Genomic DNA, 255,545 nt, shown 5'->3' with positions numbered 1-255,545 from the left:
GCTCCATCCTCCACCCCATCCAAAGTCACATCCTATGATCCAGTGGAAAAGTTGCCAGAAAATATCTAAAATATGTTTATTTAGAGAAAGGTTTCTTTGATTTAACAATTGACTTCCATGTACAACATGGTCTCTGGCTTTTACCAATTTAGAAGTAGTTGATGTCGATGGCAATGAGGGAACACAGGAGAGAGACTTTCACAGTGTTACAAAAATGAAGCCGCTCTGTGTTGTCACCTGCTGGCCGGCCTATTGTTAGGGCAACAGCAGTGAACTTCCTGTCCGATCAAACTTTTTCCCCTTGGAGAGGGCAGCCACTTGTTTCATTAGCTCCCTGTTCTTAGCCTGTGGGAAAAAAAAAAAAAGTTTTGTGTTAGAAATTTGGCATATAGATGCAATTTACTTACTGGAAACATGCACACTTATTCACTGCAGTTTTCTTTTAATCTTGGTTGAGATTTCACTGGGAGCAGACACACTAGATGGCTTTAAGATATTAGTTTATGAAGTTTTATTTTTTCTTAAATGGGTAATGATACTTATTCATACAGCACAATAAGGATTTTGTCTGGGAATCCGCCACCTTCAACTGCTTACACTGTACTGGTCTTTGAGCCAGTTACACTTAGAAAACAACCATAAAGACAATTTAAGGCCACCAGTTTTGGATTAGCTGACACACCTCTTGTATCCACTGCAAGAGAGTGTAAGCCTATGCAACAAGTGACTCTCCCCTGTCATGACGGTAAGAATACAATATAGCTCATGGCAGAACATAATTCCGATGAATCGTTTCTCCAGTGTGTCAAATGACTATATTACCATCCCTCCTTGGAACTTACAGCATAAAACATTTGGCCATTAAGACTGACACAGCTGAATTTGTGATACATGTTTTATTAACTAATGTACTGAGAACAAAGAATATCAGAAAAAAAAAAAATCAAACACATACAAATCTTCTCACCAGATAATCTAGGAACAAAATTTAACAGACAAGTTCTCTTTGGTTCACAACATGTCACAAATGTACTCCCTACCTGCTGCTGCTCCATAGATTCTTTGTGCGCCTTCTCCATTTGATTCATCTTCACTCTCATATTTGACTCCTGGTACTGAAAGTCTGCTTTGAGCTCTGTGAGCTACAAGAGAAATTTATGATTAAATCAATCCCTCAATCAAATCCAAGCAAATTCAGTGGTCAGCTGAGGCATATAACCTACCTTTCGGTCCTTTTCAAGGATGGTCTGATCTCTCTGCTGCAGAAGTCTCTTCAGTGACATCACTTCCTCTTTCAGCTGGCTGATGAGAATGAAGTTGTCCGTTCCCCCTGAATCCATAGACTGGGTAATGGAACTACTGAAGGGAGAAAGAAAGGTGCGTGAAGCTAATGTTGAGATGCGTAGTAAGAATATGTAACCAAAATATAACAATGTCTTACACCTGTCATACCTGTCCCCATTGGATGGCTTCATCTCCAGTTTTGGTTTCTTCTTTGGAGTCTCCTTTTGGATTGAAGACGATTTATGGCTGTAAAGAAGATCAAAAAGGAAGCGTACACTTTAGGAATAAAAACTCTGTCAGGTACAATAAGAACCTTAAATAAGAAGGGCAATTTTACCTCTGCTTCCACAGTCCCTGCTCCTGCTCAGGACTCAGGCTCCCACTCAGTCTACAGCATACAAGAGACAGATAAAACTTTTATGTGTGGAAAATCAAAGGGCTGACCAAGCAGCCTGCAGATGGAGCTGAGAGAAAGAGCCAATACAACAGTGGACATACTTGTGGTGAGAACTGCTGTGTCTGTGTTGGTGATGGTGATGATGATGGTGCGGTCTGGAGTGGTGGTCTTTCTCATTCAGGGATGAAGAGTTGGAGGAACCAAAGCCCTTCCTCTGCTCCTTAGTCTTCTGCAGGACACGACGGTAGGAGAGTGTACAGAGCCAGCACAGCAGTTTTCCATCCACCTGAAATATAAGGAAATAGAATCTCATTGTACATCCTGTATAATGACAATAAAGGCATTCTATTCTTTTAATCTCATAAAGCACACACAGTATATACTATACTATATATACTGGACTGCATGTGTTTTAGGCTCATACCTTTCTCCTGCCCTCTTCCTTACGGTCAAAGGCGCATTGCTGTTTGCATTGTTCGCAGGTCTGTGGAGGTCCATATTTCTTCTCTGAGTTAGTACAACGCTGGCACTTTGTCCCGATAAAAGCTGCAATGATGTTACAGTACTGGCAGGGTTTAGGCTGCAAAGACAAACAAAACCCTCTTTTAAAAAAATAAAAAAATACAATACAATGATGTGGGACTCAGCAAATACTGCTAGCAGTACAAAAAACCCTCCCAAAAAACAAAGAAAACAGGAGAAATCTACTACTCACTGTTCCAAACTGTTTGACGTTCTGGGCACATTTCTTGCAAATTGTATTTGTTTTACTGCAAAGAATAAAAATTGGTTCACAGCCAAATCAAGCTGCAATGAAATTCCTGGAATTAATGTGAATGAAGACTGAATGATCGCTGGCAGAGGGAAACATCTCACCTTTCCTGCTGAAATTCTGATCTGCAATACGTGCACTTCACTATTGGGTGTGCGATGCGACACTCCTATGGTACAAAGACAAAAATGTCAGTTTGTGTCACATGACTGTCTGCTGGGGAAAGGTGACAAACAAATAGCACTATTACGCTGGAAACTGCATTGCAGGTGGTGTGTACTGTGCAGCATCTTTGGCTACATGTGTGAAAACACCAACATAATCCATTAAGTAGAATCTATTGCAAATATTGTTCTTCAGGCAAACCCAGCATATTGTCACAGTAAGAGTTTCCCAGTGATGGACGAATAGCCATTATTCACAAAACAATCGTGGTTTATCTGTGACTTCTGGTAGTATTCTCTAATGATAAAAAAAAAAAAAAACCTGCATTAGTACGTTTGAAAGTTTAACTTCTACTTTTAACTAGAACATGCGAATACAAGTCACGTAAATAATATGGAAGAGAAAACATACACGTGCAGAAAATATAGCCAGGTTTGTTTTGAGGTTCTCTCCAGTTATAAATCTTTCTTTTTTTTTTAACCCAGAAACGGGCTCTGCTCCTGAGCTGTACACGAGAAACGCACTGCCAAATATGTACTCCACATATTTTTATGATTTTAATTCATCCTGAAGAAATATTCAACAGGTAAACATGTGATATGACTGTGTTGTTACGCTTTAATAAAGAGCTGAGTAGCCAGGAGTGATCTAAACATGGTTACGCTAATACGGTTGCCTTCCAACTTGTTACATAATCTGAGCCTGTCTAACCTGCTACTTGTTGTAGCGCAGTGACACCCGGGCGGCAAAAAAAACAACCGCACACTTCTGCACTCTTTAGAGTCGTGATTGTTAAGTCTTGTTTACAGTCATTCTCGCTCGCTCTCTCTCTCCCTCTCACACACACTATCTGCCAAACCTTGCACAGCTGCTGGCCCTGCGACAGCTCCTCGAAGGGGTACCGCTGGTTACACTTCGTACAGGCGTACAGTGCCGTCGTTGCCATTCTCGTCCAGCTACAGCCAACGAGCTAGAAGTGGATAGCGGAGTCCAGCCGAAAACCGAACGGATTAACAGCGCAGGTTCCTTTCTAGCCGCTTGCTAACTGACAACTAAGAGTACACACCGTGTTGGCATCCAGGGTTAGCTAACGTTAGCTAGCTCGGGTATGTAGCGTAGAGCAACACAGAAATAGCCTAGCTGGAGGAAGCAGACGAAGAACAATAAACTCCAAATATCTGTGATCTTTTACTACTTATACGTTATCCAGCCGCGCTAACTTGACAGTAGTCGTTAGTTATGCTGCCTCATGAGCAATCCGTTCACAGAAATCTGGCTATTTTTTATTAAGTTTCCCGTGTTCTCGCTAAGAAAGGTGTTTTTCCTTGTGTTTTCCTTCTCTCTTTTTGTATCAACGCCGTCGTCGTCATGTAACCGGAAGCAGCCGACGGCTCCCGAAGAAGAAAGGAAACCTATCGCGACACAACAGCCATACGCGGGATTTAAGTTTGAAATCTAGAGAGCCAATCACGTGCCAGAATTCATTAAACACGTTTTCACGTCTCATATATTACACCTTGACTGCAATGGAGATATAATTTACAAAAACAGATTGCTATTTTTCAAAGAGTGATTCAATAATAATATTGTCTTGTTCAATTCAATAGCACTTGTGTATGTTTAGATATCAGGAACTTCAACATTATCAGATAAGGTCAGATAAGATATCTTGCACAATACAATTAAATTTTGTTGGAGCATCCTCCAGGTGCCTTAATAATAAATATGAGATAGAAAATAAGAAATATAAAGAGAATAAATAAGGATCCGATGCTTACAGAATAGAATAGAAGAATAGAATAGAATAGAACTTTATTGTCATTATACATACAACAAAATTAATCATCATACAACGAATTATATAACGACATTCCTTCATAATATAACGAAATTGCATTCAGAACAGTGAGCAGAGGTAGTATGAACAGCAAACAAACAAAAACAAAAAACGGTCTATTACAACTGTATGCAATGTGCTAAAGTGGTGCAGTGGATGTGCAAGGAAACTGTCTATTGGGTTCGATATGGTCAGAGTTTAGCAGTGTAACAGCTCTGTGTACCGTTTGGTGCAGCAGGTCCTGTAAATGTCCTCTAATCTGGGGAGCTGGGTGCAGATGATCCTCTCAGCAGTCTTGATTATGTGCTGGAAAGCTTTCCTCTCCAGCACATACTGAGATGCAGTATGTAAGGATGAACTCAATGGCTGACCCGTAGGAGCTCACCAGCAGCTGTTGTGGCAGTTGCGCTATCTTCAAACACCTCAGGAATTGAAGCCTCTGGAAACCTTTCTTGACCGTTGCTGTGGTGTTGATAGTTCAGGTCATGTCATGGCTGATGCTGACCCAAAAGCTGTTGATACTCTGCATGACCCTCTTTCTCTCACTTATGATGGTAATGGGGCAATGGGCAAGGGGCCTCAGTCTCCTGAAGTCCAAGTGAATCTAAGAGCAGACCACAGCAAAAAAAAAAAACCTCACTCGCCCTGTGGGTGGTCTTTGTCCTCCAAGCTCAGGTCCTCTGGACTGTTCCTAGGACTGCACTCTTCTGGACAGAGATCTCGGATGTCGTTCCTGGAATTTGCTGGAGCCACTCTCCAAGTTTGGGGGTCACAACCCAAAGTGTTCCAATTACCACGGGGACCACTGTTACCTTCACCTTCCACATCCTCTCTAACTCTTCTCTCCGCCCTTGATATTTATCGAGCGTCTCGTGTTACTTCCTACTGAAGTTGCACTCACTTGGTATAGCTACATCTATCACTACAGCGTTCTTTCTCTGCTTGTCCATGGCTACTATATCTTCTTGGTTAGCCATCACCAATTTTTCTGTCTGTATCTGGAAGTTCCACAGGATCTTAGCTTGGTCATTCTCAACCAGCCATGGGGGAAAGTCCCATTTTGACTCCCAGGCCATACTCAGATGTTCCTGTATACTATGCCAGCCACTTGGTTATGGCATTCCATCTATGCCCTGCCTGCTAACATCTTGCACCCTGCTGTTATGTGCTGGATTGTCTCATGGGCATCTCTGCACAGGCTGCATCTGGGGTCTTGCTTGGTGTGGGAGACCCCAGCCTCTATAAATTTTGTGCTTAGAGCTTGTTCCTGTGCTGCCATGATTAGTGCCTCTGTGCTGTCTTTCAGCTCAGTTTCGTCCAGCCATTGGTAATTTTTCATTATCAGCCACTTCTTCTATCTGTTGGTGGTACATGCCATGCAGGGGCCTGTCCTTCCATGATGATTCCTGTTCTCTCTCCTCTTCTTTCTTGGGTTTCTGCTGCCTGAGGTATTCACTAAGCACATGATCCTTCGTGGCCATCTTCCTGATGTACTCATGGATCTTTGTTGTTTCATCCTGGATAGTGGTTCTGACACTCACTAGCCCTCCTTCCTTCTGCTTAGCATACAGTCTCAGGGTGCTGGATTTGGGTTGAAACCCTCCATACATGGTAAGGAGCTTTCTTGTCTTGATGACAGTCAGTGACTTCTATCTCCTCCTTTGGCCAGCTTATTACCCCAGCAGGGTATCTGACAACTGGCAAGGTGTAGGTGTTGATTGCATGGATCACGTTCTTCCCATTCAACTGACTCCTCAGGAGTTGCCTTACTCTCTGAAAGTACTTGGCAGTTGCAGCTCTCCTATGCTACTTTCCCACCGCCGAGGAGCCGGTTCGTGTGCCAGTGCTCGTGCTGTTCCCAATGAACTGGCGAAACGCTTAAGAAAGGACCCGCATTCCCACCGCGTTTCTGTGAACTGCTCCTTTACGTATGAGTGTGGGCAGGTCCTCGTCTGGACACGGAAGCCGAAGCGTACAAACGTGGGAGAACACGCTCCCCTTTCTCGTGCTGTAAATAAGTTTTACGGTCCAAAGCAAACTACTGCAGCATCTGTGTGCAGCACAGAGGTAAACACAGACAGCGATTAGAACAAGACGACAAGTACGCACTTTGTGTCCTTTTATCTGTGATATAAACTGATACCTAGTAGCAAGTTCAGCCTTAGAGCCCAACCTAATTCACAGCCGTGAAAATCGCTTTGCTTTTCTCATGTAATACACATGTAATATGGTAGAAAACTTGATGTTGAGACGGCAGAGTCACGCCCCTCTGCCGCTTTTAGCATGCATTCTTGGTTCGAGACCAGCTAGTTTGCGGGGCTGGAATTGAACCCGTTTTTCAGCCGAGCACCGAGTGCTTCTGCGGTGGAAAACCCGCCAAGTGGTTCAAATTAAGGCACCGGCACCGGAACCCTGTTGGTGGGAAAGAGGCCCTAGTGGCCGCTTCATGGTTCCCATTTGCCTGTGGTATTCCAAGGTACTTATAGCTATCCTCTGTGTCTGCAGTGTTGCCTTCTGGTAGTCCAATCCCCTCAGGTCTAACTACCTTCCCTCTCTTTACCATCTGACTACACTTCTCCAGTCCGAATGACATTCCGATGTCATTGCTGCAGATACTAGTGTTGTGGATCAATAAATCGATATCTTATTCACTCCTGGCATACAGCTTGATGTCATCCATGTAGAGAATGTGGGTGATGTTTGCTCCATTCCATACTCAGAACAGCAGTGGGGACAGAGCATCTCCTTGGTAAATCCTTCACTTGGTGGTCAGATGTTCAGAGGGTACTTCAAGTAGTTTTGGTAATTGGCCATGGAGGGTCCAGGTTTCCAGCTTAGCCATAAGCTTCTCTTTCAGGTCAGCTACTCTGGCATTCAACATATTAGTTGGTCTTAGGGCTTGATACCCAATCTTGGAGTGTGGGAATGATGACATCTCCTCCCTGACCTGATGTTCTGGCTCCTCCTTGCCATAGCCTTTGTGTTGTACCTTGTTAATCTCTAGTTGTGAGAGCAGTTGCTTCTAGCAGATGTTAGAACACTGAGCTACTAGTTGTTTCAATGTTAGTCTCGATGTTAGATGTTGAAGAATCCACAGGTTCCACATTCCTCTTCATGTAACCTCTTTCACTGTTGTTACGTAGTAGCATTCCAATAGTTCCCTATTCTCGTCTCTTGTCCACTTATGCCATGTTCCAGTAGCTCACTTCTCATCAGTATGTCCTGGTTCCTCTACACCTGATGTGGACCTTTTTAATCAAGGCAACATCCAAACCGGTATAGCTACAGTTATATGTCTCTCACTCAGATTCCAAGGTACGCTTGGGTAGTGTGGGGAGACTAGCCTGGGGACCCTTACTGGATCCATGTGTGTCCCCTGGTTGAGATTTGAACCCCTGACATATTGTTCCAAAATCTATTGATTCTGTTCTCTCTGGAGCTTGAAAAAGGCGACTGGACTTCTTTTTGTTTCTTGAAGACGTTTCACCTCTCATCCGAAAGGCTTCTTCAGTTCTCAACCAAAAGGTGGAGAGACCCAGGTATTTAAACCCCTGTGGGCGTAGTCCCCTGGAGGTGGTTATGACCCTCTATTGATCATGTGCGTGAACACATGTGCCCAGGTGTGAAGGGGGCGTGGGTCATATTTAATCAGTGGTTTCAGTTGAAACCAATTTAGGACTCCGCTCCATTGTTTCCTGTGGCCTATTGAGGTCACTGGAACAAAGGTGTGAATGGGGGTTGAGACGTCTGGGAAGGGAGCTCAGGACAGCACTGTAAGCGGGGGAAAGTTGGTGACGTAATCCACCTCCTCTGTTCAATGATGGTTGTTCACAGTGGACATAAATGGCTTCTTTCACTCCTCTTTCAAACCATCTGTTTTCCCTGTCCAAAATGTGAACATTGGCATCCTCAAAAGAGTGCCCTTTTTCCTTCAGATGCAGATGTACTGCTGAATCTTGTCCTGTCGAGGTGGCTCTTCTATGTTGTGCCATTCGTTTGTGAAGAGGCTGTTTGGTTTCACGAATGTAGAGGTCCGAGCACTCTTCACTGCACTGAACAGCATACACTACATCGCTGATCTTGTGTTTGGCGGGTTTGTCCTTGGGATGAACCAGTTTTTGTCTTAGGGTGTGACTTGGTTTGAAGTATACTGAGATGTCATGCTTGGAGAAAATTCTTCTGAGTTTCTCTGACAAGCCTGACACATATGGGATGACAATGTTGTTCCTCTTGTCCTTCCTATTCTCTGTAGTTTGTGTTTGGCCTTCATTCCTGTGCATCTTAGCTGATTTGATGAAGGCCCAGTTGGGGTAACCGCATGTTTTGAGGGCTTTCTCAATGTGTGTGTGTTCCTTATGCTTCCCTTCTACCTTAGAGGGAACACTTTCCGCACGGTGTTGTAGGGTCCTGATCACCCCAAGTTTGTGTTCCAGAGGGTGGTGGGAGTATTGATTCTGTTATTTTACACTTTTACCTTCCGTATGTTCAATATGTTACAATAAAGGTGATTTAAAAAACCCAAAATATGATAGACTGTATGTAACTGACACTGAATTGTTTCAAAGCAGTCATCAGGTGGCAGTGTGTCTGCTGGGGTGAGGTGAAGGCTATGTGAAGAAGAAAATTAGGCCTTATAGTCTTCACCTGCCTTTAGCGACCAGCATTGCTTTATTTGTTTGCCTGGTGTGGTATGGCATCGGGTTTGCCTTCGATTTCTGCCCTTTGTTAGACGTCTTTGCATGGTTTACATTGGTAAGTTGTTGTCTAAATTTATCTCCATTATATGTATTATCTTGAGGTATTTTTAATTTCACTGTTTGTTTTAAGGAGATGGACCGCTTCCATGGATGACACCTCTGTTAAAATAAATAGCACCTTTGGTAGTGAGATGAGGTATGTTTGCCTTACAGCAAAGTGTGGGATTTGGTGTTTGGTTTCTGAGTTTTATGGTTGTGATGGCCCTCTGCCTTGGCCAGGGCCTGCTGTTGCTTGTTTGTCTGTTTGTCAGTGTCTTGCAGGTTCCTGGTGGACGGAGTTAATCAGTGCAACTGAGAGCATCTGGCCAGTCTCCCTGGAGCATTTAAGAGCCTGCTGTCTTGGCTCTGGAGAGGGCTTTTTCTTTCCTTACCTCCTTTAACCAGTACCATGTTTTTCTGTTCATTTGGGTTTACAGGTACTGGTCATAAAATTAGAATATATTATATTCATTCATTACACACAGACTGATATATTTCAAATGTTTATTTCTTTTAATTTTGATGATTAAAACTGACAACTAATGAAAACCCCAAATTCAGTATCTCAGAAAATTTGAATATGTTCTGTAGGCTACACAATCACGGGGAAGACTGCTGACTTGACAGTTATCCAAAAGATGACCACTGACACCTTGCACCAGGAGGGCAAGACACAAAAGGTCATTGCTAAAGAGGCTGGCTGTTCACAGATCTCTGTGTTCAAGCACATTAATAGAGAGGCGAAGGGAAGGAAAAGATGTGGTGTGAAAAAAGTGTACAAGCAATAGTGATAACTGCACCCTGGAGATGATTGTAAAATAAAACCCATTCAAAAATGTGGGGGAGATTCACAAAGAGTGGACTGCAGCTGGAGTCAGTGCTTCAAGAACCACCACACACAAATGTGTGCAAGACATGGGTTTCAGCTGTCACAGTCCTCGTGTCGAGCCACTCTTGAACAAGAGACAGCGTCAGAAGCGTCTCGCCTGGGCTAAAGACAAAAAGGACTGGACTGCTGCTGAGTGCTCCAAAGTTATGTTCTCTGATCAAAGTCAATTTTGCATTTCCTTTGGAAATCAAGGTCCTAGAGTCTGGAGGAAGAGACGACAGGCACAGAATCCATGTTGCTTGAGGTCCAGTGTAAAATTTCCACAGTCAGTGATGGTTTGGGGTGCCATGTCATCTGCTGGTGTCGGTCCACTGTGTTTTCTGAGGTCCAAAGTCAACACAGCCATCTACCAGGAAGTTTTAGAGCACTTAATGCTTCCTGCTGAGCAGCTTTATGGAGATGCAGATTTCATTTTCCAACAGGACTTGGCATCTGCACACTGTGCCAAAGCTACCAGTACCTGCTTTAAGGACCATGTTAATTGGCCAGCAAACTCACCTGACCTTAAACCCATAGAAAATCTATGGGGTATTGTGAAGAGGAAGATGCGACAAGCCAGATCCAACAATTCAGAAGAGCTGAAGGCCACTATCAGAGCAACCTGGGCTCTCTTAACACCTGAGCAGTGCCACAGACTGATCGACTCCATGCCACGCCGCATTGCTGCAGTAATCCAGGCAAAGGGAGCCCCAAATAAGTATTGAGTGCTGTACATGCTCATACTTTTCATGTTCATACTTTTTAGTTGGCCAACATTTCTAAAAATCCTTTTTGTATTGGTGTTAAGTAATATTCTAATTTTCTGAGATACTGAATTTGGGGTTTTCATTAGTTGTCAGTTATAATCATCAACATTAAAAGAAATAAACATTTGAAATATATCAGTCTGTAATGAATGACTATAATATACAAGTTTCACTTTTTGAATGGGATTACTGAAATAAATCAACTTTTTCATGATAATTCTAATTTTATGACCAGCACCTGTATATTGGGTTACCTTATTGTTTGTGACAAAATAAACTGGGGTTCTTGAATTTAGCTTGTGTCTCTCCCATCATTTGTCACGGCCCTTGAGCCAGACTATGTCATGGTAATGTTTGTTTAATGCATGTTTTGGAATATTGTTGTTTTGTCTTGAAACTGTTTGAGTTTGTTTATTTGATTAACAGTTCCCTTTTTTGTGAAATTATTTTGTGAGTTTGCTTTATGCGCAAGTTTATTGATTAACCCCTTCTTCCTTTGAACGTTTACTCAAGTTTTCACAGTGCAAATGAAGGTGTTAAAATGGAAAATGAAAATTTAGCACCTGTCAAGACTCTCCATTTATTTGATACCAAGGGCAGCTACACTGTATATAAAGACATTTATGTTTTGTTATGAATTTATATAAAGTAAATGGCTTATACCATGATCTTTACTAGTTTTATCCACCTTGTGTATAATTTTATATACAATCTATAGTTTGATCACTAATGGCTAAAATGTTGAGGGTCCGGTCACACAAGCAGTGATGCTGTCATTTCACACTACCTTGCAAATATCTTTATGTAATATTTGAGTAGTTACTGTTGGCTGCTCCTTTACTCACAAGGGGTCACCACAGTGGGTCCCTCTGCATATTTGATAAGGACAATTTTTTTTACGCCAGATGCCCTTCCCGAGGCAATCCCAATGTGATTTGTGTCACCTCCCAAGCACGAACCAAGGATCTTTTGTTAGGCAAATGTATACCACACTATGGAGGCACCTGTGTAATAACTGAGTAATAAATGTCAAACCATCCCTATGAAATTTATACCTGCAAATTCTCAGTTTTCAAAAAGTGTTTATGAATTAAGTGTTATTGTAATTAACATGAGTGCAGGTGTGTTGTACTGTGCTGTTCCAAGCCCCTGCTGGCAGGAGTACTCAATTCTCTTTTATTCAGAACAAGGTTAATAAAGAGTTGAATAACTTCCAGTTGATCCTACTATTTTCTGTACTTGAGCCAACCAATGGCTTTGAATAGCTCAGAGAAAGCAAACTATAACTGATTAAAATTATTTTAAAGCTGTATTTACAGAAGTTACTGATGAAAACAGCCCTACTACTATATTCAGGTAGCTTAATGTTGCATCCAGAATAACCCTGTATGGTCTAGTGTTCAGAGGTCAGAAAACACTCAAACAAAAAAAATCATGAAAACACTCAAGATGTTCCTCAAACAGCAGCTCTAGTAAGCAACACTGCCTTAAACACAAGCAGTTAATCTACAAACAACCCAAACACACAGCCGTGCAGATAAATCAGCTTCAACCATGGGATCTTCCTCCCTTTCCTAAAAGGAGAATAAGAATGAAGCTCTTGATATTATGTACAACTAAAATAAAAGCAGATACAGGAAATACCTTCAGCTGTAGTCTCAGCTGATAAAATTGGTTAACACAAACAGAATTAGAAGACTTTGGTTCACAAATAGCTGCTTGTATTGCATTTAATTAAACAATGAGCTACAAGCCTTCCTGTATCCTACATACACATGTACAAATATGGAGAATGTCTGCAGTTTCTTTTTTTCCAGTTTAAAAAAAAAGGCCAAAGGCTGACTACATAGCATCAGCACTTTTATTAAATGTTTCAACACACTGGCAATTGACAGTACAGTCGGATATTCCTGATGCCTGCAATACATCAATTTCCAAATTCAAGTTCTGATCTAACGAAGTGCATAAAGGACTTCAGCCTCTTTTTAACCAAGTGGAATGGTGTGACTTTGAGGCTGTGCAGTTATAAAGGATAGCAATGACCAATATCAGTGGCAGCACTGATGTACATACAAATATAGCTGCATGAATTAAATGCAAAATCACACTAAGAATTTGTTAATGGGTGATGGATGTCTTAAAGCTAATATATAAACATAAAACAGACTGAATGTACTATTGTTTTCAGATTGTAATTTGGTATTAATTACCCTATGGTCACACTGTAAATTCTAGACTTTTATCCTTCTTAATTTACAGTAAAAGGCACTCTTTGTCCTATATTTATGGCAAGCTCATAATCAGAAATAAAGCTAGTGTTGTTAGTTTGGCTAATATTTGAAACACTAACAGCAAAAACCCAAACAAATATAGCAATGCCACAAACCATACTGAATCCTTGAGTTGGGATATTATTGCAAGTAACTGAATATGTAGTGAGAAGGCTAAAGGCTGAAACTATATTTATTGTTGCTCATTATTCTTTTGTGATTTTCCCAATCATTCAGGACAAGGCACAGGTACTTATTCAGATTCCTTAAACTACATAAAAAGCCCATATTTGTGCAGTTACACATTCTGCTACCTAAAACATCAGCTGATACTAGCTTTAAAAAAGCATCTGCAAGAATTGTTCCCATATGACTACTGGGACAAATGAGCTATTGCATAATCTTTGCAGCTTATTAATATTGCATGGAAACACTGCTAATCAATTTATGACATGAGACAGAGGATGTCTGTGAGTTATAAATACACATCTGGAATGAAAGATAATAAATAATGTTAACTAGTTAGAAAAAAGGAAACTTACAAAACATAAACCACTCGAGATAAATGTCATCATACAACAATCTAAAAAGATTTGTGAAGCTAACCCTAACTGATTTTTAATGCATTCTGTAACTACTTTTTTAATATTAGAGGAAGCTAACATGACAGCCCTTAAGTTACATTTCAGTTTTAATATTCATCAATGCATCAATTGGTTTTAGTCCTCACTTTCTTGCAGAAAATAATAATAATAATAAAAAACATCACTTTTGCAGCACGGCCTCACAGTTGATTCAGTTATAGTGCTTTCAAATCAAAATCAAGGAATGAGGCAAATGTTCCTATAAAGTACATAAGGCATAAACATTCAACTCTAATATTTAGTGTAATTAAAAACAAACACTGATTGTAGGTAGGTCAATATGCTAAACAGTCCTTCAACCCCAGAAGAGGAATACATATGGCTGTAGGCAGGTGGTCTGAGACAGACACTTCTGTTGCAAGCAGACTCTACATGACCTGTGAGAGATGCAAATACGGTAACAGCTACTGCTTATTCTTATTCTTGGTGGTAGTGTATCAATGCGGCTGATTACTGCTGTATGACACCTTCTCACAGGTAGGATTCAGCTTCTGTGACCATCATGAGGGTCAAGTAGTGTCAAACGAAGGTCTGCACCGGAGTGATGGAGCGTGTGGGCGAGCCCGGACGCTCAGAGGCAGAGGAAGCCGAACGATTGGCCACCTCTCGGTGCAGCTCGTCCACCCTTTTCTGCAGCTCGGCGCGCTTTGCTAAAAGCTCCTTATAGCGCTGATGAATTGGTTCCTGGTAAACGAAAAAAAAAAAAGTGAAGTGGATGAGTGACAGCCCCTGTCCTACAATCTCAACCTTTTCCTCTGCATGCGTTTCAGATTCCTGGTGGGCAGCGGAGGGCTCGTCATTGCTAACTGGGAACATCTAGACTGAGTTTCCACACTATTAAACTCTGGCTGGCACTTCTTGTTCACCTACCTACCTGCCACCATGCAATATGTCAATTTAGTTTCTCGCCAGGCTGTGACAATTTGTTGGTTGTGCGAGAGATCCCAGGTTCAATTTGTGTTTGGCAGTTTAAGAAAGTACTTTATTAAGCAAACTTAAAATAACTTAAATACAAAACTAATAAGCAAATCAGTTAGATCGCTGGTGTAGGGTGTGCATGAGTGTGAAGGTATGTCAGTGCAAAAACAACATAAAGAAACTAAAGAGAAACTAAGCTTAGGCATGGCATCGTGGCAGGTAGATAGGTGAGTGAGAGGCAGAATGAAGTGATAGCCATAACTTTATAGTCTGGGAACATAGACCCCAGGTTTTTCCAGCTGGCGCTGATAAGCCCTGCCCCACCAACCTGGAACCTGGAACACTTGCATTGGAAAAGGCTGAGAGTATAGTGCAGGGGTTGTCACACATGTGAAGTGAACAGAAAGTCTTTGTGACATACCTGAGGTCTCATGCGAGGGTTCCAGCGAATGTAGTAGCCAACCCAAAGCTCCAGGTGGCGTAGGCTGACTACTGGGAAGAGCACATGGTTAGAGTAGTTCACATACAAAGGATTGGTGAAGTCCTCCAGCTGGCTGTTAATATAGGACCACAATGAGACTGTCTTCTTGGGAATCTCCTGTAACATAAATGCATCTTATTGAACAAATTGTATGAGAAACACACTTTAATTCATTCTTGTGCCATTTCTGCTTATTATTATACTACTCACGAATCTACAAAAAACGCAACACAAAAACAACATAAAATACTGAGAAACCAAAAGAGCTTACTTCTTTTAACCTCTGCTGTTCACTGTTGCACAAGAATGTCCCAAACAGGCAGCTGTACAGGTGATCCAGGATAGTCACCAGGAAATATTCATTAAACTCAAAGGCTGCAGGAAACTTAAATAAAAAAAACAGCTTAATTACAATCCTTGAAATAATTTTTTCCCCAAAACATTTCAGTACCTCAATTCAATACTTGCTGCTTACCTGACGAGTCAACTGCCAGACACAATCAATGAACTGAATGAAAACCGGTGAACGATCTGCATCTGTGTGATTCTTATCGCCGTGACCAATGCGCTGACAGGAACACGAGAAAAAGGAATCGGTGATGAAACTCGACTTCAGAACTCCACCTGACCGTTCAACTAGACAAAAGTAAAAGATTATCTGTTTACCAGTTGGAAGCGATGACCAAAGCTCAGCCACTCTTTCTCGAGCAACACTTCAAAGCCACGAATGGTGCGGTAGTAACCGTCCAGCATGAGCATGGACAAGGAAGTGAGCTGAGCTGTGCGGTCCCAGCCGTCACTGCAGTGCACCACAACCGACGTTTTTCCAGACTCCACTTTGTCTGCGATCCTCAGCGCTCCTGCCAGGATCAACTACAAACATACCGGCAGGAATACGCAAAGCAAGATAATTAGAATATCATCATTATTTATTTATTTTCTTTCCCAGTTGATGTGTCAATATGCTCACCTTGATGTGCTCAAGCCAATGAGTGGACTCGAGATTGGAGAGCCAGTGGGAGTCCTCGATATTGGGGTAGACCACTTCCTTCAGCTTGCGGAGCGACTCCCTCATCACGTGGATATTGTGAATATCCAAGAAAACCAGCTCAGCATTTTGATAGGCATCCTCACTTTCATAGCCACCCCCTTTCATCTGTGGAAAAAAGTGGCGGACGCAGCTATTACTAAGATGCACAGGGCACAGATCAACAAAACAGGTCCAGTAATTTTTCACAACAATGTAATGAGTGTGCACTAGACAGTCGGCTGGTCCCTTTCCACAAGGGGTCACCACAGCAGGTCGTTCCACATGTTTGATTTGACAGAGTTTTTACACCAGATGCCCTTCCCGGTTTGTGTCTCCAGCTGGAAGTGAACCAGCCACTTTTTGTTCACCAAGCAAATGTGTGAACCACTACACCATTGATGGCACTCCTCAGTCTATATGAGTAAATTGAGCTACACAGCAAAACTGTTTTGAGACAAAGAGCTCATATTTTGCACAATTAATACATTGTTATCAAATATAACTAAAAACTAAATTTCATCTTTAGTCCCTGGGTGCCCAGATGATGTGCAGCAAATAATAAAAGATGACATTCAAAATCTGGGACATACAAGCAAAAGCATGTCAAAATTGAAATGTAAATAATCTGCTGTTCTTTGATTTTGCCCATAAAATGCCAGAATTCTGCTAATCTTTGCTGACTGCTTGGGTAGTGATTTAAGACCAATAACATAAACAGGTGCTTGGTGCCTGTTAGATATTAAAGGTATTCAACTACAGTTTAAACCCTGTAAATATCAGTCTTAACCCCCTCTCTATCAATTGTATTTATTTATTTACATTTTGGGCCTACTGCCATAAACTGTAGGGGCCTTCATTCTGGACTTTCTTGTTTATTTTTTTGACTCTATTGGGATTGTTTTTTCACAGTTCAAAATAACCATTATTTATCTTATACAGGGCCTTGGTGGTGCTCATCTACACTCTGAAACAAGTTGTTTCAGCTCCCTTTCCCCTTATAGTGCTGCACATGAGATTGCCATTGAGGATATCTGCCCTCGTTGACATCATAAACAGCCAAGAGTAGAAAAAAAAAAACCTGTCTGAAACAGACCATTTAGAAAAGTTTGAAGCCTGAGCTTTTGGCTCACAGCGATTACTTGTACACATGCTGAGGTCATTATTTGAAACTCCGGCCATGTTTAACATGACCATTAGTCACTGTAACACAGTGTAGCAGTGAAGAAAACAAAAAGGAAATGCAGAGTGGGTGCCAGTAAATAAACATTTAACAATTTAGAAAATGGACCTTGTTGGCAGCGGCATTGACGCTGGGCCTGGCATCAAAAATGAAGAGTTTATGGGACTGAGCATTAGCATCCATGATTGCCTGCAGGTATTTCTCATCCTCTTTACTGCGCTTCCCGTTCACCCCAACCATTGGCTGACTGCAGCGTGTCACTGTGGCCTGGCTCTCTGGATGGATCCATGACAACACCTTCACACAAAGGGTAGACAATTATTTAACGGTAAATGGACTGGTTCTTTATACTCTACATGAGCACTCAAAGCACTTTATACAGCTAACTGTTTTCAATCTAACATTCACACATACAATTACATTCCAATGAATGCATCAGGAGCAAACTGGGGTTCAGTATCTTGCCCAAGGATACTTTGGCATGCAGATGGGAGCAGGCAAGGATTAAATCCCCAACCTGAGCCACAGCCACAACATTAGCAGACTGTCCTGCAAGCCAGGTGCTGGAGAAAATGGTCACTCACCGGTATCCTTCCTTTTGCTCGAAAGGCAGCTACTCTTTTCAGCTCCTCGTCTGGTATGTTAACAGGTACTGCCAGCGTTGATGGATATGTGTCACACAGCTCGTAGTGATCGTTTACTTTAGTTATTCTCCAGCTTTCATTGGGTATACCCTTGACAAAAAACACACAAGCAAATACTGCTACAAGCTTGCTTTAATATTTAACAAAGCATTCTGGGTAACTTGAAGTACCTGTCTCTTATACTCTGAGAGAGCATCATACACCTTCCATCCATTTTCAGGAAACGCTTGCCCATAATCAAAGGCAAAGATTTGCTGTGGAGAGTGGGGGAGAAGTTCTTCAGTGGGTTGTACACTCATGTGAAAAAGTGAGATTTCAAGATATTGTGCAGTCCTGTCAAAAACTAAGTACACTTCCCGACTCAGTAGCTTGTAGAATCATCTTTAAGAGCAACAATTTGAAGTAATAATTTTCTGTATGACTTTATCAGTCTCTCACATGATTCTGGAGGTATTTTGTTCCACTCTTCTTTGACACATTACTTCAGTTCATTGAGGTGTGCAGGTATTTCGTTATGCAGTTTTCTTAAGGTCCTGACTCAGCATTTCAAATGGGTTGAGGTCTGGACTTTGACTGGGATCACTGTCCTGTTGCATCACCCAATTTGGGCCAAACTTTAGCTGTCAGACAGATGGCCTCATACTTGACTCTAGAATACTTTGGTATACAGAGGTGTTCATGGTCGACTCAATGACTGCAAGGTGTCCAGATTCTGTGGCTGTGAAACAAGCCCAGATAATCACCCCAGTTGGTATGTTTGTGTTGATATGCTCTGGTCTTCACCAAAAGTGGTGTTGCATTATGGTCAAGCATTTGGTCTACTCTGTGCAAAGGACAATGTTCCAGTAGTCTTGTCTTAACATGCTAACTGTGGCCTGTAGAGTCTGAGATGTAGCTCTTGGGTTTTTGCAGTTTCTCTAATCATTGCACAGTCTGACCTTGGGGTGAATTTGCGGGTAAACTGCAACACTGTGTTAACACACACCTGAATGCTCCAGATTAGCAAACCACCAAAACATCTGCTTTTATAGGTGGTCACGCCGACTGATCTTCAGTTAATTAGGTGCATTTGATTAGCAGCACCTGGCTGCTACCTACCGTCTTAATTCCTATGGAAGCAGTAAGGGTGCACTGAGTTTTTCAGAGGACTGCATAGAGTCTTGTGAAATCTTTGTTTCACACTACTGTATGTGCAGGGCCATATTGCCAGCAACAGTGTTGCTGGACAGCACTTACCAGCCCGCTGGAAACAGGAAACGCAAATTTCATCAGCACTTCAAAAATGGACTTCCTGAGTGTGTCCTCCATCTGTTTGTGTGCAAATCGTAGATTACGCATATCCTGTTGAAATGCAGAGCAGCAAGACATGAACAAACTCAGGGGCCAGCAGCTGTATACAAGTATCATTTCAGTCAACTGTTATTGCCTAAGCTCTAGTAGAAATGAAGCTTCTTAAAACTTGACTGTTTCTTAATGACTTATCTCTGCCAGTGGAGTTTACACAGCTCCAACTTAGCTTCTGCACTGAATAACTGTTAACTACTTGGCTATTTTACATCTATAATCTGTAAATCACAAACAAATGCAGTTATTCAAGACAACTTCCACAACTTACTCACTTTGCACACCAGCCCATAGGAAACATCACGGCTCAAATTGTTTCCAATCCTTTCCACACGACTCAGTACCCCAAGGGGTAAGTCCAACACAAATGTTGACTCCTGAAAACCAACTAGATGTTAACACAAAAAAAAAAAAAAGTTTTCAAGATACACTAAAAATTCCTCTAACTTACCCTGTCCATGGATTTAAAGAAAAGCCTGTAGTTAGTAACAGTCACAGTCCCCCTCAGTGCTCCAGTGAAAGGACAGAAGTAGGTGACATCTTGGGCTATGAACACAAAGAGAGTAAAGTTGATTTATTTGATGCATTTTTGCTGTTTATATTGAATGTAATTGCTGCAAAGTGGAAACCTACCAATGTCTTGCACTGTTTCATTTGGAAGTAACTGTGGCTCTTTGTCTGAATCTCTGATGGTCTGCTGGAAACATTTCATTCACTTTAATGTTGAACGGTATCTTGACTGGAAATGTTATTCCAACATATATGCTGGGTAGAATGAAATGCATAAAATAACCTACCTTGGCAGACGTTTTGGGCTTGACCTGCAGGACGCAAAAAAGAGAAGAGCCACGCATCATTTTTTAAATCAAAAATAATTTAATTGAAGAATATCTGTGAAGTATACGCAGGTCACTAACCCTGAGCTCTGGGGAAAACTCTGCGGTGGACACAGAATCAGAGGACATAGTAGATGGTGGTTTGGCCTGGGCAGAGCGGTCAGAGCGAGAGGTGGAAGTGCTGGTGAAAAGTGACATGACAGAAGTGTGAGCCACTTATTAGTTGCAGCCTTCTTCTTTTCTTTAGTGTTATAAGCTGAGTGGCAACTTTAGGGATTTTAGCTGTGGGAAAACTGAGATAATGGAGACTCAGTGATCAGTTTGGAAAATCAATTTACTCCATGCAAAGACACCAGTCAGTTTCTATACAATTTTAACTTTTGAACCTTTAATTTTTGAAAATTCAGACAGTAATTACTCCAACGTTTCAATGAAACACTACTATTCCTAATGTGGTAATGACAGCCTTACTACAAAGCAGTGGAAATGTATGGAAAGTTAAATCTATTACTAGATCTAGGCAAGTTGTACAAGGCTTTCGATGGTGATTTCTAAATTGTATTGTACATGTAATGACAGCAGACATCATGAATGTGGAAAAACTGAGATAAATGCTTGAGAATCGACCCTTTTTTCTTAAGACAGCAGCCATCTTATCATCTCTTTTGTAAATGAAATGGAGAAGAGAAAAAAAAAATCACAAGAGATCATACTTTTCTATTGACAAGAGATTTTTAGGGGAGTAGAGCAGAGTGTGTTTTCACTTAGGGTTATGGTTTCAGCTTCTTCTGTTTTAAATCTTTCAGGTGAACATCTTCAGATTGTATCTGTTTATACTTGAAGATGAAGAAAACTTTGGAGGAACTTTCATTTCACTGTTGTTTTTATAAATAGTTATTACACAGTTGGGGTCATACCACCTCAAATCATCGTGGACCTTCTGCTAAACCATCTCTGATGTGCCTAAAAATTTGATGGCCCAAAGTTTGAATGTATGTACTTTTCAAGATAAATTTTTTTGACAAGTGGCCGAAATGGTTTGAGGAATGACCCAGTGTTTTTACTAGGGGAGGGGGAAAAAATGATACAGCATAGTATTGTGATATTTTGCGTGGTAATACAAGAGGACTCATCTCATGCAGCACCATCCTGAGATAACATTAGCTGAACAAACTTACATTATATTGGCTCAACCAAAAAAAAAAAAAACATCCAACACTGGACACACTGAGCTTGATGAAGCTACCTCCCTCCTTATTCAGAGCAAGCTAATGGCTCAGTCTCAAGAGTAAAAGAGGACAACACCCTACTTGGATATACGAGAAAAACAATCAAAAATCGGTGCCTGCCTGGTGGTTGCATTGACTTTATCACATTCTGTGACAGATTGTAACTAGTGGTGACTAAATAATTGCCCAGAGCTTGAGGATGTTGCACACTCATGACCACTTTTGATTGCAAAAGGTGGATTTCTGTCTATGTAGACAGCAACATATGTGATTTGACAATTTATCACAGTTAATTGCTGTATTATAAGAAACAGATTGCATGCAGTTGCCAACTTGATCCCATTCAATCGCAGACTTATGATAACATTTATGGCAGCTTTTAGTGCCAGTGTTGGTATGAGTGACAATCTCAATTTGCAGCAAAATAAATAAATAAAATAAAATAAATAACTGATATGGGATAACTTTATCTTATTGGCTAAAACAGATATTGAAAAAGTTTCACTTTGAGGACATAATTTGCAGTTGGAAAAAGCTGATAAATCACAATATACATTATTGCAATACTCAGCATATCGCAAACGGTTAAAATTCGCAATAATATCGTATTGTGAGTGAGGTACTGTGATAATATCGTATGTGGGATGTCCGGTGAGTCTCACCTGCAGTTTTTACTGGTCTGGCCCACGTGACCTCAAACTGGGCTATATGCTTTCCATGAGCTAAAATAAGTTTTTGACACCCCAGGTTTAAACTGTTTGGGCAAACACCTCAATACATCAGTACATCAGATCTCTGTCAGCTTCCGTTTGACATTTCGATCACAGCCTCAATGATTACTGGAGCGGATCGATAAACACTGTGGTGCCCTCATTTACTGTTAAGCTGCGTTCACAGGGCACCATCACTGTGGATAACATTAGTCACGTCTGAAAGCTTACAAGAAGTGTACTCAAGTTAGACACGCTTAACTTCAGATATAAAGCTTCAATAATGTACGCTCTTGATAGTGCCAAAACTTTTAGCTAGCTTAAAGGCGGTGTCTGGCGGTAGGTTTAGCTACCTGGACAATGAATCAACACTCGGTTGTCGGGAAGAGGAGCGCTTCGAGCCCAAGCTATCAATGCTCCCGCTCTTCTCCATGTTCTCCTTCAAGCGTTTGAATAACTGGTAGTCCAAGCCACGACTCTGCGGCTAAAGAGCCACCGAAGAATGTCTTTAAATCCCTCCTCCGAGTTGAGCAAATCCCCATGAACAAAAGGAAGCTGCCATCTTTTCCCAGAACCCTCCCAGTTCCCGTCACAAGCAGGATCGTTGGAGGGCGCGCCCTCTGCCGTCGCTCTGTGGGATGACAGCTAGTCGCAGGCGACGCGTTACTGTAGTGCGTATGATACGATGATGCTCATTATTTTAATGAAAACGTAGCCTTGTCCCCGCCAACACTCTCACCTGTGTTAATGAGAGTATCACTGAAATGATGTCAGAAGATACCCGTTTGGCAGGGCTGAAATGAAGCTGAAATGTTTTTTGGGGGGGGATTTAGAAAATTTTCATGGCAAAGAGGGACTTGGCAATTATTTGCTATTCATCTGATCACTGCCAATTCTGGTATTCTATGGTAAATCCCAATTGGGATCCACAATGCCAGGCAGGGAGCACATGGGGCCACTAGAGGCTGCCGGACAGTCAAGCCACCCTCGTGAAGTCTGTTTCTGATTGTTTGGTCAGACACATTCACACCAGTGGCCTGCTGGAGGACATTTTGTAGGGCTCTTGCAGTGTTTATCCTATTCCTTCTTGCACAAAGGAGCAGATACTGGTCCCGCTGATGGGTTAAGGACCTTTTACGGCCCTCTCCAGCTCAGAGTAACTGCCTGTCTCCTGAAAGCTCCTCCATGCTCTTGAGACTATGTTGGGAGACACGGCAAACCTTCTGGCAATGGCACGTATTGATGTGCCATCCTAGAGGAGCTGGACTACCTGTTAAAGCTCAGCAGTGACACTGCCCCTAGCCACATGCAAAACTAGTGAAATAATAGAAAAGATAAGGGAAAGAATGTCAGTGACCTCCACCTATAAAAACCATTATTCATATTCATTAACGTCAAAGCAACTGAAACTGATCAATAAACCCCTCTGCTACTTAACTGACCGGATCAATATCCGTTTGACTTGATGCAATACTGATTAAATGTTCAATTTTTTTGAGCAGTATACTTTATATGAGTAAGATAACTTACTGATTGACTGTTAGTTTTCTGTTTAAGTGTTCATAAAACACAATTTAACACTGTTAACATCAAGTAATGTGAGACACTTTATTGGGAAAAAAAAAGCAAGAAATGCAATAGACTGGCAGGTTGTCACTGCCATTCACCCCATGACAGCTGGGATAAGGTCCAGCCCCCCAACCACCCACCCCAAATTAGATAAGCAGAAGGGATGGATGGATGGATAAAGAAAGAAAAACTGGATTGCAGATCTCTGCACTCTTGAAATGAAATGTTTGTGTGCGTGGAGCGGCTAAACTGATACATCATCAAACTAGAGAAAACAGAAGGAGGTCTTTACATTTGAAAGTCTGATTTTAAACTGGAGCCTAATGTAATTGCATTTGCAAAGATCTCTGAGCTCTTGGCCAGTTTATTGGAAAAAGAAAAAGAAATGCTGGCTCATAGTTTAAAAATGTGTTTAACTTTTCACAAACTTCACTCAAATAAGCTCACACTGACCCGTTTATATACAGCATGACTGAACAGATGGATAAGTGGTTAAGAATGGATGATTGTACAAGTACTAATGAAGTTCTATACAGTTTATTTGAAAAACTATGTACTCTCTGCAACAGAGGGTAGAGGAAAAAAAGACCAAACATATTAGATACAAAAACAATAAAATAAACACAAAAGAAGTCCTCTACTTTACATATTTCTCCATAAATTTCTTGTGAAACTCAGAACGAAGTGTGTCATTGACAAAGCGTTTCTCCTTCCGTGCCTCATCCACTCCTTTGGCGCAGTTCTTGAACACAACGTCATCGTCCCACCTTGAATGATATTAGGAAATGAAAAATAGTTTTAAGAGAAGAAGACTTTTTCTCAAATACAAACCTCATATTGTGCTTATACTGTGTGTGAGTGTGTGTGTGTGTGTGTGTGTGTGCGTGCAAGTGAGAAACACCTTCTCTTGACCCTGAATGTATTCTGAATCTGGTTCTGTTGCTGCTGCCCTGCCAAATTAATCAATGGATTGCCGCTCAAGATATTTTCCATTCGAATTCTCTCCTCCTCTGCCTTTTGCTCTCGCTCCTAAGATGGGAAAAGAAACAAGTTTACTGAACACAAAGAAATAACGTTTGCCTTCGCTCAGACATAACCTGTGTCTTATTCCAGTCTGCGCAAACCCAAGAGCCTAAAAAAGTTACTTTGCGTTCTTGCTCTTCAGCGCGCTCTTTCTTGATCTTCTCCAGTTCAGCCAAAAGAGCTGCAGTGTCATCATCATCACTATCTTCCTCAGAGTCCTCATCTTCATCGTCCTGTTAAAATAATAATAAAAGTCATTGTTGAGGGAGACTAATGAGTACTAATCACCACTCAAGTTAAGTGTACACCATGTCTTGTATTGCAGACACGCACATCAGTGAGAGGATCATCAGCATCAAGGTTGGCAGCTGGAATCTGATCCAGTCTTGGCCTTTTTGAAGATGATGAAGAAGATGATGATGATGATGTGGTGTGCTCTGGAAAAAAATTATGTGAATACAATGCAATATATGAGTGAAACTTTGGAAAAATTCAGTAATAAATATAAAGTAAAATACATTTTACACACAGACAGGAAGTCTAATTTCTGCAAAAAGACCGACCTCTTGGTCCCCTCTCTCTAGTCTTTTCACGTGCAGCTACACGCTCTCTCTCCTCCAGCTCTCTGCGAAAGTCACGGGCACGCACCTCCTCAGGGGCATCCTGGGTGGGCTGTCTGAGGATGGGAGAACATTTGCAGATCAATAAATTATAGTTTGCGCCCAGAACACTTCCACATAGGGATGGGACACTAAATACTTCCAATACTTCCAAAGAGCAAATCCACTTCTCCAACGTGTGGTTCAAAACAACCACATCACATGACCACGCCCATGGCAGGTGAGATGTGAGGTGCAAGGATTCACATTTTTTTCACAAACCAGAGTAATTTGGGCTGGGCCGTGTAATTATTGAATCGATGTGTTCGATAGTACCACTTCTGAAGACCAGTATAGGCTATCCATTCACTTAAAAACCAAGATCCAAAGTGTAATTAAATATACTGCCATATTCAAATGATCACTGTCATATAGATGAGAGAGAGCATATGGGTGACATATCAGCAGACACAAAGCGGCACACAGTGTTGTAATTTCACTAAAGTATGTCAATTATCTCTGTGCTTTCAAAGAGAAAACGAAAACATTTTCAGCTTTAACTCCTGTCTATTCTCTCGCTTTTCTGCTTCAACAGAAAATGTATTCGCTGTAATAAGTGACTTGATCCTCATTCTAACCCATTATTCATATACTGCGCAGCCAGAAAATTATGTGGTATTCTTACTGTAAAATGTGACCCATTTCTTAACAATTCTGATGACAAATCACTTTTTCCCTTTTCTTTTTTATTCCCACTGACAATTCTTTTTTAAAGAGACATAAACAAACTGCAGGAGAAAGGCATGCAGCTTCAGATTGGGTCAAACATCATGTACATGTCACAAGATATGACATCCACAGCAGTATACGTTTCTTCATCCTCTGCTGCACAATTTCTGAACCATGACATGTTTTAAAAGGTATTGGTCGATGTGAAATGGACTGCTGTAATTGGTCAGGATTAGCCTATGAGAACTTTAAAAAAAAAAAAAACTTGCCTTTTAGTTGTTTTTTTTTTAGGAAGGAAAACGCATTTAGTCTTTTATTTATTATTTATTTTTGAATTAATTGAAAATAAAAGCCAATGCCACAGTGTGTAGAACAAACGTGATGACACAAACTCCCAGCCAACCAAACATCCAAACTTTGAGGACATTTTTTCCCAAGGCTGGCAAAAAATGAAGCCGACTCAGTTCAAAAACAGCTGAAATCCTATGTGGGTATCACAATAAAAATAGCAGCTGTTTCTCAATATGTTTTGTTTTATAAACTTTGTTGTGTGTTGCACTGAATTTCTAAACAACTGAAACAGCCCAACATATGTAAACAAAGGGAGAAACTAGTATTTGCTGAAGCACACTGTTATTTACACAGAGCTTGTTGTCTTAATAATCTCTACATTTTCTTGCCTTGTTTGTATAGGGATTTCTCCAAATCACAATTATTGATAGTCTGGTATAATAAATAGCCTTGTTTAGAATTGTGCAATGCTTGTCTGCAGTCTTGTTTCAGAGAATAGCATTAGCAAGATGTGATAACAAAAGTGGCCAGTCTGTGTGATGGATTCAGATTGATACAATTCCAGCACAAATGCTTCAAACATTTCAGTGTTTCGCAAAGCCTCACTTCACCCATCACGGCTTCCACTGTCACAGCGAGGAGAGAGATGATGAAGTAGGAACTGATCAGAAAGCATCTTTCACGGTAGCTAACCATCCAGCAGAGCACACAGTGACACACTGATAAAACTCAACTCCATTCGCATTTGATCCTCTCACCTGTACTTGATCTTTGTGTGACCCGGAAGATCTCGACTGGAGTATTGCTTGGACAGGGCACTCAAATCACCTTCTCCTTTACCCCTCCCTCCTCTCGCCGGCTCAAAGGTTGGTCTTGCAGCTGTAGTCATCTTTGATGGCCCTGCAATGGGACACACAAGACCTAAAAACTACCAGACAGGTGGAAAAGCTACAAGCAAGCAGCTTCCAAAAAGGCAGTGTCCATAATTAAACAACAGTGATCTACAGCACAAAATGGTTATTCCACTTATGTGTGGCTTCGAGGAAATATTGCCAATTCAGTGGTCCCTATACCGATCAGACTGAAACTACAACTCCCTTTCATCAAAATCAGCCATCCGCACATTAAATCGCAGAGGCGATAAAACCGCTAATAGTTTAGGTGTGTATCGAAGTTAGCAAAGGAGGTAACAATTCAGAGATAAGTTATCTAATTTCTCTAATGAACATAACTTAAATAAACGTTAAAACACTCAGAATGCGACTGTGGCATTGTAAATTTTTTGTGAGATAAATATCACCTGTTAACAGACAAGTAAAAAGAACAATTTAGCTTGCTAGCTGCTAAAGCTAAAACGCAAGCAGGCTAATTTGCTTTAACAACGCCGCTGAGATGGAAAAAAGCTAATTCAATCCTTCGGCTACACGGATAACGTTTCAGAAAAGTGATATTATTGGGAAAAAAAATAATAATGGAAAATAACAATTCCTATCAACTGTGTTTCAAAAATTAGCTTGAAACTAACAGCACTTACGAAACTACTGCTGCCACACGACAAAGGAAAGCCCAAGACAACAATCAACGTCACTTCCGGGGGAAACTGCCTTTAGAGAAGATGCGTTCATAAACACTCAGAAAAAAAAAAACTTTTACGAAATGTCAGGCATGTTATTTTAAATATATTGCCAAATATAGTTCAAAACAGCGTTGCTATGACTGGGGTGCGTGAGTGTAACTTAATAAATATTCTTCAGTCTCTCTAAATTTTATTGGGAAAACCATCTTTAGAAATAAAGAAGGGAAAAAAGACGAGAGGAGAGGAGTCACGTGTCTTCACAATAGTCCGCTATACTGCAGTGAAGCGTAGCGTGGAGGGCTCAGGCAGATACATAACAGACGATGCATTCACAGCTCCACCTGTTGGTGAGGGTATCACAAACAACCCTGACTCTTACTCAGCGCTCGTCCCTGATTGCCTGGTGGGAGGACCTGTCGTTTCCAACGCGTCTGTTTCCCTTTCAGTCACAGAGTTTAAAGTTGGTGATTTGCCAGTTTAGTTGAACATTAGAGTATATTAAGTTGTTTGGCTACACTCACTAAAATTCCTTCTGCTATTCCCATTAGTAGTAGTAGTACCATGTCTTCTTAAAAAATAAAAATAAAAAAATACACTTTTCATTTTGGCCCCGTTAATGAATGTAGTATGCATTTTAATGCCACAAAACACAGTTAGGTCTAAAATGTACACTATTTCTATCAGGGGCGGGCTGGAGTTGAAATTCAGCCCGGACAGGCCTTTTATCCGATCGTACAACGGAGAAACCATAATTTGAAAACAAGAGAACTTTATTTGCAGGTGCGGACTGCACCTGTGCCACAAGAGCTGCAGCGCGAGCGCTGCTGTGCTTAATTAGGTAAAAAAAAATAAAAAAAATTCCGATCACAGACCGGTTCGGCCTGGAAATGACCGGCCGTTCGGAAACCTCCCGATGGCCACCACGCCCCTGATTTCTGTGCTATTCGTACAAGCCATTCACCACCACTGTTCTGTGAGAGAACGAGGAATTTTTAATTTTTTTTTACTGAAGATGTCGGTGGAGGTACAAGAAAGCAAAACAGCAAAGGTGGTTCTACTGGATTCCACTCAACGTTCAAATGTTTTCTGTTTAAACAGAACTGAATGACACAGTGACACGGAAGTTAATGCATTTTCATGGCATCTTTACAAGATCTATTGACAGGCCGACCATTGAGACCAGAAAAAGTTTTTCTTGCTTTGTCCAGGTTTTGAGGTAGCTTGCTGCAATTTGTCTCTAAACTTTTGGTCGTTTACCCAGTGAAAGAAAGCAAAGGGACTTAGAAAGTTTAAATCTTAGAATTTAAAGACCTCAGGCGGAACTTCTTTTTTACACACAGAGCCCCAGATACATCCACAGAACAAAGTGTGAATATTTCAGCTTATTAAAATGCAAAGACATCAAAAACTGGTGTTAAGCTTGTCTATGCGCCCTTTTAATTTTCACCAGAGAGAATGGGTGTTTCGGTTGAAGGATTTTCAGTGTAAATATTATTAAAATGGTCTGATGAGACTGTAGATTACATTCTAAGTAGTCTGAGATCAGGTCCCTCTTGATTCCCAGAATCCACCTAACTGGAACAGTATGCCTGTAAAAGAAATTGTTTGCTTTGAATGAAGCAAAAAAACAAAACAAAACAAGAACTAACCAATACTAACCAGAACTGAGTTCTGCTTAGTACTACTTAAGCTGGTATTGTCAGTTGTGGGAAAGAAAACACCATCAAGTACTAAAGCGTGGGGTTGATTTAAATGGTTTTAAGTTGTCACAGAGGTTAGAAAATGCTGTTGTCAATTTGCTTCTTAGCAAAGACTGAAAATCTTAATAGAAACCATCTCTGGAATGTGACTTTTCACACTCTCAGAAAATCGAAACCATAAACACATTTTCATCCACGCTCTTATCACCCCCCCCACCCCTTCACTCGATGAGCCTGTGTAGCAGCATCCAGGTACGGCACTTCAAACTAACGGGGGTGGAGATCTGAAACAGCACGGGGTGGGGGCTCAGGTGAAGGTATTTCTACCTTCCGCCTGCACGTCGCAGAGATCCAGAAGAGGCTCGACAGCGATCTGCTCTGACACGAACAGGTGAGAACACAATACTTCACAAAAATGGACTTCACACTCATGTTCAGCGCCTGCGAGAGGAAGGGCTCATTACCGAATCTGAATTGCTTTCCTTTTGTATGCATAATGAATTTGACCTGCTTAATTGGGGCTGGCGCATCTCCAAAAAGATTCATCATAAGAGATTAAAGCACTAAGTGCAGGTCAGAATGTTAACAGGCGCTCGAAGAGAATGAGAATACAGAACAGATGCACAATATGACAAGACACAAAACAGAGAGTGTATGAGGAACATAACAGTGTTTACAAGACTACGTTTTGCGGAGCTTTTATTGTGGAATGCAGTGTGGTACGCTGTAATGAAAAAGGTTTATACAGGTAATAATAACTATCAACGTTTTCTAATAACAAAGAATCAATACTTCAATATCAAGTTATCATTGTGGAAGTTTTTCTGTGCATGAATACAGTTTACAGGCTGGATGAAGTGGGGATGTATAGAGAGCGTGAATGATAAAACATATTGGTTGTGCATTTTTTTTTTTTTTTTTTTAATTAGGCTAGAATAGAATTTTAAAAAATTAATCAAATATTTCCTCAGGTTGAACTTCTGAGAAAACATCATGGCACAAGGCAAGTTTATTTGATTAAACACGGCAGAAAAAAAAAATTCTTGGTATGCAGTACTGAAAGAAAGTGTGTGCGTCCGTGTGTGCGTGTTGTAGATGTTGACAGAAACAAGGTGCTTCAAACCATCAGGGTGCGGTCTGCGATAAAAAAGGACGGCAGCTGGATCCACGGACAAAACAATGCCACGAAAGAACAAGACACAGCAGGGTATCCGCAGTGATTAAGATGCAACTTCAAAAATTGAGTTTTCATTAAAAGCAATAACTGAAGCTGTCCTGTCTTGGTGATGTGCTGCTGCTAGACATTCATGACAACCTATTCTGTGTTGCAGAACAAGCCATGCTGTGGAAACCAAACCCAGTCCAATTAGGGGTTTGGACGTCCTATCGACAGCCAAAAGATTCGAGTGAGTGCTCCCAAAATGATATTAAAGAGGAACACAACAGCTTTGACTGTAGAAGTTGCTCAGACACACTAGATTTAACTGATATCTTCAGTCATAGCAAAAAGAAAGTACACCCTCTTTCAGTTCCAAGGTTTTATGTATCAGGACATATGAAAAATAATCTCATCCTCACAAATATAATTTTAGATGAACTACAAAACATGACATATTACAGTGTGTATTTTTTTATTTAATGAAAAATGAAGCCAAAATGCAGAAGCAGTGTGTGAAAAACTGAGTACACTCTTAGGGCTTCCATAGGAATTAAGAGGGTAAGTGGCAACCAGATCTTGCATCTTAACAAACCACAACTTCTGGAACAATGTCCTTTGGACAGAACAAGTCAAAGTGGAGATGTGTGGCCATAATGCCCAGCACCATGCTTAACACCTCATACCAACTGTCGAGCAAGCTGATGGACGGGTGATGATTTGGGCTTGTTTTACAGCCGTAGGGCCTGGACACCTTGGACTGAGTTGACCATGAGCTCCTCTGTATACCAAAGTATTCTAGAGTCAAATATGAGGCCAACTGACTAACAGCTAAAGCTTGGCTGAAACTGGGCCATGCAACAAGCCAGTGATCCCAAGCACAGCAGCAAATCTACAACAGAATGGCTGAAAAAGAAAAGAATCAAAGCCCAGACCTCAATCCAGCTATATGATGGCAGCAGCAACACAACAAAAATGACGTGATTGCAATCATGTGCGTGAAAAATCACCTGACGTTAGTGTTCTAGGGTTCACAGAGCTGTGCGAATGCCTGTGGGCCAAAACTCCTCCACAGTGATGTGAGACAGATAAAAGTCATACAGAACATGATTCAGGTTACTGCTGCTAAAGGTAGTTCTACAAGCTATTCAGTCATTGGCTGTGCTGTTCGCACACTGCTTCTGCATTTTGGATGTTTTTTGTTTTTTTTTAAATGACACAATGTAATATATAATGCATTGTTGTTCATCTGAAGTTGTATTTCAATAATTTTATGACCTGGTGAGGGCTAGAACATTTTTAATATGTCCTGATATATTAACCTTAGAACTGCCAGAGGGAGTACTTTCTTTTTACCACGACTATATCTAATTCAAAAAAAAAAAAGAAAATGTGATACTTTAATATTAGACTCATGTCTATAAAATGCATTGCTGATACCACACAATGTGGTGGCACTTCTGCAAGTCAAACATAAATTGTCCTTTGAGTGTGTTGTGTCATTGAATCATAACTAAAAATGTTCCAGGCTTCAGGCACAAATCACCATCTGTGATATTAACATACAGTAGATAAACATTAACTTCGCCCTGGGCATCTCTGCTGCATCTATAAAGATCTAAAGTACACTGCAGTGTGACCTGCACTTACGCTGGTTGATCAAGCATTAATCTGAATTCTTACTGGGGTGCTTCCCTGTAGGACACAGCTGCATATTTTTCCTTAAATACTGTAGCAAAAGTTTTCTAATGGACATCTTAACATATGAATCCCCAATTTGAATTGAACAGTATGTGTAAAAATATTTTACCAGCTTTGTTAAAAAAAAGTGGTTAATCCTAACATTCCTGTGCATAAAAATAATGATCAGTATAAAGACATCCAGTAATTGTAAATACAGTCATACACAGTTATTCTTTACTGGTAATAGGTTGTAAAGGTGTTCTGATGCCTGTTTGCACAATATTTCTAATAATTAATGGCTCCATCAAAGTTAGCTGCCTGAGTGTTGCTGACAAATGTATCATTGCACTGACATTACATCACTCAGCCTGAACATATACACGATAGACGCACAGGCGTGGCTACAACAAAACTGAGTAAATTATTAAACTTATGGACAAATTTGTGCTCCAAACATTTGAAAAATATCTTTATTGTGGATTTTTTTTTTGCCCCGAGATCATGTAGGGTTCATTCGTCCATGTGAACAGAAAGAAGCAAATTAATAAATCTTTCCTTAAGAATATTTAGATTACATTTTTCTTTTCTATCAGTTTCTGTGATCAAAAACATTCAGAATACTTACACTCACTGGCTACTTTATTATGTACATCTTGCTTGCACTGGGTTGGACCCCCTTTTACCCTCAGAACTGCCTTAATCATTCACACCATAGATTCACTAAGGTACTATATGGACGTTATAGTACCACACAGTTCCTGCAGATTTGTCAGCTGCACATTAATAATGCGGCTTGACTATGTCTATATACCTAAATATACTGACTTGCTGCCATGTGATTGGCTGCCTCGATGTTTGCATTAACAAGCAGCTGAAGAGGTGTACCTAACAAAAAGGCCGGTGAGTCTAAGTAAAGGAATAACAGATTTGCACATTCAATTTTAAAGTGTTATTTCCCAGGTGGAACCAAAAACTGACATGTTTTCTTTGACCTCAAGAGTGAACCATTACAACAGTGGTGGGTGTGTCTCATCCTATAGCTGCATCATCTGTATCCTTGATAAAATGGCTTCACCTTCCACTCCAAGCCTATCTGGTTTTCAAGAGCCAACAGTGGGTTTAATGGACATCTTGAACACCATAAAGGAGGAAGTGCTTAGCACACAAAGCTTGCCAAATCTTATTTTTCCTAATGCATCCGTTTCTGTAGTTACGAGATGTCCACAATGTTTTAAATCCATCCCTTATCTTTCCCAGTGTGTTTGAGATAATCAGGTGAATTTGTCATATTAGTTGCATACATAAAAATAGAGAGTGAAGCACCCGTGTTATCAGTGCAGAACTACTGGGGCAGCTCACACCTTGCAGATTTGCCTCCCTCACTTACTGTCAGAGACCACTAAAACTGAAATCATGCCCATCACCGATGATGGTTAGGTAGTTGACTGGCCAGCAACAGCAGAAAAAAAAAAAAAAACACAAAAAAAACCCCCCATGAAGATGGGACTGACGATAAATTTGATTCACAGCAACATCTACCAATGTTCTTTTGCTTGCAGTCCCTTAAATTCAAGCAACTCGTGAGCACTTTTCAGGGGTTTTTCATTCACGGGTCGCTTCATTTAAATTAACTTTCTATTCAATAATTCACAAGAACATGAAAACATTTGTGAAGAAAATAACATTTTTTAAGCAGAAATATTTCCTCGATTTTTCCTTATTCTTCTGTAATCCCTCTGAAAACCTTCACATTCATCTTGGGACTCCAACCAACTGAAAACCAAAGTTGTGCAGCACTCAAACATTATCATAACGAAATCTGAGCTCAGTGTTGAGAAGAAATTAATAACGCACGCCTTCCTCAAACGGCGCTCTCTGCAGGGAGGCAGCAGGAGGTGGTGTACAAATTTAAAATGACTGATTCAGGACTTCAAATGACAGAACTAGCCTGTGCTTATTTATGCTTTGCTGAATTATGCAATCAGTTTCCTCCAATATAATATCAGTGTGATAGTGTTGCGTTAGGAGGAGGGTCCAGCAGCTGTGAGGTCTCCTACAGTGTGCACCCCTTGTGATGACGATAATGACAGTGAGGGTGCAGCTACTGGGCCAATGCTGTGTGCTGATATTAAATGACCGTCACTGATGGTGAAGTGGTTCAGTGGGTAGATCCCACATTTCCTAAAGCCTTCCTTCACAATCCTCACACCTTCCTCCTCCTTTGCTACCTGATATGTTCCTTTAAAAACACCTGAGAACTCCTTTTTGCTAACTGCAAAGTGGGTGTCAGTGGTGTGGTCATCACCTAGGAGCGAAGCAAAATGCTGCTTCAGGACCACAAAGAGGCCAGCATCGAGCGGCTGGAGGATGTGTGAGCAATGAGGCGGGAGACACAGAAGAATGACGTCCTCCTTACGAGCTGATTCCACCACCTCCAGGTTCACAGGTGACCTGTGGCCGTCGAAAATCAACAGGAGTGGACGTTCCTTTGGCGCACGCACGAGAAAATGTTTGAGGAACCATTTCTTAAAGAGGTCTGAATTGACACACCCCGAGTCTGACCACCCGTATAGGGCATTTGGCGGTCCTTGGGTCTTGTAACATACTCCCCCTGGATAGGCCTTTGAGTAGATTATAAATGGGGGGATGTCTTCTCCAGCTGCGTTAAAGCAAGCCAGGACAGAGACATGGTCCCTGGAGCCTGGAGCTGGCTTGTAGCCTAGACTGGCAGATTTGGGGAGAGTCACCCTCTTCCTGCCTAGCTGAAAGCCTGTCTCATTGCAGTTGAAAATTTGGTGAGGCTTGTCTCTGAGCTTGTGAGCATCTACAACAGTCCTCAGTAGGTGAAAAAACTGATCTACTGCTTCCTTTCGTACTGACACCGTCCTCCCACGGACAACATTGTCTGCTGGCTGAATGGTGATGTTTTTCTCTTGTCGTTTTCTAAAATTGAGCCACCATGTCTGGCCCAGTTTGGAAAAGGCCACCCTCCGGTGCTGCCGCTTATAAATCGATGATGCAAAGGACACCAGCTGCTGCTTTGTAAGTGGGAATCCATGCCTGGACATGTATAAGGAGAACTCAACTAACAGTTCCTCATCGGCAGATGTTATAAGCTGAGCAGGCCCGCTGCGACTCCCTGGGGTCACCCGTCCACTGACTCTGTCCCCCAGTGAAGATTTAGGGACTCCAAACTCCTTGGCGGCCTGTCTCACTGTGCACCTTCCTGACTTGACCTCTATCAGTGCACGCTCCATGGCATCCTCTGTCCATTTCTTCTTTTTCTTCCTCCCAATTTTGTCAAGATGATTTCTCGATGGCATTTTTTTCTAAGGTGACATAGAAAACACTGGCATAAATCATGCAATTAAAAGTATGACAACAACAAAATGGCCTAGTTAAGCACCAAAAATAATCACAATCATAACCACTTGTAGACATTAGTATAAGCTTACTAACACAACACATTTTTACTTTAGCACAAATGAACTAAGTCCTTTGTGTTGCATTTTAGTGCAGTGCTTCAGCACTCATGACCCGTAGACACGCTGACATAAAAGGCTGGAGTTTGTCAATCAAAGGGCGACTTACACTAAACTTCAACGAGCCTCTATGTGGGCATAAAACACCTACAAAGCTGAAGCAAATAATGCATTTTAGATCTGTCAGCTCAGTGAAACAAAACATGTTTTGAAAAACTGTACATCAGTGTTAGTAACCTGATGGGTTCATTATGTCAGGAAGTTTCCTTTAAAACAAGGAGGAAAGGATCAGTAATCCAGTTCATTTTGTAGGCACCTCATAAGCTATAAGATGATACAGTATTTTCTATTAACCTACAGTCAAAGCCATCTTCATGCAAAGGTAAACTCTTACAGTACAAATCGACTTACTCGTCTTGGAAGGTCCTGGTACTATTTTTAATGTATAACAGCAGACATCTCCTCCTGTGTCGGCTGTGCGCCGCCGCTTACCCTAACCTTACTATTTGTAAATGGCAATGTTATAAAAACTGTTACGCTATTTTGAGTCAATACTGGGTAGTGTTTATTCTACAGTGGCCACTGATATGTCTATTAGTTACAGAGAATCGAAATTATGCTGCAACATTTTACTATCGCTGGTAACTTCTCCGCTTAGCATTAAGTTGCTACTTCATGAAGCCGGGGTAAAGCGGAACTAAGCCGGAAGTGTGATCACGACGCTTTCAAAATAAGAGTATTGAAAAAATAAGAGTCCAACCTCACGGAGACTGATAAAAAACAAAAAACTGCACCACAGTGCCCATATTCTTTTCTATCTATCTATCTATCTATCTATCTATCTATCTATCTATCTATCTATCTATCTATCTATCTATCTATCTATCTATCTATCTATCTATCTATCTATCTATCTATCTAGCTCACAAATTTTAAACTATCTTGAACATGAGTTCAAAGTACACATACAAATATATATACATAAGTTGCACCTTGACCAGGCACTTTTGGTAGCCGTTAAAAGGGTCTGGCATAATTCTTGCTGGATAATTGATCAAATATCCATCCAGAATTATACCAGAAGCTTGTTGATGGCTACAAAAAGTGTCTTGTTGAGGTGCATCTTGCTAAGAGACATTTAACCAAGTATTAGTGGTGGTGTTGGTAGCATGGTGGTACAGTGGTTAGGGGTTAGCCCTGTGGCAGACTGTCGACCTGTCCAGAGTGTACCCTGCCTCTCACCCTATTACAGCTGGGATAGGCTCCAGCCTAACAGAGATGTTACATGACCCTATTTGGATGTCCAATCAAGGTAGTCAAAACAGTTCAAAAATGAAAGCCTGTGCTGATGTCCAGGCCATCTTCTCTACCTTGTTTGTGAACATTTATCAAGTCAGAGATTTTTCCAAGTTCCATGCTAATAATTAGACAACAAAAATATACAAAATAGGCAAATATGTATATTTGTTGTTTCAGAGGACAGGAATTGACATGGATCATAAACCTTCTGAATTAATAGCTCAGTTCACGCACTCATGAATCACAAATACCACATGTTTTACTGTCACTTGATGAGCTGCAGAGGGACCGTTGCCTCACAGTTTGTTATGCATACAGCATATTCCTAAAAATCAGCAATAACATTGGTATCAAGAGGTTTTGCTCCTGCCGGAAAAGTTAGATCATTAATTACCAGCCTCAGCCCCCCACTTCACCGCAATGTGTCTGGTGATATTTACACCATTAATAAACATTGTGTTGACATTTAAAGCCTTATTTGTTGGCTTTGTTTCATCAATCACTGAGCTCACATGCTCAGGATGCTCATCCTTCAATGCAGGTCACACTCTTCATGCAACATTTTTTTAATCTAAGTTATAAGTGAATGTTGTTCATAAAAAAGAGATTCTGTAACTCCCATATGGTGCTATTAAGGTTGCATCTGCTGACACTGTATTCATTTAGAAAGTACTTAATATGATGCCTAATGATGTACATTTATATGACTGCTTGCAAAAACCATCAGTAACCAGTTTAATGTGGTTTCATTTGGCTTAGACTTTATTTCTGAGCTAACATAGTTAGAAAGTGATGAAATCTTTTATTGGTTCTAAAGAAGCAATTAGGAAAATGAATATTTTTCCCCCGACTGTGTTTCTTATTCTTACCTTGTAGAGCAATAGATTCTTCACTGAGTTCTCCTCTTCAAAAGGCAGAGGTCATTCCATCTGAAGGGTATGTTGGTGCTGAATGTGAATTAAATTGTGCAAAACCCAGGCAAGTATTTTCTGCTTCTCTGCAAATCCACTTATTTCAAACTTAATCACAGTTAATGCTGAACATTTAAACCAAATACTGTTTTGTTTGTATATTTTAGGGATTCAACTAATCAGGCAAGTGGTGAAATTATTCCTGCTCTGAAAGATACTCAGCCCAAAGGCTCAGCGGCGGAGACAAAGTTAGTATACGGGAGCATCTATCTGCTGACTCTAGCTGGAAGTGTTAAATTTAAAGATGCTGAGTGTTTGTTATTTTGTTTACAAATCTTTTTTGCATAGTTGGGAAGAAGTAACACTCTCTGTTACAGGCCCCAAGCACCCACAAAAGAACCTATTCAAAGTTTTCAGGCACAGCCAGAAAAAGCATTTACTGACGCAACTGCAGAAAACACGGAACAACATGCTGATGCACCAGCTGACACCTGTCACAATGAGGCTGAGGCCTCTGCAGATGCTGATGTGAAAAATCCTGCAGTCGAAATCGCTGCTGTGGAAGGCACAGTAAGAGAGAGTGGTGAGAGTAAAGGCACTGCTGGAGTCCCTGGAGAATGTTTAATCAAAAGAGAACCGGCAAATGCAACTAATTTAGAGCATGCAGGAGTAAACCTGCATAAACCACCTGCTGTGGCAACATCGGGAAAAGAGGCGTCTCTCCAAGGCAGCGGGGAAACACCCGCTGTCAGTGATGCAACACCAAAAGAAAAAGCAGCTTTACAAAACAGTGTCATATCAGTCCCCGACACTCTGCCCAAGCCATCTGCTCAACCTGATGGTGACGCTGTGAAGTCTGCAGAATCTAAATTCAAGTCTGCAAAACCCTCAGAGGCAGTTTTTAAGACCGGAACTGACGAGGTAGTGGAGTGCAAAGCTGATAACACTGTTGTTAAAGAACATTTTGCTTCAACACCCAAGACAGCAGCAGATCATGTAAAGGAGTTGAACACTGACGATGCCCTTGAGCATGTGGCTGCTTCAGATGCTGAAGGTGTTCAGGATAACACTGTGTACACGGCCATTAGACTGACCGATGCATTAGATGTGCAGACCCCCACGGCTAAGGCTGTTCCTAAACCTGTGGAAGAGCCAAAACAACCCCACTCAGAGGAGTCTAAACTGAACCAAAAGTGTGATGATAGCTACATGTGAGTGTGTTTTTATTTAAATATATATATATATACAGCAGAGTATTCAGAGTTGTTCTAATGAAATTAACATATTTTTACTTGAGCAATAAAATGCATCTTATCTTTTGATGATGACTGTTTTTGTAGTGCTGAAGTGTTTCAAAAGCCTGCAGCGGACATAAAGTCCACACAAACTCTGAATAAGTCCAGGTAAGTTTCTCACTCACACTATATATAATTGTACTACATATATAAAGGCTAATAAGGTTCATAACCTTTTTTTTTTACCATCTACTTCAGTGGCAAATCTGTTTGTTACTTCTGCAACCAAATCTTTAATGGAACTGTCAAGATCATATTCAGTGAGCCTCCAATGAGCTGCCACCCTGAGTGTTTAAAGGTTTGTTATGTCTTCTTCTTTAGACAACATGCTGTATATCTGTGCTTTTAGAATATATATACACTATGTCTTTTGCACTTGCATAATAGTAACAGTGAGTATGCTTTTGCAGTGTGGGGTTTGTGCTAGGGCCCTTGGAGACATGCTGACCCCCATGTTCTTGAAGGACCAAGTGATCCAGTGTAGAGGGTGTTTCTCACAAGCGGTTAAGAAATGATGCCTATTAGGGGCAAATATGTTGTCAGAAAATACTCCAGGCACACCTTGATTAATGTCCTGTCCACAGCATCCCTAACTTTACCGCCACTTCTTTTTTTAACAATTGTATCCACTAAAAGGGCAGCATACTGTCACCATTCTTATTCGTGCAATGAAAAGGCTAAATTGAAAATGTAGTAAAAGAAATAATTGCAATGTAACTGTAACTGGTTAAAATAAAATCACAATTCAACACATCAGATTTAAATGTTTTAATGAGCTGTCATTTCAAATAAGCACACACAAGACTGAGTAGCAGGGCTATACACTGAACGGCTGGAGAGAAGTTACTAAAGCATGAAGGCCTGTGTAACCAAAAACAACTCATATTAAGCGGTAAGCAGAGCGCCTCCATGAAACTAGATATTTGTGTCCCACCTACCATGGTAGCATTTAAACAAAGCAAAAAAAAAAAAAAAGAAAAGAAAAAGAAAGAAGAGTATATGAGTATGAATAAAAAGCACATTTACTGCAAAGTGAACGCTCAATGGGAAAATTTTGTACGTTCGGCTTCACTTGCTTTAGTTCACGCAGTGTTGATGGTGATAATGTAGAAGCTACAAAATCATACTGAGAGCCAATTTGGGTGTCAGTAACCACTGAATACTGTGCATGCAGTTATGACTTGCAAAGCAAGCTGTCATTGCTCTTAATTATTCATGAAACATCATAAATCACAATGAGCACCAACAAAGCCTCACACAAAGGATAAAGTGAGAGATACAACCAGCAGTGCGAAAATGAACAACAAAGCTAAGAGAATCATCTCAAAGGAGGATTTGATGCACAGGCCAGAGCTCATTGCTGGGGGTAAATTATCTTCATCTCTCTGTCTGTTGTTCATACATAATGATGAGAAACATTTTCTGTTATTGGAAAGGTCTAAAGAATAGCAGGCAATCCAGGTTTGGAACTTGCTGTATCCCAGAGGATGAATGTAAATCTAATGGTGCATAGGCTGACTGTCCACCTCGTAGCCGGACAATGGGGTTAACTGAGAAAAAAGTGTTGGGCTTAGCGGATGCCTTTTCTGCCCAGGAACCGCAGCACTGCATAGTTGTAGGTGGTGGCAACCAGATACAGGAACTGGAGTGGAAGAATTAATGAAATGGAAAAAAACATTAAAAAATAATCAACTTCTATATGTATGGTGTCACTATAAACAGTTGTTTTTTTTTTGTTGCAAGCAGACAGTGAATATTCATTTATGTCCAAGAGGAGAAATGGTGAGTAAAACATAATAATTCTTCTAAGTTAGAAAGAAAATTTTAATAGTAATCTCTAACTGTATGCAGTCAAGCACATAGTTTTGGTTTAGATGCACATGTTGAAAATTAATTTATTTCTACTCCGTACAAACAAGGTGACTGGAATTTTTTTTTTTTTTTTTGCGGTGATCACAGCATCGAAAACTGACACTGACAGTGTGTCCCTGTTGCACCAAATAATTCACAAACTTTGCTGTGTACGGTGCTGATCACAAGCAGTGCCACTAACAACACATATGTATTCATAGCGATGTTCTAAATAGTAAAAGGGACACTGTTTCTGGAAGGAGACACCACGATCACCACAAACTCATTTTCAGCTATCTCCATTGTGTAAGAGCGGCCAGACACAAACCAAACAATCTGCATGGTTAAATACCACAGCTTGTCATTTTTAAATTTTGGTATCCTGTATATTTAAATTTGAACCAGCTGTTTAAACAGGGGAAGCTTAAATGTCCAGAAAAAAAAAAAGAAAAAAAAAAAAAGCTCACCAGTGCTAAGAGAGTGATCCCAGCACCGGCAAATGCAGCTATGTACAAGTCATAGGTGACGTAGAACTGTAAGACATAATAAACACAGGTTAGTTTAATATAGATTCAGGGAATTTAATGAAACTCTTGTATGTTACTGTAACATATCTCTCTCATGCACACATGGACTTATATATAATATTATTTAATTTAATTATTATACTATTATAATAATTGAAAGCAGAATTTATGTTGATGTTGAACACTGATTTTAATGTGATAATGCCCACATGGTATATCAAACTGTGTGAAGAGAAATTTTGGAGTCATCTACTTACTTCACTGGTTTTGCAAATAGCTGCCAAGGTTGTCCCACAAGACTTGCCTGGCATCGCGTTCCAAGGAAGCAGACCTTAAATGGAGACACAATATAAGTGAGATATCTCTTACTATTGCTGCATTATGATGAACCATGTATGTTATTGCTTGCACAAAGCACGTCAGGGAAACAGCAGTGTGAAGAAATGAATATAAAAGTGTAGTTCTCTTCATTATTTCATAACTAACACAGCTGACGGTTTAGCAGCCACTCCACAATGATTAATTATGTTCAAGGGTGCATTAATATTCCCATCAGTGGAACCATGTGGTCAGTAGTTACATGAGCAACATACCATACTGCCTGGCGTCCATGCAAATCCAGCCATGCTGATTAATGATGGGGGTCGTTTCAGACAGGATGTTGATGGTGTGGCAGGTCTGCTCCATGTTGAACAAGAAGAAGACTGGGATAGCAGTGAAGGCAAACACCGCCAGCCAGATGAAGGCCAAGATGTACGTCACTATGATGAACTGTTGTAGCAAAAAATGCAGCACACAAGGTCACAGGATTGGAGCGTAGATGCTAATAGATACTTTCTGTGTGATAAATGTGGTGTCATTAAATCAGTAATGAACTATAATTCATGTGGAAATTACAGAAACAAAGAGCATTTCATTGGACTCTAGAGCCAAAACAAACCAGAATTCAGCATCTCAACAATGACACGTCGTCACATTTCCCCCCTCCCTCTTTATCTCATTGCTCCCTCCTCCCTCACCCATGTGCTCACCGTCAGGCTGAGGCAGCGGCCGCACTGGGTACTCCTGAATTCGCCGAAGGTCTGCTTGACAGCACTTGTTGTGTAGAAACCCTCAGCCAGCAGCAGGATACCATACAGGAAGAAAAATGATGCCAGACCATAGATCACGTACTGAAAGTATTTGATACTGGGATAGTCACAGAGAGAAGTCAATTAGTAAAATAACGCATTTCCAGAGACTTAAAACCCCCCCACACAACTGAGAAAATTTATTGAAACATCACTCACAAAGAGGCCATGACCACATAGTCCTGAACGTTGCGGGCAAAGTAAGTCTCGACGAGGACTTCGGTCTGGGTCAACGCTTCGTGCCCACAGCCACAAAATAATGCCATGCCAGCATAGCACAGCAAGGTGGCCACCAGGGATGGGTAGGGCACTGCCCCAATGCACCGGATACAGCAATCATAACAACCTGAGGGGGCATAATATATCAGCACACAGGCGGCACACACCGCACATATAACCACACAGCACATCTATGCCACAGTGGGGGACTCTTTCACCCAGTGGGGGAGCTATGAAAAAGGCCTCGCTTTGTCTGCAGATCCATGAGCATACACCAAAACCCCATCAACAGGCAAGAAAGCAACAGAAAAAAAGAAATTAGACAGCAGTGACAAACAAGAGTTCAAGCAGCGATTCCCAATAAAGCGTCCAAACAAAAGCAGCCGCCACTGACTTTACAACAATCTCACGCACTTCTTCCAGAGTAAGCTGAGCTGTTGAAGCAGGTAGCAAACATCCAAAGTGTTAATAAATGCATTGCCAGAAATGGGATAGAGGAAAGCACCTAAGGCTTTGCAAAGCCAAGGCTGCCTGACCGGAAACATTTGCTGCTTCTGATCCTGTACTCCGCAATAAGAAAGATTCCAGTGCCAACAAGTGTTGTACAGAGCTTTCTACAAGGTATTACTACTGTAAAATAAGCCTCTCTTCGCTGACTTCATCCAGTATGAGAAAGCTCCTCTGCTTGTGCCAACACCTCACAGCTCTGCTCTTACTAAATCTGGTCCAGCCCTCTTTGTCTAGTGGTCACAGGCGTCACCAGGCGATTGAGGGATGGTGGTGAAATGCTGGCTTCAGGGGCCCAAAGAAAGAGCATCTCTTTGTGACTGTAGATACAATATCCATTGTATTTGCCATGATTAGGAAGGAACAAAGAGCAGTGATGTCAAACAAAGACCATGGTACCACAACACACACACACACACACACACACACACACACACACACACACACACACACACACACACACACACACACACACACACACACACACACTGTAGTAAGTAATGGCGGAGGGGTCACCGGGACTGTCTCAACACCACTGGCAATGTCACTACTCAGGCCCTCCTCCCTCCACAGCTGGCTGAGACTGGTACCATGGCACCGAGTATCAATGCCGGCGGGGGCCGGGTTCAAGTGTTCAAAGAGTGGGTGGCGGCATAATGAAGGAGAGGGGCAATTTGAATATCTTCACAACAACAATAACAACAAGCCCAACTGAAAATTAGTTGTACCCAAAGATGCCCAAACTATCTATTTGCACATGAATCTTTTGCAAGATCTTTTGATTTTAGTTGGAAGAAGAGAAACTGTGAGTTAAACAAACTGCTGCTAAAATATAAATAGTAACAGCAGGAAGACTGTTAGTCCCAAAAATGATAGCGCCTACGGACGCCCACACTTAAGCTGTGCCCTGCTGCAGCAGTGGTTGTGTTGATAGAGTGATAAATGCCACAATAGCCTGAGCTTGAATTCAGTGCAAAATGCATCAGTGCATTTGGAGTAGATGTCAGGTAATTATTCAAATCTCCAAAGCTGTTAAAATAAAAAAGCAAAACATGCAGAATTTCACTCAGAGGCTATTTGCAAGTGAGAAAATGTTTAGCAGAAGCTGTTTGCATCAACATTTTTCTCTTGGAAATGTGCTCATTTATGCCTGTGACACATGTGGGAGTATATGACCTCTTTCACATGAGTGACCTGGCATGGCCTTGGCATGAAGAGAGTTGCTGCCCGGCTCTGTCAGACACTCTAGTTCTATGACTGAAAGTTTATGACTGAAAGAGGTTAGAGCAGGTGACAAAGACATTCTTCTTTATAGAAATGTAAATAATCCTGTTTCCTTTTTAGTATTCTGAAATTTACACCATATGCTAACCTGTATCATGTATGGAAGGGGGGGGGGGGGGGGGGGGGGGGGGGGCAAAAGGTGAATTAGTATTAAATCAACAAATGGATCAAGAAATGCTTTTGATAAATTAAAACAGAGGACTCATTTGAAGCAAGTCTTGCCTCAGACTTGATGTCTAAGGATTAAGAATGCATTAAAGGCAACATTAGTATTGGTTATTAAAATAGACATTTAAAAAAAAAAATCTCATTAATAACAAATGATAAGAGCTATTAGAAATTCTCTGCACTCACCCATGTCCAGAAAGAAGTGTCAGGTTATTGAAGTTTTGCTGGGTGGCTTTGTGACTGTGATATGAGGATATGAGAAGTTATTCGCCGCCACTCCTATATGAATCTAACTCGCGCTTTTGTCTCATCAACAATAGATAGACCACATCTCCCCGAGTCACATCTTAAAGTCACAAAGACCCATTTCAGCTGCCAGTCATTATTTAGGGAGCCAAGGGGAACAGAGAGTGGGCCATATATCCTAATATGAACTTTCATCTTAGCATTTGCTCCAATTTACAGTATTTTAACTTTGTTTCTTCCTCTGATTCTATTACAACACATGAGCAATTTAATTTAAATGTCAGTTTTTACATGCACACATTACACAGGTTATTGAGCACAGATGTTTTATAAATTTAAGGCTGGGATGCACTGTTTTCTTTAACTTAATGTGCTCAGTAAAAATAACAAATCAGCTATCCAGTGATTTTTACATATTTTTACCTCCTTGCAGTTTTGTGCACATAATTGATCTATTTATTGACAGCATAGTATACACGTGCTGGCAACTTGCACACACCACATGACAGATATCAGCACCACAGGTAACAGGTCTGATGGCTTCTGTGCAGAAACACGTAAAGATAAGAAGCATTCACTGACAGAAGAGGGAAATAAATCTAAACCCCAGTGACTGACATTGATGAAGTTGACTAACAAGGGTGACATTGACGGTTGGGTCCAGCTGCTGCACTCCTTCCCTCCCTCCCTCATGTTTGACCCAGTTGATGTCAAAGCTGGGTTCCCTACAAAGGCGCCAGTGTGGAGCAGGAGAAAACACCATGCTATTTTTTTTTTTTTTTTTGAGAAAGTCCTAATCCTGCTTTCATTTGCCATTTAAAACCCACAGTGCACAAGTAGATGCAATCAATTATTATCATCAAAAGACATGAATTATTGCACTATTATATTGCATTTAATTACCAAGACTTAAAATGGGAATGCTTTCATTATTTTTGAGAAACTACGCTTTATATAGTGCAGTTATTTAGTTCCATTATTTGTTGAGACTGCTGCAGACACAGTGCAATTTTACCACCTCATTGGTTCCTGTAAAAAAAAAAGAAAAAAGTGGAACATTTGAAGGGCTGTTCTGCTGCTGGCTAAAAAATTCCCTCCTCCTCATACAGTTCTTTCAAAAATATAATCACCTGGTGGATGTTGAAATTGTTTGGTTTAACTTTCTATTCTGTAGCCTTTCTCAAAGCAATTACAGATCAAGTGATTTGTTTAGAAAGGATTCATGACAGTGGCTCTGATACACTTAAAGTGCAGAGAAGTGATGCCTTTGAAGTCCCTAAGAAGATGTATGAGAGAATGTGAAAGAGAGACAGACAAGAAGCATTAATTAACCTCTGTGCTGCATATGAGTGTGTACAATGGCTGTCAGCTTTACTTAATGTTGACAATCAAAGGATGGGATTAGGTAGGGGGACTAGTTTCAGACACTTGCTGGCTTGGGTGGCATGAAAAGAGAATTTTTGAATTAACTGCATTCCATGAAGCTGATGCTGATGGTCGCCAGGGATGTTACTGTAGATCACATGATAAATTATTTGGTAGCAGTTAATAAGTCTGTGTAACAGCCTCTGGATAATGCATGAACTGATTTTTTTAAACAAACATATTACTGGCCAGGCTTTCAACTAATGTGCAAATGCTATGAGGCTGCAGATATCTATCTGGCAAAATCACATAGGAAATTGTATCTATATTTTTTTATCAGTACCATTGTGTGTTATAATGATGCAATGTAGGTCTATGAGACAGTATGTGAAGCATTATAAGTCATATGACACGGTAATCTCTCTATGAGGCACTTATATAACTGTTTGTGTGTGATGGATACACTTGCCAATATTTACGCACTGAATATGGTAATATGCATGTTTATACAGGGGGGTGGAGAAGGCTGTGTAAAAATATTTGCACCGTCTCTTATCCCCGTTATCATAATGTGTGTTATGTTATCTTATGACAAAATGAACAAACAGCCATCAAATAAACAAACAAGCACTTAGAGGACAAAAATAAGCCAGGCTCAGTTGGGAGTGACTTCCGTGCCAATGGCCTCCAGTGGTGAGAGCCTAAATGATTTATTTTCCTAGATGCTGAAGGAAGGATGGACTTAACTACTCTCCATGTTTGTTTGATTGTTTTTAGTGATCTCAGACTCTATTGGCTGTGTATTTGGCAGTTGAAACCAGCCACTATGTTTTAACATTATCAAAGATGAACTGTAAGATAACAGCAGTAGTAGGAATACCTAGGAAAAAATGATGATTGTAAGGAATGTGTTGGCAGTTTTTCTGGAGGTGTGTACCAAGGAAGAGAAAAAAAATGAGGTCTCACTGATTATAAAATATTCTCAACATGCCATATCCTGAAAAAAGTACCAGCTAATCAGTACAGTGTCTTATGACTATTTGGTGTATGCCCATAGTGTCTAACAGCAGCAAAATGAAAGCAAGACTGTGCTACACTGGAATGTAGCAACAGCGGAGAAAATGAATAATGTAGCAAAGAAATGCAGTAATGCCAAATACACTCGTTCACTGTATACAAAAGATGGCTGTAGGTCTAACTGTCAAACCAGTTCAAGTGCCTTAAGCCTGCATTCTACAAATTTGCCAGCAGGAGGCAACTCCTCTGGTTTTAAAAACTCTTCCAGTTATATAACAGTCTACTGGAAAACAACCATTTGCTTCCCTTGACTGTGACCTCAAATGCTTTCCATGGGCTAAGCTGCTAATTTCAAGCTTTTTGAGTCCAAAGTGAAGGTATTTTTAAAAAAATTATGATCCTCCTTTTTGTCAAAAAGTAAAATATAGTATGCTTTATTGTGTGAGTGGCATGTGATTGGATACAAATGAAACTCTTTTTTATATAGTTTATGTGTACACTGTGTTACCCTCAAGACAACTCCAACACGGCGGTGCACATTAGTGCAATGGCTCTTGGCTCTCCTGCCTTTTGCGTTTTTTTGTGGCAAGTGTGTTCGTGCTCTGTCAAGGTATGCGCTCCTGTAGATGGCAGGAGCTGCTAAACTGTGTCCTGCAGCTCAATGTGACTGTCACAGGAGGCTTCCAGTGAGTTCACAAAATCTCCGTAGACATAGTGAGACCTTCCAGCTAACCGTGGATTGTTGTCAGGTCTGCTAGTGGAGGTGGGACAGAGAGAGGAGGCAGAATCAGAGCTGTCACGCTAAGGTACAAACCACCACTCCTGAACTTTCTCTCCAACATCAGATCCATTTCCAGCAAAATGGTTGATGCAGCTGGTGACCAACAAGTGCATACGGTGTGTGACAATAATAGAGACATGGCTTCACTCAGGAATTCCCATCACAGCAATACAGCTACCAGGTTGTATGATCCACCACCTGGATCACAACATAGACTTTGGTAAGAACAAGGGAGTTCTTATGCAGACCCTTTTATTTACTGAGGGAACTGACAGCTGTGACTATTAAAGCTGTCTACATTCCTACATTCAGATGTTAATGCCGCACACCGCTAACCCTCCTGCACACCACTATAAACAAACTACAGAAAGCTCATCCTGATGGGGTACGCATCATAGCTGGAGACTTTAATCAGGCATGCTTGAAGACTGTGCTTCCTAATTTCACCCACTATGTTAAATGTGCCACCAGGAGAGATAATGCACTCGACTGGGTGTATTCAAACATGAAGCACGCATATAGAGCAGTCGCCCCTCCACAGCTGGGCCTATCAAACCATCTTTGACTGCTCCTTATCCCAGCTTAACCCCCCCAGGAAGAAAACAAAGTCACAGACAAAGTTCATTAAAACCTGGCCAGAGGAGCTCTCACTCAGCTACAGGACTGCCTTGCACACACTAAATGGGGTATTTTTGAACATCAGGATCTGGAGGAATACACTCAAACTGTACTACATGGCCACCTGTGTGTTAATAAGTACATAATGTTTTTTTTCTAACCAAAAATCCTGGATGACTAAGGAAGTCCAGACTCTCCTGAGGACCAGTGATACTGCATTCAGGTTCAGAGACAAGATCTGGTATAGCATAGTTATGGCTGAGCTGAAAAGAGGCATCAGTCAGGCCAAACAGGACTACAAGAGGAAAATTAGGGCCCACTCTACTGACAATAACCCCAGAAAGGCTTGGCAGGGTATACAGCACATTATCAACCACAAGGACAGCAATCCCAAAATCACCAATTCAGATGCCTCACTGATAGAGGAGCTAAGCTGCTTTTTTGCCTGCTTTGAGGTTAAAAGACCCAATTTAGACCCTCCATCCACACCTACTACGAGCACCCACCCACTCACTATACAAGAGTGGATGTGAGTCGTGTGCTTAGATCAGTGAACTTGAGGAAGGCTGCTGCCCTGGACTGGGTATCGGGTAAAGTGCTCAAGGCATGTACTGTCCAGATCACAGCAGTCTTCACCAAGATTTTTAACCCAAACCACCCCAATTGCTCAAACCATCATCCCACTGTGCTTGAAGTCATCTGTCATAATTCCAGTCCCAAACAAAGCCTCTGCAGACTGCCTCTGTGACTACAGACCTGGTGCACTAACACCTACAATCATGAAGTGCTTTGAGAGGCTGGTATCAAAACACATCAAAGCCTGCCTTCCATGACTCTCAACCCACATCAGTATGCTTTCAAAGCGAATGCCCTGAACCATCTGGGACATAGTGGAAACTACATGAGGATCCTGTTTGTTGACTATAGCTCAACATTTAACACCACCATCCCAGAGAGACTGATCAGGTAGCTGGCTGACTTTGGCTTCTCTTCTCATATATGCTGCTGGACCAAAGACTTTCTCACCAACTATCCACAAAGTGCCAATTGTGGCTTCCATCTTTCCTCCACCCTCAGCCTCAGCAGTGCCTTCCCACAGGCCTGTATATTCTGCCCAGTACTCTACACACTGTACACATATGACCACACCTCAGTGCATCCCACTAACACCATTATTAAGTTTGCTAATGACACCACACTGGTGGGACACATATCAGGGGGAGATGAGTCTGCCTACAGGGCTAAAGTCCAACAACTGGTCATGTGGTGGTCAACTAATGGTTTGGCACTAACTACTAAGAAGACAAAAAAAATCATCATAGACTTCAGGAAGAGAAGACTCCCTCCCCCTGGTCATCAATAGAGACTCTATGGAGAGGGTCCATGATTTTAAATTCCTTTCGACCCTCATTTCCAACAATCTCACCTGGCCTGCCAGCACTACAGCTGCAGTTAAGAAGGCTCAGGAGCTCCTTCACTTACTGAGGTTACTGAAGAACTGCCTGGATGACAAACTGCTGGTGGCCTTCCACCGCTCCACTATCGAAAGCAAGTGCTGTGTAACAATGTGGTATGCTGGATGCTCTGTGGCAGATAAAAAGTCTATCCAGATGGTAATAAACACAGCACAAAAGATCACTGGCTGCGTTCCTCCCTCCCTGGAAGAGATTGCAAGAGAGAAATACCTCTCAAGAGCCTTAAAAATGACAAAATGCAACTCTCACCATAGACACTTGCTGTTTGACCTGCTGTCCTCTGGTAGACCCTACAGGTCTATCAAAACAACGACAAACAGATTAAAGAAGAGTCTTTATTGAAGTGCAATCACTGTTCTAAATCAAACACGCTTATTGTAATGCATAATGCCACTTTTTTTTAAAAACTTTTGACTCCTTCATATTCATAATTATTTATTATCTTCTGCTAAAAAGGTTTGCTTTACTGTGTAAATACTTTGCTGTTTTATTGTGTGAATGGCTTCATAGGAGGCACCTGCAGAAGTAGCACCTGATTTTTGTTGTATTATATAATTCAGTGACAATAAAATGCATTCTGATTCATAGACTGGATATAAAAGATGCATGTAAACACCATGACATGACTCACTGGTTTGTGTCTCCAGTTTTGTGTATTAAAATTGGAGAGATCTTCCTTTCCAAGACTTAGAATGTCTAAAATTAGCAAAATGTACACAATGTTTTATTCAACTTAAAACAAGTCACTGAGCTCAAAAAAAATCATTAGAAGTATTTAGATATGTCGAGGCCAAGGGCTGGTTTCTCTTGGACATCAATAGAGGTGGAAGTCTTTTTCACAGCCATCGTGATCATCCCCGGTGTCCATTAGGAAAAAAAATGCATGTTTAAGTCATGTGATTGCTGGTTTCACTTTTCAGCCCCAGAAGCTATGCCAATCCATTAGACTGTTTGTGATTGCTCTTGTAAAAGGTAGCTAATACAGCTTATATAAGCTACCTACCTAGTAATGATGGAGTCCTTAAGGTTAAAAATTGAACAAGGGTTCATTTAAATTTCTTGCTAATTAATTTATTCATTCTTAAGAACAAATATATCAACATTTATAGTCTCACCTTAACCCCAAACCTTAACTAAACCTGAATCAACTCTGCTTTATTTAAGATTACTTCATTGTATATAATTGAGAGTCTACTGATTCAACATTACATTCAAACTCTTAAATCATGCTGCACTGCACAGTTTAAAATTGATTCAATTATAACTGAACTACAGACATCGTTTTTTGCTCATCAGACAACAGTGCAGTTGGAGATTCAGGTGTATTAAACTAGTATCAGCTGATGCAGCCTCCAGCTGCCAGCCTCGAGCAAAGAAGAGAAGCCAGTTACAGAGGTCTGTTGATCTTACTTCTTCATAACTCCAAATCCCAGCTCCAAACATCTTACATGAGTTTTTTAGCAGCTTTCCATGATTCCACGAAACATCCCAAGACCTGCCAACAGTGTAAATGCAGCACAGTTTCCGTGTAACTGCATCTCAAAGGCTAACCATGCTCTAGATACTACATGTACTATATTGCCAGAAGTATTTGCTTGTCTGCCTTCACACGCATATGAACTTGACTGACATCTCAGTGTTAATCCATAGGGTTTACTATGATGTCGGCCCACCCCTTGCAGCTATAACCACTTCAACTCTTATGGGAAGGCTTTCCACAAGGTTTAGGAATGTGTTTATGGGAATTTTTGACCATTCTTCCAGAAGCATTTGTGAGGTCAGACAATGATGTTGGACAAGAAGGCCTGACTCACAGTTTCCACTCTAATTCATCCTAAAGGGGTTGAGGTCAGGACTCTGTGCAGGCCAGTCAATACCGTTCTCCTGGCAACTGCCAAACTTAGACTCGTCCATCAGATTGGCAAACGGAGAAGCGTGAATTGTCACTTCAGAGAACACATCTCCACTGCTCTAGAGTGCAGTGGAGTTGTGCTTTACACCACTGCATCCAATGCTTTGCATTGCACTTGGTGATGTAAGGTTTGGATTCTGCTGCTCGGCCATGGAAACCCAGTCCATGAAGCTGTCTACGCACAGTTTAATCTGAAGGCCACATGACGTTTGGAGGTCTGTAGCGATTGACTCAACAGAAAGCTGGTGACCTCTGCGCATAACCACTGACCCTGCTCTGTCATTATATGTGGCCTATCCACTTCATGGCTGAGTTGCTGTGATTCCCAATCGCTTCCACTTTGTTATAATATCACTAACAGTTGACTGTAGAATATTAGTAGTGAGGAAATTTCATAACTGGACTTGTTGCACACGTGGCATCCTATCACAGCACCACGCTGGAATTCACTGGGCTGCTGAGAGCGACCCATTCTTTCACAAATGTTTGTAGAAGCAGTCTACATGCCTAGGTGCTTGGTTTGATACACCTGTGGCCATGGAAATGACGGGAACACCTGAATTCAATGATTTGGATAGGTGAGTGAATACCTTTGGTAATATAGTGTAGCTTAGGAGTACTTTTTATACATATATGATTTATAGTATGTCGTTATACCTGCTTTTTCTCTATAAATTGTGTTCAAATCCGAGATTCTGACAAGACTCATCTTTAGTTCCAAAAATCTTTTAATAGCCATCTTATTTAGATTACCAGTAAACAATTTTATAGATTCAAAGAGCTTAAATCTCAAAGCTTGAGGTCCATCGTGTCCATTCAATACAGAATGACCCCATGGTTAAACTGACAAGGGGTCCAAACCACTTGGAGAGGGAGCAATATTCTGTAAGGTTCATAAAACTGCTTTTTAAATGTGAATAACTGAATTGGTATACATACAGTTACAATGTAATTACAGTAATCTCTCCGAAGACCTTACAGTAGGCTTTTCATAAACAAACGACAAATAAAATGTTGGTCTAAGTTTATTCTGTACAAACAAGCCAAGCCAAAAGAACCATGAGTTGGTTAGAGTAGGAAAAACACATCTTAAGCAATTTTCTCTTTATAGTGAAGCAGAAGATCTATTCCTACGATGTACTAAGCAAAAATGAAAAGCACATAAAACAATAATATAGCAAGGTTACTCAAATAGACTACAATAAATTACACAATACTACATATGCAAAACCCAATGGTTAATTTCAAACAGTGCCCAATTTACATTTTTGTACTGCAGTTGTCCGCCACTCACTCACTCACACACCCACACACACACACACACAAACAGTGCTATAATCTGCACTACCAGATAGAAACATTTTGGATAAATTGGACAGTTTTAACACATGTGACCAGTAAAACTTCAATCCATTGTTGGTATGATTCCGCAGTAATTCCTCATGTAAGCGATGTGCTGTACAAGGCATTTTAAAGTAATTACAGTAAAAATACATTTTCATAATAAGCAATGTACCATGAGAAATATGTATAAAATAGCTTGATAATAGTAATAATAATACTGCTTTTATGCTTCTCCCAGATCTCATCTCTGTCCACCACGATTTGTAATGTCACTTTGTTCCACGAGATCAAAATAGATATCACAGAGTAAGAAAAACTTCCCATACAAATCCAACTGTACAAACATTATACTAAGTTCTTGCTAGGTAAAGTTCCAAAAAAGCCAAAGTGGAAAATGAAATGCACTTTTTCTTTTTGACTGCCTTTGAAAATGATTATTATAAAATGACTCTGCAGTTAGACTTCCTATTATGAGAAAGCAAAGGCAGGATGTTGGCGGTTGTACACCTTTGGAAAAAGACAGAACATACATATTAAATCCTATTTTTACCTACACATCCTAAATACAGTTTCACATTTCCATTTTTCATCTACGTCACATTTCTCATCTCCGTCTCCTGCCAGGTTATACCCGCGTGGTAGAGTGGGTGCTGGGCAGGCCTGCAGAGCTGTAACCAGCAGGAAAGGTGCTATATGGACTCATGTTGGAGAGGCCCATTAGGGAGTTGGGGATCATGGTGATGTTGTTGGGGGTCATCAGAGGGATGTCGTCAGGGGAGCGGCGCTGACTGAGAGTGTAGTCCATACTGGGTGAGACATGAAGAGGATTGTGAAGGGCCTCACACTGGTTCCTTTGCTGGGATGACAGGGTCTCATCTACTGTTGTAGTGTGGCTTGCATTGTTGCCTTTGCTTTCACGCTGTGGACTGGGTTGTTGGGAAGTGTCCTGGCGACTGCGCTTGTCCTTGCGGTAGTACAGAGCAGCAAAGGCCAGGACGTTCAGGAAGAGCAGTGATGCCCCTACAGCAATAGTGACACTGAGCTCTGTGGAGTAATCTCTCGGGTTTGGCATGATCAAAGGACCCATCTCTCTCCCTCCCTCTCCACCACTGTGAGCAGTAGATAAAGGAGGACGTCCAGTGCCACTAGATCTCTTACCATTGGACTGGGTGGGATCCAGTGGTGTGACCTTGGTGGTGGTGGAGGAGTAATGGAATATATCGTGAATGTTATAGAGATGGGGCACCAGGTGTTTCCAGAAGGCCACTTTGGTAGCACGGTAATGGTCACGGATACGAGGCTTCAGACCAATGTGCAAGTACAGCTGATCATAGGGGTCATACTTGGACCAGGCTACTTCCTCAAAACGGTTGGCCTTGGTGTGGATGAACTTGGTGTCCTGTGGCACTGGCTTGTTAGGATCCCTATGAGCACAGATAGATTTTAGCATTAGAGGGAAATTCAGTTCAGTGTTTGTTGACTTTCAGCAGAATCCTCTTCGATCCTAAAGCAATGAACATTAGATTTTTATTTTTAATATGTGATTTAGCTTATATTTACCCTAACATTAATGGGCATCATTACTGAAAAACATCTGCATCACTATTGTGATAATTAGAGGTGGGAAGTAGCGAAGAACAAATACTTTGTTATTGTACTGTACTATTGTACTCCTCCCTACATTTTAACACAAATATCTCTACTTTCTACTCCTTACATTTTAAAAACAGGCTCATAACTTTAAGTCTAAGCCATTTGAGGGGAGTTATAATTTCCTGTCACTGAGCGCCTTCAAACATCAATCCGATTTGAACCAAATTGGAGGGAACAATAACACATAAAAGACATAAAAGTCCTATTGGTGTGCCAATCACAGAGGCTTATCATACACAAAAAGATGAAAGAACCACAAAACATGCATCATTTAAAGTGCTTTACTCAGGGGTAAAGTGGGCCAGAACAATCTGGAATGATGCTTTTGATGCAAATGTCCATAAGTTGTGGTTGCACTAGCCTCTAGCTAGCACTACAGAAGAGAAGTGAGCATAAAGGGAACAATGTTTTTCAAGTAGCAGATAATTTCAAATGCCTAAGAGCTCAACAAATATCAGCAAACACACAAACTGTTTGTGTGCAGTTTGGACCACAATGTATCTGCTAGCTAAAAGTACAGTTGCTTTATTTCTCAGGGAGAGAAAAAAATTGCAAGAACTTCACTTAGAGATGGTGAAAGATGTAAGAAAGAGGACAGGAGAGGAAGAAGAGATATTTTTAAAGGTAAGGACATCAAGGCTAGCAGACATCAAATCAATGAACTTAAGGTGATTCACCCAATTCCACCTTTATACTAGCTTTATACTGTCTAGAGGTCGGAAATCAGCCATGCTAAACTTAGCACAAAAAGTGAGGAAATTTGTGTTTGGTTGATTTTTTCTTTACTGTAACAATGCTTCTTGGCAATAAATCTTATAAATAAATCTTGTACTGTTGTAAAGCTTGTTTATTTACCCTTAAAAGTGTCATGTTTGTAAGGAAAATGCATTTGTGAGTTGAGCAACAGACATGAGAATGTGGGTTGCACCATCAAAACACTTGCTAAATGTTCTCTGCCAATGCCAAACATAATCGACCAGATGCAAATTTCCCTATTTTCTGCGCAAAGTTTAGTTCATGTAACATCTGCTTATATCTTACTGTATTCAGTTGGCTAAATCCACAAAGGGCAGCAGCAAAGGTTAGCTAATCAGAACCTGTACACAAAATCTACTGGAGTTCATTATTGTAACCTATTTCTAAGTGATTCTTTTCCTCATGCTGCACCACTACGATTTTAGGGTTCCCACATGTGCCAAATCCCATTTTAACCCCTAACTATATGCAAATGCAGCTATGTTTTTTATTTCATTTGTTTTTCCTCTGCTTGTATTCTACATAACAGATACTCAAGCTGAGTGTATTAATTAGAATTAGAATTGAAGTTGAGATAGAGTTTGTGTTCCTGTGTATTATTATTATTTTATTATGATATTAATAGGGCACAAGGTTCAGTTTGCTTGGCAAAAAACTGAGGGTAGAAATGTCCTCCAAAGAGCTCCATTTGACTTTTATCCTTTGAGTACATTTCAGAGCCTGCACTTTTTCACCATTACTTGAGTAAAGAAGTTGAAGAAGTACTTCAACTTTTACCAGATTATTTTTTAACACATGTATCTGTACTTCTTGAGTAAAAAAAATGTGTATGCTTTTGCGGCCTCTCGGGAAAGTGATTTTAACTTCATTGCTCAAGCCTATAGTAGGTACCACAAATGTTGCCCTTACAAATATATAAGAAAAGAGAAGGCTTTTCCAATGAATTGTAATATAGACAGAGGAGAGAAACCTTACTGACATAAGAGCAAAACAATAGGTCAAAACATTGTAATATCATAAACTTTCCCGAAGAGCTCAGCATTCCCTCATCCCCCACACACTGAAACAGCAGCCTATAGTGACCAGTGCTGCATATTTGGCAGCCACTAGGCTCATCATCCCCAAAGATTCATTGCAGTTGTGCATTCAAAATGAAGGAAGACTCTTGCTATGGAGCAGGGGAGCCCTACACTGCAACTCACTTAGATGTCTCTTATCTTCAAACACACTTAGTAATTCTTTGCCATGATATGATGGATTGAAAAACAAAGCTGTAAGAATGAAAGGTGCAGAGCTTCACTACATTTTACATCCAGTTGGAAGCCTTTCAGGTAGTGCAATTTGAGGTTAATGTCTTTGCTTGTTTTAGATAAAATAAACTCACATTTGCTGAAAACAGAAAACAGATATGTAGAAAGATATGGTGCATTTTTTGTCTTTATGTAAAATTGATTTAAAAAAAAAAAAGCTAAACTACCAGAGGGAAAGACAGATACTATTAATGTACACTTATCAAGCATAACCTTATGACCACTGACTGGTGAAGTGAATACCACTGACTATCTCTTCATCATAGCACCTGTTAGAGGGTGGGATATATTAGGGAGCAAGTGAATGTTTTGTCCTCAATGTGTTAGAAGCAGGAAAAATGGGCAAGCTTAACGATTTGACCAAGTTTGACAAGGGCCAAATCAGCTTACAATGGTCAATATCTCTCAAAAGTGGTCCAAGAAAGAAACAGTGGTGAACCAATAACAGGGTTATGGGTGGCTCATTGATGCACATAGGGAGCGAAAGCTGGCCTGTGTGGTCTGATCCAACAGACGTGCTACTGTAACTCAAATTGCCAAAAAATTTCATGCTGGTCCTGATAGAAAGGTGTCAGAATACACAGTCCATGGGACACCCAGGTGGCTTAGTGGTGAAGCCGGCGATCACATATATATACCGTGTTGCGGTGTGGGTGGTGCAGGTTCTAATCCCGGCCTGTCGCCAGCTTGCCCACGTGTCTTCCCCCGTGTCCTTCCCCCATTTCCTGTCTCTCTCCACTGTGGATAAAAGCCACTGTGGCCAAAAATGGGGGGGGGTTACACAGTGCATTGCAGTTTGTTGTTTATGGCTGCATAGCTGCAGCCCAGTCAGGGTGCCCATGCTGACCCCATCCACTTTGGAAAGTGCCAATAATAGGCACGTGAGCATCAGAACTGGACCTTGGAGCAATAGAAGAAGGTGGCCTGTTCTGATGAATCATGTTTTCTTTATATCATGTTGATGGATGGGTCTGTGTGCGTTGCTTACCTGGGGAACACCTGGCACCAGGATACACTATGGGAAGAAGACAGGCCAACAGAGGCAGTGTGATGCTTTGGGCAATGTTCTCCTGGGAAACCTCGGGTCCTGCCATCCATGTGGATGTTACTTTTACTTTGACACCTACTACCTACCTAAGCAGTGCTGCAGACCATGTACCCCCTTTCATGGAAATGGTATTCCCTAATGGCTGTGGCCTCTTTCAGCAGGGTAATACACCCTGCCACAAAGCCAAAATGGTTCAGGAATGGTTTGAGGAGCACAACAACAAGTTTGAGGTGTTTACTTGGCCTCTAGATTCCCTAGATCTCAATCCAATAGAGTATCTGTGGGATGTGCTGGACAAACAAGTCTGATCCATGGAGGCCCCACCTTGCAACTAAGAGGACTTGTTGCTAACATCTTGGTGCAGATACCACAGCACACCTTCAGGGGTCTAGTGGAGTCCATGCCTCAATGGGTCAGGGCTGTTTTGGCAGCAAAAGGAGGACCAACACAATATTAGGTAAGTGGTCCTAATGTTATGCTTGATTGAAGTATATGTGTATTGCAAGCCGACGTATTTCTATACTGAAAATATGCATCACTCCTATTCAGAATCACAACTCACTACAGTTGGCTTTAAGTTTATAGAGCACATCTTAACTGCCTCTTCAAACTTTCTCTTCAACACAACCTTTTTGTTAAACACTGATGAACTGCTTTAAACATTTATGTGAATTAAGCTGTAAATTTTAATAGCCCTTACCTTTAGGACATCTGCCCAAAGTGATGAAACTGTGATATGTGCATTACAGGGGCTTTTAGAGAAGGCTAAACATGACCTTGGCTGTTAAAAAAAAAAAAAGACAGCCTGGTATTTTGTGGAGTGAATATACTTAGTTTTGTAAGATGATATCACTATACAACTGGAGTATTCAGATTTTTTTTAGGATTTGGCATTATGTATGCAGTGAACCAAGTAAGTTCATAGGTGTGGGTGCAGAATTAAACAGTTTTTCTACATTTTTGATGAGGTCAAATCAATTGCAGCAAAGGAAATGGGGCCTACAGTAACTTACAATTAGTTGTCTTTAACCTTTTTATATCAGGAATTGATGCAGATCAACAAAAACTAAAGCACAATTTTAGGACAGTTATGTTGTTCCACAACCATTTCTGAGCCAAGTCAGGAATATACAATTAGGTACTAAATTTAATGACAATTTAATGCATTGCAACAACATGTAAATGAGTCACATTCTTATCCTTTACTTTTGTTGCTGAATCTACTGTTACTCACCCACTCTTTGCAAAGTTGGTCCAATAAGTCATAACCACAGCGCTGAGCATGATATCATTCCTGGAGAAATTACAGGGAAACAGATCAGTTGGGCCCACCATGGGGATGCCAAATACATAAGGCACCTCATCTCCATGCGCTGAGTCTGACCACACTGGCTTCATAAGGCTCTGGCAGTGGTGGTAGAAGGCATAGAAGTAGGTCGGTGAGCCGTAGCGGGCATGTAGATCAGCCGTTACCACTGACGGTTCCACCCACTGGTGGTCAGTGAAGAGGGCCACCAGGGTCTTCCTCCTAGTTTCTGGGTTGTCCTTGTCAGCCCAGTCTGTGTACATGAATTTGATTGTCTCCCTCAGTGTGTCCTTCCCTTCTGGGTAGCCATATAAACTGTCCACAAAGTCTGACACAGCAAAGTCAAAGTCGCTGCCAGACACACCATCCTCCAGGTCCATCACATTCTCCACAAAGCGCAGCCCCTCTCCCTGATTAACACCCAGCATTATATCGTAGTTAAGGAACTCGCCCTGCTCCATCAAGATCTCAGGGTCATCTGGGATGACATCACCATCGATGACAGGACCAAAAGCCACGCGGTATCGGGCAGCCTGGATGTCTTGCTCAACCAGCTCTTTAGCGCTTTTCTTCTGCAGGCAGGACACCATGTCTACTGTGTCCAACACATTGCAGCCAACCCTCTCAGCAAGCATGCGAGTGTACTTGACTGGCTGGTAGTTGACAGCCCAGCTGGACAGCGCTGAACCACTCTGGATGATGGCCCTGTGGAACAGACCTTGGGACACAAAATTCAGAACAAAAACACACAGGACAAAGGCACAGAGAACATAGGTTAACCAACAAAATCATTATTATTAATGGCAATCCTCACTGCCAGAAGCAAATACATGATACACATTACATTAATTGGTATTCAAAACTAAATCTGAGGCTGGTTGCCTGTTGTTTCTTGTGGCAACAAGATAGAACAAGGCCACATGCGACTTACTTTGATTATTAATCAAGAAGATTAGAAATACAAAGAATGATAAAGCCGGAGAGTTGAGCAGACGAGAAGCTACTAAGTAAAGCAGTGGGAAGAAGAAATAAATTGGTAAGAGGAATGTTGCTTCTTCTTCTGAGAATTAGAAAAATGCTAAAAAAAAATCCATTCTTTTCTCTGCTGATTTTTAACTTGTCTCATGTGGTGTCTTCTCTATATGCAGATGACAGGGAATGCACATCAAACCAATTTCAACTCAGCTCAATTTTCAGTGAGGAGGTTCCAGTCTTCCTTACACTGGTTATTCACAGACCTACTGTAATTCCAGAAATGTTATTAGCGCGTTTCTAACAAGCTGCTTAGCATACACATAGCTCACTAGTGCCAACTCTGTGGTGCAGGGTGTGTGTGTGTGTGCAGAGAGCTGAATATGCAGTTACCCTGATCCTTCAGTGTTGATACAGTAAACACGCTGCTCTGTTGAATTGTTTATATGCAGTGCGTCACCTCTGTCTCTAGGGATTTTGTATCTACCACCTAAAAATGACAAGTGATATGTATCAACTCAAAAATCCTGAAGTTAAGGAAGAGCATTCGCTGGAAAAGGAGTGCAGGGGCAGTGTCACTTTCTCCTTCCTTTGCTGTCATTTATTTCAATTTTTTAGGGCAGCAGCAAGCTAGTCTACTTCAAAGACAGCCGGAGGTCTTTGTGCATTTGCTGCAGCCGTGCTAGGACATCCAATACAAACCTCACAAAGGACGGCTCCCGCTGCCTCCCTGTCCTGGCATTGATGAAAACACACAATTTCTGCCCCCATATTTTGTCCAGCATCAATGGGAGAACCAGGGCAATAATAAGGCAAAGATAAGATGTTCAATTCCCAGTAGGCTGCCCATATTGAAATACACATCTTTGATTCTTGCAAGGAGCTTCGGATGAGTATAAATCAAACAGCATGTTTTAATGTTACCTAGTTTTCTTTTCAGTATCAGAAGATTCCTGTGGGTAATGTATATTCTTTATGAAGGAATTCCAATTAAAATCAACGTGCCTTAAATTGTCAAAAATATATGAAATAATTTGGGCTAAAGTATGTCTTTTCAATGACTGTGTTTATGTGAGGCAGGGGGGATTTATCAGTTTTTAATGAGAATTTGGACTGCTTCATTCTTATGCCAACCTTGTCTTTGGTAAAGAATGTCTTTGCTCAAGGTTTTGCAGTGACAGAAGAAAAACACACAACATCACTGGTATTTTGAAAATCATTTTCAGACACTGCAGGTAGGCATGCAAGGGTGAACAAATCTGACGCTGAGAGATTGAAATATAAATGAGTTGGAATGGTAAAACCCGATGGTCACAGGTGAACTTGAAGACATGCTGAAAACTTTATAATGCCAGTAGGTTTCTTTAAGAGCTTCACGTTTTAAGAGGCAGAGCTTTTAGTCTGATTAGACTGAGTAGAGGGGAACAAAAGCAATCACTTACTTAACGAATACCCCCTTTACCCTACTCCCATAACATAACACTTCATCTCCCTGCCAGACCATTTGGAGCTTTACTTGAAGAACAAAACTCTAAAATAGCACAAAAAAAAAAAAATTCTCAGGTTCATTCATATACTGACACTGACTATTGCATTAGTTATAACCCAGACACCAGGGATTAACACCAGCAGACTGATCAAATCTAGAGACAACTTTAAAACAGTGATTGCAAATTCCTACCCTCTGAGTGGTGGGATAGAGTCAGCAAACTGACGCAGGAAGCACCAATTCCAGATCCAAAAACCGTGATGCGACCCGGGTCTCCTCCAAAGTAACCGATATTTTTACTTATCCAGCGTAGGGCTTGAATCTGGTCCAGGAGTCCATAGTTTCCTTTTGCTGCCTGGTCACCAGTGCTGAGGAAGCCTGGTGTATACAGAGAGACAACAGAGCCAGTGCTGAAGGAGAGCTCTACCGAATATGTCACAGCTTTGATCTAAAGCTGTAGCCCAGCAGGGAGTCTGAATGAACTGACACCATTCCCCCTCAGGTGTAAATATGCCTTTGCTCTCTCCCACAGCGTTTCACTACTTTAACTGACTCCTTGTAATAGTCTCCAAGCAGCAGTGCCCCTTACCAAGCGATTGGGGCTCTGCTCATGAAATTTCAGTGCTCTCCTCATAACAGTGACTTCATAATGTTTAATGTAATGTAAATAAACCTTTTATTTCTTGAAATAAATTTCATAAAACTACACTGAGGTCACTGGTGCTCTTACACTCGTTCTTGTTACTGATTCACTTGCCGAGTCTCATCCAAACACCTCACTGTTGTGAATGTTAAACACAGGGAGGGGGGCTGAGAGCGGGGCGCGGTGGTGCAGGGGACTCTCGACCTTGTAAATGCCTGTGAATGCTGCAGCCCTCTGTAGCATATTTAAATCGTTTTACTTCGAAGAAAGGCAGATAATCTTGTACAGATTAGATAAATCCATCTAAAAGAAGATAAATTGTGTTTTCAGAGTGGGTATAAAACAGATTGTGTGCAACAAGGACATGGCATGATAAGTGTTTGCATAGCTTTGAAGACAACATTTGTATGCAGATCAAGCTACACTATGCTACAGATCTCAGTAAGCCATATTTTCTTGGACTTTGTTTCACTACAGTTTTCTCTCATGTCCGTGCTTCATATGGTAATAATAGCAGCGCAAGTTGAAACTAATGACCACGGTGGCAGTTTATTCTCTGCATTTAAGCAGGGCTAAATAGTTTGCTTGAAATGCAATCAAAATCTACCAAACCTAGTATTCCAATTCTGTAGTTGAGCGTGACGACGACAACGTTCCCATAACTGGCCAATACGCTGCCATCCATCATGTTGCCAGTGCCCTCCATGTAGGAGCCTCCGTGGATGTAGACCATCACAGGCCTCGCTTCGGAGTCCCTTATATCTGCAACATCAACACACACATACACACACACAGATGCTAGGCAAACACCTGCAGTGGGAACAGCAATGAAATGTAGAATTATAGGAGAACTGTTACTAAAACTTGATGTCCCAACATCTCAGTATGAGGTGTGGGAAAAGACTGCTTAGAGAATGTGCTCAGAAGCAAGCTAGGGTGGGAGGCCTGCGGTTTGGAAGCTGTAATGACAATAAGAAAATGCATGGCAAGTACACTCTGACAAGTGTGTATGAATAGTAAATAATTAACAACAGTTTCTATAGTGCATGTAAGTGCTGGAGCAAGCATAATGTATAACATGCATGCGTAAGCATTAAAAATAAAACATATTTTAGACTGTCTATGTTTAGACTTAATTTTATAGATATGAACTGAAAAGTGTCACGCTGCTCTGAGCTCTTGCTGTTTACTAGTATGAGCTAAGAAGGAAACAGTGCTCTGTTTTCTCTATGAACAGAAAATCTATATTTCATGTTTTGGGGACAATTTATTATATTGACGAATGACTGTCTTTACAAGGGACTATAAGACAGATAAGTAATAATGCAATCTCTGGATCAATGTGCATTGCAATAGAGATGTAGTGCTTACTGAAAGGACTGCAACAGTGTTCAGTACAAGACTGAGATGCACTAACAGGAAACTTATGTAATCCTAAACCAGATAACATGTTTCTTATTCTTCTTCAAATAAAAGAACCCCCGCAGATCTTTAGGAAAGTCAAAACAAAGGAGTGTAAGATCTTCATGAAACTAAAAGAATCCATGCATCAAGACTTTGAGCTCTTAAAAATACCTTCAGATATATGTATCTCAGCCGCCCCTTTTTTCTTGTGTTGGCTCCCTGGGATTCACATAATAAAAAAAAAAAAGAAGTACAGAATTCAAAATAGCATGGTTGACTGTGCCTCTTAAATAATATACTGTCGGTTCAGACTTTCGTTTGTACAAAGGGTAAATGAAGTTAATTATATTGTTAGGGTTAGGATACTAAAATTATGACATAAATCTGTTCATAATTCTGTTTTTAACATATTGGTATTACTTGGTAAATTGTTGTAATTAATAGCACACATGCACATACACATGCTGTTGCCTCTGAATGCTTCAGTAACTGTGACAGGAATGATGCACATTTCTTGGTTAATCGTTCTCTCTAGATTTAGACAAAGTGTCATGTCGAGCCTTTACAAGGCAATGAAAATATAAGGTATCTAGTGTATTAGCAAATAATGGTTAAAAACTGTAAATAGTGCAATATTCAAAATTGCCCTGTTTAATGTTATGGGGCAAAGCAGTCCACTGGAGATAGGTGAAAAAGAGGTTTCACATCAGTGAAACAAGTAATAAAGTCAGAGCATGCCCCAGGTGCATTTTAAATAAACAATGACCACGTCTGAAGAGAGAAAAATGTATAGAACAAAAGGGCAATGCTACTCTGAAATAAATATATAAATGTGAAATTTTATTTAACCTGTTTGTGGCCAGGTGACGAGGCCTATAGGAGGGGCTGTGAGCTGCACCATTTTGGACTGCTACCTCAGGCTGTTTATCTGTTGTTGCTATGCTACCAGAGAAAAGCCAGTCAAAGCGCGGCGTGTTACAAGCTGAGCACAACTCAACTTTGAATGCTGAATTTTTTTTTTTTTCATTATGCCAAATGCTCCAGAGGGAGGCAATGCACTGTCAGAAACCAAAACCTAATTGAAGTAACCTGAATTAAAGAACTCTGTTTGTCAACATTACATTTAGGGAACATGCAGCATTGCTGTGGCATAACACTTCTGCTAATTTGCAGATTCGCTCCAAATGCAGACACTCAAAGTGTTTTCTTGCTGGTTCATTTCACAGTTCTGTTAGTTAGAAGAATAGGAAGGGATTCAGCATGCGATAGACAGTTGACTCCTGTACCTCACTAATTAGCCCCCAGCAGACATGCCGTTGGAGCAAAGCAGTGATTCAGTAATTTTAAGAAACTTTCAGAAAGCACGGAAAGCGAGCACTTCTAGTTTTACTAGCCCTGTTGTAATTTCCACTGGTGCTATAGGCTCATTATTTTAAAATATAAAACTTCTCATTTGGTTGAGGGGGACCAGTACTTGAACAGCACCTTGCCTCTAGAATATTTCACTTGATCATTTCACGTTACTGGGAAAACATGCACATACCTCAATACAGCTATGTTTAGGTATGCAAAGGATCAATTACGTGGCATCAGGGCAAATTCTTTAGTTGCCTACCAAATAATTTCCTGCTTACTGATATGACAGCAACATGTCAGACAATGATGACACTGCATTGGATAGTAAATCAGCCCTTGTTGGCAGCCGTGGCATGAATATTGGTCACACACATGCTTTATGATGATCACAGCACGACATCAGGGCCACAATAACAGTGATCAATGGACATGGAAAGCCACTGCTGTCCATTTTACCACACCAACTCACCATCCTCTGTCGGAGCGTAGATGTTTAGATATAAACAGTCCTCACTCTGATCCTGAATGTATGTGGCCACTGTGTCCAGGTTATAGGTGAACCATATTGGCATCATAATCTCTGGCACAGTGTTGTGGATGTTCTGAGGGCAGACAGGCATGAAGTGGGTAGCATTCTTGATACCTGACCAAGAGGAGGGCTGATCAGGGGGCATAAAACGCTTCTCACCCACAGGTGGGGCAGCATAGGGGACCCCAAGAAACTGCTCTACTGGCCTGAGGACCTCACTGGGCACAGGAACCCTGAGGCCTCGCAGTTTCCCATACTGGGTGGTCACAGTTGGGTAGAATTTCTGGCTTGTTGCCCTGGTCAATGACCAGCAGGAACATAATATCCACCAAAGAAGAGCACAGTGGGTGATGGTTGCAGTCCCTTGCCGATGTAGCAGGTGTGCCGGCAACAGATGGTCTCTAAATGTAGCCAGCCACATGGTCTGGGCAAGATGGTGCCCTTGCACAACACAAATGCACACTTTAGTGTCTGTTCAGTTCCTCTGCACTGACCCTGTCAAACAGACATCACTCACTGCACCTTTAGATCTGACAGTTAGAAAATCCAAATACACCTCAACCAGGTATCGACCGCCCCCACTTCCAGTTTTCATTGCAGGGAACACAGATCTGAAAACAAGAGGATTTAACAAATTAGACCAGAGAACACAAGAATGTGCAAAAACAGTCAAAAAAATATCTGTGCAAATTATATTTTTAATAAAAGTATTCCCTTCTTCCAGCTTTGCTCTAAATGCATATATTGGCTTGATAATGACCTTTTTCTGCTTGCTCATGCACAAATCACTGAATACTGATCTTTGTGTATCAGTGGAGGAGGCGATAGGGAAAATCTGAAAAACCCATCTGCTGTGATGTTGGAGTGACGCTGCGAAACCATCTCAAGCTAAAAGGTGTTAAGAACTCCATTTCTTATGCAAAAGCAAGAAAGAGCAGGAGAGATGAATCTTTGCTAAGTATTGAAGCAAGATTAAAAAGATGCGCTCACAGGGAATAAATAGGACTTGACTGTGATTTTTCAGTGTTTAATTTATTTCAAAAACACCAAATCATAAGTGCAGTATTTGTAATTTTTTGTCTTTCAGTGCATCTAAGCAGAACTGTCAGCTGTTGACATGAAGCATAATGGAAGTGATGAACATTCCCAGAACAAACATGTCTGATGAGACCAAACCCTCTTCATAGAGTGGAGTATTTGCAAAAGTCTACAAAAAGGACTGAGCAAAGCTTATAGGTAGCATTAGACACTTTAAATATATTAACATTTATTATATGTCTATAACTGCACTGCAACTTTCACTACTTTCAGTTGTTATAAATGGTAAGTCAGCAAATGAAAAGTTCAAGATAAGATGATTTATTTTAGCTTTGGATATGTCCAAAAGGATCTAGTTTTTAACCACTACAAGTTTTTTTTATACCTCTGAAATACTGCACAACTGCAAGACAAAAAACATTGGAAGCCCCTAAATTAAATTCCTTGATTTTCGATCTGTTAGTCATTCCTGCGACCAAACCGAATCTGTTTCCTTACCTCAAATGCAGTCAGCTGATACATAATAAGTAGTTAGTGGTTTATTGGTGTGTGAGCCTCAGTGTGCTGGAGAACGCACAGTCACCCCAACACATGTGCGTACTGTGTTGAATAAAATCTAAGCTCACCTATTGAGACCTAGAGAACAAAATGTGTAGTTTCTCTTCCAGTTAATGATGCTCTAATACAAAATTTGTCTTATCTTAGTCCTCATAGTCCAGGATCTCAGTAGGCAAAATGTGCTTAATATGAGGTTCTCTGGGTTGTCAATAGACAAAGCAAAGGCAAGCTTGTTAACCTATTTAGGTTATTGATGAGTACTTCACCGAGCTTTGTCAGAGCCTGCTGCTAAATGGCTCCTTTTTTTAACCTGATGAACCTAACTAATAATAAAGCGTGCGGTTTCTTCCTACTAATATAAACACTGATTAACTATAGCCATGGCGCACTGGCTTTCCTCTTTCTCCGCAACATTTTGTTTACACTAGCAGGGACATAATCACAAATAGAGGCAGCTCATTGTTTCCTTTGCAGGTGCTGTGTATTACCTAATATGAACATCATTATATTATGCCCATTTCCAAGCAATGAGACAAATCAGATACATTTTACTCTCACACTATCACCAAGGTTCATTTAAGAAATATTGTAGATCTCTGCCCGGGGCCAGCTTTGTCTGTATTAATTAACACTTATGAATGTTCCACCAAAAGCCAAAAAGGACAAGACTTGTTCTATCCCCTATCTTTTATACGACAATGATGTACAGCTCCCAAGACATTTAAATGGAAAAGATAAAGAACCTGATTTTTATTTTTTTTCCCCTGTATATCAGAGCACATCTCCTGGTTTGAAAGTGACACAGATAATAAATCATTTGGGCCCATTTAGAGGTGAAAAAGCGCTCTCTCTTCACAAAACCTGCTGTGAAATCATTATCCATTATGAAATTAGCGGTAACATGCTGTACAGTGGGAATCACTAGTCAGGCTTGGTTAGTTGTCTCTGGCTTAAAAAGCGGCAAAATATATATATATATATAAAAAAATAAGGCATTACTGGAGCTGCTGAAGATCGAGGAGATAATATGTAGTTATAAAATGGGAGGGATTACCTTTCTTATCACACATTTGCGGTGTTGCTTTCAACCCAGTCGCCTGTTTTTCTGTCTGACATCAAATCAGACTCCCAATTTAACTTTAGTTTCTTGTGAGACTGTACCTTATATAAAATACTTATTTTCTTTCACTGACGTCACTGCAGACAGTCAAAGCAGCTGCATACTGCTTCCCCAACTTCTTCTGGTCTGTGATGGGACAGATGTGGATAAAAGCTTTATAGCTTACACCAAATGGGCCATGTAATAAAACTGAGCTATCACTCAGTCAAGTATGATACACCACAAGTTATTTAGCAATTTAGACTGGCAACATGCCCAGAACCCAGTAACTAAGTTATATCTCCAACAATCTAAACGTTTTACAACCGTAACGTTTCACTCTAACAGGCTTGCTTGCACCACACACGTTAGTGCACCACCAGAGGTGGTTTAAGTGAATACCTGGCTTTCCTGGGGGCAAAATACTTCAATTCCCATTTGACTGACATGATCCTAGTTACAGACCTATTAGACTGATTGCTGTAATCATGTCCCCCTCCCACCATTACTATGTCTACACCTACATCATTGACAGGCACACAAATCAACTCCAATTCACCACTAATAAAAATCTCAGCAACATCTTATTGACTGGATTCTGGTAGCCTGGGGGCCCCCTGACATGAAAAGATTGGAGAAGGAGCCTGTGTCAGACAACAGTGGGCTACCGAGCTCCCAATGCCCTTGTAATTCGACTAGTGTGGATCAAACCCGTTTTAGTGGATTTCCCAAATCCCCCTAATTTAGCAGTGCAATAAAGAGGAGCGGGGATTGGTGTAGGGAGAAATATCCTCTACGGAAGGTGTAGGTAGCACTCAAACATAATGATCACTGCTTTATAAATTAATGCAAGGATGCAGACCCAGAGAGAAAACCAAGCCACAGCCCACGTAGCATCGACAAACTGCTGTAGTGTGTGTGTGAGTGTGTGTGTGTGTATGTGTGTGTGTGTGTGTGTGTGTGTGCGCGCGCGCGCGCGCTGCCTCACGTTGTGACTGGGAAGCTTGTTTAATCTGGGTCTAGGACGGTGTAATATTGGATAAAATGGAAAACAAAAATACCGAGCCTAGAAAAGCGCCACTGTGGTAAACGGCTAAGCAATCGCTTTAAATAACATAATCAACCCAGATGTCAGTGATCAATCTGAACAAAGATTCATCCCATGAAAAAAAAAAAAAAAGCATTAAAAAAAAATAACAGAATCATTAGGATAACTCACCTGCTTTTGCACAAGCTAAGACGCGCTCCATCTCGAGATTTCCTCCATACCATGCCCGTCAGTTATATAAAACAATAGATCTGGTGTGTGGAATATTTCTCCGGTTTCAGTATCAAACGCACAGATCTTCACTCTTATCTCCTGCTTCGCACAGTCTGTGTGCTTTGCGCATTCACGACGCCAAGGTCAGGAGCGCCAACGGTTTTAATGGAGCGCCCACCATAGAGATCTCTCTACGGCGCCCACTGCCAGCGCGTTACTAGGCAACCACCGGGATACGCCGGTGCATTAAATTCGCCATCCAAAAACCCGACTGAATCCCAATTTAGAAACCATTAACTAAGCACCTTAACCTCGGACTGCACTCATGTGCGCCCACATTTCGTGCAGAGGTAAAACCCATCTGCCACTGACCACATCAAAAAGTAAAGCGAGCGGGCCTGCGCGGAGAGAAGCATTTCCAGATACACACATTGCATTGGCAAAAGCCTTTTAGCAAATTGTGACAACAATGGCAAAACAAAGTGTTACCAGCTCTAAAACGCCCCTGAAAATTGCAAAACACCCTCCAGTGTTTTCCCATGCTTTGCAGTACATGCAAAACCTGCCTCCTTGTAGCAGAATAAAAAAAAAAACATCCATCCATCCATCCATCCTCTTCAGCTTAAATTTATTAATCACTCTCATCACTTGTGGGGTGTAGACCAGCAATGATAATCTTGAAACACCAAGTCTGCACATGTTGTTAAACAATCAGAATGAATATGCAATACATAAAACACTCCCACAATAGTTACACTCCCCTCCAGAATTATTGGAGCAGTGAGGCCAATCCCTTTATTTTTGCTGTAGACTGAAAGCATTTGGGTTTGACATTAAAATATGAATATGAGACAAAAGATCAACACCTCAGCTTTTATTTCCAAGTATTTACATCTGAATCTGATACACAGTTCAGAAGATTGCACCTTTTGTCAGAAGCCACCCATTTTTGTGAGCAAAAGTACTGGAACATGTGACTGACAGGTGTGTTTTGTTTCCAAGGTATGTCCTGTTATATTGATTCAAACAATAAATAGCACTAAATGTCTGATTTGGGGTTTGCCTGTGCATTTATTGTTAGAGGAGTAACCAAGGTGAAACCCAGAGAGCTGTCTATGATTGAAAAACCATGCAATTGTGAAGCTGAGGGGAGATGGAAACTCAATCAGAGCCATTGCACAAACATTGGCCATAGCCAGTACAACCATTTGGAAGGTCCTGAAGAAGAAAATCATCATTGGTGTACTAAGTAACAGATGTGGAACAGGTAGACCAAAGAAAACAACAGCAGCTGATGACAGAGACATTAAAAGTGCTGTAAATAAAGACCCTAAAACAACTGTTAGTGACATCAGCAACAACCTCCAGAGGGCAGGAGTGAAGGTATCACAATCTACTGTTCACAGCAGACTTCATGAACAAAAGTACAGAGACTTCACCAGAAGATGCAAAATTAGCAAGAAGAACAGGAAGACAAGGCTGTAATTTGCCAGTAAGTACAGAGATAAGCCTAAAAAAATTCTGGAACAAAGTTTTATGGACTGATGAGACAAAGATTAACCTTTACCAAGGTGATGGAAAGGCTAGAGTTTGGAGGAAGAAATGATCTGCTCATGATCCCAAACATACGAGCTGATCTGTCAAACACAGTGGAGGTAAAGTCATGGCTTGGGTCTGCATGGCTTCTTCAGGGGCTTCTTAATCTTCACTACAGTTTGTCAGGGGCAGGAAGTGGAAGGTTTTAGACTGGCCTAGACAATCTCCAGACTTAAACTCTATTGAACATTTAACCTGCTAAAAAGTAGACTGATTTAGTGATGTCGATGAGTCACAGGCTTGATGCAGTCATTCAGTCTAATGCAAAAATAAAGGGATTGGCCTCACTCCACCAATACTTTTGGAGGGGAGTGAATAACTACAAAATAACCACATGTGGCAGGAAACTAATCTATGACAGGAAAGGGAAAAATATCTCTTACAAAAAATAAAAATAATGATAATAAATAAATAATAAAAATATTATTGAAGTAATTGTGTTTTGTTTTCTGCAGCTTGCTGAGTTGCATGTGGGGAATTGGGCTTACGTCTTTGTTGCATTCAGTGGTTAAACTAAATCTAAAAATACAAACATCACACTGAAATCTGCCCCAACAATACAGATGAGTTATGAGGCAAAGTCTAGGCAGTTGCTGACAGAGCAGACATATTCCTCCACATATCCTTTTTTTAATAATGCCCAGTGGCCATAGCTATGATGCACAGCTGAGGGATCACTTCTACACTTTTTGGAGAGAAATGCTGCCCAGTGCTTCAAGCTGGGTCACAAATGAAAGCTTTTTACAGAAACGAAATATTTTGCATGTATGTTGGTTCCCATGCAGGAAGCAATCCCTGTTTTTTTATAACGGGTTTTTAAACCATCTGTAGACGGATCATGTAAGCTGAGAGCTATTACCATGGCATCAAAGGTCAAAATCATTGCCGATCTAACAGCCATCATTCATTTAATTCCACTGTTTATTTGCCTAACTCAGTCAAAACAGAAATGAGTCTGACAGGTCATTTCTTAGTGTCCTGATTACCCTCTAGTCTTAATCCTACACCTGAATTACACATGTTCTTTTTAAGCAGAGTCTTGCCTGACCCCATGGTTCCAGGTTTGGGCCAGTACACACTTACCTATGAACTCCTGCATAAGATTCATAAGACGAGTCAAGAATGGTCCTCCTTAAGCTGCTTTCAGAAAAGGCACAGAAATGCTGACCTGATAGTGTCTGCATGTATACAGGTGGTGATGCCCTTGTGGTAGCAAAAACAGGTCATCCACTGAAACAGACAGACGTGTTGACATGAGAGGGGACTGCAGGGTAAAACTATGAGCTCGCCTGACCAACAAAGAAGTTCTTTTTCACACATGGAAATTTGGGCATTTCGACCAAAAATTTGGTTCAGTCGGTTTGAATTCTAAAATACTGGGAGAATTAGAGGAGAGCTGGAGAAGTACGGGAATCGTGCTGATATTGTGGTATACTAAAACAAACATGGTTATCTGAAGAATTCATATGGGCATTTGCTGAATTCAAGCACAAGAGTGAAGGCTCTGCACAGCAAGGCAAGTTTGCAGAAGTCACTGGTTTGGTTCTGTGGCTGAAATGGGGTTCTCTATAGGTTCTGCTGGTTCTACGGTATGCCTACTAGAACTGATGAGTGAGCAAAAAGCAGACCTTGTCACTGCTGTTTGAAAAGTCCTGCTGGAGCACAGCATGGGGTGTTGCAGTCTGGATCCCAATCAATTCGCTGCTTGCTGTTATCAAAATATTCTTTATAGCTTTCATGTACTATATGTTTTAAGATCTGCAGGTGGTGAATGTTCACCTTGATTATAGAAACAAAGCTAATTCTCTCTCTCTTTTGCTTTTTTGATAAAAATGAATCTTTAAAATATTGTCTTTCTTTCTTTCATTCCCATGGTCCTTTCCAATCCATCTTTTCCTCTGCCATGTTCTTCAGGACCTATACCACAGTGTCTGCCATGTGCTAAGAAGATACAATACCAGCATGTCCAAACAATGCACAGCACTCCCACTGTGCTCCTCAATCCACCCCTTCACAACATTAAGGATATTATACAAGATCAACAGTATCATGCTGTACTGGCATTACTCGTCTTTCTCGGCAGTGTACCATATCATCTTGTATTTATTTGTCATCATTTATGTAAATGAATCAGACTAAAAGGTCTCCATGTTGCTTGAAAACACCATAAATAGATTAGATGATATAAAACTTTAATGAACCCCAGGGGGAAAGTGGGTCATAGCAGCAATGGAAAACAGGATATACTGTAGGTAACAGCCAACACAAATGTTTGCTGCAGACACAGGAAAAAGTAATAAAAGATATGTAAAATATGCTGATTATCGTGAATATAGCATGCTGAATGTTAGACAGGAATGGACGCAGGCTTTTTATTTGAAGGTGGCAACATGTTTACAGTTTATGGATTTAAACCGCAAATGTTGTGTGCGTGTATGCACAAGATGTGCATTACTGGAGGAACGTAACACAGAGCAATTTCCCAAAATTTGCAAATGCATAAACTGAATTATATAAGTGCACTAATGATTTTTACAGTTGTGGGTGAAATATTTATAGATGCTCCTCAAACCCCCAAATTCTGTTACATAACCAAATTATCACCAATTGCTATTCAAACCTGCTCTTATGAGCCTGCTCAGAGTGCCCTTTTCTGCAAGGCCGGCGATATTATGCAGAAATGATGTGGCTGTCAGACACCCCTGGGTGTTCTTGAGGTGACAGAGTCCCAGGCAAAAAAGGAATGGTGTAATTTTAGCTTATCACCTCATTAAGTGCGTTTACATGAGACCCTTTACCACTAATTATCTAAATAGTATCCCTTAACATCTAGATAATATCTGAATGTAAATGGCTCATGGAACCACCTCCAAAAGAATGAAATGACACAGTCTCATGATTTGTTTAACTTAATAAATATAATAATGTATGTTTCTTAGTCTCAAAACACATACACAAAGGCACAGGGAGGCCAATATATGCCGTATTATCTTTGTATTATTTTTAGACATACACATATTTTCCAATTAGTGTCTATTGTTCATTGTTTTTATCTAAACAAAAATATTTTAGAGTTTAAATTTGCGCAGAAGGACAGTTAATTAAGTCTTCAGTGTCCCCCTTCTCAACATATGCCACCCATCACAGAATACCTTCTGTTCTCCACCCACAGATGGTGCTATAGATTTAGGGTTTAGCCCTGAATTTGGTCTATCAGGAAAGCTGTTTATTTTTCACCTCTAGCAAACCCTGCACTGAGACGCGTAACATGGTCACGATTTAGGCGATACTTAAAGTCAGATTATGCGGGAAAAACACCCTCCTGCAAGACCTTAATGAGGGATCTTAAAACCCACCACACTTTAAGCTCCTTCCAATTTCCCATGATGCACTGCGCAGTTTCAATATTTAAGAGTTATGCTCAAATAAAACGTTTAATGTATTAAAGTTCATATACATAGATACATTTCCCGTCAAAACTGTAACTGATGGATTGTTTGAACAGAAAAAAACGACCAACGTCACCAAATTACAGCCCAATCTGGGAGCTCTGCGTGTTGCTGTTGGTACCCGTAACTAAGGCAACGGCGAAGAACGACGTGACTCGCGGGAGAACAAACGTGAAACTCACCGCTACAGCCTTGTGCTGTTTCCTTCCTGTGTGGTGCTAATATTTATTCAACATGGAGAGAGAAAACTTGGGAAACGAGAGGCTGATAGTACCCACTGATTTCACCTCACCAGCAGTTCCGAGTAAGTTGCTTTCTAGCCGTAAATATATGGAACTGTTGAGCTCAATAATATGTTAATTAGCAAATGTTAGCTCATAGTGTAGCCCAACTAGCTCTTGCGTTAACTCATATTTAACAAGTAAATATGGCGTTATTTTTCAGGGGTAGGAAGTTGGCATGTGTATTTTGTTTTTACTCAAAGCTAAGTGTGAAAAAGCTTTCTTGGGAATATGAGGAACCTTATTGGATTAAAGTCACTAATGCATGCACACACACATATATTGTTTTACTTGATGAAGGAAAGATCCCGGAGGACCTCATACCCCCATCACATTTTGCATCAAGTGGCCATTCTACTGGAGCAAACAGATGTGTTCAAATCCCGGTGACACAGCCACCCAGCTCCTGGATAAACCCAGGCATAATATCAGCACCATCAGGGGACCCAATCCATGCCAATCCATGGCTCGCCCTCACTCAGGCCCAACAGGAAATCTTGGAACTGAGGAAGGACAATCAGAAACTCTTGATGCTACGGGGAGGCAGCATAAGGACCGCTGTGGATTATCAATCAGACCAGAGGGCCAGGTATCTCCACAATAAGATTTTTATGTTCAGAAATACTTTACTGCCTGTCAGTTGGGTGGCAATATATTCATGTGGTCTCTTCCTTATATGCAGATCAAAAGAGAGAGGTGATAATTGGTCTCGATGGGAATCAGAGTGGCGACTGGAGGCAGAAAAGCACAAGGCTGAAGCTGAGAGGTTAAAGGGGCAGGTGGAGGCATTAAAGGAGATTGCAGAAAGATGCAGGGAGGAGATGAGAGACAAAGACTGTACCCTTAGCAGGTAGGAGATATGCTCATGTTATTATATGACAGCTGAGTGATATTAGGTATTTTTTTTTCCCTCACATTTAGCATGTAACCTAACATTATGGAGGTCAGCAAATAATGGTTTGAAACAACCTTAACTTGAAATAACCTTTGTACAACAGACACAGCCATGAGATGGAAGCAATACACGAGGATCTGTCAAAGGCTAAGTCTGAACTCAGCCAGCTCAGAGAGGAGCTCAGTCTCTGCAGCGCACAGAAGGAAAAACTAAGCTCACAGGTAATGATGTTTACTGACAAAACATTCCACTTCAGCACTCATGCAGACATACATCACCTGAGTCTTTCTGGCATTTTGTAACTTATTTTGGTAGGTTAGATTCTTTTTGATACAATTCTGTGATCTTAATTAAAACCTTTTCGTCACCTTTTAATTTAGCATTGTTCACATTAATAAGATTAATAAAGTAAGCTGCTTCTTTGTCAAATATGTCTTTTTTTTTTTTTTTTTTTTAAACAGCTTGACAGACTGAAAGCAGAGTCTGATAAGGAAATGACAAAAATGAGGAGAGATGTAGAACAGAGCAAAGAGGAATCCCGGGATCTGGCTTTGAAGGTTGAAATGGGCAGGTTGCAGGCTGAAGAGGAGGCCAAACAACAGACTCTCAGACTATTTGAGCAACTAGAGGAAGTTCGGAAGAACAAGGAGGTGGAGGTATGTTTAAATTATCATGAACTGTGTACTTGGGTGCCCTCCTTTAGTATTAAGGCCCTTAATCCAGTAACCACAGTCAGTATGCAGAAGTATCCTTGAGCAGAACACTGAGCAATGTCAGACCCTTCACTCTGACTTTCCTCAGGAGTGAAACAAGTAATATGACAATGTTTAATTCAAGATAAATAAGGCATAACGTCACTATTTGTATGTGTCTTAAAATTTCCAATGTTTGGCTGCCCTTATTTTCAGCTGCAACAGTTGAATGCATCCCATCATGCAGAGTTGGGTGCAGCACAAAAAACAAACGGTGAACTGCAGGACAGACTTCAGTCAATGACCTCAGAACTGCTGCAGCTAAAGAGCACTCTGATGGAAGTATCTACTGAGAGAAATGGACTGAAAGAACATTTGAGGTACCTCATTCAGTCTTAAACTAAACAGAACTAAGTATCTAAAGCACTTCATAGTAACTGTTTTTTTTTTTTGGTGGTGGTGGGGGATATTTGTTTTTCAGCCAAATGGGACAAGCTTTTGAGGCACAGTCTACAACACTGCAAAGCCTCAGAAATTACATCGGCCAGCTTGCTCCAGAGAAGGGCGAGAAGGAGCGATTAAATGAAGCTGTTGAGGTAGAGGCAATATGAACAATATTGATTGTAATGAACATACTGTAAATTAACTGCATGGGACTTTTAAATGTTCTTTTCACCGAAGTAAAGGAAGAACAGAAAATTATGAATGAGTTAATGTACATATTATATAAATCACTGTAATTAATTGTAATCTTTTAATCTTGCACACTTTGTAGAGGCTGAACAAAGAGAAAGCAGCTCTTCAGACAACTGCAGAGCTTTTGACAGTCAGGCTTAACTCTGTGAATGAGATACTCGCCCTCCAAGAAGAGAAAATTGTGAAAAAAGTGAGTTTTTAAAAATAAGTTTATCTAACAGTACACGATACAGAACTGTGTTTAAAACATCTGGTGATCAGCAGCAGTCCACTGTAGAACCACCAGATGGCTATCATTTTGTGTTGGCTGCAGACCACATAAGAGGTTAAGACTGACACAAGAACAGGCCCTGATTAAATCAGCTTGTAGAAAATTTCACCTGGGGTGCTCACATCACACATGCATATGCCGAGTAGTGTTGCAGGAGATACAGACATGTTACTTTTTAAGTGACACTTTGCAAAGATAGGTAATGCACTGCTGGAAAGAGAGAAGAAACTCATTATTTCAAGATTTGGTGCTTTTGAAAACACCGAGGCTGATTTGAAAACAATTATGCATGCTCATGTGGCTCGTGTGGCGCACGTGTGTGTGTTTGCATCTACCGTGCATGTGTGCTTCCACAGACATCGGCGGATCCACTTGTGGAGAACGGATCTGAGGGTTTTCAGATGCTTCAGCTCTGGAGAGAAAAAGTGTTCAAGTTATGTGTCCAGCTTCGCTTAAAGGACATTGAGATAAGAGAAGAAAAGGAAAAACTAATTTCAAAAGTATGAAAATACTTCTTTGTTACCATACCACACATTACAGATAATCCCAGTGTGTTTGAAACTGTGTTTAATGTAGGACTGTAATGATGTGTGTTTTAGGTCAGATCCACAGAGCAGCAGCTGCAGCAGGAGCAGCACAGAGCTAGCATACTCCAGCACAGCCTACATGACAAGATAGCTGAGCTGGACCTCGAAAGGGTGGAAAAGGATGTTAGTACCGGGGAAACTGATGTGATTTACATGGCTGTCTGAAATTTTGATGATGCACAATAAACTTTGGTCTGCCTAGGAAGGTGATAAATGCTCATACATTTTTACCACACCAGATGATGCTGACTACATGAAAACATTGGTTCTAAGAGCCATTGAGGTTTAAAGGACCCCCACCTGGGGAAAAACAAACTTAAAAACTAAGCATCAGATTAAAAACAGTAAAAAAGATCTGTGAAAGATACTCTGTTATATGTAGCAATGTTTTCTTTCCAGGCACGGAAGCAGGATTTGGCCAGTCTTCACAAGGAAAATGTTCAGCTGAAGTCACAGAGCCAGAAAGCAGAGGCTGAACTTAAAACCTTGACGGAGGCAGTGCAGGGGTAAAAAAAAAAAATAAAATAAAATAAAAAAAATATATATCAAACTGAATTTAAGAGGAAAGATAAGTAGGTATATTTAATTCTATTTTTTTATTTTTAATACAGCTTTTTTTTTTTTTTTAAAACCTTTCATCACAGATAATGCTCACATATTGGCTGTGCCTTACAGATTCTGTCAGGCATTTGAAAGTAAGGTGGCAGAAGTGGAGGCAGCTAAATCGAGGCTCAACACTTTTACCCAGAGGCTCACATTTGCTAAAAGACGAGTGGAGACGGTCCAAGGTGCGTACATATATATGCTGATAGGTGTACAGGTTAGCTTGAAGTACATATATCTGGGAAACAATGTACATCACTGGGTTTGTTTTGCAGCTTTGGTCATGAGGAGGGCGGCCCTGCAGAAAGTTGAACAGGCCTGTAAACAGGCAGATAAGGAAGCTGAAAGGTACAGTTTATTTTTATATCTGTGTGTGTGTGTGTGTGTGTGTGTGTGTGTGTGTGTGTGTGTGTGTGTGTGTGTGTGTGAGTGAGATCAGTACGTGGAGGAAAGGGTTTTGAGGTTTGATTGTATACGAATATAGAATGGTATACTGTATAATGATTGGGACTATTTTGCCATGAATGCCATGAGTCGCTGATACGTTTGAAATAAATATTGTGATAAGCAGGTGTCGCTCTCTTATGCTGTCCGTGTATCATACATTACAAGATAATTCTAATTCATATAAAGAGTAACTTTCAGGCTGTTTAGCTTGCTTTGTTATGCATCATGCAGATGCTTCTCTACCTCTGCTCGTCTGTTTGCTGTACCATTTTATCTTTGTTGCCCTGCAGCATCAGAAACCTCCAGATAGAGCATAGTTTGGTGTGCGAAGAGAGAGACAGACTCACTCAAGAGCTCAAAAGAACCCCAGAGCTTATCGAGAAAGCTCTTGCTGATCTGAAAGAACAATGTGAGCCCCCATACAGATTACAACGCCTATTATAGTACATCATCTTTTTATCTGGTGCATATCCACATTTTGGTAATAGATGTGTCTCTCACTTTGTACATTCTCCACAGATGAGAGTAAAGTTAGGCAGCAGCAGCAAGAGCTGGAGCAGAGCTGGGTGGAGGTCCAGCAGGCTGTAGATGGTAGAGAAGAGGCTGAGCAGAACCTGCAGCAGATCCAGGCCCAGCTGGAGGACACTAAGGTCACCCTGGAGAGAGCCCGCTGTGAGCTGCTCAGCCAGCAAGAGCACAGCAAGCAGAGTAAGGCAGCTCACTGTGTGCCTTTCAGAAAGCCCTTCAACTGAGAGCAGCTGTTCTTTGTCTGAAAACTAACAATACTGTGAGAGGAATTAACCAAAACAATAACATTACAGAGTGACCACCTCCACAAACCCTGTGTTGCAGTGTTTATGCAGACTATAAAAATTTGCAAACATATGCACTGAAATTAAATGTATCCCTTGAGATATATAGAAGTATTAAACTCAGAGACTCTCAGTATGTCAAACACTGTTCTGAGGAATGGTGCATTTGTTTTTTTCCCCTTCAGCCCTGCAGGAAAGAGTGTCTGAGATTGAAGACCGGTGTTCTGAGAAGCTGAGAGAAATGGAGGCTCAAGTCAGCACAGCCAGGAAAGAGCACACTAAAGCAGGTAGTAAGATTAGCTACATGCTGCCTCAGTCCACAGTAGGTTTACATATGGGAATGAAGTTATATCCTTAATACAGACTGTACTCTAATATGATTGGAATTGTTTACACAGTATATAGCAGCGTATCCCTGTGGCTTTTGAGGTGTCTGTATTGTCTGTTGCAGTTATGACTTTGCGGCAGTTTGAGAGGGAGGCAGCAAGGAAACTAGATGAGATGAAACTAACTCAAAATTTGAAGAGTGAAAACACAAAGAGGCAAGTCCTGTACAAACAACTGAATGAGCCTGAGAAGGACAAAAACCGACACCTGGTAAGATTTTATAAAAGCAAAAACACAGCTGTGGAAATTTTTGCTTCTGTGTCGTTTGACCTGCATTTTTTTCCAGGTCACAGTTGCTGATAGAGGGCTGATGAATGAGAGCGCAAGAGCTTACGCAACAGCTCGACAAAACTCTGCTGCTCCATGGAAACCTCGACAAAACGCTTCAGAGAGGAGCTGTTCTGCAGGTGCACAAATCCAACTACCTGCAGATGGTGAGAAATGTCTTAACTCTTCATGCCTCAGACACTGTTTTTCTTTCAAGTCCTAGCATTTACACAGACATGACAGAGCTGACCAATGACCTGTCTGCATCCTGTCAGAGAGACTTCTGTGTGTTTTGGAGGAGCTCCATACTCTCAGTGCTACAGTGGTAAACAGCTCTGAGGACTCTGCGGAGGAGGAAGGACAGAGCGACAGTGTGGAACCATCCACTGGCAGTCGGCACAGCTGATACCTGAAGATGAGTCACTGCAGCCAGTAAACACACCTTTAATTTTAAACTGTTGGCAATGGCGATAACATACAGCTCCTGGAAACCATTATATTGAGCCAAACCACTTGAAATCATTCATTTTAATAACTAAACAGGCATTGTATGTTACCTGGAACAAAATATAAATTTAAGGTTATGCACTTTCATCTTCTACATTTGTAATTACTGATACTGTGTGGCACAAGAATTCAACACAAATGTGCCTCAACCAATATGAAATTAACTGGTAGTTGTATGACTATCTAAAGGTATTTTTGCAGAATTGTCTAGTTTTGCATTCTCTTGCTTGCAGTGAGATAACACACGAAAATGTCACCATGCAACAATTGATGAGAAAAGTGTTTTTGTTCCCTTTAAATAAATAGAAAAATAACAGGATTCGTCTGTTTCAGAAAATGTTTTAGTGGATTGCAAAGAGAAACTTTCAAAATAAAGGCGGAGCAGACTTGGTGCTTGTCCACCTAATCTGTGATGATAAATTAATGACTCCAATATTTATTTGCAAAATATAAACTGTGTGCTTTTTTTTTTTGGTTTTTTTTGTTTGTTTTTTTTTAGTTTAACCTACAAAAATAAAAATATTTTTTATTTAAAATACTGTGCTGATTAATTGTTCAACTAAAATTAGACATTGAGAAATTCTAACATGTTTCCAAGCTTTTTGAGTCATCTGTGAATGTGAAGTTTATAAAGCAGGTTTTTATGTAATTAGAAACATGTTTCTTTTTCTAATATGGATAACTGGAAAGATCTATAAGATTTTTCCCATTACAAAAAGTCAATATTTTCAATTTGAAGCTCTTTTATAGAGGTCAATTTTCAAATGGCTCTGCAGTCAAAGGATTGATGATGATAAACATCATGATGAGCCAGATAATTGTGCTATTTGTCATGTTGTCACGAGTGCTAATAAATTTTTCAGCAATACAAAGTTTCAAGCCTCTAGGTAAAAATACCTCATGGAAAACTGAGGGAGAGTCAAAATACTAATAATGTCTTGGCTTTTCTACTCTATTTTCTAAGATCATTAAAGACATTCCTGGAGAGGTGATTCATCATAGCAAACAGAGGATGCATGCATCAAACTTAAATTAAAAAAACAAAACTAATACTGGATGATTTTCAGTTTAGTCTTACATTTATATTGAAAACTTGTAAAGCAATATATAAGGCCTGAGAACATTTTAGTTCTTCTGTAATAAGCCTCATTAGTGCCATCAATAACACATCAATCATATCAATGTCCATCATTCTGTTCTTAATCATAGGTTACGTTTACTTTAGAGCATATCACGCAGACATTTGTATCAGAAGTTGCATCATGTCAGCAGCAGGGTAATACTAATTCTGAATGATGTTGGCGTATGTTTCGGTCACTCTAAAGCATGTCATATGTCCTCATTTGCACTAAAAAACCAGAAGAGGGCATTGTTGTCAAAGATGAGATTAGCATTTACACTGATGTCCATTTTTTGAGTTATACTTCACAAAGAATTCCAATATCAGCAGGAAACATTTCCAGTATCATTTGATGCTGTTTCTCAACACGTTTCAAACAGCATGAAGGATTTGGTTTAAAAACATTCAGAATACATATTGCAATATGTTCCTATAAACAGCCTGGATGAATTTGTAATTATAGACAAGGAGCAGCTAAACAACACAGTGGTTGGCTAATAAATATATTAGCAAAGCACTAGAATACAGACAACTAATGAGAGAAACTGGATAATGAGAATGATTCAAAATAAATGATAAGTAAAATATAATAAGAAGACTAAACAAGCACATTATAGCTAACTGATTTACTGTATACTTATTTTCATGTTTCAGAAATATTAACTGACATTAAAGCAGTTTTCTCCCCTAAAATCAGCTTCACTGATAGATTTTTATTGATATATTGCTAAATGTGCTGTAGTCCTGCATCTGCTTGTGAGGCTGATACTGTGCTGTCAGAGTGCACTGTGTCAAATCAGAGCATCTGCTGTGATTGGCCCTGCCTGTCATTAAGAGTCTGTGTCAAGGCTCAGTCCAGTAGCTGTTCTTCTGGTGTGGAGTGTCGTTTCCATTGCTTGCACATTGAGGAAACAGTTTTGCCTTTTCACTACACGGTAATGATTTCTTATGAATAAATGATTTATGTTCTGTGTTATTGCTAAGCACAGTATTAAACATTTATAACACAACACAAAGAAAGTGAGGGCTACCTTGGGGCTGGAAAGAGATGCAAATGTTTGCACATGTTAGTCCCAGACAAAATACTGAAGTCCAACTGTTAGATTATGTTGATATTTAGGGCACAAATATAGGGCACTGTATACAGCTTATTGCCTTACTGTTGCTGTCAGCTATTCAGGTTTTTTTCAGCTAACCATAGCCAAACTTTGCATGTCTTAAATGTTGTGAAAACCTGCAGTTGCAAAGCCTGTTACAGTTTGCCAAGTGTCCCCAAAGTGGAGTCCTCTCGGGGACAGTCCTCATTCAAGTTCGCTACAGCCAATGACTGGAATAACCCACAAATTCTTTTTCCACAGCATATTCTCTCAAGGACATTGTAGACCTTCCTTATATATGTATATGAATATGCCAGTACTGCTTTAACACCTTGTGGGCTCTTGAACACTTTCTTTAGCACTCCAGTGAAGCTAGCAGTTTGGATTAAACGTGTCAAACAAACATGCCTGACATGGGGTCTTGGTTAATCTGCTTGCCTAATCTTTGAAAAGTTCTTGCAGGTCAGGGAAGAAAACTGGAAGCAATGTCCAAGGTTGATGTGATTCAGTAAGTCGGGGGGGGGGGGGGGGTGTCGCCCACCAGCACTGCATGCAGCACGAGCCTTGCTGATGTTTGTGCACTGCTGTGAAAGGCCAGGCTGCAAGGTAGAACCGCAGACATGGAGGAGCAGTGATGCAGGCAATGTGGGGGCATTGTTTGGAGGGGGTTGCGATGGACTGAACTCTCCATTTTTCACATTACTGCAAAGCTTTATGCTACTTTCCTGCTGTGATTTAAATGAAGCTGATTTTTAAAAAATTTTTTGTATCATTTTTGCTGTAGGCTCAGCTACAGACCTCTGAGCACTCACTGAAATAGGTGATAAAGTGAGAATACTCTTGCAGTCAGTGTTCTAAGAACATCAACCATTTCATACAAGAGGAAGTCTTAGTAGAAAAGCTCTGCAAAATAATGACACAATCATGTCAGTCATTATTACCCTGTCAGACTTTATTTTCAGCTCAGCAATGGAGCAGTCTGCTCCTTGAAGGCACTTTTTTTTTTCTTTAGCTTGAAAATGCAGGTTTTTATTAACTTTTTGAAACAAATGGTAAACATGGTGTCATCCATGCACGATAACTCGCCACCTGTGCCAATCAGTCACCTTGTTTGGAGCTGTAATTGCAGCTCCCCTTTGGAGTGATCAGTGTAATTTAGTACACAACAGTGAGACGTCAATGGTGTTTACTTGATGCAGGAATGAAGTGAACAAATGAAAAGGACACTTTTCACCTTTTGTTATTACTAAATGACTAACAAACCGCTCTCAGCCTGTGGATGTTCTGCCTACTCCTACTCCTTTGAAAGGAGTGGCGTAGCACTTCACTCTGAGTGCAAACTAAGCTATTAAGTCACTATATGTCAACAGTAACACCTGCACACTTAATCTAATTCACAAATGTTCTTGGCAGTTAGCTCCCAAAGTTCAGTCCAAGCCTGGTAAATAAAAAATAAAAAAGATATCAGCTGAGTTGAGTAAAAACTCCAGAAACAACAGCTGTTTAAAGAGGTCATAGAAGGAATACACAAAGTTTAAATAGAACTCTTCTGTTACTTGTGTAGGTAGTTTGTCTGCAGTTCATCAGTCATCATTACTGTAACATGTTTGTGAGTTACCAAGAGCCGTCTCTTGTTTACCCTTTTGATTTTAGCCTTAGATAGGCTTATCATATTCCCAGTAAAAACCGTCATGAGCTTCTTATATGCATTTAAAAAATCCATCACATCCCTGTTTCTTTGAAAGTACTGCCAGCGTTTCACAATCATAAAAAGAAAAGAATGGCTCTCCGTTGAAAAAGATTGAATCAGTTTAGTCTGTGAACAGTCTCTACTGGCAGGACTTACATAAGCACAACAGAGAAACAGCACCACTTTCCTCACATAATCATATTTTCTTTTCTGAGATTTCTAATTTAAGGTTTCACTTAACTGTAAATGGTCAAATTTCCAGTGCCCTGCAGCATGTGTGTGTGAGAGGACTAACATTTACTCCACAGCTTTAGAAATAATGTCAGCTACAGTACATAGAACATCAGTGGAAAGGCAGCCAAAGGATGCAAAGTCAAATGTTAGCGCTGTCCTTTAAAACATTAACTACATCAAAACATCTGTTGTTGGGATCTCGGCAAAAAAAAAAGAAAAGAGAAACAAGGGATGTGTGAGAAAACAGAACATCGATAATTAAAATTGCCAAGCTAATTTGTTTTGTTCTGTAAGCGCTTTGCCTGTGGGGTATTCAGTTAAAGATGTGGGAACGTTTAATCAAATTTCCATTAATATTCATTTGTGCTACTGCACCTTAACTCCCTCTGGTTACCATCATATTGTTCAAATAAGGCCTCCTAATTACCAGATTGTAATACTTTTATTTCATTCTTTTCTTCATTTGTGAGGAATCTGTTCTTTAAAATATCATTTGGATTCCGTTTTTGCTTTTTCTTCCAAAGGCCCTTTGTCTGAGATAACGGCCATGTGACAGTTTAATAACGTACTCAATGGACTAGTGAAATGCACTCTTTTTGGGTCATAAATTTTCATCATGTCAAGACCAAAACAAAGCAAAACAACCCAAACACTGAAGCAATTCTACCATCTGCAAACAACAAACAGCGTTAAGTTCTGGACTTTAAGAAATGTGTGTCATGATTGCAGAGCGCTGTGATTCATTCCTCTGTATAAAAATGTTGCTGTGGGCGTCCTGTTTTTCAACAAATATGCAAATGATTGAGCTGGTTAAAAATTTTTTTTTAAAAAGCGGTATATAAGGTAGAATATAAACTCAAACTAACCTGAGAGGCATCATTATGAGACCATCTCCCTCCAAAAGATGCAAGTTTTCAGTCAAATCTGAGCAGCTGTTGTAGTTTTGGAACATCATTTCTTCTCAGTGAATGCTGCTTAAGGATATATTTTAGGCAAAATCCTAAATATATGTTTTAGTGATGGATCAGAGAGTTTCCCTCAAACATATCGCAGAACAGATGCAAACCTGTGTTAGAATGAAGACTCTGAGCTTTGGTGTGATTGTCATGTCAACACTTCGGGACAAATGAATCAATAAGTTGACTGACACCAAACTGTTCTGTGATAAAAGAATACTTTTTTTTTTTTTTCCAAAAGGCCAATTTTTGAAGCTGGTTTTCTGACATTTTGTTGAAAGAATTGAACTGATAATTTGAAAAGACTGGCAAAATAGAGCAATGGAAACATGATTACTTGTTACCCTAGTTACAGTATTTGAATGGAAGAGCATGTCCAACACTGAACATCTGCACCTGACAGAGGGCTGGAGTGAATCCACGGCTTTCCGCTTCATCATTACAATATTGTACATGACATTCCAGCACTGCAGGGCTTTGCAGCCAAAACTTAAACAGGATCAAACGGATTTTTTTTCCCCCCGTCACCTCAAACTCAACACACTAAGTGATTTTATTAAAAATGTATACAGGATTACTGAGTCATGTTCAATTCTGATTTGCAAAGTTTTCATACAGCATGAACTGAGACTGCACTTGTAACAGCTTGGTGCATCTGATTATTGTGTGTCATGAGCTAAATCTCTTAAGTTGTGCAGGTTGTTCTGGAAAACTCACATCGGGTTTTTAGGCAGGTTATGTAAAGATTTTCTCATTCTTGCTTATGTCTTTGTCACATCCTGTTAAGGTTGTTATGATGCACTTTATACTTGCACGACACAGTCATCCTTAAATCATCTTGGCTTTGTTTGCTGGGAGCATTGTAGCATCATTTTAAAGTCTCCTTACTAAGCCTTATATTGCATTTGTCCTGTTTAAACCTCCTGATACTGTCTCCCAGAATATTTATGATTAATTTAAATATTCTTGACAGTTTATATGTTTATAGTTTCGGTATTTAAATTTGAAAACTGCAGCAAAGTTAAATCCATGTGGGTTAAATGCGTGTACTACTTATATATGCATGGTTTAACTTCTCAATATATGACTGAGCAGAAGTGTGCACATTTGGTAATTATCTATGCAGTAAATTAGCCAGGTGGCATATATGCACTTTACTTTCTTCATTAGGCCCCTAAACACTGTGATTAACACTGTGTGTGCAGCCTTTAGTATTTTATGCACCCTGTGCGAATACTTTTAAGGACTGGGCCAAAATGTGTTCCATTCACTAATTCAGCTGTTTGCTCCAGGATTAAATGGATGGTGGTGGAATAAGTAATTGATGACAGTACAAAAGTTAGTGTTCTGAATATTTAAATGGGCCCAGTGAATCTATGAGGTGTGTCCTCCTGTTTGTTGGCTCCAGACTGAAATATCTCGACATTAGTTGAATGTATGGCCATAAAATTTTGTTCAGATTGTTAAGGTTCCTGATGCGTGCCTCCTAATGACTCTGATGCTCTCCTATTTCTTCTGTCGTCACCTTGAGGTTCACCTTTTTGTTCACTTTGACAAAAGTGCTACACTGGATCGATTACAGTGGAATACAGTACTTCTTACTAAAATAGCTCAGGAAATGCTCTCTTTACCCCCATTCTCACTGTGCTAGTGAGCAGATCATAAATCAACACATTATACCTGCTAAATATCAGCATGTTGGCATGTAGCTTAAAGCATTGCCATGCCTATGTAAAACTTCCCAAAGCTGTTACAGTGGCTGTAGACCCCTGTCATTTTCTATTTTAGACACAGAAAGCAACTATTAGGCATGCAGTGATCTGCACAAACAATTAGTGGTGCTTCTGTAAGTTACAGATTTTTCAAATTTGCTTTCCTTCGATCAAAACTGCATTATAAAACAGATTTTTTGTCAAAAGTATTTAAAATCAATATGACACAGAAGAGAAGTGAAAACAGCCTTTAAAGAAAAAGAGGTTGTAGATAGTAATGCCAGCCTTTGCACACGTTGCCCTGCTTGTGATCCTTCTGGATTAACGTGAATGCTATCATGAGGAGGATTGTGGGTTGAGGTCCCAGGGGAGAAAAAAAAAGATTGCACACTAATTCATAGATCATATTGGTTTCTGCTCAGAAATGCAGTTAGTTTTAGGCTAAGACATAACTCTTAGTGTAAAAGCTTTAGAAGTGCTTATAATAATGAGATGACCTGCAAAAATAAAAAAAATATTCGCGAAGATTTGAACGGCCAACATCTAATGTTCACACGAAGAGCCATAAAATGACAGGCGGTGTTAGAAGATGTGCAGTTTTCAGAGGCATTTACTGAAATTCTAAGTCGAGCCATAAATCCCCCAAATTTTACAGCAAGTCTAATGGAAAGGAAACATGAAAGGTTTTATTGTGGAGCTTTACAGCACTGAGCTTTTTTTTTTTTTTTTTATCTTCTTACCTTTCTGGGGAGCTTTCAGACGACTTATTGCAGTCCTGACCTTGGGTGCCATAATGCACAAATACAATATCATCATTTCATCTCAGGAATTTCAGAGGCATTACTTTTATTGTTTAGTTACACATGAAAGTCCCTCAGAAGCCACTGTGCTCAGCAGGCACGCTCCGTGGTGGTCAGGGTTTTAATTTTGTTGCCTGTATTATTAATGTAAGTTAACTCGCTGCACAGTATTCCTCTTGGTTTTCTCTTCGTGTATGGTGCTGCCTAAATGCAAGTTCTGGTCTGATTTGCTAACCATCCAGGAGAGCAACACGCTATTAGATGGAATCTGCTACCTCTTGATCTTTGACCAAGAATAAATGATAGCAGTAGATACACAATGTGCTCTTTGATTTTTAAGATGCTGTTTACATCTGGAGTTCTCCTTTTTTTAATTACCCACTGCCAGCCCTCATTTATGTTATCTGCGAGGAAAATGAGGTCGTGTATATATCAAAGCACTTCTGCTGCTGCGTACTTCTCCCAGCAGGCGCTTCCTCTAATGTCATCTTAAACGTGACACGCAGAGTTGTGCACGTGGCTGCGAAGTTTCACATCCAATTTCACAGGTTTCAGCTCTGAGTAATGACGCTAAACCAGAGACTCTGACTATAATCAACTGAAGTTAAAACTGTTAGACAAAACACGTGAGGAAAAAACTTTGCTCTATAGCTCATAAATGCTTTAGAAAGTCTATAAAATTTAATGTATTACTTTATATTCTATTTTAATTAACAGGCTTCAAAATACAACTGTTTGTATGTCTGTCTCTGTTTGACAGACTGAATTTAAAAGAATGACTCAGTAACTGGCCCATTTGATGACTTCATGAATGTATTTGGCTGATGTGTCCAATTGTGGCTTTCTGCTCTCTGTTAACAGTGCTACTTATAACACTGGATATGCCTGTATTTAGGCCACTTCACTCCCTCAGGCTTACAACTTGTGTGCATAATTCTGTGGGTTATAGCACGCAATTACTATTTATAAAACAAGGTTAAGTCCAGAAACTGATAGATTGGTATTGACAAATGATAAAAGGTGTTGTTCTGTGATATTGGTGGTTGGATTTCTGTCATACAGTAAACATTTTAGTACCAGCCTGCAGTGACTGAAAACTGCTCCAGTGTCTGATGTGTGCACTGTATCTCACTAACCAGCAGAGATTCACGTTTTATCATAACATTGTCCATGTTAGCCTTTTGAGGCAATGCCAGAAAAAAACACCGTGTTTTTAATTGCAGCCACCATATGGTCGACTCTTCATAAGTGTGATTTTTACTTAAACTGCAGGAAGTTCTGGAAAAGGGGTTGCTGACATTTATACTCAATTGCATATTTCTGAAGAGGTTGTGCACCAGGCAGCGAGCAGCACACTTCCTGAGCAGATCTCATTTGCTCTGGTGGAAAGTGGAAAGCATGCCCAAGGTGTACTGAAGAGGCAGTGGAATGATGACCAGAAAGCTCACCTAAGTACTTACCCTTATTGAAATACTGTCAGATGTTTGCCAGGGAACTCCTGGGGAACTGGGGGGAAACTGTAATCCTCTGTAAAGCTGGAGAATCAGTGTACAGCTGTAGCAACTGCAGACTCACACTGGCATGACTTGTACCTTCAAACCAGCTCACTAAGAGCCAGATAGGAATAAAACAACAAAAGTATCCTCATCATTCTGAATGTTTTCTGGCTTTTTTTTTTTTTTGGTGATCCATGCACTGCAATTAAGTTTCTCTCTTTATTTAACCAGGAAATTTCTTTAGAAACATATTTGCAATGGCAGCCTTGCAGAAGACAAAGCCTCTAGAGGAAATGGGCTGAAAATAATAAATATTAAAAGTTAAAAAGAACAGCAGCACAACTTCAGATTGTTCCACAGGCTTGAAATGGTCACAGAACAGACACATTATTTGTTTAGGAACTTCCAACAAAATTAGACAAGCAGCATGGGGGCTGTTAGCAGCAGATGTGGCTTGTAACAGGTGACACAGATAAGGAGAACAAACCATGAAGGGCCTTATACATGAGCACGAGTCAGTAAATATTGCAACATGCGTGTGCTGATAGCCAGTTAACAAAGGAATAGAGAGTGCTGTGATGACTTTTGATTGGAGCAAATGGAATAGCTGAGTCATAATAAAGAGCAACAAGCTTCTGAAGGGCACCCTTGCAAGCTGACCTACATATAACATCATCACAGTCTAACATGGAAAGGATGGGAACTTCACATGGCTGCTCATTCCTACAGAGAAATGTACATCTGTTAGACCTCGTTAGGGATTTTCAAGCATTTGAAATTTATGGCTACTGTTTCTGATAATAGTTACATCAAAGAGTTATCTTGTAACATGGCTCCCATTAGCACCTTTTTAGATAAGAAAGTGAAACACTGTTCGGTCTCTGTCAGATTTTTATTAAAGTGGATATATTGGCTCATTTTAGAAATCCCATTAAGTTACTGAGGTTTAAATGGAACCAATTTAATGCTTCTTTATTATTTTGTCATGCTTTACTTTAGAGCGTTGTGTTTTTTGTCAAGAGCTGAGGGGAGAGCTCGAAAAATATTAATAACCTTTAACATCCCTGACGAGGGCATTTCTTCTTTTACGTGCACATGAGCAATTTTTGTAGAATCCCTTACTGCGTTCAACAGCATGAAGACTTTAGATTGGTGCGACAAGCTGCCCTTTGCACTTATCAGTTGATGATATGCCAACACTTTTGGCATATACGTGCTTTTGCAAGAATTTCACTCAATCTGAGTTCATGCTTAAGTGGACTGAAACTAATTGCATAATTTTTCAAGTGGCAGCGAACGCATTTCTGCAAATGACACACTAACACTGGCGCGTATCTGCAGAAAGGTCATGCTATCCTGACAGTATTTCTGTCCGTGGAATTGAACTTAATTACAGTGCAGTTGTTCTCGCTGCGTCCCGTTAAAGATTATAGTTGTATGCCAAGCATTAAATCACATCCAGATCAATAAGCACAGACACTGTTGCTTATTTTGCTGTGCTGGTTGTGCAGCAGTCTAAATAGGGAGCTTTAATGATTTCTACAGCCTCAGTGCACGCATACACATGCAGTATAAGCACACATAGGACACATTGTACTGCTCAGCTAATCTGAAGCAATTTAACTTTAATGTCTTTAAATAGATAAATGATTAAATGGAATGAAGTTCAGGCAGAAGAGTTCAATAACTATTTCAATAGATTAAAATCACATTCCTTCTGGGTGCTGCAGTGTGCAGAAAGAAATTGCATACCACAGCATTACAATATAAAAGCACCATGAAAGAAATCTTTTAACCTAGCTATTTAGTTGTTTACTCTGGTTGTTAATATTTGCTAAAACCTTCGAGGCTGCAAACACTGCAGACTATTGATTTAGATGGGAGTGAACGGAGCTGTGATGTTCTAAATGAGAAGCAGTAAAACAAAAAGGAGCAGCATTAAGTCAGTGGAGTTCATTTCAAATCAAGCACAACTGCTTTAGTAGAGCTCTGTCTTCATTACTGGAGCATGTTTGAGATTAGCTGTGGGTTTGTTGACATCATTAAGTTTTAAGGCCAGTGATAACCCGGCTATCAACATGTGAAGTGACGGGGATGACTGCAGGTTTTCCCGCTGGCGCTGTGATACTGTTCTCCTTTGTCAGTGATTCCCATTTCTGTCATGGCTCATGCCAAGGCAGAGAATAACTTTTTTGTCACGTGGATGGTGAAGTAATTGGATGGACCATGTTAAACCAGCATGCCGGGGCTGAAAGCTCAAAGATCTGTCTGAACTGATCCCTTCCTTTTTGATTTTCTGCTCTTTGTGTGAGATGTGGGCAGTTTAAAAGACAAAAAAATGGTGAGTATGACATAAAATAATGATGGATAGTTAAGGCATCTTACTATATTTTGTGCTGTGCGAGTCAGTCCTCCTAGCTAATGCAGTGCTTTCTTCAAACTGACCGGCATAAGACAGGCTGCCTGAATGCATAATAAGGAACATTAAATAGAGAGCACAGATCCTTCACCAGAAGAGATGCCCTTGTTGCATATCTCAGTAATTTGCACTCAAATGCAAAATGTAAATTTGCTGATGCTAGTAGGACCTATTCCTGTGTCTCAGTGATGAATTTGATACAGATAGGAGTTTGGAGGAGAGAAAATATGAAGTACTTTATACCTCTGTCACTGCTTTTTTCATTTAGATTTGTTCCTAAATGACCATAATTTCAGTCACCTCCCACAAATGATGTTGCTTCTGGATCCCCTGTGCATCAGCTGTTCATGTTGCCAGAAAAAATGAGTGTGAATCCAAATGACTAACAGAAGTAAGTCAATTAGGATTCTAATATATAGCATTAGTTAGAGACCTTGGCAGCCAGTGATTAAACAGTGATAAATCAGAGCATTAGTTCCCACAGTTACTGTTCCTGCTCTCAAACACCTGCAGGGGACAGCCTCGGATTATGCTGCTATTGTGCTGGACCAATGCTGCATGCATACTCCCACACATGTGAACACAATAGGAAGGGATACCATAGATGGATAGATGGCATACTTACATGGCCTATTCGCATACACAGCACACGCACACATGCACAAGTGAGCAGTATACTGGTGGTCCATACTGGCTTCATGTTGGTGTGCGTCCTGCTCTTCCTTTGCACCACACACACCAAAGCCAGTAGACACTGCACCGCCTCACACACCAACTCTGCAGTGACGCGAGGAGGAAGACGGGAGGCCGCTCTTATTATAATTCAACGTCAGACCAAGTTTGATAAACGCCCCCCCCCCCCCCCCCCCCTCCACACACACGCGCGCGCGCGCGCGCACACACACACCCCGCCTCCCTTTCCCTCCCTCCCCATCTGTCTCTCCCTCCCCTCTTTCACTCTCTCTGGCCCATTTCAGTGGTCTTTATCCACAGTAGGGACCCGAAGATCCGCTTTCTCTCTCTCCTCCACCTCCTCCATCTTTGAGATAAAACACTGGCTTTAGATTTCCAGCAGCAGCAGAGGGCTGGCGCTGCAGTTGCGCTGGCACAGATTCAACGTGGGTGCACACAGTGAGTGAGTGAGTGAGAGAGAGAGAGAGAGACCTGCCGCATCTTGTGGATTTCTTTGCGAACAAGCCCGTGTACATGGTTCTCCCTGTTTCTTTCTCTCTGTCACATCCAGACCAGGAGTTGATTTCAGTTTTCGGAGAAAATGTGGCATCGCACAATAGCGACAGTCCTTTTTTTAATGAATTCTTTGGGGCACTCGCTGGCAGGGTTTCCAAACCAAATCAACATCGGTAAGTTCAATGGGGTGGGCTGACTACATATATATGTTCTTTTTTGTTCCCCATACTCTAAATAGGACACCTCTCTTTAAGTCGCTTTGGGTGCTTTGGGTTTTGTGCTTAATTCGTTGTCAACTTCACTTCTCAGCAACCCAAACTGGGATTTTGCGCGTCTTTGTGGGCGGTTTGTTAAAAATAGAGTTTATATAATTTGTCAAAACGCGAATTATATCTGCAGTGCATTATTTCGTGTGATAACGTGTTACACATTTTGGTTTCCCTATTAAAAATAACTCATATGTGCGCCTCTGATATAATGCAATCCCGCAATAAGTAGCCTACTTTCCTTATTAGTGGAATTGGAAGTAGAACAAATGCAGTATTATGTATGCTGGGGATGGACTAATTAAAGCGCTGTCTTATGTGACATTTTCTTTCCCGTAGGTGGATTGTTCATGCGCTCTACAGTGCAGGAGCACAGCGCCTTCAGGTTTGCTGTCCAGCTGTATAACACCAACCAGAATGTGACAGAGAAACCCTTCCACCTCAATTACAATGTTGACAACCTGGAGTCCTCCAACAGTTTCTCCGTCACACATGCCTGTGAGTAGTTATTCACTGTACAGCTGGCTGTCTTTGCACAAGAATAATAAGAAACCTTCCTGTTTTAGTAGACTTTTTTTTTTATATACCCCAGATTGTAATCAAAAGTGATGCAAAAAGTGCTGCAAGTTCAGGGCCAATATTCAAGTAAACATAGTCAAACACATGAGGAGTATGTCAAACCATTTTTGTTGTAATAGTCTCATTGGCAGGCCATTCCAAAAAACCCCAAACAAACAAACAAAAACCTGCACAGATGTTTATGAGCTGAAATGGCATATGAATAAACACAGACACCTGCCAAGTGTCTGGCTTAATACTCAAACTCCTCAGTCATGGCATCCAAAACTCACCAGCAGGATTATGGAGCTTGATGGCCTGTAATTAGCCAAACAGTGATTTTGTAATTCAGTAATTCCAGAGAAGCTGATGAGCAGAACTTGGATGACTGTGCTTGAAAGTGCATGGGGGGAAAACCCACTGCTATTGTGTTTGTAGTAGTTTGCATCAGGGACTGTATGAAAAAATGAATTTGGGCGGGGGCAGTATTAACAATTTTAAAGACTACAGAACAAAAGTTGTGGAATTAGGCAAATAAACCTGAAAACATAACAAAAGATGAGCTGTATTTACCCAAAGTGAGGAGACATCACTTTATAGGTCACTTAAGATTTTTGACAGATTTCATTAAGATGCATATTGAAAAAAATGTGCTCTTTCTGTTTGCCTATGTATGGGTATATGCCTCTTCTAACTCACCCATCCCATTCCGTTAATGTTTGTTTAGTTGCTTAGGTGTTCAATTTTGTCCTAAATGCTTGCTTAAGTGTATCTGCATGTGAGCACTTTCAATGTCACTTATCCTTTTATAGTCACTTTAAGTGTCACATTAGGTTCGACTAGCACTACAGTGTTGATGATTCTTCTATCTTCCCCCTCTGATGGATAAATAGCCCACAGTATCGGCCGTAACATGCTGCAGTCCATGTAGCTATCTCTGCAAACATGATGCACTTGATAGTAAGCTGTGAAGTGTAAGATGGTCTCATATTTGGTCTACCAGCCTCTCATCTGCCATGTAGGGCACCAAGTTCTGTCTGGAGAATTAATTTGTTATCTTTCGTCTCACCGACTGCACTTCACACGTCACGCTTGAGGATCAGCTGCAGCTCTCCAAACTCTGTCAGCTGCCTAGAGATGTCTGAGTAGCCTAATAAAGTGAGAATAAGGCTGAAAAAGAAAAAGAAAAAAAAAAAAAGAAAGGACATTTGAACACAACTACATTTAGGGTTCTCAAACATACTAAATGCTGCTGAGGTCATGTGGTTGTTGGAGAGTGTAGCAGCACTCACAGACAACCAGCTTGGAGCAGCCTTGGGGAGAAGCTGCAGGCGGACGCAGGTTTACACACATTCACACGCTCACACCTTGACACTGCCCGGTTTGACTACAACCTTGCACTGTCAGCTGCTGAGCAATTACACTGAAGCAGCTGTGAGGTCAGTGCTCAGCTCAAGGGCACTTCAGCAGTTGCTGCCGAGGAAGGGATGAATATTACACGCTTGGCTTGTCAAGATCAGGGCTTAAAAGTTTGTCCATAGCCACAACTGACTTTGACTAAATCTGAACCCATTGTTTCTGAAAGAAGCTTGAGGGTTTTCTTAAAGGATAAGAAGAAAAAAAAAAGCTGATAATCAGGAGGATTCAGTTTAACCAGATAATCTGATGCAAGCTTAACTCAGTGCTCTCCTGTTGAAAAAGACCAATGAGCAGCTCATTATGCAGACCAGCCAGGCCAGTTGGTGACTAAGGAATTGCTTGAAAATGCACCAAACTACACAATTCTTATTATAGTAGTCTGGATTGCATAATGCCCTGCTTGCCTGGCAGGTGTCGATGTAGCAAATGAATGTGATGATTATGATTTGACACATTTCTATTCTGGCAAGAATTACACATTAGTCATAGCTGTGCTTTCCTACAGCTAGCCTTGTCAATTTTGATAATATTAGCAAGTGCTGATATGACTTAGATTTTAAATCTGCTTATTTCTTGTGATCTTGGAGACTGCGTACATAGCTCCCTCCTTAAATAAAACAAATGAAAGATGAAAAGGAATAGAGCAATTACTTTTTGCTTTCATCACTTGTTGTGTTTGCTTTATAGATTCTGACTAAAAAAAAAAAAGCAGGACAACATTACAGACCTCCATTTGGGTCAGTCTGTAAAGACTATTACAAATTCCTGATAGCGAATGTCTCTGTTATTGGCAGTGTGGATCAATAGGTGGAAAGCCATAGTCCAGCAATAGTGTGTGTGTGTTATCCAGTATGGAAAAATCAATTCTCACCAAGCTTTCATTTTCTCTGTATTCAGCCTCTTTTACTAATATATGGCAGATTTTCAAACTTTCTGAATTCCACTTTCACTGCTTGCATTGCAGATATGAAAGTTAACAAACAGCCAAACTCGTAAAAACCCAGTGATCAATTGCAGCAAACAATTTCCAGCCATTGCAACTTGACTGAATTGATTCAGACAAAGAGAACCTCGCTGTGCTGTTGTGTTTATTATCTCACCCAATTTGTGGCTGGAGTGAAGCTGCAGGATGTATTGATGTGACACCTTGCCGCGGGCCAGGACTGATTGCGTGCATAAATGCAGAAATGGGAAGGTTATATCCATTAAGACTTGAGGTCAGGGCAGGGATAACAGATAGTGGAGACAGAGCTGGTAATAAGAGGAGAGTTAAGCTAAATGAGTGTGGGGTTATGCTTTCTGGATGTGGTGACAGGGAAGCATTTATTTAACGTTTAATCAATTAAAGTGTTTAGCCTTTCCCTTTCCCTAATTCACAATAATTAACATGAGTGTTAAATGCATATAAATGAACTGACATTTCTGAGTGATCTGGAAAAGTGCATTTTGCTTTTCTACACCAACATCATGGATTTTTGAGACTACGTTGTTAAGAAAACTTTGATTAAGGTGTCAATATTGCACTGTGTTTCTTATTAGGAGTGTTTATTGTGGCTACCTATCCTTCCTCTGCTATGACTCAACCACTGTGATGCTGCTCAGACAGAGGCTAATGTAAGAGCACTTCAGTGTGTAGGCAATGTACAGTTCCACTAATGCAGCACAGACCAGTTCATGCAGCCAGATCTCCTCCTCCTCCTCCTCCTGCTCTTCTTTTTCTTCTGCATTGTTGACTCTGCGGTGAATACTTTGACTCATTGCATCCAAATTGGGATATTTTACTTTTTCAATGCTTGTACGTGGGATTGTTGAGATGTACTGGTATCAATGATAACTGTGATATTTCAAAAGTGAAATATTGAAAACACTTTTAGAATACACACATAATATTGTGTAATTGTTTTTTTCTTTTTGTTTACTTTTGTAGCATTATGGTTGCAGACCTTCTTTTTCACTGATATTTTTAATGTAATTAAACCAAAAACAGACAAGACACACAGTTGACTAAGTTAAAGCTGAATGTAACTGATTACATTTTAATCATTTTATTTTAAATTTTTCTGTAGCTGTCACAATAATATTGTTACCTTGAATACTTTTAGCCACATCATGCAGTGAAAATATAATATTGTAATTTGACTTAGCATGTGATATAAGCTAATGGTACCCACATCATTAAAACTGTACCATTATTATTATAATAATGTTTCAAATATGCATTTACTTATAAAATGCCTTAAAAATATTCCCCAGTTTTACATTTAATTTGTATGGGTTTAAAAATTTCTAGCACCAGTGATACTATTTTCACCCCCTCTACACATTTAGATTACACATTGTAGCTGGATTTTTAAGGCAGGGTCTATTTTTGGAACAAGCCAAACAAGCCGGATCCACCCTCCAATTTAGAAGGCGATACCAGCAAAAGAAACTCATTCACATACAATAATGAACAATTTGAGTTAATTTCTTTATATGGCACCAAATAACAAGGCGCTTTATATTGTAAATTATCCCCTATGAGCAAGCAATTGGTGAAAGTGGAAAGGAAAAACTCCCTTTTAACAGGAAGAAACCTCCAGCAGAACCAGGTCCAGGGAGGGGCAGCCATCTGCTGTGATGAGTTGAGGGTGAGGGGGGAAAAAAGGAAAGAATAGGGAGACAGGACAAGGAAATTTGGCATTTTACTCAAAGACTTCTTTATAGTTTGAATACTCCATCGGGCTGTGGTTACATGTGTAAAAACGGGAGCAGTTTGGTAAGATAGACGCATTTATACGATGCTCTTAAACATTCGTTTACTGGATAGTACAGTTCAGCTTGACTTTATGTTCAGCTGTTTACTTGGAGTACAGGTTTGTTGATATTAAAAGGCGTTATTAAAAACATTTTAAAATGTGTTAAATTGCACTTGTTTATACCTGTAGACACACTGTATTAGCATATAAAGGATGCAGAGGGAGGGGGAGCAGGGGAGGAACTTCTAATGTGCATGGATGTTTTGGATGGAGAGGATCACCTGGTGTGAAAGTCACCTTGTTCTAAGCTGAGTATGTGTACTGAGTATTTGTAATAGTAGGAGCTGTTCAATATACCCTTTTAATGAATAATTCACCATTTGGGAATTATTCTTGTTCTACTTCTTTTCTAAAGATCTGTACCATTTTCATGTTTTCACAGTAAATATGGAGCTTAGCACAAAGATTAGATATATGTATTGCTTCTTTAGTAATTCATAAAGTCCTCCAAAAATAACACATTGTAATTTTTTATTTTGTATTTATTTTGGTTATTTATTGGAACTGGGAAGAAAGCAGTGACAATAGATAGGATGTTGATTAAGTCAGACAGAACCTGAATTGGTGGGTTGCAAAGCAGCTTGCTGATGCGCAGCAACTACAGGCAGGCTGAAGCACCTGAAGTGCTCTTTACTGGATGTGGAGAAGGATATCTGCTGATCCAGAGAGAGTATATTTCACCCATATTGGCTTCTCTTCATTGGCTCCCTGTTAAATCCAGAATTGAATTTAAAATCCTTCTTCTCACATACAAGGTCTTAAATAATCAGACCCAATCTTAACTTAAAGACCTTATAGTGCCATATCACCCCATTAGAGCACTTCGCTCTCAGACTGCTGGCTTACTTGTGGTTTTTCCCTCTCACTGCCAAGTGCTTGCTCATAGGGGGTCATTTTGACTGTTGGGTCTTCTCTATAATTATTGTAGGGTCTTTACCTTACAATATAAAGCACTTTGAAGCACAATTGAATTGAATTGATCTGCTGTGAATGCAACAGAGCTTGAATCTGCAGCTTGTTTGAACTGATGCCATATCTGATTAATTAATTACTAAGCAGTATAGGTACTAGTGATTGAGAGAGCACAGCTAGCTGTGCCCCCCCTGTATCCAGTCTTTGTACAGCTTAAGTTATTAGAGCATCATCAGTTTCAGACATTTTGTATTATCAAAAGATTAATTTCAATTTAGCAAATATCTTTCTTGCTGCATTTACTGTAGCAATACACTGTAATGTGAACAACCAATACATAACAACCTTGAATTAATCATAACTCTGAGAACTCATTTAAACGGACAAGTTATGAATGATGCATGAGCATCAGAAACAAGGTTGTCAAATGGTTTGGCCTGAGTGTGAGCGTGGTTCATGATAGTTTCTATCTTAAGCCATACTCTGGACAGATATAATTAATGTTTATAGAAACTATTTTTTAATATAGCAGTGAGGCCACTGATCATATGAGGACAAAACAGTCCACTCTTGGCTTCAAAGCATTGTGAAAGTCTGAATTCAATTATTAAAACTTCACCATGAAAAATGTACTCCCCACCTTTGCTTACATATTTGTCCAGTAGGTTGTTTGTTTTTGAAAGCTTTAAATGGAATCTCTCGGGTTGGGAGCCCTTGAACAAAAAAGAGACACTTACCCAAAAGCATGTCCTTTTATCACGACGCACTGATAAAAATATCTGAGTTACTGCTACTGCAGCCAGCGTCCTGTCAGTTTGGATGACCTGCACCAAGTTGACAAGTACTCATTGTCATATTTGTCATGGCATATTCATTGGGAGGCATATAAATACATACAAGCTTTTATAATGTCTTTAGTATAATTTCACCCAAATAAAGAGTCATTTTGGGTGCACACAATGTGGCTTTCTAGGCACTTTCACTGACATGAATAGTTTGACCCTTAGTTTAATGCGAGCTTTTAGGGTCCTTTGCTTTGGGGCAAGACATGAGTCATAGGCCATAACGCAGCATAAATGCATTAAGTTTCTATTGAACAAGGTAGTGCTGATGCTAAATAACTACAATAGAGGCATTTAAATATCAGTTGACTAAAGACATATCTGCCAATACGTTGAAAAGAGCTTTATGTATTTGGCCAAACGAGCTCAGGGTGATCGTACGAAAGAATCTTAGTTGTTGTTTTGCTCAAATTTAGTCAGTCGACCGTGGCCGGTCATAATGCTGTGAAATGGCAGAACAGTACTGGATAGCTTTGGGGGCAAGCCACTGGAGATGTGCAGTTAGTCTTTCATCCTGTGCATCAGAAAGTGCTTACATGTCAGCGCTGTAACACAGCGACGGTGATCACTACTGACAAGCTACAGTGATGCTGCAGCAGTTTGTTGCAGCCTTACACAACGTCCTTCAGCATGGCTACCTCTGATATCTCTGCCGTTATTCGTTAAATGTTACCTGAAATTATTCAAGGACAACAAGCTGTGCATGTCACAGAATAATGCACAAGAAAACCAAAGATGCCAGCGGCGCAGTGAATAATTTAGAGAGGCTGCTTTCATGAATTTGTTTAGTTGTGCGAGCGTTCAGTCTTGAAGGTAAAGGAGAAATATTACATCTTTGCTCCAGTGTTTTGGTGTTTTTAAACAAGAAACAGTTCACGCCCCATTAGTTTTCTATTCATATTTGATAGATGAGTCTATTTTCTGTATGCTTACTTTCTATAGTGAAACATTTTTGTCCTGATATTTCACATTAGTTAGGAGCTTGTAAATTGTGCATCCATAACTTCTCCACTGCACTTTTTATACATCTTTTTGACCATTATAACCTTTTTAAATTGAGTGTATTGTATTACCCTGTCTATTATAACTGTGTTCTTTGCTGTTTATGCAGTCTGTGCAAAGGATGTGTAGGTGGACTGTTAACAGAACTTTTACATTAGTGCAGTAAAATATATATTCTAGTATATTCATCCATATAATACTCCAGTAGCATCAGTGCGTGTGTGTTTATTGCTGCTGCAGATTTCTTTCTGTCATGTTTTAGCATGAGGGCAATCTCCAGTTCTTTTTCTCAGATTAGCGCTAATCCAACGAGTGTTGCCTGGCTCTTTGTGTATAATGAATACCTGCAGGGGGCTAACCCACTGGAAGAAAATGTGCGCCTTTATAAAGCTGTAATCTGTAGAGAAGAGGGAATTCCAGCCAACATTCAACAACACTGCCAGAGGAGAAACACCTACTCAGCCTTCAGTCTCGATCATGCCCTGTGCTTTCTCTGTGGTTGGTCAACTGAGACGAATTGTGCAACAATGCAGACTGTAAGGTGGATACAAATATGATGAGTTTAAATGTCATAACATGGGAATCATTTAAAATGTGTGCGCTGTGAATTCAGTCTGATTTTCTTCAATATCAAACATTTGCCATGATTATTTTAGGTCAAATTGAACTAGCAGGTCGACACAAGTTAAGCTTTGAGAGTGGAGCTTAGTTCAGACCTTTTTTTTTGCAGAAATGCAGCAAAAAGAGTCATTATTAGAAACTTCAAGCACAATGTTTGAATTATTTTCTAATACAGTTTACTTCACAAAATGTTATGTTCTCTGTGTTTTAAAGCATGTAGAGAGCCTAAGCTGCTGCTAAAAACTGAGACATGCTATTGGCCCTGTGAGACTGTTGAGCTAAATGCTAACACCAGCACGCTAAATACCCAGGTATATAGTGCTGCATCGAAAAACCTCCTAGATATATGTCAGTAGATTGCTTTGGTTGCCAGCAGACTGTTGTGGTTGCACATAGTTTGCATCGAAGACAAAGACCTGTCTGCCACCACTCACAAACTACTTGCCAAGTTGTAGTGAAACTGTGAAAAGTGTAACAATGTGTATTCCCGACCGGTTGACGAGCAGTTGTTGGCTGTGAAATCGGTTGCAAAGAGGGTGCTGCATGAAAAAACCTCAAAAGGCAAACTTTCGTGCTTTTGGAAGTTTCACTACAGCTCGGAAGAGTAAATGGTGAGTGTTTGCATGCAAACAAGGGATGACTGTGACAATCTGCTAGCAGCCAAAGCAATCACAAGGAGGTTTTCCACGCAGCACCCTCTTTGTGACCGATTTCACTGCCAGCAACCACTCGCTGACCGGTCAGGGAATACACATTTTTTCCCCCTTGGCAACCAGAGGTTGCGAGAGGGTCACCAACCAGTCTCTAAGCCTGTGTGCCTGAGGCTTTAGCTTATTATTTTTTTGAATTGTAGCATTTGTTAATTAGCACTAAATACAAACTGACTGATGTCAGTAGATATTTGTTTATAAGAAGTTAATATTTTGATTGATGGTGGCTGTAGACGAAGAGATAAGTTAGTTCTTCATGAGAGGAGACAGTCTGTAGCAAATTGCTTGGAAATAGACATTTTTCACCATGGAATTTTTAATATATATGTAGGAGCAAAACTGCCAAAAATAAACAAATGACTCCATAAAAATAAAAATGCCATTATATCCATCAATAATATGATTAAAAATAATAGTAGAAGTTTAATTTGCTTTTTTATTTTTATTTTAATTATTTCCTCCTATTTATTTACTTTCCATTTCATTTTTCATTTATTTGTTCGTCTCCTTTAGTTTTTCATTTTATTTATTAATATATTCTTTGCTAAACATATTTTCCCGTAATTATTTTAGCCTTGTTTTGTATAAACACGGAGGAGAAAACAGTGAAATTAAAAAAAAAAATGTAATAAGTCTCAATTGAGGTGTTCAGTAAACCATGATGGTTTGTGAAATGCAGTCAACTGTCCTTTCCCTGCTTAGACATGCCTGAATGTCTGATCTGAAAAAGGTCAGCTCATCCAGCTCATCTGAAAACCACAAAGTTTAATGTCATAAGGTCATTAGAGGAAAAGCCAGGTTACGACCAAAGTCAATAGGACATATTTGTTTCTCTGGGGATAATGCTGTAAATGTTTTTCTGGACAATCTGGATCAAAGTGGTAGATGACTAACTTTCAGAAAGACACTATAGCTAGATTTTAAATTGGGTGGACACAATTACAGCTTGCAGTAGCCGTGAGCAATGTTGAGTTGATATTAATAGGAATTCTCTTTAATTGTGCTGCCCTACTGTGTCTACAGAAAATTGTATGACATAAACTTGCTGTGATTCAGGTGAAAATGCAAACCTAAAAGTGCAACAGCAGAGTCTGTCTTACAACCCTTGCCTTTCATTTTCAGACATGAAAGTGAAAACTGGTTTGCTGAGTTCTGCTTTCTGGCGCGCCCTTCACTATAACCTACATGTTCTAGCTTACTCAAAAATGCTTGAAGGAGCAAACTGTCCAAATAAAAAAGAAAACACAGTCTTTTGATTTGCAGCATCCTGAAAGGTCAAACAGTCGTAATGGCTTTATAAAGGATAGCACCACAAATCTAATCAAACACTCCTATTTTGTGCTTTAAAAGCAGACAGCTGTGGTTATGTACTGCGTGCCTACAGTTCTATAAAGGATTTCCACTTTCTTGTAGCATTTATGCCTTATGACCTAAAACATCTGTTGTCAGACTTGGCCTTTTATTTGACACGCTTCCACTTATGCTTCCAAACCTAGACTGCTTTATTCTTTCCACTAGTTCTGAGGGAAACTGAACTGCAGACTTTTCAACCTTTTCACATCTTTCTGCCGAAGCTTCTAAAAATAGAGTGCTTTAATGTGCCTGTGCACAACTGCACATGGGATTGTTAGACGTGTTAGACTGTGGTATTAATTGGTAAAAATACAGAATGCACTTCACACAGTTATTACAGGATTTTTGACATTATGTGTTGCATAAATTTACTGTTGTTGAATGAATTCAACTCTCATCTTCGATACAAGGATATTGCAACACAGCATCTGTGGAATATTGTGTGATTCCTCTGTATAGATAGTGATTTATACCTCTTTAGTCTCTACTGATAAGTCCATGCATAGTGGGCTTGAGCTACTTTGTGACCATAAATGCAGCTTTTACCAATAGTTTTAAAATACCTCATTAGATAGAAAATTCCAACAAAATCTGTTTGCATCCTGTCCAGCTGACTCATCCCACAGCTGCTGGCAGAATGCAAAGAAAACATATTACCTGGAATAACAGAAAGGCATGCTGGCTGTTTGCTTTTCAGCTTAGCGTCACTGAGTGTTTGTTGGTTCTATGTATACTGCTAAAAAAAAAAAAAAGGGGAACGCTCACAGTATAACTCGTTATACTGTGATAACTTCAGGGATGTCAATCTATCCAGTTAGGAAGCAGAAATCATTGTGAATCAATTTCACCTGCTTTGGTGCAAATGAAAGTGACAACAAGTGCACCAGGGAGGCAACAAGAAGACAACCCCCCCCCCCCCCCCAAAAGGGAATGGTTTAGTAGGTGGTGATCACAGACTATTGCTCTCTCCTTAACCTGCCTCACTGATTTTTCTAGTTTTGCCTTTTCCCAGTGTCCTTGCCACTAACAAACCTGAAGATTTGCTATGTCTCAACATACATGAGTAGAGCTGGAAACGGGCGTGGAAGCTCATCAACCCGGCAAAGTACCAGTGGAGAAACTACACTGCCAGAGCCCTACAACATGTCCTCCAGTGGCTACTCACATCCATGTTTCTGACCAAACTGTCATAAACAGACTCCCTGAGAATATCATGAGGGCCTGACATTCTTTAGTGGGATCTTTGCTCACAGGTCGGCACTGTTCAGCTGGCATTCGGCTGAAAACTGGCAGGAAGTACTTCTATTTTTGTGACATCTTGCAGCTTCTGCCTGCAACATCATCCAGCATAACTGGTTTGGTAGTGGGTCAGTGATGGTCTAGGGAGGCATATCCTTGGTTGATGGGGGCAGGGGACGACCTCCATGTCCTAGCCAGCAGTACCTTAACTGCTGTTAGGTATAAGGATGAAATCCTCAGACCGTTTGTCAGACCTTATGCTGGTGCAATGGGCCCTTGGATCCTCCTGCTGGAGCCTCATGTGACCAGAGTATACAGGCAGTTCTTGAAAAATGATGGCATTGATGTCACTGACTGGCCCTCATGTTCCCAGAACAGAATCCAAATAAGAACCTCTGAGACGTTATGTATCGGTGCACCCGAAGCTGCCAAATAGTGCCAGAGACTGTCTAGGAGCTAATTCGTGCCCTGATCCCTGGGAAGAGATTCCCCCAGGACACCAGCCAGTCTCATCAGGAGCATGCCCAGACATTGTCTGGAGTGCATACAGACACAGACACAGAGAAATTGGATCAGCCCATGATTTCAGTTTTTAACTTTGTCTTTTGATGTGATTTTAAATCTAGCTCTCAAAGGGTTGATGTTTATGGTTTCCAGTGACTGTTGGTTCATCATTTTGTTCTCAACAACTTACAAAAAAAACTAAAATGTTCAATTCAATCTCAGTGTTCCCTTAATTTTCTTTTGAGAGGCATATCTATATCCAGTTGATGGATTGATATAAAAGAGCCTGCTGACTTTGGTGATCCTCTGACATTTCCTCTTACACCACCTGTGTCGGTGAACATGTTCAGTGTTTCTAGTTTCTCTTTGATCCTGTCCTTTATAAGCGGGCACAGCTGCATGTTGTGTTTTGTTCATTGCCTTCTCCATTTAGTGAACATGTGACCCTGTGACAGGGCAGAACAGGTATCCCCATGTGGCTTAAACCAATGCGACTTCCCTCACTTCCCTGTGTAAAGCAAACTGAAGGCCTCCTGCGTTCCTCCGCTTATGCAGGCGCAGCTCTTTGACGTTGGAAAAATAACTTCCCACCAGGCAGCAGTAAACACATTAAGAGGTTATTTAATATTGTCACAAAAAGTAAAATTGTTGTCCTGACTTTGTGCAAATGTAGCACCTAATCCTCTCAAACCTCACAGCTCTGAACAGTGAGGCTCACCTTCTCCTCGCAGCATCAGCCCTCCAATTTCCTTTCTGCATTTTGTGTTTGCTTTTCAGGTGAGGACAGCAGCTCACCTTTATTTCCATAGTGCAATAGAACTTTAAGAATTCAGTTTAAATGCTCGGCTCTGCTGTGCACATTCAGGTTCATCCTTCCAACAGCAGGTTTTATGATGGACTCAGACTCCCCTGTTTTCTGCAGCAAAAACCGTGTATATAAAAAACAGAGAAGACATGACGGTGTTGTTGGTGCTACTGGAGCTGCTGTGTGTGTGTGTGTGTGTGTGTGTGTGTGTGTGTGTGTGTGTGTGTGTGTGTGTGTGTGTGTGTGTGTGTGTGTGTGTGTGTGTGTGTGTGTGTGTGTTTGTGTGTGTGTTTGTGTACCTCTTAAGCTTGGAAAGGTGAAGAGAATCAGAGGGTGAGGGCTAAAAAATAGAGCGCAGCAACAATGACAGACAGATGTGGGTGTTTGTTAGGTGATGAATAAGATGAGAGTCGACAAAGGGCGAAGAGAGCTGAATTTCTCCAGTTGGATATTAATCATGGATAGAAGGCCTGTGTTAGTATTCTGAACAGAAACGCACAGAGCAGTAAAATAGCTTCACTTCACCACTGTAATAAAGTCAATGATGCGTAAATTCATTTCTGACCATGATCAGGGGAATTTACTGTAGTTGGCTGGTGTTTACAGCTTCATGAGCCCGAATATATGATTTCATTAGTCCTTTGGGAGAACAGACTGTCCATTTAACCTTGACAAACAAAAGATAATGCAGTCATTTTGCCAATAGGATTGGATGATTTTAGATGAGCTGAGAAGTGTTTATTTACGGCTGTTTTCTACTTTGCATGAATAACACGAGCTGAATATTGTGAAAGATGTCGTGAATCTGTAATTTGAGGTGAAGCATGCTGATTCCAAAAGGAATCAGTTTTCTCTGACATTTTTTTTTCTGGCAGTAAAAGAAGAATTTTACCTAACTGTTTGAGTCCTTAAAATGATCCACAAAAACAGAGGTGCAGCAGCCCCCTTCATTATATAACAGGTGCACTGTGGCCATCCAAGACACACACAGGCTGATCTGATGATAAAATGAGAGAGGGAAAGATGACTGAACCGAGTCATCAACTATGTGTGGGTGACTGAATGGCTGTCTTAATGGAAAAGTCAAACGAACAGAAGCAAATGGTGAAAACATCCAGCACATAACACATGAAATCACAGATCTGTGAAATTATTTGACTCTGACTGCAGTTATAAAATCTTAAAATGTGTTTTGTTTTTATTTGACCAATCATTTCTAAAGTACACTTATGTAAAATACAGTTTAGTATAGTTCTTCAAAAATGAAGGTGTTTTATGAAGCTTTTAATTTTACATTTTGAATTCTTTCTTTGCATTTTCTCTTCTCCTTTGCTTCTTTTGTTTTTGCATTACTGCATTTCCTAGCGGGGGTGAGACCATTTGCAAGAGCGTTAAGTCTAAGGTCACGACTCTGTATCGTGTCATGCACATGCATTCTCGTGTGCCTGACAACACAAACAGGACTTTCTCATAAATAAAGCACCACTGAAGGACAAAAATGCCACGTTTTCTATCAGTAATTCATGAGTCATGATGATTTAATGCATGAATTAATGCAATGTGCATCATGAATCCTGACGAGTGGAATAGGCCACCAGCTGTTTCTTTGCAATAAATTATGCTTAATTTTGGAAGATGTACAAATTACTTGTTTATTTATACAGTTTACTAATGTGATTTGCTGTTATTTATATTCTTTCAGCAGCTTATGTCGTAATCAAAGCTTCTTTCTATAAAACGGAACGTTCCCGGCAAGTTAAAAACCTGCACTTCAGCTGCTCTGAGTGATCTAAATGCGATACAGCCTCTATTTCCTCATCTCACTAGGATCAGATTGTGCGTGCCCACATATAACCATCTTATGTGACCTCTGTTGCAGAGGTTGTTGCTATATAAGGCTGTTGGCCTTGTCCACAGGCATATTTTAGATGGGAGTTTGACTTCAAGATATACAGATGTGTTTAAGCATTTGAGAGCAGACAGTGAACTCTGACTGGTGGAAGCCTGCTGTATGGCAGAACAACCTGCCCAGTAAGAACAGATAGGGTGTTCGCTGGAAAGCCTCAAAGAGACAGGCAGAGGCTGCATGCAGGGGCTGACAGGGAAATAAACATGACTGTTCTCCTTTAGATGTTTAATTTTTCAAATGGATCCAAAAAAGTGAACAGTCAATAGTGACTTGAATATGAAGAAACATTACTGTTTGTTTTACTTGAAGTTGCACCTTTTCTATTTGATTAATCATCCATCTTTTAGTCCCTTCATTTTATTTAGTAATTCTAAGTGAGACAAGTGAGATGTCTTTATTGACAACTGCTGGTTATGACCTCATTTAATGTTTATTAGTGATACTGAGCAGCTTCACTGAGCAGTGTTGTGACCTATGTGGAGCAGAGGTTCAGAAACATCAGAGCAGGTCTGCTGCACTGACCAACATTTCCTTCAGTTATTACTAACATTAGGGCAGGGGTCATGCATCTCATTCCATCCTCCTTGGTGCCATTAAAACGATTTATTATACACAAATAAAATAAAATAGTTAACACCTTGTAAGACTCTGTGTCTATTTAGTGTTTGTGGCTGTGGCTTATTTCCATAGGCCCACAGATGGCAACAGATAGGCCTTGTTGTAAATCTTTTATACAAGAGCACAGCCCAGCACTTGCACATTTGGATGCTCATGTGCCAGGATATTTGTCCATTAAGAGCTGTGGCCAGTGCACTGACTTCCCCATTATTTCTAGTTGATTACCCAAGCAGTTGCATTTACAGCAAGGATAAGTGAAGGGCACCGGGCAGCGGAGCATTGCCATGGGGGGCAGACATCCCGCGTGAGGCCCATTTATTCAGATAGCTGCTGCTTCAGTCACACGATTAATACCATCAAGAATTCTCTCCCATCTCAACCTTACATAGAATTATTTTTTAAATTTCTGCACAGGGATTCGGCAACTTTAATGTGCAATATGTCACTCTTCTTGTTGACATCTCTCCTGAAATAAGGAGGAGCTTTGCATAAATCTTTGTTTTAATCCATGACCTGAACCTGTTCTTTGTCTTTTGCACTAGTCTGCTCCCAGTTCTCCCGAGGAGTTTACGCCATCTTCGGCTTCTACGACAGGAAGTCCATGAACACGCTGACCTCCTTCTGCGGGGCACTGCACACTTCCTTCATTACTCCCAGCTTCCCCATCGATGCCGACGTGCAGTTTGTCATCCAGATGAGGCCTGGCTTGCGAGGAGCTGTTCTCAGTCTGCTGGACCATTACAAGTGGGAGAAGTTTGTCTACCTTTACGACACTGACAGAGGTGAGAGCAGCTCTCTGGGAAAGTATGCTTACATACACCTTTACATACCACAAGGTTCAGCAACATTTAGAAGAAGACAGCTGAGTAGTAGCAGAACATCCCATTGCAGGAGAAAGTGGAATAAGTTATTGCTATCCCTGCTCAGGCAGACACCTTATTATACAGGCTATATGATTTGTCTTTAATATGTAAATCCCTTATCCCCAGCCCTCATTCTAAGTGGTTTGATACATTTTAATCTTTGTCAGTAATGATCCTAAATTGCTTCACTGTGTGGCTGAATCCTGCTCACAGAGGCGCTCAATAGTTTTTTGCTTCTGAGAAATGAGTCATTCACAGGTGCTGCTGATTCTGCTGCTGTAGTATGACTGCAGCCACCTGAGTCTCTAATCCTAGGCACTCGCTGATTATCATTTAGCTCTAATTGGATTATTTAAAGATGGAGCACAACATCCTCCAACCTCTGCATGTGTTTTATGCCCTCCTGCTCCCTCTCATGTGGGCCAACTATTTGCAGACTTGGGTCCCCTGAGAGGTAGCATGCAGTCACAATCTGTCTGTACAAACTGGACGACAAGCTGATCACAGGCTCGCTGTCACAGGAAAGATATAGAGTACAGTGTCAGGCCAAACGCGTTTTCAAATCAAACATTTCAAATAAATTAGAAGGTGCAGAAGATGCTGTTTTCTGGCTGCAGCCTCTTCTCTTAAATGTGCCAGAGAAGTGTGCATCCAAGTATTTTTAAACTGACACAGAGAATTTCTAGGACAAGTGCACTCCTTTTTCGCTTCCCCTGCCTCACTTTATACATTTCCAGTTCAGGTGTCTTATCTACTGTTAAGTGATAAATCTGATTGCAGAAGCTGATAATTGGTTGTCTGGTGTGGTTGAGAAACAATGATTAATGAGTTTATAACCTCTCCTTGGCAAGATCAACCTTCTCAGAAGTGCCTGATGTGGCCCTTAGAGCTCTGCTTGACTTTGTTGGCCTCTTTCACCTGCTGTGCCGAGGCTGATGGGCCACCATCTGTAACACTTTGCCCATTTCCACAGCATCACACATTGTAAACAAAGTAGTTTAGGATGGATTTCCACATGCTGCACAGCTTGTGTTTGTTGAGAGACTAGTTAGCCATCCTATTTTGGCTTGAGGTCCCATCCTGCTCTTCCCATCAAGACTCTGGAGCAATATAGCCACCACTCATCCAAATGTCAGTTTAATCTTCATTATAAGAAGAGGGCTCTATTTAGGGCCTCTGAGAGGGACTAGCAGGGGGCACTCAAGAGATGCTTGTGTGAATGACTGTGGATAGTTCATGGGGTATAATATGCTGCAGAGGCATTTTACAGTGATATGCGTAATGTCTGTCCCTTAACAAAACACACAGCCTTTTTATTGGAGAAAAATACAAAGGCATCTTAAGGTTAGCTTTAAATGGGAAAAATCTTTTAAATTAGATTTCCAGCATGATTTGGGGGAAATCTAATACATCTAATAAATACTAATTTTGTCCTACTGGCCATTTTTCTTAAGTACACTCACACAGCTTAGATCAAGCACTTTTTTAATCACTTTAAGCATAATTATGAAGTAATTAAGTAACTAGAAGATATTTTTCATGCTTGTTTTTTTTACTTATAGAACATGGAATCATAGAGTGGTATGGATAAATGCACAACAGTATTTTAGGGACTAAATAACCAAAATTACTAAATATTGCAACTTTTTTCCCCCTAAGAGATCATGATGTTCTGTCATTTTGGTTAATCCAAAAAGCTACTGTAGTGCTCATTGGTGATAAATGAATTAGATTTCTGCTTCCGGACCTGCATCTAATTTTAATATAACATAACAAAACAATGCATCTGAAGGTGGTGGGAGTGCACTAGTGTAGACACCTCAGAACAGACCAAGCATATCTTGCAAACAGCTTTATGTCTGTTCCCTGGTTATAGCGAAAGTCTGTCCATGTGATTTTGTAATGTTTGGATAAACCTAGTTGGAGACTCTGGGGTTGACTCCTCGAATTGACAGGATTTATACGGGGCACTACCTTGACAGGCTTAGGTCAACTAGCAAATTGGATTCATTAAAACAGTGCCGAGAAGTTTCATTAGCCTCTCAAATTTGTTGGTACAGTGTATGCTAAGTGAATATTAATATCATTAATAAATAATAATGTAGCCCTTCCCTGTGTATACTTGTCTCTTTAAACCTATCATAATATAAGTTTGGTGTTTTTTGCAAAATGTAGGACCCTCTTAAACAAAGTAGTGGTTTGTACTTATTGAAGGGGCTGTTACCTTTTATGATTTTGCCCCAGTGGCCGTGTTTTGCTCTCTCTCTCTTGCTTTAGGCACCACTTTGGCAGCAGTTAGGCAAGGGTACCTAATAAGGTGAGGGGGAGGAGAGTCAAAGTGCCAAAAGAGCCATTGTCATGACAGTGTGTAAGCAGGGTGCTCATGGTAACCTCCTTCTTGTGGATAGGATTGTGTTTTGGGTAAAATTATTAGACTTATACTTTTTTGTTTTACCAAATTCTAAATTTTGTTGTGTTTCTTTGTTTAAGTGGTCATAGTGTCTTTGCAGTCTCTTTCAGATTAATTTTTAATTTAAAAAACAAAAACATTTGTAATTGTCAAATTTGAATGCTTGTCTCCTTTTTCAACCCAGCCACTTTTATTGTTACTTCCCCATTTCCTCTAAACAATGCAAAGAGCTAGAAACTGAATGCTACAGCACACTGTAAAGAAGGGTTGGGTATTCAATTAGACAATGTTCCCAAGGCTTCACTTTACCAATTTTGTCTGTCACTTGTTGAAGGGACAAGGGGTGGGAGGGATTTAGGTAGCGTGAAATGGCCAGGCCAGCTTTGGAGTCCTCTGGAAGACAACTTTGTTACCTCTAAGGTTAATCTTGTCTCCATGATCTGCTTGTGGACTTTACCATGTTATGCATGTTCTCTTATAATGGGTTTGATATATTATGCTTACAGTTTGGTTGCTAAAGTTTTATTTTATTAAACTTCATGTCAGATTCACAAAGTTTGGACACCATGAATATAGTGGGTTGCAGAGTTGATGGCAGCTGCTGTGTTAGCAAAGAGACTGTAGGTATTTTTAGCTTGATGCTATTGTTAAAATGATGAGTTGTGCAGAGCAAATTGAAGGTTTTCTCACCTATCAAGAACTGAGTCACTCTTGATCAGTTTAATGTTGGAACTTGCAGTAACAAGACAACTTTGCAAAGGCCAAAATAAAGATGCACTAACATTTACTGACAATATAAAAATACTCAGTTGTTGATCAGGCTACACCCTGGACAGGTCATTAGTACAGAGAGACAGACAACCATTCACACTCACATTCACACCTATGGGCAATTTATCACCAATTAACCTAACCCCACTAACTGCATGTCTTTGGACTATGGAAGGAAGGCAGAGTATCCGGAGACAACCCAAACAGGCACAGGGAGAACATGCAAACGCCACATGGCCAGATGGTGGATTTGAACCTACGACCTTCAGTGCTAACCACTGCTCCACAGTGCTGCCCAAGATTTGGAGAAATATGTTGAATACCTTATTGTGGACGTGGCTATATATCTGAAGTGGTGGTGGTTTTAGTTCTTAGTCAGTCTTAGAGAACCCTTTGTTTGTGTCTACTGTGCAAGGCAAAAAATACAACAACTGACCTCCATGACGATTAGATAGATAAGCTGCATGATCTCAGCTTAGTAATGAGATGAAGCCTCCAGTGCTGAGGGTCACTTTTTGCCCGTGGTCAGGGTTGGGAAGGTCATAAGCAGTGTGCAATCACTAGCCAGTGCTACAGCTTTTCCTCCTAAAGCTCTCTGCAAGACAATATGTATTTGGTATAATCTGTTTATTCTTTTAAACTCTTGATAATTTTACAGACTGCACCTTTAAAGGTAACTCTTTAACAGTGGCGATTGCCACCGATACACCTGTTACCTGTCATTACTTGTCGTGAACAGCTGGTTAACGCCAAGAGTATCACCGCTGAGACGTCTGATCAAAAGCCTTTGAATTACCGTAATTCACAGACAACGTAGGGTTTTTACGGTAATTGTTGCCGGAAGTCCGTGAATGGCGGCATCTTTGAAGGGGCCCGTGGAAAATGAAGGGTTGAGCAGAACGCACATTCAAAAAACAAGAGAAAAGGTTAAATTAAGCATTTTCTTTGCGTAAAAAAAAAAATGTAAGCATTTTATACCAACACTAGCCTTGCTTGAGCAACATAACTCTCGAATGCAAAAAGAGCATACATTTTTAAAAGTAGATCAATCAGGATTTTATTATTTTTTCATCGTTGCAGCCCGAGGGCATGACTACTCATCAAAGCTGTATCTGTATGATGGGATTTTAAATGTAGCAGGAAATAAAATGCCCAGAGAAGCCACTCAATGTAGCCATGCATAAACTTCATATTAAAACTTCAAATTTGAAAAGCTATTAATATCAAATAGGTTCAGCTTCACTTTCATGTTGGAGATGTCTTCCTCTGACAGCAGTTCTGTACTGATCTAAATTATTTTAACTGACATATTCACAATACGTCTAAACCGCAAGTGGAGTTTTTTTTACTGGAGTCTCTTACTGCTTCATGCCACCCACGTCTCCTTCGATGAATTGATTTCTTTATAAACAGAACCGATACAAAAGGAGAACTGCAGTGACAACTGCAGTACCGGGAGACTTCACTCATTAACACACAGGAATCATTGTGTACAAGTTTATTTGCTACAGTGCAGCATCACCTATTTATCCTGGATTCACTGGCTCTGAATTGTCCTCATTAAATAGACTAATGGCTGCTGGCATAAAAAGACCTTTTGAACTGACAAACATCTGGATGTTACCAGCTGGCCACAGATAGAGGCTGCTCACTGGGTTTTAGCTCATTTGATATAGATTCCATATTTTTCTTAAACATTTTCCATATGTCTTTCAAGCCAGTTAAAAAATACTATATTTATATGATTATATTTATTGATTTTAGCATTTCTTATTTCTGTTTCTTACTTGGCCATTTGCAAGTCACTAAACCGCATATGCACCCCATTAAAATCTATTGAGACCTGGTAATTATGTGTTCTAGAAGTTGTAATTCCAGGGGATTTGTGGCAGGAGGCTGAGGGGTAGCACTGACGGCTGACAGTATTTTCTAACGATCCTAAGTGTCTGGCTCTAAAAAGACAAGGATTTTACTAGTGTCAGCAGACTGCACCTTTAAAGTGTCACCTTCCAACTTTGATTGTTAAATGTAAAATAAAATTAAAAAAACATATAAACAACATAAACACATAAAAACATATCCAAAGGACATAATGTAAAACCAGGATCCCAGAATGGCTGAGTCTTTCAGAACTCAAGATAGGGGTATTCACCAGTAGGGGTGTGCGATATATATCGTCTACAATAATATCATAATTGCAGTGTTAACGATGTGCTAGCTGATGTTATTCAGTATGCTAATGACTGGGAGAGTGCCCATATTGTGTGCTAGCATAGCTGGCTAAACAACACACCGAAAGCGGGAAAAGAGTGAACACTAGTGGCGAGCGATACTGCAAGGTTTGGTATCGATCCGATATCAAGTAAATACAGGGCCAGTATCTCCGATACTGATACTGCTACTGATACTTTTTAATAATTATGAAGAATTTTCATGAAGTTTAAGTGTTTTGTGATTTTTTTTCCTTTGGATCATTAATTAGTTAAAACCCAGGATAGAATTGGGCAAAGTTTATAGGTAAATAGACAATACTTTATTAAAAGAAAAGTTTTTGTTCTGAAACATTAGAACAGTAACAAAACAATTTTCCCCATACGTTGTGATGTCTGGATTTTTTTCTAAAATAAAGTGTACAAAATGATCACTCAAGAACAAATTAAAACTTTTTTCAGGTATAGTGTTCAAAAAATATAATACAAAAATGTAATAAAAAATATCCCTTCATTCACTAGTTTTCTGGATTTTTTTCTTAAACAAACAAGCTGTACAAAATTATCACTCCACAACATTATAAAACGTTTACGCTTCTGGCCCCGCCCCCTGCTTCCGGCCTAGAATTTGATGTCAAAAATGTAAGACAATTTGGCCCTTTAAGTTACTTTTTTGACATTTTGCTACTGCTCTTAATTGGAGGGGAAAGCTAAATGTCAAAAAAGTAACTTAAAGGGCCAAATTGTCTTATATTTTTTACATCAAATCGCGGGCCGGAAGTAGGGGGCAGGGCCTGAAGTTCCAAAATTCTTTTTGGAAATCATGAGCACTGCATGCTGGAAGTGATAAAGCAGTCACACTGTCCAGCTTGCTATTAGTGCACAGTTCTAATGCCAGGCTCAGTGATGGTAAAGGGGTGCACCATGACATAGATAAATTGCGCATCCACGAAGGCACCTAATGCATTTTAGTTAAATATAGGGTGTAGCTGGTGCTGGATTCCTTTTTCATTTTTACATATTACACAGCCTCCCATGCTGTTTAGAACCAGTGATGTAATCCTTAGTCTGAAAGAGACATAATTAAGTAAGGTATTAAGTACAGTGCTTCAGTAAATGCACCTGTATGAGATCTGACTGTGCAATCTAAAGCTCATTGTTGACTATCATTCTCTTGATTCATGAACTCTACATAATGCAAACTGGATCTTAATTTCTTTATGTGGCCATCAAAATGAAGAAGTACCATCTAACAACATTAACTGCAGCTCTTCTTGCATTCTCCTGCCGCTCTGACAAATGCAGTCGGTGGGGACAATTTGCATTCAATGTGTAATCACACTGCCCTGCTGCTGAATGTCTGGTTGGTTTCTTCTCTGCAAGGAAACATCTGATTAATTGCACACTGCTAAAGAGCTTCACTCAGCAGCCAGGCACACAGGCTCATTAACAAAGAATGGGAGGGCGAGAGAGAATGGCACCACGCAGCTGTTCCACTCTGCACACACCTTACTGCAGCTTCACTTTGAGATGGACACATATCAGTAGGTGTAGACAGCCCCTGCCCCCAACCCCCCTCATCTGTGAGTAGCCACTGTTTTCCCGCCAGACACTAATATTGGGACTGAAGCAGAGATTGATCAATCAGGCTCTTCTACTTCAAGAGTGCTGTTTTCTTCCCCTGTTCAAAGACTCTATTAGGCCTCATGGTGAACTTACAAAGAGCACAGAGGTACACGTGTAGCCTTGTAGTGACTGATGTGTACTTTTCTGTAAGGCCGGTTTCAAAGGAGTCTGAAAAACAAAGAGATGCAGATGAGAAAGCACAAGGCTGACACTTTAAGAATTTCCAAGGTCAGACAGGATCTATAAAATCTTATTAACAGTTAAGAAACTTCTAAAATTGAACAGCACTCTTTTTTGGCTTTCAAGAGTCATGTTTGAGTCAGTGTGTTGAAAAAGATTTTGATTGCGGGACTCAGTTGCCTTTAGATTTACAACTAAGACTAGACTGGTATTTATCTGGAAAGGCAGTTTGGATGCTGCATACGTGGTGTGTGTGTGTGTGTGTGTGTGTGTGTGTGTGTGTGTATTGTGTGGTGACCTCATTGGTGAAAACCTCAAAGGGTGTTGTGCATTCACTGAGAACATACAGCTGAGGCGTTGGCTGTGTCTGAGTGTTTTTGCCTGAACCGAACCTTCTCTGTTTTCAAGCACTCAATCCGCTCTGCCAGACGCCCAAAATGGCACCAATTGATCCATGCACATCCACGCATGCAGAGGCAGTGCAGCTTAAAAACAACATCAAACTGCAGACTTTCTGCTCAGTACTGCAGCACTGAGTCTGTTGTATCCATAAGAACTAAGGTATGTGCATTATTAATTCAGCGTATAAAACATTTTTGGGAGTTCACCTGTTTACAAGGAAAATGTATAAAATCTGTTGCTTTCTTTTCTTAGCATAGGTGAGTGTGGAATTATAGACACTGCCTTATGTAATGGACATTGCTCCTTTCAAATATAAAGACACATCCCTTTTGAACAGACTGGCTGACAGACTTGCAACACAGAGACTGTAGATAACTACTGTAGCTACAGTAATCCTGAGAAAGACATTACATAACTTGAAGCTGTTGCAACACTTTAAATCTTTGTTCTTTGCTTGAAAAGTGGAGTTGCAATGCTCATTAAATATCATTCACTGTGAGCATCACTGACAAACCACTCCGTCTGCCAGAATGTGCTGACAAAAGCATACCTGCATCAGTCCAGGAGGCATGAGCTGCTAAACTGGCAAGAATGGATAATTGTGAAATAATTTAAGAAAGATTTGTTTGTGTCCATACACATATGTTTCAGGTACTTATAGGAACTGAAAGCAGTTGATTTTCCAGTGTTGGATAGAAAGAAAGATTTTGCGGTGATCCCATTCTCAGCACCTTGGACAGCTACTGCAGCCCTCATAGCTCACTATCCCCTCTGTAGTGTAAGTTGTACTGTATCATGTTAGTTTCATCCATTCTTCCTGTCCCTATTTCCTCATACTACATTTTATACTGTTCTAGCATTAAACATGCAAACACATGGCACATAAATATTAGTTGTCTGCAGATGCCTTTAGGAGAAGCATTAATTAATGAAGTAATTCTCACAATAATACACAAAATCTCAGTCTGTGTGTTTGTTTCTTTGCCAGCGAAGTCCTTCTACACCATCAGGAATTCAGCACCCAAACTTGGCACATAGGTATATCATAGGCCCCCGAAGGTTCTTATCTATATCAGATATTATGACATAATCAGTTTGCTTAACAACCGCCTAGCAACAGGCTAAAATGGCCCATTTTTATAATTTAGTCTTCAAATACTTTATTATGCCTTGCACCTGTAACACCTTACGAAAGGATCCTGTCATTTGACTTTCACAATAATAACATGTCATTTATATAGACAAACATTTTATGCATAATATATTATGATGCCATCATGTTACCTGGCAACCACCTAGCAATGGGCTAAAATAACCCATTTAAGCATAAACTCCCTGGTTTTTTTTTTTTTTTTACTTTTCTCACTTTGTCAACAGCACTAACAATGTAGGATGTAATAGTACAAATAAAAAGAGAATGCAATGACTTGCAAGTTTTTTTAACCTCTATATTTGATTACAAGTATTAGTGCCTCCAGTGGTGTAGTAGTTAACACATTTGCTTAGCAAGCGAAGGGTCGCTGGTTTGTTTACAGCTGTGACCCTTTGTGGCAAGAGAGCAGCCAGGAGTAGCCTTTATTTAATTACAAAGACAACTGATGAAAAAAAAATAATACCCTGTCATTTGATGCCTGGGAGATGTTTTTAAACAAAAGTCTGGATGGGAACATATGTCCCATCACTTCTTTTCTTAACAACACTCAGTTGGTTGGAGACCAAGGAAATGGTTTGCTGTTGTTTTGAAAAACAAATATTTTCCCATTCTTGCTTGATATAAAGTTTCAACTACTCAGCAGTTCAGGGACTCATTGTCATTTTTTTTTTCATAAAAATGACAACGGAGTTGCTGTCGATCTTAAATGAGCATGCAACCAGAGAAGGCGCCGGTGTTTCTGGATCCTGTTTATGCTTGTTTATGAGTTCTAACTTGCTTTTCTGGATGCTGCAAAAGATGGAGTTTGCTGATTACGGTTTAGAGAAGTGTTTCTGAATTGAAATAATGACTTCCACTACAGAATCGTGATTGTTTCTAATGTGAACTGCTTTAAGGACCTGAAGAGCATTGCCATTTAGTGTAGTGTTTTCTAACTTTGCCCCATCCACAGATATTTCTTGGGGTTCTCTGAATATTGTAATGATATTCTCATATTATTTTTTTCTTAACTGTTTGCCATGAGCCTTTCAAAAATGGTGACCCCTCTCAATTCATTTTATAGGCTAAGCCTCTATGAAATGCATTTTAAAGTACCCAGTGATGTTACTAACTTGTTCCCAATAATAACACAAATGGATAATGTTAATATTCAGTAACTCATGATGAATGTGATTCTAACAGTGGTCTGGTACTTTGTTAGGTCATGATATCAGGAATGTGCACTTGCATAACATGCTGTTACTAAACACACTGCTGTGAATGACCCAGTGATGGTGGCATAAATGGTTGACAACACTGAAATTTGTCTGGCACAGGAAATAAAAGTCTTGCACTGCACAAACAGCCACCATCCATGTAACAAAACAGCTTTTGATAACTGTGGTCTCACACACTTGTTATATAAACCCACTGCAACTAATATGAAATTTGAGTCATCTTGAAATTTTGTCAGTACACAACCTGAAGCTCGATCTGTCATATTTACCATATCTGTTGCTAATAGCAATACATAATCAGAACCTACTTTTCCCCATCTGCTTCTTGAATAATAATGTTGCCACTTGGAAAAAAAAAAGAGAGAGAAATCAGTACCTTAAACACCAGGTGTGATTCCACTCATCCTGCTTTCTTTGTCTATTCACTCCTGCCGACACAGGGAGTAAACAGGGTGAGCAGTTCAGGAGCACCAGGTATATTTAGGCTAAAATACAGACTCTTCCCTCCGCAGCTCAACATTGTTATCTCAGCTGCTCACAGACGAAGGAATAGCCCCATCTTCAAATGAGTGGAAAAGAAATAAAACTGTATGGCGCTGTAGAGTGAGGGAAGGAACAGAGGAGTCAGCAAAGCCTTTGTGCGTCTCCTGTGTCAGAGGGACAAGCGCTGTCAGAAATGCTGTCAGATGCACCGAATGCTTTTGACTTCATCGAATTTAGAGCCTCCTCCCATCTTTTTCTGTCAGATCCAGTTTGTCACATCTAATCTGCTCTAACCTTCGCGCCTTACATGGACAAATAAGAAACCAGGTGCCTAATATAGAGCCCCTTTGCTCCATCAGGCGCTGCTCTGTTTATTCCTCGATTCTTGTGTCTGTGTTGCTCAAATGCCTTTCATCTATTTCAGGACACTTGCTTTCAGGATCACACAAGGCCATTACAACAGTAGTCTTTTTGCATTATGAAAGAGATTGATGTGATGTGCGTTTCCCTGTTTGCCCAAGAGAAAACGCCATTTTTATTTGCCTAAGAGAGAAAAAAGATGTGGCTGTTAGTGCAGCTCTCGCTAATGGGCCATCCATTTCTTTGTATGCAGTTTAAATATGTGCACTCTGTGTTTGTGTTTGTTTTCTCACTCTGTCTGTCTTTATATTATATTTTAGTGCTTTAGAACGGGAATCATCTTTAAGTGCAACAAAAATTTGTGAATTATTCAGTGACGTGTGAATTAAACTTACATAAAAGATGAAATCAAACAGGAGGAGAAATGCTCGACATTCTGTTAGCAACTTTGCAGCTGTCATTAGATAAGAAATAATCTGTTTGATTAGGTCTGATCAGGGATTTGGCAGGAGTGGGCGGTGTGGGGGTGCAGGGCTCTTTGCAGTTCAGCTAATTTGGAACAGGGAGCTGTTATCTACATTGGACTGCAGTTGGAGTAGGCGTTGTTAGGCTAATTGTGCTCAAAAGTGTCCTTTTACTGTCATTTGGCAGCTTTAATCCTTTTTATTTCACTGGCTCTGTGAGTCCTGACCACTGAAAGCAGTCTTCTTTGTAGCGCCACATATAAGCTTTGAGATTTTTCGAGATTTCTCAGAAGTGGGTTCAGTGGCTTTGTCTGAGTTCCCCTTGGTGTCGCGCTCAGCTTTGGGCCTCCCGTGACAACGGCGCAGTTCAGATGACTGCAAGAGAATTTTAAAGAGGTCACCTTCTCCGGGGAGGGGGAGGGACGACTGAGTCACAGTTGAGACTGCACACCACGGTCAGCCATCATGTGCGCCGCTGCCCAAGACAGACAGAAGAATACACGGCCAGGTGTCAGCAGAGCCTCAGTCAGGCACTCTTTACCAGCTCTGTCTCACAGAGGAAGCAGTCCATTTGTTAAACGTCTTATTCTGCATTTGCTCCAATATTTTTCCTTAAGGATTTACAATATTTGCCTTAATTAATATTTAGAAGATTTTTAAGTAAACCAAACTAATCGCAGATTTAGAGCTAAGCACTTAATGTACATGACTATCCTGCTTTGTTTTTTTCTTCACAGTTGAATCCAGAGCTGCAGCACAGCAGAGGGGTACATCCTGATGGTGGTGTGTGGGCTTACTAAGCTCATATATTCAGGAGTATCCCACATACAGGCCTCGTCTACTTTGTGCTGCCTGCTTAAACAGTTCCAATCACCTTTAGGCATTTCATTCAGTACATTTATCGACAAACTTCAAAGTGAAATGTATTTAACCTTTTTTGTTTTTGTGGACTTAGTAGTATGAAACACAATATCAATACTGTGGTTACACTGTGGCAGCCTGACTTTTGTAACACCTTTTCTGGGCCAGTATATATTGGTGTAGCTTTGTACATCACCGGCTCACATTTCACATTATTAGACCATTATTTTGCTGCTCTGCCTGATTTTTGATTGCATGCGGCAGTCATTTGCATGCTGTTAAAAACACTGGAACTAATGTCAACATGTAGCAGGTCTGGTTCATATCATCTCTTCAGGAGAACTTTTGTTCTTTTTTTCCTTCTCTTTGAGGAGATGTCTGTAAAAGCTGATTTCAGCTGGGAGCTGATGAAAGAGCCAACTGTCGATTTGAGAACGGCAAGGAAAACATAGTTTTCTTTGAAAGCTTTTTCTTCACGTTTGTTCTTTGCATGATGAAATTGTGAGACTTTATTGTGTTCATGATTTCTAATCTCAGTAAAGAAACTTGTAAGAAAATAAATTAAACATTAGATTTCCAGTAGACAAATTTTGCAAAGATGTCTTTGTTGCAAGTTATTTTTGAGAAGCAGCTGAAACTTGTGTACAGTGGGACTCATGAGGCAATTGCCCCTGAACAGCTACCTGCAGCAACTCAGTGCATTTACACATGTAGGCACAGTTGAGACAACCTGCTTAAGTTTGAACTGAACATCAGAATGAGGTAAGAAGGTGATTTAAGTGTATTTGAAAGTAACACCGTTGTTGGCCAGATGAGCTGGTCTGAGTATTTCAGAAATTGCTGACCTGTGGGATTTTCCCACAAAACCATCTCCGATGGTTCAAAAAAGGGAAAATATATAGTTAGCAACATTATTCGGAAGGTTCAAATAGAAATAACTCTAATAACCACTGGTTATAAACTAAGATATGCAGAAGAGCATCTCTGAAAACACAACATGTTAAATCTTTAAGCCGGTGGGGTACAGCAGCAAAGAACCACACCGAGTGTGACTTTTCTCAGCTACGATCAGAAAACTGAGGTTACAATTCACACAAAGAAGACTGGAAAAAAAATTGGCTGGTTTTATATGTCCCTATATCAGGGTTCTAGCCAGAAAAAGATTTCAACCAGGCGCATTTAGTAGAGAGGTGGGGGTAGCACTAGCATGCTAATGTTAAATGCTAAATGCCATGCCCGCTTGGGAATTGAGTGATAGTGAACAGTTAGGCCTGAATTAGACTTCTGCCTCAGTCTTTGTGGGGCCTATGTAGTAACCGGAAATCACATCTGGAGCCTACGTGGTAATCACAGTCCTTGTGGATGTGTTGTTACATTTTTTGAGAGGTGCATGTCAGGTTATGTTGTATGTTACAGTGTAGGGTTCAGAGGGGATGCAGAACCAACGCAGAACTCTAATTAAATAGAGCAGTCATTCTTTTTGCATATAAACCAGAAGAGTTGCACTTACATATCATGCATTCAACATTTCCCAGAGTGCTGTTTCCTTCCACTAATGGGTTTCCAGAAATTACGTAAAAAGTGTACACAATAAAAACATTATAATCCAGATATTTTATTGATCTGACCAGCTGGTAAAAGCACCCCCTACGTTCAAATATCCGTCATCATGTTGTCATTATGACAAGGCCTCTCACAGCTCCTGGGATTTTATGTTTAATAGGAAGCCCGAAATTGTCCTTTTGTGCTCCCATTTTCCTCTTCTTCCCCCTCAGATTCACGCAGGTTGCTATTTGGCTTTCTGTAGGTCCGCGAAATCAAGTGTGAACAGGACCATCGCGAGATCACGCATGCACATTGTGAACAAAACTGTCTGTGCCCTGTGGTAGATTGCAAATTGCTATGAAATAATACTATAGTGCAGTGACCTAGCGGCAGAAAAAAATCAGAGTCTGGTATTGGCGATGGGGTGGAGTGCACGGGGTGCATGCTCGCTTGCTAATTCCAGTGACAGAAGAGTTCTCATAGCAAACAGGTGAAACTCTCAGCCTGGTGCAAGACGACCTCGCTGGGCGACCAATGGCTGGCTAGAACCCTGCCTATATCTTCTTCAACATTCAGATGGTAGGGTCAGAATTTGGTAAAAACAACATGAAAGCATTGGATCCATCCTGACTTGTATCAGTGGTTCAGGCTGGTGGTGGTGGTGTAATGGAGTGGAGGATATTTTCTTGGCACACTTTGAACAACTTTGTACCATCTGAGCATCTTCTGATGACTGCTTCCAGCATGAACACTCCATTGGTCCAATGGAGAGATATTTAACTAACTATGGCTGTTTTAGTGAAACATTGTTTTTGTGGGAGAGGGAATTTTTTTTTCTTTTCTCTATAAATAGGTTTGTGGCTGTATGCTCTCGATGTTGAATATGTATTTTTCTTTAGGTCAGGGCTGAATAATTGACTCTGTAAAATGCCCTTGATCATTGTCCTGCCTGCTGACTGTTGTAAAATGTACCATCTGTTTACAAAGTCAACCAAAACTCTGTCATTTGTGCGCCGCCTGATAAATCACACCAGTGTTAATACTCACCAAGAGACTATGGTGTCCTTTGTTGTTCAGATTTTCTATTTGCATTATGGTTTCTGAAGTTGGAGTGCACTGAATATCATATCAGTTTATTCCTTCAGTTCAGGACTTCCTTTTATTTCCACATATTTTAATTGTAAGTATACGCAATAGCTTAACATCAAGCAGCTCATAAAATGTTTAAATCCCAAATATCCAGCTTAGTTTAGTGTGAGAAAATAAAACTCTCAAGGGGATCGTTTGTAAATCCCCCCAAATCCTTTTTCTTGAGCAGCTACTAACACGTTTCAAAAATGTCATGCATATCCCAGCTTATGGCGTTCAGTGCTGTGGGAGGAGAGCTGACACTCAGCTTCTGCCTTTTCATTTCCCTTCTGCCAGCGGTGATATAATGGGCTAGATTTTGGTTTTGAGATATATATATATATATGTGAGCTGATAAAAAAATCCCGATAAAGGCGGTAACAGTGTTGGGCTCAGACTGAGGTCAGCTCAGTTTCTTATCAGTCATCAGACTGGAGACACAATGCCTGTTTTGAATTCCTTAACCTCGCTGAGTATCAGACATGTGAACACACATCTCCATGGCCTCTTTAGAAGCTAGACTGGCTAACGTGATGGCGCCCAGCTAGAGCCACTTGTCTTTAAAGGCCATACCTGGTCTGAGAGCTGTCTGCTGTGCACTTCACTGTGAAGGTCACCAGCAGGGGAAGGGAGGGTGAGGGCGAACATGTCAGCTGAGTCGCTGTGCTCTGAATACTTAGGAGGCCTGTCGGGAACATGTGAACTCACATGTCCATTAGTTACAGTTAGCAGCACCCAGTTGTAGATGCAGATGAGAACAGCTAGTTATTGTTGCTGGAAATGAAAGCCTTTTTTTCCCCTTTTATTCTCATTAGCTGGAATTACAGGTGAGTGCTGCCTTCCAAAGGCATGTATTCAATTCAATTTTATTTATATAGTGCCAAATCACAACAGTCACCTCAAGGCCCTTTATATTGTAAGGTAAAGACCCTACAATGATCACAGAGAAAACCCAAGTGTTAAAATAACCCATAAGCACGTGGCGACAGTGGGAAGGAAAAACTCCCTTTTAACAGCAAGAAAGACCTATTGCAGCATAACTAAGGGGGGGGGGGGGGGGGGGGGGGGGGGGGGTTCAGGGTCACCTGATCCATATCTAACTATAAACTTGATCAAAAAAGAAAGTTTTGAGTTTGATCTTAAAATAGAGGTGTCTGTCTTCTCTGTCCCTAGCAACCTAGTATCAGCTGAAGGCTTTTCACAGAGCTTTTAGGACAGCCTGATAATAATGAATTACAATAGTCCAGCCTAGAAGTAATAAATGCATAAATTAGCTTTTCAGCATTACTCTGAGACAGGATGTTTCTAATTTTAGAGATATTGCACAAATGCAAGAAAGCAGTCCTACATATTTGTTTAATATGTGCATTGAAAGACATATCCTGGTCAAAAATGACTCCAAGATTTCTCACAGTGTTACTGGAGGCCAAGGTTATGCCATCCAGAGTAAGTATCTGGTTAGACACCATGTTTCTAAGCTTTGTGGATACAATAACTTCAGGTTTATCTGAATTTAGAAGCAGGAAATTAGAGGTTATTCAGTCTTTATGTCTTTAAGACATTCCTGCAGTTTAACGAATTGGTGTGTGTCATCTGGCTTCATGGATAGATAAAGCTGGGTATCATCTGCATAACAATGAAAAAGTATGCAATGCTTTCTAATTATACTGGTTTAGGGAAGCAGGTATAGTGTAAAGAAAATTGGTCCCAGCACAGACCCCTGTGGAACTCCATAATTAACCTTAGTGTGTGAAGAAGACTCCCCATTTACACGAACAAATTAGAGTCTGTTAGATAAATATGAAGATAAATATGATTCAAACCACTGCAGTGCAGCACCTTTAATACCTATGGCATGCTCTGATCTGTGTAATGAAATATTATGGTCAACTGTATTGAACACTGCACTGAGGTCTAGCAGGACAAGCACAGAGATGAGTCCACTGTCAGAGGCTTTAAGAACATCATTTGCAACCTTCACTAATGCTGTTTCTGTCATGGTCCTGAGCTTTTTCCCAGTGTTTTGCATTTTTTTGAAGGTCTGGTACTGTTTATTTCTTTTGATGTGTGTCTTTGAGTATTTTGAGTTCTGTTATGGTTTCACTTTATTGCACTCCCTGAGTCCATTGGTTTTCTCTTGTGTTCTTATTTAGTTTTATTCCCAGTGTTCTCACGTCTGCATTTCTGTTTACCTGTTGTCTCCCTTCCTGTTTTATTTTTTTAGTCCCCTGTTCTGTGTGCATCATATTCAGTTTTGCTTCCTGTGTTGTTCTTGACCAGCTGTTTCCACTTGCTTCATTAAACCTGGTGTGTATATATTGTCTGAGTTTCCCCTTGTTCCTCGTTGTGTCGCCATCATTGGCTTTCCTCCTGCTGGGTGCTTTCCTGTCCATGATTACTTCTCATCTAGTGTATTTAGTAGTCTGTCCTGCTGGCCCCGTCCAGCTTTGTTAAGTTCTGAGGTTCCAGCAATACAGTTGAGGATTTTGAGTTTAAACCCTGTCTCTCGAGTTCTGTATTGAGTCCTCAACCTGCCTGCCACAGCGGGTTTATGACAGTTTCTGTACTGTTGAATTCTGAATCCTAACTGAAACTCTTAACCGTTCCTCTGCAGGTTATCAGTTAGCTGTTTTACAACTACTCTTTCAAGAACTTTTATGATAAAAAGAAGGTTGGAGATTGACCTATAATCAGCAAACAGCTCGGTCAATGATGGCTTTTTAAGTAATGGTTTAATTACTGCCACCTTAAAGGCCTGTGGTACATAGGCCATTAATAAAGATAAACTGATCATATTTAAGACTGAAGCATTAATTAATGGTAGGACTTGGAGGAAGTAACTATTGAAGTTAACTCAGAAAGATCAATTGGAGGTTAAAGGAATACCCAGCTCAACAGAGCTCTGACTCTTTGTCAGCCTGGCTACAGTGCTGAAAAGAAACCTGGGGTTGTTCTTATTTTCTTCAATCAGTGATGAATAGTAAGATTTTATTTATTTATTTAACCTTTATTTAACCAGGAAAAAACACATTGAGATTAAAATCTCTTTTTCAAGAGTTTCCTGGGCAAGACAGCTAATATATTAGCTTTTTGGATATCTTAAAGCTAGGATGGGCTATCTGCTTTAAGCTTCACATTTGTGAGTTATACCAGGATAATATATGCTCTAGATTATTTGCTAAAGACAAATCTATAAGCCCTGTTACTGGTCCCCAAAATAAAATTTTCCACTTCATAAATAATTTGAAACTTCTTGACCTCACCTTAGTAAAAAATTATTTTATATCTTGGAAAGTTTGGTGATTAAATATCATGACAATTGCTGAGATGTATCAGTATTTATTTATGGCTACTGTTCTTTCATCACATTTTCTTTGCACTTGGAGACAGGCAATAATCTCTGTAAATATACAGCATGTAAATATACAGAATCTGTAGGCAAATGCCAAGATTTGTCATATTGTGCACTTATAGGTTTTGGTTTATAGTCCACTTGTAGTTGTAGTGCTGACCAGTCATGTTTAAACAGGTTCTGGTTGGTGAACAGCCCACACGGGGAGCAAAAATAAAACAAAAATCACTGGCTATCATCTGGTCTTGATTATTTTTTATTAGGTTTTCAGAATTGCTCAAAACAATATTGTTACAGTATCAAACAATATCAATCATAAACAATGACCAGCACATGAAGCAGGAAGTCTTTAATATCCTTGATATCCTGCCTCCGCACTAAGGCCCAAAATGTTGCCTGTTGCCTCAGATGCTAAGTCATCAGACATAGCTGATTGGTTACCAGATAATGACAGTGACTTTGAGTTTTCATGCCTTTGAGTACAGTGTTTTAATTACCATGATTTAACACTATAAGTCTGCAGCTGTGAAAACATGATGTACTGTACATTTGTTGTTCAAGCGTGCAGTATCTATAAATAGAGAGGTTTCAGCTCTTTCCTGGGCCATAACATCCACTTTTAGTAAATGGGGATTATTATCACAGAGGAAGATATTTCAAAAGCGTGAGCATTTTAATGAAACCCAAAAGGATTTTAGCAGTGAGAACGACTCAGTTGTTACTCTTGAAAAATAAAAAAAGTATAGTGAGACTCCCTGTCATTTGTTAATTTGAGCTGCTGTACAGGAAAACAAGTTGTGAGCAACCCCTACAGTCTCTGCATGTAGAGTAGCTGGAATTTATCTTCATCTGGATTTTGCACTTTTCCCGTTGAGATTGCTGTGTGCAGAAAAAAAGTTTTTTGTTTTTGGGTTATATCTGCCTTCAAAACCAATTTTGGAAGCTATAATTTGACATCTCAGAATGATATTTGTATCTTAACCTATTTAAACTCAGATTTAGGTGCGGGCTGAGAAAGTTTCCTAAGTGTCAGCCTCACACATTCATCTTCCTACATGGTGAAGGTCAAATTTAAGTAGCATTAAGCAAATCATATTTCTCAGTTGAGGTGGCCTTAAAAATTCAGATGTAATGGAAAAAAAAACAAGTTAATTCAAGAATCTGTAATATTAAAAGTTCAACATTCTACAAACCTTCATGGAAAAAATGTTATGTACTTTTTTATGATACCTGTACCTCTACAAATAAATGTATAGCCCATCTAAAATAGGCCAAAAGTATTAATGAGCGCTGACAATCTTCAAGCATACACACAGGAGGAGACATACAGTAACAGTTCAAGTAGCCATGATGTTGTATGCATCGTGGTTTGTGCTGCAGGAAGGCTGTGTATCCCTTGATATGGCTACAGAGTGAGAACCAGTTTTCATTTAGCCTTTGTAATGCCTGCTTCCAGCAGAGAAGCTCTGAAGCTCACCTGTATTTACATAAACACATTTCACACTGGCTTATTCAGCACTGGTAATAATATCTATCATTTTATAGAATCAACAGTTTTATCCCTTCTGTGAAAGACAAGGACAAAAGCATGTGATGCATTTACTACAGTCAGTGACGGGCTGTTTGGGGTCTGATTTGAACAGCAAATTTTTTTCTGTCCATTAGTTGTGACTCAATATAGTATATAGTGAGTTTCTGCCACAGTACATTTTTGACATGCCCTGTGCACTGCTCTTCAAAGAATGGAAAGATGCACATCTCTAACGTGTTGTGTATGTGTTTCTCTTTATTGCTTTTATGCCTTAGCAGTGCTTCCTTTTTGGTTTGTTCATTTTATTAGGGCCCGAGCACAACCTGTGCGAAGGCCCAATTGTAATTGCTTTGGACATTTAGGCAAATGAATTGCTTTTTTGAGGGCCTAAACATGCTCAAAAACTCTGGGGAAAATTTAAGTATTTTAATGGTTTCAGGCATGGCCCTTTATAATTTGGCTCTACAGCGCCACCTTTAGTTCAATTCCCATTGCTGTTTCACGTACATGTATGAAATTTGATACACTTATGTAATATGTCCAGATGAACAAAAAAAGACCACAGGGTCCAATGGCCTAAATCCAACAGGAAGTCCGCCATTTTGAATCAAATGGCTGATTTTAGCCATTTCCTGCCCTTATACTTTCTCTAATAACTCAGAGGTTTTGGATGTTATCAACTTCATATTTGTTTTGTCTTATCTACACACCAGGGGGAATCTAAATTTCAAAAATGGTGATTTTTCACCATAGGGCGTGGCCGTGACACCATAGTGAATTTCGATCATTAGCCAGGAAATTTTGATTGCCTCTCATTCAAACCTGCATTATCCAATCTGGATCAAACTTCCGCAGTAGGATGATGGTCCGCCCTTGATTGACATATGATCCAAGATGGTTGAGCCGAACCATCTCAAATTTCCCCTGAAAAGCCTTCAGGAGTTGGCCTTACACGGTTTTCAAAACTGAGTTTTCGCCAAAGGGCGTGACCCTGGCAGGATGCCAACGTTCGGTATTTCGCCATGAACACAAAAAGGGCTGTAACTCAAAGCCAACTTGCCCAATCTGCCCACCCTGAACACAATGATATGCATAAAGTCCCTAAATGTTAGCGAGCCACCTAGTGGGACCTGGAAATATCATGAAATACCATGTTTTTTGCGTAGCCCCGGAGCTACATTTTATCTACATATCTAAAATTGTGCAGGCTCATGTAACATCCTAAGATGTACAAAAAAGTCTCTTGGACCCATACCCGAAACCCTACAGGAAGTCGGCCATTTTCAATTGAAGGTGTCAATTTTTGCTATTTCCAGGCCTGCTATTTTGAATCACCTCCTCCTAGGGCAGGGGTCGGCAACCTGTAATCTGGAAAGAGCCATTTGAACCCGGTTTCCACGGAAAACAAAACAGTGAGAACCGCAAATACTGGCGGAAGCCGGTAGCACCGCGAGTGATACATATATTGAGAAACGAAAATAAATAGATAAATAAAATGATTTTATTTTAAAATTTCAAGATCACAATAATGTTCTGTAATGGAGACCAGGGGTTCCATTACCTTTACCTGCTTATGTAGTAGTAGGTTTTTAAATAAGCTTTATAAAAAAGAACACACATTAATTGTTTGGAGGATTCTTTATTGGATTTAAGTTAGTTTGTATCGTGGCAGTTATGAAAGGTGAAGGAATAGAGGGGGACTGGCCATCCTACCTGTATAGAAAGAAAAACCTGTTCACAATAATCTGTTAAATAATTTTCATTCTGGGTTGTAAATATTTGCTATGTGTTAAGGTTAGCAGTACTCACCTTCTCCTAGTTGTCTCTTCAGCAGGGTGTGGAGCAAAAGATTGGAGGTACCTCAATCACCTGCTTATGAGCCCCTGGGGTGAACCAAAGTATCACGTGAGGGGAGTTTAGATTAAAGAGTTTTAATATAGATGTATAAAATCAATTAAAAAATAAAAGCATGTTATTGAAATATTTGTAGGAATTTGTATATATGTAAATGTTCATTCTTTGTGTTGGATTTTGTTTGGTTTTGGGAATGGGATTATTGTGTTTCCTTTGTTGGTTGCACCCAAACTTGGACCATTCTGGATGCTCACCTGTGACAGGGGGAGTATAAAAGGGAAGCCATTTGCTTGTAGAGCAATGTCGGTTGCTGAGTTTGTTTTGATGACTGTGAAATGCTCCTATTTATTGAATAAAGACCTCAAGTTAGATGAGTTTATTTCAGCCTCATGCCTCTGTTTAAACGCCAAGGGACCGCCGGCCTAACTGACATGTTCCAATTTAAAACTACAACAAAAACCGAACTGACAAAAATAAAATGCACTTCAACTGGATACTTATAATTCGGCGAGCCGCACAGAGCCACAGATTAAGCCTGAATGAGCCGCGGATTGCCGACCCCTGTCCTAGGGCATTTGACCCAGTGAGACCAAAATGGCTCCGGATCATCTAGACAAGTAGCCCATCCACAGTTATGTAAGATTTTATAAAATTTCGAACGCTGTTGCCCAGGCAACCCTCTGAATTTGGGAAATCAATCATATACCACTGGTCAGCAAATTGTCACATCTCAAACATACATTGTCCAATCTGTTTCAAACTTCACATGCTTCATGAGAGGGTGAGGACACAGGACACACCCATTTACCTGCTTTGTATCACAGTCGTATCACCACCTAGTGGCGAAAGGAAATCAGCAGTACACTGATAATCAGCCTATGACCATTACAATTTCATTGATTGGGTGCAGGCATTACATAGAGAATCACTTTAATTAGTGGGCACTCGCTGATGCCACCTAGTGGACATGGGACACATTCGATGTGAGGTACGGGTAGCCTGCTGGGCTGACAGCATCCGGGTGAGCCCAATACTCTCCTGTTCGCGTCAATCTCTGAGTGCGGCACTGCTCGAGTGCCCCATAGGTCAACACGCGCCGGGTGCAAGGGCCCGATCATCACCGCTTACGGTTTTAATTCATCATGTTTCTGCTTGGCCTTTTCAATGGTCACTTATTGTCCTACTTGATGTTTTTTAATCCTTCGAATTTTGTCTTACAGCAAAAATTTACACAATAATTTTAAATATAATCTGTGAGATTATAGAGGGATTTAGAAGGAATATTTCAACTTTAAAGTATTTAAACAAAGTCAGTTTGTGTTCTGTTGTTGTACTGTCACTAGATAACTAATGTGTTAGCAAGTTATAAGGTTTTGTTACCAGAAGCTTTCTAGTGTCCGTTTGTAGATCAGTTGTTGCCCAATCATGTTTGAGTAGGCTTTTTTTTTTTTCACGTGGTTAAACTGAAGAACAAAAGACAGATGGCATTTACTACAATGCAGTTTCAAAACCATCAGCTATCACCTAATTATTATTTAGTGTTTTATTGTCCCAGTTTCTTTTAAATATCCCTATTATATTATATTATATTATATTTTATTAAACATCTGTATTTGTAACCGATGAAGTCTTGGCCTGAATTCCGCTACACCGGATGCCCTGAAGCTGTTGTCAGCAAACTTGCTGATGGCCTCACACTTTGCTTGGCAACAAATTGATCAGTTCAAAAAGGCAGCATGGCCTCATTCCTGTGGTAATGACTCATTTTATTTGACATCTCCTCATTCATTCAAACAAGCCCGCTTGTAATGATCCTGCACCAGTGTAACCCCAATGAGCTAACATTAACACAGCTTCCTTTCAAGCTCACTATTAACCCAGATTTAGCAAAATCGCACCATAGCTCACTAGAAACACACTTTTATGAACAAGCAGTACTGCTTCAGTTTTATGATTTCTACTCTCTGTTCACATAAACTGGAAAATCATGGTGTTTCTGAAGATAACTCAGTCACAGATTTTTTTTCAGCTGATTTAGAAACTTCCTTTGCCACCTGTCATGACTGCTGACCACAAACTACCCCACTCCATTATAATAATGCGGCTTTCTTTTATATACAGTCTATGCTTTTAATGTGTCACCACTCAGCCAAGTTACTGTTAGCTCAGCGTCTCTCTTTCATATGCCTCAGCTACTGATTCATCCTGGGGCACAGTAAGCTCTGTAAAGTAAATACACTGAGTTGCACCAATTGTGCTTTTTGGACTGCTTTGGCATTTCATTTCACCGCATTTGCTTAAGTACATGTTTCATATCTTATTGCAGTGACCCCTGATTTTGAAAATATATATATAAATATAAGACTTTTGCATTCCAACTTTCATGAGTCAAATATAACATATGAATACATAAATATTTCTTTTCCACATAGGTTGTGTCAGCCAGGGAAGCAGTAACCATGGTGACCTCCTGTGACAAACTGCTAAGACAGCATGGGATAGCTCAGTCATTTCGCAGTTAATGGTTAATATGCTCTATAATCCATCTATCTTTGTTATAAGCACCACAGCTTTAACTTAATCGTTTGTGGGTATTCTCTGTGGAGCCTCTTGATCTGCTTTGTCTGTCAAATATTTCTTTTCCTCTTAAACATTTGGCAGCCATCCCTGATATTAATTCTGAAGAAGACTCATTAATCGTGTACCTGCACATTCTGGAAAGGCCTAATTACACGAGCATGCCCGTTTGATTCATATGCAGTAAAAAGAAAGCGTTTCCAAGCAATTCTAATTTAGGCTTTAAATTTAGCTTCTCTTACCACCTTTTTGTGAATTGTGTTCAGTGTTTGTCAGAACTGAGGCTGACAAAAAGAACAGCAACAGATCTTCTTCTATCCCTCCACTCCAGCAGCTGTTCATATTTCAGTATCAGGGGTCTGTTTGACTAACGCCCCGGTCAGTTTTTACTCTGAAGCACGCTCCTTTGTTTACTTGTTTCACACTTTTTCTGTCACATTTATTTTGCCACTGCAAGCAGTGCCTACAAGATGATTGTATTGTTCAAACATGTTAACAATGCATTATCAGTTAATAGATTGCTTTCTTTATGACAATAAACATGCTACAAACCATTGCTGTAAGTCAAATCTTTTTTTTTTCCACTGCTCAGGGAGGCTGGGATTCTGAGCACGTTTTCGTGCTTGTGTGCTTTGAAATCCAAAAAGACAGTTGGTTGATGGAGCTCTCTCCCCTCTTCTCCCTCAGGTTTTGCAATCCTCCAAGCCATCATGGAATCAGCTGTAGCCAATAACTGGCAGGTGACAGCTCGCTCGGTGGGGAACATTGTGGACCCCACAGAGTACAGGCGCATTATCGAGGAGATGGACCGCCGGCAGGAGAAACGCTTCCTCATTGACTGTGAGGTGGACAGGATCAACTTGATACTGGAGCAGGTATTCAGCTGGCACACTGCAAATTCAGCCAGTTTTGCTTGAGAAAATGAACACAAGTCTCTTTTTCTTAAATATCAGAAAATAAATATAAGCTGTCAGTATAAATATATCCTTCTTCCAGCCTCATGACTCTGCTTGTTCCATTGTTTCTAAAGGAGGAAACATAATATTTCTTTCTCACTTTTTGCTGAAAGGGCCAACTCTTTCTACACTCCCAGTAAAATAAGCCATTCTCCTGGCTTGGTCAGCTTCCTACTTTTCATTCCTTTTCCAGTATTACCCTAAACACTTGGCAAGCATCAAGATTGCTTCAGATCTCGCCACTTTTGTTTAGAGCTGATTTTAAAAGCGGCAAGGCAGGTACATTCATTTAAGGTTTGTTATTTGTTGTGGTGTGTGTGTGTGCGTGTGCATGTGCATGTGTGTGTGCGCACACGTTGTTTGAGGTCACCTGGGCTTAATTCACATGGAGGAATTAAATAGTCTTCTCATCCTTGTTTCCTAGGTGATCATCAGCCACAGCTTTCCCGCACGAATCTTGATTCAGGTTCAGTGTTTGTTAATGTGCTGCTCTCTGTGACTGCACCATGGAGAATATTTTATTGTCAGAAATGCATAAAATGAGTGTTAACTGGGAATTTTTATATCTGCTCAGAAGATCATTAGTGTTCATTTGGAGGATTTGTCTGATGCACATTTTTAAGCGTCCTCTTTCTCAAGGTACGTGGCGCTAAATAGCAGAGTATGGCTGATACTCCGCAAGCTCAGAATGAAGGTATCGCTAACACTAAATATCTGTAGACTACACTGCACACTTATTACGTTAAAAGCTGTAGCCTTTTTAGTGACACACTATAGTCTGCTTATGAGATGTGTCAAAACTAGACGAGTTGAATTTGCTCTCCCCATAGACTGTATATAAAAGATGGACATAACTGCAGTAGCATTACACACTCATTTGTGGACTACTGCTTGGAAGCTTACCATTTGGTACTTTGGCATGTTGAAACTGGACCTGACCATATTTTGACAAAATATGGAGCTAAGCAGCTAATTCTAGGACCAGCTAACTTGGTTTGCAATGTGCATTCAATGAACTTACTAAAAGAACTGAACGGGCAACTTCTGTTCCCCCTGCTGTCTGTTAGGAAGAATGCAAATTAAAGACCGCAGTGACGTCAATTTTCAGACCCAGAGCTGGTGTCCATCTTTTATATACAGTCTGCAATTGGCATCCTCTTTATTAGGTACGCCTGTTCAACTGCTTGTTAACACAAATATCTATTCAGCCAATCACATGGCAGCAAGTCAGTGCATTTAGGCATTTAGACATGGTAAAGACAAACTGCTGAAGTTCAAACTCTGCATCAGAATGGGGAAGAAAGATCATTTAAGTGACTTTGAATGTGGTCTGGTTGTTGGTGCCACATGGGCTGGTCTGAGTATTTCAGAAACTCCTGATCTACTGGGATTTTCCTCACAACCATATCTAGGGTTCACAGAGAATGATCTGAAATAGAAAAAATATTCAGTGAGCACCAGTTCTCTGGGTGAAAATGCCTTTGTGATGCCAGAAGTCAGAGGAGAATGGAGACTGCTTCAAGCTGATAGGAAGGCAACGGCAACTCAAATGAACACTGATTACCATCAAGATATGCAGAAGAGCATCTCTGAATTCACATGTTGAACCTCGAAGCAGATGGGCTACAGCAGGAGAAGACCACATCGAATTCCACTCCTGTCAGCCGGAAACTATAGTTGACATGGGCTCAATTGCTGCTGCAACATTCAGATGGTAGGGTCAAAATTTTGTGTAAACAACATGAAAGCATGGATCTGTTCTGCCTTGTATCAGTGTTTTGGGCTGCTGGTGGTGTGATGGTGTGGGGGATAATTTCTTGGCGCACGTTGGGCCCCTTAGTACCAACTGAGCATTGTTTAAACACCACAGCCTATCTGAGTATTGTTGCTGACCATGTCCATCCCTTTATGACAGTGTACCCATTTTCTGATGGCTGCTTCCAGCAGGATAATGTTCCATGTTACAAAGCTCAAATCATCTCAAACTGGTTTCTTGAACATGAGTTCACTGTACTCAAATGGCCTCCATACTCAGCACATCAATACCAATAGAGCACCTCTGGGATGTGGTGGAACGAGAGATTTATATCATGGATGTGTAGCTGACAAATCTTCAGCAACTCAATGTCAATATGGAGCAGAATCTCTCAGGAATGTTTTGAGCGCCTTGTTGAATCTGTGCCACGTAGAATTAAGGCAGCTCTGAAGGTACCTAATAAAGTGTACATTAAGAGCACTTGTTACCTAAACCCGCCTTTGTTTCTGCTTTCTTATATTTGGCATCTTTGGATACATACTAAAGGTTACTCCTCAGAGGCAAAAATGAAACAAAAATGCAGCATGAACTGTTTACTGCAGGGAAGAAAAAGTCTTGGAAGGAGGTCAGGATTAAGATTCAGGCTTACAGAGCATATGAGTTGATGTTGTATCACTTACCTGCATACAACATTTCTTTTGACTGTGATGTGGGTCTTTCATCAGTCTTGCACTTCCCAAGTAGTTTTGATTGTCTAAACTTAGCAAAGTCAGACAGAAATTTAATTTAAAAGTCCTAATATGAGTCTGTGTTTGTACAGTCATGTAGGTCATTTTTGTGTTCACTGGCAAATTTCCAATGCTGATGTTTAGACACAAGGATTAACAATGCCCAGTTTGACAGCTAAAAGTTGTTTTTTTTTTGGGGGGGGGGGGGGGGGGGGGGGGTAGATAATGCACACAGCTGCATAAGAGAGTTACAAAAGCCATTAAGGCCACAAGTGTAGTCTGTGTGTGTGTGTATGTGTGTGGGTGGGTGTGCATGCTCATTTGAACCATTAATCCTGGGCACATCTTCGCCTTCTGTTCTTCGCTGAGATATTTGTGTATAAAGGCTTCTGCCCTCTACATAATGATCCTCATTATTGCAGGCCTTACGAGTTTTCCTCTGACCTTCACTGCAGATCTGTCTTCATTTCCTCTGATGCGGAGGAATATTTTTAGTGACAGCGCCAAACATTTTCATTAATCAAGAGAAGTTTGCTTTTCTCTGCCCTTCAAATTTATAGAGGGTTTCTTCAAGTGTTCTCAAATTGCCCCCATATTAGATTCAACTCATTCAATCATATAACGGTGGTCACTCTGTGTCAGATTTGACCATTCTACTCGTGATCTCTCTTCTGTGGTGGATTAATGTGAATGGTTGCCTCGTAGGCAGCATCTGTCAGATGAGTGTCTCTGCAGATGCCTGAGAGTGGCAAGACAAGCCCGTGTCTCTTGAGAATGATTCCTTATACGAGCTGTGACATCAACACTTGCTTTAATGTAATATCAGCTCCCAGTCTAAGTAGGACACACTGTCCCATAACAGCAACAACAATGAGCCTACTATAAATAGCCTACCCTCCTAGCCTGAGGGAAGATCTTTCACAAAGGCAGGAGTGAGCAAACACAACTGCGATCACTCATGCATCGGGAAGCAATTGTTGTGGACATGGTTTAGTTTTTAATCTGTGAGGCAGTAATCAGAAAAATTATCATTAAATTCTTTTGATACCTTCTGTCAGGATATTATAAAATTCATTATTAATACATTTTATGTGCAAACATCTGTTATTCAGTTGATGCTGTAGTCAAGGAGGTAGCTTCAGTTGTTCCAGGCTTTATTTGTTGATAAATGTGCTGTGGGGATTTTTGGTCTTCTGCTGGCTCTCTCACCACCTGTAAAAATATCAGTTTGCTCATCTCTTCAGTAAAGTAAAGATGGAGCGATAAACACCTCTAAGGCTTCTCATCAATAATAGAAGCACAGTGGATTTGTTATCGCTCTAAGAGAGGACCCATCACCTCCAGCCTCCTCCTGCACAGCTGACAGACAGAGGAAGAGTCAGAAAGAGAGAGAGAGAAAAAAAAAAGACTGGAAAGGCAGAGAGCTTGTGGGAATTGAGCCATGTAGTGTGACTCTCCCTGTCTAGTGCTGTGGAGGGAAACAGGAGAAGTGCTGAACACCCAGAGGTGCACTGGAATTCCACACCCAGTGAGCAGGATAGTGAAGCAAAATTACTTTATTTGAATGAGATTATGTTATATGTAGGCATTATTATATAATAAAGGTAGCTGCAGTTTTGCCAGTTGCTTTGTTGGGAATTGTTTTTAAAGGTATTGATATTTGTGGCTGAAATCCAGATCAGCTTATGGCGGGGTAGGAAATGTCAGATAGGAAAGCCAAAATCATTAACATTTGTCTTCTAGTGAATCTGTGCCTGAACCAAAGTGGTGGACTATATGAATGACTGATACTGTCACACAACAAGCATGCCTAAAAATGTATATGTGAGCACATGTATAACCTAATGAGAGGAGAAGTTTGTCACACCTTGATCACAGGAGGTCTGTTTCCACACTATAAGTAAGTTTGGAGACAGTTTTGGACTCTGTACACTTTAGATGATGCAGGTTTGTGCAGACGACATGGAGGCAGCTTGGGACAGTTTTTTGCCAATGATGGTTTGCAAATACACCAATAAGAAGGAAGAAATGAAAATGCTGCTCAGCACATGGTTTTACTAATACTTTAGATACAGGAAATGCTTTTAGCATATGTGCTTTATGCTTTAAAGATGCGCAGAGTGCCTGATTGTGAGATACATTCAATTATTTACAATGAACACACAATGTGTATGTTTAATTTAATGGAGTCAGTGGAGAAGTGAACGAGACACATGTGGACTGAACTTTATGGCAAAATGTCTAGACTGCTGTTATTGAATTTATAATAAAAAACTGCTTGAACAGTGAGGAAAATGAGAGTCATAACAGGAGATGACCTTGGGCTATACTAACATAAGAAATAATTACAGTGCTTTACAGCAAACTAATAATACAAACAATAAACTACACAGTCAGGGAAAAAAATGCAAGTATAAGAAATAAATAGAAATAAACCTGAAAATATGGCATCTAAAATGTAAACAATCATAAAGAGCAGTGTTGGGAAAAAAATTAATTGGAACTCAGTCACTGACAAAAATAACATGAAATGTAAAATAAAAAGTTATTTGACAGAAGTCACTGCTGACAGCCCTACCACACTTGTTTTCCTCTTAGTCTTTAAGTGTGAGGTAAGAACAGTCAGCAGGTCGCTCCTTGTGGCTCTCAGCGTGCGTATCAGTGGCTGGTAAGAAGATAGGCCGTCTCAAAGATTTTATATGTACATGTAGTATGGCGCAAAAGTCTTGAATTGTTCCTTGTTTCTTTATATTTTACTTCTAAGGAGCCAGACTTTTTTGTATTTTTTAAACTTGAGCAATAGTTTTCCAGGGTTTCTCCAGGTATCTCAAAGTTTTTATTTGGACATTGGCTGCGTTTTCACTGATTTTTAGTTCAATCCTGGCACCTGACCATTTTCAAGCAAATGTTTTGTTTGTTTGAACTGTAATGCCTTTCAAATGTCAAATATCCACAGCAAGTGAGCTATCTGGGCCTTCATTTTCTTTTGCTAACTTTCACTGCAAAAAGAAAACATGGCTTCTGAAAAAGGAAAACACTGAGTGTTACAGAGCAGGTTTGTGTAGAAGGCCTGTTTGTAGCCCATGCCTCCAAAGGAGACCCCAGAGAAGTGTAAGTTGAAAGCAAACCAAATGAAAAACAACATCAAACGCATGCAAATGGTAGAGTTGGCAGGTGCTCAGCTGAAAAAAAAAGAATGGTGAGAACATTTGAACTTCATAGACATTTTTCTCTTTTGTTTAAACTGGCACTCAATAAGAAGACTGTGTGAAGTTTAGAAATGTGTAGCTGATGGCTACTACAAATGGAAGAATCAGCAGCTTAAACAGACTATAAACAGGTAACTCCATTTAAGGTGACTCTCTCTTTGCCTATTTGTCTATATATAGGCAAAGAGAGAGTCACCTTATATATATATATATATATATATATATATATATATATATATATATATATATATATATATATATATATATATATATATATATATATATATATATATATATATATATATGAAACACAGCTGTCTTCAGTGTTTTCTGTCTTCAGTCAGCTTCTGTGACAGTTTAATCCCTCCTCACATTTTGCTCTCTTTTGAGAAGCAGTAACAGTAATTAGTTGTTTAGTGTAAGAGGACAGTTATTAACTTCTGGATACCGTTCCAGTTCTGAAGAAGATAGATGACAAATCACTGTAAAAAAAAAAAAAAGGAAGTCTCCGTCAGTGGGAAGAGAAGCTTGAAGGCTGTTGGGCAGACATCCAACTCTGTGCAGGACTGTGGCTCCAGCCTGCTTAATTAAAGTGAATTCTCCAAGGAATTTTTAGGCTGAAGGCCCTGCTGCTCAGCCCAGCTCAGGCAAGCTTCATACAGCATAGCACAGACCTGCTCATCCAGACATGAGAACCTGAGGAGCCCTAAGGGCAGACAAATAAATATAATTGAGACCTGAAACAACCATTCTGTCTCTATCTGTATTCTGGAGTCACAGTTTGTCTCCTCCACAGTGCAGTGAGATGAACCCACATTTCTGATTATGCCCTCAACTAAGAGGTGAATGCTAATGTGTAGATGCAACATGAGACTGCGTGCTGAGTTTATCTGTCTGTTTGCTATGATTCATTTGATTGTAATGCACTAGCGGGGGTTGGAAGATGATGCATTGTGTTTTATTTTTAACAACACAATTTGAAACTCAGTTCATATTTGCACTTAGAGATTTCCTGCTGATATGCCAGTATCTTACCACCAAGATTGGACATCAGTTGTGAAATGAGAGCCCTACCTAAAGAAGAGCCTGATATGTTACAACATTTCAGTACCGAACAGTCGCTAGTGCTAATGGCGCCGCCTGCTAACAAACTGTGGTGATAGCCATCGGTTTCGGTAGCTACCGCTGAAATTTTCAGCCCAACGAGCGTAACACACACACACACACACACACACACACACACACACACACACACACACACACACACACACACACACAGAAAATGCGTCAGTGATGAGCCACTTGGTTGTTTTTTCCAAGGAAATCCATTGCAGCGACGAAGAACTTTTAATGCTGCTAATGTGGGTGAAATGCTCTGCTTACCTGGTGACACCTGGGCCCTGCAGAGTTTAAACGAAGCATCAAAGCAACACATTTGTGTTTAGAATTTAGTGATTAAAATTTCACAACAGTACCTTTACGGTAACAACATATCCACAGCAGTTTTTCTCACTGCCATGGATGGATTTGTCACAGTGAGAACATGTCATCTTTTACGCACACTGGTTTCCCATTTTGAAAGTTAATCTGATATATTATGGTTCAGCTTTCATGGATAGCAGCATGGCAGATGCATGAGGTTGTTCTCTGCCAGACAAAAACCTTTACTGTAGAAAACTGTTGGGAGGGCATGCCACGTAGTCTGTCCTTCCCATTCAAAGAGCATTAAAAATTTAGAAGACAGAACAATCAATGTTGCAGGTTTCTTCTTGCTTCTAAGCTTCAGGCCTTGTTTTCCCTTTGCTGTTTGAAGAGGCTGCTTTGTAAGAAATGAATTGTGACATGGAGGAAAGTCCTATGACACTAAAAGTGTCGCTGTTCTCAGTGATGGCAGTGCCTGAACTCATCCAGGCTCCTGGTGGTTTCACATATACACAAAAAGTTATTAGCCCAGGGGGATCATGAAACTGGATCATCATGGTCCTAAAATTATTTGTTATGCCCAGATTTTCTTTCTTTCTTTCTTTCTTTCTTTCTTTCATTCTTTCTTTCTTTCTTTCTTTCTTTCTTTCTTTCTTTCTTCTTTCTTTCTTTCTTTCTTTCTTTCTTTCTTTCTTTCTTTCTTTCTTTCTTTCTTTCTTTCTCTCTCTCTCTCTCACTCTCTCTCTCTCTGTTGGTAGTGAGGTTCTGAAAAGAGCCTCACTACCAACAGAGGAGGGAGCAGATCCCATGGCAAGTCAAATCAAATTACAAGAACTTCTGTAGTGTGCATGATACATGAAAATGAAAATAGGGAGTAATGAAAGTTTTCTTGTAAACGGTATCACAGGGCTTGACAGCAGATAATTCACATGTAAAACCCTGCAGCGAATTGTTCTGTTTTCTATGATAAATATTAATACCACTGCATCAAAGAGTAAGAATAGTAAAATCATGATAACAAACCATAAAATCTGAGTTAGAATCAGAAACTGAAAGTGTTCAGTCAGAACTTTAGAATAGCTCTCTTTCCCTTGACATGCTGCCATCTTACAGTAATAACTACTGAGGCAAGTGATTTTCTTTTTTCCTCGTACAGGTCAAAACATTATTTGGTATGAAAGCTAAGTAATAAAGCTATCGACCAAATCTATTGACCAAATGTGCATAAAAGCATATATATATATATATATATATATATGCATAAAAGCATATATATATATATATATATATATATATGCATAAAAGCATATAAGATAAGATAAAAACAAAAAAAAAAAAAAAAAAAATATATATATATATATATATATATATATATATATATATATATATATATATGTAGCAAGCATTTGCTTTCCAACACAGCTTTAGGATTTGAATCATGGCTGTCAAAGACTGTAGCAGTCAGCACTGGGGTGCAGTTTAGTACAATATGAAGCATGCAATATGAACTGACTTCAGAGTGCTTTGAATTCAGTATGTCATTTACACCTCCAGTTATTGCCTACACACCGAGCTACAGTGAACAGTAAATGTTTACAGTTGATTCTTTTCTAGCAGCTAAATAATGCTTCAGGCACGGCCATGTTCAAACTAAGCCAGGTACACTTTGAACTGCATCTGTTTCTCTTCATTTTGGCCCTCTGTCCAGAATAAAAGCTTGTACAGAAGTGTGAGTTCCTGTGCTGTCCGCCTGAATGTGTGACAAACGAGAGTTGTAGCCAGTCACTCCAGGCGCTGCAGCTTCATTAAGTGCTTGCCACACTTTGGTCCCTCTCACATGTGGGAACAACAAATTAAAAGCTATTCAAGACCATTTGAAAGACAATGAGCAGAAAAGCTTCAAGGAATTTCTTTTCCTTTTGAGGGAATTGGATGAAGCGTCTGCATTATAAAATGATGAACACAGTGAAATTGTTTTGCATACCTTACAAAAAAAGTAAATAAATTACATTGAATGTTAAAATGCCATAAGATTGTTCGAGGGCCAGTCTCGCAGGATCATAGGGAATATTATGAGACACTGAGGCGGGAGTGTGCAGATTTTTATAGGTGTTGATGAAAACACAGCTAAGTGGTTAGCAGTGAGGGTCCTGTTCTTAAGGCATGTGCTTCTTCTCTCTGGGAGTTCTGGTGTCCCTGCTATAAAATAAAAGCATTTCCTCTTGCAAAAAAGATATGAGCCACTGGGTAAAAACCTGGATCATTTGTGCATGCATGACTAAAAATCCACCAATGAGATGCTATCCCTGTTTCAGTAAAGTTGTAAAAATTTCTCATCTTTAGCTGAGTCCTTTATAAAATCTCTTCAGTGTGATATCACTATCACTCTGGACATTTAACATTTAGATGATTTCAGTGGCTGAGTATACTTATCAAAACTGTGGAGGAGTGTAGAAAGTGAAAAGACAGGGAAAAAAAGCAACTATCCACCCCCACAGTATCTTTTTGAAGCCTCATTCTCGATGGCGAATCAGAATATATAGAGAGAAAGGGTGCCTGTGAAAGGGAGCGAGATTGAGCTGGTGAAGAAGTTTAAAGAGAGCAGCGGATGCAGCTCTCTCTGTGTCTGCTGGCTCCGACAGGTGCTGTACAACATTTTGGGTTTAATTAAGTCTAGTGTGCAACTGAGACAGGCGGAGCAGGAAGCGGCAGACTGTAGAGCAGAGGCAGCTGCAAAAGTGAGAAGGAGGTTTGCCGAAGCCCTGACCTTATTTTACATGTTGAAGTTAATGGAAAGGAACAAGCACTGTCATCACAGTTTCGCCCCGCTATGTGTGTGCCTCATGCAAACGCACCCAAATGTACAAATGTGCTCACACGCTCCCTCTTGCACTTGCAAATGTCACTTTAAAATGTCTTCTTTTTTTCCCTCTCTCTCTCTATCTCTCTGTCAGCTTTCCTGAAATTGAAGGTCTTTGTCATATCTGAGTCTTACTGCTTTTAATGTTCTCAGTGTTGTTAGAAGTGAATCTGACTCACTGACTCACTTCTTCTGCAAATTGTAGGTGGTGACCTCGGGAAAAAACAGCAGAGGATACCACTATATCCTCGCCAACCTGGTGAGAGCTTGCAACTTGAAACAGCTCAACACAACTCAGTGGAAACCTCACAACAGCAGTACTTGGTGTGATGCAATGTTGTGCAAAGAAATGTAACGTTCTCAGTGGATAGATCTCAGCAGCACAGTCAAACTTAGTTCTCTCGATATATAGTTATGTTAGACTTAAAACCGAATGCTGCAATTAAATCGATGAAGTAAGAGCCTGGACAAGCCAAAGCAGTTTTAAATCTTTTATTTTTCTCTGTGCTGCTAATGATCCATTGCTCCACTACCACCAAGTTGTGCTCTTTGCTCTCAGGGTTTTTCCAACATGAGTCTGGACAGGGTCTTTTCTGGTGGAGCCAACATCACAGGCTTCCAGATCATCAGCCCAGACAGCCCCATCGTCCAGCAGTTCCTACAGCGCTGGGAACGCCTGGATGAAAGAGAATTCCCAGAAGCCAAAAACACTCCGCTGAAGGTCAGTGAGGCGAAGCTGCCGACGTTGCAGTTGCATTTTTATTTAACATCTTCAAAGAATGCCATCAGTATTCATCTTCCAAGTTTTAGGGTCGTAACTCAGCTGAAATCAGAGCAAATATGTCAGCCTGAATCGTTTCAGTTCAGTTTGTCTTACTTTTTACACAAGGAGCTTTCTGCAGTAACCTTGCTGTGATGGCAGCTCAGTGTTGTGTTAGATCTGCATGATGTCACTGGTGCATCACTGGGATTTCTTCTGGCCTTTGACTCAGTACACATCAGCGCTGACCCACGATGCCATCCTCGTGATTGCGGAGGCCTTCCGGTATCTTCGGCGGCAGCGAGTGGATGTGTCACGGAGGGGGAGCGCGGGCGACTGTCTCGCAAACCCTGCAGTGCCCTGGAGCCAAGGCATCGACATAGAGAGAGCCCTCAAATGGTAGGACTGAGAGCCTCCAGTGTCTTCCTGTTTATTTTATTTACTTTATAGTTATATCTCTGCTTATTCTTACTTTCTACTGTTCCAAAGTTTTTAATTTTTATGTATTTTTCCTCCTTTGATGTATTTTTTTCTCCAAAGCTCTCTAAACAGTTTACTTCATCTCTACAAATTATAGATTGCAAATATTGTCATTTATACCATTACTTGCAAGAAATGCAGTATAGGTTTTTGATATTTGGTACAGCTTATTTTCACTACTTAATGAACAAATGCTGTAACACTTAACCATCAAAACACTACAGTACTGTGCAAAAGTCATGAGGCACCCCTCATTTCTTTATATTTTGCTAGGAAAATGGGAAATAGTTGCAGTGAGTTATTGAAATGTGCAAGCATACATGGAAATAGAGTATATAAGGCAAAAAACAGTATTTGTACATTTCTAATGAGCTTGAAAGTCAGTATTTGATATGACCACCTTTATTCTTCAGCACAGCCTGAACTGAGGCAGCTTTCTTAAGCAATCTTCAGGAATAGTTCTCCAGGCTTCCTGAAGGACATTCAAAGCTCTTCTTTGGATGTTTCTGCCTTTTGTTCCATTCTCTGTCAAGATGATCCCACACTGCTTCAATAATGTTGAGGTCCGTTCTCTGGGGAGGCCAATCCATGACTGATGGCGTTCCATTGTGTGTGTTTTTTTTCTATCCAGGTATGCTTTTACTGCATTGGCAGTGAGTTTTGGATCATTGACATGCTGAAAAATGAAACTGTTGCCAATCAAATACTTTCCAGATGGTATTACATGGTTGTTCAAAATTTGATGGTACTTTTCTATGTTCATATTTCCATTAATTTTGGCAAGACCCTCAACACCACTGTCTGAAATGCAGCCCCAAACCATGACAGAGCATCCAACATGTTTTACAGATGGCTGTAGACACATTTCTGATGAGGCTTTGGTGAACAGTAGATGGCCACAGGTCCTGTGTCAGGTCTTTGCTAGATTTTTCTCCTGTGTCTTAAGGATATGATTTTTAGATACTGTTCATCCTCTGTAGCTAGTTTGTTAGGCCTGGCACTTCTTCTTTCGTCCTCCACTCGTCCAGTTTCCTCATATTTGTTTAAGGACACACTCCACACCATGCCAAGATATGTCAAGTTTCAGCTAGTAGCTCTTTAAGAATCAACTTGTTGGTGCAAAAATACTATTTTAGGCCTGTCAAAAATTAACCAAGAAAAAAGAGGAGGCTCAAGACTTTTGCACTGCACACTGTATTTCATTCCCTATATCACACTAGAACCATATTATTCTGTAAATACACCCATTTCTTGCATGCTGCAACATGAGCCAACAATTCTAAATAAACTGCTTCTGGTGCTCACAGTTAGTTTGACCCAATGAACTCGCAGTTTTACAGACTGGGTCTTAATCTGGAGTGATTTGATTGGTTCAAAATCAGACCTCTCCAGTATACTGGGAGTGTAAAAAAAATGTTTATATTTATAGCAGAGCCATATATCACAGCCTTATGACACATGTTTCCATGTGGTTTGCTCGCATGCTGTATGTTAGGAACAGGTGGTATCATGCTTTTCTTGGTGCCTTGCAGGTCCAAGTACAAGGTATGACAGGAAACATCCAGTTTGACACATTTGGTCGACGATCTAATTACACAATCGATGTGTATGAGATGAAGCCGGGAGGCCCCAGGAGGGTAAGTGAGCACTTAGGTTTGGATGTCAGAATTTAATTAATGTGTAATAAAATGCTTTTTGCAGGTTGGAGCTTATGATACATACAACTACATAAACACAAGCAAATTTGATGCATATATTTTTCAAGAGATTTTCTTTCTCTGGGCATGTTGGCACTACATAAGTTAGGGTTGATACTGATTTGGACAGAAGCTGCCAGTAGCCCAGGATTTCTGATCCAACTCAAATCATGTAAGCTCCCATTCCCTCGGAGAGTTTGATCTGGAACATATCCACCGAGAATCAGCCGAGCCATGCAGATGGAGGCTTTTAATTTTGGAGAATTGATAAAAAATATTGGGAACATCACCTCAGAATTACTGAGAATCGAATAAGAATTGAATAAACTTATAAACATGCTATTTAGACATATAATTGTGGATATTTAAAAATAAGTTCTTAAACTACTGTTGAGTTCTCAGCATTTTCCTTTAAGAAATCCTTTTAAAAAGTCCTCCATCCATACATTTTCTTTTACTTATCCAATTCAGTCGCAGGGGGGTTGGAGCCTATCCTAGCTGTCATAGGGTGAGAAGCAGGGTACACCTTGGACAGGTTGCCAGACTGTTGCAGGCTAACACAGACAGATGATCATTCACACTCACATTCACGCCTATGGTCAATTTAGAATCACCAATGAACCTAACCCCACTTGGACTACAGGAGGAAGCCGGAGTACCCGGAGAGAACTCACACAGACACGGGGAGAACATGCAAAGTCCACACCAGGACCTTCTGGCTGTGAGGCATTAGTGCTAAGCACTGCACCACCATGCCGCCCTTTCAAACAGTCATGTGGAATGTTTTTTTACAGCAAAACCCAACATCTTGTTAGATGGATGAGCAGCAGCATTTGCTAGTGGAGTGCAATTAAACTAGTAGTATAAATTATATTTACAAGCCCAGTGTAAGAAGATGGTCTCTGTACTATTTTGACCAAAATAAATAAATAAAAAAATATGCATAAGGAAGAATTTTTGACATGGACAAAAACAGCTAAGAGCCGAGAGCTGCAGCACAAATTAATATTCAGCTACAGTGTGCCCATTTAGCCTACAAGCATGGATACATGTCTCGTCTTGTGCTTCGGCCTTTGGCTTGCTAAAAGAATGACTGGGAGGGAGTGCACTCACTTGGAAAAGCCAGTTAGCTAGTTAAATCGTCAGCTGCAGCGCTTGTCAATGTTTGTTAGTTTAGATGCTGAAGGATTGGGACCTTTACTTATATATCTCTGACGCTGTCTATGCCCCTATTAGTTTGTAAACTACAGGCACCGGAGTAAATCAAAACCACACGTGCGCCCTGAGCTCGAAGATGAAAGATTGTGTTTTACATGCTTTTGTTATGGAGAACTCCACATATGTATGTACTGCGCTGCTATATAATTGGGCAGACCAAAGGCGAAAATAGTGTTGTCTGAACACACACACACACACACACACACACACACACACACACACACACACACACACACACACACACACACACACACACACACTTTTACACGTGACACCCGTAAGAGCCGCAGTAGCTCCATGACACTGAAGTCCCCACAAAAGCTGGCACCGAAAGGGAGTGGCACCATAATGTCCACATAGCTCAGCTCACAAGACAGCATACATCACAGCGGCCCCCTACATCCAATCACAGTGTGAGACAATCTACAGTGAAAACAGAGTGAGTACTGTGCATTATAGCTTCCAGAAATGGAAGACTTCTTCTTGGCTGAATAAATCAGTGTAGCAGAAATAAACATAATGCAGCTACTGGAATCATCTCAGGTTGAGCAGCAACAAGCCAGATTTTGTTTGTGTTAGATTATAATGTGTGTCTTTTATGTAGTATTAATAGAAAGGGAAAAAAATGGACTGCATTGGCTAGATAAGGCATTTTTAGATTATTAGGTTTTTCTTGCTGGTATTAATTTTATCAGTCCTCCAGTGCTCTATGGGTGCTGCTTTCTTGTTATATAAGAGAACATTTGCTGAGCCAGGAATAGATTACTCCTACTCTGCTGAAGTGTAGCCCAGGTGAAGTGAGAAGAACCACTACAAGCTTTTTATTAAATCATATATCAGGAACAACCAACACTGTCTCCAGCTGTACGGATCGAGCCGACCAACTCACGTGAACTTGGGAGGCTCGTCTGTGAAAATGTCTTTCTGCTTCTTGTAATAACTGCAGACCTCTGTGTTGTTTTCAGATCGGCTACTGGAATGAGTACGAAAAATTTGTATATATAATGGATCAGCAGGTCACCAACGAGTCCTCTTCTGTGGAAAACCGAACAATTGTGGTCACTACTATTATGGTACACACTCAAGCAGGGTTTTAAATGTTTCACCTTAAAGATTTCTGCCACTCAAGGTCAAGGTGTCCTTTGTTGCAATCTGTCCTGGGAGGGTAGAATTATTTTATTTTCAGTTGCTTTCCATCCACTCACTACATGTTGAAACAGTCGATTCACAAAGAGTGTTTCAACTGTATCCGTGTGGGTGCCAAAGCATTTTGGTTTTTTTATATTACAGTGGGCTGTTGTAGTAGTGACGTCACAATAACGGCTTTGGTAATGATAACTATAACCATCGTATTCCCATTCAGTGCATACGTAAGTAAAAATGGTTCCCTCTCATTAAGTAAACTGTCAGTGATGCTGGACCAGAGAGCACCTCACTAGAGACATGAAATGATCTGCACACAAGGACACAAACACCCAACAGCTGCAACCTTTGGCTGTTTATCCCTCCTCTAAAATTGACTTACTTAAAAAAACTGAATGAGTGTAAGAGCGCTCCTTGATAAAAGCAGGCTTAAGGCTAGTTAGATCAGTTGCAGGCAGTAGTTGCAGTTTAGTGATCATCAGCCATTTTTAAATGTAAGATAAGGTGCGCCTTATCTTACATTTAAAACCATGGCCTCTTTGTCTTTCTGACTTTGCCTATTATGTTTGCATGTTAGGCAAATTCAGAATGTAATAGTCATGCATTCTCATTTCAGTGTCTGGAAACTCATACTCATCTTACGTAGACTGGAAGGAAAGCAGCATTTAAAGTGAGAGAAGAAATGAAGAAGCGTAGTGTCATTGCATTATTTTTCTATCTGCCAGACATGGTTTTGATTTGAATAAAGACAATTATTATTTTAGAGGCATCACAGTCATCTCATTAACTTCATGTTGCTTTTATTACTTCCCATAACATTAAAGACAGTGCCGCATTTAATGAAAGGACACCCCGCTTTGATGGGGGTGCGATTCTTTCATTTTTGTCTGTCATAACACTGAAGACTGCAGAGCAAAAGAGATGTGCAAGTTTAAAGATCAACAGAGCCATGCTGTTGAATCCTTGGAAAACAGTCTCCCGTCAAGCTGTGAAATCATCAAATCCTCAAGGAATGACATTTATTCTGGTATGTTTAATAAGTTTAATAACCTCTGAAAACATGTACATGCCATATGACGAAGTAAAAAAAAAACACCATTGCTTAATATCCCCAAGGTGACTCTGGTTCATCTTTAATGGCAAACATGTTTTAGATGTTACATGTTGAAGGAATAACGTAATGTTCAAGGCACAGAAGTGAAGTATATGAGTATGATCGAGGCAATACGCAGATTATTTTATTGTCATAATGGAACAAATAAAAAAGAAAAGTGAATCAGTAGAAAATTGTGTTTTGCCATGCAACTACTCTTTTGATGTGATTCAGCCCCTTTTTTGAACTGGAGTATTTGTTCAATGAATGAGGTAATCTCCATGTGTTTGATGTCGTTAATCTCTCTGCTGCCACTGACATTTACTTTATGAACTGGAAAAGTGCTCCATTCAGCTTGTCCTGCCCTCTGTGCCTTCGCTGATGCAAAGCACACGCAACCCCCCGCCTATTGCCCATGATTTAGATTTTTTTGGATGAGGTTAGCATGAGGGAGACCCGACATCCTGCTTTGCCCTTTATCTCTGTTAGTCGCTTAGCTTCTCTCGTTGGTGCAGTTGGCCTAGTTCCCCCCCACTCCTCCAGTAACGTACCCGTAGGTGTGTTTAACCTGTGTTTGCCTGTTTTTTAATGTTCCCCCTCATCTGTTTGTGCCCTGCATGTGTGCATGCAGCAGTACCAATCAAGGCCTTGTGTGATCCATGAGGTGTGGTTACTGTGGATGTGCTCTTGCTTTTACTATGAACTCAAAATTATGTCTACTTAACAGGAAGCTCCATATGTGATGTACAAGAAAAACTATATGCAGATGGAGGGGAATGACAGATATGAAGGCTACTGTGTCGATTTAGCTTCTGAAATTGCAAAGCATGTGGGGATAAAATATAAACTGTCAATAGTGCCAGACGGGAAATATGGAGCCAGAGATCCAGAGACCAAGACGTGGAACGGGATGGTGGGTGAACTAGTTTATGGGGTAAGTGTCAGTGTGCCTGTGTTGCTGTAAGCTGTCAGTGTTTGTTACTCAACTATGAAAAACTTTTTTTTTTTTTATAAAACGTACTCATCAAACAAAGCACATAGTTAATTTAATCATATAAAACATCCAATTTTGTCAGCGTAACCCAGTCCTTTCTTGATCAAAGTGAGCTTTTCTAAAGCTAACTTTTCCCTTAATCCTCTCTGGAAAAGGAAGCTTCATAGAAAATAAAAAAAATGTTTACACTGTATAGTGCAGTAAGAATAAAAAAAAAAAAAACATTAAATTTAAAACAGAAAAATAAATGCATTTAAGTGGACTGGGAGTGAGTTTTGGAAAGCCCTCCGTCTCCTGTAGAATCCACTTGACTGGTTTTGCCGTGTCTCATTTATCACTCACACCTAAAATGGCTTGAACAAGACAATTTGCATCTTTTACAAGACCTCAGCTGCTGAACGAATGATGCTAAATAAATCTCACACGGCTGACTGCAAATGTAAAAAAGATCTGCATGCAGACGGTGATTCAGTGCCCGATTCTCAATCTGACACCTGTAGTTTCTGCAGTTATGACTACACCAGTATTAATATCTAGACAGACAGAGATTGCCCTCTATTGTAATTGAAATAGCCATGACAAGGCCTGTGCTGCATTTGTGCATCAATACTGAATTTATATTGCAATCAGTTAACTGCCCAGATGTAAACGGACTTGTGCACTAATGAATAATCGGCAGCTGCTTTTGACTGAGACCCCTCCTGAATTTATCAAAGATGTGAATCCTTTGTGTTCAGTTTCCTTTAATGCAGATTATACTGCACTGCTAGGTCAGTAAAACTAGAAAAGCAATACATAAGTGCTGCTCTATTCTATTCCAGTCACTGCAGACATTTGTCTGCAAATTTTTCTCATACAAACTGATGAGCCTGAAAGGCAGAGCAGAGGATCTGTTGGAGGTGAATTTAACAGGCTGATTCACATTTCATGAACTGCTTACATAAGCTCCTCCACCTCTGTCTTCCAACCCTCTGCTTGATTCATGGAGGAGATTTGGAAAGAGACAAAGATATTAACAAATGCTGAGTGACTCATTTTTAAATGGCAGATCCCCTCTGAAGGGTTTTATCACAGGTCTGCTATTCAGTATATGCTAAGCTGTGGTATTTCACAATGTTCATTCTGTTTACTCTGTGAATGTGCTGTTAATTTGAGTTGGTTTGAGGTTTATCAATATTTACTCTGTTACAGTATTTGACACTTCGGTTGATGTTTTTTTTTCTCTCAGACTAAATCCCTCTGTGCCTCTTCCCATTTTCACAGAGAGCTGACATAGCTGTGGCACCACTAACTATAACGCTGGTTCGAGAAGAAGTGATAGACTTCTCTAAACCCTTCATGAGCTTGGGCATCTCCATTATGATTAAGAAGCCCCAGAAGTCCAAACCTGGGGTGTTTTCCTTCTTGGACCCACTGGCCTATGAGATTTGGATGTGTATAGTTTTTGCTTATATCGGTGTGAGTGTGGTGCTCTTCCTGGTGAGCCGTTTCAGCCCTTATGAGTGGCATCTGGATGAGAACGATGAGGCCAAAGACCCTCAGAGCCCCCCTGACCCTCCAAACGACTTTGGGATTTTTAATAGCCTGTGGTTCTCCCTGGGTGCCTTCATGCAGCAAGGATGCGATATCTCACCAAGGTTGGTTTGTTGTGTTCATTCTCCACCACATCTCAGATGTCCTTGTCATCTCTCTCTCTGCATTTTATAGTCCCGTACATGCATTCCCATCATGCAATGGTGCATATAGGTTATTTTGAGCTTCGTTGTTAGTGCTGCCCACCTAACCTCATGCTCCACTTCCCTGCACTCTCCTCCCATTTCTCTCTGATCAAGAAACCATCATTGACTCCTCATCCATTTGTTTTGAAGCTGCACGCTGGCAGTGATGATTTGCATCCACAAAATAACTTATATCCACCATGCTGAGGGCTGTAAAATGCACAGGGGTCATTACATTTCATTCAGAGTAGCTGCTTGATTTCCTCATGACTCTTGGAGGGCTACCGTGTTTTTGCTGCATGTCCCATTTTACGGTCATCAACTTGGTGCATATAGGGTATATTGTGTGGAAATAATATCAGCTCCCTAACTATATGTATTTTTCCAACACAATGGCCATCCAGTCATGCCCTCTATTCATCCATCCATCCATCCATCTCTTTACTCATCGCTGACTTGTTCTTCATGGATTCTTGTTCAACTTTGGAGGATTGTACAGAAGGTGGCTGAAGATCAAAGACAAACAAATTTGACCAAGGTTTTCATAGACTTTCCTGACACTTAATGGACTAATTAATTATGAGCTTGTGGCCACATGTCAAAGATGTGGATGTTTATTTGATGGGACTTTTAACTCTGAGATTTTCTCTCTTTTCTTTTTGGTTTGTTTCTTTTTGCACAAACAGATTTTATTCGTTGGAAACGAAAGAAAGAAAGAAAAGGAGAAGTGTATTTAATCATGCACTGTTTTAGGATACACACTCACTGATGTGCAAAATTAACATTAAAGAAAAAGCCTACTTTCATGCAGTTAAACAGAATGAGGGCTTCCTCTCAACATCTTCTTTGGCCTGAGATTTTAATTCAAATGTAGTTTTTATGCAGTGGATGATGTTTTTATGAAGTCAATGTTTGTATTTTCACTGTCTCCACATTCTGAATTCCCAATTGCTCAGAGAGATGTCAGTGTGGTAAGTTGTCTGATAGATGTTTGGGGCCAAGAGTACAAAAAGTACAGAGGGAACGGCTCCTAGAAAGCTGGAATGTGCAGATTTCTTTGTCTCCAATAAATCACTGGAAAAAAAATCAATTAAGCAGCAAATGAGGGATTTGATGTTGGCTTCAAAGTACATGCAGTTTTTGAATTAAAACTGCTGATGCTATAATTTTTGCTAAATTATTCCTTATAGCCCTGACACAGACCAGCAGTTTCCAGGCTATTATAACAAGAGGAAATGCATTCTCTGATTTCCATCCCTTAATCACACCTTCTGTTGCCTCCAGGGAATTTTTAACTCTGGCTCAACCACGTTTAGACCAACTAATCTCTTATGGAAAATGACCTTACTGTGATTTTCCTCTCAGGATTAACCCCATTTATCAGTAAGTCCACCCAGCATCTCTGAAGTTTGGATGATAGATTAACAACACTGTGTAGGTTTGACATGAATGCACAAGAATAGCAAAAATATAAAAATAAACTGTGGAAGCAATAAATTTGGAGAAATCCAGAGCAGTGCATCTGCAGTGCAGGGATTCACTGTGTTTGAAACACACGCTCATTTGAACAGAGGAATAAGAGTTCATCTGAGAGCAGCAAAGTCAGTGTGTGTGTGTGTGTGATCGTTAAAGCAGAGGACCAGAGAGAATAGTCAAATTTGAAAATACAAACCCGGGGTTGAACTGCGAGGCAAATTGAAGTCAGAGCCTTTATGCTGCTGTAAAAACTGTGAAGAATTGGTTAAGGACCAGAGAGCAGGACGGGATATCTGTGTGATGAAGTGGTTTGGCTTATCATAGCCTGACTTCAGCAACAGACTTGTCGTGCTTATGCTTCAGACTTATCCTCTCTGGTCTTAAATTGCTGGTAGAGAGCCTTAAATTTTGAGCTACATCAAACACTAAACCAGCATAAACCAAAACTGAATGAACTCACTTCCTGGCACAAGAAAATACTTAAACTGCAGAGAAAAACTTGCTTTAATTCATCAAAAAGATTAAAAAATAATACACAAATATAACAGAACTCAGGCAAACTGTGAGCAAGAGATTCTGGGGGACCACAGGTCTGGCAGCCTGCAGGCTGCTGTTGGGTTGGGTATTCTTGGCTGTCTGGGATGGCTGCACACCTGATTTAGTTCCAAAACTAAATGTGGACACACTTATGTTGAGTTAATGAGGCTCAGTGATTACTTTCAGGGAATTATTCAGCTATATAGGTAGCTATATTAGGTAAATTATACTTCTGTATATAATTATGGAAGTATAATTTCACATGTACAGTACTAATCAAAAGTTTGGACACACCTTCTAATTCAGTGGTTTTTCATTATTTAAAAATTGTCTGCATGGTAGATTAATACTAAAAACATCCAAACTATGAAGAAACAAAAAAAGTGTTAAACAAACCAGAATATATTTTTTATTTTAGATTCTTCCAAGTAGGCTCCTCTTGCTTAGATGATGACTTTACACATCTTGGCATTTTCTCAGTGAGTTTTATGAGGTCACCTGGAATGGCTTTCAGTTAACAGCTGTGCCTTGTCAAGAGTTAATTTCTTGAATTTCTTCCCCTCTTAATGTGTTTAAGACCATCAGTTGTGTTGTGAAGAGGTAGAGTTGGTATACAGTGAATCGTCTTATTTGAGTAATGTTCTAATCCATATTATGGAGAGAACTACTCAACTAAGTAAAGAAAAACAACAGTCCATCATTATTTTAAGAAATGAAGGTCAGTCAATCCGAAAAATTTCAAGAACTTTGAAAGCTTCCTCAAGTGCAGTTGCAAAGACCATCAAATGTTCTGATGAAACTGGCTCTCATCAGGACCGCCCCAGGAAAGGAAGACCAAGAGTTACCTCTTCTGCACAGGATAAGTTCATCAGAGTTACCAGCTTCAGAAACGGCAAGTTAACAGCACCCCAGATATGAGCCCACCTAAATGCTTCACAGAGTTCAAGTAGCACACACATCTCATCAACTGTTCAGATAAGACTGCGTGAATCTGGACTTTATGGACGAATTGCTGCAAAGAAGCCACTTCTAAGGAAGAACAACAAGAGGAAGAGAGTGGCTTGGGCCAAGGAACACAAGGAATGGACATTAGACCAGTGGAAATCTGTCCTTTGGTCTGATGAGTCCATATTTGAGATTTTTGGTTCCAAACACCATGTCTTTGGAAGATGCAGAAAAGGTGAGCGGATGGTTCCTACATGCGTAGTTCCCACCATGAAGTGTGGAGGAGGAAGTGTGATGGTATGGGGGTGATTCAAAATCCAAGGCGTACTGGGCGCCTGGGTGGCTTAGTGGTGAAGCCGGCGACCACATATATATACCGTGTTGCGGTGCGGGTGGCGCAGGTTCGCGTCCCAGCCTGTCGCCAATTTACCCGCGTGTCTTCCCCTATATCTTTCCCCCATTTCCTGTCTCTCTCCACTGCCAGCAAAAGCTGCTGTGGCCAAAAATGCAAAAAAAAAAAAAAAAATCCAAGGTGTACTTAACCAGCATGACTACCGCAGCAACATGCCATCCCATCTGGTTTGTGCTTAGTTGGACCATCATTTGTTTTTCAACAGGACAATGACCCAAAACATACCTCCAGGCTATGTGAGGGCTATTTGACCAAGAAAGAGGGTGATGGAGTGTTGGGTCAGATGCCCCGGCCTCCACAATCACCTGATCTAAACCCAGTTGAGATGGTTTGGGATGAATTGGACCGCAGAGTGAAGGCAAAGCAGCTAACAAGTGCTCAGCACCTCTGGGAACTCCTTTAAGACTGTTGGAAAACCATTTCAGGTGATTACCTCATGAAGCTGACTGAGAGAATGCCAAGAGAGTGCAAAGCTGTAATCAAAGCAAAAGGTGCCTACTTTTTAGAATCTAAAATCTAAAACATTTTATACAAGATTGTATTAGCATGGATCAGCAGAGACGTGGATAAGTTCTGCGCAGTAACTTTCCAAAAGTGTAACATTCTTCTAGGTAATCGGGACCTATTATGCTTTTTCGCTGTTTTCTGCCAATATATATTGTGTTTCAGAACTAGATGCTTGTCAGAGTTTTAAATCATGTTGTCAACCAAAAGCTTAGGCTTCAGACTGCTCTAAATGTTTGGTTTAGATGGTTTTTAGTCAGCTTTTTGTACTCTTGGAGAGCTCACACAGCTTGTTTCAGACAGCTGATGGACAAAGGGGCTTCACTGAGGTCCCGGATAAAGTTAAAAAGAGTTTTTTGGGGTTTTTTTTGTAACTATGAATGATGCCAATGTGCCCTAGTAGAGTTAAAGAATAAACCTACTGTGATGGAAAAAAAAAAAACCTCTAGGCAAACACAGGAGACACAGTGGGAAACGAGCCCTTCCTCCCTAACTTGTTGATGTGAGCACGCTGATTTCCCGTCCCTATTTCTGCTCTTTTTTTTTTTTTACTCCTCTCAGGTCTCTGTCCGGTCGTATCGTTGGAGGCGTGTGGTGGTTTTTCACCCTCATCATAATCTCTTCCTACACAGCCAACCTGGCTGCCTTCCTCACCGTGGAGAGGATGGTTTCTCCGATTGAGAGTGCTGAGGATCTGGCCAAGCAGACAGAGATTGCCTATGGGACTTTAGACTCCGGCTCCACTAAGGAGTTCTTTAGGGTGAGTGTCTCAACCGGCTGTTACTGTCCTGCCACTGCACTGTATAACTGGCCCTCTGCTAAGTTGAATAAGTCTCTATAACTGTCTTGTGTGTTTTGATTTATTACCTGCCAAGGTAAGTAAATCAACAGTTTTTTTTCCTTGATGCAGCACTTTCAAAATACTGAAACCAGACCAAATGCACTACAACTACATCTAATTAATTCAGGACCTCTTAAAATTGGGCTATACTGTGCTTTATGAAAAGGAATTAAACATTAGTAAAGACGCAAACAGCTAAGAGAGAATTGCATGCATTTGCTCTGTTTAATGATTTAAAAATGTTTCCCTGGAATGAATGACTGTGTTAAGCTCATATTTCTTTCAGAGAAGAGCATCAGTCCGCCTGTGACTACCACAGAACTAAATGATGGCATTAAGCTTCAGAGGCAACGCCTGTTATCAGCCTGTTTGCAAATCCATTTAGTCCACAAAATTAACTTTGGTTATCAAAATCATTTTTCCCAGCTTTTTGGCAAAAGGAACAATTCAGCTCTGAAACTGGGACAGTTATGCTTCCTCATGTGGCCATCTGCAGTGTCATTAATCAGACTTTGATTAGCCTCACTGTCTTCACTAATTTACTCAAAAGTGCTTCAGAAGCAAAGGAAAGTGCAAAACCAAATGCCTTATAAAAGGAAACAGGCTGCAGCTAAATAAAAATTCAACTGGTTAGTGTTGCTCATTTAGAAAAGCAGGTAAGGTAATGTATAATCCTGCATGTTAATACTATTATATTAATACTATTATAATACTATTATACATTTATGGAAAATGTGGATCTGATTGTGTAGATGTAGTTCTGTCTTAGCCTCTTAATTGCTGCCAGATCTGAGATGTTCTCAGTGATTCGTGGAGGAGGAAGTGAAATGCAATGATTGTTCAGTCTGATTATCAGACAAGTTTTTGTCTGTGTTTGAAACTTTGGAAAAACTTTAAAGAGCAACTAGAAAATGTCATTATAATTCCAATTTGCTGGCCTCTGTCACAAAACTGCAATTTCATAATAGACGCCCTATTCCTTGGAAATGGAAATGTCATTCACATCCGATGTCCAGCTCTGAGCTGTGTCTATTTTTAGTCATAGTTGTTCTCTTGGTGTGATTGCTTGGAGTGAGCCTGAGACATTTCGGTATACACAAACCCCGCTCTCCCTTTAGACTTGGGAGTGATCAGGATGGTTCACACTGCATCATTTCACAGTTATGAAACCACGTCCTACAATCTCTTCTGAGATTTACAGACAGCATAAATACAGCATGTTTCTGTGTGTCGGATTGGGTGATTTGCTGTAGGCTGGAGGGCTTTCTTGTTAGGACAAAATCAGTCCGAGCATAATTAAATTATGCATGCGTGCAGAAAACGCATCACAGAAAAAAAAATAGACAACATTCTGATTATATTTCATCTTTGGGATGAAAGAGTCTTGCTTTTGTTTATCGTGTTTAACTCCAATGAGGGAAGGATTTTGCAGGGATCTAACCAAGTGTAATATTTGACCCAAGAGATTTACGAAGGTGTTCAAGCAGAATAGCACGATCTGCTGTGCAAAACTGACCCGAGGTCTAAAAGCACTGAAACGGAGCATTGAGTATGATCAGTGCTGAGGAGGTCATCTGTAACTTGCTGTCTCCTGCACTGCAGCGCTTTCATACATTAAATAAACGTATGAAAAATGTGCCTGCTTAGAAAAGATGTCGTGCTGCAGAGAAAGTCAGATTCCCAAAAAGTTCAGGTTGAATGGAAAATGATGCCATCTCAACAGTCCAGTGACATGCTTGTCAGGTCAGCTGGGGATTGTGAATTGGCAGTAGGTGTGGATGTGAGTGTGAATGGTTGTCTGTCTCTTTGTGTTAGCTCTGCAACAGACTTGTGACGTGTAGGTCAGGGCGTACCCCGCCTCTTGCCCTATAACAGCTGGGAGAGGCTCCAGCCCCTCCACAACCGTGAATTGGATAAACAGAAGTAAATGGATGGATGAAAACCAAAAACTGTTCTCAATTTGCCTTATTTACTTATCATTCAGCGGTATATTGTAGATGATTAGCACATGTAGCAGCCCTTTAAAATACCTCCTCATCTGTTGGATGTATTTTTTTTTTTTTTACAAATAGATATTAAATTGAATATATTTTAGTGGCTTCCTGGTGAGTCATTGCATTAAAGGAAGCTCCATAAGCAGCAGTTCCAATCTGTAAATGCTCTAATCCATGATGTATTAGACAGGATGTGATTTATCAAAGGTGCTCCTGAGGAGATAATTGACAGACATGTAGTGACTTTGTCTTGAGTGATAAATATGGGCTCTTTATGCCTACAAACTGGAAATGCCAATGTAGGGGAGTGTTTGTGATGAAAGGTTTTTGAAATCTGGAGATTAGACACTAATGATTAATAGGAGCTATCAATGCCTTTCAATGTGATCATCAAAAAGGATGTCTCACTTAATACATTCTCCTTAGGGCTCATAATATATGATGATAACTAGTATGGTAATTTTTCAAACATTAACTTTAATTATTTTTTCTGGTTTTCAGACAGGATTTAAAATGCTGTCAAGCCCCTGAGCTCTAAAGCACTGCATATCTGTTTTGCAATTCTCTAGATTACCAACATATATTTATTTATTTATGACAATCTGACATTTAAACTTGGTAATGTATATGGACCAATGTACAATATTTAAAGATATTTTTGGAAATACACCCTTTGGCTTTCTTGCAAACCAGCAGATCAGAATATTGACACTGTTCTCTCCAAAGCTTTAAAAAAAATCCATTTACTGTTAGCTTATGTAATGTCACCCACAGGTTTGGGAACTACTGGATTAAAGCCTTGACTGTCACCTCATTGGTCTTTTGGAGCCAAAAGTGACTATAACTGAATAAATGAGCAAGAATCCAAACAATCATAGTCTAACTGGGACTGACTGCAAGCTCTCTCAGACAGATTGGGGAAGGTTTGCAAATAATTGTGTCTAATTTATAAAAGCAGACAGATTGCTGACATATTGCAGTCAGTCTGAGTCAGTCCGTGCTGACGAGCGCCACTGTGGTCCATCTCTTTGCAATGAGCGTCTCAACTTCACTGGTTGCTAGCTGGTCGTGTTCTAGTTATAGCCCTATATAAAAAGGAATCCTGCCGAGCGCCTGTGTGATTTTGCAGTTAGATTGCGCTCCAGCAGCAACTGCATCACTTTTTGTAAAGAAATTTCTCCTTCAGTTCTGTGATGTTCTGGCTGGAGTGGAAGTACTTAATGGGAATTTCTGTGTATGTAGATGGCAACAGATATGCGATTTTTGCAGATTTATCGCAGTTAGTCACCGTATTATCACAAACAGATTGCATGTAGCTTGACGTAATTCAGTCACAAACTGATAGCAGACTGATGCCATCTTATTGCTGTTTTATTACCGTCTTAATGCACCAAAGTTGCTTTGAAGATTGCAGCTGACTGCGAGTGGTCGCAGTTCTAACTCCTGTCTTCAAAGCAACCATTTCAGAACCAGCAGACAGCTAGTAGCTACAGCCCCTTGTGTTGCACTCATCTATCACTCAAAGTTAACATTGCATTATTCAAGTCTTAATACAATTTAACAGGGTGAATTATGATAAATCATGTAAACCTCAGAAAAAAGCCAGTTCCTACTAAACTAAATTTCCCCAAATGTCAAAATAATTATTTAAAATAAATTTCTACATTAACCCCCATGTTCATAACATTACATACTCTATATATTATTAGGATATTTTGTGATTAATTGTTGCAGATGATCTAACTAACCAACCATCTTGTTGCACTTCACTGTGCTGTATACACTGATCATGTTAGAGTGACAAAAAAAGTGGGGAGATGAGTGCATAAGTGCAGCAATATTAAAGATAGTTAGGGATCATTTTAATAACAGCTTTGTGCTAAATGAGCCATGATCTTGTTTAGTTGCTTTCTTAATTTATTTCCACTGATCATGAACATACAGTAAATGAGTTGTAATTACATCCTTAACCGTGCATGTAACTAAATATTGAATGCAGACATATATATATAAAAAAAAAAACAGAAAGAGTGCACATGCTTTATTTGGCCTGTTGTCTCCGTTTTGGGATGCCAACAGCGTGTCAGACACACACAGGGCCATGAGTCAGTCTCAGCTCTGTCAGCTGCTGAAAGATAAACTGGTTGCTGGAAGAAGAACTACTTTATTTTCAGAATGGATGACGGGCAGTAAACCCAAATTTCTCACTGGCCGGAGGACATGACCAGCTTGTCATATTCTCAATGTTGTGGTTACACCAGTCATTAATTGAGAATAATTTGTCTCAGTTAGGCCACCGTGCTGGGAAGATTTCTCAGTGGTTATATCAGTTTGACAGTGCGAGGAGTTTCACAGATTTCAACACAGATGACCAGCCTGCCTGTGACAAGCATACATTTACATGGAACCCAGAGAAGAATTGGAGTTTACACACTATGGTCAGGCCTGTCATCAGCTATTATTGTCATGCTAACAGTGTTTACATGAACACTCCACTGAACTGAAATTGTGCATATGTCAAGAATGATTCACTTACTAGCCCGAGCCCACAATCCGTTACATCTCTGGTGAATTATTTATGTTGCTGTAGACGTTGCCGAGCTGACACAGTTTGCCGTTTCACTCCTATGTTTTCATTTACTCTCACCTAACAGATATAATGGAGGACCGACTCACTCAACCACTGAACGTGCAATCTGGATAAAACCAATCACATAGACTCAGTTAATAAATATGAGTTCAAACCAAAGCCCCCCCTCCCAAACTAGCCCAGTTTATTGCAGCCTTTCTGGTTTTTTTTTTCCCCCTCCTCTCTATTGTAGACAGCTGTGTACTCCTACTCCCTGGTGCCCAGCGATCAGCCTCTCGCTGGCCATTTTTAGCAGCGTACTGAGTGTCAGAGTAGGGCCGTGCTGTGCATGTCTGTAGCTGCTCCAGCTGGCAGCTGACTGGGCCACAGAGGTGAAGCCGTCAGACTTGAAGTTAGCAGGTCAAATAAGTTAAAGAAGATGCCATTACAGAAGGAGCTCTTGACACTGTCAATGACCAGTATATTTCAGATCACTCGTGTACTCGAGGCAGAAATATTTGAGAGACTGTTTTTGTTTTGCTTTCCTGTTGAGTCATAAAGCACCGTATTTCTGTTTGGGCTTCAGTCAATGTTGATGTGTACTGATCCATACTGAGCACAGGAACCAAAACAACAATAAAAAGGCACCCTGCTGATTTTTTGGGTACTTAAAAATGCAGAAAAACAAGATGTGACAAAAGTAGAAGTCATTGTCAGTTAAAAGGTTGTGCCTTTTCTGTAGCTTCTGTGGATGCAGAAGGACTGATGCAATTCCTGGTGGACTTTAAACTGTCAAATTACAGATCTACACTTAATTTTAAGGGATGTTAAAGTAAAACCAGGACTTGTCTTTATTTGGCTCCAAGATGTTCAAGATCAAACTAGATAAACATGTGCAGCATAAATTTTTATCCAAATATTATCAAATAACACAATATATGACTACTTATGAGAGACTTGAATACTAAGATTGACAAAAACGATGCATTAAAAGCAATTATCCTGATAAAATAAAGTGCTGTAAGGTGAGCATATATAAAAGTGTAGCTTCTATTCCACAGGTGTCATTTGCACAGTACCTCACCATTGTGTTTAAACTTTTGACTGGTACTGTATGTGGTGAATATCTGCACTTAAATATTCACTGGAGAACCAAGAGTAGAACATTTTTCTATTTGGCATTAACATGTAATGTATCCATCTGTTCTTGAGCTTTCAATAGATTTGTAGCTGTTGCATGATACTGAAGGTCATGACATAAGAAGTTACATAAGCACAATAAAATCAAATTAAACGCGTGTATCAATAGCATCAACGTCTAAAAGGATTGATTTGAATAAAATCAAACCCGTGATGGCTGTGACTCCAGCTGTGACCTGCTGGTAGGAACGTAAACTGAGGAGGAAGAGGTCACCTCTCTTTATCGATACTGATACTAAACATGTGCTGCGTTTTACCTCTGCTGAGCTGCCAGGTTGTCAGACTTCAGGCTGCTGGCAAAAAGCCCACTACCTCTGCAGCACCGTTTACACTTAAAGGGTAAATCCACTCTGAATTACAAGAGGCGCGTGTCTGTGAGTGCAGCGCTCAGTACGTGATGAAATGTTGCACTTCTGTTCATGCCCCGATCTGTGATGTCACAGCAGGTGTGGTAACAATTCAAAACACCTGCCTGTGAAAATAACTACAGCAGCAGTTATCTCCCCTGTGCTTCAGAGCCGAGTTAGATGGGAAAAAAACTTAATTTCTTGCTGAGCGTTAGATGAAAATATTGATACTACTCATGTCTGTTCACTAAATATAGAGCTAGAGTAGGGAGCTGTGCGAGTGTGACTTCCCTCCCACTGTCTTGGAGGCGGTCCTAGCCCATATTAGAGGGCAGTTGGCTGGCATAGGAGGGTCGTCAGCCAATACAGCTCACCTGAACCTTCCAGCCTATAAAAACTGGCCCTGACTCTGTTTGTTACTTCCATCCACCTGGCATCCACCTTCCTTTGTGTTTGCACCTTCAGAAATGCTACAACATACATCTAGGAGAGTAATAACGTCGTTACGGCTCCAGCTCCACAGACCTATATCAATGTTGTTGCTGTGTGATTGTTTTCATGGCTGTGAGTGTGCATAACCTAACTGTTTCTCTTTTCTCTCTGTGTTCCCCTGAATGCAGCGCTCCAAAATAGCAGTTTATGAGAAAATGTGGTCATACATGAAATCTGCCGAACCTTCCGTTTTTGCCAAGACAACACCAGATGGGGTTTCCCGGGTACGAAAGTCGAAGGGCAAGTTTGCCTTTCTTCTCGAATCCACTATGAATGAGTACATAGAGCAGCGGAAGCCATGTGACACCATGAAAGTGGGCGGCAACCTCGACTCTAAGGGCTACGGTGTGGCCACACCAAAAGGCTCTGCATTAAGGTGGGTGGGATATTATAACAATATCCTCCATGTTGTTATAGTATTCCACCTACCCTGATGTTTCCTTTTGTCATCCTCTTCTTCCTCAGTACTTTTTTTTTTTCTAAGTGCATCTCTGAGTGAATCGTATTATGAGTTATCTGAATTGAATCAACACATTGAGCCATTTTTGATTTCCTGTCCTACATATCTGGTTTGTGTCTGTTACTTTCTCCTGTCTCTTAAGGTTATCGGTATATTAGTCACGTTCATTGTGTCCGTTTGAACGTCGTTGTGCACGCGTGTCACCTTCCTCCATCCTTTTGTTTGTTTTGTCTATTTTCCTTCCTACCTTTCCTCTCTTCTTGTCTCTGTGGTGCCCCCTTTTTCTTTTAATTCAACACTGAAATATTTCTTTGATTAATTTGCTAGTTACGATGCTGGTCTGTCAGTTGTGATGAATGTTAAGCTGCATGCTGGATGTTCTTGTTTCTAAATTATCAATGACAGAATGTCCCCATCCCGCACACTTCAGTTACAAGCAATGTGACCCTCCATGCCACCTCTCTAATATTTAACATTTTCTTTGCTGTAAAAATGCTTCTTACCCTTCCACACCAGTCAAATTCTTTACCAATTTGTCCCTCCCGTGCTCCCCTTATGAACCATTGATATTTATTATCACTATTTTTTACTAATATTCTATATTAGATTTCTCACGGACCTGTTCATTTTCTTACAAGTTATGTTTTATCGTTTCAAGAAATGCTGTTAACCTGGCAGTGTTAAAACTGAATGAGCAAGGCCTCTTGGACAAATTGAAAAACAAATGGTGGTACGACAAGGGAGAGTGCGGCAGCGGGGGAGGTGACTCTAAGGTCAGCCTCAATGTCACCAAAGTCGGGTATCCTAGAACAGAGTAATCGGCAAGGCTGTCGTCACGGACCGTAGCATTTGGGGCCAATCACCTGTTAAAAGTTACTCATGATTACCTATGGTTTTACTATTTTTATTATGCAACAGTGATCAACTGGGAACCCTTTGCTTGGCTAATAGAGAAGAAAAAAAGCCCAATAATAATGTGAGATAAACCAGAGGTATGTGACACACGAAGTAGGAAAGGCAGTGGGTAAAATTGTGACAGAGTAGTTTTTGGTCTGTGGTTATGAAAGACAGAAACTTTTATTTTCCTCTGATTTTTTTTTATATCCACAGGCCAACATGATTTTTTTTTTTTAAGCTCTAAATGTTCCTTTAAAACTAACAGTAGAGGGAATAAAGTGAATCAAATCTAATGTGTAACTACGTGCATGCACTCTCCAATCTGCTGCTGGTACGTTAGGGCAGGCACAGGAAACAGCGTTGTCTTGAGGGGACTAAGCATTGCAGGCAAACGTGAGAATTCTAATGACAGAGTGACAACTAACGATCCAAACTTTTTTTTGTCCGACATCCTCTCACTGAAATCCAGAGTAAGACTGACAGAAACCTTTGGTTGGTCTAGATCAAAGGCCAGTCAAAGAACTTTCCCTGGCCGTCCTGACCCGGTAAACCCTTCAACGCTAGAGTGTAAGGCATGACCAGGGGCTCCATTTGTACAAGAGGATTTGATTTTACTTTTATCTTCTCACTAAGTTCCTGTTTCATAATGGCTAAAAGATATAATTGTATAATAATTTTGTGAAGATGCATTCAGAACTGAAAGTGAGACTATGCAACTTTTTCTTACTAGCTGTATCCATAAGAGTCGAGTACAGGACACATTGATTTGATGCATTGGCTTTTCTGTTTTTTCCCCTTTTCCTGTTTATCTGTCACATGCTAAAACTCACACTAGGTATAATTCAGAGCACAATGAAAAGTTGTGTAGTCTCACTTTATATGTTAAGTTAAAACAAAGACATTAAATTATAGAAGAGAAGACCTTAGCTAATTATTATTGCAAAGCATGTCTTGCTTTTTCATACTGTGTGCACGTGCAGACTAACTTGCATCACTTCAAACCACAGCTTTGCAGAAGAGCTGCAACTTTTTTTTGTTTTGCACATCAGTGTCTATAAAATATTGACACTGATGAGATAACCCCCCCCCCCCCCCCCCCCCAATCAAATCAGTTGTACAAACCTACCGTAAATGAGGCCCCTGATCTTTTGTTTTAGACACCAGGATGTAGACTCTGGATCCATCTGTCTCTGCTCTTCAGCTTGCATCATGGCCACAGTACACTTGGCATATTGTGAGAGAAGAGACTTAGGCAAACTTTCCTGTTATTGACTCTGGTCGTCCCATTTCTGAGTGAGCAGGATATGGATGGCGCCAGAGGGGTAACACAAAGAAGCCGTCTCCTCTCACTGGCAGTTGTCCTCTATTCCTTTATGTGCAGTCAGAAAGAGAGCAGGTGATCAGTGCGACAGTGTCGCTCCGGACTGCCACGTTTCTTTGTCCTTGTTTCACTTTCAGAAACACCTGTGCGGGCAATTCAGCAATAATATGGAAATATATTGTATGTAAAGACTGCTGACATTTTCAAAAACTGCTGTTATCATTGGGAATCCTCAAATTCAGCACATAACTATATTTATAGACTACAAATCATGTGTATATATAGATGTTTTAATGTTTTTCTATTCAGACATACTCAACACAAAAATTGCAAACTGAATTTTAAAATCTCATACACACTTTTCTCCACTTTATTCATTATTTTAAACCTTATCTTCTTGTGGGGTTATTTTAGCATCGAGTAATTTTGCATGAGTTGTTTATGTTCTTCTGTGCTGTCTTGAATGTTTTCCCCATCTTCCTGTTTTGCAGACGGACTGAAAGGCAAAGTTGTGAGGTCACTCAAATCACACTGTAAAAGAAACACCTGTGCAATTGTGTGTCAAATCCAGTACAACAGTAAATGCTTGATTTGTGAAACTTCTAATTCCACACGTAGGACCACAGAAACAACAACAGCAAAAGCCTCTATCAAAGTGGAGGACACACACACACACACACATGCACACACACCTCATTGATCGAGGTACACCGAAGCTGAAGATTGTGACTTACGCAGCTTCACAAATGAAACAGGCTGTACAGGTGTTCATTATATTCTTTTCAACCCCGCACATCATCCCAGGGTTGGGAGCAGATTTCTTCTAAAGTGTCTTTTCATTTCTGATGCAATGAAAATTATATTTCATAAGTCAGATGCATATTTCACATGTGGCTCTTTAGACAGAATTAGGTTGTTTTCACATACATTTATCAGTTTCCTGCAGGAAATTATGTCTAATAATCACAGATTTCAGTGGAATGTACTTGACACTGGATTCATGATTAATTACCCTTTTTAATAATTAGGAAGTCAAAAGTGAGATAAGAGAGGCATCTGTAATAATAATGAACCATATTGGGCTTTTTCAGTATCTTAAAATCACACTTTTGCGTATTTATAGCATTAAACATGAAAAAGCCAGCTGTTGAGTGATTAAGACGTACTGAGGAAGAAGAAGCAGGTACAAAGTGGCATATGTTGCACAAACGGAGCGTTTTTTTTTTTTTTTTAAATTTAGGAAGTCAAAGATTTGAAAGCTGTCGGTTAAGTGGGTTGTGCAATTTTTAGTATTAAAAATGATAAATAAATGCACAGTTCTAATACTTGTATGCAGATTTCAGTGTATTCATCAATCTTTTTTTCATTTTTTTCTGTGTGCTCCCATAACAGGAAGCAGATGATGAATCTGGTAACTCACATTTGTGACAGCATATAAAAAAATGCCATCGTTAGATGAATTGATATTGTTGTGAAATACAAATGAATGTATAAATGAGGGTCTTAATCATAAAAAAATAAAAATCTATTTCTAGATGAGATACATCAGCACATTTATATATCATGGACTAACTTTTTCATATCCAGATATCTGTTTATAGGCATCATATCAGAGGTATAATATGTAGGAACCTGATTCTGCAGTTTTGGTGTCAGTGCTCAAACTTCTTGCTTCCTACACTTTTTAGAACTTCTTTGAAAACTGTTGCTGTATAAACCCAATGGGCAACACTGGCAACGGCATATTTTTTTTAATTATTTTTGGTTTTCGCTTTAATTTGGACCGTTTATCGCAGAAACAATCTCAGTTTGCTTTAAACGTGAGTCAGCTCAGATCTGATAGAGCACCCTTTTTAACTGTTTACATCCACTCTCGGCGTAGCTGTGAAATGCTATTACTTCAGAGGTTTGGGACAGCTCCCAGTGTTTGTCTTTTTGACAGTAAATGACAGGTTGAGTTATTTAGCAGCACACACCACAATGCAGTCAACTGTGTGTCTCTGGGGCAAGCTATTTACAAACCCAAGAAAAAAGTCTGTCCCTCTGGCGGCTTCAATAATGTGTTTCTGTGCAGTGAATTAGAGTATATATGGCTGCAGCTATTTTCTGTTTAGGTTTACTCAAATAGGAAAAGGCTGGAGGAATATGTCTGTGTTTCTGAACTGTGAACCTGGACAGTGTCTGCTGTTTAAAAGCCCGTGGTCACCACCTGGTGGTGAGTTTGAAACTCTTTATGTGATGACCAGCAGATTGTTGCAGTTCACCTTGTGATTTTTTTTGTTTGTTTGTTTTGTTTTGTTTTTCCCTACTGGGTGAAAAATCATATTCAGAATTTATAATAAATAGAAAAAAGCAGCTCAGCTGATTAGATGATTCTACCCAGATTGCCATGAGGCTGGGTAGATGTTTGCCAGTTACAACCAGTCATTACCCTAACCGGCTCGTCCAGTTAGACTGTGTGACTTAAGGACAATGTTTATACTAATTACAGTCAGTGAATTGAATCTCTTAGTGTACCGCAGAAGAGATTAAATACAGCTACACAAACAAGATGTGAGCCACTGGATGCTTCTTCATAAAAAGTGCACTTTTATTGTGATGAATGGGGGGGTGCCCTTAAACACAGATGTTATGGAAAAATGCAAGATGCATCTGAAAGCTGTCATCTTCCAGGTAATACAGTTACAAAGCTGATGCTGATGTTTTGGCTCCAGAGGAAAATGTTAAATCCCCCCACCAGGGTGACCGCTGATGTAGAAATGGGCTGTGACCTCATCAGAGTTTGCTTCTACATTTCAAATCATGCATCTAGTGTCTGCTATTTTCTGCTCTTTGAATCTGTGGTGTTCAGCACTCAAACAAACTAATCACAACTTTGCCTTTCAAAGAGCCCTGACTGATCAGGACTACAGACCCCCCCCCCCCACGCACACACACACACAAACGTTTCTTTTCATATTTATTTAATTTTGTATGTATTCTCACAAAACACAAGTTGTATTTGACAAAGGAAAAGAGCCACGTGCAGTGGTGAGTACGATATATTTGGAGATGATGGATTACATGCGCTGACATTTTTTTCTGAAAGGAAACAAGCCTGGAAATCTAGCAGTCGAGGAAATTGAGCATAATGTCTTCCAAAACAAACCCCTGCAAATTAAAACTCTGACCTTCCGGCGCCACAGAGTCTCAAAGCGAACTAATAAATCAAGATCACTTCATGATCTCTGTACAATGTTCTCTCATTTGATTGGTCGCTCCGTGTTTAAAGGGGAGACATTAGCCTCAAATAGCTGTTTATAAAATTGGACTGCTGTTTGTCTGTTAGTCAGGAAAGGGTTCCTGTTAGATCCGCCTTGCTGAACATCAAAAAGGCTGCCCATAGCATAAAAAAAAGATAATAATGTGCCCTCAGCAATTACTGCCTCTGTTTTCTTCCATTCCTTGAAGGCTATGCAGCAGCTGCTTTATTCTGCAAGTTGAAATCTTTTTTTTTCTCTCCTTGTGATCAGTGTGTGCCGATTACTCAAAGCGATATAGGTGGGGTCTGGCATGCTAGGTTAGTCATGGATCATGAAAGTCATATATTTATCTATATACTGCAGTGTTGCTTGCTATCTGTGATTTGTTGGCCAGGACCCTACTCTATCGCTTTGTACAGTATAAAGTAGTTTAAAAAGTTGAATAACATAAAATAACATAATACAATGTTATTTATGTTATTTCCCACGTGAAGAACTCCTGTAAACCTTGCAGTATTGAAACTCAGTGAACAAGGCATCTTAGACAAGCTGAAAAACAAATGGTGGTACGATAAGGGTGAATGTGGAACCAAGGACTCTGGAAGTAAGGTCAGTCGCTGCAGGTCTTTTTATACTGATTGCTAAAATGCATTTTGATCTAAATGTTCATATGCAAACATCTAAAGCACATATGCTCTCAGACATCCTGACATTAAACATTAAAAACTAGGTCTGCCCTACACATACTGTAGCACAGTATATATTTACACTTTGAACATGATTCATTACATTAACTTCACTGTTTTGTAGACAACCCTCGATTTTTTAAAATTTGCTGCATGAAAACACACAAGTTTTTTTATTCATACCATAAAGTTTTGAATTGAAACCATTATACTGCTGTTTTTTTTTTTTTTTTTAATTCATCCAAACTTCTAGTTTATTGATGGTCTTATTCATTGGTATGTGAAATAGTTTCTCTGGATTTCCCAAAGGCATCCTTATTCTGACAAAGTCCAAACTGACCTTTAAATACCATCTGAGCGCTAAGTGGTCAAATGGTATTTAATAGTCATGGTTCGGAGATGGAGTGTCAGAGTAAGGAACATTTTTTTAAACAGCTTTGATTAATGTAAAGAGATTTATACGCTGTTAGATTAATTTTTTTAGGTTACAAAAAGGCAGAATTTACCATTTTTAGGACTACACAATGTACAGGGTTAGGACTGAAATGCTAAAACTCACATACAAATGAATTTCAATATTAGGGTTTTTTTTAATAGCAGCAAAATGGTTCAATTCACCTTCCACAGCTTGCCACTTTGATTGTACAGATGCATTGTTTTGGAGGTTAAGTTAAACAGCTATGATAGTGATCTGAGGATTGTAGACCTGTACGACCACGACCGCCTTCCGCTAGACGTGGGCTCTTAAAGAGACCATAAAACAGCCAAAAGATAGCAAGTCTCTCTACATTCACCATCCCAGCCTGTTAGAGCACAAATAACTTGAGACTAGAAACTAGATCCATTTGAGTTGCTCCAACTGTTCTTATTTTTAGGTAGCTGTACCTCAGAGGGATTTGTGGACCAATTTAGCAACCTCCTCGAAGTTTCTGTGTAGTAATAGTGCAGGGTGTAAATATAATGTAGGTTTTGTGTTAGTGTATATGAGGTCAGCCTCAAAGTGCCAGTTAAAAGAAGTCTTAACAGCGGTCTTTACCTTCCCCAGGACAAGACAAGTGCACTAAGCCTGAGCAACGTGGCAGGAGTCTTCTATATTCTAGTCGGAGGGCTTGGCCTGGCTATGACCGTGGCTTTGATAGAGTTCTGCTACAAGTCACGGCAAGAAACCAAAAGACTGAAGCTGGCAAAGAATGCCCAAAACTTTAAGCCAGCCCCTCCAGCAAACACCCAGAATTTTGCCACATACCGTGAAGGCTACAATGTCTATGGGACAGAGAGTGTAAAAATCTAAAGGGTATGTCTTTTATTGTGGCTTCCAAACTGCATGAGTATGAACTTATTTATAAATTCAGGATATTTTGTTAAGTCATATATAAGTTAAATTTTTAAGTTTTGTTTGCAGACCATCTTCCAACTTTTAAACTTGCTTTGGCTTTTTTGTTTGAAGAAAAAATGTTGGAAACCTGTTGCTGTTTGTTTTTGACCATAGACTGTATATAAAAGATGGATGCTTCAAGGTCTGAAAAGTGAAGCCAACACTCAACCTGCAATAACAGCCAGCAGGGGGCGAATGCAAAGCAAAGCAAATGCAAAGCAAAGTCAGATTGCAAGAGGAGACACTTTCAGTAAACGCTTTCCTGATAATGTTTTAGTTTCAAGTCTTATGGAATAAATAAATGTTTCTTTTTAAAAAATTATAGTCTAAAAAAGGAGAATAAAGCAGAGGGTCTGCAGCATTTTTCAGTTACCCCACTTGCTCTTCATGTGCAGTATTGAACCAGCAAGATGGCAATGTAAATGCTCAGCTGGAAACTTTGTGACTTCAGCAACTAACGCAGTGATGTCACATGAACTACATCCATCTTTTATATACAGTCTGTGTCTTTAACACTTTTAAATTAAATCGTAGCTCCTTCTTTTGATAATGTTGATTATTAAGCTTAGTATCTAAAGTTAATTGAACATTTATCAAATTTATCTAACCTACAGAAGCTGGTTTGATGTTTTCAGAACAAAAGAGCCTTAAGTAATTATTTTCTTAAGATCAATTAACTCACTTTTCTGAGGCAGTTGGGGAATCTTTGTTTCTGAGTCAATGAGCCTGAAATTACACACACACCAGTTTTTCATTTGACTTTCTTTTGCACATCTTTTGGCTTCACACAGGTGAAGTGTTTCAATTACCGCTGGTGATGCTGGATGGAAACTGCCACTCTGTGTGACCCCGACACTCCGTGGTTGGCGTCCTGGAGGCAACAGCCTTTTTTGTCACCAACTTGGACACAAGCCTACAAGTCAACAAGTGCTCATTTTGGGTTATGAACCCATCACACTAACAGAGGGCAATGTTGCAACAGGACTTTTGCTTCTGGAAACATGGGATTTGCCTCTCGTAGTGCCTTATGGAGCATTTCTGCATCATGGCAATGCAATTAAAAATTTAATTCACTTGAAAATGGAAAAAAAAAATCAAAAATCTGTGGAAGTAGGGCAAAACATTGTTTCAAATGACAAATGAACTGTTGTAATTTCAGTTGTTTTCTATTTTAAAGAAGAAGAAAAAGCCATGATTTGAAATCAAAATCCTGGATTACTTATTTAGTCATTTGAATCCTTTACAGACATATTTTTGTGGTGAAATCTTAAGTTGGATAAATGTTATATTTAGTGAAGTAAAGTCATTTTCTTGTTTTACTATAAGGCTATTTTCAGTGTATCAGAATATCTAGGACAAGCATCAAACACTAGGGTTAAGAATCAGTTTAACTGACGATAGTGAATCCAGGTTTTTACTCAGAAAATATCAATAATGTGAAATTAGTGGTCATCTTAAACAGCTTTAGGTGGTGTTATTTTCAAAGCCAGCTGGACGTCATATATGACTGAACCTGTTTTAGATGCTCGTTTTTTAATCAACCTTGTGAGACTGCATTTCTTTCACTGTTGGAAAAGAAGCAATTCTTTTATTGAAATGAGGTCTGCGTTTAATCACTTAGTGCCATATTGTTGAAATCGAAAGAATCATAAATACTTTAGAGACTAGGAAAGTGACCCCTTTTTATGTGACAGAACATTCAAATTAACCGAGCTTATGGTTTACACTTTGTACACACTTTAGGAGCTGTTCTCATGTAAGCGCAGTATCTGCAACTGTGATTCTCGACATTTTCTTTTTTTTTTTGGTAAATGATAACACACCATAGCTTCTTTGGTCGTGACAAGCTTTCTGTGTCTATGCATTATGCAGAGGGGTGAAACTGTACATTGAGGGAAGAGCAAAGAATGAAACATTTGTCTGTTTGTATAAGTGAACTTTTTATATACTGAAGGGGGAAAAAAAAAAACTACAACTGCTACAAACGATGTATGCCTACATTTGTTTAGTATATCAGATTTTCTCATCCTTTTCTCCCCAGAAAAAAAAGTGCATGTGAATTTGGTGATAGTTTTTAAACAAATTGCAAATCAAAATTGACCCTGGTTTAGTCAGTGTCTATTAATGACATTTGATTTGGTTTTAGGTTTTCCAGTTCATTTGTAACAGTACCTCAACCATGAGAGTTGCATGTATGGACACAGTGAACCTCTGTGGAGAGGTCATGTACAAAGGATTTTATTACATTTACTTAATAAAAGCAGGTTTATATTCACATCTGGTACTTTTATTTGAAACAGTCATAAGCCACTGTTACCCATCTTTTGAATGTTTCGGATTACTCATTTTACTGACATTTCTTTATAATTTGATAGGAAAATGCAAGCTTTGTGGGAATCACCTTGTTGGTGCAAAAATACTATTTTAGGCCTGCTGAACTGTATTATCTTCGGTACTTTTCATCACAAATACAAATTATGTATTTTTGTGACAGGCTGCTAGTAACAAAGTGCCTAAAGATACAAGTTAAAATTGGTTCTTTGCCAAGATGTCTGTTAGGTGTAGACACAACACTGATTCATGCTTTGATTTAGGGGCCTTTTTTTTTTTTATATACTTGAATAATTCACGTCAGTGTTGACAAAAAAAAAGTCAATTTCAAGTCGTCGAGTGAAAAGCAGCCAATATCCAAAGAAAAACTCCAAAAGCCCTCCAGAACGCCTGGAGTACTGCTCAAGACAACTTAAAGAAAAAAAATAGGAAACACTCTTTGGAAATAAATGAAGAAATGAGTGGCTCAAAACTCAATCAGTACTGTAAATTGAGATACTTATGGGTTTTTTTCCCCATCCACTTGAGTGACCGGTCTGCAGATAATTTCTGCTTTGTGTTCATGATGAAGAAACGAAGGAAGGTAGACACAATATCAAAGTGACACACTAGGAAAACTATTATTTATTGATTTTTTTGTTGTTTAAAAAAAAAAAAAAAAAAGCTTACACTCATTGAGTACAGCAGATAAAATCTCCAAAATTCATTTTGAAACAGCTGTATCTGTAGTACAGATTTTTTGTGTGATTTTTTTCCTACAATTCTACATCTGAATCAAAGTCAAACTGATATTTTTATAAGTTATGTAAAAACCTGATTAACAGAAAAAAAACAAAACAGAAACAAATGAACTGTGTGGGACATTTAAAAAAAGTAAAGAAATAACATGATGTGAATTTCATGTTACCCTTTTTATTATTGTACACAATATACAAACTGGTCCTTTGTATAATTTTTCACACATCTACTGTCTTATTCAGATTAAAAGGTGGAGATGAATAAATAAAAGCATCTAAGTATCTCAAAAGGATATGAGGTAAGTGAGCATGGAAAGCTTGTTAACTCCAATAAAACAAGCAAAAAAGCAAAACCTGACACTGTACAAAGAAGACATTTTCAAGCATGAGATTATTGAATCCATGGCCAGATGTGACCAGGAGATCATTTCATACAGTAATCACATTTCTAGTTAGAATAATAACACTGTGATTACGGCAGCGTGTTGCGTCCATATCAAATAATAAAAAACAGACACACATTCACCAAAAAAAGGAAATTTCAGCTGGTTTACCGTAGTTTGAAATGGAAAAATAACGAGGTGATCAGTAAGCTTAGATAACTACAACTAACAAAGACTTGAGATGGGATTTTTTACAAAAAGGAAAAAAACAAAAACCGGGCCGAAAAAAAAAAAAAAAAAACAAAAAAATATTTGAGTTAACAACAAAATACAGACGGAGGTGCAGATGTCTTGCAGATAAAAGTACAGCTTCTCCAGTTCCGCTGCAGCAGAAAATAAATAAATTAATAAATCATCAGACACCGAGCACATGGTCAAAGCCATTTAAAAAGAAGCTGGGTGCATCTTACCTTCACTGATTAGTGCACATTATCTGTGCTTGTCAGAGGATTTATGAGTGTGACTGTTAAGGAAATGGTGAAATACTCAAGACGGGATAGCTGCTTATCAAAAAATGTTTGTTGTGGTGATGAGAAAAGTTAAATGGGTGCAATGCAGTGCTGGAAGAAGGTCCTCCGAATAATACACTGTATATTCAATTATGGGGACTTGTGACTGCTGTCACAAGTCCGAGTGCCTGATATAGCATAAATAAGCAAAAGGACTTGGGACACTGAGTCTTTGACACGTCCAAGTTACATGATGGGTTTAGATCAGCACACTGTACCAAAGGGGAGACAGGCCCACCATTACATGCTCAAAGAAGACAAGTGGAACAATTTAAGACCGAGGTTTATTGCGCCAATTACAACCAAATCCTGTTGGCTTGTTTCTAATTGTAAATGTGGCATCTACTGCAACCCTTACCGAGTGTTTGTAGTGACACATAACAGAATAAAATGAAAGTAATTATCCCATAACAGAAAACAGATTCAGTGTTGTGAACTGCTGTAAATATCTTTGAAACACTGGTAAACGATAAAAATTAAAATTGTGGATTGGAGCAAATCAGTTCACTCTATTTACACTGGTTGGTCTTTACAGTGAGAGATAAAGGCTGCAATTTACAAAGAGTCCATAAAATCACCTCCACACTGAAATGTTGCTTTATTTTTAAGGATATTGCTTTTTCTCTTCCTTTCCTCCGCTGCTGTCCCTCTTCTCTTTCTTTTCAGACTTGTCTTTATCATGTCTGGACTCCTGCAGCACAAAAAGAAACGGGGGAAAAAATTTAAATAATGATGACAGTGACAAACTCCAAAAGTCTTTAGAGAAAGTTCTTTAGTTGACAGCTGAGGAGAGAGTGAGACGGTGGCAGAGGGTGACCAGCTGAGTCTGACCTTCTTGCCGCCAGAGGATGTCCGCTCGGGTTTCACAGAGTCGGCCTTCTCTTTACTGGATGATTTGGATCTTTTGCTCTTCTCTTTTTCAGCTGATAGCGGGGAGTCACAGGAAGGACTTGTGCTCTTGCTGTTTTTGGAAGCATCTGAGAACAAAATATTGAGTTGCATTAATTTTTATTTTCTTGCTCAGCTGACAGCTCTTTCATATTTGTCAAGACAAAAAAAAAAACACTTACTGGTCCCGTTCTCATCCTTTCTGCGTTTGGCTTCTTGGCTCGTCTCATGGTCGTTGACTGCGTGGTCCTGATGCACAAATTACACAAGTTAATGATAACTAATATATCAACCATCTCTTGTTGCTACTGCCTGTCCATCCAATATGAAAATGTGTATAAAAACGAATGTGCACAAAATCACACAGATAGCTTTTATATAAACTTATTTCACATAGGTCAATGAGATTGTTAGATACTGACTCTTTTCCGGTCTTTCCGATCCTTTTCTTCCTTCTTCTCTTTGGATCGCCCTTGTGTGTTCTCTGAATCTTTCTTCTCCATCTCCCTCTCTCTGCTCTTGGACCGGGCAACTGAATTGAAGTTGATGTGGTGCTGGAAAAACAATTACATATGAACAGAACAACACAACCTGAATATGCAGGAGTGCCTTTAAACTGAATGTTAACGACAGTACAGCATTGTAGTAAAAGAAAAGACATTTATTTCTTACTCTACATTGATTACACACTTCCAAATATAGGTAGGACATGTGGCTACAAACTGTGTTCAACAAAGACTGCACAGTGGCTCAGAGCGGGTTGAGATCTGTGGAGCTGTCTGTCCCTATGAGAGCTAAAGAGGTCACCAAGCCAGTGCCGTCAATAATCAAGTCCAGAGGATAAAAAACATCAGACAGATTAAAGTTATTTGCTTTGTTAAAGTCAAGACTTTTCTTTAAGACGAGAATTAGGAAACTTCATTTCTGCACTGATACCGACACTCATTCTGATAGTTTTGCAGCTTGTTCCTCCAGTTTACCATTTATTACAGCACAAAATATTAATAAACTGCTTATAAAGAAGTAGGAAGCAGATAATTTAATTGCAGATGAACACATTCAGTGGGGAAAGGTAAAGACTCGTAAATAAACATAATGTAGGGTCCAACATAACTAATGGCCTGGGGCCGTTTAAAAAAAAAAAAAAAGCAAGCTGTCAGCTATCAAATGTCAATGAAAGTCCTTTTATTAAAGAAAAAGAGCAATTTGATCAACTGCAAAACTAAAAACATTAAGAAGAAGCTAAAATGGAAGCAGCCTGTAAACAGATAAACTGCTAGATCTCCTAAAGATTTCTGCTAAAGCCTGCAAGCTGACAGCAGCTGCCTCGATTAATCAGTGATGCTGCAGGGATGAGCCTACAGAGGGGCACAGCATAGTCTACCACATTTATTTTAAAGCCTGGTTGATGGTTTTCCTCATGATATAGATTTATAAAATTAAACAAATCTACCAATAAATTATAGACATGATAGATTAGGTTATTAAATTAATGAAATTAGCTTTTTTGTGGGCCAGTAAAAGTCTAATCTGTAATGCAGTGGGGAAAAATGCCATACTGAACATTACATAATGAATTTATAAAACAAATCTACATGAATTAAGATTTAAGATGTGAAATTACACTTTACAATTTCTGTATATTTATGATTAACAATCTATTTTCAGCTGTTACAGTGAATTAGAAATAAAGGGACACGAGTGTATATGTACTTCATTTTGATAAGATATTGAAGTCAACAAGAAATATGAGCCTAAATAAGCACACAGTAGTCAGTAACTGATGGTTTTCATTACACAAAGCATGCAGTGTAATGCTACACATTTCAGTTATAAATTTTTAAAGGGACACAACCTGCTAGGACTTCATATTATTATTCAGAGTGAAGTTTCTGGCATTTAATTTGTCCTTGCTGATATATATATATATATATATATATATATATATATATATATATATATATATATATATATATATATATATATATAAAAAATTTTTTTTAAATGGATGAACAATCCAGTCACTGCTGAACAAACTCTGAACATAAAAACATTCTTCATGAAGTTTAATTCAAAGGATTAAAACAGACTGTTTTAATCTCTTGTACTCATAGCCACAGCTAAAACGGCAAAAAAAAAAAAAAAGCAGGGGCATGAGACTGGTTCATGGTGTCAAGGATTTTTTTTTTTTTTATTTAAATGTCTACAACAATTTTTACCATCAGGTGATCACTTGGGAATGAGGCTAATGAGTCTTGAACGCAATAATAAGCTGCAATAATATTTTTTGTTTAAAAACAAAAAACAAAAATGAAAATGACTACAAGTAGTGTGAGAAGGTTAAATGACCTAACTGCGGTCCTTAGACTTACAGAGCCATTGACATCACCCCAGAACAAAGTGTGTGACCTGTGTTACGAGGTTCCTGCATGTTACAGGATCTAAAAATTAAATGTGTCCACCTCAGCTGAGCGCCAATGTAAGAGAGTTGCATGCACCTTCTGATTGGCAGGTTTTTGACTTGTGAACAAAGAAACTGAGAGGAGTAGAAGACTTAGTTCAAACCTTGGATGCGGTCTCCTTGGGTTCGATGCTATTGTCCTGTAGGGATGAATGGAGATGACAGATGAGCTGGGAGGGGGTGGGGGATTGGGAGGAGGTTGTCAGACAGCAGCAGAGAGTTGGAAAAAGGGGAGTTGGGGAGGTGGGGAGTTGGGGCTGGCCGGACCAACAGCACACTTCTCCCTTGACCTCTGACCTTCAAGGACTAAGGCTTTGACAAGGTTATAACAGAGGAGAAGTCATCATCTGGAATGTCAATACTTAAAATAGAAAAACCCTGAGCATATATGAAATAACTGCTAGTCTTAATACTACAGACATGTCTGCAATTTCAGGCAGCATAAAATAGAAGTCCTACTGCAGAGCTGGTTTTCAATACATCTAAAGTGCAAGTGCTGTAAATAGTGTGTGTGTGTGTGTGTGTGTGGGTGTGTGGGTGCCTGTGTGAGTGTATATATATATATATATAATATATATTTAAGAAAAATCACTCAATTTTTATGTGTTTGATTGCATCCCTACATAGGTAACTGTTGCTGTCACTTACAGTTCAGGAATGGAAAAGACACATGGAGCCTATTTCTCTGGTGGAAGGGTAAATTAAAGACCTATCACAAGCTTCCAGTGGTTTGGGCAACGCTCCAGACGATTCAGGCTTCGCCCACTCTCTCCCTCACTGCCTCGCTCTTTGTAGGGGTGGGCTTATTTTCTTCTGCATTTTTGGTAGATTCAAAACTGCAACATTCATTTTCTCCGTTGATCTCAGATGCTGGTGGCTCTGGTTTTCCACTCATCGCTTGCCAAGAGGTAGTACAGCTGAAGATCCCATTGGCTGGTAGTCGTAGGTATAGCACTGAAGGGGGGCGGACGGGGGGGTCAGACTGGACTTGCATCACGTGATGTGCAGACTGCATGAAGGCCGTTTTAACAAGCAGGGATAGAAGAGGGACTCAGCTGCAGCAGAGGCACTCCTACAGCAAGGTAGATGCTGGACACCATCCATCTTTGTGCTGCATCCGGGGTGGGGGTGGGGGTGACGTTGAGGGGTTAGCGAAATATTTTACATCACAAAAACCAGGAAATCTTCATAGCTCAGGAAAAAAAAGGAAGGGGGACTCTTGGGCACCATTTCAAGTAGTAAAACACTGCTCCAGGTTTAAAAAAAAACAAAAAAAAACCCTATGGAGTGCTCTTTATTTGTCAAGCCTTTTTTCTTCAGGTGAGTAGTATTCTCAAAAAGAAAAAAAAATCCACACGGAATATAGAAATTCTTTAAAAAAAAAATTTTTTTTTTTCTTCCCAAGGCACACTGATCGCTTTCATTAATATGAAAATAGGTAAATATTTCAATATGAAAATACTCAATATACACAATATTTTCTTGGCTAAGTCCTTGAGGGGATCTCTCCCAATTCTGCAAAATATCATGCTTATGTCCATGGAATGCTTTCCAACTCCCATGGATATGGTTGGGATTTCCATGTGCGACAATTCTCCTTGTTGATCTTCAGGGCTGCTGGAATGTGCAACGGCAGGGAACGCTCCGGCAGATAGAGAAGAAACTGGCACAGCCTTCCTCAAGCCATACTAACCTTAACAGACGAGGAGTGGGACGGGGAAGCGTGACTGTCGAGCTTTCGCCTTTTGTGATCTGAAGAAGACGGGCCAAATGAAACGGGTGTTAATCAAACTCAGCCTTCTAGAAAATATCTTTATCAGTCCATTTTATGCCTTATAGACATGTTACAAATGGACTCATTTTAAACATTATCTTTATTCTACTTTTCTAATTAAATAAATATGCTGAAATTAAAGCGCTGACTGCTTGAGTTGATTCACGTGACTCAATATTTTAAACCACAGGTGTCCAAACTTACAATTTGACCCTTTTACTTTTTTGACATTTCGCTTAACCCTCTTAATTGGAGGGGAAGGCGAAATGTCAAAAAAGTAACTTAAAGGGCCAAATTGTATGTTATTTTTGACATCAATTTGCTGACCGGAAGTGGGCGGGGCCAGTTTGGACACCCCTGTTTTAAACCATGTCAGCATCCAAGTGGAAATATTGTCACGTAATTAAAAGCATACACAAATTGAAGTTTAAGGACCTTATATAGTGTAGTCAAAATGTCACCACACATTTTTATGAGAAGTCTAACACAACTGGAAAGGCTTCTTACCCCTCTCAGATTCAGCCGACTCAGATCTGGGACCTGGTGACTTGAGGGACCCGGCCACAGCACTCCTGTCTCCTTTCTCCTTGCTCTTGGCCTCCTTGATGGCATCACGCTCCCTGGAGGGTTCCATGGGCTCTCCGTTTCCGGCTTTGGTCTTGTCATCTTTGCCACTCTTCTCTTCTGGCTTCACTTTCTCCCTGTCTGCCTTTGGGGTCTTCTCCTTACCCTCTCGCACCACTCGCTCCTCTTTCCCTGCTCTCTCGTCTCTCTGCTTTTCCCGACGGTTCTCCGCCTTTGCTTCTGGCGTGCTGCCGGGTGTCTTTTCCTTTTTCTCTTTTTTCTCTTTCCCACTCTTCTCTTTGTCGTCCCGTTCTTTAACAGCTTTGGTGCTGCAAAGAGATACATTTTTCCTTTTCAAAATGGTTTAGTCAAAAAGGTTTCACAGAACAGTTTGCTGTATCACAAAAACTGGTGACATGAAGCTCCATCCGGACACATTTTCAGCAGTCGATGAAACCTGGTGCACTGTTTAAAGCTTTGTTTTATTCTCCTACCTGTTGAGAGCACCATTGCCATTGCTGGTGGTCACTTTGGCTGCTGCACTGTTGGCTTTGTTCACTGGCTTTGTGGTCCCCTGAGATTTATCCTTACCCCGATCTGCAAAAAAAGGACAAAGAATTGTTTGCCAACAGGATTTATTAAAACTACTGACATTCATATTTGAAACTGAAGCAATGAATGTGTTTATATTGCATTTTAGTAGGAAAATAATAATGTAGACATAGACAACAAAGAACTTAGGCAATTTAATGTTTATCAGATTATTTATTTTAAAAAAACCAAAAAAAAAAAAAAACCAATCACTCACCACCATCCTCCGAAGTCCCCTCCTCTGTCTTGCTTGTGCTGGTGGCAGGCTTGCCTGTGCTGCCGGGCCCATTCTGTTGACTGGCAGGCGTGGTGCTGCGTGCGGGCTGCTCTTTGTGGTGAAACTCATTCTCAGGGACCATGTGCACCTTCTGGCTTTTCAAGCGACCTGAATAACTGTAAGATGCATAAAATGTTTGGAACAGCAGAGGCAAAACTCCAAAAGAACTTCTCAATGTCACACAGTTCAAAGATTTTACTTTCCGAAAGGGGAAAATAAGCATCTAACCTTTACCAGCATTACCCTGCTAAAACCTCAGTGTACTTGTCTAATAACAAGTATGAACACTTATGTGCTGATCAATATCCCCTAAAACACAAGAGTTCACTGTGTATAGAATTTCTGCTCAAAGATTTATAAAACTCTAGATTGTGTGCTATCTGCACATTTAAAACTAGAGACACTGGGCTTGCTATGTAGCTTTAAAGACTCAATGGCATTAGATTCTACCAATTCAGAGTTCCTTTACCAGCCATTAAAGGCTCAATTATCAACACTTAACATCCATCTCCACTCTGGGGCTAAAAATAAGATGCACCGACCATCTCGCAACATACTCAAACGTCTGGGCTACAGCCATAAGCTGCCACTCCTACATGTCTGAAAAGAGTTTATAACCCCACTTTACACCACAGATGTAACTGTAAGCTCCACATAGAGCTGCTCAGCACACAATGTTACCCCATTGCTAAGGCATAGAGGTCTGGCCGCTTATCCTTCTCTTCAAGGCAGATCTTGTGGACACGGCACTCTAGTGCTTGGCCCAGGTTCAGGACTTTTGGGTAGCAGGGCAGGATCTTGGTTAGCACGATTAAGATGTTCCGGATGTGGGTGTAATCTCCTGTTTCCAAGCAGTGAACCGACGCCTGGTTGGAGGAGAAAGCAAGGGCGTGATTGCGGTTAAACACACACCATCCAGAGATCTGCTTGACATTACTTGAACAGAATATAATAGAAGAATAACGGTAAAAGGGCAGCTCACTTTAGTCAGCATGTAATGCCATTTATGCACCACATGGCGAAAGTTTTCATAATCTAGCTGATCCGCTTTGTTGCCTCCATCAAATCCCGTGGCTCTGAAGATGGTGAGGAAGCCGGGATAATTGGCACACTCCTACAACCACATAAGGAGAAACAGATTCATATCCAGCTCATCTTGCATTAGAAAATGTTCACTGTCACACAGAATAGACAGACATGGACACCTTCTCATAGATGGCACGGTCACTGTGCCAGCGGGTCACCGTCTCCAACATGCAGCAGAGGAAGCGTCCGTAGCGGTGAGACTCATTTTCTGTACAACTGGCCACAGTATAAATGATAGCAGAGAACACCTGCCAAGGACAAAGTGGACTGCTTTTACTTAAAGAATAAAGCAGCATGTTGTATAAATTATGTGTATGGACTGCATCATAGAATAAGGGAAAAGTCTACACAAATTGTGGGAAGTGGGATGTTACAGCTTTTATGCTCATTTTCAATTTGCAGTGGTGCAGTAGAAATTCAAAGAACCACTCAGTTATATTAATTCTTTTTATTTTAATTGATTATTGCTGCTACTCCTGCTGAGTATGATGAATTAGAGCCTAGTTTATTAATCACACTATGAATGTTTATTATTTTCCTTTCTATAGCACTCTATGGCTTTAAGAAGAAAATGGAAATTAATTAATCATCACCATGCTAAGTGTATGAGGCTGAGTATGTATGCAAATCTCTTACCCTGTCATAGCACAGGAGGGTGCAGAAGTTGGGTGTCTTCTGCTGGTGGACCAGCTCAACAAATCGGGCGCAGTAAACCGCATCGATGGAGGAGAAGATGCAGCGAGGGAACAGACAGAGCTGCAGGAACTTTGTTATGGTCTCGTTTTTTGTGGATTCTGTCAGTAAGCATTTAGATTTGTGTTGATAAAACAATGGACATTAGATCACCCCCCATTATTGATGCTACTACATCAGCTTTGTCCCCCTGTACTACATTAACTGACTTCACAGTTACAGGTTGTACCTCAAGGAGTTCAAAGTGAACATAACATGAACAAGTAAAAAATATATACACACACTTTGTAAATAATGCAATAAATTTTATATTAATATCTCTGTGTCTGGAGAAAAAACAAACACTACAAATGTATGCACTGTTTTCTCTTCCTTTTTTTGGAAGACTGTGCACAAGCTGACTAAGATACATCAATGGCAACAAAAACTAAAATGCTTACTGGCCAATAACCAGTTGTCTTTCTCCAGTTTGAGGCGGTGGAGAACTCTTTGGACGTGCTCTAGCTGCTTCTTCTCCTCCTCCTGTAGTTTTTCCTGCAGCGCAGTGCAGCGTTCCTTCTCCTTCTTTTTCTTATTCATGGGCTACATTCGATATAAATGAAACAATAACCACACCAAAAAAAATGCACCCAATTGCTGATCACACTTCACAAGCACTTCACTGTCAGATCATCTTAGCATTCTCGCGCTCCTTTGTATTAGATGTTCTTTTAATTTATGGGGTTACACTGATCAAAATCTTCAGCAACACAACACAAACATATTTCTGTGTTAAATCTGAAATCTGCTGTGCAGCGATAACCGTCAACCAGCTACTCACGATCTCAGGGTTCTCCTCAATTTGCTTGATCTGAGCCTTGAGCTTATTGACCTCGCGCTCGTAGGCAGCATGTGGCACGGCCAAGTCGTACATAGTGAGGGACCAAAAGGTGGCGTAGAACTGAGGGCGGAGATCATCCCAGACCCTGGCTGGATGGAGCGATACCACAGCTTCATGCACTGGTGTCATCACCTGTTCACAGGCTGCCACATACTTGTGTACCTTCTGCTGCTGCCGGTTGCCCTTTTCTGCTTTTTTCAGCTCATCGTACTTTGACTGCAAGTAGAGAGTGTGTTAGGGGACCCTGAAAATCTTCAAGTAAAAAAAAAAAAAAAGGCCACAATTTTTTCACTGATTTCAAAGATTTTCTTAGTCGCAAAACTTTCTAGAGAGGCAGCAAAAAGTCATAACTTCAAACTTAAACAACAGTTTTAAAATCTTGCCATTTCATTAATAATGCTTGAGTACAGACAGCTTCAGCACAATTCAGGACTGACACAATTCAAAGGCAGTGAGTTGAGAAAATTGAGAGCAGTCTACTCACAAGTATCTGATGAGCATACATTGGCCTAGACAAGAAGAAGGCAGCATCATGTGGAGTGTGGAACTGGTTACAAAGGATGTCAATGGAGGGAACCCGCTTGATGTAGTCCTCTGTGCTGAGGTTGGAGGCCAGAAAACCACCAAACTGGACTAACGTGTCATGACACTGCAAGAAAACAATTAATTTAGGCACAAAAACTACAGTATTTTAGGTTTCTGTTGATAGGAGGCATGTAGTAAATAATTTAATTACAAAATCTTATTTAGCTGTCAAATGCAAGAGCATTCAACTGTTTATTTTTACTGAGAGAGAGAGCGCGCATACCTGGTCATACAAATGGCCGACAAGTTTCAGATGTTTCTCTCCACCCTCTAAGAAAACCACACCGTTTCGTTGCTGGGCCATGAGAAGACACAAGGGTAGTGCTAGTTCGTGATCCAGGAGAGCCTCCTTCAGACGCTGAGAGGACTTTTTAGTGTTTCTGATCTGGCCAAAGTATCCACCCTGTGAACGGAGTCAAACTCATAATGGCATGCACCTGAGCTGAGGTTAAAGCAATCGGTTCAGGTAGTCATAAAGCTCTTGCTAAGGAGACTGCATTAGAAAATGACAACTGCACATACCTCAGCTTTGAGCTGCTCGCCTCCTGTCATGGCCTCTAACTGTTCCGAGGTCATCTCATCTGTGATCTCAATGCCAGCCATTTTCTGCACCACCTCTTTCAAGATCAGCAGGTCAAAACTGCAGTAAGAAGAGGGACATATAAAGCAAAGCGCTGATCCTGATACGTTTAAATAAGAAACATAACAACTGCCAAATGCAACCACATGCTTGTTTGATGACCTTTATTTAATTGTGCGCTGGAAATTTAGTACATAAAACACTTCTGTTGTCTGGTTACTGATATTACAAGCTGTGTGTACAGCCAGTGTGTATCTTGTGTTATTTGAGATAATTATTCAAAATCCTTTTATCAGGCAATGTCAATGTTGACTAAGTGATATGAGAAAAAAATCCAATGGTGCTCGGACTCAAGCATATCCTGCAAGTTAGTCATTCTATGTCATTTCTACTAAACTGCTTGTAATCACTCACCTCTTCCCTGCTTTTAGCTGATTGGTGACGTATTGAAGGAGGCCAGCCAACTCAATTGGGTACTTTCTGAACACAGCTCCACACAAACTTGCCAGGCCTTGGCGTACCAGAAGAACAGGTGTATGTTATTCATTAAAACATCAAACAATTTCTCTTCTTTTGCATGCAAATAGAAAAAAGTGAAGCCACGCACTCTGAAGCCAGGAGGAGATGGTGGTGTCATCATGCTTCATCTTTTCCTTCTCAGGGTTGGCCAGAGCCTCAATGATGCAATCTGAAGACAGAGTTAAAAGGAAAAACACAGACAGACAAGCTCCTTCACACCAACAGCCGTGAAAACACAAACACTTGTTAGTTAACGGAACCCTTTAGGCATTAACCCTGTTTTTTGTAACATAAAAAACAAAGATTTATAATTAGGTGACCTTGACTTTTAACCTTGGCCTCAAGAAATTGATTTCTGCATAATGTCTTGATATGGAGAATAATCATGCAAGGTTTCATCAAAATCCGTCCTTAGATATAAAGTGGACATGAAAAACAAAAATAAAAAAAAAAAACAAAGATTTAACCATATGTCCATGACCCCATATACAATCCCAGCCTTGCATTGGTCATAAGCTATGTACTCATGAAGTCTGGCAAGTGTGGCTTCAATGCCTGGACACCCACCAGCCTTGGGTGATCACATAATACGTCCCGTCTTTTGACGGGTGTATAAAAAGTGTAGGATACAAGCCAAGACATCGTAGTTGAGGGATGTGAGGTATTTCAGGGAGTCTACCACTGGGACGATGAGGTTGTCGTACCACTGGATTTGAGACAGCATCTGTCATAAAACAAAGAGGTGGGAGGATGGAAAAATGATCAACTATAGAGAATGTTACGCATCATGCCACACCTGATAGCATTTGCCACTAATGAAAAGTCGTGTCTGCAAATACTAAATTGAGATGCTCATTTGAGCAGCTTTATTGGACAGCAAGAGAAATCTTACTGGGAGCTGTAGGGTGTGAACAAGGTGCTACATACATACACCATAAAATTAAATAATTACAGCAAACAGCACTTACATAATCAAAGAGGATGGTGGGATTACTATGGCTCAGCTTCCCAATCTGCCTTCCAGATTGTTTCACATTCTCTTTGGTCAACCGCCTGGGGGGTGGGGAGGGGGGTGGGTGGGGGGTAGACAGAAGATTTAAAAATGCAAGATGACACAAAGAGAACTGTAAGCAAAGACCGTCACTTCTGTAAGTTTCCCAGCAGTTGGGAAAAGCTCTTCCGGTTGTCAGCTTATGATAAATGAGCTGTTACTGATTTTTTTTTTAACTTGCCCAGCACAGAAAACAACCCCCCCCTTTTAAATCCCTGTGCTGTTCAACATGCCCACATTTAACTGTCCTTAAAATAAAGAGCTTCACTTCAAGTGCCCAATTAAAAACAAAAACATTTCTACGGGTTTCCATTCAATGGTTTATTGGAATTACACTGAACATCCATCTTCTGCTCATTCAATTACTTTTAAGATTGTTAAGAAATTTGTTCCTAAAGTTCAAAGGTTAAAGAGCCAACAAAGTAGGAGCTTCCTCAAACCAATGAACAACAGACCAAAAGTTAAAGATAGTCTTTATGTGATGATGGCTGTGAACTTCAGCAGGCAGTGTGATATGTTTGAAGCTGGATTTATTTTCCAAAATGTTTCAGTATATAAATCTGTTCACCCTCTGAAGTAATTTACCACACATAATGGAAAGGTAATATCTAATTCACACATTTTAAACAAGAACAATGAACACTGGAACATTAGACAATATCTGACACTGAAAAGAAGAACCAACTTACTTCATGATGTATTTGGCCCTATCCACAGTCTGAGCTTTGACTTTAACCAATAACGGATGGCTGGAATATGTCTCATTCTTCCATTGCCCGTATAACCGATACCTTAGGGAGCACACAATGAGAAAGCACAATTAAACACTTTAAGTACTGGCAAGACTGGGACATACTAATAATCTATAATTTCACAGCTGTCTTAGCACGCTTTTGAGGAAAGAGTTTAAAAGAAAAAAAGGAAGTTCATCAAGCTTGCAATACGGAGCAGTTCACACATTTGCTAATGTATCTCATTTGCCATTTTCCAGATAGTCATGTGATATTCCCTCATTTGCTTCACTTGAACTACAAAAATCGAACACGAAAGTAATTAAGTGTGTCATATTTGAAAGATTAAAAAAAAAAAGAAGAAAGAAAAAAAAAACAAAACAAAACAAAAAACCCTTCAAGATGCATCCACAGTACAATGACCAACCCACTGACATAAATGAGCTGCAGTATTTTCCCCATCTGTAGTTTATACAAAGCCATTTATTTTGAGGCTGTCGAGACAGTACAGTATGTAGATTATTTCACTGTAATTCAAAGCGCAACTATCACAGGTAATCTACAACTTTGTATTATGAACTGACAAACTGACAGGTACAACCAAAAGTTAAAAAACAACAACAAAAAAATCCTCTGAGCATGTGGAGCGTCACTGCCTGTCAGCGTTGTCCCATCAAAGGCACTCAAAGTAAAACTCTTGCACTACTTGGAAACGTGGATTGCACACAGAAGCACGCATCTCACTTTGCACATCCAAGCACGGTTTCAACAACTGAGTGCGATCATGTGCGGTAGTTGTTTTTGCCAGCTAGTAAACGCATCCTCGAGCTATGCCTGAGGGTTTACGATCCAACGATTACACAGCCCCACATGTGGTGTACTACGTGTAGTGTGTGAGTTTGGGCGTGTCCTTACCTATGATGATAGGGAAAGAGTTTGAACAGACCCCACAGTTCCTCAGACATGCAAGCATTGCACTCCATCAGGGAAAGAGAAGGGAGTAGCACCTGATCTGCAACACTCAGGAAACAACTCAACAATGTGTCCTACAATGAAGACACAAGCAACATGAATAAGCTTCTCAATGTCACATATACAATAGATAACATTTAACCCATTTAAGAAAAAAAAAGAAAGAAAAGGGTTTCATGCTAAAACATCAGTGTTTCTATAGGTACCATGCTTACCATTTTGTCTTTCACCTCAGGTCTGTTATCACTTTGGTACTGAGGAAAAAAAACACACCAAACAGCAGTCAAAATAAGATTAAGGCTGCATTGCAGATGTAGGAAAAGTGGTTAGTTTGTGGCGTACCTCCTTCATGAAGGCCTTGCCAAGGCGAACAATCTTGGCAAAGAGAATAGGGTCATGGGAGAGGTGGGGGCCCAGGTAGCAGAGCATCCTAAATGTGTCCCTCCTTAAGTCCTCAAAGCTCTCTGCAGGTCGAGGGGCCCGCTTGCTCCTTAGTGGGTGCATTACACATCCTCTTGCCCCTTTAGGAACACCAGCCCTAAAAAAGTACAGAGCAGTGTATCAAAACTTGTGTTTAATTTTATAAACTTTTTCCAAATCAGTTATTCATTGTCCATTTCCTAATGGACTTGTATGACTAAAATTAAGAAAAACTCAAACTGTAAAATACGATATATGTATGTTGCATTCTTTTGGCTCTGACGACACATGGTGTGCAGTAAATGAAACATGAAATCGGCACCTTCTGTAAAGAGGCTCCACAGTCAGGTGTACAAGCTGGCAGAGCGCCAGCGCGATGGCCTTGTGAGAAGTGGCATAGAAGGAAGGCATCTGGTCCATAATACTCTGGGCATGGTGCCAGTCTCCAATCCTAAGCAGCGCTTCCAACAGACCAAGCTTCTGGTTATCAGGTGGCTGTGGGCACAAAAAAAATAGGAGCAACTAAGTGTCTATTGTTAAATATGCCAATGTTCACTAATGTAATTAGAGTAGATGAAAGAAGCAGGCACAGCTGCTGTCACAAAACAAACTGACAGAGGCAGTACTGTCGAAGATGTTAGTACATTCAGTTGCATTCAGTTTGTTGGGATGAACCGTTCTCTCACACTATCACACTGAAGCAATCATTTTGTTTAGAGAAAGTCAGAATTTTATATTTTAGGAATTAAAAACAGGAACATTAATTTGGAAACTGATATTTTGACATCTCTTTTCTTTTGTCCATAGTTATCCAAACTCGGAAATTAGTACAATCAAGTTCCAAACCTTTCTATACTGCTAAAGAACCCTATTATAACAATGGCATTTATATAATAAAATGTGATTTTTCTTTTCTTTGTGGTTATTCTGCATGAAGTGTAGTTGCTCTGTTTCATTCCAGTTCACTAAAGCTAAATTAAAAAAAACAAAAAAACAAAAAAAGAAACAAGCATGACACACTTTAGTTAACTGAAAAATGAAATAATGAAATTAATAAAAACGGAACTAAAAATAAACATTTTAAGCAATAATATTAAACAGATCATCAAAATCAATCTGGAAAATAACTGAACAAACGTAAACTTAAAACAAAAAACTAAGCAAAAATAAAGACACATTAAATATACAGAACTATAGTAATTCTGCTCTAAGTGGAAATTTCTGCTAAACTTTCTTTTTTATCTTTTGTCATTTGGAAACATCTGGCTCACCATCCATCCCAAATGCACTTACATACAACCATAATGAGAATAAAAGCTTCATCACCTTGTCATTTTTCTCTTCTTCCTTCTCTTTGTCCTTTTCTTTGTCTTCACTTTTCTCAGAGGGCAACACAACCATGACCAGCTTGCGAGCAATTTGCTTGGCCTCCGAGATGTCTCGTTTGTGTTCCTCTATGATGGCGGCATCTAGTGGCATAAGCTGGAAAAGCACAAAACAAAAAAAACAAAAACAAATTGAGTACTCAGTGTAGGAGGAATGATTTTATCCAGAATTCACAATTAATGTACATAAACTGACACTAAATTTTGGTACATATGATCCATAAACCTAAATTTAGCTGATGCTCTAACTAATGTGGTAATTAACTGGACTTGCAGGACCCTCTCTTACATGTACGTAGAGATCTTCGAGCTCAATCAGGTTAGAGTGCAGGAGGGCAGCAGCAATATGATAAAGTGACTTTGGGGTTTCCTCATTAGGCTCCTGAAAAAAAGAACATTGCAAATACATTATCATGGAAAAGAGAAGTGATAAAAAATATGATTCAGGCATTAACCTCGGGGTTACAGGATGTATTTTAAAATATGGACAATAACTTTTAGGTCATTGATTATACTACTGGACACAATCTGGCTGCCAACATTTTATGATGTTCTCACCTGGTAGAATTTGAACTTAAAACCCAGAATGTGGCAAAGGGTGAGCGGCTCACACATGTAGGACTTGATGAGGGCCAGAAAGAACTCATCTTGGTCAGAACGACTCTCATATACCTCCAAAATTATGTCCAATACACGATTAGGGTCTAGGTTGAAGCATCCTGCAAGCAAAATAAACAGGAAGACTAAACAGGCAACAAAGAGAAATAAAAAAAATAAAAATAAACAGATAATCCGTAAAATGTGCTGCGCAAAGATAACAGAAAAGCAGAGCCACTGGTACGCCTTACTGTAAGGGACGGGTTCAGGTTTTTATTTTTATGTCATACCTCTGTATTTGTACATTTAAAGTCCTGAATGAACAGCTGTATAAAAGAGCCAGTGCTGAATTTTGCAAGTGAACAGTAAAGCAGTATCAAATTAACTGCCTTGTAATACTATTCCTTTGTACATTCTCAGACTGATCAAATTAAATACTGTAAATTTACTGTAGTATAAACTAAAGTAACTCCAACACAGTCAAGTGTCAGATTAAATTCATCTCTGTCCAGACTCATATGTAGACAAGATGTTGAAGGAATTAAATAGGAATTAATAAAAAGGTATTGAGTTTATAAAGTCTGGACAATCAAACTGATGCTGAACACAAAGATGACAGCAGACTACGATTCAGTTATGGCAACACAGAAGATCTATACAGTAAAATCACCTGTTTCAAAATGGGCAGCCAAGATTAGTGTCACCAATTCCAATAAAGAGCTATGACGCTGAATGATGGCCGGAAAAGTGATTTTGCAGCGCATGCTACAGTGAAGCAGACCTTCAATCTTTTGGATTTAAAATCTAATTTCTTTATCCTTTAATCCTATTAGACAACTGGAAAACATAATGCCTCTGGCCATGGCAATCAGTGACAAAGAGGGATAAAAACACACTCAACAAGTGTGTAGATGATGTCAGCACCACCATGTGTGACGCAGTGACAATGAAAAGGACGTCTGGTACCTATGAGGGACTTGATGCTCTCCAGAACAATGTGGCTGGTGATATTGCCTGATAGGTCTTGGCCTAGCTCAGCGATTAGTTTGGCGTAGCCCTCATTCTCCTCCCTTAGCAGGTTAAACTTCTGCTGCTTGTAACTGAAAACAAACAAAAAAAAAAAAGTTACACAAATATTGCAAGGATTTATGGAGCATCTTATCCATTTGCATGTGACTACATCTTTATTACACGGTACACTATACTTACAATAGTTTAGTCTTGATTTTGACAATCTTCTGATTAAACTGATGCGCTTGTTTTATAAGTCCAAGGGATTCAAGGGTTTCTGGATCCAGCCTCTCTTTCAAAATGGCCTCTGGGAGAAAAATCTGGAAGGGGGGAAAAAAAAAAAAGCATGTAATTAGTTCATTGTAGCACTTTATTGGAGACGTCACAATTGGTAATCTATCTATAAATTTAAATAAATGGTGGTATACATTTTACTTGTTTTATTCGATCAGCTGAAAAAGAAAAGAGAGAAAACGCAAAAGAAAGAAATACTTACTAAACATGCTCCAACCAGCTGTGTGTAATGGTCACGTTTGTTTTTTTCTTCCAGTGCACTGGTCTCTAAATCTGTAAAAGACAAACAAAATAACACATATATCACATTGGCTGATAACATAAAGCACAATATATTAAAAAACAAAACAAAGAAAGTAAGAAAGAAAGAAAATCAAAACCACAAGTTACCAAGTATACTGAACACATCTGCTAAAATTGATGGCATGTCTTCTCGGAGTTCCTGAAAACGAAACAAACCAAGAGATAAGTGAGACTGTTTAGGCCTGGAAAAACCTAATGTTACAAGGTGCACAAATCACACATCCTCTGTCAGTAAGCAGACTTTTTGTTATTTGTATTTGCAAAACATCATATCTTTAAACAGACATAATACTGAACACATTATGTGCCAAAATAAAATGCTAACTTGTAAACACCTGCCATTTGGTTATTATACACACAATTGATGTACTGCTGTAATTTAAATAACGTTAAACCATTAGATTAAAAAACAAAACTTACAAAAAAACTAGAAGCAAAAACAACAAAAACAAATGTACCATCATGTCCCCAAGGACGCTGGTGACAAGATCCAACTTGAGGTTCCCCTGTACAACTTGCCAGCAGAGCTCGTATAAGGCAGTCTGTATGTCTGCAGGGGTAAACAGACAAAAAAAAAAAAACAAGGCAAGTTTTATCTAATACTGAATAATAAAAATAACTGGGAAATACTTGATAATACAAACTGAAACGTGTCTAATATATCAAAGATTCAGTCTGAAAAAATGTGAAACATGCAAAGTATGCTCAAAGTCTTCCCTTTTTTCCCCGTTGTTGAATAAAGGGCAGGTAAGTGTTTTGCAGAACACATTGTGAGAGTAAAATTTGATCTTTTTGCATATACAATCACTTTATTATAAATTGTTTAATACAGCAGTGTTATGTCAAATTTTGTGACAGTTTTCAGCACATGCCATGCATAAACCTTTACATGGTGGCTTATTACATGCACTTGGCTGCTCAGTTCTACACAAGCCATTGTTGAATTTCTACGTGAACAGTTTCATGTTTGAATTAAACACTGCTTGTGAACTTTATTTAAGACTATCTGATTTCACCTATTTGAATCTACCTTTGGTACATAATTTTGCATTCTTTTTGCAAACCACACCAATTCCCAAAGTGAACATGAGTATGAAGGACAAGATAAAATATGGTGACATATTCATACAAGAACAGTATTACAGGAAAGAGGGTCACACTCAACTCACCTCTATTTTCACTTCCATGATCTGCTTTCTCCGTCAGGTCTTTGCAGAGTTGTACACTATGGAGAGAGAGAAATTTGTTTTTGGACTAGGGTACATAAACATGACAATGAAAAAACCTTCTACAGCTCAATAAACGAACTAGCATCCATGAAAAACAAAATCTGTTTGTTCAGTGTCGACAATTACAACACAACAACATTCTTGTAACGTCTTGATCACTTCCAGGTAACCCTTCTTTCCTCCAAGCTATATTTCTAATTCATATAACACTACCCCTTTATTTACACCTTCATCCAGAGTGTCGACATGAACACCGTCTTAGGCTTATCCTACTAGAGCCTTCGAACAAATATAAAGCTACTATGTCACATTATCAATGTAGTAACTCAAGAAATACCCACATCATCAATGCAGTAATGAGTATATAGGCTGAAACTGCTGTGACTCTCAACTGTGTGCATGCATCAAAGTAACAAGAGCACTGGCTTATAGGTTTCCTGGACAGATTTCTGTCTGGACCTGTAGGCAGGACAGCATCTACCTTTTTCTGTTACAAAACGCTTACAGATTTCTCGTTAGTATTTTTTTGAGTGCCATGTCTCTCGCTCTTATGACGACTGTGTCTAGTTCAATAGATATACCTCAGCCGATGGATCGAAAGACTTAACAGTTCTCCCAGTTGACTGGTCTTAAAGACGCAGCAATGACAAAGGCAGAGTAATCAAGCATGTTCTGCCATCCACATCCCATTCATTAAAAGGTACAATGACACACACCAAAACACACTAGCTGCTTTCCTCTGTCACAGATTCAGTGTGCTCCCATCAGCTTAATGGTTGGAGATAACAGCTCGTCAGTTGCTAGACACACTGAAAAAGAAGTGCAAATGTGCTACAAAAAGCACACACCTTGGACTGTCAGAGCCCTAAGGTCAAATGTGGCAAAGCTGCTATTTGACACCATTTTTACTACTTTTAAGCTAAAACCTGGCTTCTCTGGGTTTGTTTAATTACAGTTTCACTGGCACAACTGAATGTTATTAAAAACATGTAGGCCCAAATGCCCACGATGTTTGATATGAATGCGTTATGACCTAAAAATATTGGTTAAGTAATAACAGTGTGATAGTTTCATTATCAGCATGAAAATGACCTTTTCATTCGCTGCCTGGCACAGAGCTGTCACAACACAGGATGGCATCCCACTGTGCTGCCATATCACACTTGCACTGTAATGTATTTAGCTTTGGTATAATGGGTAATTTGTCTTGATGGGAACACTTTAATAGTTAACCCTTAGTTGCAACTGTCTGGTACAATTTTCAGTTTAAGCGCTACCGGGTATTAACGCAAGCTTGCAGAGTATTTCACCGTGGGCCTTTTTTTTTTTTTTTTTTTTTTTTAATAAATATGCAAGGCCTTCAGCACCTAATCGGAGCTAGTACTGTGGATGAGCCTATTGTGTCTCAGCTCGTACGCGACGGGAGCGCTCAACATAAATGCGTGAAATTATTACTGACAACGTTTTTATTTTGGTTTGTCTGTTTTTAAGAAAACAATTTAACAATTTTAAGATAGCAGCCGCTGTACATCAAGATGCTGGGGCAGGCTTTTATCTGCTTAAATTATAGAGTTTAGCATGTAACGTTAGTGATAAAGTTGACTCTCGTAGTCGAGAAACCATTAGTTAGCACCAAGCGCACAAATGTGCATCGACGTAGACCCTTGGCTCTAATCCACTGTATCTTCGCGAGTCTTACTTTATGGTAGCAGCTAACTTATCCAGGTGAAATTAATGTCAGCTAACAGGATATAATGTTAGCTGTAGCTAGGTTCACGTTATGACTAAAGTCTCCATCTCCTGAAAAAAAATATATGGTCAAATAAGACGTTTTATTAAACCGAATCGTTAGCTGTCGTCGTTACTTTTCCAGGCGTCCACGCCTTAAACATTTAAAGCATATAAGAAGGAATTCGACATCACAATTACCGTCGCTAACTGTTACAGCTAACTTGCTATAACGATATATCAATATCCGTTGTTTTCCCTCCACACGATTATTTACTGCTAAGGTTATTACAGATTGCCCAAAGGGGTTTTCTTGTCAACTGCCTCTCAGTTGTCTGCTGGAAGTTGACGTCTGTCAATTCCTTGAACTCTGGAAGTAAATTTACTCCAGTTTACTCGAAGCAACCGAAGAAGATGCTAGCTCGCTTAGCTTTAATAGCCATCGTGTTTACACATTAACGGTAAGCCTAAAGGGAGCGTAAGCTAGCTTGACTGCTAGAAGGCACCGTTTGCTTGTACGGTGATGTTAAAAGTAACTGACGTCTCCATTTCACAAGTCAACCAAATTAACTGTGTTCAGTATTGAGCTACAACTACACAATGTGTACTTTTTTTCATAAGTGACGATTGTAATCCACTTTATGTTTTAGCTTCTTAGCTAAAGCTAACACACCCAAAGACCGGCCTTATATTTGAATGCTAGCTACGTCATTTTTTGATAGTTTTTATGAGCAAGCAACCGGTAAACTCATGCAAAATTGAACACGGCGTTGAAATTCAGATACACTCACAACTCATGTTTTCCTGATTTTTCCCAGTTTTTGATCCATTCACCAGGAAGGGTAAGTGTCGCCATCTTCCATGCACACAGCCCGGATGTCTAGTTTTTCATCATCATGGCACACACAGGGTCAAATGTGGTGGTTAGCAGCCGCTGCTAGCTCGCTGTTGCATTGTGGGACATCGAGAGCCGTGTACCTGAGGTTTTTTGAAAGTCTTGTGAATTCTGTTCTGTGTTTGTAGTGCTCCTCTAGTCTCTGAATTGGTTTAGTCCTTCACTTTGTACCATTTAACTTTTTTAGTTAAGTAAAATCAAGTGGCCCTTAAGCAGCTCAATTTAAAACTACCTATAATATATTTTGTCTAAGAGCTACCTGAACAGAGCAATTAAGCACAGCTGATTTCCACAGTCTCCAGTGCACTCATGTTTCATCAGTAAAAGCCATTTACTGTTAGATTATACAAGGTGTTGTAATGCCATATCAAATCATATTTATTGCTATGTTATTAAAATCATCACACAGTTGCAGAGGGTTTATTCTGTTCATGTTACATCTCCAGACATAAATACAAACAGTAAAGGATGCAATGGGCACTTTGTAAATAGAATATAAACACAAATTTAATATACGTAAATATTTAAATATGTATAAACGTACAGATGTTTGCACATTTTTCAGCAGTTTGATGCAAAACAGAAAAGCTCCAAAATGACATGAGTCGTGTCAATTTTCAGGCAAGTCTAAGATGTTTTTCCTCATTTGCCTAACATGAATAGTTATTATGTATGTGGTAATGTTTAAGACCAGATGATCTGCTTCTCCAGATTATAGTGACACTCTGAGGAAATTAGGTATTCATTTTCAGCTACAATATGATTACATCTTCTTCCATAAAGTCTAAATTTGCCAGCCAGGCCAATACATAGAGGAAATACCAGAACAATCCACAGTAAAACAAACAAAACAATGCACTGCATGTGCACATACAAATAAGTAGATTAATGTCAAAGACTTGCATTCTTTTTCTTTGACCATTCCCCAAAAATTTCACACAAAAAAGAAACAGTAAATATAAAATGAGCACCGATTCACAATATATTACACATTTGTAATTGTATAATATACAATTCTGATACTATCATTGTTGGCTAAAGAATTTAGAAGCTTTGTAATTTAGAATATTTCTATAACTCTTATACACTCAACCAACCAAACTGGCTGTTTGAAAAACTATTTCTGCACACCTGCAAATAGGAAAAACAAAACAAACAAACAAACACATCTTTCTCAACCATTTTAAAAATCCTTTCTTTTAAAGATTGCAATCATGGCATGTCTCTAAGATTAGATATTACTAGATACTATACAGTGGAAAAAAATAGTCAATATATAGGAGAGATTACATATTTGAGGTTGAGTCAAAATTTTACAACATTGTGAATTCTCCCAATATTAAAAAATAATTTTAGATGCAGCCTCAATTTGTCAAATTACTACATCTGAGCAATGGGTTACGTTTGCCCCCAGTCATTACAGACAGATGAAAAGAAAATACAGCTGGGCACATCTATAGTAACATAATCATTTCCTTTAAAAAGGATCATTTCAATCTCTATGTGAAATAACATGATTAATAGAAACCATTCATTTACATTTGATTGTCATTACAAAATATCTATAAATCAAAATTATCTATAAGGTATAAAAGCAGAACACATGTCTCTAAAAAATACCATCACAAAGAAATCTGAGAATGCTGTATATATAACTTGTGGCAAGGCCTTTAAACAGTATGACACGCCAGTTCACATTATACTTTACTGTGTACATGTTTCGATATATGGCTACATGCCATGCCAGAATCTACAGTTTTAAAGTTCAGAAGGTGAACACAAGATCACTGACACCTTTCCAATATAATGCAGTAGCCATTTAATAACTGCTGCCATTATGAAACATTAGATGTTCAGTGTTTGTTTAGATTGCATCACAGAGGGGGGTTCTTTTGAACCTAAGATCATTTCTTGAAGTAAAGCTGTAAAATTACCACTCAGCTGAATTACCACCTCTGTGACAAAGTGCAGGGTCATGATAGTGTTCAACAATAACTAAACACTACAAGCATCACAACAGTAGTGTTATTCTGTAAGGCTATTATGATTATATTTTCTGATGTTCATGAAATTGAAATTGTGTTCACCCTCCCTGTATATTGGCCACTATGTATTTACAGACACTTTTTGTCTACTTAATTAAAGAGTTTAAAGGTATACATTATTCATTTGAATTTTGGCCTGTTATTGTCCCATCACCATGCAACTACCACTCAATATCTGTACTGGTACCACTTCACACATTATAACAAGTCCAGCTAAGTGACAGCCGGTACCAAGTTGTTCTTAGGGACACTGAACAAAAACAGAAACATTTCTGCTGCAGTGTGACAAAAATCCGGTGCGTGAAAATAGCAGAAGAAAATTCAAATCCAAGCTCAAGCACTCCTTCTAAGTTTTAACAAAGTGTTAAAGAGGCAAACATTGGTGTCTCACAAGCCTATTGTAGTAGTCCATTTCACTCCACTCTCATTTACAGAGAACAGCCATTTCACCTTCCAAGGATTTTGATGACACACTGTCCTTTTCAAATTAAAACATTGAAACGTTGAGAACCTAAAGGCGAGAGAAAAAAAAGCAATTTTAGGAATTCATAATCAAGTAATAAAAAATACAATGTATCAGCTGAACACACACACACACCAATAGTGTGCAATATGCAAGTGTGTGGGCAGATGAGATATGTGGCTGTTTTTACACTTAACAGGGTGGCCTGGGAATCTACTGGAAAGTTTATGAATCCAAACTGATTGCTGCACTCATGATAGAAAATGCTATTGTCATTTCAGAGTGAGAATTATTCTTGCAGTTTAATATCTGACTGTATGGATAAAAAATGGTGGTCATGAAGGGTTTTCCTGCATGGTGGAACCCCCAAAGTGGGTTTGCCAAAGGAACATCAACAGGATCATTAAAAAAAAAAAAGATCTTTTCTTGGTTTGGTTTTTTTTACTTAAGCACAATACATATTTTAATCAAATGACCATAAATAACAATGAATGGACTTCTGCCAATTACAGTAATGCATATATATTTGTTGTATGTCAACCTATTGTTCTTACTGTGGTGTTACTCAAAGATCTGTGATGAGTTAAGAAAAATCCTGTCATGAATATTGTTTCAAGAGCATGAAAAAGAGACTTACCTCCACAGTCATCCAAAACTAAGGGGAAAGTTATTCTAAGAAGTGGACTGTTCTTACCGAATCATCCATGATAGAAGATGGATCAAAGTAGTCTGGCTTCAGTTCAGTTCTTTCTCTGCGATTCTTTGATGCCGGCTGAAACGTAACAGCTCAGTTAGAAGAATGCACCACATGATGAAATGAACATATGACACAAAAAGACCATTTTAACTTTGGAGTTTGGAAAAAAAAAATAGTACAGTAACTGTGATCATCAAATAACTATAATTTACCCAAACAGGATATAAACACAAATGATAACTGACACCTACTTATGCCTTGTATGTACACAAACATATATCAACGTTAGCTTTTTCTCTTGAGGCATACTTTTTCTCACCATTTAAATATAGTTGTTTACACATTTGGGTAAGGCCCTGTCTGCTGGCATCTATTTTACTGGAACACAGGATTCAGATTATCCCAGAGAGATGATTAAGTTCATCTGGATGCAATGTTTTCAGTGGGAGAAACGTTTCATCACTCATCCAAGTTACTTCTTCTGTCTCCTCTGAAGTCTAAGACTGACAAAGTCACTTGGATGAGTGATGAAACATTTCTCCTGCTGAAAATGCTGCGTCCAGATGACTTGAATTATCTTTCTGGGATTACCTGATTAACCCTATACTGCCGGGCGATCGCCGCTACTAGCCGAACAGCTGGTTAGCACTGAGCCTGAGGCGGCTGATCAAAGGAACTTTGAGTTACTGTAATACCGTCCTATCGGAAAAATTCAAACCGTTTATGAAAGCTGAGAAAATGCACTTCACAACCAATATAGGGTATTACTGTGGTGTTATTGTTGCCGTAACTCCGCGAACGGCGGCACTTTTGAAGTACACTGAGCCGATTATGACATGTTCGGTGGTATAGGGTTATGTATGCATCAAGACAAACATTCAGATTATTGTTTTTTAAATTACCAAATCAATGTCCATTGTGTCAAAATCCATGCCCTCATTGATGTCCTCTAAGCGGTCCTCTGATGACATCATCACATCCTCCACTATTGGCTCCTCATCATCCTCCATAAGCCCAGAGCCTCGACGACTGTGGAGAGTACAAAACCCCCACATTTCAATAGACTGCGCTTTTTTTCATACTGTGAATTGGCTGAAATGTCTGCAGAAAACTGCTTATCGTTAAACTTCTTACATTGCTTGCTGCATGTGGTTCCTCATCTTGGCGTAGTGCATGCTAACCCGCTCTTGGTGCTGACGGGCTTCAGCTTGTTGCCTTTGTGTCAACATCCAAGTAACCTGGGTGCTGTGGAACAGGGTTCATTACTTCAGAATGCTCATAGTTTAAGTGGCTCTACATACTGTAAACAACTGCAACTTCTACAGATATATATATTGTAAGGTAAGGTCATTTCTTTAATACTTGTAATCAATGGCAGCCTGGTGTTGATGGTGTGGCTGCTGCTGTGGAGGCACAGGCTGATGGGGATGCTGCTCTGCTGGCATGGTAAACGTTGCTGTGTAGCTGTCCTCTGGCCTCATTTTCTTTGGATCCCTCAGTACAGTGGACGTTAGGTGGGGTGAATGCATCATCACTGGGGTTTGCACATTCTGCTCACGATTCATCCAAACTGCATCACTGCTGCTACAGCTGTTCTCTTCTGCCAGAGAAAATGATGTATTATACTTCTTGTATTTTACTGAACACATGCAGTGGCCATAATAATGTGCGAACTGTTTGATTTATTATTAAAGTGGCAGGGGGTGATGAGAATTAACATGAAACAGTTTGAGGAGCACAGATTCTTGTGCCTACGAGTGACAGTTTGAAGGCAAAACACTGCACCATATTCAAATTTATGACTGGGTACAAAAAGACCTTCAGTAGGTTTAACAGCTAACCAGAAACACAACTTATTTAAATTGAAGAAAGACTTCAAAACATAAGTAAACAAGCCGCCTTGTCAGTCATGGCATGCAATGATAATATGACCAAACTAACCAGCAGATGTTTTGGTGCAGATGAACTCATGTTGCAGATTAGTTGCTGCAGTACATAAAATAAATGTTCTACCGACAAATACCAGAATTGCTGACCTTCAGGCAATTTCCTTTTGCTAGCAGTGGGTGGTTTGGACTTCTTACTCCGGACGGTGGACCCTCGACTGCTGATCCCACTAATTACAGACATGGTGTCATCGTCCGCTCCAGCCTGCAGGGAATTTCTGTATGCGATGAGGGGCAGCCAGCAGTCCTCTCTCTGCAGGGCCATCTGAAATGTCATGAATCGCTCCAAGTACATGTGGCTGTAGAAGTTAAAAGGACAACATTAGTCTTTTTAGAGTTCCTCATAATTTTCATGCTCACATTACACACTGTGCCTCAAACTTACACCGTCCTCTTGTCCTGTCGAATTAGCTTGCTAGAGAACTCGCTCAGGATATCCAAAAATGCTAAATTAAGCGGTGGACTTCCTTCTCCTTGGGGACTAGGTTCTTTAAAGGCAAACTCAATCCCATCCCTAAAACAAACACATGAAATATAACATATGAAAGTGTTTGCTCATTACAACAAATGATTATTGTTTTAGAGAAATCACTTACTTGTGTAACATGGCAATAGCCTCCCTGGTCTTCAGCTGATCCAAGCCAAACGTAAGTGAGAAGCGTCGGGCGAGCTCTTTTATGCCGCAGAAGGCTGATGACGAGCGGTCAAAGTTGAAGCCAAGTTCAGACAACATCTCATTGAACAACTGCAAAAGAACAAGAAGTTTCATGTCCTGTGAGATCTGAATCCTATAAAGCACCTGTGATCAAAAAAGCAACTTAAGTCAGATGTAACATGAAGGAAACATTGGGAAACATTTTGCTATAGTGATGCCTTTTAGGTTAAAATGCAAGTAATGCATTTTGGGGTTGATTCCTCTATTTGGGGACATCTGAAAAAAAGCATAGCTTATTGTCAAGCTTTTCGCAGTATGATGATCTGCTTAAGGATGGTTCTGCGTTTTGGCTCTACAACAGGTCTCAAAGACAGACAGCTGCTTGCTGATAAAGCAGAGGTATAAGGTGCTTCCTTATGTGTTATACCAGTCATCTCTATGTCCTGAACAACTTTTTCTGCACAATAGCAAACCTGGTCTCATCATAGTAATTTCAACAATAAGTATGTTTTACAAATTAGACTATCTATCTATTTCATGTGTCATACCTTTTGCAGGCTCAATATGAGAGTCTTTGCACACTGGATTTTGTCGATTTGTCTCGTCTTGCTCATTGTTTCCTTGATGATATCTCCATAATCGTTGTAATACTGAGGAGAAACAGAAGAAATACTGTTAACAAAAACAGCTGGGCTCGACGATTTCTTTATAACCTCTAGAGGACTTAAACCTACCCTCATGTACTGTTTAAATATATCTGCTCCGGTGTTGATTTCCACAACATTGTAAATGATTAATTTGCAATAGGCAGCAAGAAGGTTTCTCCTCTTGTGTAGAGCTTCAATTTTACTGGCTTCATCGTCTTGCTGTCCATCTAAAAAAAAAAAAAAAAAAAAAAAAAAAAAATTTTTAAATAAGCCATCTTCCTTCTTTAAACAGAGTATGGTAGGTTAACATAAGACTGGATAATTCTCTCTAACCTGTGCTGTTGTCATCATCCTGATCAATAAAAACATGATCCAGGATGAAGTTGAGCAGCTCTGCCTGCAAAGAAGAATCTGGCGTATAGACCAGAGACTCCAACTGTTCCCGGCCTGAAGACATAATTTGGTGACTGAAGATCAGTAGCAGATCACACAGTATAGTGAAAGCCTGGAATAAACACAACACTTCAGCATATATGGAAATGCTGACCACAGAAAGACAGACAATGCATAAGAGGTACGAAATAAAAAAAAAAAATCAGATCAAACCTCACCTGCTCTTTGACTGCGGTGTTGATGCTGTTTATGTAGCGCTGACACATTAAGCAGAAAGCTCTCATTTGCTTTCTCAAGGTCACCATGTCACCCTAAATAGAGTCAAAGATTCAGTTAGTGAACACAGTACAACCCTTTCAAAGTAACTGTTTAACTGTATTATCCAGGTATTGAGAAATTCATAAATATATTTACAAAGCCTGATGAAAACTGTGTTCAGAATAGGAGACTTTTATCTAAGTAAGACAATAAAAGCTGTTTAACTGCTACTTTAAATTTGAGAAATATATCCAAACAAATTACACGTATTTTGCCAAATATCCCCAAAATGTTTTATAACCAGTACCTTTACTGAACTGCCATCTGAAACCTTTGCTAGATGCCACAGGACGATGTAATGTGTGCACTGCATTGTATGAATCACAATCTGAGAGGAAGAAAAAAATCAAGCAGAACAATTAAACGCTAGAGTTTTACATATTCACTATTTTAACATAGACTTAACAGGTAACTCCGAGGGTAATTCTGGTTTACTAGAACTGTACTAACTTGGTTACTGCAAAGTAACACATGCTTACTTCTAACTTTATTTGAAAAGCTTGAGTCTAAATTTTGCAAAGGGTCCAGGGTTTAGCAGTTATTCAGACATCTCAAGGCTACTTTGTGCTAGCTGATTTACAAGAAAGCATTATTCAAGTAATCATCTCTGCTTTCTGATGTTATTTTCTGTCTACAGTTATCCACATACACTCACCATCCACTTTGTTAGATACATTCGTTCAACTGCTCCTTAACTCAAATATCTAATCAGCCATTCACATAATGCATTTAGGCATGTAAGCCTGCTGAGGTTCAAAAGGAGCATCAGAATGAGCAAGAAAGTTGATTTAAGTGACTTTGAATGTGACATTGTCATTAGTGCCAGACTCCAGGGATTCCAGCGAATGGTCTGAAAACGACAGGAAGGCAACAGAAACTCAAATAACCACTCGTTACAACAACACGTCGAACCTCGAAACAGATGGGCTACAGCAGCAGAAGACCACATCAGATGTCACTCCTGTCGGTTCCAAACAGGAGTTCATTGCACTCAGTTCTGAAGGCAAAATGGAATCCAAACTGGTCCCAGCAAGATGTACTTAACAATGTGCTTGGTGAGTGTATATGATCAAGGATTCTTCCCAAATAATCCCTCACAACACCTGTGACTCACTTAACAACGCAGTAACTTAAGCGAATATAAACACCCTGATTAGCTTCAATTTGAGCATTTTAGGGATATTACTGACAATTTTAGCTGTAATACCTGTTCAGGCATATCCCCGTTCTGTAGACCTGTGTTGAGTAGCCTATAGTTGCTGGTGAAGAGATCCCACTTAGTGAGGTCATGTGCACTGGAAGCAGAAAATAAATGAAATGCAAATTAAATCCATAATATTTAATATACATGCTATCATTGACATCATAGCTCATTATGAGGAAAGAGAAACCTACATTTTTTTTTTTTTTTTAATGGAAACATTTCTCTATCTTCAATAAGTAATGAGTTCAAATCACAGACACAAGCTAAATACAGTTTACATGAACTGCTTTACTTGTGGAAAGCGGTGATCTTCTTAAGTGTAGATAGAACCTGGTAGGCATCATCCTCATCAGGTTCTTCACCCTGACAAACAACAGATCAAACTGTGAAATCTCAGATGTTCACTCTTGACTTTACACAGAAACATCTTACAGCTCCTACCTCTTGCAAGAAGTCCTCCAGGAGTCTATTAAACTTGTCTACAAGCTCGTCGAGAAGCTGGGAGCGGGCAATGTCCACACGGTTGAAGATGGTGAACTCCTCATTGCAGAGATAGTGGTAGGTGGTAGAGCAGGCCTCCAGGACCTCAGTGTCTGTGTGCTTATCCACGACTTCCCAGATTTGTCGCAACAATGCATCTAAATGCTAATTGAAAACACATAACATTGTTTCACCGACATACAGTAAATTTTAGGTGCAAAGCAAACTTAAAAAAAAAAACAAAAAACCCACAAACCTTTTCTAACCGGCCAGTTGTGTAGATGTCAAGATCAAAGAACTTTGGTATCTGTAGCAAATTGGTCACCTTATCAATATCAACGCAGTACTACAAAAACAAAAGAGAAAGCAGTCAGGTTTATTTCATAAATATTCAACCTGATAAAATAATAAACTCAGCTCTATTATTCACCTTTGCCAATAACAGAGGCAAAGCAACTGCAAACATCTCTGTGACCCGTGTCCGATCATCCAGCTGCGTTTTCTTTTCCTTTGCAGTCAGGACCTTTTGCAAGCACAAACCCCAACAACATAATCAATATGAAATCCTTCAAGAAGCAAAGTTAATCCTTTCTATCACAAGCATGACAGCCGGACACTCACCCTCTTCCCTGTGCCTCTGCCTACAGGAGGATGGCATTCACAAGCCTGCCGAATGGCACAGAGCATGATTTCAACCAGGGCTGTCTCCTGACGATCGGTTAGGGCTAAAAATCATAAAGACAGTTACTGTGAATGTAATGAAAGATAATAATCAGATAAAAAGTACAAACAACAACAAATAATTAATACATATGCAACAAGAGTCCTTCTCCTAATATGTAGGACTACAAATCTCAGTGGTTCCTTACCCTCCTCTCCTGGCATTGGCTCATCCAGCAACAAGCTGATCATAGTCTCCCAGTCCTTCAGCAGCTCTGACGCGCACTCCCACAGGCTATCCACCAAGTAGGCTCCATGTTCGTGGAGCTGTAAAACATTAAATGTGACCCGATTCGGCAAAATGAGTAGCAAGTTGCAAGGGCTAATTCTTAGGTAGGGTCACAAATATGAAATGTAACGTAATTAAATAAAAACAAAATAACATAGAATTCACAGCGACTGTAAAAATAACCTCTGCTAATATATTTCCAAATTATTTTTTATTCTCTGAGCCACAGCAAAAAGAAAGTGCCTTGCATTCGTCTAATATACAGTTCTGATTCTTATTTAATTACTGAATCCAATCTTAAGCAAAGCCAAGTATAGAAACACTAAATTAAAGATTGGAAGTTTTCAGTTAAAATTGCCATTTCTACAAGGATGAGCGCAGGGCTGACACAAAAACCCTGCTCACCTCACTCTCCAAGAAGAAGAACACAGTAGTCTTGATCAGGCTGCCGTTGAGGCTTTGCCTACCCCTCCTGGGTAATCCCTCCTCTTCGGGGCCTCGATGGTTGAACAGCCTTCAATTAACAAAAGAAAAAAGTCATTTAAAATGTATGAAAAACAGGCTGAAAAAAAAAAAAAAACACATTAAAAAAATGCATATTTTTTATGTCTACTTTATTAAATCTAACCAGCTTTACACTTAAGTTGGCCTGCACACAAGCAAATTTCAGATCCACCTTCAACGCATAGAGAGGGGTGGAAAATTCCTTTAACCCCTTCTTTCTCTTCCTCCCTTCTTTGAGCTTAGTGTGCTTCCCGTGAATGATGCACACAATTCAGTGCCAGCCAGACTCAGGTAGAACCAAAAAGCCTGTTCACACAATAAGCAAATCCATCCCATGATTGTGTCAGGCTTATTACTGGCACCAAAACCCCATAATATGTTGAACAGATCACTCTTACTGGTAATTAAATTGCACCTCCTTCAAACCTGCCATAAAACACGCACTTTTTGAACAGGAACTCTCCCGCTGCGATGGCGATGGGCCGATGTGCTGAGTAAACCAGATGATAAACGCTCTCGCAGTCTTCTGCTGTCAAAACCTCATCACTACTCCTGTTACATGAAAAGCATAAGTCCTTGTGAAGAAAAGCAATTTCAGTGAATTTGCAAAATGAACATTGAGAATCATTATTATTCTTATTTACGTGACTAAAATTTTCATCATAAAAGCTTTTAGGATTAGGAAAATAATACACTTGTTTGAAGAAAATGTTGACATCTGTTATCATGTCGATTTAAAGTATTATGTCCTAATAATCACATAATGTAGTACACGATTTAATGCACATTTCAGGAGGGGAGATTACTCACTGTAGTACTAGTGTCAGAAGTTTAATAGCTTGCACTGCAACATCATATTCCTTATCCAGAGTCATAGAAACAATGCGATCCTGTCAGTGAGAGCAAATGTCAGATCTCCAGAACATTATTGTGGGTATTATGAAGTCCAAATTATACAATTTTATCTTTATCAGACATTTCCAACTATGTAATGATAGCCAAGAACCCTTTACATTTCAAGTAATGCATGATGCTGACTCACCTTGAACCGGCTTGTGAAGAGCTCTAGTCGAGCGCTGAGCTCTCTGTTGTAGTACAAGCCTTGCAGGGCAGTCAGACACTTCAGACGCACCTCACCTTGCTGCAGTCACAGCAGAAATACATTAAATACTCCTGAATGCCTCTGTTACCTTGCCACTACCACAGTTAAACTTGCTCATAATAATGCACCCCTATGGACTAATTATGATTTACAGTTTGACATTGATTTTTCACACGCTGTTCTTCTGTGCAAGTGTGCAATCTCAGTTTTATGTCTTAGATTTTCAAACACCCCTATTAAAATGCTGCTGAATGAAAAGTCTAGAGGTAATAAAAAATGAGTGAGGAGCAGCGATGGTAATAAAAAAAAAAAAACATGGCACAAGTGTGCGCAGCAGCAAGACAGAAGGTGATCTTTCAGCATCACAAAGGATTCTCACAGCCAGACAATTTGAAGCAAACAGGAGTCTTGTATGACCTGCTTTTTTTTTTCACCAGCACTAAGAACAAACAAAAATGTAGCAGCTGGACAAGAAACCCAAATACACAACATAAAAGCATCAATCTGATTTCACTTTGAAATGGAGGAGGAAAAAAAAGCCCAGCCTACGTATAAACTCAAGACCGGTGCACCCATCTAAATTCTAGATAAGTCTAGTCATCGAAGGTCTTTAGAAAAAAAAGTCCTCTGGCTAAAAGGAAATAGCAGCAGAGCTCTGGAGTTAAATTTTTAACTACTTGATTTTAACAGGTGGGAGTTTATCTGACAAAGGCTGATAGATCACTGTAATGCTGGGTAACATTAGAAACAATGAGCACAGGGGCGCCTGGGTGGCTTAGTGGTGAAGCCGGCGACCACATACACACGCCGGGTGGCCCGGGTTCGCGTCCCGGCCCGGCGCCGATTTGCCCGCGTGTCTTTCCCTTTATCTTTCCCCCATTTCCTGTCTCTCTCCACTGTCACAAAAAGCCGCTGTGGCCAAAAATCGAGAAAAAAAAAAAAAAAGAAACAATGAGCACAGTGTAGGTTTCACGTGTGGGGCTACGTTTCTGCAAATATAGATGGGGATTATGTCAGAATTAGTGGTGTACTCAATACTGGTACACACAGATTCTGATCCATCACACAATGACATCAAGGAGGCGTCTGACTGGTGCCTTTTTCATTCTGCAGTATGATCCAAACAACCCAATACACACAGGATGAGTCCAAAATCAACCATCTTAAAAGGCTAGAAGAACTTAAAGTCCTGCAGTGGATCATATGACCCACCAGAAGACGCTGAGATAGTCTGACTCTCAGAAATCTAAGAATTAAGATGTGGGCCTTAATTTATTCTTGTATAACACACATTTTCCCCATACACTCACCTTGTCATGCATTGTCCAGCCAACATACTTTAAATAACTGTCATTGAGGAAGGCGTCACTGTACAGCTTCATCCACACTCCAATCTCTTCAATACAAATAGCTCTGATTTCAGCAATGGCATCTCTGGCAAAAACAAAAGAATTGATTGAGTTCAGTCGTTAGACCTGTAACAGGCGCTGGTGTAAACAGAACTGTTGAAGAATGTTCGGTTTCAAAGTACTTGTACTAATGCTGATTTTACACTAGAGGGTGCCAAAACAAAGTAAATACTATAAAGGATGCCTGTACTGTCTGCTTCTTGTGGTAAAAGCTCAAAAGTAATAAGACATACTGTGTATGTCATTTACAATAATAAGATCTCAAAATCTGGGGAAATTCCTTATCATTTAAGCATTTACTTACCGATATCTGTGAACAAACACGCCTTTGAAAATTGCATTCATCATGTTTTCAATTTCATCTTGATTTTCTTGAAGCTGAAAGATAAACAGAAAGTTATTACAATTCATTTCACAAGGGGGGGGGGGGACCTCCCCGAAAGTTAAAGAGTGAGGATGGCGTTGTTCTTCACTTTTACAGATATTTTTCCACCTGTTTTTAGCTAACATAGTGGATCAAGCAAAAACCCACTATTGCATTCTGAAGACTACTATTCTTATCACTTTACATGTGGATCAGTGGTCTCATGCAAGAACATTTCTCTTTTATACAGTCAGACAGTAAATTATGGTACATCATTCATTTCAGTCTATTCATTTCAGGAGGTGAGTTGTCAGATTTGTTTGATACTTTGCAAGTTCCCATTTAGTGTAGCCATCCTCCCTCTGAGTTTATTATACCACATGCGATCCCATTTAAGTCTAAAAAAAAAACAACCTTTCTTCTATCTGTAGAATTCCCAGAAGTCTCCTGAACTGATGTGAAAAAGCAACAAAAAGTATTAGAAGAAATAAAAAACTACAAAATGTTACTAATAAAGTAGCCAATGATGTATCATTACAGCAGTGACAGACTGTGAGAGAAAAAGAAACAGTGATTGAACATGATGTCTCTTTCTACATTAACCATGACTAATATGCTGAGCATTGAATGGAAAGTGGCAGTCACTGAGACGCAGCTTTCAAGAGGTGATGTCACACTGCCTGCATTAAGACCCTGAAGCAGCTGGTGGAGAGAGAGAGAATTTTCTCACAACCACGCTTCTGCGGCTATGCTAAAAATATCAATAAAATAATAAGCTAAAATAAACAGAGTAAATTAGAAAGCCACGGTCTGGTAAACAAAGCAGTAATTTTACATTATAGTTGGTTTGCGGGATTTCTAAATCTGTTTCCTAAGAATAACGTTCCAGAGATGGTGCTTTACACAAATCATTAGTGACTGGTTTGCCAGAGCTTAAGAGTCTATTCTGTATCTGTCACTGCAGAGACCCAAAGATGGAATAGGCTACACCTGCACAGCACACCTCCATATGAAGTGACAAATATTATTAGCAGTATGGCAAAAAAAAAAAAAAAAGCACTAAAAAGTGTAAAGAGCTTTTGGGTAATTACGCTTCCTGTCAGAAAGGGTGAGAAATACCACAACCACAACGTGCGACTTATTGTTTTAACACCTGAAAAAAAATACTGTCAGCTGTCAGTGTTACCCCTCAGACTCCTGGCGGTAGAATCTTTAGGTGACACAAATCCCCTGGACGAACAAGCTCTAGAACACATAATTACCAGGTCTCTGTAGATCTTAATGAGGTGCACAGGAGCCTCATTGACTTTATTCACCATATCAACTCAAAAGCAAATGGCTAATTAAGAACCAGTCATAAGAAATAAGATAATACTTTATTTGCCCCACATTGTGGGAAAATTAGTATTGCAAACAGCAAAGGGACAGCAGAACACTCAGTACAAAAACAAGAATAAGTAATATATAAAATCTGAGAAAAAAATACTAAAATACTCTACAACAGAAATCTTTTCACTAAATACATTTAGTGAAAAATGAATGATTATTGCACATTTATTGCATTTGCTGTGTTTAGGTTAGGTGAATGAGTAAAGTAGTAAACAGTCTGCTGTGGGTCAGTGCTGGTTGTAGTCTGACAGCAGCAGGAAGGAAGGACCTGCAATAGTGCTCTCTTACACACTTCGGATGAAGCAGTGGCTCACTGAAGGAGCTGCCCAGTGCTGCCACAGTCCCAGGCATGGGGTGGGAGTCGTTCCCCAGTATGGATGCCAGTTTTGCTTGCATCCTCCAGTCTCCCACCACCTGCACAGGGTCTAAGTGACAACCCAAGACAGAGCCAGCCCTCTTTATGATTTTGTTCAGTCTCTTCCTGTCTATCTGCTGTCATGATGCTGGTACCCCACCAGACCACTCAATATAAAATGGCTGATCCCACAACTGAGTCATAAAAAGTCCTTAGGAGTTCCCCGTGTACTCCAAATGACTTCAGTTTCCTGAGCAGGTGAAATGCTAAAATCATAATAAATATAAACCACTGAGAATACTGTCACTTTCTGTGATTGGCATTATTATTATTAAGAACTAACTCGTCTGATATTTTTAGTAGATGCATCTATGGTATGAATTTTAACATCCTAGGTCACATCGTTCTTGAGTTGTTGGCCCACATGTAGCCAGCTACATTGCACCTGACCTGCCATCAGGTGAGGCTGGGGAAGAATGTCTCGGACTCCCGGACCATCAGCACTGGCACTCCTCAGGGCTGTGTCCTCTCTCCTCTGCTCTTCTCCCTGTATACCAACTGCTGCACCTCTGACCACCAGTCTGTCAAGCTTATTAAGTTTGCAGACGACATGACTCTCATCGGACTCATCTCAGACGGGGACGAGTCGGCCTACAGGATGGAGGTCAAACGTCTGGCGTCCTGGTGCAGCCACAATAACCTGGTACTGAACGCCCAGAAGACAGTGGAGATTATAGTGGACTTTAGGAAGCACACAGCCCCTCTACCCTCCATCATCCTGACTGACACCCCCATCACCACAGTGGACTCTTCTCGCTTCCTGGGAACTACCATCACCCAGGACCTCAAGTGGGAGCCCACCATCACCTCTGTCATCAAAAAGGCCCAGCAGAGGATGTACTTCCTGCGGCAGTTGAAGAAATTCAACTTGCCAGTAAGGACCATGGTGCAGTTCTATACTGCCATCATTGAGTCCATCCTCACCTCCTCCATCACTGTGTGGTACGCTGGAGCCACCACTAGGGACAAACAGAGACTACAGCGCGTTGTGCACTCTGCTGAGAAGGTGATTGGCTGTAACCTCCCATCTCTCCAGGACCTGTACACCTCCAGGACACTGGGGCGTGCAGGTCGGATCACAGCCGACCACTCTCACCCTGGGCACAGACTTTTTGACCCTCTCCCCTCAGGCAGGAGGCTACGGTCCATACGGACCAGAACCTCCCGCCATAAGAACAGTTTCTTCCCCTCTGCTGTTGGACTCATGAACAATTACCCTAAGACTGTTACCACCACCCTCCACAAATGCTGATGACCCTATGTCTATGCACCTGTCTGATTGCACTGATGTACATATTAGTGGAATATAGTCTACATTCTTCTATCTTTTAATTAGTCTCTGCACTGTATATTTTGTAATTTTGTAATATTGTGTTATAGTTATAGCTCTAATATCTCTGTATATTTGCAATTTGTATACTTGTATATTGTCTTATAGTTTTTATACTTATTTGTTTTTTTTTTTCTGTAAGCACGAAGTACCGCAGCAATTTCCTAATGCTGTGAACCTGTTCACCCATATGGCAATAAAAACCTTCTGATTCTGATTCTGATTCTGATCAAAGTGTTGCTCTTGTGTTGCTCTTCGACATCAACAGTGGTTTTAATGTTTGGCATCTTATGTTTCATCTTACCTCTTTGCGCTTCTGTAACAGTAGCTCCAGCCTATCATTGGCCCTCTTAGCGATGACCTTGTTCCTCTCCGCCTCATACTGTCTTTGCGTGTTGTCCATATTGATGCTCAGGTTCAGAGCAACATTCACCAAGGCTGTCATCAGCTTCATGGCTGGCAGAGACAACAACATTCAAACACACTTATGTAGGAACCAACGCTGCCAAGACAGTAAGAGCATGGGCATGCAGCATGGTAAAGAAATCTGCAATAAAACTGACCTGCTAGTGTGCTTGTATGTCTAAAGGCCCTGACCTGTGAGTCAGACAGGCCAGTGAGTAGGGAAATGACTGTGTCCATCATATACTCATCATAAATGATGCTGTACTGACACTGTCGCACCAGAACCGCAATGAAGTCACAGAAGTTTATCCTGAATTTCTTCCACTGTGGCCCTGAGAGGGTTAATGGATAGTCACCGCTGTCCTGTTTGACAACAGCACAGAGATAATCAGATTCAGGTCCCGAGTATTACATTTATTTCAAGCCAGAGCAAAAACATCTCCCATGCTGATATCTGGTATGGTTCTTTTAAAATAAGCTGTATTAAAACACAGCATACATCACCTCATCAAACTCCTCTGTCATTTTCCGGATGATTTCGGAATTCTGCATATGTCTGAACATCTCTCCACTCACAGCACCTAATGGTCGCAAAATTGAGCAAATTAATTTGCTTTCAGGCACCCAACCTGCTACACATTTAAACAATATAAAGGACATCTACCTTTACAGCCAGAGCACTGAATGAAGAAGTTGATTAAGTCCAAAAGAGCGGTGTCCCTGTCATGTTTGTATGCCTCAATCCAGTCATCAACCACGGACTAGAAAGCAAAACACACAATCACATAATTTATTTACACTTCAAACTAAAATACAATTGAAAACATTTCTGAAACCATTAGAGATTATGCTGTCAATTTCTCTTAAACCATTAAGCTTGATTTATAGTTCTGTGCTGAATCCCTGGAGAGTTTACGCCATGGTGGGTGTCCAGAAGTGACTGAGCCTTAACACAGATTGTCAGAGCTAAGCGAACGGTGAAAAAAACAGCACATCTGTGTTGAAAGATTACTGGCTACTGCATTAATGTCAAGTTACAGTCTATTGCATTTTGTTTAATGGCGCCATTATCCTTCTCCTAATCAATATGCTGTGTTTCTGTGCATTGAGTATCTGCCATGTGTAGTTACTTATCCAGGAAGGTGCACATCAGGTATGGGCATTATTTTCAATTACTCCAAATAGTCATTAGGTTCTTTAAAAAAAACAGTTTGCCCACTACTACGACCAGGAGGCAGCAATAATGCACCTAGAAGCTGTTTATGAGCAATTACTGAAAAAAGAACCCACTGCTAACTACTGCACCAATATAATGTTAGAGGTGGGATGAGATCAGGTTAGATATAAAAATCTGTACAAATACACAAAGCCAAAGATCACTACAACTGTTAAAAAGTCTTATGCAGTACTCCTTTAAATAATAAACGGAAATGAGGTCCACTGCAAATAGTGCCAGGTAAGGCTGAAACACCCACCCACAGAAATGCAGCAGCTACAGCGAAGGCTTAACACAGTAATTGTTCAAAAAATGATAACCACAGACACCAAACCAGCCTACATATTGTTAGTGGTTCAAAATTAGAAGAAAGCACAAAATGAGACTGTGCACCCACCTGTGTGGCGCTCTTCCCCATTTTAACCACCTCAAATAGGGTCATGTTCTCCATTCCGTTCTCCTGATGGTGGCCATTCACCCAGCCAAGAGCAGGGACCCTCCCTGCACCGCCACCTTTGGCCTTGTCTCCAAGCGCCTTCTTCCCTTTCTTGGCTGCCTATTGAGGAGAAAGATGTTCTTCCGTTATCATACAGTGCATCGGTGTGCCTCGAGACTCAATAGCTTATCTGGTTACTGGGCATTAAAAAAACCGAACTAAATCCCACTACGGACATTTGATGCAGACAGAGATGAGAGATGAGGGATCAAACATAGCTGCTGCATGATATCAACTTTTTTCTACTATGTGTTAGCATTATGATCCCAGGAAACAAGTGAGGGTGTTTCACTGGCTTTTGCTCAATGCATGCTGGATATGCTGCAAGCCAGTGTGTAACCCTGAGTGCACATAAACAGAAACATGTACTACAAAGTGGAATCTGAGCTTATCCTGGCTTCACTCTGGGTTTTAAGGTGGCTCACTTCTTACTGGAGTACACTGCCACAGTATGTTATGGTACAAAATCACTACCACTGACCAATCAAGTCTCTGGAAAACAGGGTCAGTCTCTCTCTTTCTGACTGTACTGTTGTACTTACCTAAACATTAATTTAAAATAAAAAAATATCTAAATTATCTGATTAAATTATATGAATTACTAATTACAATTAGTAATTAGTATTATACAACAAAATAATAGTTAAATAATAACAAATTATTCTATAATTTATATAATTATAACTATGTCATTAAATTATATTTAATTTTATTATCTACATTATCATTATGAAAACATTATTTAATAGAATAACAGTTGTAATCTTGTCTGACTCAGTGTGTGTGTGTGTGTGTGTGTGTGTGTTAGTGGCAGAGCTGTAATACTGGTAACTGTTTTCTTACACAGTTTGCATTTTTGCCAGCTTTCCTTTCTGGCTTCAAATTGGCTAAACTTTATTAATATAGTCTTTTCCAGCTTTAGCACTTTAAGCAAACATAAATTCATACAGAACTTTTCCTCTCATGCACACTCACACCACCATTTTCTGTATTAGTTGTGTGACCTCTTTATCTTTTTCTGTTCTTATAGTTTTAACTTCCTTTCTAAGATCAGCCACTCTACTGCCAGCAGACTTATCTATGTTTGTGACTGGTCATAGGCCACCACCCCTTTCATGGTGCCCGTAGCTAGACTGATTAACCCTGGGTTCACTTTTTGAATTAATAACTATTTCCATGTGACCGCTTTGCCCGATTGTTGATGTTAGGGTAAGTGAGCCCAGATAACTGAAAGATATCTTGAGTATGTTGAACTTGCTTCATAGTAAAATAGAATAGAACAGAACTTTATCGATCCTTCACAGGAAATTGCTTTGTTACAGCAGCAGTAACAGCTAACACTATACATAATACTATAGCAAACAATATAAACAAACACACATATATTATATATATATATATATATATATATATATATATATATATATATATATATATATATATATATATATATATTACATACAACTCTGCATTGAAATTGTTTAACATTGCTCATTAAAAAGTGTGTACAGGGCCCAAGTTAGGAAAATCAGGAAAACCTACCACGCCCTTTCCTGTTTTTGCATTTTTGCCATCAGGATCCTCAAGGTCAGTATCTGAAGACAACTGAGATTCTGCCTCTCTGTGCATAACACAAACATTCATTAGTAATTACTGTTAATAATTACAACCACAAACCAGAACACAAAGATATTAAACACTGTTTCAAACATCATCATCATACAAAATAAACACTGAAAGACATGGTAATAACATTTCCATGCTGTGCTACTTACTGAGGAAACTGAAACTCTGCGTGCAAGTCCTGCGCTGCTATCATTTCTTTAACATTTTCTGGATCTGCTGGAGTAGGTGCTCTTACTGCTCTGGATGTTGAGCAAGGATGTACCTTTATAGCAACGTGAAAACATGTATATACTGATTAATGAATGAAACAACAAATCACAGTACAATCAACAGTCTTATATAGGGCTCACGCTATGTGCAGTGTCAAGAAAAGGTCAGCAAAGCCTTTGAAAAGGCAGGATTTCCTTCTGCGCAGATTAGGTTTGATGTTTTATTTTTTTGTACACCACAGTTGCACCTTACATGTCCTTATTTAACTCTTTGTGTATTCATTCACAGTGCCGGCTGAAAAAATAAGTGTTGATTTGCGTGGCTTGTAGGACCTCCTTTAGCAGCTATAAACTCCATCAGATTCTTCCAGTTGTTGAGACTTGAACAATGTTTCTGAGATGCTTTGAACAACCAAAAGTCATTTAAAGTCATACCTGATCTTAACTGGATAAACTTAGGACTTTGACTAGGTCAAAACATGTTTTTAACCATTTTGGTGATTATTTCAGGTCATGGACACCTTGCCTGGAAAGGTTCTTGATTCAATTTCAAATTCAATGGTCCCTCGATGACTGCAAGGCATCCCGGCCCTAAGATAGCAAAGCAGCCCCAAACCACAACGCCTCCACCGTGCTTTACAACTGGGATAAGGTTTCAGAGCTATTGTGCAGTTCCTTTATGGATTCACTAACTCACTCACTTTCAGATTATATCCTATCGAACTATTAACAAATAAGACAACATTTACGTATCTCTGTGGTCCATGTTTATCTGCTGGGTATATCGATTTTGAAAAATTCTACAGTGGAGGGGAATAAATAACAACAAATTTAAACTTAATAAATAAAAGCAAAAAAATATATATAGCTTTTAGCTAATTCTTATTCTAGGTGTTATTTTAAACCCTTGGTACATCTCAACATTTTCTTCTTATAAATGTAATTCAATAAGTACGACTTTTGTTGTTGTGGAACATCCTGTTTTTCTTGTTTTTTTATTTGTTTGTTTTTACAGACTTGTACTGCAGGTTGTTTTCTTCTAAGGTTCTGTGAAACCAGGCGTGCTTCACACTGAACAGTCTTTAGTGAGCGCATTAATTTTTCAACAAGCAGCTTTTGCGTGACTTTAGTTATGGGAAGGTCCTTCTCTTTAATGTAAAGCCTGAGCCCAAGCAGCTTTTGGAGAAGTCATTAGCACTTCATTTCAACTGTTTCCAGTGTACACTGTGTTATTTTTCAGTGTATTCAATGGAGAAATGGAAACCACATTTTTTTTTTTTTTTGCTATTAGACTGTGCATACCACATTTTGTGAGTAATCAATTCAGAAATTCTAGTAATACCAAAGGGTTCGCAAACTATTAATCTGAAAACAAGGGGATGAAGAGAATACGTAAGTTTCTATTGCCAGAAAGGGCACACAAAGCTTTAATACCCTATTTATGACTGATTATCTGTATCCAGATAACTTATCTGCATAAAGGCATGCTAATGCATGGTATCCAGGATGTAAATGCACAAAGAATATGTCAACACTGGTATACAGTCAGAGTATTTTAAAACGTGAGCTTAACCTGCTGACATAATGCTTTTTAGATCAGTTATGCCTCTTGTCACAAATCCCACAAGTAATAACAATAATAATATTCTTACCTCTGCAAAGGGAAAAACAGAGACTGTGTAACAGAACTGAAATGCACCATGTTTTATGGTGAGTCAGATAGATCTAGCCAGCTAACTGGTACACTGAAATGAGTAAATTCAGGGTACAAATGAGACAATGTGTTTTAATACCAGTTGTAAAAGCAATGGATTTGATTTATCTAGCTGAATTGGTGAGATACAAATTACATGTTAACACCAGGCAGAAGAAATCTACCTTACCACATTTCTTGTAAGTAGCTCAGTGATACCAAACCCACAATTATTAGCACCATGCAGAGATGGTAGGAATAGAAAATAAAAGTTTGAATCTGTTGTTAAGTACTCCTTGACAATACTATAGTGATAGCAAACCATTACAATAATACATGAAATTGAAAAATAATCTTTCAGACAACTAGGGGCTGGATCCTGATTATTGCATGGTGGCTGCTAAAGACACATTTCAGACGATTGACACCCCAGCCTCTGTACTGCTCATGCTGACTGTGTCACATTGTGGTGGCTTACTAGGACACACTGAGCTATTTTTTAACGACATCTGTGTTTTTCTGCAATGTCAGATATCAGTACGTGCTTGTGTGGACCGCTGGTTCCAACTTTTCTTGGTTCAGACTGTCGAATGTCACAATTGCCGCTTTTCCTGCTTTGGATACAATGAAACCTCTTTGGGCTCCTCAAAATAGCCTCTTAAAAAAGGGATTTTACATATACATATATATATATATATATATATATATATATATATATATATATATATATATATATATATTTAATATATATATTAAAAAAAAGATGTATATCAGCTTATTAATTGTAATGCATCTTGTTAGGAGCCACTCTCAAAAACCAAGCTTTCCAAGCTTATGTGGGGTGTTTTCCCCAGACTCACTTTCACTCTCCACGTTACAACTTACAAACTACACTTTTCTCTACAACAGTTTTTATTCAGTGCTGAAAACAAGTTATTTTTGTCTCCCAGAATTAACACTAGAAAACAGATTCTTAAAACTTTGTTAATTTAATGCACTTATCAAAAAAAAAAAAAAAAAAGCTATGTGAATGCAAGTGCTTCATAACGTTATACCTGACTTGACTTTTACAGCAAATACTTTCAGAGAAGAGGGGAAACCGCGGACCCTGATTTCACAACAGCAGCAGACTGTAAGTGGAAATCCCAGTAAACATGGCACGGATTTTCTTGAGTAAAGTAGGGACTTGTCCCCAGACTATGAGCACCATAAATGGAAATGCATACTGTACGGATTTCAGCGTCTCAAAAAAAACCTGTTACTTTCATTGATGAGTCGAATCGTCTTTCGTTTTTATTATATGGACCGTTGTGTTGGTAAACTGTGACATTGCTTGTAAGCTAAAACAAGTCAGTCACACCACAATTGTGACACGCGCAGTTGTATACTTCCGAAATACAAAAAACTACAGATGTTTGGGAGGCTGAGACTTGTATCGGCTCTCATCTCCTCCTGACGTGCCGTCGTTTGTACGACGGCCAAGCAGCTCTCAGGCTAATGTGAGCTAAACCTACTGATAATGTGATCTTAGTCACAGACATCAACGGTCTATTTAGTTAGCTTCCCACTGACCCTCTTCTCGCTGATGAATTAAAACCGAGCTTCGACTGCTAAGATTAGACTTCACTCCAATGTTTTGATACGCCGCAATAGTCCATTAGAAGCTAGTTTGGCTAGCATTACCGTTAGCTGTAGTTGGCTAACTGGACCACTAGCACGTATGACACAAACTGGAAACACACACCGGCTGCAGTTGCTAAGATATTCTCATTTTAAGATATTCTGATAAACTAGTAATTCTACGATGATGACTACTGGTGACACTAAACAAATGTCTTGACAGCTACCCAGAAAGCAGCATCAATGGCAAACTCCTGTATGTTAACGTTAGCTATCCGCCATTTTACTTACCTCGTTTTAATTCAAACACGGACTGAAATCAAATAATCCAAGCGTTGCGGCCTTTTCATAAAGAATGTTTTCGTCAGTTCCCTGCACAAGCTGTCATTTTCCAAATCTCAACATTTATAGTTTTATTTGTTAGCTAACGTTAAGAAGCTTCTTGTTGGCTAATATAGCAAGGTACAGTGAGTATTTTCGTTGTTATGGATGCAGCACACACACCACCTGTCGGTGGGACAATGCACTACAGGTGAGAGGGACCATATCCTGTCAGGGCTCTCCAGCCTCTCACTGAACTCCCGTGATCACAGCGTGACCGAGAGACCCAATGAGTCATTGTTTTGGAGAATATCCACTTTTACCTGAGTCTCTGTACGTCAATATCACACATACTGTCTGACTTCTCTGTGTGGGGCACACTGATTATTGATAATCAATAAAATCCTAACCATTCATTTGCAGAACTCTTTGCTGGGGTGTTTGCTAGGAGGAATAAATGTTCTTAACACTTTGATCAAGTGAGAACTTTAGGACTGAACTGAATCAACAAAAGGTTAAAGTTTTAATATGGATTAACTTGGTAAAAGTTGCCGCTCTACACTCCTTAAATATTGCTGAATAAATGATCAGAAAATAGATTAGTAGCCTACTGAATGAAATAACCCATAAGCAGAATCTTAATTAAGTCAATATATGTGCATGTAAAATGCTTTACTTTTAGGCCCATTTTATTATGCTACAATACAAAGTAATATGTTATTATTATCATAGGTTTTTTTATAACTATACAGCCTTCTTATACAAAGAATGATTAATCAATTGACTTCAGTAACACAGTCAAAAGAGTTCCTTAGTTGGCTCAATCCATCTTTTTTATGGGGGCATACAGTACATTCACTGCTGTAGAATGTAAACATTCCTGGGCTTCAGAGTGAATTATATGGTCACAAAGATTTTCACTAATCTTAATAGCAGCAGCATATCTCCAATTAAAGTCACGGAAAAGAAATGACAGAACAATTCAAACATATCTTCATTCTCACTGAAAAATGGCTGGAGCAGTTTTTCACACACTAAAGTGATGATTCCAAGATAACTTCTCATTGTTGTTTCTTTGCTTTTTTTTGTGACATGTCAGCTCTAAAGCTGACCACAGCCCATAATACAGACTGACCTCATGGCCAGAAAACATGTATTCATAGAATTTTATAGATTTTTTTAATAATCACATTCATACTCATTAAATTCTACAAATTTTTAATAATGACAATAAAGATTAATACTGTTGTGGTTAGTGAGCTCTTAAATATGACAGTATGTGTGTTCTTGTATATAATGTAATACATTTTAATATATTTATTTATTAAAAGAAGCGCCAATTTTTAGACTCAAAGGGTCATTTTTTGCTCCAGGGCAATGAAACAGTTTAGTGCTGAAGTTGCCCCTCCAAAATTTGTGGAAAATCAGACCAGCAAGAAAAACATCACACCTTTGACAGCTTTGACATTTTATTGTTCCATTAATCATATCTTACAGGTTTTGTAAGCAGGGCCAACTTGGTAAGCCACCAACTGTTAGTAATTATGACTAATTCTAAAATCCATTTCACCTCTTTTCCCTTTACACCAACGTGTATGTTTACAGTATGATCCGTTCAAAGCCATATCTTCTTAGGGGTGCGGAGGATGTGATGGAAACAGATGTGATGCAGTGCAGTGTCACAAGAAAAACACATAAAAAGAGAGAAAAGTCTATAGTTCTGGTGGGCCATGCTTGCATAAGGGGCTTAATTTTCTGCTGGTGATGCTTCATCTACACAAACTCATTGAGGAAACTATTTACTGTCCCTTCAGGTGTCTCCTCCACAGGCTGTCCCACACAAAAGTGAGGCACCGCAAGGAGATCGGGGTCCTTGATCTCGTTTTCGACCTCCATGATGCTGTAAGAAAGTGACACAGAAATTGCACGGGCCTTCATTATAGCTTTCAGTGGTACCAGTCAAATGTACACCCCTCAGTTGTTAAAAAGCACTGAAAAAATAAACACCACTAACCTGAAAAAGAATGATGTGGACTCAGTGAAGTAGAAAGTGGATGTAGGCAAACATCCCTTGGTTACGTACATGGAGTAGTGGCCTGAAAATAAGAACAGAAAGCATTCAAACACAGTGAATATCACCACAGCTGTGCAGGCCTCCTCTATTTATAGCCTCTTACCTTTCTTCTCAGGCATTGATCCTGTCCATACATTGAGTTGTAATCCCTCCCCTTCAATGGACGCGCTCCCAGAGTGTACGTTAGAGGAAAATGTAGCATCATCGGGAATATCCAGAGGGTGCATGCTGCAGTGCAGCGTTTTTTTCACGCAGCTCTGGTTTTTGCTTTCAATCTCATAGAATATCCCCTGCCAGAGACAGATTTGCATGTTGAGTCACAAAAACAGCTGCAAGTTATGTATTTGTTGACTTTAATGATTTGAATCAGTTACCTCTTCAAAAAACATCAGCAGATCCATACTGTGCGAAGCATTTGTGGGGCTGCTCTCGTTTGATCTGAAGCGTAGTTTCTTGCCCATTGAATCATAGGTGAATGCACCGTACGCTTTCATTTCACCTTTCAGTGACATCTAGTTTCATTCGAAAGCATACAGAGTGACAGAGAACGTGATTAACGGTTAAAAATGTAACAGAAGTATCAAAATAGGAGTAGCTCTTAATGAATAATGTTAACTTACCACAGACAGGATTCCTGTCATATTGGGTGAATCTGAAAGATTAAAATATGACAGTTAAGGCCATTCATACACTTACAATACTGTAAACATTAAATACAGTTTGAATCAATGTATAGACTGGATTAAGCGTGTAATAACTAAAAAAAAGAGAAAATGTAGACTGCTGACAAATAACTCAATATAAAGAATGGAAATGCTGAAACTGCTAATTCTTACGACAAGGCTGATGGTGATCTGCATGGCTGCTGGCAGTCAAGCACATGAAGAAGAATAGCGTAAAAGCTGCATACATTTTTCTGGTCTGGAGGGAATCACAAAATAATGTTAGAGATGGTAAAAAAAAAACACACACACACACCCCAACCAGAAACACATCTAGCTTTTGGTGAACTAGCAGCTACTTTTATAGGACGAGAAACTGGCACAAGACAACAAGTCTTACGCAAAAACCACCCAGGGTGATGACCCCCTGGGCTTCAAACTTCAAGCTGTCTAAATATATTAGTCCTCGTCCCTGTTGGTGGGGACCCAGTTAAAGAGGTTTACTTTTTGTTTTTGATTGTGCAGCTGTGATGTTTTCATGAAATGTCTCTCTGGCTGCCCCCCTGCTTTCAAAAGCACCTTTCAGAGTGTCATGTGTAAACAAAGGGTTAGGCCAATCATGCATGAGGGATTATTGAGGCTATGTAAGGGAAACAGTGTTAAGAATAGATGAAAAATGACTTTATGCTAAGTATGGTAACAGCTTCCCGTTTACAGTGGTGTCCTGATTATGAGGAATGCAGGCTTATAGATTGTAGGCGTAAGATTTGGAGTTGGTGGAGTGGGAGGTTAGGGAGGGGGAATCTGTCAGTTATACATGCAGCTAATGTCTCTTGGGAACTGAAACTTTTCTTTAGACTAAGGAATCTCTATTCCTCAGTGAAAGCGGGCTGACATTTAACACGCTTTCAAAATCATTTAAAGACTTTAAAATGACTTCCTCTCTCTTATAACTGGAAAGCCAAGGAAGCACCAGGATACCTGCAGGTGGCTAAAAATCCTGAATCTGAATATACAAGATTAAAGTTAACAGGAAAGACAATATCCACTGGAACAGCATTCACAACAGCTTAATGATTTAATCATTTTTTTTACATTTTTACACTCACTGCCTTCCTTCTGGTCAGTGGTGTTACCTTACGTTATTGACATTTATTGTATGTTTGATAGTTGCATAGACACACACACACACACACACACACACACACACATGCAGCACTTACCTACTATATTTGATTGTGGGGACAAGTACTCCTGTGGTGCTTGGAATTACAAACTGATGGCTCAACAAGGTGTAATTGTTCCAATAACATGTTGCTTTATTTTAACATAGAAATAAATTGTAACCCTAAAACCTTTTTCAAGTTTAAAATTTCTGTTTCCAGGGACAAAAAAATGTGCATTTCCATAAAATGACCCCAAAACAATTAACCTTAAAAGGTTAAAATTATGTGCAATTACTGAGACTTTATTATTACATCACTTCTGTACAACCAATAATGAACAAAAATAATGTTTTATTTTAATTACATATTTGATTCATGATAACCTTGTAAATGCCACAACAGGCACAAAGAAAAAACAACAACAGGTGTATGAATAATTGAAGAGACTCATTTAAAGACGGTAGACTCAGCAATGATTAGGTTGACCCCCCCCCCCCCCCCCCCCCCCCCACACACACACACACACACACACACACACATACACCTACCTAAAAAACCTTCTTACTCCTTTTTTTGTTATATACAAGTAACCCAAGCTAAATAGAAATCCTGGGGTGTTTGTACTGGATCAAGTGCAAAAGCCAGGTCACAAATGTGCTGTTTTCACAGTTACAATGTGAGCAGCTGTCTTTTGTTCTTCTTGCCATCCAAATGTCCCAGTGGTATTAGCAAACATCCTGTGCACTGTGTCAAACAGGCAGTGAACGTTTATGAAAATATTAAAATACTGACAAATTTGCATTTTAGCATTTATGATGTGGTGGTATTTTGGTATATTTTTTTACCTAGTAATTGCTAGGTGCTCCATTATATTTGTTTACATCTGTGTTCTTTGCATTTTTTTTTATATTAACCAGATTAATTAATTTTTTTTCTGCTCTCATTTAACTTTTATGTAAATTTTGTATTTTAGAACTGACTTCCTTCATTTTTCTTTCTTCATTTCTTCATTCATTATTTGATGATTTCTCTAACTACTTTAAAATTTCCTTTAAAACACTTCTATATGAAAACACCTACATGACTCAGAAGCACCGCACTCATTTACGATAATATCTGGGTAAATATCTGGGTTTCAGCTCAGCAGTTTGCTGTTTCTTCCTCAAAATAGGAAGAAATACAGAACAAAACTAAAAGGAGCCTTTACACCACAAACACCACAAACAAATGTGTTTCATCTGAGACTTAAAATAGATTGAGAGTAAACTGTGTGAATCACATGGGAAATTTAAAATTACTCTTTGAAGGGAAATGGGGGAGGAGGTAATAAAATGAGGGAAGCCCTTTTTGGATGTTCCCTTCCCCTTCTATTGATCTTAGTTATAGTTAATGAAGAGCTCAGCATTTTCTTTTTCATAAAGAAAGTAAGCTTATTCACGACCTGCCTCTCAACACGGCCACTTTATTGTCTTGTAGTTTTCATAAGCTCCTAGTGTATAAGCAGATGGCTCTGTATATGGTAAATGTCCTAGATCACACTTGGTCAAAGTAAGCCCATGTAGGCCAGAAACAGGCCACATACAATCTCAATGTGGCCCAAGAACTCCCTACAGGAAAAAAAAAAGATATCCATAATGCAAATTATGTTGATGAATCTCAAGGTCACTGACTGCAACAGAGATGAACTACAACATGCCAGAGTTCTCTGCAGACAGATAAACATCTGTCTATATTTTAACGATGAAAGCCTCAGTTTCAGCTAAAATCAATCGTGTTTTTGTGACACTGTAATTTAAAAATGTTTCACGGTTGGGTAATTCCTATTGGACAGACAAATAAAAAAGGATATATATTCCACTGCTTAGCAGATGAAACACAGTTATGTTTATCCAGTTATTGAATTTCAAGCATCTTTGAATGACAAACAGGCCGGATGACCTGTGATTTCCTACATCTAAATTCAGATAAAATTATAGTTACCAGATTTGTTGATGTTGCATAGTCCAAGCATTTGTTACTTAAAGTGTGGATTATTATGATTCTTCTTTATTATTATCTTAATAGTATTCTGATGAGCCCTCAGTTGAGCCAATGTGCTTTGAAGGGAGTACTTACAGGAAAAGAGCTTGTATTCCTCACATGTCAGCTTCTCCTTTATGATTGTTTATATGGTTTGCAATGTGTTTTCTTTGCAATGTGAGATTCACATTTTTATTCGGCTGATTATTAAATTCGTTATTACCTCGCCCACTGATAGATGGAAGGAGGTTATTTTTTTCACCCGTCTTCATCTGTCTGTCTGTTAGTAATACAATATAAGTTTTGAACCAAAATTGATGAAACTTTGTGGAAATATTCCTCGGGGGCTGAAGAACATATGATTTAATTTTCAAGGTCAAAATTCAAGGTCACCAAAGATTTTCAAAAATTAAAATAATCCCTATCTGTCAGCATTGGTGAAATTTCATATCTCAGAGGATGCTATTAGGGCACCTAAACATAAAATACTTTCAGACTATATATGCCATTATCTTTATTATTTATAAATAATAAAAAATTATATTTTACAGTTTGTTTGTTTTTTAAAGCCAATACAATAAAATTCTAGTGCATTCTGCTCTAATTATTCAGTTCTCCTGTAAAAACACTTTGGGTAACATATGTTGTTATTTTCAAATTAAAGGCTTTAAAGGAGAGGAGGCTAGGGATAGAGATGGAGGCAGATGATATGTCTGTGTAGATTCTCAGTCATCCAGGTCATAGTAGTCTCTGGAGCTTGAAAAAGGCGACTGGACTTCTTTTTGTTTCTTGAAGACGTTTCACCTCTCATCCGAAAGGCTTCTTCAGTTCTCAACCAAATGGTGGAGAGACCCAGGTATTTAAACCCCTGTGGGCGTAGTCCCCTGGAGGTGGTTATGACCCTCTATTGATCATGTGCGTGAACACATGTGCCCAGGTGTGAAGGGGGCGTAAGTCATATTTAATCAGTGGTTTCAGTTGAAACCAATTTAGGACTCCGCTCCATTGTTTCCTGTGGCCTATTGAGGTCACTGGAACAAAGGTGTGAATGGGGGTTGAGACGTCTGGGAAGGGAGCTCAGGACAGCACTGTAAGCGGGGGAAAGTTGGTGATTTAATCCACCTCCTCTGTTCAATGATGGTTGTTCACAGTGGACATAGATGGCTTCTTTCACTCCTCTTTCAAACCATCTGTTTTCCCTGTCCAAAATGTGAACATTGGCATCCTCAAAAGAGTGCCCTTTTTCCTTCAGATGCAGATGTACTGCTGAATCTTGTCCTGTCGAGGTGGCTCTTCTATGTTGTGCCATTCGTTTGTGAAGAGGCTGTTTGGTTTCACCAATGTAGAGGTCCGAGCACTCTTCACTGCACTGAACAGCATACACTACATCGCTGATCTTGTGTTTGGCGGGTTTGTCCTTGGGATGAACCAGTTTTTGTCTTAGGGTGTGACTTGGTTTGAAGTATACTGAGATGTCATGCTTGGAGAAAATTCTTCTGAGTTTCTCTGACAAGCCTGCCACATATGGGATGACAATGTTGTTCCTCTTGTCCTTCCCATTCTCTGTAGTTTGTGTTTGGCCTTCATTCCTGTGCATCTTAGCTGATTTGATGAAGGCCCAGTTGGGGTAACCGCATGTTTTGAGGGCTTTCTTAATGTGTGTGTGTTCCTTATGCTTCCCTTCTGCCTTAGAGGCAGATGATCCAGTGTGGCTTAGAGGGAGCAGCCAAAAGAAGAAGATTTTCAAATTAAAGGGTTTTTATGGAAAAACTAAAATTATCCCAAGAAGACAATAAATTGTGTATTTTAGAATTGAAATATCTTTACTTTATTCATTATCAAAGGGTAAGATGCTACTAATCAAATGCACGTGATTATCTGATCATCAGCAAGTGTGAGCACTTCTATAAAAGCAGAAGTTTTGGCAGTTTGCTGGTCTCGAGCATTCAAGTGTGTGTTGACAGCGAATTCATCCCAAGGTCAGACCGAGCAACGCTCAGAGAAACTACAAAAACCCACAAGCTACATCTCAGACTCTACAGGCCTCAGTCTGCATGTTAAATGTGTCTCATTTAGATTGGTTTCCAGGACAAAGCCCTGTGAAAACTTTCATTTTCTTGTGACTGTATGTGATTACAATAAGCTACATATCTGGGTTTCCGTAGTGCAGTGTGATATTTATGAAAAATATTTAAAAACTGGAAGAAATTCATACCAAAACTAAAAGAATGCTTGAAACCAAAACATGTCTGAAACGTAAAATTGACTGAGAGTAAATACATGGGGAATTTAACATTACTGTTTCAAGGAAATAAGCGAAAGGAGGTAATGAAAATGAGGGAAGCCCTTTTCTGAATGCACTCCTTCCCTTCTGTTGAAAACACAAAAGTTCAAGCGCTCAGCATTTTCTTTTTGAAGGAAGTGAGCTTATTTATGACTTGCCTCACACGCTCGCCACTTTATTGTAATTTTTATAAGCTTTTAGCATACAGCATATTTTCAGTAGTCTCTTTTTGCTCATTTAATGACTTCATATTGTAAAAAGGTAGAACTGTATCATCAACCCACAGCATTTTATCACAGAGACCTGAACACAGGCACCAAATTAGACTGGTTTCATAAATGTGTCAGACAGATTGCAGTCTATTAATGATGACTCTTCTGCACATATAAAAGTTATTCCTGGAGTTTTACAGGATTTTATGACAAGGCTGAATATCTAAAAGACACACAGGCCTGAAAACCTTTAATTTCCTACATCTAACTTCAGATAAAAAAATGACCATGTTTGTTGATATTGAGGCAGGGTGTACACTGTACAGGTCACCAGCCTGTCACCGGGCTAACGCCTAAAGACAGACAACCATTCACACCAATGGGCAATTTAGGGTCACCAATGAACCTAACCCCACTGGGTGCACGTCTTTGGACTGTGGGAGGAAACTCCACACAGAAAGGCCTTTTTAATTATTATTGTATGGAAGGGATATATCAGAGATAAGATTTAGGAAAATCAGTACACAGAACTTTTTGAAAGTTGTGTTGAATTAGAGTGTTGTAACATCCAGTCTCAATAAACATGTCCATCAATGCCTCATCAGCCAAGTTGTAATAACAGATACTATAAATAAGGATATGTTTTTATTTTATTTTTCCAAGTGGACAAAAATGTTTCAATTAGTTTTTTTTTCAGAAGTTTAGTTTTGATATTTATTTTAGTTAACCAAAATGTTTTTTTTTCCACATCTAGTATTAGTTATGATATGATGATAGTTGTGATTATGAAAACCTTGGTAACAACAGATTCTTCTTTAAATCAATATATGGGCTAATCTAACATTTTCTTCAGGGTCTCCAAAATAAATGAATCTTAAACACTCAAAGTTTAAAATCTCTATACAGCATGTTTAACAGGACTCAGAAAAGTGAAGGAACGTAATTTATTATATTTCAGTCATTGTGATCTTTGGTATTTAAAAAAATACAATAGCTATAGAAAAAGAAAACCATTCAAGTGAAATTAATTTTATTTATATAGCACCAAATCACAGCAAACAGTTGCCTCAAGTTGCTTTATATTGTAAGGTAAAGACCCTACAATAAGTAAGTATTATACGTATATAAATAAGTATACGCATAGGCTCAGTGCTTGAGACCAAACACATTTTAAAATCCCCACTCTGGAGGTGCATGAAAGACTGGAGAGGCAGCTATGAATTAGGTCAACCCCCCAAAATCATTCTTACCCCTTTTTGTTATATACAAGTAATCCAAGCTAAATAGAAATCCTGGGGTGTTTGTGCTGGATCAGTATAAAAGCCAGGTCACAAATGTGCTGTTTTCACAACTACAGTGTATGCAGCTGTCTTTTGTTCTTCTTGCCATCAAAATGTCCCAGTTGTTTCTATGCTTTCAAGGGAAAACCTTGTGCACCTGTCAGACAGGTGAGAAACACATTGCATCCATCTTCTTTTGCTTATCCAACCTTATCCAAGGTTGAGGTGGGGCTGGAGCCTATCCCAGCTGCTATAGGGCAAGAGACAGATCACCAGCCTGTTGCAGTCCAAACACAGAGAGACAGACAATCATTCACATTCACATTCTGATGGGCAATTTAGAATCACCAATTAAACTAACCCCACTAACTGCATGTCTTTGGACTGTGAGAGAAACTGGAGTTCCCAGAGAAAATCCACACAGACACAGGGAGAACATGCAAACTCCACACAGAAAGGCCTGATGGTGGATTTGAATTCAGGACCTTCTTGTTGTTAGGGAACAGTGCTAACCACCATGCCACCACAGGTTAACAACCACTAGCTATTAATAAAGCGTAGACCACAAAAAGAATGATTCTGACTTTCTTGACATATGTTTGCACACAGAGTGAGCTTTGAACCCTCGTAAACAGTTACAACAACCTGTGGCCTTAGCAAGCAGAGTACAATTCAATGGCACTTTCAAGATTTTGCTGCGGTGAAGTAAACCAACACTATTGCCAAAGCGAAACCATCACACCAGAAAGAGGTAGGGTGAAACCTCCAGTTGCTAGAGTTTCTAGTGATTAAGAGTCTTCAGAATTTCTCAGTTTGAAACCAGCCGCACAGGACACATTTCAAAAATTTCTCAAAAACATCTCGACTTTGGTCATTTGTTTTAAACACACTGTGAACATCTGAACCTAACTTAAGGTCTTACAGTGATCTTTATCTTCCTTATCAGTGTTGTTACCAAAACGAAAATCGTTGAATTTAAGCTTCACAGTTAGCAAAGCTGCTCATTTCAATTTCCACTGTCATCTGATAGAACAATTTTTCACAGACTAAAATGACTCAGCACACAATAATAATGAAGCAAAGCTAAAGTGTTGGAGAAGAAACACTGCTCTGTCAAAAGAGAAACTTGCTTTTGTTCAGAATTTGCTGGTTTAAGTTAGGAAATTATGCAGCAAGGGCAGAACATTTACCAGCTGCTGTCGCTGGCAGATGAAAAATAGTTCTAAGCTCATTAAATATTTATTTTAAAAAACAAATGGTAATGTTTATGTACAACATCCTTTACACATGAAATAAATATATTTTCATGGGTTTCATATGGCATCTTTATTGCCTTTTTAAAGCTCTCTTTAGGTCTCAGACTTTGAACCAGAACATTTGGTTCTTAAGAAATGACTCCAGGGACACAATCATATAGAATCGATCGATTCTGCACACACACAAAAGTAAGAATCAGTTAAATTCATCAGACTTTTTTTTTTTTTTAATGCTGTGACTTGTATAATAGAATCAGAAATTCAGTTAGGAAAAGTCTGTAAAAGCTGGCGCTCTGCCCTCCTGTTGTTCAGTGCAGCGACATGCAGCAGGAAATCAGAAAATTCAGCAGCCGTGTGTTTGTCTAAAAAGAAAAAAAAAAAACTCGGGAAACACAGCATCATACCATGTAAAATTATATTTTTCTGAGGAAAGAAAAATAATAACGAAGCAACCAAAATTTTTTTTCTTTGAATTTTGGGTGACTTCCCGTATTTAAGCAATTGTGCACTGAATTCATGCCTAGTTGGGAATTCACCTCAAAATAATTATCAACCCCTTCATGGTCAAGCAATTTTCTGGAATAGAGCCCGTTTCCTTTAAGACTCAAGGAAAATCAAAATTGTGTACAAAAAAATACAAACCAATGATGATCTTTATCAGAAGAGACCTTTTGAACATATCTTAAAGTTGTAACGTGCCTCAAATAAGACACAAAATTCAATAAAATATCATTCATTACAAATCATTACTGCTTATCATTTAAACAGTGTTTTCTAATGACCATCAGTTTTCATAAAATCAAAATAAGAAGACAAGAAAATGGGCTGAAGGGGAATCAGGATAAGGTCATTCAAAGATTCAAAAAACAAATAAAAAACTATCTATTAAGCTAATAAATACTCATGTTTTCTCATCTTAATAGATCAAATTGGATAATAATAATAGAAGTCTTCACAAGGGGAAAATATATATATATAAAAAAAAACTTGCTTTTTAAAAAAAAATTACATTCATTTGTTATAGTTAAAAATTAATATTTAATCATAATTATATTACAGTATGTCCATCTTCAGATGCCAAACACTTTGTTTTGCAGAGTGTGTGACGGTGTCGGGCTTGAGCTTTCCAATGATGTCAGTGATGATGTCAGGGGTCTTTTTTTTTTTTTATTTGATTTTAGTGAGATTCAATGAAACTGTATGTTGAGACTGATCCACATCACGGGACTCCCTGAAATATTCCCTAAAGATACTCAATCAAAAAGTTTCAGATGACTTTATAAGGTAATAGCACCTTTCCTCTTTCACCATCTGAGTTCAATTATTGCACATTTTAGGAATAAAGTAAGTTATGCATTTATCGATTGTGTAAAATAAAAGTCATACTAAACATTGTCAGAGTGGCAAATTCAGAATTCAGTTTTAGCGCAAACTTTTTAAGGAGATCCTCATTCTCATGCTTCCTTCTCCTGTCTGCCTCACCAAGTTGTCCAATTTGTGACACTCAACTTTAAATGACCTAAAAAGGTGACAGCTCTTAAATACACAAATATACACACATTAAAGCCACAAAGGAAAACAAAACAAACAACAAAAAAACCACAACAACCCCACAATCCCAATAAACAAACAAACCAATGACACCAATACAAAAAAAAAAAAGGGGGGGGGGGGGGGGGGCAAAGAAGGCAGTGCTAAATGGTTTCATCTTGACAGTCTGAATCATATAGTTAACCACAATATGCAAACATGAGTGAGTAACAGAGAGAGGCAGAAAGGAAAAAATGAAAAAGCCCAGAAGAAACTGAAACCAAGTGCAACACGATATATAACACGAGCACCACTATAGAATGAAACTATCTTACTTCAAGTGGCACTACTCACAACTCCTCCAAGGTAAGCCTGGCTTGCACTAATTTACACTAATTTACACCAGTGTGTCTGTACACACACACACACACACATATACGTTCACCTTATACCGAATCTGTGTGTTTGCTGTTTTCTCTGCTGTTGTAATGTTCATTCAACTTAAGTAGCTTTTAGCGTCAACTACTGGGAGTCCAGAGGACTGTTATGCTTCCAAGGAATAACGGATACTTTGACTCAGCAGGAAGACTGTGTTGCATCGACAGCACATGTAACAACAAAAACATTAAGAGGAAGATTTTTGTTTCTTCTTTCTGCCCAATTTCAACATAATTTCAACAGAGTAAGGAAGCCTGAAAGAACCAAGAAACTTAATGCTTCTAATTACAGTAGTCATGCAGTGGCAACGAGCTCCTGAAATCTGTGATCTGTGTTCAGCAGATTTGCCTTCAGGACTGTGCACAGACATTTGGATCCAAGGCCAAAAAGGAGACTGGAAAAAAAAAAAAAAAAAAAAAACCTTTTCACAGTATAGCTATTTCTTAGAATTTAAGAAAGAAATCATAAGGATGTCATGTGGCAGGGAATGATAGACGCTGTATGGAAGATTATTAAATTTCCCATCTGGCATATTCATTTTCTTTAGAACTGTCACTTTCTATACATAGTAACTGAAAAAAGTCCGAGTCAGCTCATTTTGTTTAATCATGGTAATTTAAGCAGTTGCGCAATCTGTTTGTTCATTAATTTAACACATGATGGAACACATGGACTGCAATGACACAAGTGATTTGTAACTCATAGATGATTTCTAACCTATAACTATCCTGTCTCTGTTTCAGATGACTGTTTGGCCGACTCTCCTCTTTCTTTGGTGTATCCTCAACTGCATGGAGCTCTCAGCTTCATCCTCAAATCCTCAGTATACCAAGTATAAAAACTGCTTTCGCCTCACAAGGTCTACTCGAACCCGTGTGCAGCAGCTGCTGAGGAAATATGTAAATACTAAATTCAGTACTACTTCATGCTCTACTGCTAGTCAGTTTTTCCTGGTTACAACTATTTAATGATTCTTTTGTGTATTTTTGTAGAAGGAGCTGCATCTGGGAAATAGGCATTTTGAGGACAGAAGCCGACACTTAAAGGACCTGCCGTTAATTTCTACAGAATTCAACAGTTGGATTAATCTGACGGTTAGTACATCCCTGTGAATTTCAAAACTCTTCCACATCACTCCCTGGTTGATTTTCTGTGTTATTCAGAGAAGTTTTTTGTGTTGTTTTGATTTTTTCCGTTATGGGGAGAACAAAAAATAACACTGTCAGAATGTTTGCTCTTACAGAATAAAAATACTTGTAAAATTTTGCTTGGAATTCCCCTTTTAGAACTTCAAGCACAGATGAGGTTGTGCAACACTATTCATTATGTAATCATGTGCTTGTCACTTGTGCGTCCAGGACTGGGAACGCCTGCATGCCGCTGTCAGGGATATGCAAGCCTATTGGAATATGCTGGAGTGGAAGAGAAGACAGCTGGAGAAGGAGGAAAAAGACCAGAAGGTGGTGCAGGTGGCTCGGGCAACTTTAACTAAGAGCATCAGGCACATTCAGCTGGATTTACGGGACCTGATGAGCCAAGTCAGCAGTCAGGTATCCACAGTCTTCTTACTGAAATCCACCCACATTTCATCCCCCTTCATTCCACGGAGAGTTTGGAGGAAGTGACACCAAAACTGGTTTTACAAAATTTGTTTTGCTTTCTTCACCAGATGAGCTCTATGAGAAGCTCTTGGATAAGGCCAGCGTCTGCTACAGCACAAACACCGCTGAACCCAGCAAGCAGGTCCAGAACAGTATGGGACAACCTCGTGGAAGGTTACATCATTCTGAGGGATCTAGACCTTTACCTCACCAAGCTGGCGAGAGACTTTCTTGTACTGGCATCGAAAATACAGTCATGAGTCAACACTGAAAAAGACAAAACACACACACACACAGACACACAGACACACACACACACACACACACACACACACACACACACACACACACACACACACACACACACACACACACACGTACCAAAAAAGAGGAAAAGGGAAGAAACAGTTGAACTGACTCTCAGCACTTTGAAAAACTGAAATAATAGTGTTACTTTTAATGAGTGTCTTTGCAAAGTGTTTCTGTTAACACTTTGCAAGGAGCTCTGATTATTGCAAGTCTGCTTTTTTTTTTTTACTTTTATTTAAGGGACTTCTTGGGTATTTCCTGAAGTTTCTGTCTTACTTCTAACTGTAACTTAGAAATAAGACCTCAGAATGGAGAGAACACTTCCCAACATCCTGTTTTTCCACCCACGCCCTTGAACTACTGGACTTTCCAAAGATATTTTACTATTTATTGAGCTATTTATTAATATGATATTTATTTCAAAGTGGTTTGTTTTAATTATGGAATATAGAGATACAGTGTTTTACAGAAGACATTTTATATTTGATAAATATTTTTGTGTTTTTTTAACAATAAAGAAATAGAGCATTTGAAACGGTGGTGACTTCATGTTTTGGTTTTCATCCTTGGTTATCAATACTTAATGCAACACTGAAGATATCCTTGTCATAATGAAGACGTACAGTATATGAATAAGCACTCTGTTGGGTATGTTTTGTATTTTGTGGTTTCATTCTGTCAGTTGCAAAGTAATCCTCCAGTTAGCTGGTGGCTGTTTTCTGTTCCTTCACGTGGTGTTGATCCGAGGGGCAGTCTGAAGAGTGAAATCAGATTGAACACAGTCAGCTGATCAAATGATTCTGATATCAAAACACTCCTCCCTGTCTGCAGGCTCCCCACATGATCGCAGAAGAGCTGCTGACTCACCACTAGCAAATGTCCTCGTTTGCCTTTGGTCACTTTCAGCTCTGTACCCCTCACAAAATCAATTATTCCTTCCTTCCCTCGAGCCACAGCAAACCGGATGCTGCATGCCAAAAAAAGGATAAGAAGAGAGGCTAAGAAGATAAGTTGGGTTGACAGTGATCACCACACAGAAGCGGTCGGACTGACTCTCACCTGCCGGGGTTGATATTGACGTAGCTGGTCTTGTTGGCCATCATGGCTAGTTTTGTCACCAGCTCGATCACATGGCTGCAGAGCAGCAACAGATCGCCCTGAGGGAGAGACAGCTGGATTTAGAGTGGCTGCATGGTTGTTTTATTCTAAACAGGCATGACTGTTGTGTCCTACTGTACCTTCTGTTTATTATCCTCAGTGGGCATGTGGAGAACACACATCCCATCGCTGAGAGAGCTCAAAGAGATACCTGTTTCAACAGAAAGACCCTCACTGAACTCACATGGAACAGTCACAGTGAAACAACTGGCAATGTTTTAGCCAAGAAGCAACTTCCAGAGCTGGATAATGAAGCCACTGCAAAACGTGCCCAAAACCATTCACGGCCATTTGAGGCTAGCTCCAAAAGCAAGTTAATCCTTGTAGACTGCCATGTTAGAATGCCCACCTTTACAGCATTAAAAAGCTTTTTTACAGCCTTGTGTAAAAAAAAACAACTCTTTTGACCTCTGTGGATAGTTTCCCCATGATAACAACCGTATGGGGTAAATTACTCTCAAGTGATCCATATAGAAACTGGAGTTAGGTGTGTGGTTGTTTTGAGTAACAAGTGCCACTGTACAGGCAACTGTAACTGGCAGCTGTTTGTTAGACATCCTCTCTGCTAATCCAATGAACTGGCCCTCTGTTTGAAATTTTAACTTAAGGGAGTTATCTGACTAATAATGGCTTTCTGTGTAGACGCCAGTAAAAAAGTAAAAGTTTTTATTAGTCTGTTTCTCAGCACTAATTAGATGGTGTGTGTGTGTGTGTGTGTGTGTGTGTGTGTGTTGCACCTATACAGCGTATGCAGTCCACTTCAACATCCAAATATGATCATTTATACCCCCCCCCCCAAAAAAATAAAAAAATCAATGGTTGATGTTACATGGTACATCCATTTTTGTTAGTCAGCCACTGAATTGTATGTCAGATTAACTACTGGTTTAGTGTCTTTAGACACTGACCTGAAGTTTTCAGGAAATGTCATTAAGATTTTATGACCGCTGAAGGTTATTAACAAACCTGAGAAAATCCCTTGCTCACAAAACTGAAGCGTTTACTAGTGATGGATTCAAAAACATTATTCACCGGCTCAGTATAACACATCTGCAAAACTGCCCCCTTCTCAGGGCTGGTTTTCACCTCTCAGAGCTGTGTAGTCAATCCTCTGCTTGATCTTGGTTTTATCCACCAACACAGCAAAGGTGTTAGTGAGGAGCAGCTGGCGACTGCGAGGCTTGAAACCCCTCCTGTCATACTTTGTGACTGAAACACCATACTGAAAAGCACAAGGAGACACATGACTCCAAACCAGTATTTATCATCTCCATCAGGCTTAAAAAAACAAGCAAATACAACCCCCACCCCCCAAAAAACAAACAAATGTAATCCCACCTGCACTTTGTCATTGCCGAGAGTCTGGACAACTTTGAGATTGATTTGCTCACGTTCTGTATAAAGCAGTGGAAATCCTCGGTGAATTTTATATGTTTGCTAGTGTATGGCATAGAACGAGTACAAAAACAAAGAATACATAAACATGTACCAAGCCTGGAGTCCAAAAACAGTCTTCCAACACTTTGAGGGTAGCTGTCTTTCTGATCCTTGAAGATCTCACTGGCTGCAACCTTCTGCATCATCTAAGAGGGTGGAGAAATATCAAGCGAGTTTAAAATAAAGAAGAAGAAAAAAAAGGCAGATTAATTAAATAAATAAAAAACAAAACAAAACAAAAAACAAAGTGCCACATCATCTGTAATCAGTGTACCTGCTTCTTCCATTCAGGCTGGACCCTCCTGCAATACTTTGTGACCATGTTCCGCATGTGCAGCCTCTGCAGGTGCTCAGATGCCTGCAGGGAACCACAGAATTAAACATTGCAGACTATCGATTAAAATCTTATATTATTTCTGTGTAATAATATAAGAAGAAGGTTATCTGAATGTGGGCTTTTTGTACCTCAACGAGGGACGGAGGAGGTGTTGGCCAGGATTTGTCCAAAACACTCTTGGGCAGGTTTTTGCGTAGATTTTTCAGGAAGGAGTAGCGCACATGATCCAGGAAGTAATCATTCTCAGGGCCGTATTCCCCGTGACGGTAGATGAAGCCCTTTATGAACCTGAAAAAAAAAAAAAAAAAACCCACAAAAACCAAGAAATTTATTATATATGCAAAATGCAGTGGCAAAATTAGAACCCAAAACAAAGATTCAGTCAAGCACCTGCGAATTAAGTCAGCGGCCTGGCGACGCCTTTTAGCTCTCCTGCGTGCTTTCATCCCTCGCCACCCTGACTGGATCACTATCACTATACGGACACATACATGCATGTATTAACACCAAGATAACTCTTATACTCAGCCAAAGAGAACACCCCAAAGTTAGTGTAGCAGACTTTACTCAAACATAAAGACAGTTTAGGCCCAAAAAGGAATGCTGGAAAAAATGAAACAAAGCTGTAATATGAACCACATGGCCCACAATTCTTTCATGGCAATCCAAAGCAGACTTATGCACACGTACCAAGCAGGTAGTCCCAATATAACAATGAGAGAAATTTAAAATATAAAGTATACAAACACACTAAAACACTTATGTATTCAGGTTTTAGGGGATGTTCTTTAAGGGGACAGGCAGTAAACTGTGACAGAGTGAACAGCTGGAGGTGGTCTGACCTGCACGTCTGATGCGCTGGTACTTGGATCTCTCTCTGTAGCCTCTCCATGATGTCTGCAGGGTCAGTGCTGAAACACACAAGGAAAATAACGTGCATTCTATTGTGTATTTACTGTATATCCTATGATTGTGTTTAAAATTTGTTCATTGTGATGACTGCAATGCGATATTTTACTAAAACCTCCAAAAAATCTGAAGCTTCACACCTCATTTCACATAAATAATGACTGATTTGGAATCATTACCTTTCCTTTTACTTCAGTTGTCATTTCCTTAGGTTGATAAGCCTTACCACTGCTGCTTACCTATCTCTGGCTTTTTTGCTTCTAGTGCATCTTCAGTAGTGAAGAGAGTTTTTGGGAAACGGATGAAGATTTTTGATCTGTAGAAACCAGCCAAAAAAAAAAAAAAGTGTGATCAACACAAAATCAATCTGCCTATTAATGGACATTCACTGCAGTGAAATGTGATGAAATGTCTTGTGTATAACATCAGTGAATGACAATATTTTCCCAATAAACAAAGTTACCTCCCCAGTTTGTACTCTTCGTCTTTGTATCCCAGGTGCTTAACCAGTGTCAAGACTCCATCTACAAGTCTGCCATGCCAGTTGGGCCACGTCTCAGGACACAGGGGCTTGTACCTGAGAGCATTTATGAATAGTTACAATGATGGAAGGCTGAACATAGCGTAAACAGCGACCGCAAGTGTGAGTTACCGCTGCAGGAAGGCTTCAAAGCGACGACGATAAGCAAAGCCAGCTCTCCTGACCCTCAGGTTTTCCATCAGGCCCAGGTACTTGACCTGGTGTCTGACCAGAACTTCATCAAACTTTCCTGTAGGGACATAAGCCGTATTTATTAGTAACAAAGAAATATTTCTAGCAAATGATATAAAACACATTCCACACAATAGTATATACTTCATTACACACATTGAGAAGACGAAGGTTTTATTTATCTGAAATAAGGATGATAAACCCTTTTGTCAGATTTAGTTATAAACTTTTCTAATCATGTGCTAGTTTGTTGTTGATCCAAACAAAACACATCCTCCACCTTTAACATAAGCATGCTTCAGAAGGTATAATCTCTTTCCGTCCCTGGAGTTTTTTCACGAGACACATTGTTAAGTATTATTAACAGCAGCATTGATGTTAGAAAAGAAATAGGTCAAACATAATTAGTTTATAAATCAGCAAGTAAACAGCATTTCTAATGAAAACATAAAATTAGGTGCTCATTATTGTGTCACAAAATTGTACTGATACCACAGTAGAAATGAGAAAATTACCCACTGTGTCAGCCATTGTAGTACAGGTAACCTAATGTTTTACACCATTTTCCTTGATCTGTATTTAGGAGCTACCTTAAACTCTTTATTTGAGACTTGGAGTTTACCTAAAAAAACCCCAAAAAAACCCAAAACTTAAAATCCAAATTAATATGACAATATGTGAACATGTACCTGGCTGCTTGGCATCATTAGGTTTGATACAGCGCACGTAGGATGGCTCTTTAGACCTGAGGATTTCCATCAGTTTCATCAGGCTGTTTTTGAACTGAGTGGCAGCCTAAAGGACCAGTAAAAGAAAATTAAATGATGGGGAAGTCTCTGTATATATTGTCTTTGTGCATTCAATAATCATATAATAACCCATTATAATCACAATCTTTGAACAACAGCGATACTTTATAAAACCACGCCTACAAATGATCCAAAGAAAGCGTGACTGATTGTTACCATCTCTGGGCGTTTCTGGTCAATGACTTCCTCTCTGCGGAAGCAGTGACTTAGGATCTGGTTGTCTGACTGGCACATGACCTGAACAGAGCCCAAACCACAAAACCACAAGTCAGCATTACATGCCCCCCGCTCTTCCTCTTCACTGAAGCAATGCCAGTGGTTTTTAAAGGTTGTGGTGAGGCTCTACCTTGTGATTTTTTATTATCCTTACCTCTTTCAGGTTCCTGTTCAGCAAGTCATTGTTCTTGTCTAGGAAACCTTAATGAGAGAAAAAAACATTGTAATTGAGGAATCAGCTGTTTGTGAATCACCCTCTCTAAGTGCTGTCTCATAACAAGAAATGTATTGAACAGTTTACCAGTGACATTGTAGTTGACCTCTCCGGCATAATGCAGCAGTCTAAACTCCTCCCTACTCATTACCCTACGAGTTTTTCCATTTGCCAGCTTGTGCCTGAAATAAACACACACATATACAGATTCACTAACATACTTTGACCAGTACAGTCTTTGATATAAGATGATGCTTACGTGACAAAATGGGGATGGCCACCCACTGTGCCCTCCAATTTCTCTAAAAAGGAGACATCACAAGTCTCTCCAGGCCGTAGGCACTCCTCATCCTGTGACATATTCACAGTATTTAACTTGTCAAAAAGAAAAGAGAAATAAATATTCATACATATAAAATCCAAGCTGTTTTACACACCAGAATGGAGATGATGCCTTTGTGCTTCTCCTCTATCAGGTCACAAATGATCTTGTTGTCAAAGTATTGCACAGGTTCCCACTGCATGTAAACAACAAAAACGTGGCGTTAATATCTAAATAATATTAATAAATGTTTCATATTTGCTTGTTTTGACTACCAAACTACCAACTGTACTCACTGCAATTCCTTCTGTCTCGTACTCTTCCTGCTCAGATCTGAGGGTGAGCTCAATAAACAGCTGCTGGAGTTTCTCATTGCAGTAGTTGATGCAGAACTGCTCAAAACTGTAGGCGGGAAACTTCTTTTTTAAAAGGTACCAGTACGTTGCAGGGACAATGGAGGCTATGATAAATCAAATTCTTACCTATTGTGCTGTAGGACCTCAAAGCCATAGATGTCTAGAAGCCCTATAACTGAGGAGCCTTTGCTGCTGTGGTAGATTTCATCCTGTACAGCATATACAGTGCATATCATTCAGTGGTAAATATTAGTGGTAAAAGACAGCAACAGCTCCACAACATGATGAGGAAGTTGTTATGAGTGCTGCACCTTCAGAGCCAGTGACTGGTTGATCTTCTCCACCAACCACGTGAAGGCGCGACCATACACAGTCTTGGCTAAGGCATCACGGGCAGACTCTGCTTGCTCAAAATTTAGCGGGGTGATCATCTGCATAAATACATGTATAAAAAAAAAAAAACACATTTAAAATCCCAAAACACACACCAAACAACTGAAAACCTGAGGAGTGATGACAAAAAGATGATCACCTCCTCTCCTTTGGCAGTGAGTTTCTTGTGAGTGAGTGCCTCCCTAAGGGCTGAGCCATCAACACCCAGCAGCTGGAGAACAACAACACATCTGCTCTTAGTGATGTTGTTTTGTGAGGTTTTTGTGCATATTTGAACATTCATAAATACCAGTGGGACTGTACTGACCTTTGCAAGATTAGAAATCTCAGTGGTGATATAAGTTTCTCCTTCCTCTGCTTCCCCAAATTGAGTGTTTCCCAGATGGAGAACACTGGCGATGATATTCAGCAATTTCTGAGGTTGGACATAGGAAGAACAGCTGGTAACAACCTCACAGATGAACAATTTGTTTTTCAAATGCCTTGGTGATGATAAAGTGTTCAGAATGTTATTTATAGTGAAAAATGTCATTAGAATTTATTCCAGTGACACAACAATGTAAAATGATCGACTTTAACATAGTAAATGAGGTGAGTCTAAGAACATGCTACTATCACTGCAATAACAGTGACTTTTACTGACCTGCACTTCTTCTTCTGTGAAGCCAATGACAGGCAGGGCCTTCATCACAACCTTCCAATTATTCTTGTCACTTATGGAGCTGACTCTAGGACAATTGCCCTGAAGAAGACAATGTCAAATTACACCACAACCAACGTATGATTGCACAGACAACTTATAATTCATGAAATTGCATGACACACACCTTAACCAGATAGCGGTAGTTCTGGGGGTTTCTTTCCAGGTTCAGTGTGTTGAGCAGGTCATCATCTCCTCCATCCAGAAGCTGATAGAAGATGTGAAAGTTTCTCTCACCGTGGTTCTGGTGTACTACGCGAGATTTCTCCAGCAGATAGTTCAGGATGTGACCACCCACCGGTGCCCCCTTGAAGAAGTTACGCAAAAAGAGGAGAGCTGAAATCAAGTATTAAACGCAAGTTTCCTTCTTGAGTTTTTGCTGTTCGAGCTGCTGCTCATCATATCAGTTTTAGTGTTTACCCTAAAGTCAAACTGGACATCCATGTATTTCCCAAAGCGGCTGGAGTTGTCATTCCTTAGTGTTTTTGCGTTGCCAAATGCCTTTGCAAAGGAAAAGAGCCAGGAAATGAGAGGGAGGAAGTGAAATTAGAAACAATGCACAATAAAATCACATACTCATAAAACATATGAAAATAGTTCAGATCAGTCAGATAATATCATGTACTGTAAATACTGGCTAATCAGTTTAAAAAGCCTAATGTTTAAATACCTCCAGAACAGGGTTTGACTGCAGTAGGCGGTCACCAAGTGCGGCCATGCGATCATTAGTGGGGCAGGTGACAGCGTAGTACAGGAGGATCTTCTTGGAGGCCTCTGTTTTACCTGCTCCACTTTCGCCTGATATGAGTATACACTGGTCTTTTCTCTCGGTCCGCATGGCCCGGTAAGTGTTGTCTGACAAGGCGTAGCTGAGGAAAAGTAAAAATGCAGGTTCAGCTACAGAGCAACATACAGGTAAAACACAGCAGTGGAATAAAGTCACACAAAAATCTGTGTACTTTTGCCAACGCAAAGCAAATTCAGAGAGACTGTTGTTCCATCTGCAGTAATTTGTATTTAGTTGCAGAGCTCTGTGAAATAGTTTTGCAGCTAGTGATAACAACCACTCTGCCCGTGTGTGTGCATATGTGGAAAGCTCAAGGTAGAGAATAAAACAAAACAGGGATCAATCACCATGGACGTGGCATTAATTAACTCAGAAACAAAATGATTAGGAGTAGCTAAGGTGGGTTTCCAAGCAGCTTGCACAGGTAGCAGCAGCTGTAGGACGCAAAAGCAACTTGAATAGCAAGGTGTGACTTGCCAATGTGTGCAGAAGCGGAGCTCAGATCAGCTGTACCATCAGCTGCTGTGGGTTATCACTCATCGCTATGCTCGATTACGGTTTTTTCACTTACAGCTGACTACAACCTTAAAGTAGTGTGTATGCTTCTTACCAACTAACTTGCTCGCAAAAAACAAAAAATCTAAATTGCATTACCTTAAAATTTGTTTAAATCCATAACATTAGCCAACTATACATAAAGCCACTTTTGGGTGCTCCATTTTTCACAAGGGGTTGCCACAGCGGATAGCTCCACATGTTCCATAAAGCAGGAAAGTATTTTTTTATAATCACTTTATAAATAATATATAGTATTGCATACACTTTACACTTTCTAATCTTTTGAGAGTTTTATGATATGATATGATATTGATATGCAGAGCTTACAAATTTAGTAGATCAGAGAAAATTTGATTTGATTAATAATTCCCACATTTCTCTGATTACACCGTCTCATATGCGTTCTTCTCATCCTAATCAAATATTTGGGGGTTTTGAACTGATGGTTGAACAAAAGGCAAAAAGTGAAGCAACATTTTACTTGTATCTGTTGTGCTGCAGCCATTAACAGAAAATGTCCGAGGACCCTGGAGTGACTCACATGTGAGGTGATATTTCGTAGAAGCTGACCCCTCTGTAACGATCCATCTGCGGCTTGGAGTAAATCTCCAGTTCTTTGTAAGGGTTCACCGACACCAACACCGAGCCAATATACGTCTGAGATAAAATATTCAGGGACCATGTTCAAATTATGCCTCATCACATCACGGGAAATGTTTTAAGATGCGTGAAGAAAAATGGTTTTATTACATAAATGAGGTTTTCTCTGAAGCGCCGCCGCAGGTTCTCTATGAAGGCCGCCTCGCTGTTGTAGTTTTCCAGCAAGACAAAGTCCTGCACCCCGACCCTGTCCCGGGCGGTCAGGGCACTCTCCATCACCAGGCGCACTCTTCCTTCAATGTCCACCTCCTACACAGAAAGGGAGGAGAAGGAACTATAGAGGAACAAATTTACAGGAATGCCTTCCATCAAGCTACTGAGGGTGCTAATGAGAGTGAATGGAGGAATAAGAATTTTTCTTAATGCACGAGTTGCTTCCTGCCTTAAATGGAAAAAGAAAAGATTTTCAATCTTCCTAATAAATATCTGATATATGCAATTACACACTACTGACAAGCAGGGGGCACAAAAGGCCAATTCATATCCCCATGCCACATTCACCCAGTTGTGAAAAGGTTAACATGTGGTACTCAAGAAAAAACAATAATTGCCACATGATTTTTATGACACAATATTTATTTCAGAATTCTTTCAAAATACCAGGGCAAATGAATCAGGCGTAAATCCCCTAAAGAGCACTCTCTAAAGTTTACAGAGTGCTTCTTGGCTGTGCAAATGAGCCCTGCAAGTGTACAAAGAAGAACAGTTCCACTAAGAATGCCAAGATTAAACAATGAAGACATTTAAGGAATCCTAATGATAAACAGACAGGATAGACTCCTCTATTTTTCGACAGAGACAGCGTATTATGATGTGTACACAGTACACCAAGTTCTATATCACCAGATGGGGCTTAACGGGAAAAATGTGTGTATATGTCAACCTCACTGTGAAGATAAACATCATAGTGCAGACAGGAACAAATTACTAGTGAAATTCTTAGATATGCCCTAAAGTAAGATATAATGCACACAACACACACAGACATGCACAGAGATAAAAATGCCAGAAGTCATTACTTACTGATGAAAAATATCCCAGCAAACACTTCAGTGTATATTAAATGCACTATACCGCAGCCAAACTAACAGTGCCCTGTGCTCAGTAACAAAGGCTCCTTTATAAGACAAGCCCTTCTCTTTCACATTCATAAAAACAAGCAGAAAGTGGAACAAAGGGGTTCGACTTCCACAGGACATTTGTTTTTCTTGAACACAACAGCCTCTCAAGGGTCTCATTTGGCTGGTTAATGCAGCTAAAAGGTCATTATCTCTGAACACTTTATGCAGGAATATCCTTAAAAAAACAAGAGGACAACAGTGGAAGACAGCCAAGAAGTGAATGCAAAGAAGTCACCACACACTTCCACTGCAGCCCCTCCTCTCTGCTTCACCTTGTAGTATTGTTTTCCCACTTGCAGGTGGACTTCCTACAAAAAGCAATTACTGTTCAAAGTCAGATTTTCCAAAGGATATGTCTAAAGAATTCCAGGGTCAGCTTTAGGGCAGGAATTCAGTGGATGTCACTAATTTTATTGCAATTTGACATTCTAATCATTATACCCATATAATAAGTAATGAGCGGTGCAGACATAAAATGATCCTTACACTGCTGCGACAGCTATAATGCAATGTGCCTGAATCCCACAAGAATAATAACACTTGTGTCAGTTAGGTTACAGTCAGTGTGTGGTTGCAACTTATCACATACTGTATAATATCAGGGGGGCCTTCCGCATTATTGTGAAAGGAGTTCATCTCAGTATGTTCCACAGTAGATGGCTGGCCCACAATACCCAGCTCTGAGCTTTAGCAGACTTGCTTGGCCTAAAGCTTTCATTTCATCTTCCTTAGCTCTCATACCTTGTAAATTTCTGTGCTGTGCAGTAGCTGCTGTACTGAGAGAACCTGTGCGGTGCCCGCCTTTAACATTTTTTAAGGAGGTATCTTATTCCAGTTATGTATTTATGCTTTCTTTCATTCCACCTTTAGTGATCACAAGTCTCACTCAGTACACTTCTTAGCAACATTGCTACCACTTGTGTTGTAGGAAATAAATTAAAAAAAAAACAAACCCAAAACAAACAAACATTTTTATGAAAACATTTTTATGTGGTTCAGTTATGTTAAAGGCTATATCACTGGGATGGAGATTTAACCAGAATACAGTGCAATCCCTGAAGCTTTGTTTTTAGTTAACTGACCTGAGGCCTGCTTTTCACAGCACTCAGAGTTTCGTCTAGCTGACAGTGCACAAGAGCTTAGTGTAGGATTTGACTTGGAGTATCAGGGAGTTTCTGTGAAATCTGCAGGTTTGTGGGTGCAGCTGCAGCTCAAGTTAAGAAAGTTAACAGTAAGACTTGGCCCTAGGCCTCATGACTAAGCTCTGCTGGGCCAACTACATTCAGATTGTCTTCCTTATAAGGCATGCCCCACCACTCTGTCCCAGGGTGAGCAGCTGTGGTACCACAGTGGGCTCCCTACCAAAGTTGTGCCAGTTGGGATATGATGGAAAAATAGCCTTTTTGTTTTGTTTTTTTTAAATCTGGGCTGTTTGAGCTAAGGCTTAAACAAAACCCCAAATATACACTGACTCATAGACAGGAAAAAAATTCCAAGTGACTCATTGTTCTGTTTTGCTTTTCCCTCTCTGGTGTCTCCATGGCAGAACGAGGGAATAGGTTGATCGGATGTCTTACTTTATTGCATCAGTATATCAGTATAGAAAATGCTTAAACATAGTCACCAGTAATCACAGATTAAGTCAGTGGGCTGCAATAGAAATTAAAATAAAACAGAGCATCATGGACCTTACCCTGGCTTGGTACCTCATCCTGTCCTGTTGTTGCTGGAAGAAGGCTGAACTGGTGGTTTCCCCTTCAGACTGGTGCTCCTCCTCCCGTGTCAGACAGACTTCTTAAACGTAGCTTCTCATCCACCTTTGCCCGTGGGCAACAATATTATGCAACTTTACGTCTTACCCCTCGGTCACTTTCTCGATTTCTCTCTGCCTCGGTGTCTCCTCCTTCACGTCTTTCCTCCTCTTTATCTAACTCCCCTGCGCACACGCACTCAGGCCAAAACACAAGCAGCTCCTCTTGTTTGTACCTTCAATTCATCTTGCCCATGACAGGTCAAAGTAAATCACTGCCTCTCCATGATTCCCTCTCCTTCCTTCCAAACTGTTCTGCATGAAACAAGGGTAGGAACTCCACTCACACGTCACACTGAAAGAAAAAAAAAAAAGTCAAGGGAAAGTATGCTGTTGGATAATGAAAAAAAGGAGCCAGAGAAAACAGAGAGCTGAGAGGGTTAGGAAAATCTTGCTAAGAGCCCTAGACTAAAAACATGTAATCACTGTGCAACTTTAAAAAAAAAAACAAAAAAAAAACAGAAATCACATGATTGGCTCTCAGGACATTCTTTCCTTCCCTCCCCGTTAGTTTGCTCCCTCCCTTTTCTCCCACAAGCCGAGGCAGATTCACATGGGATGTGAATTATGGAAGTGTTTCACCAGCAAAACTGCCTGTCTCCTTGTGGCTGTCTTCCACTGTTGATGAAATATCTTACACCATCACTGAAATATCACTCTGCCGATATATTAATCTGAAGTGTGACATTCACCATCTGCTTGCTTTTCCTGGCAACAACCATAACACAACACATTTTTAACATAACACTGATTTAACATATGAGCTGTGCGCACGAGTTATCACATTCTTCTCTTATTATGTCCATTCTAGGCTTCTTTTTTTTTTAATTGGGTGTGCTTTCAAGGCCACGTTACCTTTCTGATAGAACAGCACCCTCCTCTGGTTCCCTTCTCTTCATCTTTCCTCTCACTTCACTGTACCTCAGTCTGTTTCCATGCCACACCCACTTTCACATGCCAGCATCAAATATCCGACACAGAGGAATCTGAATAATGTTGCCCAGATGGAGAAAGTTTTTTCCCTTACTCTCAATAGTGCTTAAAAAGGGAATAAACTCTCTTGTATAAACAGTGTAAACAAATAGACAAGAACTTAAATGAGCGTATTCATTAATATATTTTAGGATTTTACACCAATCAGCCACAACCGTAAAACCACCTGCCTCAACTCATAATGCGTAGGTCCTCCTTGTGCCATCAAAACAGATTTGACCCTCCGGGACATATCAAAGATATCAAACCTCAGCCTGAGCATATGCTGTGGTTTCCGACTCTGGGAGCTGGCAGGATCCTTCGTGTTCTGTGGGTTGTGAGGTGGACTCACTGTCATGAGGACTTGTTCAGTATATCCCACAGATGTGGTGGGTTAAGATCTGGAAAGTCCTGAGGCAGGATGAATACTGAGGAGTCTGTGTTCTGTTCTTTGTGCTGTTCCCAGGGACTTTTTGTGGTGTGGTGCATTGTCCTGCTGGGGTAAGCTGCTACAACTGAGGAGTACTAGTGTCAGTGGGGTGGTGTGCTTGGTCTATTTAGTTGGGTGGTGTGTGTTAAAGCATCATCCAACATGAATGTGAGGACCACATGTTTCCCAGCAGAACATTGCCTTTACAAGAAGATACATTTTATCCACTTCATTTGTCAGTGGTTTTAATGTTATGGCTGATCAGTGTTTGTCAGTTGGTGTCACTTGAGTAATTCTTTTTGTGCTGCCTCCTAAAATATACAGAAAGTACTTCTGCCATGTGCACACCGAATTCATGCACAGCCTTTCTTTAACAAAAGTGTCCGCGTCTCCTTTGTTTACTCGGTTCTCTCATTGCAACCCCTTCAATTGTGCAGCTCTATTCACTGCAGGTCAGCTTTATGTCGAGCACAAAAATAAAAGGAAACCTGAACAATGAGCTGATAATTGATCATTAAGTTGGCTCATAAAAGGTGACTACAAATTTTCCTATCAAAGTCAAACAATGTGGAAATATTTTTTATAGCTTTGTGACTTCTAAATGATACTTCCTGCTGTATGTAATACATTTTTCCCCAATGTCTCTGGGGTAGAATATAAAAACTATTCAATTTTCTGCATTTAAGCAATGAGAAACATCCATTTGAAGCCTTCTTACTATACGGGTATCTGAGACATAATATACACCAGGCTGACTGCTGGCAGCAAATATCCAAGACACAGAATGTGCGACAACATGCATATTGAAAACATGAGTGCACTTTCTCAACACATCTGCTTTCTCTGCTCTGCAGACAGTGCAAATAACAGCATTAGGCTCACAGCCAGGAAACTCACACATATACTAAAGTCAATGACAAAGAAATTGCAGCTTCACGGCAGAGTCCATCCTCATCACCTAAGACGTGGTAAGTTTCCAGCTGGGTTGTTTTTCAATCACTGTTCCTATCTTTGTTTAGCAGTTCCTGTAAGAGTGATTTCCTTCCTGTTTCCTGGTGTTCAGGATCTTCCTTTATTAGAATTAGTTTGTGTTTGAGTGTAATCTGATATATATTTTAAAAAAAATTTTTTGTATACTCTTTAAGTGTATATCAGTAACTTACAATAAAGGTAAAATAATGTGTAATATTTGATGAACTGGGCAGAACTGAGTTTACTGATTAAAACTAAATTCCTCTTAAAAACACACCCCTCAACGCTTCACCTCAGCTGCACCACTTTTGTCAAACTAAAGTACTATAAAACAATTTCTTTAGCATCTCAAAAGCCAGTCAGATCAAGCACACCTCTACCATTTTTTTTTCAGATGTTTCCTTTTCACGCAACAACCCTCTGCCTGAGTTCAATTTCAGATAATCACATTACAAACTCAAAAAGTAATTCTGAACATCTGACACATTATGGAAGAAATCCAGAGATCCCAGCCTTCTTGTCGTAAACTGTCTGTCTCTGTGGAGACAAAGAAGTAATATTGTTTTTTTCTCATTTTGTATTTAAATTGCTCAGGTTTTCTGATTCAATAGAACAATAGATCATAGATGAATGGTGCCTTATTTGGTATGGATGAAAAGTGGAGCGTTCCCTCTTTCCCTCTGTTGTGTACACACACTACGTATAAATGTTATAAAATGAACTAAAACCATGAAGAATATTTTAATATTGTTTGGGTTACCTTACCTAGCTAACTTAGCTGTTTATTCGTCGTCCATGGGGATCCCTATTGTCCATCTGCACTGAGCTCCATCAGCACCCATCTGCTGTCCCTTTCACCTCACGCTTACCTCTGCTGCCTCTCATCCCCCAGATCACTGTTACACCAGAATGACCACTTTATAAATTGACCAAGGTGTAAAATGAAACCCCATGAAAGGAACAAGCTATGGCATAACTTATAATAATCCAGAAACAATATCTACTAGTGGATGTATTCATATATTTACTTTGATGTTAGCTCTGTTTATTTTTGAGAATAAGAAAAGGCAACATGAGAAAGAAGTTCAGTATTTGTAGCTTCCCCTGCATGATCACTAGACAATAACAAGCATGGGTGTATTACTATGTTGATGTTCTGAATTAAAGGAAGGTTTAGGGCTCTGCCTAGTGGTAGTAATATCAATTACACTCAACTGGCTCCTCTGTTATTAGGGATGGATTGCCATTAAATTTGGTTCCCAGAAAACGAAACCTAACGTTTCGTTTTCTGGGAACATTAAAATACTATTACTGAAATAGTGTTCTTTTTTTTTTTTTTCTTACATTTGACTGATATTTAAAGAAACTACCTCCATATTTCTCCCAGCACTGTTAATACAAAGACTTTGACTTATTTAAGCTTACTAAAATACAGTACACGCATGCATTGGATACATCACAAAAATATACATACACAAAAATATATTGTACATAACTATCAGTAATATAGAATAAATGCAAATAAAGTACAAAAATACCTACCTGGCCTCAGTTTTTAATCAGAGAGAACAGCAAACATTTTCTACCATGTTGAACTCCAGAAGCAGTCAGGTCATAGTCAGGCCACAATTTTGGTTGCTTGTGCGGCTCCAGGCGATGCTTGCAGACTTTGCTGGATTTCTTTTCTGCAGCAGCCAGGACCAAATGCACTCCTGACCAGACTTGCAGAATCTAAACAGATAGAATTACAGGAAAGCAAAGGTACGCAGGACAAAAAAGGCTGAAATCTTGTTAAAGGCTAAAAATCTGTGACCAAAGGAAGTCTTTCCTGCAAAGAAAATGGACACGTCAGGCCATTTACAGCCTCTAAATCCACTAGGAGGCGGCAACACTAAAGTTAACTGCTTGCCAAAGGTAATGAGATATGACACAGGTGACTGAAGCCAGCCTCTGTCAAAGGTGGAAGAGCTGTGGTGTACCTGTATTGTACAGAAGAGACCAGCATATGAGTATTTAATATAGGGACTTACTGTACAAGCTTCC

The 255,545-nt window shown here is 39.8% G+C and overlaps 14 protein-coding genes across 25 annotated transcripts in view; 4 read left to right on the top strand and 10 right to left on the bottom strand.

Annotated features, from left to right (window-relative positions):
• Positions 1 to 4,037, bottom strand: part of fam76b (family with sequence similarity 76 member B) — a 4,850-nt gene extending 813 nt beyond the window's left edge. Inside the window, exons 1-10 of the mRNA XM_030747229.1 lie at positions 3,478 to 4,037; positions 2,558 to 2,622; positions 2,397 to 2,451; positions 2,106 to 2,261; positions 1,783 to 1,967; positions 1,622 to 1,672; positions 1,453 to 1,530; positions 1,224 to 1,359; positions 1,041 to 1,142; positions 1 to 345 (exon numbers count right to left, since the gene is read on the bottom strand). The exon at positions 1 to 345 is cut by the window's left edge and continues 813 nt beyond it. Coding sequence (XP_030603089.1) covers positions 256 to 345; positions 1,041 to 1,142; positions 1,224 to 1,359; positions 1,453 to 1,530; positions 1,622 to 1,672; positions 1,783 to 1,967; positions 2,106 to 2,261; positions 2,397 to 2,451; positions 2,558 to 2,622; positions 3,478 to 3,564 — 1,005 coding nt within the window. The 5' untranslated portion in view covers positions 3,565 to 4,037 and the 3' untranslated portion in view covers positions 1 to 255. The remainder of the gene's footprint in view (positions 346 to 1,040; positions 1,143 to 1,223; positions 1,360 to 1,452; positions 1,531 to 1,621; positions 1,673 to 1,782; positions 1,968 to 2,105; positions 2,262 to 2,396; positions 2,452 to 2,557; positions 2,623 to 3,477) is intronic.
• An 8,632-nt stretch (positions 4,038 to 12,669) lies between these two features.
• Positions 12,670 to 22,693, bottom strand: mtmr2 (myotubularin related protein 2). Of its 2 annotated transcripts, none has more exons than XM_030746956.1 (16): positions 22,466 to 22,693; positions 20,255 to 20,354; positions 20,135 to 20,158; positions 19,971 to 20,034; positions 19,789 to 19,883; positions 19,613 to 19,714; positions 19,230 to 19,334; positions 18,164 to 18,247; positions 17,934 to 18,083; positions 17,458 to 17,646; positions 16,110 to 16,295; positions 15,806 to 16,012; positions 15,615 to 15,707; positions 15,411 to 15,524; positions 15,080 to 15,256; positions 12,670 to 14,424 (listed from the first exon to the last, which is right to left on the bottom strand). In XM_030746956.1, the coding sequence occupies exons 1-16, from the start codon at positions 22,543 to 22,545 to the stop codon at positions 14,260 to 14,262; spliced, it is 1,935 nt and encodes a 644-aa protein (XP_030602816.1). In that variant the 5' UTR covers positions 22,546 to 22,693; the 3' UTR covers positions 12,670 to 14,259. The 2 variants fall into 2 exon arrangements, with proteins under 2 accessions (XP_030602816.1, XP_030602817.1); XM_030746957.1 differs by having other exon boundaries at positions 19,971 to 20,031.
• A 1,008-nt stretch (positions 22,694 to 23,701) lies between these two features.
• Positions 23,702 to 27,948, bottom strand: cwc15 (CWC15 spliceosome associated protein homolog). The gene is made up of 7 exons (XM_030746144.1): positions 27,858 to 27,948; positions 27,082 to 27,223; positions 25,268 to 25,380; positions 25,038 to 25,141; positions 24,827 to 24,937; positions 24,583 to 24,710; positions 23,702 to 24,448 (listed from the first exon to the last, which is right to left on the bottom strand). The coding sequence occupies exons 2-7, from the start codon at positions 27,210 to 27,212 to the stop codon at positions 24,319 to 24,321; spliced, it is 717 nt and encodes a 238-aa protein (XP_030602004.1). The 5' UTR covers positions 27,213 to 27,223; positions 27,858 to 27,948; the 3' UTR covers positions 23,702 to 24,318.
• Positions 27,949 to 29,939: 1,991 nt separating this feature from the next.
• LOC115791513 (zinc finger protein 185) lies at positions 29,940 to 40,176 on the top strand. 2 transcript variants are annotated; one of them, XM_030745597.1, is made up of 10 exons: positions 29,940 to 29,990; positions 30,571 to 30,602; positions 30,695 to 30,806; positions 30,931 to 31,005; positions 38,096 to 38,155; positions 38,298 to 38,378; positions 38,508 to 39,341; positions 39,471 to 39,533; positions 39,624 to 39,723; positions 39,836 to 40,176. In XM_030745597.1, exons 2-10 carry the CDS (start codon positions 30,593 to 30,595, stop codon positions 39,938 to 39,940), a joined length of 1,440 nt encoding a protein of 479 aa, XP_030601457.1. In that variant the 5' UTR covers positions 29,940 to 29,990; positions 30,571 to 30,592; the 3' UTR covers positions 39,941 to 40,176. The 2 variants fall into 2 exon arrangements, with proteins under 2 accessions (XP_030601457.1, XP_030601456.1); XM_030745596.1 differs by having other exon boundaries at positions 38,096 to 38,197.
• LOC115791514 (tigger transposable element-derived protein 6-like) lies at positions 32,938 to 36,600 on the bottom strand. Its single transcript, XM_030745598.1, has 2 exons — positions 36,332 to 36,600; positions 32,938 to 35,767 (listed from the first exon to the last, which is right to left on the bottom strand). The coding sequence occupies exon 2, from the start codon at positions 35,759 to 35,761 to the stop codon at positions 34,460 to 34,462; it is 1,302 nt and encodes a 433-aa protein (XP_030601458.1). The 5' UTR covers positions 35,762 to 35,767; positions 36,332 to 36,600; the 3' UTR covers positions 32,938 to 34,459.
• Positions 40,177 to 40,178: 2 nt separating the features above from the next.
• On the bottom strand, positions 40,179 to 45,420 carry plp1b (proteolipid protein 1b). Of its 2 annotated transcripts, none has more exons than XM_030745600.1 (7): positions 45,298 to 45,420; positions 43,093 to 43,279; positions 42,835 to 42,991; positions 42,397 to 42,574; positions 42,061 to 42,134; positions 41,744 to 41,809; positions 40,179 to 41,067 (listed from the first exon to the last, which is right to left on the bottom strand). In XM_030745600.1, exons 1-7 carry the CDS (start codon positions 45,299 to 45,301, stop codon positions 40,996 to 40,998), a joined length of 738 nt encoding a protein of 245 aa, XP_030601460.1. In that variant the 5' UTR covers positions 45,302 to 45,420; the 3' UTR covers positions 40,179 to 40,995. The 2 variants fall into 2 exon arrangements, with proteins under 2 accessions (XP_030601460.1, XP_030601459.1); XM_030745599.1 differs by lacking the exon at positions 45,298 to 45,420 and adding an exon at positions 43,658 to 43,807.
• Positions 45,421 to 53,235: 7,815 nt separating this feature from the next.
• On the bottom strand, positions 53,236 to 70,489 carry nlgn3b (neuroligin 3b). Of its 4 annotated transcripts, XM_030745591.1 has the most exons (7): positions 70,250 to 70,489; positions 66,276 to 66,946; positions 64,622 to 64,669; positions 63,659 to 63,808; positions 62,596 to 62,781; positions 59,871 to 60,660; positions 53,236 to 55,293 (listed from the first exon to the last, which is right to left on the bottom strand). In XM_030745591.1, the coding sequence occupies exons 2-7, from the start codon at positions 66,754 to 66,756 to the stop codon at positions 54,495 to 54,497; spliced, it is 2,454 nt and encodes an 817-aa protein (XP_030601451.1). In that variant the 5' UTR covers positions 66,757 to 66,946; positions 70,250 to 70,489; the 3' UTR covers positions 53,236 to 54,494. The 4 variants fall into 4 exon arrangements, with proteins under 4 accessions (XP_030601451.1, XP_030601452.1, XP_030601454.1 ...); XM_030745592.1 differs by lacking the exon at positions 64,622 to 64,669; XM_030745594.1 differs by lacking the exon at positions 66,276 to 66,946.
• A 4,828-nt stretch (positions 70,490 to 75,317) lies between these two features.
• cchcr1 (coiled-coil alpha-helical rod protein 1) lies at positions 75,318 to 82,239 on the top strand. Its single transcript, XM_030746602.1, has 19 exons — positions 75,318 to 75,640; positions 75,918 to 76,206; positions 76,300 to 76,467; positions 76,616 to 76,733; positions 76,974 to 77,168; positions 77,421 to 77,584; positions 77,686 to 77,800; positions 77,980 to 78,090; positions 78,528 to 78,671; positions 78,771 to 78,881; positions 79,158 to 79,264; positions 79,434 to 79,546; positions 79,637 to 79,709; positions 80,099 to 80,217; positions 80,328 to 80,516; positions 80,806 to 80,907; positions 81,072 to 81,217; positions 81,294 to 81,441; positions 81,550 to 82,239. The coding sequence occupies exons 1-19, from the start codon at positions 75,571 to 75,573 to the stop codon at positions 81,678 to 81,680; spliced, it is 2,613 nt and encodes an 870-aa protein (XP_030602462.1). The 5' UTR covers positions 75,318 to 75,570; the 3' UTR covers positions 81,681 to 82,239.
• Positions 82,240 to 94,456: 12,217 nt separating this feature from the next.
• On the top strand, positions 94,457 to 176,643 carry LOC115792478 (glutamate receptor 3-like). Its single transcript, XM_030747024.1, has 16 exons — positions 94,457 to 94,666; positions 95,099 to 95,257; positions 110,592 to 110,831; positions 135,724 to 135,911; positions 146,173 to 146,226; positions 146,527 to 146,688; positions 146,960 to 147,123; positions 148,736 to 148,844; positions 151,088 to 151,195; positions 153,086 to 153,292; positions 154,616 to 154,989; positions 159,506 to 159,704; positions 166,516 to 166,763; positions 167,506 to 167,620; positions 174,039 to 174,287; positions 175,160 to 176,643. Exons 1-15 carry the CDS (start codon positions 94,579 to 94,581, stop codon positions 174,282 to 174,284), a joined length of 2,661 nt encoding a protein of 886 aa, XP_030602884.1. The 5' UTR covers positions 94,457 to 94,578; the 3' UTR covers positions 174,285 to 174,287; positions 175,160 to 176,643.
• A 686-nt stretch (positions 176,644 to 177,329) lies between these two features.
• thoc2 (THO complex 2) lies at positions 177,330 to 199,957 on the bottom strand. Of its 5 annotated transcripts, XM_030745794.1 has the most exons (40): positions 199,799 to 199,957; positions 197,220 to 197,275; positions 196,509 to 196,600; positions 196,138 to 196,189; positions 195,950 to 196,020; positions 195,652 to 195,773; positions 195,409 to 195,542; positions 194,404 to 194,564; positions 194,135 to 194,227; positions 193,787 to 193,942; positions 192,783 to 192,955; positions 192,383 to 192,578; positions 192,256 to 192,294; positions 191,984 to 192,114; positions 191,027 to 191,128; positions 190,255 to 190,339; positions 189,917 to 190,010; positions 189,375 to 189,455; positions 189,182 to 189,278; positions 188,710 to 188,827; positions 188,411 to 188,590; positions 188,087 to 188,251; positions 187,543 to 187,818; positions 187,284 to 187,304; positions 187,163 to 187,232; positions 186,666 to 186,823; positions 186,149 to 186,277; positions 185,926 to 186,057; positions 185,625 to 185,809; positions 184,884 to 185,059; positions 184,570 to 184,672; positions 184,019 to 184,404; positions 183,431 to 183,489; positions 181,842 to 181,907; positions 179,699 to 179,830; positions 179,459 to 179,525; positions 179,220 to 179,365; positions 179,003 to 179,079; positions 178,290 to 178,336; positions 177,330 to 178,202 (listed from the first exon to the last, which is right to left on the bottom strand). In XM_030745794.1, exons 1-39 carry the CDS (start codon positions 199,861 to 199,863, stop codon positions 178,309 to 178,311), a joined length of 4,674 nt encoding a protein of 1,557 aa, XP_030601654.1. In that variant the 5' UTR covers positions 199,864 to 199,957; the 3' UTR covers positions 177,330 to 178,202; positions 178,290 to 178,308. The 5 variants fall into 5 exon arrangements, 3 of the variants coding, with proteins under 3 accessions (XP_030601654.1, XP_030601652.1, XP_030601653.1); XM_030745792.1 differs by having other exon boundaries at positions 187,163 to 187,304; XM_030745793.1 differs by having other exon boundaries at positions 177,331 to 178,202; positions 181,842 to 181,877; positions 187,163 to 187,304.
• Positions 199,958 to 200,306: 349 nt separating this feature from the next.
• stag2a (STAG2 cohesin complex component a) lies at positions 200,307 to 223,991 on the bottom strand. The gene is made up of 34 exons (XM_030746087.1): positions 223,769 to 223,991; positions 220,105 to 220,217; positions 219,872 to 219,950; positions 218,231 to 218,389; positions 217,282 to 217,378; positions 217,122 to 217,198; positions 216,776 to 216,980; positions 216,517 to 216,668; positions 213,019 to 213,092; positions 212,616 to 212,739; positions 211,246 to 211,344; positions 211,014 to 211,093; positions 210,648 to 210,755; positions 210,105 to 210,213; positions 209,620 to 209,737; positions 209,372 to 209,475; positions 209,181 to 209,273; positions 209,007 to 209,096; positions 208,712 to 208,915; positions 208,563 to 208,633; positions 208,274 to 208,361; positions 207,314 to 207,394; positions 206,967 to 207,059; positions 206,689 to 206,860; positions 206,443 to 206,582; positions 206,257 to 206,358; positions 205,650 to 205,798; positions 205,439 to 205,567; positions 205,144 to 205,352; positions 204,470 to 204,707; positions 204,242 to 204,352; positions 204,010 to 204,136; positions 203,105 to 203,182; positions 200,307 to 202,458 (listed from the first exon to the last, which is right to left on the bottom strand). Exons 2-34 carry the CDS (start codon positions 220,146 to 220,148, stop codon positions 202,435 to 202,437), a joined length of 3,828 nt encoding a protein of 1,275 aa, XP_030601947.1. The 5' UTR covers positions 220,149 to 220,217; positions 223,769 to 223,991; the 3' UTR covers positions 200,307 to 202,434.
• Positions 223,992 to 225,499: 1,508 nt separating this feature from the next.
• Positions 225,500 to 226,830, bottom strand: epd (ependymin). Its single transcript, XM_030746090.1, has 6 exons — positions 226,709 to 226,830; positions 226,493 to 226,524; positions 226,247 to 226,384; positions 225,976 to 226,162; positions 225,813 to 225,894; positions 225,500 to 225,698 (listed from the first exon to the last, which is right to left on the bottom strand). The coding sequence occupies exons 1-6, from the start codon at positions 226,782 to 226,784 to the stop codon at positions 225,572 to 225,574; spliced, it is 642 nt and encodes a 213-aa protein (XP_030601950.1). The 5' UTR covers positions 226,785 to 226,830; the 3' UTR covers positions 225,500 to 225,571.
• Positions 226,831 to 237,441: 10,611 nt separating this feature from the next.
• Positions 237,442 to 238,740, top strand: LOC115791984 (uncharacterized; the record flags this gene model as incomplete). Its single annotated transcript, XM_030746303.1, has 4 exons — positions 237,442 to 237,618; positions 237,712 to 237,813; positions 238,078 to 238,269; positions 238,389 to 238,740. Coding segments are annotated over 4 exons (663 nt in total), but the record flags the coding sequence as incomplete, so codon positions are not given.
• A 319-nt stretch (positions 238,741 to 239,059) lies between these two features.
• On the bottom strand, positions 239,060 to 251,550 carry myo1ca (myosin Ic, paralog a). 2 transcript variants are annotated; one of them, XM_030746088.1, is made up of 32 exons: positions 251,012 to 251,550; positions 248,288 to 248,446; positions 248,079 to 248,194; positions 246,863 to 247,061; positions 246,613 to 246,693; positions 246,320 to 246,499; positions 246,136 to 246,234; positions 245,800 to 245,907; positions 245,632 to 245,703; positions 245,411 to 245,530; positions 245,226 to 245,308; positions 245,040 to 245,145; positions 244,859 to 244,939; positions 244,681 to 244,772; positions 244,509 to 244,603; positions 244,362 to 244,408; positions 244,148 to 244,228; positions 243,872 to 243,977; positions 243,123 to 243,240; positions 242,934 to 243,047; positions 242,710 to 242,786; positions 242,404 to 242,472; positions 241,952 to 242,036; positions 241,690 to 241,849; positions 241,499 to 241,582; positions 241,277 to 241,370; positions 241,126 to 241,181; positions 240,874 to 241,009; positions 239,868 to 239,938; positions 239,689 to 239,786; positions 239,497 to 239,596; positions 239,060 to 239,383 (listed from the first exon to the last, which is right to left on the bottom strand). In XM_030746088.1, the coding sequence occupies exons 1-32, from the start codon at positions 251,027 to 251,029 to the stop codon at positions 239,357 to 239,359; spliced, it is 3,132 nt and encodes a 1,043-aa protein (XP_030601948.1). In that variant the 5' UTR covers positions 251,030 to 251,550; the 3' UTR covers positions 239,060 to 239,356. The 2 variants fall into 2 exon arrangements, with proteins under 2 accessions (XP_030601948.1, XP_030601949.1); XM_030746089.1 differs by lacking the exon at positions 251,012 to 251,550 and adding an exon at positions 249,221 to 249,318.
• Positions 251,551 to 255,545: the final 3,995 nt, after the last annotated feature.

Source organism: Archocentrus centrarchus, chromosome 14 (assembly GCF_007364275.1).
Source record: "Archocentrus centrarchus isolate MPI-CPG fArcCen1 chromosome 14, fArcCen1, whole genome shotgun sequence".
Taxonomy (NCBI): Eukaryota; Metazoa; Chordata; class Actinopteri; order Cichliformes; family Cichlidae; genus Archocentrus; species Archocentrus centrarchus.
Note: the sequence above shows the minus strand (reverse complement) of the source record. Positions and strands in the feature narration are given on the sequence as shown.

Bases quoted from the DNA above. Each gene is read 5' to 3' on its own strand.
- mtmr2 (XM_030746956.1), bottom strand. From the start codon at position 22,545: ATGGAGAAGAGCGGGAGCATTGATAGCTTGGGCTCGAAGCGCTCCTCT. The intron at 20,035-20,134 runs GTAGGTTATTTT...AAATGTTTCCAG, and splicing joins AGCCCAAAACGTCTGCCAAG to CAGACCATCAGAGATTCAGA. The intron at 16,013-16,109 runs GTGAGCATATTG...GTATGTTTGTAG, and splicing joins ATTGGCTTGAGCACATCAAG to TTGATCCTGGCAGGAGCGCT.
- cwc15 (XM_030746144.1), bottom strand. From the start codon at position 27,212: ATGACTACAGCTGCAAGACCAACCTTTGAGCCGGCGAGAGGAGGGAGG. The intron at 25,381-27,081 runs GTGAGAGGATCA...TCCCATCCTCAG, and splicing joins CACACAAAGATCAAGTACAG to ACAGCCCACCCAGGATGCCC. The intron at 24,449-24,582 runs GTGTTTCTCACT...ATATCATTCAAG, and splicing joins ACATTCAGGGTCAAGAGAAG to GTGGGACGATGACGTTGTGT.
- LOC115791513 (XM_030745596.1), top strand. The intron at 38,198-38,297 runs GCAAGTATTTTC...TGTATATTTTAG, and splicing joins TTAAATTGTGCAAAACCCAG to GGATTCAACTAATCAGGCAA. The intron at 38,379-38,507 runs GTTAGTATACGG...TCTCTGTTACAG, and splicing joins GGCTCAGCGGCGGAGACAAA to GCCCCAAGCACCCACAAAAG.
- LOC115791514 (XM_030745598.1), bottom strand. From the start codon at position 35,761: ATGCCATCGAGAAATCATCTTGACAAAATTGGGAGGAAGAAAAAGAAG.
- plp1b (XM_030745599.1), bottom strand. From the start codon at position 43,697: ATGTTTCCGGTCAGGCAGCCTTGGCTTTGCAAAGCCTTAG. The intron at 43,280-43,657 runs GTGCTTTCCTCT...ATGCCCCCTCAG, and splicing joins TTGGCTTTGCAAAGCCTTAG to GTTGTTATGATTGCTGTATC. The intron at 42,135-42,396 runs GTATGTTGCTCA...TCTCCATTTAAG, and splicing joins CATGGACGCCAGGCAGTATG to GTCTGCTTCCTTGGAACGCG.
- nlgn3b (XM_030745591.1), bottom strand. From the start codon at position 66,756: ATGTGGCTGGCTACATTTAGAGACCATCTGTTGCCGGCACACCTGCTA. The intron at 63,809-64,621 runs GTATTTTTAAGA...TTGATGTTGCAG, and splicing joins TGAGATACATATATCTGAAG to ATATAAGGGACTCCGAAGCG. The intron at 62,782-63,658 runs GTTTGGTAGATT...TGTATACACCAG, and splicing joins CTACAGAATTGGAATACTAG to GCTTCCTCAGCACTGGTGAC.
- cchcr1 (XM_030746602.1), top strand. From the start codon at position 75,571: ATGGAGAGAGAAAACTTGGGAAACGAGAGGCTGATAGTACCCACTGAT. The intron at 78,091-78,527 runs GTGAGTTTTTAA...GTGCTTCCACAG, and splicing joins AAGAGAAAATTGTGAAAAAA to ACATCGGCGGATCCACTTGT. The intron at 81,218-81,293 runs GTAAGATTTTAT...ATTTTTTTCCAG, and splicing joins AGGACAAAAACCGACACCTG to GTCACAGTTGCTGATAGAGG.
- LOC115792478 (XM_030747024.1), top strand. From the start codon at position 94,579: ATGTGGCATCGCACAATAGCGACAGTCCTTTTTTTAATGAATTCTTTG. The intron at 146,689-146,959 runs GTCAGTGAGGCG...CCTTTGACTCAG, and splicing joins CCAAAAACACTCCGCTGAAG to TACACATCAGCGCTGACCCA. The intron at 167,621-174,038 runs GTCAGCCTCAAT...TACCTTCCCCAG, and splicing joins GCGGGGGAGGTGACTCTAAG to GACAAGACAAGTGCACTAAG.
- thoc2 (XM_030745792.1), bottom strand. From the start codon at position 199,863: ATGGCGACACTTACCCTTCCTGGTGAATGGATCAAAAACTGGGAAAAA. The intron at 192,956-193,786 runs GTGATGAAGCTT...TTGTGCCCACAG, and splicing joins AAGAAGAGAAAAATGACAAG to CCACCTGATAACCAGAAGCT. The intron at 192,295-192,382 runs GTACGCCACAAA...TTTTTTCCTCAG, and splicing joins GCAAGGCCTTCATGAAGGAG to TACCAAAGTGATAACAGACC.
- stag2a (XM_030746087.1), bottom strand. From the start codon at position 220,148: ATGATAGCAGCGCAGGACTTGCACGCAGAGTTTCAGTTTCCTCA. The intron at 209,274-209,371 runs GTGAGTGTCCGG...TGCTTGCAAAAG, and splicing joins GCAGAGGCACAGGGAAGAGG to GTCCTGACTGCAAAGGAAAA. The intron at 208,362-208,562 runs GTAAAGCAGTTC...TTCTGCTTCCAG, and splicing joins AAGATCACCGCTTTCCACAA to TGCACATGACCTCACTAAGT.
- epd (XM_030746090.1), bottom strand. From the start codon at position 226,784: ATGTATGCAGCTTTTACGCTATTCTTCTTCATGTGCTTGACTGCCAGC. The intron at 226,525-226,708 runs GTAAGAATTAGC...TTAATCTTTCAG, and splicing joins AGATCACCATCAGCCTTGTC to ATTCACCCAATATGACAGGA. The intron at 226,385-226,492 runs GTAAGTTAACAT...GAATGAAACTAG, and splicing joins TGACAGGAATCCTGTCTGTG to ATGTCACTGAAAGGTGAAAT.
- myo1ca (XM_030746088.1), bottom strand. The intron at 244,409-244,508 runs GTAAACTGTTCA...TCTCTCATTAAG, and splicing joins GGTCAACTACAATGTCACTG to GTTTCCTAGACAAGAACAAT. The intron at 241,371-241,498 runs GTACACTGATTA...CCACCCTCTTAG, and splicing joins AGCCTGAATGGAAGAAGCAG to ATGATGCAGAAGGTTGCAGC.